The sequence below is a fragment of the Lemur catta genome, chromosome 5 (assembly GCF_020740605.2).
Source record: "Lemur catta isolate mLemCat1 chromosome 5, mLemCat1.pri, whole genome shotgun sequence".
Classification (NCBI taxonomy): Eukaryota; Metazoa; Chordata; class Mammalia; order Primates; family Lemuridae; genus Lemur; species Lemur catta.
The window spans coordinates 56,413,832-56,702,189 of record NC_059132.1 but is presented as its reverse complement, the minus strand read 5'-3'; the positions used below and the strand labels follow the sequence as shown (position 1 = coordinate 56,702,189).

General features: G+C 39.9%; 1 protein-coding gene, 2 non-coding genes and 2 pseudogenes across 7 annotated transcripts; 3 read left to right on the top strand and 2 right to left on the bottom strand.

The window, feature by feature from the left end:
- Positions 1–52,050: 52,050 nt before the first annotated feature.
- LOC123638955 lies at positions 52,051–52,194 on the top strand. The gene has a single exon (XR_006735529.1). It is a non-coding gene; the product is annotated as a U4 spliceosomal RNA (small nuclear RNA).
- Positions 52,195–71,744: 19,550 nt separating this feature from the next.
- Positions 71,745–265,098, top strand: KIF13A (kinesin family member 13A). Of its 5 annotated transcripts, XM_045551847.1 has the most exons (40): positions 71,745–71,980; positions 72,217–72,307; positions 145,578–145,590; positions 164,289–164,349; positions 185,082–185,174; positions 186,039–186,219; positions 189,308–189,395; positions 190,920–191,054; positions 191,745–191,857; positions 201,945–202,056; positions 202,448–202,660; positions 204,889–204,999; positions 206,429–206,563; positions 208,956–209,086; positions 211,624–211,710; positions 211,812–211,978; positions 218,354–218,567; positions 223,052–223,214; positions 224,236–224,376; positions 225,092–225,241; positions 227,720–227,881; positions 228,418–228,591; positions 230,730–230,881; positions 232,105–232,237; positions 232,418–232,564; positions 235,424–235,462; positions 236,989–237,088; positions 238,712–238,838; positions 241,207–241,262; positions 242,470–242,594; positions 242,876–243,052; positions 243,767–243,859; positions 244,312–244,464; positions 245,426–245,503; positions 248,342–248,389; positions 250,895–251,000; positions 252,108–252,259; positions 252,778–252,882; positions 259,391–260,182; positions 262,679–265,098. In XM_045551847.1, the coding sequence occupies exons 1-40, from the start codon at positions 71,926–71,928 to the stop codon at positions 262,697–262,699; spliced, it is 5,394 nt and encodes a 1,797-aa protein (XP_045407803.1). In that variant the 5' UTR covers positions 71,745–71,925; the 3' UTR covers positions 262,700–265,098. The 5 variants fall into 5 exon arrangements, with proteins under 5 accessions (XP_045407803.1, XP_045407805.1, XP_045407807.1 ...); XM_045551849.1 differs by lacking the exon at positions 252,778–252,882; XM_045551848.1 differs by lacking the exon at positions 235,424–235,462 and having other exon boundaries at positions 71,926–71,980.
- On the bottom strand, positions 77,703–77,811 carry LOC123639024. The gene has a single exon (XR_006735595.1). It is a non-coding gene; the product is annotated as a U6 spliceosomal RNA (small nuclear RNA).
- LOC123638611 lies at positions 99,635–111,306 on the bottom strand (annotated as a pseudogene).
- Positions 265,099–265,584: 486 nt separating the features above from the next.
- LOC123638313 lies at positions 265,585–266,499 on the top strand (annotated as a pseudogene).
- Positions 266,500–288,358: the final 21,859 nt, after the last annotated feature.

Sequence of the window (288,358 nt, the reverse complement as noted above, 5' to 3'; positions counted from 1 at the left end):
GCTCCCACATGGAAATGACTTCTAATGGTGCCTGACAAAAATGCTCCCAACACCTCATGGTATGATTTGTTCCTCTAAAAAAGTACCATGTCCCTGGTGAAAAAGAAGGAAAAATTAAAGGGTTTTAAGATGCCTATTATTCATGGAATAAGCATTCATTATAAGAAAGAAAGGAACCCAAAGAGCTTCACTGTGATTTGATAAGAAATGAAATTTAAAGATTAAAAAGACTAAAGAACTTAACGGCATGATCCAAACACATTCAGGGGATTTCATCCAACTGACATATTTTTTGGCTATAGATTTATGAGACACTGTGTTAAGAGCCAGAGGAAATGCAGATATGAAAAGTCCATCTCTACCAACAAGTAAATTACTATATGCTGGGAAATATAGGAAGGCAGATATTTTCATATGGCCCATTTTACAGGTGACAAAACTGAGGCACAGAGAGGACCAGTTACTTGCTCATGGTCACACAGCTTGTGACACAGCCTGGATTTGAGCCTGGACTGTCTAATTCTGGAGCCATTTGTTTATGCACAAATCTCTTCTTAGGTATGTAAAAAACTAAAAGACAAGACAGGGTTTGTTAGGTACTAGGATCAAAGTGTTACAAAAGTATTAGGAAGGAAAAAATTCATCCTGACCTGAAAAGTGTTTCTTACTGGGGAAAAAAGTGACAGTTACCCAAACTCTGTGACTTTGAGCTAGTTACGGAACCTCTTTGAGCCTCAGGATTTGACAAATGGGTAAAAAGGAACAGGACATTCCAGGAACAGAGATGAAAGTGAGCAAAGAACAGACATGGCAAAGCCAATGCAGTGTAAGTAAAATACATGGGCCCCGGGATAGTGAAACAGGAGCTAGTGTTGGAAAGGTATTTTGGGGTCATATCATGGAAGATTTTGATGACCAGGCTAAAGATCTGCAAAATATAAAACAAGAAGCCATTGAATACTTTGGGCAAGGAGGTGACATGCTGGGAGTGCAGCCTTCTGAAATTTGTCATAGGTTCAGTCTTTAGGTTCTGTGGATAAGTGCCCGAGTTAAAATGTTTGCGTTCCCATGCTCATCTCTGTGCTGATGCTGATCTATTCGGGGCTGCAGGAGCGGCGTGATGTGATGGAGAAGGTGTTCTGGGTCATCCGAAGGACAGTGGATCACTAAGTTCAACGGTTAATGAGAAAGCCTGGGAGACACTACGAGATGGGTTCGGAACAGCAGGCTCTGGACAGGATGGCAGGACTGGAGTGAATGTCAAGCTCGAGCATGCAGACTGTCCCACAGGCCATGGGCACCCCTGGAAGAGTCCCAAGTAAGGCAATGACATGATGGTAAAGTTAAAAGTGGAGAACTCAGAGGTGGCCGTTTTAGACTAGTTTTTGTTTGTGCCTGCCCACAAGCCACAGCATCATTCACCGTTTTGTCATTCAAAAAGCAAAGTTTGCTCCACCCCTTCTGAGTGCCCTTTGGATTATTAATGCTGATAAATTTTTATTAGAATCTATATTGGTTTTCTATTGCCTCATAACAGATTAGTGTATACATTTGCCAGCTTAAAATAACGTTTACTTATCTCACCGTTTGGCAGGTCCAAAGTCCAACCACAACATGCCTGAGTTTTCTGCTCAGCTAGATTCTTGTCTGAAGACTTGACTAGGGAAGAAGCCACTTCCAAGCTCACACAGGTTGTTGGCAGAACGCAGTTCCTTGCAGTGGTGGGACTGAGGCCCCTGGTGGCTGTTGACTGGTGGTCACTGTCAGCTCCTAGAGGCCGCTTGCAGGTCCTTGCCCTGTGGACCCCTCCATCTTCAAAGCCAGCAGCAGATAACTCTCAGGCTTCAAATCTCTTCTTCAAGACAAGCCTGGTCCCTTATAAGGGCTCACCTGATTAGGTCATGCTCACCTGGGTAATCTCCTGTCTTAAAGCCACCTGTGCCGTGGAACATCACCTCATCAGGGAGCCCATCACCTGATCACATCACATTGAAAGTCTTGAGGATTATGCAGGGCGTGTACCCCAGTGGGCAGAACCTTAGGGGCCACCTTAGCATTCTGCCTCCCACAGATTCTAAGTCCCTTGAGGGCTGGAATTGTATAGAGAAGCTTCAGAACCCAGCACAGCACCTTGCCCTTAGAGACAACGCAACAAAGACTACTGAGCTGAAGAAGCACTTCACTGCCTGTTTAAAACAGCCCCTCACTTCTGCCAGTGTCCCCTGACCTTCTTTCCCTTCTTAGCACTTAACACATCATGAAGTTTTTTATGTACATATATGTTTATTTATATATTATTTGTTCTTTGCCTGGCCTCTCCCAACTCAAATGAAAGCCCCATTGAGGCATGGACTTTTTGTAGCTTATTCACTCACCGTTGTGTCCTCAGGGCTTAAAACAGTGCTTGGCCGGGTGTGGTGGCGCATGCCTGTAGTCCCAGCTACTCTGGAGGCTGTGGCAGGAGGATTGCTTGAGCCCAGGAGTTTGAGGTTGCTCATGGCTGATGCCACAGCACTTTAGCCTGGGCAACAGAGTGAGACTCTGTCTCGGAAAAAAACAAAACAAAACAAAACAAAAAACAGTGCTTGGCACATTGTAGATACCCACTAATAAATAATCAGCAATTGAATGGATGTCTGAATGTTCTCAACCTGTTAAACAAGGTGTCACTTGAGGGCCATCAAGTTATGTGGGAAAATGTTCCCCGTTTCAATTCAAGAATACCTTCCACACATTTGTGATACACAAACATTCACCGAATGTATTAATATTTATGTGCCTGGCACGGTGCTAAGTATTTTATCCCATGCAAGCAACAGAGCAGCCAGAGAAAAAGTTAAGACCCAAATTGTGTCCCTCCTCTGCTCAAAAGCTGCAATGGCTCCCATCTCACTCTGGGAAACAGCGAAGGTCATCATGATGGCCTGCAGGTCCCTGTGCCTCACCTCCTCTCCCCCCCTCCATCCCCCCTGCCCTCTGCCGTTACTCTTACCAGCCCGACTCCCAGCGCGGGGTCTTTGCCTTGCGTTGCCTCCACCTAGCCTGCCCAGGCTCCTAGATGCTGGCACTATTCGCTCCATCTTCTTTTTCAGCTGCCTCCTTGTTTCGCACCTTCTAAGTGCACCCTTCTCTGGAAACTCTATTTAAAGTCACAGCTGTTGCTCATCTTCCCTCACCCAGAACTCCTGTGCCCCTCCTGTTTTGGTTTTCTCCATAGTGCTTGCCGCCAGATGCCACTTATATCTCATTTATTTTGTTTATTGTGTGTCTCCTCCCACTAGAATGAAAGAAGAGCAGGGTTTTTTGTCTGTTTTGTTCACTGCTACAGCCCCCAGCCACTAAACAGTGCCTGGCACATTGTAGGTCCCCAATAAACATTTATTGTATCCTAGACAGCTGACAAGGATACAATAACATGAATGAATTGTGGATCAGTATTTTCCTCATTAATTTCAAACCAAATTTTCAGGCCCCGTACCCCTCACCGCAGCCAAAAATACTACCCCATCTCCCACCCTTTGAACAATTTCTAAAACCCCAGGAGAAGAGGCTTTTGTATATTCTAAGAAACCTGGTGTTCTTATTCTTTTGTATATGAAAGTGCCCAGTAACTTCTAGTAACATCTGAGCCTTGTAATGTCTTTGTAGTTGGCAGGGAGAAGTAGGTTAAAGTAACTGAGCTTTTTATCTGACCTAATAAAAGCACTCTGAGTCAATGTGAGCCATGGCTGGGCCCTCCTTAAAAGAATTGTTGAACCAAAATACAAATAAGGAGTCTTGGGAATTCAAAGGGGAGGTCAATAAAGGCTCCCAGGGGTAAGTAGAGGGAAGAAAACTGTGTAGTTATTACAAGGCCTGGGCCATCCTTCAGAAGGTTTAGGTTTGGACCACGGAGCTGTGTTTAAATAGAAATATTGGCGGTAGGTGAATGGCTCCCATCCTCCCACCAGCCCCTATTTCCATTTTTTTCACCTTACAATTGTGCAACCTCACATTTCACACAAGTTTTTGAACCTCTCTTATGGTATGCCTTTATTCTAATGAGGTAACGACACACAGCAGACTCTAATGGATTCTAAACAGTAGCTGAACAATGTCTCTAATTTTAGATTTTCAATATGGTACAAAAAAAAAAAGCCTATAACCTACTAAGTCCTACTGAGTCTTTCTCTGCAATAGATTTGTCCACCAGAAGCTCAGCACATAACCCCAAGCCTCGGATACCTGCAGGATACTCACAGACGCTGGTGTTTTCTCCAAAATGAGAGACAATCATAATCCTGAGTGACACAGTCCTGAAAGCCATAATCCCAAATGCTGAAACCCTGAAAGATCAAAATCCTAAAAATAAAATTCTGGAAAAAATAATTTTAAAAATTCTTTAAAAGATATATCTATTTACATTTTTAAAGAGGATTTATTTGAGAGACATAAAAACATGACATTTTGTAGACCACTCTATAAAATAAAATAGGCAATAATAACATGCATATTTTTGCAAGCATAAACACTCAGGTATACTAATGACAGTCACATGGTTATAAGCAGAAGTTATGAGCAGATGAACCATATTCATTAAAAAATAGGCCAAAAAATGAAATATATACATGCATATCACTATGGTCGGTAATTGCGTGCACCCAGCTTTATACCTGTGGCCATCTGAAAAACTGTGATGGACAACCGAAGTCTTCTGATGAGGTGGATCAAAAACCAAGATGGGTCACCACCACATCACCACCAAACAAGCCACCAAGAACCAAGACCTTGAGAAATTTTGTCTTTCACCAATGTAGATGTACAAGAACATCTCTTCATTTATTGAGGAAATTTCAATACTAACACACAAAGACAACATTGTGATAATGCACTTTGATGAAGTCACCTTTGCAAAAAATGCATAAAACAAATTAGAAATCTCTAAAAGTTTTTACATGATTTACACCTCCAGTGAAGGTGGAAATGTGTGAAGATGAAATACACAGCATAGCGAATTGTAAAAAATAATGCTGACGATTTAAAATAGTGGGGGGAAAAAAACCTAAAGAAAAGATAAAAAACTAAAAATAAAATTTGACATATGAAAAAGTGTATTACAGGGATAGGTTATGAGCAACTACCCAGAGATAGTCCCTAAGAGCCAGCCAACTTTCACAATCATTAACTACATTTTGAAGTCTTGTTTCATGATGAATAACTGCTTTATTTCTTTTAAGACATAGCGCTCCTCGGAGCATATGTTCATATTCATCTTCTACATGGCGCTGCTCTTTTTGAAATTCTTTTATGATTCAATATGCACTGCCATGAGCATTCCCTATTGAATCTTCCCATCTTCTGTGTCATGTTTCTATGTTGTTTTGGGTATGTGGAAATGCATTCTGCATGCCCTCATATATAGACCACAGATTTGGCAGGAGCAATACTGGTGATTAAACAGCAACACCATTGCGTGTCTTCTAATCCTACCACGCACATGATAATTTTTGAACTAGTCAATTTTCACTGGCTTCTTCAGGCAAATGCGGCTTTAATTCATTAAAAACTTCTGGAATGTCATCAGCTGGAAGGAATGCCAATGCAAGCAAATGACACATTTTTAACCTGAAGTTTTCATGGCTGCCATATCACATCATGAATCCACTCATCTGAATTTTCTGCCAAATGCATTGGGCTGAATGGAAAAGACAAACTTTATTGGTAACATCTTGAAATTCATTTTTAGAAGCCTTGATTGCCCCTAATTCCGAATCCATCGTTATGGTCTGAGGATTCAATTGAAATCCATTTACTTCTGCATAGAGACAAGGTGAGAGTCCCTCCTAAAGCAATGCAACTATCCTGTGATTGTGATTTTAGGATTTTAGACATTAGGGATTTTAGACTGCAGGGCTTTTGATATTTTGGGATTTCAACATTGAGGATTATGGCATTTGTACTGTATCTTTCAGGATTATGATCCAAATCCTCCAGAACTAACCCAGTCAGAGCCTGCTCGGGCTACCTTGGCTCATGACATCTTCTACATAAGGATGAGCAAAACTTTTCTCATTTGGTATAGAGGTAAGGTCATTTGCACAGGCCAGGATCTTAACAAACTAAGATGTACGAGTGTTTCTGTATCCTGGGTGAGAGAGAGAGAGAGAGAGAGAAAGGGATAAAAGAGAAGGAGATGGTGTGTTGTTTGTAACTGCATTTTATATAAAGGTAAATACCTGCATAAATAACATGTCTAGAAAAGGCAAAACTACAAAGACAGAGAACATAATAGAAGTTGCCTGGGGGTGGGGTGTGAAAGCAGGAATTGATGGCACATAGACACAAAGGAACTTTGATGCAAGCGTTGTAAAACTAGATTATGGGGAAGGTTGTGCAACAGTATAATTTTACTTAAACTCATCAAACTTTACATTTAAAGGGGGTGAATTTTAACAATTCCATTTACAATAGCATCAGAAAGAATAAAACAGTTAGGAATAAATTTAACCAAGAAAATGCAAGACTTGTACCTGAAAACTACAAAACACTGCTGAAACAAATAAATGGAAAGACATCTGGGCTCATGGGTTGGAAGACTTAATATTGTTAACATGTCAATATTCCCCAAATGTACACTTCATATAATCCCCATCAAAATGCCAATGGCCTTTTTTGCAGAAACTGAGAAACCAATGTTCAAATTCATATGAAAGTGTAAAGGGCCTCAAATAGCCAAAACAATATTTAAAAAGAGGAACATAGTTGGAGGACTGACACTTCCTGATTTCAGAACAAACTACAAAGCTACAGTATTCAAAGCAGTGTGATATTGGCATAAGGAGAAGCATATAGACCAGTGTAATAAAATTGAGAGTCCAGAAAGAAATCCATGTATCTCTGGCCAATTATTTTTCACAAGGATACTAAGACCATTCAATGAAGAAAGAATAGTCCCTCAACAAATGGCACTAAGGCATGGGAAAGAATGGAGTTAGATTTCTACTTCACACCATATACAAAAATTAACTCAAAATAGATGATTAACCTAAAAATAAGAGCTAAAAATAAAAAGCTTTTAGAATAAAACATAGGGGTAAATCTTCATAACCTCAGATTTGGCAATGGATTCTTAGATATGACAACATCTCTATGAAAAACTAGATAAATTAGATAAATACTCCAAGTGAAAGATACTTTACCACATACATACATACATACACAAAACAGACATCTTAGTGAAGTTAAGAAATTTTGATTTCAAAAAGAAAAATAATAATAATAACACACATCACATATAAAGACTATCTGTTTTTTATCACCCGTGAGCAAGCCCAGTCTTATTTCAAAAAGAATTTGACATACAGTGGGTACTCTATTAGATGTTGACTAGCCATTTTAAAAAATGAATGATAGAAAAGTAATTAAGAGGGGAATAGCCCTAAATCTTAAGAATCACATTAGTATTTCCCTGGTAGTATTAATGGAGAGCAATCTTCCAAGCAATAAATAGTGTTTGATGAGTGAGAGAAGAGATTCCTCTCTATTGAAACAGTTGCTGGTCTGGTATGCTGCCAAACACCCAGAAATTATGAAGATGGGAGACATCAGAATTTTCCATGGACATGAAAGACAAAAATTATAAACAAAGGGCACCAGTTAAAGCATTTTTCCTACTTATCAAAGCAAAATATGCCTAAGATACTGCCAATAATATTCAGATGCCAGCCAACAGATGACAAAATCACCAAATCTCTGCTAGAGTTTATTTCTCACTCACATTCATGCCAATCCAAGCTTTTTTAAACTTTGCATCTGCCACCTTGGCTGCAGAGGCCTGTCCCCACGCTGGTGACAGAATCCAATGTGAGGCTCAAAAGCACGGATCTGTGGCTAGCCTTGTGTCTGCCACTCCTGAAGCACTACTGACCTGAGGGTCATCTGCCCCACTTAGATAGGAAGAATCTTATTTCTTTCTGTCACTGCTTTCCATGTTATAATATCTCTTTTATAGGTTTCTGAGAGATTAGGGATCACCCAAGAAACTGGAGATTTATTTCATATTTGAAACCTATTTTTTCATGTCTTTGTATATTTATTATTACTTTTGTAATTGGATTTGTGGAGTCAGACTACAACAGGAAGATACGAGTCGCTGGTCATTTCATACACCAATGCTTTACCTGGTTTGCCTCTCCTGTTAGACAAACCTGGCATCTGAGAAGCCACGACAGAATTAGACGAGTGCTAAGGGCTAAATGAATTATATTTCTCTAAAATCCATGCACTGAAGTCCCAATGCCCAGTTCCTCCGAATGTGACTGTTTTAGGAACATGACTGCAGTTAGGATCTTTAAAGATGTAATTAAGTTAAAATGGGCTTATTAGAGTGGACCCCAATCCAATAAAACTGGTGTCCTTATAAGAAGAGATTAGGACACAGACACACAGAGGAAGGATGATGTGAGGACACAGGGAGAAGACAGTCACCTGCAAGCCAAGGGGCGAGGGCTCAGGAGAAACCAACGCTGCCGACACCTTGATCTTGGACTTCTAGCCATTAACAGATTGGCTTCATTTCTGCTGTTCAAGCCACCCAGTCTGCGGTACTTTGTTACGGCAGCCCAGGCACTCTAATGCAACAAGCAAGAGACTTATGGGGGAAGTGCCTGTGAAGGAAAAAGGAGAGAGAAAACATGAGAAGGCACAGAGAGCTTCCGACTGCAATGCAGGTTTGACATCTGTGGTGTGAGAGGGGAAAGGAAGGATTATAAGCGGCTGGGACTGCAGCAATTGCCTGGGAAGTCCCTGAGCAGATCTGCCTGTTAGAGAAGCCCTTCACCGCCATGCTCAGTCATTGGCTGGACACAGCTCAGCTCAGAGGACTGTGCCTGGGCATGAACACTGCAACAGACCCCAGGGCTGGGGGCTGCTGGCCACCTGCACTCCCTGCAATGTGTTCTCCTAAAGGGAGACCTGAGGGACACACCTCTGCAGCTGCCTCACTGGGTGACAGACTGTGGGCCTGTCCCTGGCCTTTCCTTCCCCAAAGACACTCCTCTTCCTTACCCTCTCTGAGCACTTCTGCAGGAGCTCATGAGAAACAGCAGGAAATCAGAGGTGAACTGGAGGTTACAAGCTAAACAGTGGGAGAAATGCCAACCTATTGGAAAATGAGGAGGGGAAAAATTCACTTTGCCCTGGTTTTAAAGAGTCAAAGCTGCAATTCAAGAATTCAACCCTCCTAGGCTACTGATGTCCTAATTCCAAACGATATTTTCAAAATTCCATCCTGATTGTGTCATTCCTCTGTTTAAAATCCTTCTCCTGCTCCTCACTGCCCACTGCAGTGGACCTCAGCTCCCCCAAAGAACCATTTTTGAGCATGCGCCAAATGTACACACACACACACACACACACACACACATTCACTCTACAGTACTATATATGTACATTTTAAAGTATAAAATTAGAAATCAAAAATAATTTTAATTTCCAACCTCTGAGCCAGAATCATGAGGGGGGTTTGGCTCCCTATGGAAACTAACAGCTGGCATCTCTCTCTCTCTTTTTTTTAATTTAATTTTTTCTTTTTTTTTTTGAGACAGAGTCTCCCTCTGTCGCCCGGGCTAGAGTGCCCTGGCATCAGCCTAGCTCACAGCAACCTCAAACTCCTGGGCTCAAGCAATCCTCCTGCCTCAGCCTCCCGAGTAGCTGGGACTACAGGCATGTGCCACCATGACCCACTAATTTTTTCTATTTTTAGTTGTTTGGATAATTTCTTTTTATTTTTAGTAGAGATGGGGTCTTGCTCTTGCTCAGGCTGGTCTCAAACTCCTGACCTCAAGTGATCCTCCTGCTTCGGCCTCCCAGAGTGCTAGGATTATAGGCACTCAGCCTCTCTCTCTTTTTTTTTTTTTTTTTGAAGCAGGATCTCGTTCTGTTACCCAGGCTGAAGTGCAGTACCACGATCATAGCTCACTAATAACTAACACAAATAAATATCAATAGGATTTCTAAGATGTCTTCCATACTCCATACTCCATCACTTTGGACACCACTCTTTTTTTTTTTTTTTTTTTTGAGACAGAGTCTCACTTTGTTGCCCGGGCTAGAGTGAGTGCCATGGCGTCTGCCTAGCTCACAGCAACCTCAAACTCCTGGGCTTAAGCGATCCTACTGCCTCAGCCTCCCGAGTAGCTGGGACTACAGGCATGCGCCACCATGCCCGGCTAATTTTTTCTATATATATTTTTAGTTGGCCAGATAATTTATTTCTATTTTTAGTAGAGATGGGGTCTCACTCAGGCTGGTCTCGAATTCCTGACCTCGAGCGATCCACCCACCTCGGCCTCCCAGAGTGCTAGGATTACAGGCGTGAGCCACCGTGCCCGGCCTGGACACCACTCTTTTATTGGATAAAGTCCAACATCCTTAATGCAGCATGCATTCAGGCTCTGGGCCCTTCCCTCCTTCTGCTTCATGCCCCACCCCTCTACCCACACATCATATTCCCCTTTCTCCAAATACACTGTGATCACTCATGTCTTTGCACATGCCATTTCCCCTTTCTGAAATGCCCTTCCCTCTTTCATTTTCCTGGCTTCCTTCTATCTTGATCTAGGACAGTAGCAACCCAGCTCAATCCCCCATGAGGGACTATCATTAGGGTTAAGGTTAGGTGTCTTTCCTTTCAGTGCTCACAGCCTTCAACCTCCCTGGGCCAACTACCTCCAGAGCACTTCTTCCATGTATTGTAATTTTTTGTTTACATAGCTATGTTCCCTACTGGAGGGCATGAATTTTTGTCTGGCCCACGATTGCCATCCCAGCAACTATCACAGAAATGTTGTGCTTGGCACTCAATAGGCCTATTAAATCAATCTTTGATTAAGGAATGTTTCATGGACTCCATTTATACAAGGCCCCTTAAACATTTCCAGTGTGGAGATGGCTCTGAATGCACTCAACAATTACAATGGAATGCTATTCTGCTAGGCTTTGCGTATACCTCTTTCAGAGAATATACAGAGTTATCTTCCTAGCAGAGGTTACTTTTTTTCCTAAATCTGTGGTTTTGAATGGATCAATAGATCAACTACATCACAATCACTTGGAGCACCTAATAAAAATAAAGGCTTTCCTGTGGTAAGACTAGGAATGAGAAAGTTGTGTGTGTGTGTGTCTGTGTAAATGCACAGCCAATTTGAGGGTCACACTGCTCATAGTTTCTTACCATGACCCATATTTGCAACCCTAGTGGTTGAAGATCATAGTTTGTCACTATGAAAAAGAACAAAATTGATTGGCTTCAGGAGCCCCTTTCTCTATTCCATTGAACTAACTGGCATGCTCTTTGAGTGACTGCTGAGATAGGAAGTAAATGAAACGAGGCAGGGACCTCTCTTAGGGACCTGCCAGGCCCCTCCAGCATGGAAATAAAGGAAAATCTTGAGTCCCTTCAGGGGAAGTACAGGCACCTGGCTGGCCTTGAAAAGTGAATGGACAACCTGATGAGAACAATGGCCCTCCACTCCCACTGAGCCAGAGTTACCGGGCGTTTGGCTCCCTATGGAAACTAACAGCCGACATCTCTCTTTTTTTTTTTCTCTTGAGACAGGGTCTCCCTCTATTGCCCAGGCTGGAGTGCAGTGCCACGATCATAGCTCACTGCAGCCTCAAATTCCTGGGCTCAAGGGATCCTCCCACCTTAGCCTTCCAAAGTGCTGGGATTACCGGCCTGAGCCACCTCGGAGACTGGGCATTTTAACTTAGGTTCGTAAGTTGTTTTTTAGAAACCCCCACAGCATGGACATTGTAGATAAGGGGAACTGAGGAAATGAACTCAAACCAACACTCTTTGCTCTAAATTTCCCTAAGGGGCCTGTCACACCCATGTTAACGGTCCTTTCCACTAATCCAGGAATCTCTGAATCCACCTATGGCCCCCCACTTCAAAATATCCCGCCTTTTGGGGCCAGGCCAATGTATAACCGCCATGTATTGATTTACAATATTACCTGCCTGAAATGTACTTCTGTCTTTAAAAATCCTGCCTTGTAAGCCATCGAGGAGTTCAGGTCCTAAGCATTAGCTGCCCATGCTCCCTGCATGGCACCATGCAATAAAGATGCCTCTTTCAGCCAGGTGTAGTGGCTCATTCAGTGTTGTTAAATACCAGCACTTTGGGAGATTAAGACTTAAGTTTCAGGAGTTCGAGACCAGCCTGAGCAACATAGCAAGACCCGCCCCCCGCCCCCGGCCCATCTCCACAAAAAATAAGAAAAATTAGCCACGCATGGTGGTGTGCACCTGTAGGAGGCTGAGGCAGGGGATCACTTGAGCCCAGGAGTGTGAGGTTGCAGTGAGCTATGATGGCACCACTGTGTTTCAGCCTGGGTGACAGAGTGAGATCCTGTCTCTTACAATTAAAAATTAAAAAAAAAAAAGGTGCCTCTTTCTCCCACTGCAACTCTTAGCTTCAGTGTCTGCTTTGCTGCACTGGGTGAGGGGATCCTAGTTTAGTTCAGTAACACAAGAAGGCTCCCTCAAAAAGCAAAGACATTGAGGGAATAAAATAGGGTTCTTCTCCATCATATTGCCATTGTGGAGACTAAGTGCTCTAGGGATCTCTGTTATCAGCAACAGAAGTATCTAGTTGGGGTTAACCGCACCTCTGACACCTCCCCCTTCACCAAACGTACACTGCTTCTTTGTTCAGAATAGTATTCTAAGCATGTTACTGTACAGTTATTTTTCAGTTTTCATAACAGTTTTGGAGAATGTTGCTCATTCCAGTTTGTATAAAGAAAAATCTGGGCATGGAAGTTATTTCACATCAAACAGAGTCTTAAAATAAGCTTAGTTCTTCTGTTCATCTTTTTTGTTTTGTTTTTTCCTATGATGTTTAATGGTTAATGTATTCTTGACATTATTAGAAAAGTGTAGCTATACCACCTGTAAGGAAAAACAAACTTTTTTCTCTGTTTTCACATCACAGCAATCAACACAGAAGACTTCTGTGACCAAGTATGTGGGGATTTCTCTCCACCAATAAGCAAGTGATCAGTTCTGTAGCAGATACAAAGTGGGAGTCTTCCCCTTCAAATCTGACGTATCTACCTGGAGATAGTGTCAAATCCCACAGGTGAGAGCTCAGTCCCCAAGACTGCCCCCTCCTTCATACACCAGTTGTAAGTCCCAGCCTCAGGAACTTCTGACTAACTGGCTTCAAGATGGGGTTCCCATGACCCACTCCTTTATGGGCCATTCATTTGCCAGAGCAGCTCACAAAACTCAGAGAAGCGTGTTCACTGGTTTATGATAAAGGACATTTTAAAGGATACCAATGAACAGCCAGATGAAGAGATACATAGGGTGAAGTCTAGAAGAATCCCGAGTGTGGGAGCTTCTGTTCCCATGGAGTCAGGGTGTGCCACCCTCCCTGCACGGGGATGAGTTCTTGTTCACCTTCCTGCAGGCCTCTTCCAGTTCAGCTGTCCAGAGATTCCCCATACCTCATCCTCTTGGACCTTTTATGGAGACTTCATTGGATAGGCATGATTGACAACCATGTAGAAATACGATTGGACAAAAAGGGTATGATATAATGCTAACTGATTAGGGAAACCCAGCAAGGCCTGTCGGTCTAGATTCTTCTTGGCCTTTCTGTGCAGCATTCCTTCCTCCTGGGTATGGGGCAGAACCCCTTCTGAAATGGGGGTCTTGTGACCTACAATCAGACAAAACAGGCCAGAGAATTTCTTGATGGCCAGTTCCAACACAGAAAGGCAGGGGAAGATTGGAGTATATTTTTACTTTCTATGGCCTGCCTTGGGGAGAAAGAGAAGCAAGTGAAAGGAAGGTAGGAGAAGGTCAGAAAGAGAGAGATTCTGTTTTCTGAGGCTGCTTCTGAGGCCTAAAGCACCCACCAGTATAACAAAAGACAGTGTCACCTTTATTACCCTGGAGCTGTTCTGAAGCTGCTTCAGGATCCAAGCATAAAAGACGAAATACATTAACAAAAGACATGCTTATTGTTTTAGGCACTTAGGAAATAACAAGGGCTGTGGGAGTTATGAGCCAGGAACCGTGGATAAAAACCAACATATATACATCATAATATCACACCACCCAAATAATTTTCTCCTCTTTCATTAAATTGTATTAAGATTTTATCCATCTTACAAAGGAATGTTATTTAGCATAAAAAGGAATGAAGTACTGACACAAGCTACAACATGCATGAACCTGGAAAACATCATGCTAACTGAAAGAAGCCAGACACAAAAAGCCACCTATTATATGATTCTGTATGTATGAATTGTCCAGAACAGAAAAATCCACAGAGACGGGATGTAGTTTAGTGGGTCCCAAGCATTAGGTAGGAAAAGGGAATAAGAAGTGACTGATAATGGGTATGGGATTTCTTTTTTTGTGATGAAAATGTTCTGGAATTAGATAGTGTTGATAGTTGCATAGCCACCAAATTTAAAAGGGTGAATTTTATTGTATATGAATTATATCTCAATAAGATGAGAAACACATAAGATCACGGAGGCAAACATGCCATAGTCTTTAAAGGAGTTGCACTACACACACACACACACACACACACACACACACACACGCATCTATATCTCCCAGCAGACATCTTTATCTAAACTTGCTCAAATTTCATTTAGATATGACTAGAAGAGCTATATAACTAAAATTGGATTATGTTGCTCAAAATAAGCTAACTTTATTAATAAAATAAAATGGAAGATGTGTAGGCAAATCTATAGAGACAGAGGTAGATTAGTGGCTGCCTGAGGCTGGGGGTAAGACCAAGGAGTGAGTACAAATGGGCATGAGGTTTCTTTTTCACTGGATGGAAATGTTCTAAAATTAGGTTATGGTGACAGTTGCACAACTCTGTAAATATACTAGAAATCGTGGAATTGTACACTTAGGTGAATATTATGGTATGGAAATTTTGGCTCAATAAAACTGTTAAAACAAAAATGCAAAGCAGATTAATAAAGGCCCATGAGTTAGTCTTGAAAAAGAAAGTATTAGAAATACACAGAAGAAACAACTGAAAGGAACTATACCAAAACTTTACCGATGTTTTTGTATGACGGAAAATATTTTTGTTTGTCATTTTCTTCTCTTTCCTCACTTTTCTATGAGAGGATATTTGCAAGGTATGTTATCATTAAAATATTTTCACATATTATGTATTTGGGCAAAAAATTAAAAAAACTTCTAAAACCCTAAATATGTTTTTATTTAAATAACTAGTGAACAAAATAATTGTTATTCAGCTCTAGAGCAATATACCTGCTTTCTTTTGAGAGATGTTATTAGCTGAAGGACTTTCAAAATGGAGTTAAACTACACTCTGGTTATGACAGAGTACCTTGGATCCTTAATAACCACCATAACAAGAATAAATATAAGAGCTGAATAAAAATACAAAAGGACAATAAAAACAGGCAAAACAAACAACCAAAACAGTTTTTGTAAAACATCAGAAATCAAACAAACTCACCAGATCTTGAGAAGCCAAGATCCTGGATAGGTGAAACCAACATAAAATACTGCTCTTCCCACTGACAGCATTTGCTAGTTCCTAAACTGTGCATAAGTAGAACAAGAGTCTGAAAATCCAAGCAGAAAACAGCTGTCAAAAGACTATAAAGGTAAACAAAGGTTTTGGCACTCTTGTAGTACCGGGAGACAAAACTAGAGTCTGAGGCCTGCCAAAGATGAGAAGCCGTGATAAATGCTCCAGATTTCAGTTGAGAGTCTTAAAGAACTATATCCTAGAGCAGGGTTTCTTAATCTTGGTACTATTGACATTTGGGGCTAGATAATTATTTTTTTTTGGAAGGCTGTCCTGTGTGTTATATGGTGTTTAATAGCATATCTGGCCTCTACCTACCTCCAATTTACATCAGATGTCAGTAGCACATGCCCCCAATTTATGACAACTACAAATGTCCCCAGATATTACCAAATGTCACCTGGGGGTTAAAATCACCTTCAGGCCAGGAGTGGTGGCTCACGCCTGTAATCCTAGCACTCTGGGAGGCCGAGGTGGGAGGATTGTTTGAGGTCAGGAGTTCGAAACCAGCCTGAGCAAGCGCGAGACCCCATCTCTACTGAAAAATAGAAAGAAATTAATCGGACAACTAAAAAAATATATAGAAAAAAGTTAGCAGGGCATCATGGCACATGCCTGTAGTCCTAGCTACTCAGGAGGCTGAGGCAGTAGGATTGCTTGAGCCCAGGAGTTTGAGGTTGCTGTGAGCTAGGCTGATGCCATGGCACTCTACCCCAGGCAACAGAGTGAGACTCTGTCTCAAAAAAAAAAAAAAAAAAAAAAATCACCTTCAGTTTAGAACTGTTGCCCTAAGACTAAAGGAAACCAAAAATAAACAAGCCCTCTCAATGCTTGAAATTTAGCTTTTAATCATCTCAGTTTCTGATTGGACCAGTTGCTTGGCTCTTACTGCATGCCAGAAAAAATAAAAATTATATCTCTGAAGAATGATAACATCATCTAGGTCTTCTACAACTTTTCACCCAGTGTCTGGAATTCAATCAACATTTAGTAGGCCTGCACATCAAAAGGTCCCCGGTTCAAGAAAAAAAAAAAATTAGCAGGCATGTTAGAAAAGAGTAACAAATGACCAAAGAAAAGAATAACAAATGACCAAGAAAAAAGACAACAGGAAAGAGACACACAAGTGACCAGATATTGGAGTTATAAAATAATCATGATTAACATGTTCAGAAAATCACCGGGTGCGGTGGCTCATGCCTATAATCCTAGCACACTGGGAGGCCGAGGTGGGAGGATCACTTGAGCTCAGGCGTTCAAGACCAGCCTGAATACCATGAGACCCCCATCTCTACTAAAAATAGAAAAATTAGTGGGGCATTCCGGCACATGCCTGTAGTCTCAGCTACAAGGGAGGCTAAGGCAGGAGGATAGCTTGAGTTCAAAAATTTGAGGTTGCTGTGAGCTATGATGATGCTACTGCACTCTACCAGGGGTGACAGAGCAAGACTCTATCTCCAAACAAAAACATCTTCAGGAAATCAATTTAAAAATGGAGAATTTCACCAAAAGAGTGTAATTTATTAAAAAGAATCAAATGGAAATTATAAAACTAAAAGAAAGGTGAAATTAAGCAGATAAGTACAGCAAAAGAGAGGAATCATAAACTACAAGATACATTAGTGTTAAATATTCAAATGTAAACATGGCAAGCAAACACAGGAATGAAAAATACAAAAAAGGGCATAAGAGACATACAAAACTATGTAAACCTAACGTATGTGTAATCAGAGGTGCAGAGGAGAGGAAAATGAGAATATGCAGAAACAATATTTAAAATAATAATGACTGAGAATTTAAATAAACTGATTAAAGGCATCAAGCAACAGTTTCAAGAAGCTCTATGAATTCCACACCCTGAACTCATATATGTCAGAAATTATAAAATGTAAATGGACTAAATACTCCAATTACAGAGCAAAGATTTTAGTCTGAATTAAAAGAAAGCAACAATTATATGCTGCTCTGAAAAAGATGCTCTTTAATTATAAGGACATAGAAAGGTTGAAAGAAATTGATGAAAAAAGATATACTATGCATACACCAACCAAAATAAATCCACAGTAGTTCTACTAATATCACATAAAGCAAAGTTTAAAGCAAGAACTATTTCTTGAGATACAGAAGGGCATTTCTTGCATCAAAGGACATAACATACTGAAAAGGCAGATTACAGAATGGGAGAAAATATTCAAAAATCATATATTTGATAAGGGGTTAATATCTAGAATATATAAAGAACTCGTACAACTCAACAACAATAAAAGAAAACTCAGTTAAAAATGAGCAAAGGACTTGAATAGACATTTCTTCAACTTCTAAGTTGATACACAAATGACTAAGAAGCATATAAAAAGATGTACAACATAACTAATCATTAGAGAAATACAAATCAAAACCACATTGAGATATTACCTCACATCAATTAGCATGGCTACTATAAAAACAAATAAACAAACAAACAGAAAATAACAAGTGTTGGCAAGAATGTAGAGCAATTGGAACACTTGTGCACTGTTGGTGGGATTGTAAAATGGTGTAGACACTATGAAAAAAAGTTTGGTGGGTCCTAAAAGAGTTTCACTCTGTTGCCCAGGCTAGAGTGAGTGCCATGACATCAGCCTAGCTCACAGCAACCTCAAACTCCTGGGCTCAAGCAATCCTCCTGCCTCAGCCTCCCTAGTAGCTGGGACTATAGGCATGCACCACCATGCCTGGCTAATTTTTAAAAAAATATTTTGCAGAGACGGGGGTCTTACTATGTTACCTAGGCTGGTCTCGAACTCCTGGGCTCAAGCAATCCTCCCACCTTGGCCAAGTGGAAAGTATTTTAAGAAAAAGACTTAATCATGGATGAATAGATAGATAAGTGTTAAAACAAGTATGCTAAAAGGTTAATGGTAGAATCCATAGGACAAGTATTGGAGATTCACTGTAAAATGCTTTTAATTTGCCTGTATGTTTGAAATATTTTACAATAAAATGTTGAGGGAAGCCTTAATAAAAGACTGGGAACCATACTGGAATATAGGTAGCAAGCTAGCAGGGATTGTGTTACTAGAGATTTAAAGTAACCTGCAAGGTAATGTGAAAATTAATTACATGTATAGACTCATAAGCTGTTTACACACCAACACTATCTAAAGACTTAATTGAGTGCTTATCTAACATGACCTTTGCTTCAGTTTGTGACAGGAAATGACTAAAGAGTGTGCCAACAGAAAAACATCAACGAATTGGTACTTAGTACAGGTTAAATCCTGTGTAGTGAAGACAAAGAAGGGCTTGTATAACACAGTTTGTGTTTTTTTCAAGCCCAGGATGATCACTCACAGAAAAAAGATTTGGATTATAAGCAATTAGAAATTTTCCAATAATCTACATACTGCAAGTGCTTTCTGTGGTCATTCAGTCATTCAATTACTTGGACAACGATTTATTGAAAGTCTACTACATGTTGGCACTGCACGAGGTGCTGAGGATTAACAAAAAGAAAAAGGGTAAGAATGTAAAATTATACCAGCCTTCATGGAGCTTACATTCCAGTGAAAAGACAAAGACCAAACAAACAAATAAAATATATGTCACCTGGGGACAAGTGCAATGGAGAAAGATAAAGATGGGAAAGAGGGTAAGGAGTGCCGGGGAGGAGGACTAGGTTGCAATTCTAAATAGAACGATTAGGAAAAGGTGTTTCCAGAAGGTAACTTTGCAAGACCTGAAAAAGGTAAAGGAGTGAGTCATGTAGGAATCTGAGAGGGGAACATTCTAGGCAGAGAAATCAGCCTGTGTAAAGGCCCTAAAATGAGAATATATCCAGTGGATCCGGGGAACAGGGGGGAGACCAGGAAGCCGGAACGGATGGAGTGAGGAGGGAAGTGATAGGAGATGAGGATGCAGAAGCAGGGATGACAGTTGCAGGGAGACTGTCAGTCCTTTGAAGCTTTTGTGTAAGTCACTGTGACGGCTGGAGGATTTTCAGCAGAAGAGGGACAGGATTTGCCTCACATTAAACATTTGTCGATTCCCAGTGCCGCAGAGATGCTGAATGAGTACAGTGCTAAATCTGCCTGTGTGCAGCTGGCCCCTCCTAAGGGAAGGAATTTACTATCTCAACCATTTTTAAGTAAGTTTTGGTAGTTTCTGTAGTGCTGAGTGTATTTACATTGCTGTGCAACAGATCTCCAGAACTTTTGCATCTTGCAAAATCAAAACTCTGTACTCACCAAACTGCAACTGCCCATTTCCCCCTTCCAGAAATCCCTGGCAACCACCATTCTACTTTCTGTCTCTATGAATTTTACTACTTTAGGTACCTCCTATAAGTGGAATCATACAGTATTTGTCTTTTTGTGACTGGCTTATTTCACTGAGCATAATGTCCTGAAGGTCTACACTTGTAGCATGTGACAAGATTTCCTTCCTTTTTAAGGCTGAATGATATTTCATTGGATGTATATGCCACATTTTGTTTATCTATCCTTCCGTCAATGCACAACTGAGTTGCTTCCACCTCCTGGCTACTGTGAATAATGCTGCTATGAATGTGGGTGTATAAATATCTCTTTGAGATTCTGCTTCCCATTCTTTGTTTTTTAGACAGAGTCTCCCTCTGTCACCTGGGCTAGAGTGCCATGGGGTCAGCCTAGCTCACAGTAACCTCAAACTCCTGAGCTCCAGTGATCCTCCTGCCTTAGCCTCCCCAGTAGGTGGAACTACAAGTGCACACCACCATGGCCAGCTAATTTTTTCTATTTTTAGTAGACACAGGGTCTCACCCTTGCTCCGGCTGTTCTTGAACTCCTGACCTGAAGCGATCCTCCTGCCTTGGCCTCCCAGAGTGCTAGGATTACAGGCATGAGCCACCACACCCAGCCCCTGCTTCCCATTCTTTTGGATACCCAGTAGTAGCATTGCTGGATCATATGGTAATTCTATTTTTAATTTTTGGAAGAACTGTCATGCTGTTTCCATAGTAGCCACACCATTTTACATTCCCACCAACAGTGCACAGGGTTCCAATTTCTTCACATGCTTGCCAACACTTGTTATTTTCTGGTTTTTTGATAGTAGCCACTCTAGTGGGTATGAGGTTTTCTTTGTTGTTTTTAAATTAGTTAGTATCCTCGAATTCCCTTCACTCCTCATTTCAACCATTCCAATCTCCATGCCAAGCAGACTTCCATTAACCCCTCCTATTTCTACTTTTCTCGAACCAACCGTAACACACAAGAACCCATGCTGAGGATTCTTAGAAGTGGCTGAGGCCCTTCCTTCCCCTAATGTTACTGCACTTTCTTTTACTGACCAATTCGTTATCAGGGAGACTGAGAATAAACTTTGCTTCTTTGCTAGGTTCTGTGAAATTAATGTAATTTTTAGTATGTTAATCAGATTTAACCAAGACATATTCCGAAATCTAGAAGAAAAAGGCATTTTATTTGTAGTTCCCTTAAAAGCAAAAGCAGAGTACAGTGCTCTCTGGGCACGGTGATTGCAGCCAGCCCACAATGTTGGTTTTGGCCTCTAAGGATGTACTGAAATCACACCCCATTTTTTATTCTTTGACCCTTAAGATGTGTGTCTCTAGTTGATTAGATAAGGCATTCTAAGGAAGGCAGTGCCAGGGTGGAGGAGGAAGATGATAACATTTAAAGGCTTTTCTCTTTCAGTTCCTGTTCTCTGAATCTCCCCTTCATCCTCTGAATTTCCCTCCCAGAGATCCGCTTAGTAACCATGTCCTTGGCAAACGTTGAGTCTTGCTTGAAAGTTTTTTGTTTTGAATAAAAAGTCTTTGATTTTTTCCCTTCTGCCTTTTTTTTTTCAAATTGCTGTAGTTAAGTGCCCTGGGCCAAATTCTGTCCTTAGTTACTATTTCTATGGCATTTGTGTTGTACACATAAGCAAACCCTGAGGTTGATTCCATTATAAACTTTTAATAATAACAACTTAGATCTGTATGTCATTTTGTATTGTAGAAAATGGTTGTGTGTGGGGTTGCTCATTTGATCCCACAAATACACAAAAACTGTGTAATGGATAAGTCATAAATATTTACTCCTACTTTACAGGTGAAATAACTGAAACTCAGAGAGGTTAAGCAGCTGATCTTAGGCCACACAGGCACAGATGCGACTCAAGCCCAGATCCTCTGATTCTTAAATCTGCACCCAGGAGGGTTTTTGTTTTGTTTTGGTGATCATGGAATTGCAAATATGCACACAAAGATAGATTTTATATTATTCCCATACCATGTATGGTGCTTCCAGGAGATATGAAAAATGAGGAAGAAAACACAATTACGTGAAAGAAACCAAATTTGTGAAATACAGGACACAGGTAAGAATTTTGCAGAAACTGTTGGGAAGGAATATGATAAACTGCAAACTACTAGAAGGCAGTGGCTGAGGTTAATTCATCTTTGTACTTTACATAATCCTCAAGGCTACGTCTTGCACTTAGTGAGTACTGAATGAATGAAGGAAAGAATGAAAACAGTTTCCTAGAGTCCTAGAGGAGGTTTGACCTAGGGTTCGATGTGGCTGAGAGAACTTCAAGTTCTCCTCAGAATAAAAGCCCCAACTGGTTAACTGGAGCCTGTGTCTGTGCAGCCAGAAAGCAGGGAGAGAGGAAGGAAGGGATACAGAGGTGGCCTTGATTTGCAGTGACTCTCATTCCGTCGCCCTGGGAATCATTTGGTTGATGACAGATGCAACATTGGGCAGAAAACTTGTGCTGAGAATTTCCATTTTTTCTAACCTGTTGTCATTATTTTGATGCATACAGTGACATTAAAGACTTGCCAATTGATGTGAGAGTCTTGTGGTCATCTGGATGGTGCCTGGCCCACAACAGGTCAGGGCATGTTATTGAAAGAATGAATGAATGTCAGGCGTTAACAAGGAGCAGACTAGAGCCTTCTGGGCAAGCAGGGGGCCCTGTAGAAGGAGCTGTCTTATGCACTCTCTTCCCTAAAAGTCATTGAAAAGTAGGACTTTGGTTTGGAGAAGCAGCACTCCCTTATCACTCTAGCCTTGAGACTTAGGAAGGAAAAAACCTACAAATTACAAGACAAGCCCTCAGCCAGAGCTCCATCAAGGATTGTTTGCTGGTCTCATCACAAGTGACATCCACTGGCAATTCTGCAGTTCACTCTTCCAAATATTTATAGGGGTTTATGATGACCTATGTCACAATTCAACTTCTGATAAGGTAAACTGTAAACATCTAAACGGATTCATAATTTCAAATTTAAAGGAAATCTGTAAAAAGCCTTAGGCAAAATAAAGTACAAAATATACTTCAGTAAATTGAAGAATTCTTTTGCATAATGAATAGTCACACCTAAACTTACTGGTTTCCTAAGTATATATTTTCGTATTTCCAATTTTGTTTAAAGTACTGCTAACCTATGTTTTGTAAATGTCAATTAGGTCCAGTTGATTGATGGTGCTGTTCACTTCAGCTACGTCCTTACTGATTTTCTGCTGACTGGATCTATCAATTACTGACAGAGGGGTGTTGACGTCTCCAACTATAATAGTTTCTGTTTATCTGTTAATAGTTTATCTGTTTCTCCTTGCAGTTCTATCAGTTTTTGCCTCATATATTTTGATGCTCTGTTGTTTGGCACATATACCTTAAGGACTGTTATGCCTTCTTAAAGGAGTAACCGCTTTATTATTGTATAATATCCCTCTTTGTCCATGATAATTTTCCTTGTTCTGAAGTCTGCTTTGTCTGAAATTAATATTGTTACTCCAGGTTTCTTCTGAATAGTGTTAACATGTTATATCTTTTTCCATCTCTTTACTTTTAACCTATCCCTGTCTTTATACTTAAAGTGGGTTTCCTGTAGACAACAGATAGTTGGGTCTTATGTTTTTCATCTACTCTGACAGTCTGTCTTTTAATTGGTGTTATTTAGACCATTGACAAAGTGATTATTGATACAGTTGGATTAATATCTACCATGTTTATATATGGCTTTTTTCTGTTTGCTGTACTTATCTTTGTTTCTTTGTTTTTTTTAAACAAATCTTTGTATCTTTTTTTATCTTCTCTTTTTCTGCTTTCTCTAGTTTTAATTGAGCATTTTATATGATTTCATTTTCTCTTCTCTCTTAGAATATCAAATGTACTTCTTTTTTTTTAATTTGTTGCCTAGAATTTGCAATACATATTTGCAATTAATTTCAATCCACTTTCAAACAATACTATACAGCTTTACAAGTCATGCAGGGAGCTTTTAACAGAGTGTTTCTGATTCCTTTCTCTCATCTTTCATAACATTCATGTCATTCATTTTATTTATCTATAGGTTATAATCATTCAACACATTGTTACTATTATTATTTTGGACAATTATCTGTCAGATCAATTAAGAATAAGAAAAATAGAAATCTTATTTTACCTTCATTTATTCCTCTCCAATGATCTTCCCTTCTTTATGTAGATCTGAGTTTCTTTTTTTTTTTCTTTAGTTCTTTTTCCTTGATCTCCCTTACATGTCAATAAGTAGATCTTAGTTTTCTTTCTTTGAAAGCTTCTTTTAACATTTCTTACAGGAAGATCTATCATTGATGAATTTCCTTAGTTTTTGTTTGAGTAAGCGTTTATTTCTCCTTCACTTTTTTTTTTTTTTTGGAGACAGGGTTTCACTCTGTCACCCTGGGTAGAGTGCAGTGACATCATCATAGCTCACTGCAGCCTCAAACTCCTGGGCTCAAGTGATCCATTGCCTTAGCCTCCCAAGTAGCTAGAACTACAGGCGTGTACCATGACACCCAGCTAATTTTTCTCTTTTTGGTAGAGACGGGGTCTCGCTCTTGCTTAGGCTGGTCTTGAACTCCTGAACTCAAGCAATCCTCCTGCCTCAGACTCTCAGAGTGCTAGGATTACAGGCATGAGCCACCAAACCTGGCCCTCCCTCACTTTTGAAGGATAATTTCACCGGATATAGAATTCAATGTTGGTGGGGCCAACACCATAAATATTTCCTTCCACTCTCCTCTTGCCTGCATGATTTCTTATAAGAAGTCTCATGTAATTCTTATCCTTCTCCCTCTATAGGTAAGGTATTTTTTTCCTCTGGCTTCTTTCAGGATTTTCTCTTTGTCTTTGGTTTTCTCCAATTTGAATATGATATACTCAGGTGTAGATTTTTTGGTATTTATCCTGGTTGGTGTTCTCCGAGATTCCTGGATCTGTGTTTTGGTGTCTGTCATTAATTTTGGCAAAATGTCAGCAATTATTTTGTCAGTTATTTCTCTGCCTCTTTCTTTCTTCTCCTTCTGGTATGTCAATTATATGTGTTTATACCTTTTGGAATGTTCCCACATTTACTGTGTTCTGTTTTTCCATTCTTTTTTTTCTTTTTATTTCAGTTTAAGAAGTTTTTACTGACATTTCTTCAGTTTACTGATTCTTTTCTTGGCTATGTCCAGTCCATGGATGAGCCCATCAAAAGGTTTCTTAATTTCTGTTAGTGCTTTTGATTTCTAGCATTTCCTTTTGATTTTTTTTTAGCATTTCCATCATTCTGCTCACATTAACTATCTCTTCTTGCATGTTTTTTTCATTAGAGTTGTTAACATAATTTTTGTTGTTTCAAATTCCTTATTTCATAATTCCAAATTTGTATGATATCTAAGTCTGGTTCTGGTGCTTAGTTTTTCTCTTTAGATTGTGTTTTTTCTTGCCTTTTTTGCTGAAAGTGAGACTCAATGTTCAGGTAACAAGAATTGCAGTACATAGGCCTTAGCGTGAGGTTGTATATTAATCTGCCTAGGAACCGGGCTGTGTTTAAAGTTTTATGTATGTGCAGGCATCAGAGGCTTCAGTTACCTTTGATGCCCTCTTTGGGCCGGTGGGGGGGGGACGGGGGGGTTCCCTAAGAACTCCTTCTTAAATAGAGTCTGTGTCTTGAAGTTCTTTTAGTTGTAATCTACTCTTATCATATACTGAAAACTTCTTGGTCTGATGGTAAGGTGTGGGGAAGGGAAAGTGCTCTATAATCATATAATTAAATAGCAGTCTTTTTGTGGGCCTGGATCCCTGGGCTGTAACCTTGAGAAGTGTTTCTTATCACATTTTCCCCTCTACTTAAGGGAAACAGAAGACAGGAAGAGATTGGAATTGACTAGTTGCCCTTTCTCAGGTAGATAATACACTGGTAAAATCATTACCCTTAGAATGCAGGACTTTGTTATAGAGAACACTCCGGGTGAATTTCAAAACTGTTACTCCCTTCTCCCACTGCTGCCAGAAATATGCGGGAGTTTTTCTCAGATCTTCATCTTGAGAACCAGGTGGGGTTCCTGGATGTAAAGCCCACAAAAGTATGGGGCCCCTCTAGACTGGGTTTCCAGGAGTTTCTCTAACAATTTGTCAAAATTATCATTTAAGTGTTCCTACTACTTTTTGGCTCCAGTAGCTTCTGCTCCAGGTAAGTTGATCTCATTTATTATTCAGTATGTTCACCCCTCTCTCCAGATTTCAGGGTGAGTTTTGCTCTATGACCTTATTTCTCCAATGGGTCTAAGAAAAGTCATTAATTTTCAATTTATTCAGCTATTTTTTGTTGTTGTTATAAGGATAGGAATGATGACTTCCAGCATTTCTACATGTCAGAGCTGAAACCAGACCTAACCCTGTATTTTAAAAGATCTTTACTGATCTATTCTCCCTCCCTTCTGGTGGAGTGCTGAGAAAACTGACAATAAGTTATCAAGGCAGGTGGCAGGTGTTGGAATTCAAACTGCATCATTCTTAGTTCCCAACTCTTTGTACTATAAACTGTGTGATTATCAATTACATTCCTCCTTCACCTTGACTGGGTTATGATAGAAGAAAATATTACCAAGAAAAGAGATTCAAAACAAGCTTGTCTACTCTGCCAAGGGTTTCATTTAAGCATGAACAAACAAGTTGCATAAATCAAGGGCTTCAAAATCTACAAGAAGGACATGTAGTTGCCTTGTTGAAAGAGAACCCTTCATGAAATATATATGAGTAGACACAAGAGAGGAGGAGCCACTTGGCTAGATCTCAATATCTGACTAAGCCCCCTTCAAATGATGTGGTTCCGGTGCTTTCAGACAGAAACAGTTGCCATTTAGTAATTGCCCCAGTGGCCAAGTCAGCCCTTAGCCCGGGCACTGAGGTTTGAAGGAGAAACAATGGAAGGAGCAGCTGGAGGGCTTTATCTCTGGTACCCTAACACTCTGTTATCCTGGCTGCCTTTCTTCCATCCTGATGGCACCACCCTCTCTTCCATCTCCCTAAAATACACAGGCCCCAATTTCCAAGTCGAGCTCTCAGCTAGTGGTCAGCCACTGAAATCTGGACACTCATGCTCACATCACCGTCATTTTTCAGAAAATGCAAAGGTACAGCCTTTCCAGGAGTATTAAATTTTGACAAAGAGTACCTTAGAACAATGAAGCGTCTAAAATAGTAACCGAGGAGATGGAGAGTATATTTTTCCAGCAAAGGATCCTGCCTGTACCCCTCTCATCACATCACTTAAATGGTTGCCAATCCTCTCTTTGTGTAAGAATGATTTAGCCTTAACTTCTTTTATTAGGGGGCTGAGGGATGCTCAATAGCAAACTTAGAAGAGAAAAGCAATTTTTAGAACAGGTAAAATGCCACAGGGATTTGCCTCTGTAAGAGAACATACTGGAATACAGTCCAGGGGTATCATACATCTCTTGAAAGGACTGACAAATTATTTAGAGCATAGCATTTTGCCCTTTTAAAGTGATAGAGAAATTTCTCATGGAAAAGGAAAACTTGTGAGAAAACCACTCAAAAGCCAACTTAGGATAACTTCCTAGTTTTCACCTTTTTTTTGTAGTTCATTTTTTAAAAACTTAACTCTTCTGCATGTGGGGAAAAAAATATTAGAATTCAGTTTACTTTTCTATCCTCTGGCTTTATTCTCACCCACCTTCAAAATGACTTTGAAGTGGGACTTCTGAATGCCAATCCTAGACAAAAGCGAATATTGTAAGGGAAAAAAAGAGATCTTTATTTTTAACTAGAGAAAGAATTCCAAGAATGTTTCATCATTAGTGGGAAAGAACAGTGAGATATTTGCTGTCCATACACCTAAGAGCCAAAACCTGTAATGGTGCATTTAATCCCAGGCATTTCTTTTCTAGAAAGTTAGCTAGAAAATATAGGGTAAGTCAAAGAGGAGTGAAAAATCTAATAGGATTTCAGAGACAGAGTTAAAGAGAAATATATATATATATGTATACATAATTTTTTTTTTGTAGAGATGAAGTCTCGCTATGTTGCTCAGGCTGGAGTGCCATGGTGCAATCATAGCTCACTTCTAGGCTCAAGCGATCCTCCCATCTCAGCCTCCCAAGTGCTGAGATTACAGGTGTGAGCCACCACGCCCAGCCTTAACAGAAATAGTAAAAGACATTTTAGATTCCAAGGACTTATTTTTAGTGAGCTAATTAGTTTGTCAGTTGTTATAATGGCATTGTGATTAAATTTTTAAATGCCCATAGATTCTGAGATGTATACTGATATATATAGGGGTGAAATGACATGTATGATATTTATATATATATATTCTTTTTTTTCATCTACAGTTCCTGGCTCATAACTCCCACAGCCCTTGTTATTTCCTAAGTGCCTAAAACAATAAGCACGTCTTTTGTTGAAGTATTTTGCCTTTTGTGCTTGGTTCCTAAAGCAGCTTCAGAACAGCTTCGGGGTGATAACGGTGACACTGTCTTTTGTTATACTGGTGGGTGCTTTAGGCCTCAGAAGCAGCCTCAGAAAATAGAATCTCTCTCTTTGACCTTCTCCTGTCCTCCTTTCACTTGCTTCTCTTTCTCCCCAAGGCAGGCCATAGAAAGTAAAAATATACTCCAATCTTCTCCTGCCTTTCTGTCTTGGAGCTGGCCATCAAGAAATTCTCAGACCTGTCTTGTCTGATTGTAGGCCACAAGACGCCCATTTCAGAAGGGGTCCTGCCCCATACCCAGGAGGAAGGATGCTGCACAGAGAAGCCAAAAAGAATCTAGACAGACAGGCCTTGCCTGGTTTCCCCACTCATTCTATTGGTACTAGATCACAACCTTTTCGTCCAATCATATTTCTAAACGGTGTCCCTGCTTCAGTCACCCCTATCCAATGAAGTCTCCATAAAAGGCTCAAGAGGACAGGGCTCGGAGAGCTCCCAGAGAGCGGCACATGTGGAGGGTTCCGGAGGATGGTGCATCTGGGGAGGGCATGGAAGCTCCACGCGCCTTTCCCCGTACCTCACCCTACGCATCCCTTCATGTGTATCCTTTGTAATATACTTTCTGATAAACCAGTAAACCGTGTTTCCCTGAGTTCTGCCAGCCACTCTAGCAAATTACTCAAACTCAAGGTGTGGGGTGTGGAAACCTTGATTTCTAGCCAGTGCTCAGAAGTGCAGGTAAAACAACCTGGGGCTTGTGACGGGCATCGGAAGTGGCGGACAGGGTGACTTACCTGACCTGAAGTCCTGGAAGTGGGTGCTGGTAAAGCAGCCAAAGCCTTCACTGCGGCAGCCATCATTATCTCCAGGAATGGCAGCGGCGTGCGGCTCCACGGCCCCGCCCTCTGACGTCACTGGCCGGCGCCGCAGGGTCGGGCCGCCACGTTTCCCACCAGCCCCTTCCGGACACAGGCAAAGAAGAGGTCCCTGACCCCGATAGGTATGTCTACGTGGCTGGCCATGACTTATAGCCTGAATATGGCCAGACAGCTTCTTTCTGCCAGCAATTTGAACTGAAAAGTAACGAGAAAAGGAGTTATTTAGCAGCAGGAAGGGTAGAAACCACATTGATTGAGAGACTGATGCCCAAGGAAGGTTTGTGGTCATGAGGGCCAAGCCAAAGACAAGAAGGAGCAGACGCTATGAATAAGCAGAAGAAATGCCCAGTAGGGAAAGGAGAAGCTAAAAGGAGAGAAGCAGAGGGACTGAGTGTCCCCTGAGACCACAGGAAGAGTAAGGCCCTTGGGGCAGCCCCCATTCCTGGCTCCTGTCAGTTTCAGGGCTAGTGCCTAAGTATCATCGCAATAAATCCCATTGGTCTTAAGATGATTTTACTGGGTTTTTCATGCATTCCAAGTATATAAACCAGAATAATCCTTCCTCAACACCATAGGCTGTTGGGTTGTGCTTTCTTTGTTCAGCCTAAATTCCTTGCCCGTTTCACAATGGAGCCTGGTCTAACCGGAGAACATTTAAGACACAGTCACTTAAACAGGAACAGGAAGTGTGCTTAGAAGTCTGTCCTTCTGGAAAAATTACTGAGCTTGTCAAACTCTACAGAACACCTATCCTAGAATCCTAATGCCTGGAAATAAAGGATGACAGTGGAAGACTGGCCAGGGCACAGGTCTCCTAGTGGTAAGAAAGAACATCTCAGCTACCTCCAGCTCCAACTTCCTGATGTCCTCATTTCCCTTGTTTAAAATGAACACATGCTGTCCTAAGCCCACTGCTGCATTCTACCAAACACTTAAAAGAAGAAATAATACCAATTCTTCTCAAGCTCTTCTAAAAATACCAGAGTACATAGAGGGAATACTTCCAAACTCATTTTATAAGGCTATCTTTACCCTGCTACCAAAGCCAGACAAGGACACCACAAGAAAAGAAAATTATAGGCTAATATCCCTAATGAACATAGATGCAAAAATCCTTAACAAAATATTAGCAAGTCAAATTCAAAAACACATTAAAAGAATCATTCACCATGATCCTGGGATTCAAGGATTTTTCAATATATGCAAATCTATAAATGTAATACACCACTTTTACAAAATGAAGAATAAAAGTCATGTGATGATCTCAATAGATGCAGAAAAAGCATTTGACAAAATATGACACCTCTTCATGATGAAAACTCTCAGCAGATTAAATTTAGAGGGAATGTACTTCAATGCAACAAAAGCCACATATGACAAATGGTAGCTAACATCATTCTTAATAGTGAAAAGTTGAAAGCTTTTCCTCTAAGAACAGGGACAAGACAAGGATGCCCACTCTTACTATTTCTTTTCAACATAGTACTGGAAGTCCTAGTCAGAGCATTTAGGCAAGAGAAAGAAATAAAAGGCATCCTAATAGGAAAGGAAGAATTGAAATTATCTCTATTTGCTGATGACATGCTCTCATATATATAGAAAACCCTAAAGACTCCGCTAAAAAACTGTTAGAACTGATAAGCAAATTCAGTAAAGTTGCAGGATGCAAAATCAACATACAAAAATCATTAGTGTTTCTCTATACTAATAACAAACTATCCAAAAAGGAATTTTTTTTTAAATCTCATTTACAATAGCAACGAAAAATTAAATACTCAGATGTAAATTTAACCAAGAAAGTAAAAGACCTGTATACTGAAAACTATTAATATAAAACACTGATGGAAGAAATTGGGGAAAAAACCACAAATAAAAGACATTTCATGTTCATGGATTGGAAGAATTAATATTGTGAAAATGTCCATGCCACCCAAAGTAATCTACAGGCTTAATGCAATTCCTATTACAATCCCAATGTCATTTTTAACAGAAGTGGAAAAAAATTCTTAAATTTGTATGGAACCACAAAAGACCTCAAATAGCCAAAAAGTATCTTGACCAAAAAGAACAAAGCTGAGAGCATGACATGCCATGATTTCAAAACATATTATAAAGTGATAATAATAAAAACAACACAGTACTGGGATAAAAAAGAACACATCAACCAATGGAACAGCATAGAAAGCCCAGAAATAAACCCACACATTTTTGGTTGACTGATTTTTACAAAGGTGCCAGTAACACACAATAGGGAAAGGACAATCTCTTCAAAAAACGGTATTGGGAATACTCAATATCCAAATGCAAAAGAATGAAATTAGACCTTTATCTTATAACATGCAAAAAATCGACTCAAAATGAAAAAAAAGGCTGGGCATGGTGGCTCACACCTATAATCCTAGCACTCTCAGAGGCCAAGGTGGGAAGATTGCTTGAGGCCAGGAGTTCGAGATCAGCATGAGCAAGAGTGAGACCCCATCTCTACAAAAAAATAGAAAAATTTTCTGGGTGTGGTGCTGTGTGCCTGTAGTCCCAGCTACTCAGGAGGCTGAGGCAGGAGGATGGCTTGAGCCCAGGAGTTTGGGGTTGCAGTGAGATATGATGATGCCATGGCAGTCTAGCCCAGGTGACAAAGCAAGGCCCTGTCTCCAAAAATCAAACAAAGAAATAAATCATCCCATTTATCCAGGTGCAGTGGTGGATGCCTATAGTCCCAGCTACTTGGAGGATTACTTGAGCCCAGGAGTTTGAGTACAGCCTGGGCAACATAGCAAGACCCTATCTCTTAAAAAAATGGACAAAGGAGATGAACAGGCATTTCTCAAAAGAAGACATACAAATGGCCAATAGGTACATTAAAAAGTACCCAGCATCACTAATCTTTAGAGAAATACAAATTAAAACCACAATGAGATACCTCCTTACACCTGTAGGAATGGCTTTTATCAAAAAGATGAAGATAGCAAATATTGGAGAGGAGTTGGAGAATAGAGAATTCATAAACATTGTTGAGGGAAATGTAGATTAGTAAAGCCATTAAGGAAAACAGTATGGAGGTTCCTCAAGAAATTAAAAATAGAACTACCATGTGATCCAGTAATCCCACTTCTGGGCATATATCCAAAGGAACTAAAATCAATATGTTGAAGGGATATCTGCACTCTCGTGTTCAATGCAGCACTATTCACAATAGCCAAACGATGGAAACAACCTAAGGGTTCATCAGCAAATGAATGGATAAAGAAAATGTGGTATATATACATAATAGAATGCTATTCAGCCTTAAAAAGGGGAAATCTTGTCATTTGTAACAACAAGGAAGAATCTGGAGGACATTAAGCTAAGTGAAATAAGCCAGGCAGAGAGAGAGAAATAGACACATGCTTTCAATTATCTTACAAATTCACCCAAGAATAAAATTGCTGCATGATCTCATTTATATATGAAATCTAATAAAGTTGAACTCAAAAAAGTAAAGAGTAGAATGGTTACCGGACTGGAGGAATGGGGTGGGAGGGGATGGAGAGTTGTCAATCAAAGGGTGTAAAGTTTCAGAGAGACAGGAGGAATAGGTTTTGAGACTTACTGCATACCAGGTGACTATAGTCAATAATAAGTGTATTATATACTTTCAAATAACTGAGAGAGTAAATTTCAAATGTCTCACCATAAAAAATGATAGGTAAGCAAGGTGATGGATATGTTAATTAGTTTGATTTAATCATGCCACATTGTATACATATATCAAAACATCACATTGTACATCATTAATGTATAAAACTATGGTTTGTCTATAAAAAGTGCAGTCCCCTTAGCTGTCTCCCCTTTTATATCCTCTCTGATAGACTGTGCCTCACTAAATATGCAAGTGACAAGTGGTTTTTAATGTTCTCTCCTCTATTGTATCTATGTTGAAATTACTGATAATTCCTTAATCCCTGGTTTTCAAATGGGAAGGAGAGAGAGGAAGGAAAAAGAAAAGAGAATTGCTCTCTTTGTTATGGGACTAGAAAGGCAGAGGTGGATTGTCATTTGAAAAGGCATGTTAAATATTCTAATGCAAATTTTTATTGGAAATTTTTTAAGTAATTCAAAGCATCAACTGTGAAGTTTAATGGATCTTGGCTGGTGGCAAAGCACTGAGGATAATCTGACCCTGGGAGTCTGTGTCAGAATCTTAGATGGCGGAGAATGGAGCTTGTAGAAAGTTGAGAGTTTTATCTGAGAGAGCAGAGGTTTAAAAAGATTGAGAAACACAACTGTAACTAAAGAGATCTCTCTTGGATGCCGCAATTTCAGTTTACATCAGTGTCAGACATGGCATTGGGCACAAGTCTTTCTGGCCTCTCTAATACCCTCACATACTGAATTTATCTTGGTTGCTTGTGTATGAAGCTTTTTCTACACCTTTCTCATGTCTTTTCAATTCTCTGAATTCTGAACCCCATTTTTTCTTGAGGTTCTTCTTTCTTTAGCTGATAAATGGGGAGCAAAGTAGAGCCTCTATAAGATCTCTTTCTTCTATTTCAATGGCATTGGTTAGCCTAAGAGTAAAATATTTGTCAAAAATTGTATGTGAGAGTTAATGACAGAAGCAAATTGTGCCAAGCCAAGGAAAGCACACATACACACAAAAAAATCCCAGCATTTAGAGGGAAAAATAATGTCAGCTGTCAAAGCCAAAACTTGTGTATCTAACCCACTGAACTGTGGAATTGTTCTCACAATTGTAAAATTCAGTGGTTGAAAATGTCATAGATCAACAAATGGTAATTTGCCTGTTTTCCTTTTTCACATATAAATGCTAAAACTTAATTTGTTTTCTTACATAATGAAAAGTTCCTCAATTTAGCCAACAGTCAGACTACAAATTTATACACATCCATCTTTTTTTCTTGAAAGCAAAAAATGTACCTCAATTTATTATTTTTTAAGCTTTGTTTTTATCTTCTGTAAATGTTATCTTCTGAAATGTAAATTCCTGATGTAATGCACATCTTTAGGTCTATTAAAGAGAGCACAAGCTGGGCGAGGTGGCACATGCTTGTAATCCTAGCACTTTGGGAGGCTGAGGCAGGATCGCTTGAGGCCTGGGGTTTGAGACCAGCCTGAGCAACATAGCGAGACCCCATCTCTACAAAAAATAGAAAAATTAGCTGGGCATGATGATGAGCGCATGTAGTCCCAGCTAGTCAAGAGGCTAGTCTTGAACTCTTGGCCTCAAGCAATTCTCTTGCCTAGCATCCCAAAGTGCTGGGATTACAGGCATGAACCACCACACCGAGCCAAAGGAAGTGAATTTTGTCAAATGCTTTTTCTGTATTTATTAATGTGACCACATGATGCTGTATTAAATCAATTGATTTTCATATATTAAACCAACCTTGCATGTCTGGCGTAAATCCTACTTGGTCATGATATGTAATTCTTTTTATATGTTGCAGTTCAGTTTGCTAGTATTTTGCTGAGGATTTTTGCATCTATATTTATAAGGGATATTGGCTGATAGTTTTCTTTTCTTGTCATGCCTTTGTCTGGTTTTGGTATCAGGGTCTCACAGTATACTGGTCTCACAAAATCAGTTGGGAAGTGTTCCCTCCTCTGCTGTTTTTTGAAAGAGTTTGTGAAGGATCGATGTTAATTCCTATTTAAATGTGGTAGAATTCACTAGTGAAGCCATTTGAGCCTGACCTTTTCTTTGTGGGAGGTTTTTTTGTTTGTTTGTTTTTTATTACTAATTCAATCTCTTCCCCTATTATAGGTCTGTTCAGATTTTCTATGTCTTCTTGAGTCAGTGTTGGTAGTTTGTATCTTTCCAGAAATTTGTCCATTTCATCTAGGTTATCTAATTTGTTCATATACAGTTATCCATAGTATTCCTTTGTAATCCTTTTTACTTATGTAAGTTTGATAGTGATATCCTCTCTTTTATTTCTGATTTTAGAATTTTATTCTTTTCTTTTTTATTCTTGGTCAGTCTAGCTAATTGTCAATTTTGCTGATTTTTTTCCCACTGCATTTTGAATGATGGCTAAACTCCTTATCTTGGTCTGTTGGGGGCCCATGCGAAGGACTCCTGTCTATGCTGCAAAATCCACTTATTCCTTTCTCACCCTGTAGTCTGCTACAGCTACACTGACCTGTTGGGAGCCAGCTTAGCCTTGTACAAGCGCCATCTTAAGTCTTCTTCCTCCTCCTTGCACAAAGAGAGCGCGCGAAGAAAGCGCGCGCAAAGCCTGTAACACCCCTCCCACTCCCTCCCCTCATATCACACCACCACCCTTCCTCCTATCAGCAGCTGCCACAAGTCTTATTCCTACCCTCCCCCATTACAGCGCATATAAGCAGCCATCCCGCAATAAAATTTTGAGGCTTGATCAGAATCTTGTCTTGCCTCCATTTTGTGTGTCTCCTGTCTCTTTTCTCTCACCAGCAGCAGGTAGTCCTCCTCTCGCCCCTGCGTTGTATGTCCCGCTGGTCGGGACACTGACCTTTCAGTTCTTGAATGCACCGATCTCCTTGCCAGCCCAATGCTTTTGCACATACTGTTTCCTCTGCTGGGAAGGCCTTTTCCTCCATGTTTTGCCTGACTAGCTCTTCCTCACCCCTCTGAGCTCAAGTGTAGCAAGCCACCTTCCAAATTTGGAGTAGGTGTATATTCTCACACTTACTCTATTACCTTCCTAGTATTCTCATCTTGTATTTTCCTCACCACTGTACATGCACCCAGCATTTAACACAATGCCTGGCTCATTATAGTAGTTCAACAAAGTGTTAATGTACACAATTAAAAAAGTGAACAAAAACAGAACTCAGAAATTTATAAAATACTATAGAAATACAACCTTTGTCTGCTAATAATTGCACAATATTATTTATGGGTTTGCTTATTATTAGACATCAGATATCGTTACCTCCCAACCAGGTTCATTGTCTACTGCTCAAGAGGAAGCCAATACACTGAGACAGCAGGAGTTGCAATGCAGAAAGAGTTTAATATTGCAGGGCACAGAAAGAAGAGATGGGAGAAATTTCTCAAATCCATCTCCCCAAGAATTTTTGGGCCAGGGTTTTTAAAGATAGTGCAGTGGACAAAGGGCTACAGAATTGAATCTGCTAACTGGGTGGGGATGAACTCATAGGGTTCGGAAGCAGAAATTTTCTTATTGCACTGAGTCAGTTCTCAGGTAGAGGGCCACAAGACCTGTTAAGTCAGTTTCTAAGTATGGCCACTGGTCCAGCTGGTGTCGTTCGGTCCCCGGAATGCAGAGTCTGGAAAATATCTCAAAGACCAGTCTTGGGCTTTACAATGGTGATGTTATTTATGGGAGCAATTAAGAAAGCTATGAATCTTATGACTATAAAGAAAGCTAGGGAGCAATGGCTGGTTATACACATATATTAATGTATGTATTTTTTTTAAATTATGCCTATACCTTTGCAGAGTTCAGGACCCTACAGAAGTTCCCAGCCTATGGCCCTCTATTAATTTTATAAAGGGTGATTTCAATACTGTCACTATTTCTAAAACTTGGGATATCTTTATCTAATGCAGGCAAAATAATGAAGGTAGATAGATGCCCTTAGACAAAAATGGGTCTTGTCTAATGTACAATATTTTCATTTGGCTAAATTGTTTAATTTTTAAATATCTTGGAATATTCTGGAGGACCTTTAAATTTCAAAGAAATTATTTCTTAGAAAGCACTTGGCCTTGGCATAGTGCTTTGCATACAACGTGTGCTGCTCATGAAATAAGTAAATGTTTGTTTATTTACTCATTCATGTATCAATTGACACTTATCAAGTATTAGTATGTACTAGACATTTGTTAAGCCCTTAGGGTTCAGAGTCAAATACAAAAACTCCTGACTTAGGAGGAGAGAGAATGTACCAGTGCTCCCAAGAGAGAACAGTGTGGACAGGGATGAAGGTTTGTAGGTGGTGCAGGGGGAAGAAGAGCAGGACAGATGGGAGATGACAATGGCACAAACCAGGAGTCACAAACTCAAACGTCTCAGGAGCCAAGTTATGGTGTGAGACATTGAAAACAGTGGAGTCTGTGGCCAGGGGAAACAGCATATTCTATTTGAAAACATTTATGTGTGAATTAAAAAGTACTGTGGCGGGCAGACAAAATACTTCTTCAGGCTGGATACAGCTCATTGGCCAACGGTTTGAGCCTAAGCCCAGCCAATGCAGAGCGAAAGATGAAGAATCAAACCCATTGCTGCTGTGCTAGAGTCGGCTAGTCCCAGCTCAAGAGAGCCCCCCCTGTGCATAGCTCTTCCCTAGTTCGTTTCACTGGCATCAAGCTGGCAGCTTGAAATCAGCCATGGTGGTGGGAGTATTTACACACAGAAACTGGCAAATGCTACAAATCAGGCTCTTTGTAGCCAACACTGAAAATGGATTATTTAATTGTTAAAAACAAAATACCAGCCCAGTGAGGTGGCTCACATATGTAATCCTAGCACCCTGGAAGGCCAAGGCTGGACGATTGCTCGAGGTCAGGAGTTCGAGACCAGCCTGAGCAAGAGCGAGACCTTGTCTCTACTAAAAATAGAAAGAAATTAGCCAGACAACCAAAAATATATAAAGTTAGCCGGGCATGGTGGTGCATGCCTATAGTCCCAGCTACTTGGGAGGCCGAGGCAGGAGGATTGCTTGAGCCCAGGAGTTTGAGGTTGCTGTGAGCTAGGCTGATGTCACGGCACTCACTCTAGCCTGGGCAACAGAGTAAGACTCTTTCAAGAAAAACGAAAAAACCAAAAAACTAGAGATGTGCTCCTATTTGAAGAAAGAATAATCTTTTCAGTTAGGTTTCAGAAACTTCTCACTTCTTCCTTTACAAATATTATAAGCACAGTGTTCTTATTTGGTTTTATTGGCACTCAGGATTAATACATGTTAAATGTACCTTGTCTTACAAAACATAAGCAAATAAAATGAGTTCAAGAGAAGGGCTGTATTTTTATTTCTTTATGTATATTTTTAGATAATAAACTCATCTGAGAATATGGTTGTGGAAAATGATAGGAACTAAAGAATTCCCTTAATTACAGGGAATCAACTGTCGTTTTCATTGTTCATATTGATTACTATTTACACCCTGACTGTGAGAAATTCCCCTTGTTAAAATAAAATCCCCCAAATATGGGAACACGCTCACATTATTTCAAGTATAGTACTACTTACAGGTCCTTGTTTAAAATACTAGTTTTCTAATTCCACCCCCCCACTTGAAAAATGTGATGATGTAATTTGTAATCATACTTTTAGAGCTGGGAATACATTGGAGATTATCGTGTCCAGGGCAATCATGGATTTCAGCTCTTCCAGATCCCATCATTGGTGGTGGCTGCCTGGAGTCCTGTCCAAGCTCAGCAGGGAAAGAGACGTGGTTCACTGAGTGACATCTGCCCTTGACACAGAAGGGGAAGTCATCATAAGTCCAATCAAGTCCTGATCTGGTCTAATCTCTTTATTTTGCAGGTTATAAACTAAATCCCTAATAGGTTAAGAGACTTGTCAAAAGTCATACAGTTAGTCAATGGCATAGGTAGGATTTTTTATTTTTTTGAGACAGTTTCTTGCTCTGTTGCCCAGGCGGAAGTGCAGTGGCATCATCATAGCCCACTGTAACCTTGAACTCCTGGGCTTGAGCGATCCTCCCTCCTCAGCCTCTTGGTAGCTAGAACTACAGGTGTGCACCACCACACCCGGTTAATTTTTTTATTTTTTGTAGAGATGAAGTCTTGCTTTATTGCCCAGGCTGGTCTTGAACTCCTGAACTCAAGCCATTCTCCCACCTTGACCTCCCAAACTGTTGGAATCACAGGCATGAGCCACCACACCTGGCTACAGCTAGGGCTTTAAATTCATCAGGAAGTTGTTCTTGAATAAAATTTCTCCCTTTCACCTCCAGCACTCAGTTGTTTTAAAACTTTGTCTGAAAATACTTCTCAAATGCATGTTCTCCACCTCAATGCCACTAACCCTACCTATTTGTCAGGAGTCCCTTTTTTTTTTTTTTTTTACCTGCCCCTGATATCTGTCTCCATTTCCAAATACAATCTGTTCTTTTCCACCTAGAACGCTGCCAGAGAAGAATTTTAAAATGCAAATATCACGGTGTCACTTTAATGCTTAGCCACTCCCAGGACCCCAGCACCCAGCAATATTGTGCTTCCATGCCTTGACTTATTCCCTGCAGCTTCTTTCTGTCCAGCAAAACCCTGCTCATCCTTCAGACCAGCTAAAACATCACCTCTTCTGCAAAGCTTTGCTTAATTTTCCCCTGCTCCCTCACTGTCACCCTGTAAAAGCAAGGACTGTGCTGTCCTCATCTCTGTCTGCCTTGTACCTCCCCCAGGGTTCTGCAGAAAAGGATCTCCATGAACATTTATTGATAAATGATAAATCGGCCTGTACCTTCATACACCACTATAGCAGGATGCCAGGGCACTATGCCATTAAGCAGAGATTCCAGATGTTGGTTTTTGTGGCTACTTTTCTACTCTTTAAAAAAAATTGCAACTGATACATGTCTAGAAATGTTACCTAAAAAAATAACCTAAAATGCAGAAAATAAAAACTTTAGGTACACAGCTTTTTATCTAAGCATTGCTTATAGCAGTGAAAAACAAAAACAAAAACAAAAACACAGGCGCTCCAACATTAAGGGAGGGTAAATAATTTACAGTACATGTGCACAAGGAATTATGAGACAGCCATTTAAAATCATGTTCGTGAGCAGTTTTTAATGTCATGAGAATGTGTTTATGATGTGATGATAAAGGGGAAAAGCAAAATAAAATATGTATGTGCAAAAATATTTTATCCACATAAATGTGCATTGAAGCAAGACTGGGGTGAGCGTTAACAGACGATTGGATTAAGGGCAATTGTTTTCAGCTTTTTTATACTTTTAACTTTTATGTTAAGATCATGTATTAATTTATCAGTACTTTATTGAGGTATAACTTATACACAGTAATATGTATAAATCTTAAGATGAATTTTGACATTAAGAAATCAATGAATTTTTGAACATGTACATCTCTGTGTGACCACTTTCTAGATAAAGATATATAGCACATTTCCATCACCCCAGAAATTTCCCTCCTGTCTCCAGTTAATACTCACCTACCTGCATTCTGAATTTTATATAGATTAGTTTTTTCTATTCTTGAACTTTATATAAATGGAATGATATACATTCTTTAGTAGTGTCTGGCTTCTTTCTTTCTTCTTCTTCTTTTTTTTTTTTCTGTGTCACTCAGGCCAGAGGGCAGTGGTATCCTCATAGCTCACAGCAACCTCAAACTCCTGGGCTAGGCAATCCTCCCTCCTCAGCCTCACGAGTAGCTGGGCTTACAGATGAGTGCCACCACGCCCAGGTAATTTTTAAATGTTTTGTAGAGACAGGGATCTCTCTATGTTGTCCAGGCTGGTCTTGAACTCCTGGCCTCAAGTGTCCTCCCGCCTCAGCCTTCCAAAGTGCTGGGATTACAGGCACGAGACACTGTGCTAGGCCTAGCTTCTTTCATTCAAACAAATGTTTTTGAAAGTCTTCCATTTTGTTTCCTATATCAATAGTTTGTTCTTTTTTCACTGCTGAGTAATATTTCATTGTGTCATTATACCACAATTTGTGTATCCATTCTCCTACTGAGGGACATTTTGGTTGTTTACACTTTGGGGCTATTATGAATAAGCCTGCTATGAACATTCATATACAAATCTTTTTATGCACATATACACTTATTTATGGGTGAGTACTCAAAAGTGAAATTGCTGAGTCATTAAGGTAAATATAGGCCTGGCAAAGTGGCTCACACCTGTAATCCTAGCACTCTGGGAGGCTGAGGTGGGAGGATCATCTGAGCTAAGGAGTTCAAGAACAGCCTGAGCAAGAATGAGACCCCATCTCTACTAAAAATAGAAAAAAAATAGCCAGGCAACAAAAAATAGAAAAATTAGCCAGATGTGGTGGCATGCACCTGTAGTCCCAGCTACTTGGGAGGCTGAGTCAGGAAGATCACTTGAGCCCAGGAGTTTGAGGTTGCTGTGAGCTAGGCTGATGCCATGGCACTCTAGCCTGGGTGACAGAGCAATACTCTGTCTCAAAAAAAAGAAAAAAATGGTAAACATGTTTAACTTTGTTGGCAATTGCCAAACAGCTTTCCATAGTGTGTACTCCCACCAGCAATGTGTGGGCATTCCAGCTCCTCCACATCCTTGCCATCACGTTATTGTCAATCTTTTGAATTTTATTGATTCTGCCACATCTCATGGTGGTATCTCATTATAGTTTTAATTTTAATTTATCTGATGGGTATTGATTTTTAAGGACTTTTTCATAAGCTTTATAGGTTTTCAGCTATCTTCTTTTGTGACGTGCCACTTCAAGTCTTTTGCTCATATTTAAGTGGAATTGCTTATCTTTTCATTATTGGTGGATAGGAATTTTAAAAATATGTAAGTCCTCATATCCTTTTTGGACATAAGTCCTTTATTAAATATATATTACAAATATTTTCTTCAAGTCTACATCTTTTCACTTTCTTGGTGTTTTCTGATGGGCAGAGGTTTTTAATTTTGATAATGTCCAATTTCCAATTTTATCTTCTATGCCTTTTGTGACTTATCTAAGATATGTTTTCCTACCCTAAATTCATGAAAGTATTTTTCTATGGTTTTTCCTAGAAGCTTTGGAGTTAGAGCTTTCATATTTAGATCTGTGATCATTTCTTTTTTTAATCATAAGAACTTCATCTTAAGTGAAGAAGCAATCTGCTAGTGAATTCATCCATTATTAAGGTTGGGAAATGTTGAAGTTTTGGCATTAACACAGTTTGACTTCACCTGGGTAGAAGAACAAGCACTTCTGTTGTTCTGACTCTATAGAATAGTCTAATCCTAACTCTGGCTCTATAGATGAGCCATCCCTGAGCTTTCTTATAGCTAAAGTGTTGGGAGAAGATTTATGGAATTTTGGAGAGATTCGGAATAAACAGAATTGCAGAGAACCCCTGGGCTTCAAATGACCCCCCTATCCAGGGCTCAGATCCATACCTGCTCTGGGCTGCTTCTGCAGTCAGCAAAGACTCTGGTGAAAGTTGGGGCCCTGCTACCCTCCAACGTGGACACCCCCAGAGCTGGGAGTCATGGAGAAGAGACAGGGTGGCGTAAGCAAAGGAGAATCATATCATTAGTTTCAGTGATTTAGCATTAAATAGATGTTAGTCTTGTCTCCAATGTGGACATTGAGAAAGATGGCCAGAATTCAAGGTCCTAAATTCCTAAATCCTCTCCAGTTGCTAATAGAGCAGCTGTCACCCCCTGTGAGTTTTCCAAGGGAAGTATATACACAGCAGACAAGATCAGGTACAGGAATACCTTATGACAACAAAGACTTTTGGTCCTTACCTCAGTATTGTCTTCTAGTGAGGCATACTGGACTCTGTATGTTACATGATCTTATCTTGCTCCAACGGTCGAAGGCTCACACTTAAAGCAGCAGAGTAATTTCTTTGACCTTCTCCCCTAGGCCAGAAATGGCAAATATCTGGCACATACACAACCAGTCCTGCATCTGTAGCCAGCGTGGATGCTGTGGTGTGCTGCCCAGATCTCCCTTTCGGGACCCAGGCACTCATTCCCCAGCTGCCAGGAGTATTGGCCACTGACGGCTCATGATTATGTTCTTCTCCAGGAATGGCCCTGTCTAAGGTTACAGACTTCCATGGTCAATGTTAGTGGGAGTGAAGGGAAGGGGTTAGTGCTAAAGCCTGGCACCTTTGCCTCATTTGGGACAGCCTAGCTCCAGAGATCCCCATGTGGTTAGCTGAGGCCTTTGTTGCAACTACAATGTCTCATCTTTCATCCCTCATTTCCTTACAAGCGTTGTTCCCAGGTGTAGTCCCTAAAAACCTCCTGCGAACAAGTCTCTGAGTCTCAGAATCTGTTTTTGTGGAATCTACCAAAAACAGTGGCCATGTCAGAATACATTACTAATCATATTATTTGCTTTTTCCTGCTAAGCCTGGGAAAATCTTAAAAATCTTTCTCAAACAGCCCTTTAAATAACTACAAAAACCCAACTGGAATGATTAACAAGTTGAAACCTGTTTATCATCCCTGCTCCAAGCCCTTGCTTTAATATCAGTCCTCTAAATCTTAGTGTTCTGGTGGCAAGGAGAGACAAGGAGAGGCACGCCTGAGGAAAAGTACACCAAGGAAAGAGAGCTACTGGAACCCAAGGTCTCAAGTAACTCAGTCTAAACTGTTTATCCCTAATTATCCAAAAGCTTCCCCAGGTGGGAGACAGCCCTGGGCTGTGAGTTATGTAGGGGAAACCAACATAAAAGGGTCAACCCAAGAAGAGGACCTGCCATTTACTCTCAGCAATTTTACTGTCTGCTGGTCTGCTGTCATGCCAAATTCCCACTCCCTCACACCAAGGTCACAAAACATCCTTGGCCATGACCACTCATACCAGAATCCTCCAACTCTCCCTTGAGGCCAACATGGACTGAAGATCGGTTGACCTGTAGTCTTACAATGCTTCCATGGAAAGCTGCCTATCTCGGGGTAAGACACTCACTGGGCACTAGCTTGCTCATTTATAAAATGAAGGAAATTACTCATAAGATTTCTAAGACTCGGTCTTGGATTACTATATGATTCCGTGCACCGGAACCAGGTTGGATGTAGCTAAATTTGTTATTGGTGGCAGCAGCATTGTAATATCAGAGGTGGCCTCTGCCTTGTCTCTGACCTAAGCAGATGCAGAGAAAAACATAACAGACCAGAAGGAGATGAGAGGGGGAAATGGAGGCAAGACGGGGACACCACCCTGGCCAAATGACAGGTGGGCAGGGCAGGCAAGTTGTCTTCCCACAGTTTTCATGAGCCAGACAGTAGGAACCCAGATACCTGCCTTGTTATAGGATCTTGGTCAAATCCTTCATTATCTCTGATCATTGTTTCTGAATATGGGATGGAACATATTTATCAGAATGCTTTGGTTGTGATAACAGAAACACAACAGAAAATAACTTACACAGCCACCCCAGGCTCATATCTTTCTAGCCTAACAACTCCAGCAGGAAATAAACTTCTGTCTCCAGGAGAGACTCTGAGTAGTGCAGCTGGGTCACATGTCCACCCCCAAGACAATCGCTGTGGCTGGTTGGAGTCCATCCATGTTTGTAGTCAGAGAGGAGGAAACAAAACTGTTGACATCCCCACTGGCCCTACATAGAGTAGAAGGATGCTGGTGAAGAAAAACATGTACTATATAGATAGAATCTATTTCCTCTGCCTCTGAAACCCCACTGTATTAGTTGTCTATTGCTGCCTAACAAATTGTCACAAAACTTACTGACTTAAATGAAGACATCTATCTATCTCACAGTTTCTGTGTGCCAGGAGTCTGGGTAAAGGTTAACTGAGTTCTCAACTCAGAGTGTTTCCAGCTGAAATCAAGGTGTCACTGGGGCTGAGATTTCATCTGAAGCTCAGGGTCCTCTTCCATAGTCATTCAGGTTGTGGGCAGAATTCAGTTCCTTGAAGTTGTAGGGATGAGGTCCCTGTTTTGTTGCTGATCACTGGCCAAGGACCACTCTCAGCTCTTAGAGCCACTGTCAGATGCTACCCATGTGGGCTCCCCATGGGCGGTTCACAGCATGGCTATTTGCTTTCTGCCAGGCCATGGCAGCAGGAGCATCTCTGTGATGGCTCACCTTCTCTTAAAAGGTTCACCTGATTGGGTCAGGCTCACCCAGAATAATTTCCATTTTGATTACCTGAAAGTCAAGTATTTGGTAGCCCAATCATGGCAGTGATAGCCCATTGTATTAACTAATCCTGCCTACACTCCAGGGGAGGGAATTATACAAAATGTGTACACCAGCGGGTAGACATCTTGAATGTCATTTTAGCATTCTGTCTTCCACAGCCACTAATTGAAACCAATTGAAAAGAAGAAGAAATAAATCCTTAAATGGAAAGACAATAGAAGAGACAACAGCAGATGAGAGAGTTCAACAGGTCTGTATGCCTGCAAAAAATGAGCGCTAAGTCCGTATGCTCTGTAGAACCTCAAACATCAGGGTGTAGAGGTGCAAGGTATTGCAGAAGGCAGGACTGATAGTGGGACTGGAAATAGGAATAATCGTTGAAAGTCTGTATAGGAACCAGTGAGACTCCCTGGGGTCTCCTCCCTCACCCCTAGCAGATAGGCAAGAAGTCTGCTCCTTACTGTCCCCAGAAATTTATTCTCTGGAGAAATCTCACCACAGTGTTGCTAGCCAAGAACATCAGGTACATGGTGGCAGGGAGGGGAGGGGGTGTTATTAAGTGAATGTCTATATGCTGCATAGTGGAACCCTTATGCAAAACTCTTCCCTCGTCTTTCTACCAGAAAGTTGCCAGTCAGGTTCCTATTCTTTAGGATGAAAATTGGAGAAATCTTCTCTATAAAAAGTGATCCCAGAAAAATGGATTTCTACAAACTGACATTTGTGGGTTATTCTGATAGAAAAGCCGGGTGGCACATGATCACCCTGTTCTGAGGGCCACAGGTTGAAAAGCATCACCCACCTACCCCCCCCCACACACATATACACACACACATACCCAGCCACTTTCAATCAGCTCTTCACTGTTTTACTTGTCACCAAATGGCAATGGTGTAGATGACATTGGCCTTGAGCAGGTCCTAAAGCAGCTATAATTTGCATGGTTTCCAGATCACCTATTGCTGCTGCATTGCTGCCTTTCCCCAACTCATACCTGTGGCTGCCAGAGTTCCTAATAAGTAGTGAATTAAGGAAGAAAAAATCAAGTATGGTTTATAAATTGCTTCACACAATATGCTGGCACCAGCTGAATGGCTGCAACATTACCACGGGCAAGGGAAAGCCTGCTGGTGGACAGGGCTTCCAACAGGATACCTGGTTGTTCACTTTGTCTGGAAAGAAAGAATTCCAGAGGGAAGGATCTATGTCTATTCATGGGTAATGCCTAATGATTTGCCCACAAGAGGGGCCAACACAGACAAACAAAATAACCCAGAGGAAATAAAAAATAATGCAAAAACAAGAAGAAAACTTTTAAGAACAGAACTAGAATCAATATCCTTAGAGCATTAAGAGAAAACAAGAACAGGATGCTAAGAAAAAAGAACAAAATTCAAGAAAGAGCTCTTGGAAATAAAAAAATAAATAGGCTAACCAAATAAAAAAATTCAATAGAAATGTTGGATACTAATGTTGGTAGAAATCTCTCAGGATGTAGAATAAGATGGAGGATAGCAGTAAAATGTAAGAAAATTAGAGAATCATTCCAGGAAGCTCAAAATCCAGCTAAAAGCTATTACAGAAAGAGAGAAAAGAGGAAGTGGAAAGGAGAAAACTATCAATGAAATCATGAAGGGATATTTCACAGAACTGCAAGATATAAATTTCCAAATTTAAAGAAACTACAAAAGCCCAACATAATAATGAAGATGATGACATTAAAAATAAAGTCCACGCTAAGCACATCATCATGAACTTTCAGAAAGCTGTGGGTAAAGGGAGGATCTAGTTACTTTGGGGATAATTATTTTCAAAGACAGTCCTTGCTGAGGATTGAGACAACCATGTGCAGGTTTTCTGCAAATTCTCTCTTCCCTTATCTAGAGCTATTATTATTTCCCTTTCTTTTGCCCTTTGAGTTCTGCTCACCATAAAATAAGCCAAAATCCTTTTTTTTTTTTTGGCAGCAAAAACTTGCCAGATTCAGGAAATCCATTAACAGAGCAGAATTCTCAGAGGAAAGACTTTGAGGCTTGACCAAAGCAGATGATAAACCTCAGTGATGCTTTTAAATTCATAACTCAATTGGAATATAAATAAAGGTGTCTTTCTTTTGAAAGGCTATTTTTCAAACCCTCTAATGAAAAAGCTAGGGAATATCGCTATCAATTCTTCCTTTCCTCCCCAAGCAAATAGCATTCCTCTGCCTGGAACAGATGGGGCTCTGTGATAAATAACCCAGTGTTCCAGGGAGCAGCGGATGGCCCTGACATCCTTGTCCCCAGTGTTTATAAGCTGGGTTGTCCCTCTGCCTTCATTTCCTTTGACTAGACTGGAGCAGTGTTTGAGACTCAGACAATGGAATGGCAGGGGTTAGTCCCAGCCATCCTCACATTCCAGCCATTCTTTATGATAATGAGCAGGGTGAGTGTCTTCGAGGAAGGATTCGGGAGAAGGTAGGAGGAGCGGAGGGGGAGAGGATGGCAAAGCCCCTCAGGCCTGGCGGTACCTTCGCTGGCTGTATTAATAGCCCAGGCACTGACTGCTGCGGTTAATTGCTGTTCCCAGGGGATTCGGCTGGTTTTTCCATTTACAGAGGCAGCTATAACAAAGAGCCTGTGGACAAATGGGCAGACACACACACACACACACACACACACAACACACACGCCACTATTCCTAGTCCTCTAACTGATTCGCTTCCTTGGAAGCCCTCGCTTTCCCCATCATTACCATAAAGAAGGCCAGTCATCACGGAATGCAAAATCATCTGTCTCTTAAGGAACATCAGACAGGGTTTACTGTTTTAATGATTTCACCTGCACTGTACGGAGCTTAGAAGATGATTAACGTCGCAGATAAGGGTGGGCTGCTGCAGCTGACTTGTGGTGGAGAAGGCATATAGTATGTGACAGTAAACACTGGAAAGAGCAAATTCATCTTAAAGGAAAGGGACATGTCTACAATTCTAAACCTGCAATTTGTTCCTGTGATGTTGAAAATTCTCCCTAGGTATTGTGGGTGGATTCAGAACCAATCACATTTGCATATTTCTGCATATAAACATCTTTGGGTGCACTTTTCCTTTCTGCCTCTGACTCCTTATTCCTAAAAACTCCATTTAATGAGGAGTGTTTGTGAGTCCTCATTAAATTTGCATGATCTTTAAATGCGCATCCTCAGCACGTGTTTATGAGCTTCTGTCACTTGGCAGCCAGGCTCTGAATGCTGGGCGTGGGGGACTCTTCATGGAGCTTCCAGTCTTGTCGCTTACTATGCACAATGAGTATGGGATCTAAGTTGCATGGGATCTGAAACTGATACAGGAAGGAGGGCTCTTTAAGAGAGAATACAAGTATAGCATGCCAAATAGTTATTTAGAAACAGTACAGAAATTGCAAAAAAAATGTAAAAGTTTCACAGTAAAGCATCTGATGGAGAGGTAGGAAGTATTTTATCTTGATTTACAGATAAGAAAAACTGATTTTTTTTTTTTCAGTAAATGGCTGATTTGGGGTCAATAAGGCTCCAGAGCAAGCGTTCCACTGCTTGTCAAAGCAGGGAAGTATAAACAGAGGGCATGCAATTGGAAATAGCACTTCCTCCACCAGGGCACAGCTCAGCGTATGCTGGCAGGAAAAACAACAGGCCACCCAGACATCTCTGGTTCCATCTAAACCAGCAGACAATTTGCCCCTCAAAACATTTATTATCATCTAAGGCCTTGTTTTTCTTGGAGTTTATTTAGGTCCTTGCTATTTGGGTACTTCTGAATTTCACAGCAGTTGGGTCCAGTGTAAAATTCCCTCTCTTGCATTTTTGTGACTCACCCACAAGATGAGGAGGAAGGATAGACCAGGTTACCATTTCCCAAACTTTTCTGCACAGCATTAGAGCTGAAGGATGTGCATTGGTGTTATGCAAAAAAGAGATATATGGACACATTGGCTAGGAAATGCTGGATGAATGAAAGTTAAAGTTGGTTTCTTTACTATTGGCCTCTTATGGACTTTATTTTGCTAATGTGCCTAGTTTGGAAAGAGGGAAATATAGTATGTAGCTTTTCCCAAACTTGTTCTATTTAAAAATTATTATTATTATTTTTTGAGACAGAGTCTTGTTCTGTTGCCCAAGCTAGAGTGCAGTGGTGTCATCATAGCTCACTACAACCACAAACTCCTGGGCTCAAGCAGTCCTCTTGTCTCAGTCTCCTGTGTAGCTGGGACTACAAGTGTGCACCATGATACCTGGCTAATTTCCCTGTTTTTTGTAGAGATGGGGTCTTGCTATATTGCCCAGGCTGGTTTCAAACTCCTGGCCTCAAGTGATCCTCCTGCCTTGGCCTCTCAAAGTGCTAGGATTACAGGTGTAAGCCATCACTGCTGGCCTTATTTAAAAATTATGTATTGAGTGCCTACTATGTGCCAAGCACTGTTCTAGATATTGGGGATACAGCAGTGAATGTACTATTAGAGCACAGAACCCTCCCCGCCCGACCCCACAGATGATCACGCAAGAAGGCCAATGTTTCATGACTCCACTTTGGAAAAGACTAGGCTGATTATTTTCTAAGTCCCTTCTGTTTCTAATATGCTGTGGACAAGGATAGGAAGATATTTGGGTCACCCTAACCTTGGATAGAGTATCTTCACCTACAGTCTCAGTCTTGTCCAGTTCTCCAGCCATAATTTAGGAAGTGCCCATTGTTTATAGAATAAAGCACCCATATCCTTTAGTTTTTGGCCTCCACCCAAACTTCTAGTCATCTCCTACCACTCCTCTGTGTGCTTCAGTCACACTAACATACTTAATGTTTCCAAATGATCCATGCTCCCTTGTGCCTCTGGGCCTTGGCAATAGCATGAACTCTGCGTGGAACGGCTTCCTTTACCTTGTCCACCAGGTGATTCTCTATTCATTTTTTTTATTGAGGTAAAATCCACATAACATAAAACTAGCCATTTAAAAGTGTACAATTCTGTGGCATTTAGTACATTCGCAACATTGTGCAACCATCGTCTTTATCTAGTTTCAAAACATTTTCATCCTCCCAAAAGGAAACCCCATACACATTAAGCAGTCACTATCTTTTATCCCCTTCCTTCAGCCCCTGGTAACTAGAAATCTGTTCTCTTTTTGTATTCTAGATATTTCATGTAAGTGGAATTAAGGACTCACACAATATGTGACCTTTTGTGCCTGACTTCTATCACTCAGCATAATGTTTTTTGAGTCATCCATGTTGTATAGCATGTATCAGTATTTCATTCCTTTTTATGGCTGAATAAATAATATTCCATTGTATGGATATATCACCTCCCCCTTTTTTTTAAGGCTGGTCAAGTGAAGCAGTGGGAGTGGAGAAGGAACAAAGGAATCTGTAACTGGTTGTGATCAATTAGTTGTAAAATACCACTGCACTCAGACCAACCCACCTTTGTTTAACCATTCTTTAGTTTATAGACATTTAGGTTGTTTCTCCCTTTCAGCTATTACAAATCATATTGCTATGAACATTCATGTATAGGTTTTCTTGTGGATATATTTTCAGTTATATTCATGTATAGGTTTTTTTTGTGGATATATTTTGTGGATGTATGTTTTCAGTTCTCTTGGGTGTATGCCTAGGAGTATAATTTCTGGGTCATATGATAATCTTTCAAACTTTTTGTGGAACTACCAAGCTGTTTTCCACAGTGGCTGCATCATTTTATATTTCCACCAGCAACATATGAGGGTTCCAATTTTTCTCTATTCATTTTTTTAAGACTCAGCTCAAGCTTCCACTCCACTGGGAAGCTCATGATAGCATCTTTTGATACCTTGCCCTGATCAGTCTGTATTTATATATCTGCCTCCCACACCAGAGATCTCCTCAAATGTAAGGCAATGACTTCCTTACCTTTATATTCACAAGACCAAGCATTGAGTCAGGACTTCAGTCAAAGCTGTTGAAAAAATGAAACATGAAAATTGATGTCTTAAATTAGTTTCTCAACATTTGACCAGTGTCTTTGTATGGGGTGGTGCCTGGGTATCCTCTTGCTTGAGACCTGCTATGTCTCCCTAATCCCTGCCTTTATTATGCAGTCGGTAAACCTGGATTTTTAGCCCTAGTTTCCTAATTAATTCCCCAGTTTCCTTCTGAGTCTGGAGCCTGCCTGAATTCCAGTCCCTTTGTCTGATTCCTGAAATCTGGCCCAATTTGACCAGCCACCACCAACCACCCTTTTTGGGCAGTCTTCCCTAGCCCTACTCTTCCAGTCACTCTGTGAGATCCTGCTGCAAACCGTATGAGCCACCAGGCAAGCAGACCTGCCCCTTATCGAAAACCCCTATTGCAGCGGCCCACACTGGCTCAAGCTCACGCTGCCCACATCAGATGGAGACATTGCACTGCACTGAACTCACGTGTCCACAACTGTTAGAATACTCTCTGCAGGTCTATTAGTGATATTCTCCTACAAGAAGCAATGCTTAGAACCTAATTGTGTGCCTTACCTTCCATCCCATTTCATATTAGCAGCTTTCCTTTTCTCTTTCTCTTCTGCCTCCTCTTCCTCCATCTTCTTCTTTCCTCCTCTTCCTCCTTCTCTCCCTTCTCTGCTGCTTCTTCCGCCTCCCCTTCCTCCCTCTCATTCTCTCCTCCTCTTTCTCTACCTCTTTATTCTCTTCTTCCTCTTTACCTCCTCTTCCTCCATAACTCTTTGTATGCTTCATTGTCTTGTTATCGAAGTTGTGACAATCTCTAGCTTGTGCCATCTTCTGCCACCAATAATATCAGACTGCTCTTGATGGTGATGATACCTAGCACATATTTCCTCTCCACACATACTATCTCTAATACTTTCAGCAGCTCTCTGTGAGGCTGAGACAGGATATACAGCTTACTCAAGGCCACAGCGCTAAAAAAACGGATCTGGAACTTCAACCTGTGTCTGTCTGGATCCCAAGTCCCTAATTGTTACACTATACTGCGGTGACTCCCCTGATATGAGTTCCTCTGCTGCTAACAGCATAACCTTTTCCCGATTCCAATTCAATTCTATTCTCAAAAAGAAACTTCCAAGCTTCGCATAGTGGCAGTATCTATCATAGCCAATGAGGTTTATCCGAGGTGTGATTATTGCTAATTGAAAACTTTTCCCAATACCCTGCCATGATGACTTGCAATATAGTCGGCACTGGTAATTTATGACAGTCTCTACGGGACTTGAATTAAAAAAAAAAAAAAAGAAAGAAAGAAAAGAAAAAAACAAAAGAAAAAACAAAACTGCCAGAAAGACTGGTTAATACGCTACACATGACATCCTTACCCTCAGAGCCTCCTCCATTAGGACAGAGAGGCCTCTCTAAGTCTCTTGACTGGCCTGTGTATTGCTCCTTCTTAAGTCTTGCTGATTTGAACTGCTCATTGTCACTCTATTAGACTCTTCTTTGTATTTGATAGCAATATATATGAATTTTTTTTTTTTTTTTTGAGGCAGAGTCCCACTCTGTCACCCTGGCTAGAGTGCCGTGGCATCAGCCTAGCTCACAGTAACCTCAAACTCCTGGGCTCAAGCAATCTTTCTGCCTCAGTCTCCCAAGTATCTGAGACTACAGGCATGCGCCACCATGCCCGGCTAATTTTTTCTGTATGTTTTTAGTTGTCCAGCTAATTTCTTTCTTTCTTTCTTTTTTTTTTTGGTAGAGACAGAGTCTCGCTCTTGCTCAGACTGGTTTTGAACTCCTGAGCTCAAACGATTCGCCCGCCTTGGCCTTCCAGAGTGCTAGGATTACAGGCATGAGCCACCGCGCCCGGCCTATTGTTTTAAATATATGTCTTACATGCTATTTATTAATATTACTAGTGGCCTTGTAAATATTGTATTTTTTGGAAGATTATTTGGCTACCTATCAAAAGTCATTAAAATATTTATATTCTTTGAGTCACTGATACTATTCCTGAGAATTAATCACAAAGGAAATACACTTTTAAAAAGCTACATATAATGATGTTTCTAATAGCATTAGTAGGATTATTTAAAAGTCAGAGAACTGAAAAAACTTAGATGTTTAGCAGTTGTAGATGATTAAGTAAATTACATATGAATGATGGGATATTATGTAGCTATTAAGATAATAAATATGGTGGTTGTGTCATAAAATGAGTGTCATTGAAATGAGCGAAAGAAGTAGGACACAAGTCTATACACATTATGATCCAACTGTGTAAAAGCTATGTGCATATCCTTATATAGACTGGAACAAGTTTTACAGCAATAAGACAGATGCACACTTAAGGTGGCGTGAGAAGGGGTGTAAATTTTTCATTTCTCTGTTAGAATTTCTTCTGCATGATGTTTTCAGGCTGATGAAATGGCTGATTGTCAAAGTTCTGAGGCAGTCTGGGAAAGGTTGGTCTTTTCATTAATACTCTAGTTCATCTATAGGTGGCAATGGCTCTTCACGGTCTCGCCGGTGAGCAGAGCTGGTGTGAGCATAACACTGGCTTGCTCAACGGGCCTCAGACGAAGCATGAACAGCGAGATAATTAATTTTAGAATAAATACATCTCATTGACATTGGAGTGTGAAGGGCCAGGAGAAAAGAAAGTAGGGTTGAGTTGCACATTATTTCAGCTGGAATACAAAACTGAGATGGTCTATAGACAGATAGGAACCTTTGAGGCAAGCCTGGTTAAAATTAGAGAGGTGGATTCAGGCTCTCTCTAAAAAATTAGAGATTGTATAATTTTCCCCTCCCTAAATTCTTGTTCAGATCAACTCCACCCGTATGTTGCTCATATACCTCCTCCTCTGTTCAGTGAAAGAGACAGGAATGTTTAACGATGAGAGATTAAATGTCTATAACTGACACATCAGGATCCAAATATCCAATGTTAATCATTTAAAAATTCTTTTTTACACAAACACTTCATGAAATGGACATGACTGATCTAGCCCCAAAGACACTCAAAGGAAAGACTCACCTGCAGAAGTCATCTCAAAGGCATTCCAAAATGATTATGCATCCTGCAGGCCACAACGTGAAAGGACTTGGTCAGACTGAAAGTCAGCAGCTCTCTTGTGAAGCATCTCATGCTTGAAAACTAATAACATTATCCTGGAAGTCTGAGAAAGGATTAATAATTGAGCTTTAACACTCAGATAACACTTGGCTTCCCCAGAATATCAGGATCCCTGAAGAAGGAGAGAGGAAGGACATTTGCAATTAAATCATAGCATTGGAAACACTGAATTTCTTGAGCAAAGGCAGGAGGGGTGGATATGTAATTAAGTGCAAGGGTGTGTCTTTCCATCTCTCATCAGGATAATGCATTAATCCTGCTTCACTTACAGGCAAAAGTGTGATCTCAGCCTCCAGCAACAGTTCTGTTCTTTGGGTACACCCCCTATGAAGCTCAGGTTGAAATGATTTGTGTTATTAGTCACGCACCAATTGTTCTTAAGATGACTACCCCATTCATTCCTGCTATGTGACCAGCAAAGTCTCAAAGTCTTAACTTACTGCCACACAAATTTCATGATCTCCTACTCTATCTCTGTGGTTTAAGAGGCAGGATTCTGTACTCAATTGAGAAAAAGAGCTATTTCTAATGCACAACCAGAGAGTGAAGGAAGGGGCCAGGAGCCAAAGACCCAACATACAACTGCGCTTATGATGGGTGTAGAGACATTACCAACAAATACATATCATGGTTATAAGAATGGGATGCTTGTGTTAGTCCAGGTCCTCCAAGAATCCAATGTCAAATTGGGATTAAATTTGTAAGGATTTTATTGGGGGAAATGCCTGTGTGAGAGAAAATGGGGAGAAAGCCATGAAACCACCATGCAAATCTGACCCTAAGCGAAAGAGAGAGGGAGAGAAGTTTGGGCTTTGATTCTGCAGTCAAAGGCAGCATTGAGAGACACTCCCAGTTTTCCAAGAATAGACCCGCCTTAGCATCTCTGCTGCCCTTAGGCATGGGCTAGGAGCAGTAGCTCTTGAGAAGCATGGCCTCAGCACAAACACTGATAGAGTTTAGAGCACAGCAGCTGGGGACCTTGGTCAATTACACTCCCCCCCCCCAAAGTTGGAGGTCTGTGAGACATAGTCTTCCTGTCTCAAAGCTGCCTACAAATCAAAACCCCACTAGTACTGAGAAGAGGATGGTTTGTGGTTAGGATATAAATTAAGTGTATGTAGGCAGCTGATGAAAAAAACAAAACAAAAACCAGAACCATATTTTGGGAGAAAATAAGAAGGTGAGCAGAGAAATAGTAGGATCAGTTTCTTACTGATCCTTACTATGCTCAGTTACTATGAGCACAGTCCACCAGTATGCTAACTTGATCCATAAAAACAATCAAAACTGACATTAGCCTGCTATTTTGCTATAGAAAAGTCAAGACTCATTGACTAATACTGACCATAGTTACGGTTTGGACTTCAGTCTCGACATATGAAAAAGATTGGATTTTAGCAGATGTAGGATTTTAAAATATTTTCCCCAAAGGACAATTCATCTATTGAATATATTGTTCTGAATGGAGTTTGAATAAATTTGTGCCAGAGTCTTGGATATCTGCCTATTTATTTTTGTATAATACTAGACTAATAAAATACAGACCAAAGCATCTGGCTGAGGCAGATCAGCAGAATCAAGTGAAACATACAGAAAAAGACCCAAGTACAAATGGAAATTTCCTATTAATACATGAGAAAAGTGGAATTTCCAATTAGTAGGAAAAAAATTGTTTAATAAATTGTGTTGGCACAACCGGTAGCCATCTAGAAAAAATTTGGATTTGTACCTCATATGTTACACCAGTATAAATTCAGGAAGGATTAAGGATTTAAGTGCTAAAAATAATATAAAAGTATTGATGGGAGAATTTTAAAATCCCTTCTGAGTGGCAAAGGACTTTCAAAATGTGAAACAAAACCCAGATGTCACAAAAGAATAGAAAAATAAATATGACCCCCCAAAAATTGTTTATGCATGTGGGAAAAAACACCTTACACAAAAGCAGAAAACAGAAATCACAAAATAATTTTTGTAATTCACATTGCAAAACTCCAATTTCCCTAAAATATAAAGAGATCCTACAAGTCAGAAAGGCAGGCCATTAACCCAATAGAAAAATAGGCAAAGGAGATGAATAGATATGAAAAAAATAATACAAATGGTTCTTTTTTTTTTTTTTTTTTTTTTTTTTGAGACAGAGTCTTGCTCTGTTGCTCTGGCTAGAGTGCTGTGGCATCAGCCTAGTTCACAGCAACCTCAAACTCCTGGGCTCAAGCGATCCTCCTGCCTCAGCCTCCCAAGTAGCTGGGACCACAGGCATGCGCCACCATGCTCGGCTAAGTTTCTCTATTTTTAATAGAGACGGGTCTCACTCTTGCTCAGGCTGATCTCAAACTCCTGAGCTCAAGAGATCCTCCCACCTCAGCCTCTCAGAGTGCTAGAATTATAGGTGTGCTACTGCTATCCTAAATAAGTGAAAAGTCAATATTGCACACCTAGAGGGTATTTATTCAACATAAATTACCTGGGGTTGGCCTCCCAGCTACTGACACACGTACTCTGCCCTCACAAAGTCTAAATATCTAAAATTTATAAATCAGTATTCAAAATTGTTAAATAGGTTTTATCTATCAATCTTGACAAACATATCTTCATAATGATCTGCAGTGTTTGAATTTAGAATTTTTTTCCAAACAAGGTCACATTGAGAAAAAAAGAAAAAAAACAAATTTAGAATTTTTAATGTCTTCAGGGTTTCACTTGGGAAAGTGACAATGGGGGGAATGTTTGCCATCCCCTACTCTGTCCTGCATTGTGGGTGGCCTATACACACCTCTGTAAAAGGTACCAACATTCTCCAAAAGTTATTCTAGTTTCAGGGACCATTGGTTTCATCTTTGGATACAGAATTAAAGTAAAACCCACTCTATTCTATTCAGAATCCTCCCTGTCGTCCAGTGACTAAGATTTCACATCTGATCTCTTCTTCACTCCTTAGAATGAGCTGTGGTCCACGACGCTTCAGCTCCACTTTTGAACACACATCCTTCAGGCCGGTCCTATTGGGCTTTCAGAAAACATTCTAATGTGCCTATACTCTAGTCATGGCCACAGTAAGGCTGCACCTAAACTCAGATCTGCACTATAGTTAAATCTGTGTGCAGTGCCTGTGGACGATGTGAAGTCGGTCACGAGAAAACACTCTGCCATTAGCGGCTTCCTCAGAGACAACGTGACCTGAGACACATCCAAATCACATAATAACACATAGCTCTGCATGGGATCCTCTTGTTACTGTGTTAGACGAAAATGAAATAATCTCACTCCCGATTTGTAGGAATTCTGCAATCTCTACCATTTGTAGGAATTATTCACTGATGTAAAGAATCTATACATTTAACTCACACATTTTAAAAAACCAACCAACAGTGAAGATATTAGGATTACAGTTCATTTACATGGATAAGAACAGTTTATGGCCAGGCGCAGTGGCTCACGCCTGTAATCCTAGCACTCTGGGAGGCTGAGACAGGTGGATCGCTCGAGGTCAGGAGTTCGAGACCAGCCTGAGCAAGAGCAAGACCCCCCCGTCTCTACTAAAAAAATAGAAAGAAGTTATCTGGCCAACTAAAAATATATATAGAAAAAATTAGCCGGGCATGGTGGCGCATGCCTGTAGTCCCAGCTACTCGGGAGGCTGAGGCAGTAGGATTGCTTGAGCCCAGGAGTTTGAGGTTGCTGTGAGCTAGGCTGATGCCATGGCACTCTAGCCCGGGCAACAGAGCTAGACTCTGTCTCAAAAAAAAAAAAAAAAAAAGAACTGTTTATATTACAAATTATCAAAGAAATACTGAGAAACAAACTCTGACTTTTCTTTTTTTTTAAATCTAAAAGTGCATTTTGAGATTAATATAAGTGAAATATTGTTTTAACCTTCTGATTTCTTTATCATGATCATGCTTAGGTGTTAAACACCAACATTGTGTCTGATCATGAATTATTAGCAACTTGAAATATGTAATTTGCTTTGCACTAGGCTTACAAACAACTTACTTCAGGTTCATTGAGTATTATTTTCATTTGCAAAATGCATGTATTTCTTCTGTGACAAATTACCTATTTGTATGTAATTCTCGAGCCTCTCTTTTAAAATTTTTATTTGTACTTATTTTTATTTTTAAAACACTGCACTATGAAATATTTTAAACATTTATAAGTAAAGAGAATATTATAATAAATCTCAAAATAACAATTACCTACATTAATAATTGACAAGCCGCTTTTCTATCATCTGTTATACTTATTTGCTAAAATATGTAAAACAAATCCCAGACATCATGATCCCTTTGAAAAAAATGTCATTTAATTACACAAGCAAAATACTATTATCACACTTCATAAAGTTACCAGTTAATTCCTTAATTATTGTCTAATACGGGGTCCATATTTAAATTTGTCTGGCCCAAAACATCTGCTTACAGCCAATTTGTTTGAATCAGGAGCCAATGCTTCACATAATGCATTTAGTTAAGTTTTGTATTAAAAGCTCTTAGAGGAAAATTTATTGTCACTTCCCTCTCTTTTCTTTAAATGTATGAAGATTTTTTTGACCTTTTATAATAATGATTTCATACACTGTGGAGGCAGTAAATATATATGAAGAGCACTAAGGCCTTTTTAAGGTCAATAAATGCTTGAACTTAGTTTAACTGTTTTTCAGAGAGCACTCACGTAACCACTGAGGTTCTCAATAGCCTTACAAATGCTGCTTTATAGTCTATTTTCGGAAACTCATCTGTTTGCTGCCATTACGGAGCATTGCTTCCTGTACAAAAATGTGGGATTTCCTTGTTCAGAAAAGAACACTCATTTTTAGAGCCATATTTCTTCCACTCATCTCAGAATTTTGATAAGGTCTTCAGGAAACACTTTTCTAAAATTACAAAGCTATACCTGGAGCGCTACCTGGAAAGCAGAGCCAGTGGGCAAGGAAATAACCATCCATCATCAAGCGCTTCATGTAGAAACCTGAACTCCTCCTAGCCCACGTGAAGTCATTTTCCCTGGAGAAAGATTTTGTAGGTTATTTTTTTTCCTTTCATCTTGAAGACTTTCTGAGAGACAAAGATCTGTACAAGTGGGAGGAGGGAATGGGTGACATCACACCTAACAGGTACAATGCACATCTGGATGATGGGCACACTTATAACTTTGACTCAAGCAGTACAAAAATAATCCACATAACCAAAACATTTGTACCTCCATAATATTCTGAAATTTAAAAAAATCTGGACCACGAGTAGTGGCTCATGTCTGTAATCCTAGCACTCTGGGAGGCCGAGGCGGGAGGATCCCTTGAGGTCAGGAGTTTGAGACCAGCTCTGAGCAAGAGCGAAATCCTGTCTCTACTAAAAAATAGAAAAAATTAGCACAATATCTTCTTTATCCATTCATCCATGAATGGACATTTAGGTAGCTTCCGTATTTTTTTGGCTATTGTAAATAATGCTGCAATGAACATGGGAGTGCAGATAATCTCTTTAATATATTGATTTCATTTCCTTTGGATATATACCAAAAAGTGGTATTGCTGGATTACATAGTATTTCCATTTTTAATTTTTTGAGGAACCTCTATATGGTTTACCATAATGTGTGCATTAATCTACATTCCCACCAGTAATATACAAGGGTTCCCTTTTCCCTACACCCTTACCAACACTTGTTATCGCTTGTCTTTTTTATAACAGTCATCCTCATAGGTGTGAGGTGATATCTCACTGTGGTTGTGATTTGTGTTTCTGTCATGATTAGTGATGTTGAACATCACTTCATATACTTGTTGGCCATTTGTATGTCTTATTTGGAAAAAATGTCTATTCAGGCCCAATTTTAATCAGGTTATTTGGTTTTTTCTATTGATTTGTATTACACTCTAGTTCCTTAAGGAACTCACAGTCTAGGAGGGAAACAGACAATCAAACCAATGGATTAAGAAACACTGTTGTAACAATAGCTAACACTTAATTAATGCTTACTATGTGAAGGCACAATGCTAGTCACTTTACATGAAGTGATGGTTAACTTTATGTGTCAGCTTAACTGGGTCATGGGGTGCCCAAAGATTTGGTTAAACATTATTCTGGATGTGTCTACAAAGGTGTCATGGGTCAGATTAGCATTAGAATTGGTAGACTAAGTAAAGCAGACATCCCTCTGCAATATGGGTACCATTCAATCTTTTCCAGGTCTGAGTAAAACAAAAAAGGCCGAGGAAGTTGAATTCGCTCTCTCTGCTTGCCTGCAGGAATGGGGACATCTGTCTTCTGCCCTCAGAGTAGGACCCACACCATTGGTTCTTCTGGTTCTCAGACCTTCAGACCTGGACTATAATGACGCCATCAGCTTTCCTGAGGCTTCAGCTTACAGACAGCAGACCATGGGACTTCTCTGCCTCCATAAGCATGTGAATCAATTCCTTATAATAAATCTCTTTATATCCTATTTGTTCTGTTTCTCTGGAGAACACTGACTAGGGGATTATCTCATTTCATCCTCACAATAACCCTATGAAATAGTTTTATTATTATATTGGTGACATTTTGTAGATGAGGAATATGAAGCATAGAGAAGTTACATAATTTGCCCAAGGTCACATAGAGAGCAGGTAGGTAAGGTTAGAAGTGGTTGTCCCAAGGCCAGGTGCAGTGGCTCACCCCTATAACCTTAGCACTCTGGGAGGCCGAGATGGGAAGATCACTTGAGGTCAGGAGTTCCAGACCAGCCTGAGCACGAGCGAGACCCCATCACTACTAAAAATAGAAAAATTAGCCAGGTATGGTGGTGTGTGCCTGTAGTCCCCACTACTTGGAAGCCTGAGGCAGGAGGATCACTTGAGCCCAGGAGTTTGAGGTTGCAGTGAGCTATGAGGACACCATGGAACTCTAGCCTGGGCAATAGAGCAAGACTGTCTTGAAAAAAAAAAAAAGAAGTGGTTGTCCCAGAGCAGTAGGACAGGAGGGAGTAAAGGATGGACAAGGGCTAATAATTTTATAAATCTTTGTGCACTGTCTGATGTTTGAGCCCTGTGAGAGTGTCATGGCATGTGCCCACGAGCTGAGAAACAGACAAGAGTCCCCGAAGAAAGAAGGGGCAGTGCAGGCAGTGGGGTATGCACAGTGGGCTGTGGGAAGTAAAGATGAGAACAGCAACAGAGATGGGCTTTTCCAGCCCCAGACTTTCCCTGGGGTTATTTGTTCTTTCCTTCCATTTCATTGAGTTAAGATGCTGGGACCTTCTCCTTCTGGAGGCAGGACATTTTTGTTTAGGATCCATAGGTAACGAGATAGTTCGAGAGGATCTCCATCCCCTGCCCCCATCTTTTCCAGGCCATTTCTTTGTGTGTCATTGACTGTGCTTCCTCCACCCAGCTCCCTGGGGAACCAGCACTGACAGAGTCCGCAGAAGATGTGGAACAGCCCAGTCTTAATCCCTCCACACCTGTCCCAGAGCTCCTCCTTCCTCCTTTGGCTACTTCCTGTGGTTGATTAGACATGCTTCCCGTCTGGAAGGGAAACAGAAGAACAGAAGGCAGGATCACAGGAACAGGATTCTGACTGAATGATCTCATGCTTGAAGGTCAGGTGGAGATACAGCCAGCATCTATTTTTCTGCCAAATGAAAGAAAATAGCCTTTCTGAATGAACCTCAGCAGCAGAGTAAGTGCGGTGGGCCTGAGGAAGTTAACTCCCAACTCCCACTACACACAGGACCTGAAAATCCCACATTCCACCCGTAACCTCCCTCTTTCCTCAGTGCCCACCACCCACCATGACTCCGGCCCTCCTCTCCCTCCTTCGCTCTGTTGGCCACTCACTCACCTCTTACCCCCAGGTTGGCCCAGCCTTTTCTTCTGTCTGTCAACACTTTTGGTTCCCCTGACTCTCCTGTCTTTTATCACTGACCCCTTCCCCACCACACCCCCACCATTCTGACTTTAACTGAGCCTGTGTTCACTGAGAAGATGAGACAGGACTCACTGCTCTGCCTGGTTGGCCATCGCTGGGAAGTGGGACGAGGCCGTGTGCAAAGGGGTCTGAGGCGGCTGTTTTCCATTAAGTATAAAGAAAAGATGACAGAGCTCATCTTGAGAGAGAAGAAGAAACTAAACACGCAGAGAACGGATGAAAGACAGACCACAGTGAAAGGAAAAAAGGCAGTAACTTGAATTCCCAACTTTCCGATTCTGGCTACAGCCCTTGTAACTTACTCGCTGTGTTTACCTGGGACATTCACACACATGGAGGTGTGTTCTTTTTCCTTTTGCGACCCCACTGATTCTTGATTAAGGCATTTTCTTTCTCTGCTTGGCAAAATGCCCCCTCAGCATCTAGGATCCATCTCGAATGCCCTGTCCAATGTGAAGTCTCCCTCAGGCTGGGAATCACTGTGTCCCACCAAACTGGTTCACACTGTGAGAGTGTGTTCCAGTCTAGATTGCATATGGCTGTTCCTCCCTCCCTGGAACCCCTGTTTCTGAATTCCAGCAACTTTCACAGTACCTTGTGTGCTGCTGCTCAGTAAATGTTTGATAAATGCACGGATTCACTAGTAGATGGGTAGAGGGAGCTTGTCCACTTTCTACCAGTGATGTCTATAGAATAAAAGTTAATGTTCGGCCGGGCATAGTGGCTCACGCCTGTAATCCTAGCACTCTGGGAGGCCGAGGCAGGTGGATTGTTTGAGCTCAGGAGTTCGAGACCAGCCTGAGCAAGAGCGAGACCCCCATCTCTATTAAAAATAGAAGTTATGTGGACAACTAAAAATATATACAGAAAAAATTAGCCCAGCATGGTGGTGCATACCTGTAGTCTCAGCTACTCAGGAGGCTGAGGCAGGAGGATTGCTTGAGCCCAGGAGTTTGAGGTTGCTGTGAGCTAGACTGACGCCATGGCACTCTAGCCTGGGCAACAGAGTGAGACTCTGTCTCAAAAAAAAAAAAAAAAGTTAATGTTCACATGGTCACCTTGGGAGCAGGTAATTGAGTTCTTACCCACACAATTTCCAGCCTGAAGTCTTCACATCTGGATAAATCCCTCAGGAAAGGCCTATGTTTTATTTTGGACTTCTTCTTTCTTCTCACTTTCTTTTTGCTTTTGGCTAGTTCCAGATCATTCCATGAGCCCATGTTCAAGAACCAAGGTTATATAATATCCAGGGACAATCCTTCCCCCTTCATGTTGTTGGCTGCTGCCAGTGTGACTGGGTGGCCTAGTGAAGCTGTTCCTAAATGCCAGTCTGGGCATAGGCTATTTCAGAATCAGCCCAGCCCAGACCTCCTAAATCTCTGTCTGAGGGAAGACTAAGGGATCCCTGTTTTAGCAGGCTCCAAAGGATGGCCAGCCAGGTTTGGGACACCCGCTGGCTAAGTCATTGTGCTTATGAGGCTGGCTTATGTGTCAGTGCCTTGCTAGAGACCACAGACCCCGGGCTGATCAGCTGCTCATCCTGCTCAGAAGAGGGTACAGCAAGAGGGCTCTGCCAACCTGTGGTACAAACAGAGATCTCCACCCAGGGATGTGTCCTGGGCCTTTTCCTCTCCACCATTGTCCTGATCTTCTTCCACTTCAGGCCCTCTCACTTCTAGCTTGGGTAGTCCATTCTCAAATCATTTTCAGTAACTTCTGGGACCAACACTTCCAGTATCCAGCGCTTGATTAGGTTCCTAAAGCACAGCATTCCATTGTTCCCTGCCTCCATGCTTTGTCCCTCCTGCTCCCTCCACACAGACTGCTTTTCCACAGCTATTATATCAGAATTCCATTCTTTCCTCAACAACGACCACAGTAACCATAACAACTACTATTTGTTGAATGTCTGTTCTGTTTGTGCCAGTCACCAAGCCAGGCATTCTATGTACATTATCTCATTTCATCCGCACAGCAACTCCACGAAATGGGTATTACAGTACACACTGTACATACAAGAGACCCAAAGCTTGAATGTCCGAGGTAAACACAGTAAGTTACAGAGGCAGAGAACAAACCACAGTGGGTCTGACATCAAAGTCTGCTTTTCCTTCTATGCCACTGTGAGCCCAATATCCTCTGCAATTACCACCCCTACCTCTGGCAAAAGGATTATCTTCTCTTCTACCTCTAACAGTATTTTGTGACTCTTTTGTGGAGGCTACATATTGCATAAAACTGTAAAACATAATACTAACTTACTATTGTTTATATTGTTTGTCATATTCTTTCTTGTGCAAAAGAAAAATAAAATACAGATGAATGAGGGCAAATTTGTTATTACCCTTAGAAAAACCACTCACATGCAGGTTCCAATTGTGTACGGCGGTAGTTTTATTTTGCAACACACATCTGAAGCAGTCACAGTGTAGAAGGGAGAGCTGGGGTGTTTGAAGACCTGCATTTAAATCTCAAGGCCACCACTTCAATGGTATGTGACTTTGGGGCAAGTTACTTAAATTTTCTCTTTATTTTTTACTGATCAGTAGAATGAAGGATGATAATAGTGTGTTACTGTAAGGACTATTGAGTTATTGTAATGATTATTGTAAGGATTAAGTAATAGAACTGTTTGGTAAGTAGTCAGTGTTTAATAAAAGTTCTCTACTGCTAATTATTGTGAAATATAAATGTCATCATGGTAGATGGTCTGGAGGCCCTGGGGGAGAATTATTCTTCCCTGTTCCACCGATGCTTAGTTTGATCATGTGATTTGCTTTGTTCAATGAAGATTGAGAAGTGATGTGTACCATTTCTGAGCAAAACTTGAAGGTCTGCCACCTTCTTTCTCCTTTCCTTCTGCTAAAAAATTAGCACTATCCCAGCTAGGGGCTGTTTTGTCAGCCTGAAACTCAGAATGAACATGATAGAAGCAGAACTACAACTAGCCTGTGACAGGCAAGTCATGTGTGGGAGGCATAAAGCTTTCTGTAAGCCACTGAGATCCCAAGGTTGTTGGTCACTGTGGCGTAACTTAGCCTTGGCTGACTGATACGGCTGTTAAACTAGATTTATAGAAAGCCTCTCATTTAAGTATTTGTCTGCACAGCGATTACTCTTTGATTCTCTGCAGTCTTAAGTCATTAGCAGTTTTTAGATCAGCCTGGCAGCCTGATCTGCTACTTCTGACTGAAGTAGCTTTGGAACTTAGACTTACAGAAATTGGATGATGCCAGAGACCCTGGGATGTTTGCTATGAGTTGTCTGCCAGTTCTTCAGAACCATGATGTCTTCAGTTTCTAAAGTAAAGCCATGTTAACCAGTGCTTTCTCACAAAGTAGCATTGACCAGGGCCATTTTAATGGCCAGTACACACAGCTGTATTAGTTCGTTATGGTGGCATTTGGGCATTGCAGAAATGGTTGGATGTCTGGGCCAGAGTGTTCTGTCAGGGAAGCCTCAGCAGCCTTCCCATAGTTCAGCCCCAGTCCAAGGCCTCTTTGAATGTCAGGGCCGCTCCCCATGGGCCCTTACCTCTATGCAGTCGTCTCACGCCCTCAACAGGCTGCCTTGCTATACCCTGAGCTTCTTTTCCTCAGACTGATTCCAGAATGGGACACTGTTTAGCACTCCGAACTTGCCTGTTGTCACTAGAGAAAAGCCCTTGCATCCTTTTAATAGTATTTTTTGTTGATCACTCCAGTTAAATAGGCAGGAATAAGAAAAAAGGGAACCTAAGCATGGGTGAATTAGAAAGGTCCCTTCTTAAGAAGTCTGTCCAGTTATCAATAGAATTCCTAGTCTAGAGTCTATGACTCCTTCATAGATAGATAACTACTTGAATGTCTGCTTGCCAAATAACTGAGGTTGGAGATACCAAAATCTACCCTGAAGCCTTTTGGGACCTTATTTCTAGGGAAGGAGCCTGGGAAGGCCCCCACCCCACCCCTTCCTAGCAAACTGGCCTGAAGAGGTTCCAATTTTTGGCCTCCTGTGGGTAATTTGCACTTCTGAGGGGCTCTGGGAAGGGCTAATTAGGCACTGGTATGATTAGGGAGTTTTATTCTCTTGAGGATTGTTTTAAGGACTGTTCTTCATTTCATAGTGTGACATACCTTGGGCACTTAAGGAATATGGTAGGGTCCCATCTACTGGATAATGCTGAGTAATCTAGGCTTGCTGAGGGGAGTCCTGGAGTCAGAAATAATAGTGGTAATGATGATGATGATCGTAGTGATGAAAACACCACTATGCCTATTTCATTCTTATCACGTGCCAGATCCTCATCTAAGTGTACAAGAAGACAAGTACCCTCATCATCACCATTTTAGAGATCAAGAAGTGGAGGTAGACACAGGATAAACAACTTAAACAAAGTTGCACAGCTTGCAAGTGGCAGAAATGGAATTTGAATCCAGACTGCATGACCTCAAAGTCCATGCTTTCACTCCCTGCACTACACCGCCTTTTATTTTTCATCAAATTTATCATGTATATGTTCAACTCTAAGCATTCCCCTTCTGAAAGGGATTTATGGATGGAGGGCACTGTCAGCACTATTTTGTGGAATTTATTGACTCTCCCCATGCTGACAAAATATAACTACTATTCATGAACACCTTCTTGTCTTCTCAGTGTCGGCTCCTTTCTCATGTTAATTCTATCCTCACCATAGAATCTAGGGACAGGAATGCAGCTCAGCCCTGATAGAACCTAGAGGCAGAAGCTGGAAGGTTTTCAGAAACCCAAACAGTTCTCTTTTGCCTAATTGTCTCTGCACAACGGCTTCATCATTCTTCTTCAGAGCAAGTTTCTGGGTCTCCCCATGACTCTGATAAAATACAGCTACTTCATAGCCCTCAGTTTCACTTCATGGAGGTACCAGCCCCTGTTCACATGCTGTGATGAGAATTTCATAGCTATTAACTCATTTTACCCTCATAACAACCCTATAGCAGGTACTCTTACTACCAACATCACCTCTTCCTATTTTACAAATAAGGAAATTGGGGTCCAGAAGAGTTACTATAGATTTTCTTGCTCAGAAAAGGAAGGCTCAGGATTCAAACTAGACAGTCTCATTCTGTGGGCCTCACCCTTAATCACCACCCTCTGAATCTCGAGCCCAGATTTCCAGGGAGAAGAATCTGATATGCTCAGTTGGTGGTGGGAACAGCCCTCCTGGTCCAGTTAGCTGTATCAGGCAGGTGTGGTCCCATAGTGCAAATGTGTCTGCCAGAAGCCTATGAGTCAGGGGTGGAGTGCGGGGGAGGGGGTTAGGCAACTTGTTTCAGGCTATACATAAGTGAGAGAGGCAAGATTCGAACACAGACTATCTAATTCCTAAGACTTACTTTATTACAACATGTTGTCAGCAGAGGATGGCCAGGACAGTTGAAAGAATGTGTTACGTGGTGGACTGTATTTTCCAAAAAGGGCTGCAACGATATCCCCCACCAGACATGATATAACTTTGACATTTCCCCCATTGAGATAAGAGGGCTATGGTACTCCCCTTGAATCTGGGAGGGCTTGTGACTATGGCAGAAGTAACGCTATAGGACTTCTGAGGTTAGGTCATAAAAGATGATATGATATAGCTTCTGCTGCTGCACTTGGAATGCTCACTCTTGGAACCCAGCCACCATGCTGGGAGGAAGCCCAAGCCTACTCCTACAGAAAGACCATATGGAGAAATCTTGAGACAACACAGAGAGAGAGAGAGAGAGAAAGGCCTGGCCAGGTCCAGCTACCCCAGTCCCCTACTGTCCTAGCTTCAGCCACCATCTGATTGCAATCTCATGACGGAACTAGAGCCAGAACTTCCTACAAGAACCCTTCTCACATTCCCATCCCAACCCACAGAAACTGTGAGAGATTATATGATGGTTGTTGTTTCAAGCTGCTAAATTTTGTGGGGGGATTTATTATACAATATCAGTAACCAGAACAGCATATTCTGAGGAACAGAAGTCTTCAGAAGGACATGAGAGCCACCGTCAAGTATGTGAAGGGCTTTAAGTCTAAGAGGAGTTGGACTTGGAACCTGAAGCACTAGGAGGTGGTATTTCTATCACCAGGTGGAATTTACAAGGAGGAAAATTTAATTCATTATGGAGGGCTTCTTTAGGTTTAGAACTTGAGAATGTGTCACCAAACAGTGTGTTTAGCTCTTCCTCAAATTTGAGCACTCTGTCACCAGACATTCAAGCAGAGGATAGATGGCCACTTTGGTGGCTATTGTAGAAGGGTCTAGAGGACCCCAAAAGGAACCTTCCAACTCTAAAAAGACAGAACTCCTAATGAGTTAAAGCTAAACTGTTTTGAAGAAGAAACATTTAATAATAGCAAACTTGTCTTAGAAGAGATGAGTACTGATCTGGGCCTTTAAAATTGGAGAGGGTTGGGAAAGCAGAAGGAAGAGCCACTCTGCAAAGAACTAACAGGAACTGTTTATTTAACCAGCAACACCAAATTAATTGTGCCCCTCTCACCTTTAGACCTAGTATCTTTTGCATGCATTTATGCATCATTCTTCCAGTCCCTTTCCCAGTCACTTGCAATCCTTTGCCTCCCTCAATCCTCACGTCCCATTGGTTGCTAAATTGTTCCACTTTTATGGCCACAGTAAGTTCTGCATCTGTTCCTTCTGCTCCATTTGCACTATCATTGGCTTTGTTCAGGCTATCATCACGTCTCATCTGGATGACTGCAATAGCCCCCTGGATGGATAGAGTGTTGTCAAATTAATCTTCTAATGTCCAATGAATGCTAAAAGAATGCTCTAAATGTGCCACTCCTTGGCTCGAAAACCAAAACATTCGTTTAGTTCCCATTGCCTTTAGAATAAAGATGAAATTTTTAGGCACTCAAAGGTTTCATGATATTGCAGAGAAAGAGGGAGAACGGGAAAAAGGGAGAAAGAAAGAGAGAGATATCAAGGGGAGGAGGGGGAGAGAGAAAGATTAATTCCTGTATTAGTTTCTTAAGACTGCTATAACAAATTATCACAAACTGGGTGGCATAAAACAACAGAAATTTAGTGTCTCAGAGTTCTAGAGTCTAGACGTCCAAAATCATGGTGTCTGGGCTGGGTGCGGTGGCTCACACCTATAGTCCTAGCACTCTGGGAGGCCGAGGTGGGAGGATTGCTTGAGCTAAGGAGTTCAAGACCAGCCTGAGCAAGAGCAAGACCCCATCTCTAATTTAAATAATAAAAAATTTAAAAAAATAGGGCCGGGCGTGGTGGCTCACGCCTGTAATCTTAGCACTCTGGGAGGCTGAGGCCGGTGGATCGCTCTAGGTCAGGAGTTCGAGACCAGCAAGAGCGAAACCCTGTCTCTACTAAAAATACAAAGAAATTATCTGGCCAACTAAAATATATATAGAAAAAAAATTAGCCGGGCATGGTGGCGCATGTCTGTAGTCCCAGCTACTTGGGAGGCTGAGCCAGTAGGATGGCTTAAGCCCAGGAGTTTGAGGTTGCTGTGAGCTAGGCTGACGCCACAGCACTCACTTTAGCCCGGGAAACAAAGCAAGACTCTGTCTCAAAAAAAAAAAAAAAAAAAAAATTTAAAAAAAGCAAAATCAAGGTGTCAGCACAGCCATGTTTCCTCTGAAGGCTTTGGGGAAGAATCCTTCCTTTCCTCTTCCTAGCTTCTGGTGGCTCCTGGCAAACTTTGGCATTCCTTGGTTTGCAGCTGCATCACTCCAATCTCTGCCCCTGTCTTCACGTGGACTCCTCCCTGTACGGGTGTCCAAATCTCCCTCTCCTTTCTCTTATAAAGACATTAGTCATTAGATTTAGGACCACCCTAACCCAGTATGACCTTGTTTTAACTTGATTATTTCTGCAAAGACCCTATTTCCAAATAAGGTCACATTCACAGGTACTGGGGGTTAGGACTTGAACATATGTTTTTGGGGGATGTAAGTTCAGCCCTCTACAATTCCCATTGGTAGAAACTACCAGAACAGTGGCTCAGCATAGGAATGGCATCTTGCTTTTGAAAAGGTCCTGGATGAAATGAAGAATTTCAGGAAGAGCGGAGGTCATATTAAATAGAGTAGGCCAGAGAGTTTTTTGAACAATGGAATAGCATGCACAAAGGGTAAAATTTTCCTTTTGTGAAAAATCAGTCTGGAAGCTGGATATAGGAGAGATTATAGGATTTAAAGGTAGGAAGGTCAGTGAAGAGGATGCTTCAGTAGCATAAAGGTGGAGAACTAGATTGTTACCCCCAGAGAGCTGGAAATTTCACCTCTTTTGTTCACCTCTTCTTTCTTGAAAGCCTGTAGCCAAGAGCCTACAGCAGTGACTGTCACATAGTAGGGTGCTCAGAACACATTTGTTAAACAGATGAATGGATGGACAAAGTAGAATTGCAGCAGTAGGCGTGAGAGGAAAGATCCAACAGGTCCTTTCAGAGGTGGACTGACTTAGCTGGCCCTGCAACAAGGTAGGGGTGAAGAAGTATAATCGTTCCCTGGTATATGCAGAGGATTGGTTCCAGGAACATCTGAGTACACCCAAATCCACGCATACTCAAGTCCCACAGTCGACCCCGTGAAACCCGAAAATACAGAATGTCAGACCTCCGGGTTTGGCCACTGCATTTTCAATCTGCCTTTGATTGAAAAAAATCTGCATATAAGTGGATTCACGCAGTTCAAACCCGTTCAAGAGTCAACTGTAGTATCAATGAAGCATCACTTAAAGTCAGGCGGTAACTTGGTGTGTGTTGGAGACAGACTGCACCTCTTTCCTACCGCCCGCCACACACTGGCACAATGCGTGTCTCCACGTCATTTCTCCCACCTTCGCGTGTGCCTCCGGAGTACCGTGCATAGCACTGTTCACGTTCATGTGTGTCCTCACAGCACCCTGCACACAGCCGGACCGCAACACAACTCGCAACAAATGGATTTCTACATGTAAGCAACATGGAAAGATTCCAGGATCTAAACTCCACATTTTGGATTTCCGTATGCTTCAAAATGCCTGGCACCCAGTTAGCGCCCCATAAGCACTTGTTGAACCAAACCGAATAAATCAGATTTCGTCCAGTTCCGCCCTGGCGGCGAGGTCTGCATCTGGCAGGATGACAGAATTCGTTGCTATTAAACTCTTATGTAAGAGTTAATGACCCTCCCAGCCCACTTGACATCCCTCCCACGACAGGAGAGGAAGGGAAAGGAAGGGAGAGCACTGTTTACAAACACACACACGGTGTCGGTGGCAGATTCACAGATTAATTTCTAGTCTCGGTTCACCACAAAGATCCTAAAAGACCGCCGCAAGCTCCGTGTGGGGCGGAGGGAGGCGGCGCGCCGGGATTTCGGTCGAGGCGCATTTAATCCCGCGGGGAAGGCCTGCCCACCTGGCACGGCGTGTCGGAGCCCTTCCCGCCGCCCAAGGGCTCCGGGTCTGCGGGTGACAGCGGCCCCCGAAGGCGACTGGAGCTCAAGGCCGTGTCCCCGGGGCCCCGCAGGCGCCGGTGCAGGCTTGGCCCGGGAGGCGCCCCCGGGGAACAATGCGTCCCGCCCCGGACTCCAGCCGCCCCTGAGCGCCGCCCCGCGCCGCGGCGACCCCGGCGAGAAGGCGGGCGCGGAAGATGGCGGCGTGGCCGGGCCCCCGGCGGCCGCGAGGGGCCGAGGCGCTGCGCGCTCGGCTGGGCCGGCGCGGCTAGAGCGGCGCCTGGGCCCGGCGGCCTCCTCCCCGCCCGCCGCCGCGCCCCGCCCCGCGCGCCCGCCCCTCCCCGGGCCGCGGCCGTGCCCCGCGTCGCGCTCCCCCGGGATGGCCCGCGCGCCTCGGCGCTGCCTCTCGGAGCACACGGCGGAGCGGCGGCGGCGGCCGCGCTCGCGGGGCGCGCGGCTGCTGCTGCGGCGGCGGCGGCGCGGCGCGTGAGGGGCCGCCTCGGGCCGAGCGGGCGCCGCGAGCGGCCCGGCGAGCGCAGCAAACATGTCGGATACCAAGGTAAAAGTTGCCGTCCGGGTCCGGCCCATGAACCGACGAGGTGAGGAGCTTTCCGCTCGTTTGTATTTCTGCTCGGGCTGAGGGCGGGGGCAACTTTGGAAACTGCGGGGCGGCCACGCTGGGGCGGCGGGAGCGCGGCCGGGGCCGGGGAACGCGGCGCGGGCAGCGCCGGTGCTGGCCGCGGCGCCGCCTCCCGGCTCGGCCGCCTCTCGGGACGGAGCCCCTGGCGGCGCGGATGCTCGACTTTGCAACGTTGGCTTTCCTCTGTGCTTTCAGAACTGGAACTGAACACCAAGTGCGTGGTGGAGATGGAAGGGAATCAAACGGTCCTGCACCCTCCTCCTTCCAACACCAAACAGGGAGAAAGGTAAGGCGGGTGCGGAGAGGGCGGGTCGGAGGATCCGACCTCGCAAGGTCCTGCAAGTTTGAGCCAGGAAAATGGGAGAGCTCTTCCCTGTTGTTGCGAGGACGGCTTCAAGTTTATCGCACGCTCCTGTTCGAAGCTGTTGCAAGTCCAAGTTCCTCTCCTCCCTCCGCGCCTCCCCCTCCCCGCCCGTCCCTTCTCGTCCGCTGCGGTGTCCGGGCACCCTGGCCAGAGCCAGCACCCGTCCAGCGGGCCGGGAGGCCCCGTGAGTGTGAGTGGGCCAGATGATTAGTCCTGTGGTCACATCTTACAGATAAGAAAACTGAGGTCCGAAGCGGGCAAGTGACCAGCCCAAGACCTTATTATTCGTGGAACCCAGTGCCTGTGATTTTTTCCACCACTGCACAGTTTGTTTCCTTTGGCAGAATCGTTTAGGGACTTTGTATGTAAAATGGTGGGGGGGAGGGGTGGAGAATAAAGCAAAACAGTTCTTGTACGAGGCAGGCAGGCTCAGGCTGGACCATTTAAAATCTATTTTTTTGTTGTTGGTGCTGGATCGAGATAATGCCTGAATGTAATGCGCGAATTTTGATTTTCAAGGAAACAAAAGTAGTGGCTCTGAACTGTATAGACACTGGGGGGATGTTTAAAAGGGGGATGCATTTACTAGATGGCAACATATTTGCATTTGAAAAGTGGTAACTGTTGGGTCCTTATTAATTCTGCTCTGTTCCATGCAGCAGTATGGGAAAATGCCCTAAAATAATTTGAATATTTGGCATTTTTCTGGTAAGCCCCTGAGAAGAAATTAGTGGGAGTTCATTCAATAAGTAATGCAGTAGCTTATAAAAAAAAAATGGGAGATTTTACAAAAGTAATTTTTGTTGGAAATGAGTATGAGTTTGTGTTTCTGAAAGTCACCTGTTGATTGATGAGCTACAGTCTGGTGAATTTTACTCTTCAGAGAATTTCACTGAAGAGAGAAGTAGGGTTTGTTACTTTATAGCTAAAGGAAGCAACTGCCTCCATTCTATAATCATATGGTGGTCAGGCACAATTTTGCTAAATTTTGGGGAAGAAATTATGAGGAGGTAAGATTGGGAATGCTTTGCTTTTTGTGTTGAGCCTAGCAGTTTTTATTCAGTTTGCAAACATTCTGCTACCTCTTGCAGATTCTTACGGTGATATCTGATAGCCAAATTATATGGATGTATCCTTGGATAGTATTTTTAGATACATTTATAGCAGTGTAGATAATATATTTCATGCTGATAATAAGTAAACTCATTGAACAAATGAAAATATTTACAGATTAAATTAGATGCCCACATCACCAAAGTTTTTTTCCAAAACTAGATATTGTTATATTGTTTTAGAAAAAAAATTCTGTTGGGTCAGATTCTTCAAAGCAGTCTGGGAAACAGGTAGAATATTATAATTCCTTTTATATGTAGCTGCTGCTTCTGTTGTCTTTGGTGGTTTGGCACCTGCTCCTTGTCACTCTTCATCGTAAGGAGTGCTACTGTTAGCTACTATTTAATGAAATCAAGTGTTGTCATTTGTGCAGAGAAACAGATTTAATTTTGTGGAATTTGGGTAGAATATAACTGGACAGTTGGTCGGTTGATCATTTATAGGACTCCCACATTACTCACTAATCAGGATCTTTTAAGTAAATTTTGTGGGGTGATTTTGGGAGTTATCCATCTGCTTGCTTATTGTAAAGTGCCTTATCTGGAGCTGTACAAATAGCATTGAAATATAGGTGCTTTCTTGTTTTGTCCTTCTGGTAGATCTGATTCTTTGAGTGGTGGTTGGGCCCTTTCTGTGGGATTCTAGATAAGTACCAGTCATTTAGTTTATAGACAAACTGAAAAGAGTCAACACAGCAGTGCTACTTGTAGATTAGGATTACTGTTTTTGCAAGGGTGAAAGACACCAAATGCATTCTGATTTTCATTATGCAGTTTGGTTTCATATTTCTCTACAGTTTTCCCTTAAAGCAGCAGTGCATTTAAAAATAGAAACAATTCCTCCCTTGGGCTCTGGGTTGATTAATTGCAACAATGCTTCATGCTATGTTTGCAATTCATTTCTATCATTTGTTTTTGGATAGAGCTCAGGAGAGGGCAAAGCTGAATGAGTAGAATTTGGAGAATATCATTATTTTTCATATCTAGAGGTCCAAGGATTGAAGTGTAAGAGGTCCTTAACTAAATACTGGCAAATCTGTGTCAAATTGAGAATTAACATTTTTCTAAAAGTTGTGAGAATTTACCCATAAATTAACCATGAGTAGAAATTCAAAGTTATTGGGTGAAAGTTTTAAGTCTAATGAGTAAAAATAAGTGAGAGTACATTAACTTCCAGGAAAAGAAACAGGCTCAGCTTTCATGCTTTCCCCGCTTTATGGAATCAAAGCCAAGACTGCATGGTGAGGACAAAGTGATCAGAGGACTTCTGAGGTAAAAAATGTTTTGGTGCTGAAATTCCAGGGCTATAATACATTGCATAGGTCCAGGTTAATAGTTGACATATATACTGATCACTGTTCTAAAACATGAAGGCACATGTGAATTTTGTTTCTGAAAATACGAATACCATTGCATTGCTATCCAGGAGACATTTATGAAGTTCAGATCATGCAGATAACTGTGGATCCAGTGCCTATGCCAGAGGCTTTCATCTTTGAGAGATGTGGGAAGAGAGAGGAAAAAACTGTTAAAATACAATGTGGTCAATTACATTGGTGTATACTTTTGCCCTTAGAAGTATCATATTATTTGGAAATTTTGTTTCCTTTTCTGTCTCTTCCTTGAGGCTGTGAACTCCCTGAAGGCAGGTACCTTGTCTTGCTTCCCTTTGTGCCCCCCCCGCTGTGCTCTTGCACAGTGCCTGGCACATAGTGATGGGAACACTGAGGAGGGGCTGTGTTTACCACCCAGGGGCCTGGCAGCTTTTGAAGTCAGGTGGCATTGGTGTGGTCTTGTGAATGCTGAGAGTGTAGGTTCATGTTTGCAAGATTAGGAGAATGTCCTTTGTCAATGAAAAAGCATACCTGGCATAAATTGCTTCTTGGTGGTTGTATGTATGTGAGTGCGGCATGTGCAGTAGGATTCAGAAGCAAGGCATTTCTCAAGGGGTAGGGCATGGGGAAGGGGTGGGGGATAGAATGAGAATGCCTAATTTGCCAAAATAGGTGAGATATACAGTGAAAAGTCTTCCTCTCACCCCTGCTGATACCCCTACTCTGCCCATCCCGTCACCTCTCTCTGAAAAAGGGGAACCATAGTCATTTATTTCTCATGCATTTTTAAAGCTATATATGTGCATTTTTTTCTCACACATAAAGTGAATCTTATTTATATATATTTTTAACAAATGTATTTGGTATCTTTCAATATCAGTATATTAAGACGCATTCATTCTTTTTTACATTCAGTATGAGTGGCAGTGGTGGTTTTTAAAATATAGGTGGTTGACGTATGGATCTGATCCTCCCGACTTTTAGAAAGTGAGGCTTTGTCATGAAAAGAGTATAATGGAACTTGCTTTCTACAGAGGTTTTTGATTATTTTATGTGAGTGAATTGTAAGGATCCAAAATAAAGTGCGTATCTAACCTAGTTAAGTGAAAAGAAAATGTTGGCCTAAATGTGGGCTGTTAGAAAAAGAACATCAAATTTTTAGCTTCCTGCCTAATTTTTACATACTGCAAGGTTAACAGTGTACCTTGCAAAGTATATGAGGGAGGGTCAGTGGAAGAAAGCTTCTTCTTGGTCAATTGCCTATATGTTTTCTAGTTTATGCATTACACGTTGAGTATCCCTAATCTGAACATCTGAAATCTAAAACATTTTGAGCAATGACAGGTTTCTGTGAGCATTTTGGATTTCGGATTTTTGGATTAGGGACGCTCAGTCAGTAAGTATATAATGCAGATATTTCCAGATCAGAAAAAAATCCGAAATCAGAAATGCTTCTGGTCCCAAGCATTTTGGATAAAGGATACTCAGCCCGTATATATGGCAAGTTTTTATTTCCAAGCAGGTTGGTTCTGTCATTCCAGGCTTTTAGGATGGTTCCTTCGGCTCAAGTGTCTCTCTAGATCAGAAACTGAAATATTAGTGGAAGTCATAGAAAATAAAAAAGATAGGTGACCTAAGAATCAGTAATATTCCACATTTTATAATCAGTTGTAGGACTTTGAATTGTGTTTTCTGTGTTGCTACTCATCTCTCTGGCTATATTAGAGAGTTAATTGTAAGAAAGCAAAGAATATTTAGATTTCAGTAATACAGGAGTAACCATTCTTCAGACATGATATTTGTGGAATTATAAAGAGCATTATAATGGATTATTTTCATTAGCTGTCAACATTTCAATTTGTTTTAAAATACAGGCACATTGAAATATTTAAAAAACAAGACTAAAAGTAATTATAATGCAGTGTAGTTTAGAGTGGTGATTTTACAATTATTTTGATGACAGTCCACAGGCAAAAATATATTTTACATTATGAACCTGTGTGTGCAGTTATGAGTATTATAAAAGTTTATGAAAAAATACTCTTAACTATGTGTAATTTATCTCTTATTTTTTATCCCCTTTTGTTTGAATTCATTTAAAACATTATGGTTATGACTTACTAATTGATTTCACAACCCAGTAATGAGTCACATAATTTGAAAAACACAGGTTTAGTGGGTAAGAGCTTGGGCTCTGTTTTTTTGTTTTTTTTTTTAAACCAGTGTACATAATTTAAAGTGTAAAGTAGTTCTATAATTTATGAAGGCCATGCTAAAAAAAGTCCTCCTCTTCATTTCTTTCCCCAGAGGCAACTACACTACTTTCAGTGATTTTAGTTCATTCTTTTGGAATTTCCCTCCATATTTCTAAATAACATGCTGGTAGTGCTAGTTTTTGATTTGCTCTCTTTGTTCTCCTTCTCCTATTCCCACTCCATCCCCAAATTCTCTCCCTACCCACCACCACCCCCATTTTCCAGGTATAGTTGTATAATAATTTTGGCTGGATCAATATTTAATGTTAATTATTTATATGACTAGAACAGTGTTACATTGAACCATGTACTATTCAATGAATTCTTTGTATTTTTAACAGTGGACTGTCATCAAAATAATTATAAATGCACCACTCTAAACTACATTGCATTATAATTACTTTTAGTCTTGTTTTTTAAATATTTCAAATCCAAAACTTTGTTTTCCCTGGAGTTAACAATTTTTTTCCCTTTTTTCCTTTAATTTGCTGCTTTTTCTATGTATTTATTATTAATTCAACATTCAAACTCTCCTCCCCTTGGCTAAATCTCCTTTTAAGACTTTCAAACATATTAGGTCCTCATTCTCTCTCTCTCTCTCTCTCTCTCTCTCTCTTTTTTAATGAAATGCTTCAAGAATTTGCTTGTCATCCTTGCCAGAAGGATCATGCTAATTTTCTCAGTTATTGTTCCAATTTTAGCATATGTGCTGCAGAAGGGAGCACATCAGATACTCTCTCAATTTCATCATCTTAAAGACATTTCTCCATGACCCTTCTAACATGTTCTCTTATGAACTGGTAGCCCTTTGTGCTTGGTGCCTCTCTCCTCTTGGGGTTTCCTTGCACCGTCATCCTGGGGATTCCTCTCTTCTGTGTGGAATCTCCTATTTTTCTATATTCCTTTTCTTTTTTCATGGTTTCCTGCCTCCATTTTGTAGAGCACATCCTTCAGTGGCTTCCTGGGAAAGCATGTTTGGGAAGTAAAGAATTTTTTATCTATGAAAAATATCTTCATTCTTCCTACTTACCTCATTGATAGTTTGGATGGGTATCAAATTCTGCTTTAAAGACCTTGTTCCAATGTCATTTATCTTCCGCTGCTTCTATTGAGAAGTTATTTCTATTTCTAAATTTTTGGATGTGATGTAGTTTTTTCCTCTCTGGAGTCTTGTAGAGTATTCTTTTCTTTCCAATTTTTGTGGATTACAATAGTGGACCTTTTTGACTTGGAAACTCATGTCTTTCAATTCTGAAAAAAATTCTTGAATTAGTTCATTAGTAATTCTTCCTCTTTATTTTCTCTGTTCTTTCCTGGAACACTTATTTGGACATGGGGTTCCCTGAACTGGTCCTCTGGTGGTTTTATCTTTCCTTTCTACCTTTCATTTCTTGTCCTACCTTTTGGGAGATTTTTTCTACTATATCTTCCAACCCTTATGTTGAACACATTGACTGCCACACTAGAAAAAAATTTTTTTCATTGGGGCCACGAAGTTTTATTACGAAAATAGAATAAAAACTCAGAAAACAAAAAAATGATCCTTTCTAACTTAATGAAAAATTTGTTATTTTTATTGTTTTCTGTGTATGCGTTATATGCAACTTGAAAAATAGCTCTCATGGCTTCCACGGTGAAGAGACATGAATTACATATGCTTCATGAGGCCCTGGGCTCAAAACTAGCGTGAGTTAAATACAACTCACATGGCAGTTAGTGTATTAATTTTTATTTTCTGCTATCATATTTTTAATTTTCAATAACTCATTTTTGGCCTGTGTGTGTGTGTGTGTGTGTGTGTGTGTGTGTGTGTGTGTGTTTTAATAGCATCCTATTCTTGTTTCTTGGTTGTGGTATCTTTTCTGTTTGTCTGAAGACATTAATGATAGCTTTCTCTATATAGTCTGCTTTTTTCCCCCTAAAGTGCATTGTGTTGTTTGTTGGTTTTGGTCTCTTTTATATTAAGTATATTTCTCAGATATAGGTGTATCCCAGCTAGATTCTGGGGTTTCTCCAGGGAAAGGACCATATGTGATTTATCTTTGTTTTCTCGATGCTCAGATTCAAGAATGCCCAGCATATAGAAAGTATTTGTAGATTATCTCTGCAGTTATTATTATTATTATTAAAAGCTTCTGTCAGTCAAATCCCTTTTCTATTTAACTTCCAACAATAAAAGTACAAGCAATAATTTTCTTTTTCATAGGAGCATAGAGAAATGCTAGCATTGAAGGGAGTAGCTGCTGTAGACAACTCTTAATTACTCACATTCCCAAAGATAATTAGTTGTGGTTAGTACAAAAAGCTGGAAAAAAATTTAAATCATATTTTTTGCATCACTGTTGTAAAAATTTTAGTTAAGAAATTTTTTTGTTCCCTTTCATTTAAAAAGGCATATGCCTATTGGACTGGGGGAAAATTCCATATTCTTATATCTTTTCAGAATAGTACCAAAATGCCTAGTTTATCATTCTAGCACTTAACTCAGCTTCTTGTGGCAAAAATCTAGTTAGCGATAAGTGGAAAACTTGAATTGTTTCCAATTTTCAATAAAATCACACCTGCCTATACTCACATTTTAAAGAAAATTTACAGGAACAAGTTTCCCTCAAATAGTAGGCATCTTCAAGACATTAAAGTTTTTCAGAATAAGCCAGTCGGAAGTTATCCTTTCTCAAATATTCGCTGGAGCAAGAGCAGAGAAGATGTTTAAATAGAATTAAAGGAGTTTTTAGAACATTACCCACAAAGGAAACAGAATAGCATAGAAATCAATAAAGGATACAGAAACACAGAAAGATTACTTTGTACCTTGAAAAATATAAGGAATTAAGTTTACTAACAACAGAGCTTATCAGTAAAAGAAGTAATGCTAAAATTTACATGAAAACATGTATTAAAACAATCAAGAGTTGATATATGTGAGATCCAGGAGCTATCTTTTCAAAGAAGACTCCTCTACAAAATCTTTCTGGAAATCTAGACTTGCAAATGAAAGAAGAAATTCCTCCTTGGAAATTTGTTTATTTGGCATTTTGCCACTCAACAATTGGGTAGAAACTAAATATAAAAAAAATCAAGTTTTCACATCTTTCAAATTTTATTTGTGCAGATACATAATTCTTATATATTTGATTGTAGATCTAAGGTTCAAAAGGAAAAGTAGAGAAGAGAATCCCCCCCATATCCTCAGGGCAAGGACCTGAGATTTCACCAGTCCAAGCCCCCCATTTGATTGATTTCATGTTGCTATCAGATTAACAATTCAGTGAATCATTGATAAAGTAGTAGAACTGTTTTACCAAATTATCCTTCCAGTGGAATTTTCATGTCAAAGGACAGTTGTACCTTTTAAAAAGTTGCTTTGTTAGACACTGTCAAATGTTTTTGCATTAGGTAACTTTATAAGAAGCAGGGCAAAACCAAAAATGGGACAGGGGAGAATCATTGTCCTACCAAGCCTAAGAAGTCAGTTATTCTTATTTTTCCTCTACCTTCATTTTGCCCTTGCCCATGTAATACAAATATTTGCAGTTAAAATTCTGTGTTCTGTCCCAGCTACTCGGGAGGCTGAGGTGGGAGGATCTCTTGAGTCCGGAAGTTGGGGGCTGCAGTGAGCTATGATAGTGCCATTGTACTTTAGCCTGGGAGAGAGAGACCCTGTCACCCCCCCCCCCAAAAAAATTGTGTTTTACTTTTTTTCCATTACTTTATATTTTGTCACACTACATAGTTTCCCAATGATAATTTTAGTAATTGGATATAGTCTGTTGAATTTCATAATTTTCAACCATTTTTATAGTTTTAGACTTTATGGTTATTCTAGTGATTATAAATAACAGAGCATCTTCAAACTTTTTAGAGTCCTTTGCTTACTAATTGAAAGGCATTTCTTCTCACGCACACAGCACAAAAAAAATCTTTGAAATTGTATGACAACGTGAACTATTTTCTTACATAATAATGAAGCCAAAAATTGATAATTTTTAGAGTTAAGTATGAGAGAGAACATGGAAGAAGTGATTTTGTATGGGCAGTAACAAGACTAAAATTTGAGAGCCCTACCCTGAGATGTTCTGATTCAGTAGGTCTGGGGTGGGGCTTTAGAATTTGCTTTTCTAGCAACTTCTTAGGCGGTACTGATGCTGGTAGCCTAGGAAGAAGCTTTGAGAACTGCTAGTCTAGACCAGCACTGCCTAATAGAATTTCTGTATCTGCACTGCCCAATGTGGCTAGTGTGGCTGAGGAATTGAATTTAAAATTTTATTTAATTTTCATTAGTTTATGTATTTATTTTTTGGAGACAGAGTCTCGCTCTTTCACCCTGGCTGTAGTGCATTGGTGTCATCATAGCTCACTGCAGCCTCAAACTCCTGGGCTCAAGCGATTCCCCTGCCTCAGCCTCCTGAGTAGCTGAGATTACAGGCACACACCACCACCCCGGCTAATTTTTCCATTTTTTTGTAGCGACAGAGTCTAGCTCTTTCTCAGGCTGGTCTCGAATTCCTGAGCTCAAGAGATCCTCCTGCCTCAACCTCCCAGAGTGCTAGGATTACAGGCTTGAGCCACCACATCCAGCCTCATTAGTTTAAATTTGAACAGCTACATGTGCCAGGTGGCTACTGTATTCAACCGTGCAGGTTTAGACAGTAATTCTCAACTTGGCTGCATGTTAGAATCATCTGGGGTGCTTTAAAAACAGGTGCCTGGGTCCCATTCCCAAAGATTCTGGCGTAATTGAGCTGTGGTGCACCTTGGACATTGGAATTTTTTTTTTTTTTTTTTTTTTTAAAGCTTTCCTGATGTCTCAGTTACTATTGTTGCCTAACAAATCACTCCAAACCTTAGTGGTCTAAAACAATCATTTTTATTACGCCCATGGATTCTGTAGGTCAGGAATTTGGGCAGGGGCAAATTGATAAGACTTTTTTCTGCTCCACAGTGTCTGGGGGTGTAGCCATCTGAAGGCTCAACCAGGTTGAATGTCTAAGACGGTTAATGCACGTGGTTGGCAGTTGATTCTCATGTGGGCCAAGGTTGAAAACCACTGGTCTAGTTTAATAAGCCAGGTTTTAAGCCCAGTTTCACAACTTAAGGACTCTTCTAGCCAGGTGTATTTACCTAAAATGCCTCTCATCTTTGCTTTTACTTGAATTGCAGCACAGGGGGAAGGAATTACCTAAATTATCTAGATACAGGGTACTTGCCTCTCCCTTTACCTGAAACTGACTTGTGGGGAAGCACAGGTTCTTTTTCAGCTTTCTGGTTTGAGTGTTGTGGGCCTCAGTTTCCTGCTTCAGGTGCTGTAGCTATGTGGCAGTCACCATGGAGCCCTGGAGACCCTGGCCAATGAGGAGGATCTGATCTGCCCTGTGGCGAAGCAGCATGGCGTGGTGAACAGGTGGGAAGCCTGGGTGCCACCTGGTTCTGCCACTGACTACATCTGCCATTGATCCTTTCACAGCTCAGTTTCTTCATCTGTAAAACTGAGGGCTGGACTGGATAGTCTGTAAAGTTTTTTCAAGTTCTAACATTTATGTTTATCCCAATTGTACTTTAAATACAGAGTTGAGTCAAATAGACTATAGAGGTAACATTGATAGGGGCTGAAATGGGTTGCATTTTAATTTACTTCTTGTCAGAGTGTTAGAAGAACTAGGGGGAGGACAAGGTCACTGTTCTTGGGAGGCTCGGTTTGCCTGCAGTAGCTGATGTGAAGATGGAAGGTGTCAAATGAAATGAGACAGCCCCTAGCTCCAGATACCTGAAGTCGTTATCAGTTAGCTGAGGAGCCTGGGTTTCTCGCAGACAGTCTGTGTGCCTCCTTCCTCAGCTAGCTCAGCAGCCTTCACATGTGCCTACAGGACATTACAAAAATCATCTGATTTGGACCTTTCAATTTCATCTTGTACAGTTGTATTCTTTGTGAGAACCAATAATTTTAAGCTGTTCTTACAGGCTCACAACTGTTTTATGCACGTATGGGGGTGGCAAAATGACATTTCCAGAGCTATTAGCTTAGAACTTCTTTGGGCATCTGGTTTTATTTCTGAGGGTTCTGATACAACCCTATCATATTCCAATTAATCCCCAATATTTCCTATCTTCCACTGTGGGATGAACTCTGGTTAATGTGCCCTCTTCCCCTTTCTTTCGAAAGCAGAGTGGAGTTACTGATTCTGTGGGGCCCTTCAGAGTCTGGTCTGCAGGTGTGACAAGCATTGCTGCCGTTAGAAGAGACATGAGGGAAGCATCTGTTTGCAGTTCCCTTAGGAGAAGTCTAGAGTCTTGTTTTTTTTTTTAAAAGACAGGGGACAGGAAGGAAGCCTTTGAGGAAAGGGAAGCTTTACCCTTTGCTGTTGGTTCTTTGTGTTGTCTTGAGGGGACACTCCCTAGACTGTACACCGACCATGAAGGACCACAGATATTCATGTGTCTCAAGCTGGAAGCCTCAGAGGATAATCAGGGCAAAGAATGATGACCACATAGGTGTTCTGTTGCGAGTGCTGAATGGATTTATCCCACATTTTGAAGGGCCACAGATAGTAAACCCACATGTAGTTTGTTGAACAGATTAACAAGCCTTTAAACATACTTAAGTTCTGTTCTGGGGTTTAATAAAATATGTCCTTAGAATTAATGCTTTTTGCTCCCCTCTGTTATCCCAGCTAAAGAGAGAGTGCATAAAGATTTATAGCTGCACTTAACAGTTGTAATTGGAACTTCATAAATAGTAAGGTTTTAAATGGAGTAGGGTTTTGTTTTGTTTTGACTTTTTGCTCTCTATCCTTAACTACTTCTATTTGTATAGTTAAAAATTAGTATTTACTGTACAAATTGTGTAACAGGGAATGGTTACATTATCGAGTTGAGAAAGGTCCTTAAAATTACTTGTATCAAGAATAATGTTTGAGTAAAGAAGGAAGAGTGTGGTGGTAGGGAAGGTTGATCAAGATAATGGTATTAAATTTGAGCAGCCTTATCCAGTTTTAAACATCTGATTTTTTTTTGATCTAGAGTTACAGTACAAGTAGGTAACATTGGCATGGTAATGTTACTTTAAGTTTTTTTTGAAGCCTTAAAGTATTCCTGGCTTTGATAGTTAGAATAGTATTCCTTTTTCAAGGATGACGGCATAGTCTACGTTTTTATGATGAATTATGCAGTGGAAATAATTTTCTAAAGTTGCTGGTCTACTGTAATCATGAAGGGCTTTTTAAAGTTCTCTACCCAGGTTATTATTTAACTAATTTTTTCCCCCCGAAGAGTGACTTTTAGCTATCCTTGCTCATTGGTTCCCAAACTTGAGGATTAAAAAAAAAGTAGAAATAAAAATTTGGATAAACTGAACATTTCCAGCTATTTTTAAATATACCAAGTGATCACAATAAAACAAAACTACCATTGTATTTTGACACCTCATTTAATAAAATAAAGGACAGCTTAACAGAATAGGAGGACAGATATAAACTCAGAATTTAAACCTTGGATAAATTTAATTTTGTAAGAAATTCACCATATTAATTTTCTCTTTTTTTGGGAATTGGAGAAGTCCCTTGGACTGTGAAGTACAGTTGGATGTTCCTGGTGCCTGTGGTGTCTAATAGCACATCAATTATTAGAGTTTCGAGCTGCTTAGACTCCTTTGGACCTGCAAGCCAATGCATACTATATAAATCGTTAACATATTTTTCCCTTAAAAATTGACCAAAAATTCCCATCATTTATGTGTATGGTGGATTGCATGATAGACTATGTCTTTGTTTTTGTGTTTTGATATATTGAAATAACCTCACTAATCTTTTTAAAAGTTAACCTGAATAAAATTAAACATTTTTAAAGTATCGTAAATTACCTTGTATCTGAGCCACAGCTTTCCCCTGGATAAAGGAAAAGCTGTTTGCCTTTTGCAATGTTTTTATAGACATCAGTTGAGTATAAACAGCTAGTTTTGTAAAAATGCTATCAAATGTTGTGGCAGAGTGTTGTAGCAGCGAAGAACGTGGACTTTGGAGGCAAACTGCTTGTGTTCGAACCTGACTCCATCACTTACTAGTTGTGAAATGTTGGACAAGTCCCTTTTAACTCTCTGTGCTTTGGTTTTCTCATGTATAAAGTGGGAATAATAAAAGTACAGACCTTCCAGGGTCACGAAGATTAAGCATAGTGTTTGGCACATAGAACACACTAAGTGTTGACAGTTTTATTTTTATTACTGTGGGGCACTTAAAACTTGTTGACTTGAGCTTTGTTTCTAATATTGCTTGTTATTTATTCCAGGCTTAAGAAAAGAAATTGCTTTTTAGCATCTAAAAAGAGCAATTAAAAAAAAAGAAAGTCTCAAAAATTTTTGTGCTTAAGTCTTAAGATTTTGTGATTACTTTTGATATTTAATGCAGCATTATGCATTTTAAAGTCTCCCTTTGGGATGTCAAATCAAGCACTTCACACATCTCAACTAACAAGTCCACAGGAACACTGCTGAGATACGTGCAATGAATTTTGAGAGGAAATTCCTTACAACAGGTGTTCACCTGTCGCTGGTTTTTGGCAGTCATTCATTTGGGTAAAGAATTTATGTCCAGAAATTGTATGTGAATACCTGTGAGAAGTAAATGTTCCTGACAAAAATTTGATGCATTATATAAAAGTGTGTGCATGAAGAATGGGGACTGGAAGCCCAACCATGGAATAAGATCTGAGAGAGGAACCTCAGTGCAAATAGCCTGTCCTGGAATTTACCTTATTGTCAATTATCTGCTTAACAAGAAGGTGTGTTGAGAGATCTGTTCCTGTTTACAGGGATGGGGCTGTATCTCCAGTTGTGATATTGCCTGCTCTGTGTTTTAGTTACTGGGGTCTCGTCCTTTGCTATCTTAGACATAGTAGTTTCTCAATAAATGTTTGTTGTGCTTAATTTTATTTCTATCAATTGAATGTTTGGTTAACTTTAGTTAGCATACGGGATTCACAGACTGCCAGTACTACCCAGTCATAAATTGATTTCTGAAGAAATAATCGGCTGAAGCTACTGAAAAATTGTGTTCAATAATATTAGGTTTCTGTACTTTTTTTTCTTCCTGAGACAACTGACTGTATTATCCCCAGACCCATGCTGGTGACTCTTGTTCCAATGTTTACCATACAGGAGAGGACGGACTTAGGGCCTCCCTGTTAAAATTAAGAATAGATTAATATTTTTCTTGTCTGTCTGGTTCTCTGGCATCCCTTAAGTGAATATATTTTATCCCAGAAATATTTTTTATTTATTTTTTTGGAAATCTTTTGGTTTTTGGCATTCATTTACTAACCTGCTAAAATTTGGAAAGTGTATTTAGGATATCTTGTAGAAATATTCTAGTTTCCTTTGAATTTATTAGTTATTTTCATTAAAAAGTTTCAAAAAATATACCATGCAAACTTAAAGGTATGCATATTTGTACTTTTTTTTTTCCTAACACATCAACTGCCGTGTGAGCTGTATGTAACTCACGCTGGTTTTGAGCCTGGGGCCTCATGAAGCATATGTAACTCACACGTCTCTTAATCTTGGGAGCTGTGTGAACTATTTTTCAAGTTGCATGTGACTCACACACAGGAAACAATAAAAAATAACAAATTTTTCATTAAATTAGAAAGAATCATTTTGTTTTTGAAGTTTTTATTCTGTTTTGCTAGTAAAACGGTGGGGCCCCAAGGAAAAACAGTTTTTTTTTCTAGTGTGGCAGTCAGTGTGTTAAATGAGGGAAAGATGCATGTTCTCTTAGAATGGCTTTTTTTTTTTTTTTGGCAGCGGTCAGGGGGTGGGAGGAGAAGACAGGGTCTTAGTCTGTTGCCATGCTGGAGTGCAATGGCATCATCAGAGCTCACTGCAAACTCAAACTCCTGGGCTCAAGTGCTTCAGCCTCCCAAGTAGCTGGGACTACAGGCATGTGCCACTGTAGCCATGTAATCTTTTTCTCTTTTTTGTAGAGACATGGTCTCACTATGTCTTTGAGGCTGGTCTCAAACTCCTGGCCTCAAGGAATCCTCCTGCCTCAGCCTCCCAAAGTGCTAGGATTACAGGCGTGAGCCACTGCACCTGGCCCTCTTAGAACAATTTTTGATCAGTTTATTCAATTTAGTTTTTGTGTACAGAAACACACAAAAGTGTATTTCTAAAGTGTAAATACACAAAAACTAAAAATAACGAAAAGTTTCAATGTGCTAAGTATTTTGTACATTTACATGAATGAACATGAGGTGTGTGTTTTGCTTTTCTCTTTTCCCCCTCTGCATGTAAAGCATCTTGGCCCCACTCAGGCCCTGTGGCTTTGTAAGTGAGGAAAGTAGAGGCATGTGGTTCTCTGGGGTCTCCCTGCTCTCAGCTGAGCTCTCAGAGTTAACTCCTGCTGTGCTTCCGTCCACCCCTGGAAGCAGAGAACATGATGGGGAGGTGGGGCAAGAAGTGGATGCCAGGGCATAGGAGGAGGAGGAATTAGGGGCACACATAGGCTTTGGCTTGATGGCCTTGACTTTCCAGTCCCTCCCCAAGAGCCCTTTTAGTGATTAGAGACAGCAGCAGGCTGTGATAGGAGAGAGAAGGCCAGAGTGCACGTGCCCCATTCTGCAGCTGGAATGTTTTAAGGTATCTGAGGTATACATCAGATCATCTTCAATTTTAAATTGGAAAAAGAAAGCCTTTTACTTGTCTAATCAGCCTTAGTGATTAGACAGCTATTAATCAGCATGTATCAGAGTCTGGCAGAATGTGTCATCCAGGTGCAGCACTGAGTGCAGAGGAACATTTTTATGTCAGAATGCTGAGAGAGGAGATCCAATGACGGTGTGAAAGTAAATAGATTTCAGATCAATTACATGCTTCCAGCAATTTGCCTGCTTCAATTACCAGGTGTTTTTTTTTTTTTCTTTTCTTTCTTTTTTTAATTTTTTGAATTAATTTAATTTAATTTTTTTTTTTTGAGACAGGGTCTAGCTCTGTTACCCAGGGTGGAGTGCGGTGGCACGATCATTAGCTCACTGCAGCCTTGAATTCCTGGGCTCAAATGATCCTCCCGCCTCAGCCTCCAGAGTAGCTAGGACTATAGACATGCCCCACCATGCCTGGCTAATTTTTGCATTTTTTATAGAGATGGGGTCTCACTATGTTGCTTAGGTTGGTGTTGAATGCCTGACCTCAAGCAATGTTCCTGCCTCAGCCCCCCAAAGTGCTAGGATTACAAGCATAAGCCACCGCACCCAGCCTTGAATTAATTTTAATGCAGTCGTTGACTTAAACATTTTGGATCCTGGATAGCCCTGGCCATGGGTGTTAGCGACAGGGAACTCCTCCCTAAGCCTCTTTTCCTAGATCCTTTCTAGGGATGTAGGTGATAGGTTCAGGTAGGAATCCTGAGCAGACCTAGGTTATAGCCATTTAAAAGCCTTATATCCATTCATCTTAGCATCATGGTGTCCTCCTTCCATCCATGTGGTCAAAACCTCTTGCCCTGAATAAAGACAATGACCAATTCCATGTCCATGAAGAACTGAGCACATTCCCTCAAGACTGTACACTCCTTGAGGACTGAGGCCCTTGTCTTATTTATGTTCTGTTTCTTTCCTATTTCTTTCTCCTAGCAGCTGGCACATGACTTGTACATAGTAGGTACCATCTAGATGTTTTATGATTGGGTATAATAAAAGGTGTGGATGTAACCTTTACAAGAGCTGTGCCTAGGTATGTGAGTCTGTGTGTGGAGCGTTTGTATTTGGTCTTCAGGCTGTGTCTGTCACATGTCTTGTGGTTCTATTGATTCTAGTCTGGGCCCTGTGAGGCCTCTAATTTCTGCATTAGATTATTACATAATCATAGGCCCTGTGCTCTTGTGTGGGTTTTTGGGATAATGTAGCTTTAGACCCTTACAACTTCAACTACCACTGCCTTGGGCTGACAAGCAGAGGCCATAGCTTTAGCATAACATGAGATGAGTAATGGTTGATCCAGCCAAGAGGTCACCCAGTCTTTGACAAAGTTCATATATTTAATGTTCACTGTACAACCTATGTAGCAGCCTCAGGAGCAAGTTCTATGCAGGTAACTAGTGGAAGAGAATTCTATCCTAGGCAAAGTCATGAAGTCAGGAATGTTTCATTTCCTATAATGCCAGAGCTAATGTCTGCCCCAGAGATGGGATGTGGTCCGGACTTGATGGGTGGACACAGCACCAACCTGACTTGGTTGGCATTCCTGCGAGTCAGAACATGTTCCTCTTATTGTCATGGAAAGAGAGGGCTGGAGGGAAAGAGTTGAGAGAAAGGAAAGATGCTGCATCTTCCATTTGCTCTTGTGGCAGTTGTCAAATATTTGTTCCCCCTTTCTACAGCACACTTGTCAAATGATGCTTCTAAGTTTGTCACTCCCCCAGGGTTTCTCAGCATTGTGGGCAATTCACAGCATGCTCTCCAAGAAAGTACATTGGAATGGATGTCATGTGAGAATGGCATTCTACAGGGATAACTTTGAATTTGTTTTTATTTATATTTTTAAGTAAGCCATTTGCAGACTTTATTAACCCTTTATTAAGACTCTAGAGACTTTATGAAGCCTTTGCAGACTTATTTAGTAAGCAAGCACCTTACTAACAAGTTACTTGTGATACATCTCATAGCATTTACCAAACACCAGCAGGTCCTAGTCCTATGACTGAGCCTTCTTGTTTTAGAAACCAGAGCAGGGAGGCAGAAGCCTCATTGGCTAGCCAGCTGAGAGAAGGAGAAAACCCACACTGCAGGTCTTTCCTTTGGGGAGTAAAAGACTGGGGCTGGAGGAAGTTGTGGCCAATAGCAGTCTGTGTGGTAGGAGTGTATCCTGTCTTGGCTCTTGGAACTTGCAGTCTTCCAGAAAGGCTTAGATGAGTTTAGTTTTCCATCTTTGAGTGATTGAGTGCGAGATGGGTTCTTTCTGTCTTTCCTTATTCACAGCACTTTTTTTTTTTTTTTTTTTTTTGAGACAAGAGTCTCACTCTGTCACCCCCATTACAGTGCAGTGGCATCATCATAGCTCATGGCAACCTCAAACTCCTGGGCTCAGGCAATCCTCCTCCGTCAGCTTCCTGAGTAGCTGGGACTACAGGTGCATGCCACCACGCCAGGCCAATTTCTTTTCTGTTTTTTTTTTTGTAGATACGGGGTCTCACTCTTGCTCAAGCTGGCCTCGAACTTCTGAGCTCAAGTGATCCTCCTGACTTGGCCTCCCAAAGTGCTAGGATTACAGGTGTGAGCCACCACACCTGGTCTTTATTCACAGCATTTTTAAAATAACAAAATAACAAGCAACATGGTGCTAATTTTATTATTATTGTTTTTAATCCAAGCGTCTGAGTGACTTTTTAGGAACTTGCCACTAACATTTGCATGGCTCAGGGTTTCTTCATGCAGGGGAAGTGAGAGGCACGTATCCTTCCTTCTCTTTGCGAAAGCTTAAATAACTTTGTTCTTAATATCATTTTTCTTCTAATTATAAATGTGATGCACATTCACTGTTGAACACTTGGAAAATATAGGATATTAGAGATAAAACTTGCTCATCATGCATTAACATTTTGATGTATTTTCCTTTTTCTATGCATAGTATTTTATACCACTGAGATGCATAATTCATTTCTTGAGGTTATGAAAACCTGGCAATAATATACTGCGTCTAGGCAGTAGCACTATCTAAAAATTTACAGCACTAATGTCAGCTAACCATTTAGTCCAGATCAAAGTTTTGTCTCATTGAAATTTTTCTTGTTTTGGTTTATTTTTGACATCTCCCTTCACCAAAGTTTTCTTCTCCTCAGACTGCTTTTCCCCTGAGAAAGTGCTTAGTACCAAAAGGGAATAGGAAGTCTACTAAGTCAAGTTAGATCCTGCTGGAATATTTGGAATTTTCTCTCCCTAATTAATGAAGCAGCATTAGGAGCACTGACTGTGGAGCCCGGGCTCCCTCGGTGCCAGTCTTGGCACTTGCACTTACTTACTGGGTGATCTTGGACAAGCTGCTTAACCTCACTGTGCCTGAATTTCCAACTTCATGTGAAATAGATAAAGCACTTTGAGTATTTGTAATGAGTACTAAGTGTTCAGCTGTTTTTCTTAGTGCATTATTGTTATTCATGCAATAATAAGAACCATAAGGCAGAGGGAGGATGCTGAAGTAGTGAGATGCTTAATGAAGATAAGAACAAAAATACTTTTTGATAAATTTCTCAAAATTATATGATGGGGAGGATGCAGTCAAGTGAATCTGTGCCTGACCCATGTTGAAGCCATCAAGCACTGTGTTGTGTTTGGATCAGATCTAGGAGACGCTCAATTTGTTCACCTCACTTTTTTTGTTAATATTCAGATTGTTGTACTTGACCAGTGAAAAGTCTTCTAAATTGTGGGTTTTTTTTTTTTTTAAGCTATTCAGAACTTTAGAAAGTACCCTTGCTCTCTGGCAAAAATATATTCCATAATCTTGAATACTTACTGCTTCAAGATATTAAATCCTTTTGGGGAAAAAGACATTAGAGATAGATTCTAATGGGTATTCCAGGTCATTTCTCATGGGTACTAAAATTGCTATGTTAGGCCATTTTAGAGATGGAGTTAAAAAAAACCACATACGTACTTACATATCATTCTTATGAGTTGACATTGATAATTTCCATTTTAGCCTTACTTTTATCCTGCTGTCTACCTATTTGAGAAATTTTAACCCATCACACAAACCAATATTGTACTTCTTTTTAATTTTATGAGCCTGTAATGTGATGACCATGTGGTTATTCCTTAATCTGAAATTATAACTAAAGGTAACATGTCATTATCACCACAAAGACAAGTCTAAAGTGAAATAACAAGGTCAAGATCAACCCTGTTAATAAAGCTGCTGGATAAGTAACGAGATTTAGCATCACAAATATCTTTAGTGCTATGCTCTGAAAACATCCCACTAATGAAGCACAGTTAAATTGCTTTGTTTTGAGTCACTAGTAATAATTTTTTTTCCTTCCTGATGCTAAAAAGAGAATGGAACTTTTGACTCAGTAAGAGCTATGTGAAATTTTGTAAGGGTTAGAGAATCATTTCTGCATCTGAACTCGAGTTTCTCTCAATAATTGTTGAAATACTGGACATTAAAATGGTCTGTAGGAGGTTTGAATCAAATACAACAAAAGCTTTATTCTTCCTCACCTTTGATTTTTTTTTTTCATATTTGAATACTATTCTTAGATAGTTGGGCTTTAGATGATGTGTGTGGCTAGCCTTGATAGAAGGATCATTTCTTTATCACCTAAGTAAATTTTCTGACAGAACATATCTAAAGATTAAACATGACTAAGATATGTCTAAACATGAAACTAAGAACTATTAGAGAAAATTAATCCAGGCTCCTAGGAAAACTTGTTACCTTTTCATTTGGGATGCACTGGTTTCCTTTGATTTTTATCTACCTTTCAAAATTCTAAAACATTTATCTGGGATAAAATCAAGCCACCTTTGAAGTTCTACAGAAAGCAGTTACCTGAGCCCATGAAAAATTTGCGAGGCTAGTATCATTTTTATCCAATTTTATATGTTATTTAAAAAAAGTCCTTAAGCTTCTGGCTTTCTTTTAAGAAAGCAGCATCAGTGCATACTTATTTTGATAGGATTCCACTTATATATTCTTCTTCATTGTCGTTTTCTACTGTTTTTATGAATTTGATTTACTTATACTTTACCCAGTGATTGGACTTTTTTTTTTATCTTTGCTTTTTCTACATTTGAAGTCAACAGAGAGTAAGTTACAGATGTCAACTTTTAAGAACCACAGACAAGATTTATTAAAACATCCTTTTAGGCCAATGAATGATCACAGCTTGTAAAAAGTAGACTTATCTGAATGTCATTTGCATTTTGTCTACCATTTTTCAAATGTGTTCTATGAAAGTTAGTGAGGTGGCTACAATATGAGCAGCTAAAAGAGAAGGAAAAGAATTAATGGAGCTGATTTACTCTCAATGGAATAATCTGTTCTTGGATAATATACTTTAAAATCAGCCTCGAGGTATAATTCACCTACAGTAAAATGCACCCATTTTAAGGGTACATGCTCTTGAATTTTTACAACTGCATACACCTGGGTAACCACCGCCACTATTGCGATACAGGACATTTCCATCGCCCAAATCATTCTCGCAGGCCCTTTTGCAGTCATCAGAAACATTTTTCATAGTATAAGAGCTTGTCTATCTCTGTTACCCCGCATGACACACTTAGTTCCTCTCCACCCCATTTCCATTGGTCATAACATTGAAAAGGAAGCAAAAATCTTTGATGCCTAGACCCACTGGTTCTGTCATTACACTAAACGATGGCCTTTATGCACTTTGAATTTACAGTGTAGTGGTAGAGGGGACAGACACATCTGCAGTCTAAATGACTGAATCAGATGCATCTGTGTAGGAGACTTTGGAGTTGGCTGATAACATCAGCTTGATTCTGTTCATTACGTTGTCATCACATTAATAAGCCAGAACTAAGTGGAGAGATCAAACTCAAGTCAAGCATGAGGAAGACTCCAATTGAATGGAAAGGTGTAGATTGGCTGTTATACCTTCAACATATGGAAGCTCAGAGGAAAGGGAGAGAGGCAGGACCACAGAGAGCTTGGCCAGAATAGATATAACAGTCACAAGCGCTCTGTGGCTGTGCTGCCTCAGGGTGCCTGTGGCTGACGTCCAGACCCAGGCAAACTTGCACGCCACCCCCACACCAGCATCAGCTGTTCCCAGGGCAGGGCCACACAGACGCTTGTGTCCTGCCCCTCCCTCCCCCAAGTGGAGCCTCTCTGGCTCCCGCCTCTTCCTGGCTGTGCTCATCTCTGTTGCCTGCAGTTGCCTTCACAGATCTTCTCTTCTCTCTTCTTCTTCTTCTTCTTCTTTTTTTTTTTTTTGGTCTCTCTTGTGCCTTACAGCTTCTCTCCTGTGTCTCAGTCTTCGCAGGCTGACCTTTCCTGGCTGTTTCAAGCCTGTTTTTCAATTTATTACCATATTTTCACCGGATCTAAAGTAGCATCAATTATAAGACACATGGGTATATAGGTGCCACAGAAAGAAAGAAAAACTGTTGCCAATTGAACCATTAATCCTTGATTGTCAGGAGTATACCAATCTAAAATGTTAAAATGTGGAAAAAAGACAGTTTTATCAAGCAAACGCAGAGCACCTCAGAGCACAGACTGGAGCAAAGGGCTTAGGGGAGGATATCCAAGGTGATGGGAGAGTAAGAGAAGTGATTGGAAGCTAAGGGTAAGACGCCTGCTGTACACTACAGTGTGTGTAGTTGCTGGAGGTGGGCTTCATGTTTGCCTGGAGGATTTTAGAAGCCCATGCAAAGAGGAAGATACTATTTGTTATATGATTGTCTATAAGAAGAAAATAAGCCAGTTGTTCAAAGAGACCATAACTATTCTTGTTACTAAGTCCTGGGTGAAGTATCTTTCTGTCCTCTTACAGGGTAATTTAGAGAACAGTATCTTCAACAACATCTCTGGTATAAATATAGTCACGTTTGGGCTGTTTTGTCTAATGTTTAATTTATGGCAGTCTGTTGGTAAAATATTAAAAGTGCAGTTAGGCTCAACACAGTCTGGTCTAATTCAAAGATAAATAATATAAAGTGCTTATGCCTAGTGCTTTTGGGGCCAATTGCGTGGTGGTTTCAGGTCCCTGACTTGCATGCTGGGACTTAACTTATCACTGTCTTAATAACTTGTTTTATCGTCTCTACATCAGTTGCTATCTCCTACCTTTGTAATCCCAGCTCCTTTTCAGGTCCCCCTGTGACCCCACTCTGGCAAAGTGCATGCCCTTGCCATGTCCAGATCTCATTAATTTGCACATCCAAGGTCTCAATTCCTTGTTCCAGTCTGAAATGCTCCTTTTAGCCTCCTCTCCACAAACTCATGCTCACTGGTTCCTTATAGATGATTCAACATCTTTAAGATGTTGAATCCTCCTTTAAGAATCTGTCTCTGACCCTTGCCTTAACTTTAAAAACCCCCTTAGCATTCTTTAGATAATTTTAGCCACATTGTTATTAACTTGTTGCTCTGCTTTTTTATAATTCTTGAAGCTGAATTATAGGGTAAACTTCTTGAAAGGAGGCTTCATTTCTTTAATTTGGGCTCGTCAAACATGTCTAATGCAGTGGTTGGCACTCAGTTCATGCCCAAAAACATAACGAAAGAATGGGTGGTACGTTGTACTCTGAATTCACTCCTTGGTGATGAAGTCAGTAGGGGCGTCTTCCCAGCTCATTTCACTGTTGCTTTGCTATCTTTCACGCACTACTATATGATTGACACCACAATTCTTTTCTTTCCCTTATTTTCCTGAGAATATATTTCTGAGGAATGACATATAAAAATATTTCTCAAACGTTTGGATCAACTTAAAAATCTCCCCACCATCTAAGAGATGATACTTGGATACATCCCCCAGGCAAAGGAAGGAGCCAGCCGCCCTGAACCCCAGCTCCAACGATAATTGATGATATAAGAAGACTGTGCTCTCAGATAATAGCGTTGAAGGTTATTACTCCAAAATGATCACTAATTTGTTAGCTAGCCTCATCACATTTATAAATGCAAGTTTAGGATATAGAAGGAAAAAAGCTAGTTATGGGGAGAGTTTTGCTTAGCAGAGGCATCTTGATTTTGAAGTTTAGCACTGTTATTTTCAGTTATAATTCATTTGTTAGGTGCATTCAACAAACATTGGTACCCAGAGGCTAATCCTTTACTGTTTCCAGTTAAAACAAAATTCAAAATTATTTTTCATGGCTCCCCACTCTCAAAGAGTGGTTTTCTTTTTTTAGTTTCTAAAGAGAGATTTTCCCATTGATTCATACCCTTTTCTTATGATTCTGCCTTCTTGGCAACTTTTAACTCCTGAAGTTTCTCCATTGGTTAAGGAATCATAAATGCTATTCAGAATGAATGCATAATGCAACTTTTTCTAGACTTCAGCCACAACCTCTTGGGGAGGACATGCTGATTGGTGGGAACTGGAAGCTTTTAATCAAATGAGGAAACCTACTGTTAGATATCCCTGACTTTCATGTTTGTTTCTGGGTTAATGTGGAGGTTTAATAAATATAATTGAAAATGATCTATCCTACCTCAAGAGGAGTCCTCTCTACTTGTTGATACAGAAGGTGTTGAGATCGTCTTATTTTAGAGTTGTTTACACTGCCTGTTTCTACCCCATTTATTTTTCTAAGAATACATTCTTTCCTCTCCTGCTTTCCAACTCTTGACTGTTATGTTTGTGCAGAGAAACATCTGGTATTTCGAGATTTTTATTTTTGGTGGCTACTTAAAACTCTTTTGCATTGTAGCTCCCAAACATAACATAGCACAGATAATAAAGAACAATTTGTAAATGTACATAAAATACATGATTTTGTATGGGTATGGCTGAGTTTTCCACGCAGGCTCTGTAAACATAAATGAGAATGTCTCTAGAAGCCCTTATGCAGCAGCTGCAGGTATCACATCAGTTTCGCTTGTCATTGTATACCTAGCATGAAGGCTTACCGTACACGTCAAATGAGTGATAAAGTGTGTATGCAGCTCCTTCAACAGTGAGCTGTATATGGCTTACAAACATTTAGAAGTAAATGACATGAAAATGAGAGCATTGCCCACATAATTTTATAATTGGATTTTTATATAATGAATAAGAAATAGTGGATGAAAAATCAACTTAGTGTTTGGATGAATAAAAAACCTTGATAATGGATTAGATGGAATGAATGAAATTAAAGTATAAGAATAAATCACAAACCAGGAATTAATTGAAAATATTACATTGTACATTTAAAGTGAACATGAAGGAATTGAATAAGATTGTCCAGTTTGAAACACAAGGATAGTCGACAGAAAAAGTAAATTGCTGTTAGAATACCCAATTGTTGTCTTTGCCTCTCGAAATTCAAATAACAGCTGTACTACATTTATAGAGAATAGTCTTTACTATTTATAGCTTACAAACTAATGTTATAAGCAACAAACTATGTATTTGGATATTTATAGACATTTTACTTAGCAATTTCAGTTACTCAGAAGTTTGACATATGTAGTTTTTACTAGATTCAGAGTTAGATTTGTGCTATCCAGAACACCATATGCAAATACAGGGATTCTTAAAAAGCAATTGCAAGAAATATTTCTGCTGAGAGAAATGGAGGATCAGAGAAAATTTTGGGGGGAAGCGTTTTTTTTTAAGCTCCTTCAGTATCTTTTGAGGAATTTGGGTTGATTTGATGATCATCTAGAGGTAGTGGATGAAATTAATGCCACTAAAGACAGATTACAATTGGTTAGAATGTTTGGTGATTATTCTTTGGTTAAATCCCTCATTGTGCTTGAGGTGTGATTATAACTGTGGATGGCAGCTTAACAGCTTATAGAGGCAGGTTTCTATTATATGAAGAGTTTTTGATTTCTGTGTCAGATTATTGGACAGAAGCTGCTTCAATTGCAAGGTTTGGCGACAGCTTTTAGAGACATTTCACCATTGAAAATGTTTTCTGTGAATGTGTCCTGGAGGAAGCCTAGTCCAAGACCTCAAGCTGTTCTTTTAAAGCTTTTTGAAAACATGTGTGAAGCCATTGTTGTGTTGAGCTTTATGACAATGTGAAGAGGAAAAAAAATGAAATAATTCTGTCTGGCTGGTAGATACTCCATATACATCATGTTTTTAAATATTGCGATAAGCCTAATGTTACCTTCTCTATGTAAACATAACTTGCCTCCTTAACTTGATGGTAAATTTCTTGCCTATTGGGTTCCTGTTTCCATCTTGGCTGTTTTTACAGTTCTAGACGTAAAATAGATGATGGATAAGACTTTGCTAATTAATTTGAAAAGGAAGAACTACAAACAGGTGGTGCTTAGCTGCACAGGTGATAGTCTTCGATAAAGTATGCACACACTGGAGTTTTCTGGACCGTCTCTGCAATGGACCCATTTTTAAGGGTCACACAGAGCCAGTGGTTAAAGCCACAGACTTTAGAGCCAGTTTGTCTGAATGTAATTGCAGTTCTTTTCACATGTTCCTGTGTGACCCTGGGCAAGTTACCTGTCCTCTCCATTCCTCAGTTTCCTCATTTGGTAATGAGGATGATAGTACCTACATTTGTGGATGTAGACTGTAAATTTAAAGCTATGTTAGTAGACCTTTTAAAAATTGTGTTTATGATCTGGAAGGTACGGCAGTTTTTTCAGGCAAACCTGTACACAAGAATAGCCGTTACTGTCAGTGGCATCATGTTTAAATATAAAAGATGATGATTGATGTGATGAATAGATTTGCATGTATTTAAGCAATAATGTGGATGCGTGAACACCAAACTGGCATAAAATAACTATACAGGTTAACTCATAGAAACAAACTGCATTGAATTGGTGCAGTCTCATCCTGGGACTTTGGAAGGAGTCACAGAAAATAGGAAATTGTCAGCTTCTACCCTTAGCACACAGCTTCTTTGCTTTAATAAACCATGACTTTGTCTTCAGCTCTGTCTTTTCCAAACAGCCAAATCATTAAGATTAGTTCCATTGGTGTACTGAAATTAAGATAAATTTCAACCTAGAAATGGATACTTTTTCTATTACATATTATATAGTGAAGTATCTTGTTCTATGTGCTCAAGAAAAGCACTTGTTGAAATATGTTTGTGGAAATCATAGGGAAGATTTTACTTACTGTATATGTAATTTGGTCACATATACAATTTGCTGTGAGAGGGGGAAATGTCCACATCAAACTTTGCCCTATCAGTTACTCAACCGAGTGCTTCCGAAATGAAAGCAAGCAGAGTGGCTGTTAAGTGAATTGGTAGAATAGATTTTGTTGTTGTTATTAATATATTTAAATAAAAACAGATAGAAACTCAGGTTCTTGGTTCTAGTCCTGGCTTGGCCACTAATTGAAGAATCCTGGGTGAGTAATGTTAACATCTGTGGAAACCAGTCCCAGTTAGAGAATAGACCAGGTCATATCTGTGGCTTCTTCCAACTCTCATATTCAGTGATTCTGAATTTAAAGAATTGTATAAAAATCTTTATGAAAATGCACATAATGGACAATTTAGCTTTGGTCATACAATCAGTATAATTTTACCTTCTGCGAAAATGTCATAAATATAAAGGAAGACATAATATTGAAAAGAATATAAAATCAAGTCATTAGTATGAAGACTAAGAAAAGTTTTTCCAAAGAAGCCTAATATTATATTTTAAATTGTACCGTATATTATACTTAAAATATAATATTGATAGCATGTTTACTCAGCCACATTTTTTGAGCAACTATTCTAAGGGATGAGGGGATTTGAGAAGACTTTAAACGACCACCCCCTCCAAAAGGGGGAAGAGGTAGTCCTTTGTCTGTATGAGTTTACCTGTTCAAAAAATGCAGGTCTTATTATTTTAAATTGGTTTCCAATTTTTTTTTTTAAGAAACATGAGTCAAATTTTTTATTTGTTCAATTGTTGTATCTGAAGTACTCTTCGATGACATCCTTGGCCAGAGTCTTTCCCATAGTCCTTAACTGCTACACAACTGCAACCCTCCACTTTGTGGGGTTTTTTCCTGTGTTAATTTTACAAAAGACTACTCATCCCCCTAGTTTTTTGTTGTCATCAACCTTAATTAGGTTGATTTGGTGTTCAGCACAAAGGGCCGCTACTAACTGCATGTATACAGGCTCATCACAGTTGGGTGCAAGCACGCAAAGATAGGCTTGGTGCTTGTCTAAGGCTTGGGCAGCTTCGTGATTCCGCGTGCTAGGCCATTGTGGACCAGAGCGGTCTTAAGTATCTCTTGGAAAGCAGTATTCATGTCCATTTACGTCTCCAGCAGTAATGCCTTCCTTGGCTGTGGCAGTGGGTTATAGGTGAAGCTGAAGTTTGAATGCACCCAAACCTCCACGTCTGTGCAACATAGCAGAGGCAGGGAAAAAGCCCAAGGAATTTTTATAATTTCATGACATCTATTACACAGGGCTTTAGAGATTTTTTTTTTCTTTTTCTCCCTCGTTCAGAGAATAAATAATAAATAATCAAACAAGAAACCCTTTCCTTCCCTCTTACTCCCTAAGGGCAATCATTTCTCAAAGTTTGAAGTGTATACTTTGAGAAAGAAAGAAAAAATATGGGTGTATATTCAGGCACCTGTGTATATGTATGCATATAATTTTACATAAATGAGATTATCTATATGAACTGTTCTCTAACCTGCTTTTTAACTTAACAGAATAATGCCTTCCATAATACCTTCCTTTCCATGTGAATATATATGTGCCTACCTTGTCTTTTTGGCTGCTGTATTGTGTTTAATTATATCTATGAATGATAATTTATTCGCTCAATCCCCTATTGATAGACATTTAGGTTGTTTCTAATTTTTTACTACAAACAGTAACTTCAGTGAGCGTCTATTATATATTTGTTTTTGCCTTTTTAACCAATTATTTTCTTAATATAAATTATTTGAAATGGAGATGTAGTAAAAGAACATGAACATTTATTTAAGTTTTAAATACAAACTGCCTAATTGCTTCTAGAAAAGTTGTACATAAAGATATTTTTGGCTCACCCCTGTAATCCTAGCACTCTGGGAGACCAAGGTGGGAGGATTGCTTGAGGTCAGGAGTTCAAGACCAGCCTGAGCAAGAATGAGACCCTGTCTCTACTAAAAATAGAAAAATTATCCAGGTGTGGGCATTGTGTCCAGTGCCTGTAGTCTCAGCTACTTTGGAGGTTGAGGCAGAAAGATCGCTTGAGCCCAGGAGTTTGAGGTTGCAGTGAGCTATGATGACACCACTGTACTCTATCTAGCCAGGGAGACAGAGTGAGAGTCTGTCTCAAAAAAAAAAAAAAAAAAAGAAAGAAAGAAAAATTTAAAGGTTCCTTAGTAATTAGGGATGTTTTTTAGATGGGTGGGTAATAGTTATTTCTAAGTATCTGTAAGTTTTTTTTTTAAACATTTCATGTGGATTTCTTTAGGCCTGATTAAAAGTGTATTTGAGGACTTTTAAACAAATAAAGATGAATTCCTAAGATTGAGAGATAGTTATTGCTTTGTAATTTTGTCAGGTGCTCAACTGTTGAATAAATTACACTTTTGTTAAAATTCTGTGGAGCACTCATCCAACAAATAGGCCCTAAGAAAGAAATGTGTGTTTGTTTACATGTTCTTCTGTCTGTTGGTCCTAAAGAGTGTAAGAAGGTAAATTTAACCAGTGAAATCCATGATTACAGTACTTTATCTGGTAATCCATTAATAAATCATTTTATAATAGTGTATTACTTGAGTCATTATATTTTTGATCTTCTGTCTCTCTGATCAAATATAAAGTTTGCATTTAGATTTGTTCAAATCCCCCCCTGGTTTGTTAGAACTAAATCAGCTTGCTCTCTGCTCTTCTTTGACTTATGTGTGAGGAAGCAGAGATTTGTAATTTTGTATTGATAGAGATCAACAGAAAAGATCAGATACCCCATGCTCTGAGACTCTGCCAGATGTAATTTACATTTGAACAAGGATTTACAAAAGAACAAGGATTAAGTTAAACAATTGGAGCGGTATGCTACAGACTATATCCTAGGAACACTATTTGGGTCAGTAGTTTTTGTTTTCAACAGACTCTTGCATTGTGAGTGCCCAGTAAATTGGTTGTAATTAATAATTGTCTTAGGGCAAGTCTTTGTTTAGGAAGAAGGGAGTTAGTAGCTAAAATAAGTTTACGACTGCATTTTGTAGGAAACATCACATTAGTTAATGAGTTTCATGAATGTAAACATTCTTAAAATTATTACTTTTAAAGCCCATCGATTGTGTGTTATCTCTTAACAATTCTGTTTAGTTCTGACTCTTAGTTGGTCATTCTTTAAATATAAAAGCTTGAGTTGGCACTCAGTGTTTATTTTTACCTCATATGCAGTATTATGACAATCTGTGTAGTGCAGGACATTTTAAATTCGAGCCAGTGAACCCTCTGAAATTAAATTTGAAATGATGAGTTTGTGTGTGAATGTGTAATTTCTAAGGACAAGCATTCATATTTTTGATCAAAATTTCAAAAGTTTCCAAAACTCTAGAAAATGAAGAATGCTGGTGTCGGAGATACTTTATTGTTGTGTTTAGAAGTATGTTTTTCTTTTTCTATCCTCAGTGCTTTCCCTCATTTTCCCTCCTCAGGAGACCTGGGATAACAGCAAAATACATTTAGAGACCCCGTATACAGTCAGGGTCTCCAGACTGTCACGGTTGTTTGTATTAAAGTGCTGAAATATATCAGCAGCTACCTATTACTTCTCTAATTACTCAGTAGCCAGAATTAAAATGTTGTGGGTGGCTTTAATTTATAGCAGGAAGGCCTTTGTGGTTACTGTAATAAATATTAAACAGAGCCTTCCCCAAAGACATTGGTCACATGCTTCATCTCACCAGTAATTAACTTATCAATGAGCTATGGTTACTCTGGGGACTTTTTCCTAAAAGATTTGTATTTATGACCAACAAGGGCATGATAAATTTTTCTAAGAAAAGTGCCTTTTTGACCCAGAGGAAACTAATGCAAATTTCTAATGAGTTAGGGTGTATGGTGGTTGGCAAGTTTCAGCGTCCTCTTTGAGATGGTACGCGTTCCCTGCTCATCTGGTCTTATTTTTCCCTAGGTCAAGCGTATTGTACATTTGACATGTGTATTCATATTGAATATAATGTTGTAAAGAAAGCACAAAGCTATTTATCATTAGTTTAAAAGTATCTATTAGAATGTGGATTTTGCATTCAAAGAGCTTATACTCGCCTGCTGCAGCCTTCTATACTGTAAAAAGAAGCAAAAGAAGGCATGTGGACGATACTGTGTCAAGTTTGGGAACCAAAATGTTTCCCTTCAATGTTCATACAGCATAAATTACTTTGCTTTAGAAAAGCTACAATGTTAAGAGAGGGAATTGAATTCTGTCATTTTTTTTTTTTTTTTTTCTGAAGTTGGGAGACATTTGACTATCTGTGTTTCTTATTCCCCAGGGGAAAAAAAATGATGCTCTTTCTAAACAGAAATTTGTGAATCTGCAGTGTTCTCTCCCAAAGTGCCACCACTTAGGGTGCCACATAAAACCACTTGACTACTCGATGACAATTAATTTTAGCCCAAGCACTTCAGTAATGAATCTCTTCAAGTCAAGTATGTTCTGATGCTCCAATCTGGCCATTCCAGCACCTTAGTCTGAGACCAGTGGTAGGCGGAACAGGCAACTCAGTTATGTGATTAATTAAAATAAAAAATGAACAGACTAGAAAAAAATAGACTAGGATAGAGGCATAAAAAGTGTATTTTCAGTATCAAATGATGTTTCCAATGCTGAGTTTTTAATCCTCCTTGGGCAGCACAGTTTTAATTTTACTTTTTAATTTTGAAAAAATGTCAAGTTGCAAAAATAGCAGGCTTACACATTTTAAACCTTTGCTGCATTTGCTTTATTATGATCTCTTTGTGGGAAAAAAATATAGATATAAAATTTCACTTTTGAACTCTGAGAGTAGGTTGAATACATTTATAGCCCTTTAGCCCTTAGTACTTAAGGATGTATTTTCTAAAACTATTATCAAATTCAGAAAATTTAAGAGGCAATGGAGTTTTGCAATTTTGAAGTTAAGGGGGAACCTGAAAGCAAAACAAAGTAGCTAGCCTTAATTATTATTTCTTATCAAATTTTGCTAAAATAAATTTGTTCTCTTTAAAGTGATCTCTCTAAAATGGAACTATTAAAATTTTCTTTATTTTTAAAAATTTTGAAGCATTGCTTGTATAATAAAGGAACATGTAACTTATGTATTTGGTTGTAAGGGTTAAGAAAAAACATAAATACCCTGTATCACCACCCATCTTGTACTTTTTGTCTCTTGTATCACTTTTTGTAATTCCATTCCTATCTGTTGTACCTGTGAAAGGACATGACTATCCTGAATTTTGTATATTTTTAATTGTCTTTATAATTTAACTACATTTATATTAATGTTATGCCTGATTTTGATCTTTTTGTAAATGGAATGATACTTTTTGAACTTTTGGTTTCACTTTATTTGCTCAGCTATATTGGGGATATCTTTATTGAGACATAATTTACATATAATAAAATTTATATATTCTATAATAAGCATACAGTTTGATAAGCTTTGGTAGTATGTATACAGTTGCACAACTATTTCCACTATCAACTTTGTTCCTTGACATTCATTTGTCCACGTTAATACATGTATCTGTATTCACTTTTGCTGTTGTATGGTATTCCATTGTATGAATATACTGCAGTTTATCCTTTCATTGTTGATGGACATTTGGATAGTTTCCAGTTTGCGGCTTTTGTGAACAATGCTGCTATACACATTGTGATTGCTGCATCATAGGGCATGTGCATGTTAAACTTTACTATTTATATGTAAAATTGTTTTCCTAAGTGGTTCTAATATCACCAGTATTATCAGACTTCAAAATTTTTACCAATTTGGAGCATGTGAAATGATAGCTAATTGTGGTTTTAATTTGTATTTCCTTCATAACTAATATGGTTGTACATCTTTTCATATATTTATTGGCCATTGATTTGTTTTCTTTTGTAAAGTGCCTATTCTCTTCTTGTCCATTTTTCTCTTTTTTTTGCCTTTTGTAATTGATTGCTAAGAGTTATTTGTCTATTGCTTATATAAATCTTTTGTTATGTATAAATATTTTTTCCTAGCTTGTGGTTTCTCTTTTCACTTGGTTTTAATTTTTTTTTTTTTATTATCAGAAGTTCTGGTTTTTAAAATACTGTTTTAAAAAGTTTCTCCTTTACCTTTGAGATTAATGCCTTATGTGTCTTGTTTTAAAAAGTCCTTTGCTACCCCGTCATAAAAATGCTCTCTTATATCTTCTTCTAAAAGTTTTACATTTCACCTTTATTTTTATTTATTTACTTTTTTTCTTTTCCTTTTTTTTTTTTTTTACATTTCACATTTAAATCCTTGAAATTGATTTTTTTAAAAGCAGTATGAAGTAGGAATTCATTTTCCTGTATATAAGTAACCTATTGTCCTGGCACTATTTATTGAATAGCCCAGCCTTTCTCACTGAGCTGTGACTCTGGTTCTGCCATACCAGGCTTCCAGATAACTGAAGATCATCTTCTGAGCTCTGTATTCTGTTTCAGTGTTCGGTTTGTCTATCCCCAAGGCAGTACCACATCATGTGCATTACTGATAACTGTAGGATCAGTTTCCCCATTGTGTTCTGCTATACAGGTGGCTAGGTCATTCTTATAGATTGACATTAAAAAATGATGTTGGATGGCATTGGCCAGATAGTTCAGTGTGGAAAAAACTAGCATCTTTACAGTATTGGATTTTCTAATTTGAAAATATAGTATATTCGTTTATTTAGGTCTACTTTAACAATAAACATTTTACATTAAAAAAGTCTTCATCACATGGGTCTTGTGGCTTATGCCTGTAATCACAGCACTTTGGTAGGCCGAGGTGGCAGGATTGCTTGAGCCCAAGAGTTTGAGACCAGCCTGAGCAACATAGTGAGACCCTATCTCTACAAAAGAAAAAAAATGTATGTATTAGCCAGGAGTGGTGACACATGCCTGTAGTCCCAGCTACTTGGGAGGCTGAGGCAGGAAGATGGCTTGAGCCCATGTGTTTGAGGCTGCAGTGAGCTATTGACCATGCACTCCAGCCTGGGCAACAGAGTGAGACCCTGTCTCTTAAAAAAAAAAAAAAAAAAATTAACCCTCATAGAAGTTCTTACACATCTTTTGTTAGATTTGTGCCTGGGTATTTAAAAATTTTTTGCTATTGCAAATGGTATCTTTAAAAATTTTTATTGGCCGGGCGCGGTGGCTCACGCCTGTAATCCTAGCTCTGGGAGGCCGAGGCGGGTGGATCGCTCGAGGTCAGGAGTTCGAGACCAGCCTGAGCAAGAGTGAGACCCCGTCTCTACTAAAAATAGAAAGAAATTATCTGGCCAACTAAAAATATATATACAAAAAAAAAAAAAATTAGCCGGGCATGGTGGCTCATGCCTGTAGTCCCAGCTACTCGGGAGGCTGAGGCAGTAGGATCGCTTAAGCCCAGGAGTCTGAGGTTGCTGTGAGCTAGGCTGATGCCACGGCACTCACTCTAGCCCGGGCAACAAAGTGAGACTCTGTCTCAAAAAAAAAAAAAAAAAAAAAAAATTTTATTGAAGTATAATATGATACATACATTTTTCTATATGTGTGAGTGTACAGCTTGCTGAATTTTCAAACTAAACACTAGCACCCAGATCATGAAACAAAACATTAGCAGCTCCCTAGAAGCCCTCCTCTTGTTTCTCTCCTGTTACTGACATTCCCTGAGGGCTGTCACTGTCCTGACTTGTAAAATGAGTCAGTTTGCAGATCATTCATTCTCATTGCTGTATGAATATGCCACAAGTGGTCATTTTAAGTTGAATTTTCTGAGTCTTTTTTGTTGTAGCTTAGAAATGCTGTTGACTTTAGTATATACTGATCTTCTAGGCAGTAACTTTGCTAAATTCTCATTAATTCTAATAACTCTTTGCAGATCATTTTGGGTTTTCTTTATAGATACTACTTTTGTTCGCTAATGATGTTTTTTCCCCCCTGGTGTATATATATTTCATATCTTTTGACCAAGAAGAGAAGCAAGCATAAAGCAAGTCAGATCCAAACATCATGGGATATATATTTTATAAATAACTTAGGTTTTCTATAGCTTTTGGAAGTGAAATTGAGCTGGAATTTCTAGGGTTTTTGTTTCTTGCGGGTTTTTAAAAATTTTGTTGTTGTTGTTTTAATGGCATTGGGGTTCTGTTGCCTTTCAGTGCCTGTGTAGTTAAGACTGAGGAGTTAAGCTGGGGAGGAGTAAGACAAGAGGCAGCGACTGCTTTGTCCTTGGCCTCTGTGCAAGTGTGTGCAGTTGGAGGTGAATCTTTTTCCTGAGGTTTTTTTGTTTTTTTTGGAGACAGAGTCTTGCTCTGTTGCCCTGTGTAGAGTGCGGTGGTGTCATCGTAGCTCACCTCAACCTCACACTCCTGGACTCAAGCGATCTTCCTATTTCAGCCTCCCAGAATGTTAGGATTACAGGCATGAGCCACCACACCTGGCCAAAGAATTTCATGAGGTCTTGACAAACTGTCACAACTGGTTAATCTTTTCTTGGTTTATCAGTGCAGCTGGATATCCAAGAGATGTGTGTGTGAGGGTGACTTGTGTTCTAGCATATATGCTTGTTATTTAGTTGAATGAAAATGGATTTGGGGCACAATGAACCCAGAAGGGCACAATAAGTTCCGCTAGCCTGGGTTTGCATCTATAAAAACTTCAGTGTGTATGGATCAATGCATTGAAACTCCTCCTAGAGAACAAGGTGAAGTCTTCAAAGACAGTTAAAGTCACAGAAACTTTTGAATCACAAATTACCTTTTGATTTCTCAGAGGATGTCAGTGGTAAAGGCAGTAAGGCTCATGTGTCAGATCTCAACAGGGAATTTTTATACCTAAAAATTAAAGCCAGATCACCCTGTGTAGTAACATAGTCTGTCTGCATTGCCAACTGATGAGAAAAAATCTTTAATAAGTATGTGATTATTAGAAAACCATATATTTCTAGCTCATGTTTCTTTAAAATCTTCTTTGTGCTGGGTAAATGCAGGAAGGTTATAAGCATCAACTTAATGCTGTTGAAGTTTTCGTAACTGTTGTCCATTTGACCAGTTCACTGCCTTATCAAGTGCTCTTTATTCTTTCCGTGACAAGTCAACCGATGCCCACAGAGGGTTCACTGTCCGTGGACATCCCAGTTGAGTGCCCAGGCATTTCTGTCCCTCCCAGTTGAGTTATAAGTTACCAAGAATCAGTAGTATTTGGCCTTAAATTATGGAATTTAATTAAATATTACATAAATTACTATAATATGAATACAGAAAAATGTGCTTTTTATGGAAGTCAGAATCAGTGAAGGTGCATTCTCAAAATGTGGTTCCCAGATGAGCAGCATCCCTCTCTTGAAACTTGTCAGAAGTGCAAATTCTCGTGCTCCACCCCAGATCTCCAGAATTAGAAAACCTGAGGGTCAGGCCCTGAAATCTGTGTTTTACTAACCTCTCCAGGTGATTCTGAAGCATACTAACATTTGAGAACCTCTGTGCTAAAAAATATTGCTGTTGAATTAAGTACAGGAGGAAGGGGGATTATAAAAAGATGGGAGGCTTCTGCACTCACATTGTTTCTCAAGGATCTTTTAGTGTTTTATCCTCTTGAAAGAAGCAGAAACTGAAAAACAACCAAGAACTACATTCAGCAGGCCATTCTCAAAGAAATGGCCTTTGTCTCATGTCTAAAGATTGGTGAATAAACGATCTTTTATATGATTTAAGTTAACATAAAAATGTTTAAAAGTTCAGGTATTAGTTTTTATGATTCTCTGTTTGGTTTTTTTTTTTTTTTTTTTTTTTTGAGACAGGGTCTCACTCTGTTGCCCTGGCTAGAGTGCAGTGGTGGTATCATATCTCACTGCAGCCTCCAGCTCCTGGCCTCAAGTGACCCCCCTGCCTCAGCCTCCTGGGTAGGGACTGTAGGTGTGGGCTACCACACCTGGCTAATTTTAAAAACTTTTTGTAGAAATGGGGGTCTCACTGTGTTGCCCAGACTGGCTTGGCCTCCCAAAATGCTAGGAATACAGGCATGGTGAGCCACTGGGCCTGGCCAAGTCCTTAACAGTAACTAAGATGCTTTTAGGTATTTCGAGCTCCCCCCAACCCCCCCCCACCCCCCGCTCCGATTTTTGATTTGAGACTTGAATGTCCTCGACCTCACTTTCTTTAATATAATTAATCGAGAGTCCATAGAACCAGGATATTTGAATTCCAGGTGAGAGAAAATCCACTTCTTCATGGGTTTTAGAAGGGTCATATATTTTGGAAACAGAATGGATTCCACCCTTCAAAGACCAATTAAGGCTTCTCTGATGATTTAGAATTACGTATGTTAAGTCCTAACCAATTCAAAAGTTTGTCATAAAAAAAGTGCTAACTACAGGAATTCTTGTTATGGGGAAAAAACTTGTAGCAACTTGTAGCAAATGATCCTGATCCTGTTGTTTTACACCAAGTATATGTCCAAGTGATGCCTTCAGCTGTATTTTACATACAGGCCCCCTGTGAGGGCCCTTCCTGAAAACCCGTTTTCCAGGTCTGCTAAGGGGAAATGGCAGTTCTCTCTTAACTCTGCTGGTGTATTTCCTTCTTGAAAGAAGGAAACAGTGATTGGAGAGAGAAAAAGTATGCACAATGTGTGGTTGATTTTTGACCCCTACTTAGGTTGTATCTGGAGGGTCACTAACGTAGTGGTATTTTGTTCCCATAAGTAAAATTAAACAATAACACTTTCTCCATAACAAATAATTTCCATGCTCTAATCCCTCGTTACTCAGTGTGGTCTATAGACCAGCAGCATCAGAATATCCTGGGAGCTTGTTAGAAATGTAGAATCTCAGGCCCCCCCACCTCAGATTTACGGAATCAAAAAAATCTACATTTTTAACAAGATTCCTGAATAATCTACGTACATATTCAAGTTTTAAAAGCGTTGCTCTGGAGGGTGATAGTAGCAGGACTTTAACTGATCCTTTTGTGAAAAATATCCTATAGTGGATTTTGTTTCTGTTTTCCGTTCCAGTGTTACATCCAATTGCTCTAGGCTGAATATGGGAGACTCTCCTTATTAATTATTACCATTTATTAATTGTTACTACCACCATCGTTGCTGCTACTACTATCGTAACCAAACCAAACAGCAGTTACTTAGTCTAGGAAAATGCCTGCTGTGTGGAGTGAATAATAAATGTAGCAATTGCTTTAGGATGAGCAATTCTAACCGTGGATACAGATACTATATCAACCCACCAGATAATTCACCCAAACTTTTAAACTCCTCTCTGAAACAAACAAAAAACTGTAACAAAAATATTTAAAAACTTAGTGTAGAAAAAGTGTTCACAGATTATCCATTTTTTTCCTTGCCAGTCTACCATGAAGACACTTAGAATCCATGATTTAGTCAGGACTTACTTGTTTAACAGAGATCATTGTAGCCTTACAGGAAAGCTGTGATGGTGTGTACATGTGTTAGTTACAACTTTCAGTCCAGAAACCTGAGCTCTGCTCCTGTCTGCCATTGACTGGCTATGCTGACTTGGGCAAGTTGCATATCTGTGAAGTGAGATTGACTCAGTAGTTGGTAGTGTTCTGCCATCCCTTGAGGGTATGTAGCATTCCAATACAGCCTCTGTGAGACTTCATTTCCGTTTCAAATGGTTAGACTCTCAGACTCTAAAGTAAAGAAGACTGTGTTCAGTGACAGCAAGCGTGTTGAAGAATAATAAACTTGAACTAGAATGGCTTTGAGGAGCTATGATAAATACAATCAAATCAAGTATAACTTATCTTTCTCTGTTGTGTTACAGTGAGGTGTATCATCACTGCTTTGCCAAGTATTGGATTTCAGATGTAGCATCAAAACATCTGTTACTAAGATATGCACCAGAATGTCTTAGGTCTTCCTTTCAGGAACTGTTGTTTATAGATGTCTTCTATTGTTTTAGTGTTGTTAATATGTAGCAGATAAACACAGGGAGAGGGACAGGGAGAGGACCAGGAAAGCATCCTAGAGCACCTTAGAGGTTTTCCAAGATTTAAATTTGTTTTTCTTTATACTTTTATTCAATTGGAGCAAATAATAGAGGTCTTAAAGAAGGAGGAATTTGTGCCAATTTGCATGCATAACAATTGCATATATATTAGATTTAAATGACTCATCTCTTTACCATCATGGGGTTTTGCCATGCAAGGCTATAAAATTTCATGAGATTGGTGGACTAAATGGAACTGAGATACCAATTTCTGACATTTCAATGAGATTTAGTTGTCAAATTTCTAGAAGGAAAGGATATTTAAAGGTTAATGTTTCTTTATTCTTTGCATGAAGTTTGGTTTAAATCAAGCTGAAAGCGTACGTCTGAAGACTGCCATACTATAATAAGCCCAATTCTTCAGTCAGTGAAAGGATAGTCTGGGGAATCCCCCCCACCTCTCAGGCCCATGCTGTCTTCATGAAGCCCTTCATGATTTCTTCTACTGGGAGCAATGTCTCCACCCTGCAAACTCCAGAAATGCTTCATACCTTTCTTACTGCATTAGTCACATTTGTGTTATTTTACCATCTGTGTATGCTTGTTTCATTACCATCCTTTGTTTTTTTCCATTCAGCAGGTCTTTGTTGTCTTTGCTGAGCACTTATTAATATGTGTCAGGCACCATGCTTTCTAATTGAATTCTAATCTCTTTAAAAGCAGGATATGTTCTTGTATATTCTTATATTACACAACCAGTAGTCAAATGAGTAGCGATAACATTAGATGCAGATGCCTGTCTCTAGAATTCTATAATTTCACTTTTCAAAGGCCTCAGTAAATCACCTAGTGCTCTATTTTAAAGGTATCTTTGCCTTTGCTTCCCATAACTACATGAAGAGACCTTTTGTCACTTTTTCCAGACAACACATTTAGATTTACTGTGTCTTCAGAACTGTGGATTGCGCTATTGCAGGTTCCACTCAGTTACAAGATGAGCTGGATAAGGTCAAAGGACTAATACAATTTGAGATCACTGCCAAGATCAATGCTACCTCACAAGTTTAATGAATATTGAGAGTATGCTTTCCCTTGATTTAGGACCAACCAGCAATAACAATCCTTGAAATTACCAGAGACTTCCAATTGCTGTTGTCCACTTTGGATCATTGGAGGTCAGTCCTGACTCCAGACTCCCTTTTCCTTTTCCCCTAACAAACATTTTGGTTGTTGCTACTCACATTTTTTCTAAGGGAATGCAAACACATTTAAATGTAACACATAAATCTGCTTCGTAGAAATTCCATTATGCCTGTCAGAAATGAATGATACGTTTTTAAAAATAATGTTCATATTACTCATTATTTGAGTACAGACATTAGAGTTTTTTGCTTTGCTGACTTTTGTGATTTTTTTTTTTAATCTCCTAAGTGTTTTCCAGGATTTTGTGATTTTTTTTAAACTTCCCTGAGCTTCATCTATGATCTAGGGCAATAGTAGCCACATTATAGGATTACTATGTTTAAATGAAATAACTGTGTAAAATGCTTGGTACCAGCCCAGCACATAATATTTACAACTCCCTCTACCTCCTTTTTTTCTTTTAACATTTGCTTGGGACTGTGAAGCATATAATTGCCCATGTATTTAAATCTCACTCTCACTCTCCCCCAACCCCTGCAAGAGAGGAATCTTGTTGAAAATTTAGGGCAATGAAGAGAGGCTCAGCCTCCCCCCCTGACTAGAATTATTCTAATGGTGTCAAAGTAACATTGACTTAACGTAAGTGATACGAAGTTACTGTTAATCTTCCGTATTTGTCCGAGTTGGTCAGTGTGGGCCTTTTTGTGTTCTGACTGGGAGAAATTTCTGTATGTTCTCATTAAAAAACAACCTCCACACACAGCATAAGATGAAAAGGGGTAAAGTTTAAAGAGTAGGAGATACTGTGGTTTTAAGATCTCTTTAAAGCCCTTTAAACCATCAGATTTTATCTGTACTCTAGAATATGGTTGGGAATGTATCATTTATCTTTTTTAAAGCTTCATTTATACTAATCAATGTAGTATAAATTGGCTTTTGAATTTTGAAAGTATCTAGCTTTTTGTTCTATACTTGTAAAAATCTAAGAGGATAAAAAATTTTTGTTTACAAGGTACAGTTTTATAAGACTATATAAGAGTAGCCCCCAGGCCCCTTTTCCTCTTCTTACAGATAGGGAGAGATAGCTGAATTGTGAGAGAATTGAAATTGCTTCTCGTTTTTATGGGGAGTTGGTGCTTAGAGGTTCATGGCCCCGTTGGGGTAGTGGCTCTCAACACTGGCTACGTGTTCGTCACTTGGGTGCTTTTACAAAAATACTCTGCACAGGCCCAGCCTCAGAGCTGAGCTTCTCATCACTTGGCAGACAGGAGAGTGTGGATGTGTTACTTGTCCCTGAACTGAGCCACTCCAGCAGGTGAGGGGCCAGCAGGATTGTGGTACCAGCCTTTCCCTGCACCTGTCTCCCCCCAACAGAGTTGGAGCTAAGTCAGGGTCTGTGACACTGAATTTCCTGTCCTGGTCTCCTGGGGGCTCAGCAGAAATGGCTCAGGGCTTGAACCTCAAACTGACTGTTCTTAGTAGGAATTATTATTAGCCAAGGACAATGTTTCTTCAAAATCTGATTATGATATTTATTCAGGACAGTGATGAATTTATAAAAAAATGATTACTAAGGCATTGAAGCATTCATGGCAGAAAATTTGAGAACTACAGAAAAGCACAGATAAGGAAAGAAAAAATATTTCTAATCTCACCATCATTAGAGAGAGAACCATCATTAACATTTTGGCCGCTTAAGTGTTCCTTCCCCTCACTAGATAAATGATGAAAATAACAAAACTGGCCAAAAATAAACTTTCATTTACTGAATATTTATTTGGGGACAGCAGTGGAGTTGCTGTTGCCCTTAGAGTGATGAGAAGCCTGGAGCTCAGGTATAAAGGAACTTGTTTCAGGTGTTGCAGTAATAAGTCAATACAGGATCTCCCTGATTGCAGGGTGAGGGATCCTTGTAAGATTGATAGATTTATGTTTGGTTATTGCTGATAAAAATTGAGCCACATTCTACATTGGACAGTGGCCATATTTATGACATGCAGTTAGCACGAAAATATTATTATTATTATTATTTTTTTTGAGACAGAGTCTCGCTCTGTTGCCCGGGCTAGAGTGAGTGCTGTGGCATCAGCCTAGCTCACAGCAACCTCAAACTCCTGGGCTTAAGCCATCCTCCTGCCTCAGCCTCCCGAGTAGCTGGGACTACAGGCATGCGCCACCATGCCTGGCTAATTTTTTCTATGTATATTTTTAGTTGTCCAGATAATTTTTCTCTCTATTCTTAGTAGAGATGGGGTCTCGCTCAGGCTGGTCTCGAGCGATCCACCCGCCTCAGCCTCCCAGAGGGCTAGGATTACAGGCGTGAGCCGCTGCGCCCAGCCCTCAAAAGTATTATTTTTAAATGTCTTTTTATTATGACATTACTGGAGATTCTTTGTTTACAATACTGTTAATAGAATGCTACCTGCTGGAATATTTCATGTGACTTTCAACCTTCAGGAGCAGGTAGCACAGGGAGAATTCACAGTTCCTAATTAGGAGTGGGGTGATGTTCAGTCTCTGTTGTCTCCATATAAGCAGCTGGTGTAGGTTTTTCTCTTCCCACCTTCAAGTGAGGACTGCAAGCCTGGGCCTTCTGCTCTGACCTCACCAGGGTCATTTAAGGATTTGAAGAAGGCCAAGGCTTTCTGGCCATTAAATAGCAGTGCAAGAGAACGAAATACGGCCTCCTTTGTAATTATGAAAACAAAATCTGCCCTGTATTTTATAAAGATGCTTGTTTTCTTTTTATTCCTTTTCCACTTAAATGTTTACTTTTTCCCATTCTTTAAAAAATATTAAGAAAAGTTGACCCTAAATGCCACCATTTAGATGGAATTGGATTATAAAAGGCAGCTGTATTTATTTATAAGAGAAAATATAACCCTGAATCCTATGTTTCCATAGTTACGTTACATTGTAGTAAGATAAAAGCAGGACTGAGGGACAGTTCTGAAAGGTGCCCCAGGAGCCGGCTGAGATAAATGTGGTTATTAAGCCACTGTGCCAGGTTTTAGTGAGGATCTATGCAGATGGGTTGAACGAGTTAAAATTTCCCGTTAGAAGAAAGGCTTTGTGTTGAAGGTAAAAATGGCCAAGGAAACTCACACTATTGCTTCTCTACTGGGAGTTTATATCTCACCAGTGCCTAGAAACATAACTTGCAAAAGTCATTCCTTTTGGAACCGTACACAGAGTATTTTCCCTCCAGTTTGGGAAATCAATTTACTTTAAAAAATCTAAATTGCTTTCTACTCCTTTCTAGCTCGCATTTGTTTAATTATCTTATTTATTCAAAGAATACTGGAGACTTTAGGCTGAGTATGTATTTAACTTGGTCCTAAGTGCATTTTACCTGGTTCATGTAAGAATACTTAAGTATTATGCTTACTTAAACTTCATTAGTTGTTTTTTTTTTAATGAACGTTAGTTATTTAGTGTGCTTTTTTGATTGATTACTTGAAATATGAGAACTAGACTGGGGACATGGGGGAAGGAAGTATTAATAATACATGATCGAAAAAAAGTCGGCAATAGAATAGTGTTTTCTGTATGAAGAAGGTTGGTTATTTATTTATTTATTTTTTTTAAGACAGAGTCTTACTCTGTTACCTGGGCTAGAGTGCAGTGGCGTCATCATAGCTCACTGCAAACTCAAACACCTGGACTCAAGCCATCCTCCTGCCTCAGCCTCCCAAGTAGCTGGGACTACAGGCACACACCACCATGCCCAGCTAATTTTTCTATTTTTTGTAGAGATGAGGTCTCACTGTGGTGCTCAGCCTGGTCTTGAACACCTGGCCTCAAGCAATCCTCCTGCCTTGACCTCTCAAAGTGCTAGGATTACTGGTGTGAGCCACTGCACCCGTCCTATTGTTTTTAACAATAAAACCAGACAGTCCGTGTGAGGCTGTCCAAGTTTTTTTTCTAAATTTAATCTGGAAAAAACCCTGGCAAAATCAAGATTTGGTATAAAAAGCTTCAAATAGTGATGAAAAATCTCCACTGTAGAGTTGTTATAGATAGGAGGATGTCACCCTGTGTATATTACCTTTCACTCCTTATTAGACCAGTAAAAATATACAGCTCTTATAGCTGCCTATCGATGCTTGCTTGTATGGTTCTCAATAAAGTTTGTGGATTAGCTTATGCTGCTTTCTAGAGATGAATCTATAAACTTTCATAGACTCTCTGCCTCTTAGACTGTATCACAATTCAGCCTACTGGCTCTAAGATGAGAGCAGAAACAACACTGAAGACTTTTTTAACTTAAAGCAGAATTTTTGGCAGCAGTTAGTGAGGTTTTACTATTCATGAAGTTATTGATCTCACTGATTATTGTTTCCTTATAAATCTGCTTTGAGGAGAATAGTTATTTTATTTTATTTTTTTTGAGACAGAGTCTCACTCTGTTGCCTGGGGTAGAGTGCTGTGGCATCAGCCTAGCTCACAGCAACCTTAAACTCCTAGGCTCAAGCAATCCTCCTGCCTCAGCCTTCCAAGTAGCTGGGACTATAGACGTGTGCCCCCAGCCTGGCTAATTTTTTCTATTTTTAGTAGTTCCCAGCTAAGTATTTCTATTTTTTAGTAGAGACGGGGTCTTACTGTTTCTCAGGCTGGTCTTGAACTCCTGACCTCAAGTGATCCTCCTGCCTCAGCCTCCCAGAGTGCTAGGATTATAGGTGTGAGCTACCACACCCATCCAAGAATAATTATTCTAATTCACAAGAAAACTGAAAGTGTTTTCTATTGTTTTTATTTTTATTACCCTGCCCCCTACCCCTAAACAGGGGAAGGATACCATTTATTATCCATGTCACCAAATTCAAAGGGCATATTAATAAAATGCCAAAGTAAAAAACAAGGTTGGAAAACCTGATTGAATTACTCTCTGCAGAAGAAGATTATGAAATTCTTCTATTCCTTTATTTTTGTAATTCCAGGAAGTATCTGCTCTGAGTCAAAACCAGACTCTTCATCTTTTTCACATAAAATATATTATAAACATTTCTTTCCCCAGGGCAATTATCATAATTATCATAGTTCCATTCCCTCTTTCAACTTTCTGTTGTTCTTTTAGAACAGGCCTCCCTCTGGCTGTCCTCATTAGTTTTCCACTCTTATATTACGCTTTTATTACCAGGGTTTCCCATTGGAAGTTGTTTTCAGGAGTTTTCTTTCTCTTAATTGTAAGTCATTGTGTATGACATTAGTCTACTGTAGGAAAAACAGCCATAAAAAATGAGATTTTATTGTAGAGTCAAATAAAATGGCTTTGCATGAATGAAACTCTTAATTATGTCACATTATTTCCTAGTAAGAAGAGCAGCCCAATTATAGGTGGGGAAGACATCCATAAGAAAAGGTATTTTCTGTATTATATGTCCTAGTTAGTTGTTAGGGGTAGGGATGACTTCATTAATTTTGGTTCCTGCATGTGGATTCTTATATATATATATATTTATACACACACACATATATATATTTTTAGAGGCAGAGTCTCGCTCTATCACCTGGGCTGGAATGCAGTGATATTATTAAACCACTATTATTAATACAGGTCATATGGTCACTTTAAAAAGTAACAGACACAGTGATACACAACTGTGGTCACAGAGACTTGGATTAGTTGAGGCCAGGAGTTCAAGACTGTGGTTCACCATGATCACACCTGTGAATATCTCCTACAGTACAGCCTAGGCAACATAGTCAGACCCCTGCATAAGAAAATAAATAAATAAAAGTAACAAGGAAACAAAATTTGTAATTAAACAAAAAAACTCAACTTTAAGACAGAAGAAACAAAGCATTTTTTTACAACCCAAAGACAAAATATTTCAGTACACAGCTTTCTTTTTTTTTTTAAAGGTGGATAGTCCCTGAGCAAAGCCATTAATTCTGCGGTTTGGCCGTGGTCCACTCCATACTTCTGTCTATGCTGTGGGTCATCTCTCCCTAACATAGGCTACTCTCACCCTGCTGGTACCTGTCCGTCTTCATGTACTCCCCTTCCTGCATCAAAACAGAAAAAGATTAGATGTTGACTGGCTATTTGTCCTCCTTCAGTAGTTATTGCACTTTAAGTGGAGCTCTTTTATTTGAGGTGTTACTTTCCCCTTTAAGACTGAACTCTTATCATTAACATTTATTAATCACTTGTTATGGGGCTGTTCCTGTGCTTAGATTATAACATTCCTGTAGGATAGGTAAAAGTATATAATTTTATGAAATGAGGGTCATAAGTCTTAGAGTAACTTATTGGAAGCCACATAGCCCCGAAGTAGGTGTGCTAGGATTTGAACCCAGGTCCTATTCTGACCCATAACCTTGAGTCTTCAAGCTACTTTGCCTTTGATCTCTAGATGTGAGTTGAAAGGTCAGAGATCGGAAGGGCATGTATTTCAGAACTGGAGAAATAATTTGGCCAAATTAAGCAAAATCTCCATGGGATGTTGGTGCTACTTACCCCAGTTTTCTTCTTTTTCCATTCTCACAGACTGCCTCCTTGCTTCAGCCCTCATTCTCTGATCTGAGTCCAGGCCGCTGGCCTGTGTAAAAAGCTGCTGGAGCTTGCATTGCCTTTCTGGGATTTGTGTGGCAGTGCTCTGCTGTGCTGGGGTGGAGGTGAGGGAAGCAAGAGTATGGAGGTGACAGTTCCGGTGTGTCAGACTGGCGGGTCAGGGAACTATTTGCTCAGTGCTGCAATGTTGGAAAACAAAAGCAAGTTTCTAAGTAACCCCAAAATAGATTCATGGACAGGGCAGAGAACCTAATGCAGATGTTCCTTATTTTTTTTGAAAAAGATCTAAAAACCTTATGCAACTACTCAGGCTTTTAAAAATGGATTTCATTAGGTCCCAATGTTACTACTAAATGACTTGTTTATTCAGCCAACAATGTTTCAGTCTGCCTGTCTCTTGGTGTTTAATTGCATTTGTTATATGAAGCATTTTGAGATACTGTTCACCCATGTGTAAGGACTTCAATAGGGTATTTATGCAATATTTAGGTGATTTTCAAGATACAGCCTTGGTGCCAAATATGGATTTAAAATTTTAAACAGTATGTGTGCCATAACCCCATTTTGGGAGGGGCATGGTTATATGTAAATATATGTGTGTGTGTATATGTATCCATGTGTGTGTGTATAGCATATGTCAGTGGCTCTCAAACTTTGGCGCACATCAGAATCACCTGAAGGGCCTTTTTGGTTCCTGCCCTGTGTGATCTGCAGGAATAGAGGGCTTATTAAAACACGGATTGCTGTGTCTCACCCTTAGTGTTTCTTATGCGGTAGGTCTGTGGTGGGGTCCAAGCATTTGCTTTTCTAACAAGTTTCTTGTTGATGCTGATGCTGTTGGAAGACCAAAATGATAGTCCAACTCTTGTGGATTAACTGAGAATAACAGAATAAATGTGAAAGCTCTCCATAGTTCGGCCCCTTACAGTTTTAGGAATAATATAACACCACACATGAAAAAGCTTCAAGATTGCAGTGTTTTCCCATGAAAGAACAGCAAGGATATTATACATATATGTGTATTTCATTGATATTTTAGGAAGGCCCTGTCTCAATTGCAGATAGCATGGATGTTGACTAATGTTGAGAAAACACGTGACTTAAAATCCAGAGAACTAGTTTTTAGGTCTGATTCTATCCAACTTTAGGCAAGTTACATAACCTCTTGAATTAAACCCAAGTCTTTAAATGGGAATATTGGCCCTGTGAACATCTTGAATTGTCACAATGATCAAGTGAACTACTTCTTGAGAAAGCTGGTTAGAAACATATTAAAACCCTCTGAACGCTAAGGTAGTGGTAGTACGATCGCCACAGCCCCCTTTCCCTTCCCAGCCCTGTGGTCTGTTGTGGAAACTTACTTAACTCCCTGGCTCTTCTGTCCCAGGGAAGGTGATGGCAAAGTGTGGCAAATCCAGGTTCTTCTTATTAACCTTCCATCCCGCTCAGCCAGTTTGGCAGCCGTGCTCAGCCTTTGTATGAACTCTGAGCTCAGACAACTTCAGCAAAAGCAAGACAGTTTCTGAACAGTGTTTTTCCTGATAACACTGTAAGTTCCTTTCCCATTACACTGTTTCCAGGAAGTAAGAGTAGTTACTGTCTCTATGGAAATTCATGAATCTGTTATATAAAAAATGATTTCTCACCTGAGGAATTTGTTTGTTACTTCATTGTTCACTGCCTGTACTAGGAAGCTAAGGAATTAGGCGCTTGTGAACGCTGCCTTATAAATTCTTACGGTACTTGACAATTCCAACGAAACTGATACTTAATTCATCTACTTCCTAAGTAAATATTATACTTCCAAATGGTTTAATGTATATTCATGAACGTTTCAAAATAAATTGTGGCTTTTTCCAAGAAAGGGGTTAATTTTGCTCTGCTTTCTAATTTCCTTAGCACGTGGCCAAGTTTTGTCACCTGTTAATTCATTTTATCTTTCAAAGAGCAAAAGGATAATACACTTCACAAATGGTATCTTTTTAAGTATCGCAGGCAGACTGGAACCCCATTTTTAGTTCCTTTTCTTTGATTTAAGGTTTGGTGAGTCTCGTGTAACAGTTGCCCAGACCGTCAGCTGTCTCTCAACTGTGTCGTTGACTTGTCTGTGGTTGTGGGATTAGTGCCCCTGTCGTGAAGGCTGGCGAAGGTCTTTGCGTAGTCCCGAAGCATGACTGCAGTGCTGCAGTCCTGCTAGGGAAGGGTGGTTAAAAAGGTAAAACCAAGTGACTAAAATTCGGTTTTTAGCCTAAAATGTATTTTATTCTAATTTTTACAAAGCAGGTAATGATTAAAAAAATAGAGTTCTGCACCTTTTCCTTGAAGAGCTGTTTTGTTGGAGAAATTCTTTTCTTTTGAGTTATTGCTTGTGGCATGAGCTTGTTCTGGATTGCTCACTCGATCAAATTGTTTGTAATCTTGTGCTTAGATTTTGTGTTATTTATAGTGTCTGTGATCTTACATTAAATTCTTTCAACATTTCCATCATATACCAGTCTTTCTAAGTTCATGTTTAAATGATTAGCGTAACCCAAATTGTTCTGAAGTTGATGACTTGATGTGATCACTATTATGCGTTTTTGCAAATGCCCTTTTAATCATCATCATTTTTTGGGTGGTTATCTTCTGAGGACATTTAACACATGCACTGTTACTCAAAGCAGGGAAGCACAATTTCTTACTCTTGGTGTTCTAGTGTGAGGATATCATGGACAGCATGACACAGAGCAGCAAAGAGAAGGTATTATAGTGAGGCTTTTTACTTCTTTGTTGTCTACATGTAGCGTTGATAAGGAAAACCCCCATCTATTACTTGGCACAGCAGCCACCTGAGACCCCCACCCCTCACGGAAGACCTGCATTAGCATAATACTAACCTAACACCTGGCACATCAGCATAATACTAACCTATTACCTGGCACATCAGCATAACACTAAACCTATTACCTGCTGCAGACACTAACCTGACCTATTACCTGGTGGGCATTAGTCACCTGAGACTCCACCCCTTGGACCACCCCAACTTAATAAAAATGGGAAAAATTGGGTAGATGGGGCTCAGAATTTGGTGGCGAGACCCCTCTGAGCCCGCCGGCGAATAAACCTTGATTCTCCAACTCTCTGTGTGCCGCTCGGTTTGTCCTCGGGACCACTCGCTGTAACACTTGCTGTAACAGCGTAACAGATATAGCAGAATAAAATGAACTCTGAATTTCCTTTTCCCTAGATCCCTATAAGTACCACTTTGGTCAGTGAAGTAGAACTAATTGTGGCTTCTGTGTCTTTGGTAGTGCCTCTGACGTAGCTGGCACTTGGTTATTGCCAGCTCCTGTTGCTGTCTGGACCCACTGTCATGACCATCTCAGGGCTCTGGGGGTGTCATGATATCTGTTGTCTTCTGTTATCTGTTCCAGCTGGTGTGGAAACTTCATCTGAGACAGATTTAGAGTATTCTGAACATAAAATAAGAAATCCCAAGAATGTGTTCACACAAAATACCTGCGCTGTAGAGAAGCTTATACATGAGTGGTGTTCGTTTTGGTTCAGAAAACCGTACCATGCAAAGGCTGATGAAGATGAGGTGAGCTGGCCCAGGTTACTAGCTCACAGATTTTGATTTATTTTCCCATGTTGAAACCGGCCTGGGAATAAGATATATAAACTTCTCTAGTGTTAGAGCAAGTGTTACAGCGAGTGGTCCCGAGGACAAACCGAGCGGCACACAGAGAGTCAGAGAATCAAGATTTATTCGCTGGCGGGCTCAGAGGGGTCTCACCACCAAATTCTGAGCCCCATCTACCCGATTTTTGCCACTTTTATTAAGTTGGGGTGATCCGAGAAGTGAGGTGTCAGGTGACTAATGCCTGCCAGGTAATAGGTTAGTTGATGTGTCAGGTAATAAATAGGTTAGTATTATGTTGATGTACCAGGTAATAGGGTAGTTGATGCACCAGGTAATAGGTTTAGTGTTATGCTGATGTGCCAGGTAATAGATTAGTTGATTGGCCAAGTGATAGGTTTAGTGTTATGCTGATGCGCCAGGTAATAGATTAGTTGATGGGCCAGGTGATAGGTTAGTATTATGCTGATGCAGGTCTTCCATGAGGGGTGGGGGTCTCAGGTGGCTGCTGTGCCAAGTAATAGATGGGGGTTTTTCTTATCAGGTACATTATCTAAGTAGAATTAGACAAAAACATAATATTCATCCATGTTGTAGCATGTGTCAGACTTTCCTTCCTTCTTATGGCTGAATAATATTCTCTTGTGTGTATATATCCCATTTTGTTTATCCATTTGTACACTGCTAGACACTTGGGTTGTTTCCACCTTTTGGCCGTTGTCAATGCTGCTATGAACATGAAGGTGCAAATATCTGTTTAAGTCCCTGCTTTCTGTCCTTTTGGGTTTATACGCAGAACTGAAATTGCTGGATTCTGGTTACATTTTAAGGCACCACTGGCTATAAGTTGTTTATCAACTGAATACATCCTAATATACTTAAACATGCTCCAGTTATTACACATTTAGATTGTAAGTAATTTTTACATCAAAGAAAATTTCAGTGTCCTCCTTATTAGTCTGCTGCTTTTCCAGCAAATGATAATTGGGGATGCCTTCTAGCTAAGAAGCAGCTAGTGAAACTTTGTTCTGAATATCAAAAAAACCATCTAAATGTGTTCTAAGAGATGGACCTGGAGGTAAATAAATTTAGGAACTCGTAACTTTACAAGAACTGAATTTTTGGGCTGCCTTATGTTTTAACAAAAGATAAACAATACATTTCTGTTATGAATTGACAAGAACTTGGACATGGTGACCACTTCAATTACATGCTTGATTCTGACATGTTCATTGTAAGATGAGCATTTTACATAACGACATTATCAATACGGCTGCCTCTTCAGTGCTGTGGGCACAGCAGATTCTCTTAAGAGTTGGGTTGAGGCAGGTTAGGAATAACCGACACCTTTAGTAAATGTAGCTGTTCGTGCTGCTAAATTGATGTTCCTTCTGATTTGCTTCTCTCCTGGCCAAGTATCCTTTTATCAGTAGCTGATTTCCAGAGCTAACAGACATTGTAATGTCTCCTTACTCATGAAGAAACCCTTCAAACAGATAACGCTGTTTGCCTTTGTCATTCTTCTGGAAGCCACCTGATTCTCAGTGAATGCTGCTAATCAAACATATTCCTTAGTTTTAAGTGCTGAGATGATGAACTTTGTTTAAATGCAGTGCACACACACATCACACACTGTCAATTATCTGCCCCTGCCCATGGGATTCTCCTAGTGAAGTGTCGAGGAAATCTTTTGCTTTCTCTTGTGAAACATCTACCAGATGGTTTCTTTAAAGTGATGATGGAGAATGATCTCAGCCAGGTTCATGGCCTGAAACATTTTCACTTTGACCTCATGTGTATCTGCGCTGCCTGCTTGCCTTCTTCCCTTAGATGTCCAGTGGGCATCTCAAAGTTAATGTGTTTAAAACCAAACTCCTCATTTCCTCCATCAAACCGGGTCTTCCCACAGCCCTTCCCATTTTATTTTATTATTTATTTATTTATTTTCTTTATTTTGAGACAGAGTCTTGCTGTGTCGCCCCTGCTAGAGTGCAGGCACACAATCATAGCTTACTATAACCTCAAAGTCCTGGCCTCAAGTGATCCTCCTGCCTCAGTCTCCCGAGTAGCTGGGACTATAGGCGTGTGCCAGCAGCCTTCTTTTAAGTTTCATTTTTCTGTCTTGGCCTTTCTGATCCACTTCGGCCCAGCTCATAATGCCATCCTTCCTGTAACTTTCTTCTTGTTTTGTTGTGTTTGTAAGAAAGAGTTGGGCAAAAAAAGAATATTTAGTCCAACATAAATAGAGACTTTAACAGGGGCTTCCCTCAGTAGAAGTGTTTTGCTTATAGATATTTCATTTTACCTGCAAGTCCGATTAGTTGAGTGATTAAAAAATCTGCAAGTTTACTTGTAAAAGTACTTTTATTGATTAGTCCAAGGAGAAACTTAAGCTTTTAAATTTAACTTCATTTCAAATTTAAGACTAGGGGTTGTTCAGAAAAATCCCAGAAATGTCTATTGTAAGCAGCTCTAGCTAGTATTGTAATTAAGTGGCAGGAAAATGTTCCAAATCAAGTATGGGTCCTGATGTAACCTGAGTATGTGACTTTTCTAAGCATGTTAATAAATAGTATCTCAAATATATGATTAGAAATATCATCTCTGCTCATGATATCTCACAGTTTTAACATAGATCTATTTAATGATCCTGAGATTTTTTTAAAAAGTTTTAAATAGAAATAATTTTAAAATTCCTGAGTCATATCTTTTCTTTGTTTTTTTTTTAACCTGTGAACACGTTATATGATGAAGTCATATCTTTAAAAGCTTTTTTAGCACCTCTGTGTATCAGATATTGAAATAGGTGTTGAAGATACTACAGGATTGAGACAGGGACCTGACCAGAGAGAGCTTATCGTGTAAATACTGGTTGTCATTCTTGCAGGACTGCTAAGCTGGCTAAATCTTAGAGAAAGGTTTTGTAGAGTTGTACCCACACTGACATCTGAGATAAGAACTGGAGACTTCCAGTGAAAAGGTGATTGAAAAAGTTCGAGGAAGTCAGGAAAGGGTTAAAGAGCTTTTGTGTGATTCTTGGAGTGCAGTTTGTGAAAGATCTTGGTCTGTTGCCTTTTTGCTGGTCCTTGTCATTTGTCTAAGTGGCTCATTTGAAAATTTGTGTTCCTTAATGCAATAATTATGAAGTGGGTGCCTCTAATCACTGTCTATTAGGGTCCCCGAAATCACCATGTATTGTCTTTCCACAAACATGAAACTAGACTCTCAGATGCCAAAAATACAGAGAATCTTGCCAGATCTTTGGACCAGGGAAGATGTAATGGAATTTCCTGTTGTAATTGCAGAGACTTACTGAATTCCAGGGACATTCTTGACCTTACCATGGTTGATGAATCTCTCCTAATTGAAGTCCCTGACTCATCCACTTTATTTTTTAAATTTGTTTTCTTCTTTAAGACTTGAGGAGAATCACTCCTTACTTTTTAAAATTGTGAAATATATCAAATATACAAAAAATGTATAAAACATATACGTGCAATTAAAGAATAGCAATATACCTTCCATCCAGCTGAAAAAACAACTCATACTTGAGAAGAGTGGACCCAAAGCAGTGTTGCCCTCCAAATAACCTTACTTTCCTGATTTTTGTGTTTTTCATTCCTTTGTTTTTAAACAATTTTACTTTTACCTATATATACTCAAGCAATATATTTTTAGTTTCGCCTTTTTGGGGGAACTTTATGTAAATAGAATCATACTTAATGTATTATTCAGGGACTCACCTCCTTCTTTCAACATTATGTTTTTGGGATTCCTCCACATTGATGTGTAGAACTACAGTCCATGTTCTTGCGCTGTTATAAAATATCGCATTGTATAGAGCACCATAGTTTATTTTTCCATTCTCCAGGTTTGTTTCTTCACTGGTATTTGAAAAATCATATGGACTCCAAACTCTGCAAGTCAACTTACCATTTAAAGCTTCAAAGGAAGGGTTGGTGACTTCTTTATGGCGAGATCCACTGAGTCGGAGCTGGGAAGTTCCAAATGGTTTGCTTTCATTAGTGGAAATATTGGACAGTCTCATTTCTGGAGACCTTCTAGACAATCGATTGTTTTCAGCTTCTCCAGGGGGCTATTAGTTCTTGACCTGGGCTTTCATTCCAGACCTAGGACTGGAGTGTCTGTAGAACCTTATGGATGAGCCTTTGCCTGTGATCACTCCTTTTAGCGCTAATCCTTTTTTGGAGCTTTAGGTAGGAACCCAGATGGTTGACTAGAAGCAGGCTGGTCTCCAGAGCACAGGAAGACATTAAGAATTTCTGTTCTTCCTGTGCTTGGCTTTCTCAGGGCATTCTCCTCCCTTCCTCTCCCCACCTTGAGTCTCGTCACTTATTGGCAGATGTTCTGCTCCATTGTGTCCCCACTGAGGGAGTCAGTGAAGGGGCACACCCGTTGTTTCATTTTAGAATACCCTTCTGGAAGTGACCAAAGTGTGAATAAAAGGCTCAGCTGTTTGCATTTATTTTCAAATTTAGAAAAACTTTCTGAACAATTGCACTAAAGGGTTATTGGCATCGTTGTTATGGTCCTCTGACATTTTTAAAAGTAGGTCTCCGAGTGCTTCTGTTTTTCCTCCTTCATAAAGGGGAGACGGGGAGTGTATTTTTCTATATTAGCTGGTTATCATTACTTGAAATTTGTTCAGCGTTCCTTGAAGTGTGTTCCCTTGAACTGGATGTTAATGTTTACCACGTAGGGAAAGATGGCTGTGCAGCAAAATAAAGTTCAATCAGTTTATTTATGGCATGTGTTCTCAGAGCCCTTGATATGCTATCATGCTTTGTGAATATTTAAGTGGCAAGAGTTCAAAAACATGTTTGATTATGGGATACTCCCCCCAACATACTACCGCCATTAGCATACCTTATTGCAATAATCCTCTGAATACTCAGGGAAAGGCATCATGTAGATATTTTCCATTGTTTACATTGGTTCCATCTCAGGATTGCAGTGGAATTTTTCTAGTACCTTAAGATATGGCCATTTATCTTGAAGGAGGATGTGACCCTTTAAGGGCAAACTTATTTTCAGTTCACTTTCAATTTAGAATACACATGCCAAACAGTGCGTATTTTACTTTTAAATGAGAGTAGGGTGAAGAAGTAGTTTTGTAAATTGATGAAAAGAATGAGGTCTCAGCTTTTAAAGGATAGTCATTGCCCTTGGAATTATATTCTACAAAAATAGGAGAATAACAAAAAGGGCTCAGACCAAAATTTTCTTTTTGTGAATGTCTCCAAGCAGAGAAAGATTTTTGTATAAAAACACTAATGAAAATGATTGTTGTCCCTGATGATTGTAGAAGAAAAAGGTGTTCTTCCTTTCTGACCTCTTTCTCTACCTTCCTTTTTGGTAAGTGGGAGAAGTGAAGGTGAAGGTGTTAGGGACATTAATTTATCTTTTTTTTTTTTTTAAAGACTTTTTCTTTTTTATAGACAGGTTTGAGGCTTGCTGATTGCCTTGTTGCAGTATGTTTTCTTCTGTTGGTCATTCCTCTGCCTTCTTGGCCTTAACCACGTCATAGAGACAGAAACTGAAATGAAAACTAATTACACCATTTTGATCAAAATACTAAAACGAAAACCAGACAAGCTCAATCTTGAACAATTGAAATTGGCCCGAATCTTTATCTAAAATAATTCGTATTCCAACGGAAAATTTTTTTTTGCAACTCTGCCTGCTGCCCGTGTTTTCCCACCTATAAGTATTTTCATGTAAGTTAATTTTCCAGATAACTGGAGCTTGTTCCTTCAAATACCACCCCTTCACTATGTTGCCATATCTCCCCCCTGTTGTAAGCAGAGGCTAGGGGCCACTGGACATCACCATCCATTGTTGCATGGTGACAGAAGCTGCGGTTGCTCTTGGCTTCTGTCTCTTGTGACAGTACTGGGCTATCAGGAGGCACTGTCCAGCTGCCGCCTTGCAATGTTGGCTGTCCTATCTGCTACGATTGCTGGAAAACCAGATAATGGAGCAGGTCAAATCCGGGTGGGTAATGCAGCCGCCAAGTGCATTAAGAATAGAGACGTGGCTGACCCCATGGGCGGTAGGACAGCTATTTTTGGTGTTCGTAGCTTTCTTACTTCTTGATACAGGAGGGTTGAGGTCGCTGGGAAAGGAGTGATTACTATTCTTGGTACCATGTGAAACCTAGATGAGCCCTTTGGAAATTTGTAATCTGCTAGTTTCTTTCCCTAAACTGGATATGAGTCTGCATCAGATTAGATATTAATATAACTTTTTTTTAAATTTCAGAATATTAGAGGGTATAAACATTTTGGTTATATATGTTGCCTTTGAAATTCTCTAACAGCCTTATTTCAGCAGCATTAAGTATACAGTACTTTACCTGTGCAAGACTGGCCATGTACTGATAACTATTAAATATGGGTTCGTTATGTTGTTATGTCATGTGGTATGACATTACGTGATGTTATGCTATTCCCTCTCCATTTGTATTGTTTGAAATTATCACTATTAAAACATTTGTAAAAACACAGCACTGCATATATGTTTGATTGGTCTTCCAACAAACGCTAAAGAGTGGAGTTATTCAGGGAAACATCGCCGTTGCCTCAAATATTACTAGTTACCCAGTGATGTGAGCCAAGGATTTCACTTATTCGTTTAACAGATATTTATTAAGTGACTGTTTTGTGCCTGACAATGTTGTAGGCACTGGGGATATAACAGGGAACAAGAGAGACAACTCTCCCTGTTTCCATAGAGCTTGTAACCATTGGATCCGGGGGAGAAGATCTATAGATAAGTAAGCAAATAAATAAATGAGATGGTTGAATGTGGTGAAAGATGCTGTGAAGAAAATAAACCTGAGTGACAGGGCTGAGGTGGGTGGAGGTGGGGAGAAGGGGTGGCAGGCCACAGCCACCTTAATGTGGGGAACTGGGGAGGGCTCCTGAGGGAGCAGCTGTAGGGAGGGCGTTGCTGGCAGGGGGAGCGTCCTGTGCAGATGCCTGCGATGGGCACGCTTGCTTCTCTGAGTGCTGCCTCTCTGGCTGCTGGGAAGGCGACCACCAGGTCCATTCCATCCATCTGACGCACATGCCCACTGAGGCCCAGAATTGGGAATTAGCCTCTTTGCGTGATACCTGCTGCTTTAAGAGCTATTGAGTCATCCAGTAAACAGGCCAGCAAATGTCCTTATGAAAAGGACTTTCAAATTAGTAATTAACCAAAATAAAATCATTTTTCTGCAGTAGTAAAATAAATGTCCTTAGTTATTTATATAAAAATAGACCCCTGCAAGTATGACTTGTCATAAATGGCTGTGTAGGGCATCTACATTCTTCTCGTACACGGTTCTGAGATTATGTTTTATGTATGTATTTGTTTATGCAGTAAACATCTGTCCTCTTGTGCACATGGAGCACTCTGTGAGACCCGGCAGGGGAGAACCCAGGACGATTGTGACGCAGCCTCTGCTTGTGGGGCACTCCTCCTGATGGGGAGGATGGGGAGAAAGGACCGGCAGGGGAGGGAATGACATGCGGGAAGGCTCTGAATTGAGAGTTCTCAGGGGGTAGAAAGGAGGAGATGAGTGCTGGGACAGGTGGGCAGCGTGTACCATATCCTGTGGATGACAGTCAGGAATTTGGTCTTTATTCCAAGTGTAATGAGTTGTTGCAGGATTTTAAGCCAGGGAAATGATAGGAAATTTCTTTTAAAAAGATAATTCTGAGCTGGGTGTGGTGTCTCACGCCTATAATCCCAGCACTTTGGGAGGCTGAGGCAGAAGGATCACTTGAGCCCAGAATTTTGAGACCAGCCTGAGCAACATTAGCGAGACCCTCGTCTCTACAAAAAATAAAAAAATTAGCCAGACATGGTGGCACACGTCTGTAGTCCTAGCTCCTCAGTAAGCTTTGTGGGGAGGATCATGTGAGCCCAGGAGTTCGAAGCTGCAGTGAGCTATGATTGTACCATTGCACTGTAACCTGGGCAACAGAGCAGGACCCTATCTTAAAAAAAAAAAAAGATAATTCTGGTTGCAAGGTTAGCTCTGGGGTTAAGGGGATATACTAAAAAGGTCCTCAACTAGGTTTTTATTCTAGCTTTGCCATTTACTTATCTTGTGAGCAGCTTACTCATCTGAGAAATGGGGCTAATAAATTCCCCCTCACATTGTAGTGAGGACTGATAAATAAGATGTCAAGAACCATGTGTAAAGTATAAAATGTGCTCAGTAATGTTAATCTCCTCTTCACTGTCTCTCCTTCCTGTAGAGTAGAATATATGAGTAAAGTGTTCTGGCGTCACAGAGATGCAACACAGTCTCTGGGGGCCTTGGGGATGGCAGCACTGAACCCAAGGGCAGCTCCCTGAAGCTGTGGGCATGGTATCAAGCTGTGGAACTTTTTTTGTTGTTTTCTATTTGAGATTGATCTGGCCCATTCAAGCATTGGAGTGGTACTGGTGGCTTTATTTATAGCTTGTGCTAATTGAGATTAGAGTTTAGAGTATTTAACAGACTGTTCTCTCCTTCTCAATGCCTTTTGAAGGAGAGAACTACATTGCTAATGCAGTATTACTATTGTTCCTTATGAGTAATGCTCAGGGTTATATCAGGAGAATCTGCAAAGCTTAACACCTCTTGTTCATACCTTGGATTCTCATTTAGACTAAAGACATTTTCTTTATCTGTCAATTTGCTTGGATTTTCTTGTTGCAAATTTCTAAATATCTTGCACAAATAATGGGTTCCTGTACAACTTTGTGGAGACCAAGTAATTCTGAAGAATTCTATCATAATGGTATTCATTGAGTCCAGGGAATTGGGTTCAGTGAATTTGCTTAATGGGAAAAAGATTGGTTTGTTTTTAACCATATACACAGTGCATGCAAATAAAATGCTGTTAAGTGGTATGGAGGTATTAAAAATGGTTTGGATGTGGCAGCTGGCCTTATAGGAATTGTAGTGGAGAAGAAAGAGAAACTTGCAGCCTTGTTTTAGCAATCCCATACCTTCACAAATTGGTCTCAGACTTGTCTTGTAGTGAATTCTGCATAGGGAAGGTGACAGGCATTGTAGGGAGATCATATACGTGAGGATTCACATGAAGGTATTACCTGCCCATTTATTTATTCTGCAGTCTGGTCGGATGTAATTTAAAATGGGTCCTTGGATTCCCCCTTAATTGCTTTTAGGTATATCCAGGTTTAGAATCAAACTGTTCCTGTTCCTAGTTTGCTATCCACAATGAAGATCTTTCATTTAACACTACCTAACCTAAAGAATAACATTGCCATGAATGGTCACCACTGGTGTGGCTTTTGTCACAGACACATCACTGGCAGAGACTCATTTCCAGCTGCCAGGCCTGTACTAGGAATGGAGATGAGAAATGCTTTTGTGCCGAGTTAGCACGCCTCCTAAAATCTCGTTCGTAGTAGAAATGGGGTTCATTTGAATTGCAGTTTTCCTGCCTTGGTGATTTGACTCAATGTGACATTGAAGCTAGATGGTTCTGCACGGATGTCTTACCAAGTAAGTGGGCTGCTGAGTCAGGGGGTCTCTTGGTCCTGGAGCACTCAAGGTGGCAGGTCCTGCAGGCTGTCAGAGTCCACTGGCATCTGGCATCAGCAATGGCAGCTGTTTCTATGCCAGATGGAGAGAATGAGTTTGTAGGTAAAATAAATGGCTGAAAGTGGGAGGGGTTTGCATCTTTTGTGTTACTCTGACACCTTTAAGAGCTTTACATATGTTCATTCATTTAACCTTCACAGCAACTCTATTTGATAGGCAAGGGGATTAAGGCACTGAGAGCTTAAACGTCATGTCCAAGTTCACGTCACTATAAAGTGATGGAAGAATGGAACCTGGGCAGTCTGGCTTCTGTGTCCCCACTCATGGCCACCATACTGGCCATTTGTGTGTTTCAACTGTGACCTAAGGGATTATTCAGCTAATACCTTTGCTTTTGTCAGGCTGTTGCATAGAACGTGGTGTGTGGTTTTGACTCCTTAATGTAGAAAAGTCAAATATTTTATTATTTATGCTATCATTGGTAAATACTGTCAAGGCACAAGCTCCCACATAAATGGGAAATTAATCTTGGGGCAAAAAAGTAAAACCAGATAGTTAAATGTATGGTTCCTCCAAAAGGCATACTAATTGGAGTCAGATCTTTAGTAGTAGCAGATAGACCAGTGTATGTTTTATCCTGAGAATGACTCACAGGGGTGCTTAATTGTTGATTTGTGAATCAAGAATTGGTACTCCATGCTGCATTTTTTTGAAAGCCTCACTGTGTGAAAGTTTTGAAAACATGACAAGAAAATTGCACAAGAGCCATGTTTTCTCTGCTTAATTTTGTTTTGGTTAGCCCAGTGTGAGTTCTAGCTAGTCCTGCCCAGACTGGGAATTGCTGCCATGGCGATCAGCGGCAGGAGCTCTGTAAAGTGGCCTGAGAACGCCCCATAGAGACCCCGCGGTGCTTACCTGAGGCCTGTGACCCACAGCTGCAGTTGGTTGTGTGGTGTTAGTTAGGAGGAACAATTCAGGTGTGACTTCACTTGGCAACATTGGAAAAAAAGGCCGAGAAGCTGTTATTGATGGATAGTGATTACATATAATGACGTCGTATACCTTATAAAACTTTGCATTTGTTTTGTGTATGCATTTTAATTTTGGAAATATATATAGACCATATGAACATCATTATGTTAAATTAGTAGTTATTGTGGATGTACTCATACATATTCATCTCAAATTTTGCATTTTATTGTAATTTTTTTATTAACTGGTTAATTGCGTAGAAATGAAAATTTATTCTGAATTACTTCTACTAAGCTCTTGGGCAGCAATAGTGAAAAAAAAAACCTTTCAGAAAAGAGAACATCACTTTTTTAGTGAAAAGGGTCACTATAAATGTTGTAGTTTAAAAGCAATAAAACATAAAAAACTTTTAACTTCTTTTAGCATTTAGTAGTGGGTACTTGAGGTTTGCCTTCTAACCTGAACATTTTATAGACTAGGGAATGGCCTTGGACTCATTGCTTCTAGAAATACCTGTGGAATATGGCTGTTTCTTTTTCCTTTTTATTCCATTCATCAAGGACTGATACTTTCGTAGATGTTGGGGGAGGGAGGCATCTTACCCCTAAAGGAAGGCGAGATTGTGGCCCATATCTGGGAAGAGATTCTCATATCCTCTGGGACCCAGCAACAAACGGTTTATGGTCTGGCACCGGGCCTCAGACTGTGCTTTGGTGAGATCGGGGCTAGGAAGTATTTCCAGATTTCATCCACGTTAAAGTTGGTTTCCTCAGGTCTATGTCTGTCTGGTTTTGGGTCTCCATTAGTCTCTGTCCTGTGGATCTTCCTTAAATTCCCAGAGATTGTCAATGAGCAGTGTAGTCAGTCACCTTCACCCTTCCCCGACTGATACTAAATCCTCTCCTCCCCAGCATACCCCAGCTCCCTGCTGTCCCTGACAAACAACCCCCATCATCCAAGGCTCCCCCGAATTGACCATTCCTCCTTTGAGTTGAAACCTTAGAGGAAGAAGACACAGGCAGCTCTTTGTCCTCACCTGCCTCATAACACAACATTGCTCCTAAATCTTGTTTCTCCTACTGGAGTAGTAGGGATGGAACTTTTTAAAAATGATGAAGTTATTTCATTTTGCACTTAACCAAAACAGGCTCCAACTCTATGTTGCTAAACTGCTGTAAGAGCAAGGAGTGTTTGAAGTATTCATGCTCACTGCAAGATTATTGTAAGAATGAGAAAGGTCATTCATTGAGAAGGAAAAAAAACTAATTATTGAGTGCCCACTATATAGAAAATATTAGTACACAATAATCCTCCAGATTTGTGGTTTGGAAAACTCATAGAATGTTTCAAAAATCCATCCTGGGATCAGCTACCTCTAATCCCTGCTCCTCCCCAAAGCTGTCCTGCCTGCCTTTTGCTGTTCTGAGTTCAGAGTATCCTGTTGGTAAAAGGGAATATTGTCTCACTTTATTCAGAAGCTACAAGGTGCTTAAAAAAAAAAGATTAGATATAAGTAAATCTGAAGTTTTAGAAGAGTTCTGGAAAGGAGAAATTATGGGAATTGTGTTTTCAACAAATTCTCCTTTGTGTAATCATCTTTACCATCAGTGTCTGTGTGGGGTTTCTCTGTTCAGGGTCAGTGCCTGGGTGGGAAGGACAGCCTGAGAAACAAGTAACCTTTTCTCAGTGCTTCCAAACCATTACTGGAAGAATCTTTATTTTCCTGGGATCCTTTCTTCCAGCCATCTATGGACTCACTGTAAGATATTTTAAAAAACAACCGTGAATTCAGAGATGGAAAAAAAGAGACTTGAAGATACATGGTAAAACTCAAAAAGAGTAGCATGTCCCAGATAAAGAAATGGTAAATGGTGGTCCAGTTGGTTTATTCAGTGGAATGTAATGAGCATCGGCTATTTGCTAGTAAGTGCTTAGGATGAGAACAAACAGTGGTGAGCCAGGGAGGTACAGGCCCCACCTGCAGGGAGCTTGAAGTACAGCTGTCTAATTGTCCTGGGTATTCAAACCTGCCTCTTGTAGACATCGGCCTAGGCAAAGAATTTTTGAAGAAGACCCCCAAAGCAATCACAGCAGCAACAAAAATAAATAAATGGGACCTGATCAAATTAAAAAGCTTCTGCACAGCCAAGAAAACTATCATTAGAGCAAATAGACAACCTACAGAATGGGAGAAAATATTTGCATGCTACACATCTGATAAAGGGCTAATAATAAGAATCTATATATAATTTAAGAAAATTAACAAGAAAAAAATTGAACAACCCATTGAAAAGGGGGCAAAGGACGTGAACAGAAACTTTGCAAAAGAAGACAAAATAATGGCCAGCAAACATAAAAAAGTGCTCAACATCTGTAATCATTGGGGAAATGCAAATCAAAACCATAATGAAATATCACCTAAATCCAGTGAGAATGGCCTTTATCAAAAAGTCCCCAAACAACAAATGCTGGCATAGATGTGGAGAGATAGGAACACTCTTATACTGCTAGTAGGACTGCAAATTAGTACAACCTCTGTGGAAAGTAATTTGGAGGTATCTGAAAGAACTAAAAATAGAAATTCCATTTGATCCAGCAATCCCACTACTAGGCATCTGCCCAAAGAAAAAAAGTCATTTTATAATAAAGACATCTGTACTCCAATGTTTATGGCAGCACAATTCACAATTGCAAAGATATGGAAACCCATCAATACATGAGTGGATTAATAAAATGTGGTATATGTATACCGTGAAATACTACTCAACCATAAAAAATAATGGTGAACTAGCACCTCTTTTTCTATCCTGGGTGGAGCTAGAGCCCATTCTTCAGAGTATCACAAGAAAGGAAAAACAAGCACCCCATGTACTCACCATCAAATTGGTACTAACTGATCAACACTTAGGTGTTCACATGGAAGTAATATTCATTGGGTGCTGGGCAGGTGGGAGGGGGGTGGAGGGGATGGGTAAACTCATAACAAATGGGTGCAGAGTGCACTTATGGGGGATGAGCACGCTTGTAGCTCTGGCTTGGGTGATGCAAAGGCAATATATATAACCAAAATGTTTGTTCCCCCATAATATTCTGAAATTTTTTTAAAAAAATAAATAAATACATTGAAGAAGGGGAAAAAAAAAAACCAACCTGCCTTCTGTGGGAAGCTGATACGTTGTCAAGATGGTTACCAGTCTGGGAAATAGAACCTGACTTGGTTTCTTTCCCAGAAGGGGAAATTTTGGTCTCTGAATATTCTCCTATCAATTTATTGAATGATGGAAACTCAATTATGGAAGAAAGCTCTGTATTTTAGATTTTAAGCTCAACTTGATTGACATTAAATTTATTTTTAAAAAATGTTTTTATCCAACAAAATTTTTATTAAAGAAGGTTTATGGTTACTAGTGGGATAGTGGAGAGGAGCCTGATATTAGGAGAGGTTGATAAACTCACTGATTGGTTGACTGAGCCCCTTAACAAGAGTTGTTTGAATACAGCTTATTTGTAAGGCATTTGACGCACAGTACAATGCTTCAGTTGTTGGTAGGAGGGCACCACTGTGTGTTTCACTGCTTAGTGGAGTTGGTAGGGCTTGTGTGGTGAAAACTTGAGTCTTGCTGGGTGGCAGACAGATTGTACACAGCGCAAGAAGAAAAATACTGATTTAAAAAGTTAGAATTTTATTGTATTATATTTGCACACTATTACACCTGAAACATTTTTATAGATAATCTGAATTTTAAAATAAGGAAATTAATTTATAAAACTTGAATTAATTAGAAAACCTCTGGTAAGAATTGTAAGACTTTGCTGTTATTCTCTTTGTTTCAGAAGTTTTTTGCTTCAATTATAAAGTTGACACATCTTTATTGCAGAAATGTTTTTGACAAAGACTAACAGAATGAATTTTTTTTAAATCACTTTTCTCACCATTCATTGGAGTGGACTTCAGTAGTCAAATTTTCAAACTATTAATAGAAATGCTTGATTCTGGCTTATAGGGCACATCTTACATTGGTCATAAGATTCTGCTCTGTGGTACTCAGTTGAAAATTCAAGGTGTCATTTCGGGAAAGGGAAGTGAAAGCTGTTTGCTTTCTTGGGTTGTTTCTAACGCTGACCCTTTATCTTCCACTGCCAGCTTTTCAGGTCATAAAACAGTACCAGGTTCTCTAGCTAGTGATATGGAGAATACTCGCTACTTATCAGACCAAGAAAGTAAATGCAAACTTTAAAATATTGGTCTCTTTTTAAATAAAGACTGTCTTTAAATTTTAGATCATTATTTCTATGTCGATTTTGTCAGCTGCCTTGGCCCCAGTTTGCTGTCAGGGGAGTTTTATTGCAGTTTGTAGGTAAATGTGGCAGTACGTGGCACCAGGTGTCAGAGGTGATCATCCCGAAGTGTTTGCCATTACGCACTGGCTTTTGGCTCTTTCCTAAAAACATTATTATTATAGTTTAATTCTTATAAAGGTGTCCAACTTTACAGCTGTTTATCTAATTATTTCCAGGGTTTTTTCCCCTCTCTATTCTTTCCCTTCTTTTATCAGACATTTTCTTAAAAACCTTTTTTTTTTTTAAAGGGAAATAACCCTCTTTTAGAAGTGCTTTTATTCTTCAGCTCCTAAAACCTTTTCCTAGATGAAATTTAGTTTGAGCTATGTTGACATTTTGCATGTATAATCCAGGAGGGCTGTTTGTGGTAACAATAGCAATAGCATCTCACATTTACTGAGCAATAACCGTGCATGCTCACGGTGTGTAGCATTATCCATATCACTCCCTGAAATCCTTCAGCGGTCCTGGAGGAGTACTCTTCTACCCCCATTTTATAAACAGAGAAACTGAGGCTCAGAGGGGTGGACTGAACTTGCCAAGGTCAACATAGCTAGATCATGGCAGAGCTAGGGTTGGTTTGGCTCCAAATCCTGAACTCTCTTCACCACTCTCCTTTATAATTTCCAGTGGAAATTTAAGCCAAATGTAGTTATGCCAGAAGGATATAGTCCAAATATACAAAAGCAAATCAAACCGCAAGTCTTTCCACTCCAGTACAAAATTAGTTCAGTTTTTCTTTATGATTTTTATTGAAAATGAGAGATTAAGTAGAGTGGTAATTTTTAAAAAAGAAGCAGGTTTTTTTTTTTAAGAAAGGAATTATCATTTTTTAAAATTACAAATGCGTTTTGAATTAATTTTTAAAGCTATCAACAGTAAGAGTATCAATATAATCAAAACCATTTTTTCTTTCATTCATCTTGAGTCTGCTGCAAGGTCTGTGACCAGAGTCCCATGTGAAAAGTCACTCCGTGCCACATAGCAATAGTTCAATCTCTTTCAATGTGGTGGAGGGGCTGGATGGCTGGGGCACAGCAGGCAACAAGTCATACAGATTCTTCTTCCTTCAAGTTGTCTTTGTGTTCTCTCCTTTGCATCCTACTTTTTCTCTTGCCCTTGCAGTGGTGTATTAATTACACACCATGAGGGCTGCAGTTGGTGCCAAGCGGAGGGTCGCTAGTACATATCTCACTGCTGACTCTGTAGATGATGTAGCCTTTGTCATTAACCATTGAGTCTCACCCTCCTAAAATAGATTTGGCCATGTTATTCTCTTTGTGCAAACTATCCATGGCAACTGCACTGTGGTCCTTGTCTATTATTGTAGCTTTATTGCTTTCAGTTATATTCTCTGTCTACCTGCTATTCCCTGAACAACATATCCTGCGCTGTCCAACTTTGTTCCAGCTGTTCCTTTGCCTAAGATTTGCTCCCAGCACATCTGCATGTGTAATTTTGTGCCTTTATTCATAGCCCTTTTCAGTGGTGCTTCCCCAGTGGGAAGTGGTGGTTTGCAGGCTTCTAACTCCACACTGCCACAGTGGTCCCTTCTTTCGCATAGAAGTCATTTCTCTTTTGAGGTTCACCCTGTGTAGGTTTTTCCTACATAGTCATGAAGGACTTTAATACAGACAGGGCTTATTCGTGCCATTAACCACTTGGGTGACCCTTGCAAGCAAGGATGATCCACATCATTGACCATCCATAGGGATTGCTATCCAGTACCCTAGTGTAGGCTCGAAGAGCTTTCACCCAAATTCTTAGACGCGAGAGAGGCAATATACAGTAGCAGTTAAGAGCGGGGGGGCTGCTATAGCCAGAGACTGCCCAGGTTTGACTCATAGCACTGCTGCCAATTAACTGTGACCTTGCAAAAGTCATACAATCTCTATACCTTGTACCTCAGTGTTTTTCCTCTGTAAAATGATAATAAAGAGAATTTTATAGGGTCATCAAGTATGTGTAAGTGAGTTAAATGAGATAGAACTAACAGAAAGCTATCTGACACATAGTTAGAACTCATGAAGTGTTAGCTATTAATTAACGTAATGATCATCCGTTTCATTTTACAGACATACTATATGACCAGCTCAGAGTTTACCACCCCGAAATGTGCTGTCTCTGAAATGTTAGATCTCACTCGCTTACTGTAGCATTCTTATCTTACCCACCACCTCCGCATCTTTGCTCTTTAACTTTATCCAGACCATGAGTTTCTTACCTCTACTATTTTCTCTCACTGTGTTATTCTCTTCCTGACTTTACCTTCTTCTCTACCTTACTCTTGTACCATCTAGTCTTCTCATTGAACTGTAGCAGCCTCTTGCTAACTGCAGGGATTGTGTTCTGGAAAAGCAACACAGTTAGCAAAAACCACAGGTGGCGAGATCAGAGTCTTAGAAGACAATAGGGGGTTAGGAGAAAAACAATAAAAAAATGACTTTAAGTGTATATCTTAAGTTTAGTAGATTCTAGATGACCTATCCAATACTCTTCCAAAACAAACTAGATGTGCTGGTGTCAAAAGCCTGTGCTGATTAGTGGCACTTCTCTTGAATGAATCAGCTTCTTCACATGTTCAGAAAATTGTGCTGTAGCATCCTGTAAGTTTTATAATCTGCTGACTCTCCTTTTGAAAGTTTTCAAGCCAGTCTTTGCCATGGAACTTAATGTTTTTGGCATTTGCATTCTTCTTGTGATAGGTTTCAAAGGCTCTTCTAAATATATATGTAACCCCTTCTACTTTTTATAATTCATAGAAGTACTTGTTATGTATTTTGAATGTAGGTATATGTTAGGTTATTGATACACAAGTATATAAACTTATCCCTGGGCTATAGTTAGTAAATCCTGCTTGAAGAAAGTACCCACCTGCCCCATGAGGCCTCAGTGCTATAACGTCACCCCAGGTCCCACATTCTCTGCTACTAGAGCCAAACTGCTGAGCTTGGCAACAGAACAGTCCCACAGGCCTGTGGCCCTTAAGTGGCCTGTGTTCTCTGGTGCTTTTGGCACAGACAATTCCCCTTATTGGAATACCATTTCTTGGGCTTGTCAGCTTGGGGGATTCCTATTCAGTCCTTCTTGTTTCTGCTTGGGGCTTTTTCTGCTCTGGGAAACTTACCTTTTTTCCCAGGTGATCCCCACCTCTTTTGAGCTGCTGCTGTGCACACCATATTGCATTGTAACATATGTGTGAAAATTCAGCTTTTTGTCTGCAAGACAAGTCTCTTTATAAGCAGGATAGCAAACAGTGGATGTTAAATATTTGTTGACTGGACATAGCTCTTTGTTCCTATTTTTGTTATAACGCTTATCCCAGTCCATTTAATATTATGCAGGTGTGTATCTGGCTCTCTCACGTGGTTCTAAGCTTCTGCAGGCCAGAGATCATGCCTTATTCTTCTAAATATTCCCTCAAAGCACTTATAATGTACACTGTAGGAGTCAGTACTCAATAAATTTCTACTGATAGAGAGTACTTGGAAGATTTAGGTGACCTGGTATTTAGTTCTGCAAGATAGAATTGTTTATCAGGGCCTTCATAATAAAGTACATGTCCTTTATCTTTCAGATCTAAGTTGTAACAATTTCCAACAACCGGTAAGATAGTTAATACATGAAAGAGAAATTTGTTTCAGGAGATGCTCCTCTGATCATGCACATGTGCTGAAACACCGATTGGTGTTAGGGCATTGTCCATCAGGATCTTTGGCCATCAGACTTCTAAGTTGCTAACTGTAGTCTATAGTCTGTACACAGTGATCAAAGGACTCCTTGACCCAGAAGTTTCTCAGTGTGAGGTGTGGGCAAAGAACTTCAGCTATTTAGGATTTTTGTTGTTGTTTTAATAGACTATTTTTCCTGCTTTCTTTATTCTACTCCTTTTCTTGTTAAACTTTCCAGGTCCCTGCTACCTACTAAACTAAGTACTGACTCTTCATTTCAAGACCTGCCCCAATATAGGTCCAGCTTATCTTTACACTCCAATTTTCTAGTGTCCCCTCATATAGTCTCTGTAGTCTCATCTAACTGAACACTTGCCAAGACACTGCAAATATTTTCATTTAAGCGTTTTGCTAACACTGTCACTTCTGTTAGAAATGGTCCCCACCTCTGCCGGTCAGAGCCTTCCCTGCCCTCAAAGACCCTGTCCACATCCTCTTTCCTCTCAAACCACCTTGTCCCCACACCTGCATTCAGATCGGATCTCTCTCTTCTGTGAGCTCTTGTGCCATTTTGGCAGGCAAGAATTCTACCACTGAACCACCAATGCTTGTTCTTGCGCCATTTTGTTTGTATCTCTTACAGCACTTACACAGATGTATATTTCAAAAGTTACTTTAAACTTCTTTTTCTTTTGTAATTATGCATATTTTTAATCGCAACCTTTTAAAATTCATCTCAGGTTATAGCCATATTACCCACGTTAGTACCTGAGATTATTGAACCACTAGATTTGTTGAAATCCACTGCATCCTTGAAAAACCTTTTTTTGGTGTGGTTTATCAAAATCAGTGATGAGTTTTTCCCAAAATATGTTCCATCGTGTTCCTTTCAAAGAATTCTATGATGAACTAAGAATTCTATGGCAGTACTTTTCAGAGGCATGCCTCTGAAAAGTACTGCCATAAAGAAACCCATATTTAACTGCATTCTGTAGCGTTTCTCAATTTAGGTGACCTCAGAAGTTTTTAGGGCTTGACCTTTGTTAACATCCCATTGAATTGCCACTCTGAAATGCTGGTCTAGAGAAATAATTATTTTTAAATAAGTCATCAGAAATATTTTGCATTTTCTGACAATCCCTGAAGTCTTCACTGCTATTAAATTTAGGCACTCTTCAAATTGTAGGACTGTGTTGGTGATTTAAGTAAATCTTCATATCTGGATTATGTTTAACTTACTAATGTAAAAAATTATGTCTAAGTTCTTACAATGTGCTGAGCCCTACATGAGTAGGGGGGATTGGGGACAGGGATTATGAAGGTAGCATGTGGTATGGCTTGTGTTTTCAAGAGGTTTGAATCTTAAAGCTACGTGAGACTCAAATACAGTTACTGGAGGCTATAGAACTTTCACGTGTGCCAGTAAGTGCCAAGCTGTTTTGTTGACCCTAGGAATCCTGGGGTATTAGAGGAAGTGAAGACAAAGTTGGTCTCAAAAGTTGGTGAGGAATTGAGAGAGGTGAGCCTTGAAGTAGGCCGTAAACAGTGGGCAGATGTGATCAGGCAAAGTGAGCAGACAAAGTGGGATAAAGGTGTGTAAATTGCATGAGTTGTGGGGTGAAAATACATGATGCAGGTGACCATGAAGAGATCAACCTGCTTGTCCTGAGGGTGAAGAGGGGCTTCAGTGTTTTGCAAAAATAGAATTACTATTAGTGTAGAACTGCACCTCCTTATTTTCTCTCCAAATCCTGGGACCTAGAAGTATTATTACCCATTTGTCTTCTGAAATGTCAAATTGTGTTCAATTTATTTCTTTGAATCTACACAACAAAATCTAATTCTTAGAGAGGTTCATATAATTGAAAACGAGGACTTTTTGGAGGGTGAAGGAGAGAGTGGGCAGTAGAGAGTGTCAGGAATAAACACATCTTCGGGCAAGTGTTGATGGAACGCTGTTTTCTAAGGCGTCAGCAAGCAAGCCTGTGTGTCGTGGTCTGTGAAGTCTGTTTGAAGGGATATTCTTTTTCATTCACCGGATATTTGCTTAGCAGAGACATTGCCTCTTTCTGTAGTGGAGCCATGCAGTTAGCAATAGGCTGGACCAGCCCAAGAGACATGGCTTTCACTGACATAATCAACAAAGGGCCATAATTTAAAAAATATATATATATTTAATATTGATTATGTTGAATCTGATGTTTATATTATTCATCCTCATTTCATCCTTTTCTGTATTGTTAACAGGTAAACCTTGGCACACTAAATTTTAAAGAGTTTATTTGAACAGTGATTCATGAATTGGGCAGCTCCAAACGGAAAGTGATTCAGGGGTACACCGAAGGAGCGTGAGGGGAAAGCTTTTATAGGGTGGACCCAGAAGCACAGCAGAGAAATTATTTGATTGCTTAAAGTTTTTTTTTCCCCCTCCGCCTGTTCCACCCGATTGGTTAAAGTTTGAGCAGTTGCCTTATTGGACTGTCCTGGTGGAAAGTTCCCGATAACATAACTAATGCTCAGTTGGCTGCTCCTGATTAGCTGAGCTTAAGTTTTGTTTTGTTTAGGTAGAAACCCAGGGCGTTGGAGATGTCTCAGCATATGGCCTCCCATTAAGTTATTGTAATAGTTTATATATGGATATAAATCTTTCATTTTTACATTGTAATAGCATGAGTTTTTTTAAAAGAGGATAGCATACTATATTTGATTATAGTATCAGTATTACTCACATTGGAAAATTTTTTCTTCACAACTACCAAAGACATACATCCTCTGGGGATTGTGGCAGTAACCATGCTTCCTAATAAGGGTGACTTAGCAGCCTGTCACCTAATTCAAACCTCTAGTTTACCAATTAATAAACCACAATTGGGATACACTACCTGGCTTACTTCTCCACTTCTCCTTCTGTAGCAAGGATCCTTGTTCTAAACTGAATGATGATTAAGTTTAGGTATATAATGCCATGTCTTTCTAAGTGAAAGTGATAGACTTTTAAAAAACTTAAAACACTGAAATAGGATTGGTTTTCTAGGAAGAATGAAGAAAGGATAATTGTATTATTGACCGCTCAGGAAGTAAATGTACTGCTGGCTACAAACCAGCACTGGTTCTGTGCCGCTGGTGATGATTGCTGTACTACAGCTGTGGGCTGTGGCGTAAAGGACCCACACAAGAAAACTCCCTGGGATTCCTGTTAGTGTGTCCCACCCCCATTGGGTTACTTGGTTCATCATAGCATAAACGGGAAAACTATATTTTATTAACTTGGTCCATGCTGTTTCATATGATTGCCTTATCGTGATGTTATTTTCTTCCCTTTGTTAAATAAATCAATGATTTGAATGACTTTTAAAGAATAAGTCAAGCAAAATAAGAAGGCTTAGTCAAAAGGGCAGTGCATAAACTTTTCATTATTGTCCTACCTACTTAGATGCCTTCCAGAGTAGTGTTTCACTTAAGGAAATTTTCTTGGCAGAAGTCTCAAGTTCTGTGTACAGAATGGAAATCTATGGCTTTCTTAAAATTAAAAAACGCTTGTGCATTTTTATTTATACATCTATAAATGTTTATCTTATTTTAAAGGGTAGACATACAAGTATGCTGAGACTTGCTTGATAGCAGCCAGACATAGCAGTTATTCTAGACAAACTTCTCCTCTAAAACCTGAAGACAAAAATAGCATTCCCATCGTGCCTCACTGTCTGAGGTAATGACATCAGGGATAGGGCTCATTTCCTTTCAGCTAATTGATTGACTTTCAAGAAAATGATGTTTCAGCTTCATCATTGCCAGAGCATGATGATTTTTCTTTCCCTGCACTCAAAAGTTTAGAATTGTGCACAGGATTGTAGAGTCCATGGACATTCTCTCCCTGCTGCTGAGCTCTGGGTTTTGTTCAGAGCCCTTAGAACTCTGTGAAGACCGTTGAATCCAATGATGGAGAAAAGGCATCATACTATTTTTGCTTGTACCTCTTGATTCCCATGCCCTCAGCCCTGGAAAAGCTTTTCTTAGTCTCATGATTCAATTCCCTGTGATGAAGGATTAAGGCCATGGGGAAATACACCCATTTCTCTTTTACAGTAATTTTATAGCTTATGGATGGAGGATATCAGAGATTGATCAAGAATAACTACATCAGGAAGGCCAAGAACTATCATAGGATCGCATACCTTAGAAATCATAATTGAACTTCTTAATTTTGTACACAAGAAAAATTTCAAATACTTACAAAGCAAGTCAACCTAATATTTTGTTGCCTCAAAAACTATTTCCTTTTCAGAGTTTTCTCCAGGTACAGTTTCAGTGATTTCTGAGTTATTAACATGCAAAAGAGAACATTTTTTCAAAAGTGCATGTGTGGTTAGTGGTGGGGGAAGGATGGATCTTGCTTTTAAATTTCTATTCAGGGTTAAAATATGTGAAAATTATCATCTAGAACTATGGTTATTAAGTGAGAAAAACTCCTATGTATGTATGTATTGATCAAAGGAAAATATGCATTCATTTTAACACCAATTTAAGAATTCAAATATTAAAATTGATTTTAAAATATTTGACCACGTGCAATAATGATTGTAGCATTTTTCTTTATCTTTGTACTCTCCCATTGGCATTTCTTACGATCATTAAAAGTATCTCTGAATGACTGTCTGGATCTATTCTACTAAAACAGGGAAGAAATCCATTATGCCTACTGTATTTTGAGCAAATATATAGGAGTTTATCTTTTCAGGCAGTAATATGTTTGAATTCTTCATGAAGAAGAATATCTTTTAGATCATGTTATCAAGGTGTCGAATTTACCTTATGTTTTTTCTCTTTCATTGTGTCCCTCTGATGTGGCTGCTGTGTTGACAACCTCCTGTATCTCTGCTGCTGAAATTTTTTTTTCCCATCATTAAGGAAACCTCCCAAGGTAAGCACTGACAAGGAATTTGGCATGTATACTGGCTTGGTGTGCAAAAATCCTGGATTTTACTCATTACAGTAGCCCATGCAGAACATTTGTCTCCTTGTTCTGCCATCAACAAGCAATTAATGTTGGTAATAATATAAAATTAGAATGTCACTCTGCATTTATAAAGCACTTCTGTACTTTATTTCATTCTCAGAAAGAATGCTCTGATCTTCAGAGCAAACCTGTCAGTTTATTGTTTCTATTTGGTTGATGATGAGATGAGGCTCAGAGAGGTGAAATAGCATGTCCTAACTCACAGATGGAGTGGGTAGAGGAGGTGGGACTGTATGGTGTCACCACCTTAGAACATGGAAGGACAAAATGATAACATCCTGGAATGATAGCATGACAGCTGTGATTACTGATTGATTAGACAAACTGTCTTTTTCTGTGTTCTACTAAGAATAGATGATGTCATTGGAAAAGTTCTTTTAGGTACAGATCCAACCTTCCGCCAACTTTATATGCTCCTTGACCGTCACAATGTCCACTACTTAAGAGTTGTCCCCCACTGCTCTGGCCAATCTTTGATGGCATGTTTACCAGTGAGAAGCCCAAAAGTTAGAGAATAGTTGGAGGGGTGGAGTGGGGGAAATGAGAAGTAAGGGATCTGAATGACCAGCCTCTGAATAATTGAAGGTTGATTTTGTTACCAGTGAGCATTTTATTGAGTATCAGAGACACTTAGCACCAAAAGGAATGAGAAATTTGACTAGCCCCTGGCCAGTGATACCGACTATAACTGTGGTTCCTGAGATGTACATACACTGTATGGTCAGCATCCAAGATGTATTGGGTGACTGTATGGAATCTAGATTAAGCAAGGCTTACTTTCCCCTGGGGTTATGAAGAAAAATCTAATTTGGCTCTCATATTATGGGAATTGACTAAAATGCTGTTGCATGCTTTATATTTATTGAAAGCATCATAGGTATTGTCCTTGGCACTAAGATTTCGACTCCAGTGAGGAAGGCATGCATTGAACAAATAATATGAGGTCTGTTAAGAAAGAGGAAAGATATAATGTTACAGAAGTATAGGCAGTGGCATCCTGGCTAAATCTGGGGGATCAGGAGATTCTGCTTGAGCAACTGATGTGGATATAATCCCTAAAATTTGCAATTTAAGTACTGTCTCTGCCACTGGAAGCTAGGAGTTCTCTTTATCTAGTTCTTACTTCCCTTGCTGTTGGTTCCCAAAAGTTTCAGAACAGACTGTCAGTCTTTTAATATATTTAGTTCTCCACAGGAAGAGGCATTGGAATACTGAGCAATTCTACAGATGGTTACTTAGTGAAGGAAAAGCACTGAAATTAAAAAGAGGCACAAAAACATTTTTTTTTAAAACCACTATTGCTTTGTACACGGGAATGTTCTAGTTACTTTCTAGCCAGTATATATATAGTTAGTGATTCCTAGCCTTAGCTTTGCTAAGTATCTTATGCTAGTTCCTAAGAAATGTCATAAAATTTTCAACATAAAATTAATGCTAATTCACCACATTAAAAAAAATATATACACACACACACATATACCATAAGGCACATCTGGAAAGCATAAAGATTATCTTGAAATCAAATAAATGACACGATAGAGTCAATAAAAAAAGACACTAAGTAGATACAGGCATTTCCTTGTGGATACTGTATAAATGTTGGAAGAAAATGGTAAAGGGAAAGGTGCTTTTAATGATGATTATATAAGAATGAAATTTTATTTATTTAAAACAATGAGATTTTGACATAAATAATAAGCAAAACCATCAGAGAAGATTAGTTGATTCAATTTAACAAATAATTATTCCTGGCAGGGGACAATTGAATTAGACCCAGTCCTAACATTCTAATGGGGGTTGGGTAGGGAATACAATTGACTCTTGAACAACACAGGTTTGAACCACTTGAGTCCACTTTTATGCAGATTTTTGCAACCAAACACAGATCAGAAATATATTAATAATATTTGAGGCATGTGAAATCCATATATACAGAGGGCCAACTTTCCATATGTGAATGTTCCACAGGGCTGACTGTGGGACTTGAGTATGCATGGATTTTGCCGGGGTCCCAGAACCAGTCCCCTGTGTATACTGAGGGATGACTGTATATGCACAATATAATATAAAATCCATTGTATTAAAGACCACAAGGGGCAAACTAGTAAAATTCATAGAGTGAAAGTTCTTCTGACTTCTGCATTCAGAAATGACAAAGTCGGTTATTAGCATCACCTCTCCCACTGAGGACAACTAGGACTGGGCAAAATATTAAAAACCTATGCTTGAAGGCACTGGAGATATACCAAGTTAGTGAGGAATTGCTAGACCAAGATCCAAAAGGAGGTGAAAATTTAGAGAGGTGAACCTAGTGGTTAGGTACATGCCATTCAGGAAGAAGCAGCTTAAATACAAAACAAATACATATTCTGACTATTTTGTGGGGCCTACAGAGACAGGAGGGTTGGAGTTCAGGTCCTGTCAGGAGGAGTCCTTTGTAATCTCCTTATGCTTTGGGTTGGCAAAGTGAATTGAGACCCAGCTTTGGGTGGAATATGAAGACGAAACAAAGATAAATCAGCCTTCACATGGATTGCTGTGCGGTTCCAAGTTATTTACCTGATCCAGGAAACCTTGAGCACAAACATTGGATCAAAATGATACCAGAAGGCAGGTGCCTGTAAGCACCTGGCGGAAGTGATTGTAATCCTAAGTCTTTAAAGATGCCACAGTTTTGAAAGTACAGTGTCCAACACACAATCAAAGATGAAGAAGTCCCTGACCAGATAATGTGACGTGAACATGAACAGAAATAATAAAAAATAGAAATAGACCCACAGATGCTTCAGATGTTCAAATTATTAGACACAAACTTCAAAATAAATATACTTCAAGGAGATAAAACATAAAATTGAAAAATGTTGGCAAGCACTAGAGATTATAGAAAGTGACATAACTGATTTGGAAAATAACCCAATAGATAATTCTCAATCTGAAAAACCTAAAACCAAAATTAAGAACTTATTGTTTGGGTTTAGAAACAGATAGATCTAGCTGCCCTGAATCCATTCTCAAGAATATCCAAATGCCTGGCTGGTCCATGTCCCTGCTAATCCCCTCTGTGCATTTCACTGTGGCCAAACCAAAAGAGGAAAGTGCCCTCTGAACCTTGTAGACCTCACCACCAACTTGGATTCTCTTGTCATTAGTTTGTGTTTTGCTAAGGAATATTTATTGATGCAGTCTGTGTTTGGGCAATTGTTGAGATTATGTCTAATTATGTGATGATGATAAGAATCATCTAACTGTAATGTATACTGTTTGTATTATGGGTAAGGATTTTGTACAGTTTATTAACACATATTCCAAGGTAGGAATGCTGATTAGGAGGAGGGGGAGATGTACCATTTTGATTATTTGGTTGAGTTATCACTATTTCTACCCAACTGCTACGTGGCAAAGGTCTCACATTCTTTTTATCTGTCTCCGGATCTGTACTCTTCGAACACTATTACCATTGTTACTATCTTTAATTGGGAGAGAGCAAGGAGAGGTAAGAATAAGTAAAGCATAGGGGAGACTATTCTGCATGGTACTGTAATGGCAGATGTATGACATTATGCATTTGTCAAAATCCATAGAACCATACAGCTCAAAGAGTGGACCTAACATGAACTGTGGAGTTTAGTTATGAATACTGAATCAGTATTGGTTCATCAATTGTATCGTACTAATATAGATATTAGTAATTAAGGAAACTGTGGGCAGTGGGGGATGAGAGGGTACATAGGAACTCACTATACTATCTGCTCAGTTTCTCTGTAAACCTAAAGCTACTCTAAAAACAAAGTCATAATTTCATGATTATGAAAAAAATTACTGTGATGCATCATATTAACAGAATAAAGAAGAAAAACTATGTGATCATCTCAGTAAATGCAAGAAAAAAGCCTTTGACAGAATTCAACACTTATTTATGACACAAACTTGCAGCAACTGGTAATAGAAACCTCCCTAACATGGTAAAGCTCATCTATTAAAAATCTACAGCTGACATACTTAATGGTAAAGGACTGAACACGCTCTGCCTCAGATGGGGAATAAGGCAAGGGTTGTGCTCTAACCACTTCTGTTGCGCGTTAACAGGAGGTCCCAGCCAGTGCAATAAGGCAAGAACAAGAAATAAATTCAAATTGGAAAGGAGTAAGCAAAAGTATTTATATACAGTAAGGCCATAAAGCTGGAAAACCTTCAGAAATCTTCAAACAAGCTCCTAGAACTTATAAGTTGGCAAGGTAGGAAAAAATGGTTAAAATACGTTTCTTTATACTAGCAATGAACAATTAGAAAATAAAATTTAAAAAATCACAATATTGAAAACATTCAACACTTAGGGATACTTTTAGTGAAAATTGTGCAGGAGCTTCTCAAGCCCTGCATGTGTTTTGGTCGTTTAATTGTAAACATCTGTGCCAAAAGATGGAGCTAGGAGAGTGTCATCTGTGTTCAGAAAAGGACAAAGCATGGAGTTGGACCAATTGACTGGACCAGTTGACTGAATTATATTTCCCCACAGCACTTCTGATACCAAATGTGTGGTGGTTTTACCAACACAAATACATTCTCCAGTTCTCTGAAACCAACTGTGGGTGTCCTATAATTTTATTCAATTCTGGCACTAACAACCCAGCAGAGTTAATACAGACCCTACAGGTTAAGGGCTCAGTCCCACAAGACTGCCTCCACTCTAGATGCCAGTGGACTTGTACTTCTGACCTTCTGGCTACAAATCAGGAGTTCCAGTGACTCCCTCCTCAGGTTCAATAATTTGTTAGAATGATTCACAGAACTCAGGACAGCCCTTTATTTAACACTGTCAGTTTATTATAAAGGATATGACGACTCAGGAACAGTCAGGTGGAAGAGATGTGTAGGGCAAGGTATGTAGGTGTGGTATGGAGCCCGTATTCCCTTTCTGGGGTTGTATCCTTCCACTACCTCAGTGTGTCCACCAACCCAACAGCTCTCCAAACCCTCTAGTTTAGGGGGGTTTTATCACATAGGCTTGATTGAATTGTTGGCCGTTGGTGATTGAATTCAATCTCTAGCCCCTCTCCCCTCCCAGAAGTCAAGAGTGGGGCTGAAAGTTTCACTCTCTAATCCTGTCTTGGTCTTTCTGGTAACCAGCACCCCACCCCCACCCTGAAGCTACCTGGGGACCCACAGCCACCAATCATCTCAATTCCAAGGATTTTAGGAACCAGGAACAAAGACCAAATATGTGTCTTATTGTATCACAGTGACACATCTAAAAAGAAGTTGAAACCAAATCCAGCAGTGACATATTTGGGAAGTTAATCTGAAAGCAGAGCATAAAATGAATTGGGTTTGGTCAGTAGGGAGGCTACAGATGGTATTTAGTAAAATGCAGCAGAAAAAAGGTAGTAAGGGTCTGTACAGGAGCAACGCCCATGAGACTAGAAAAGAGGAAGGAAAGAACTATCAAAATATGGCAGCAATAAAATATCCAGAACTTGGATGTTAACAGCCTACAGGAGAAGACAGGGCAACAGAGAGTTGGAGATGGCTCTGGGGTTTGAAACCAAGTTACTGAAAAATCAGTCAAAACTAAAGAAAGAAGAGCTACTTTAGTTCGGTGGGAAGTTGATGGATTACATCTTATTGAGGGTTGAGTTGGAAATGATGGGAAAGCATCTGATATGGATGCCCAAGTGGTTGTTGTACAGGTTTGCAGTCTCTATCCTAGAAAGGTCAGGTAAGTTCTTGGGGGGAAGGGTTAGGAGCGGGGAGGAAGGGGTATTTGTTATGTTGTCAAGGAAGAAAGGGTGAAGTGGAATAGAAGACATTAGAGAATAGAGGCTCATCCTGCTCTGGGGAATGGAAAGAGGAGGCAGAACCAATGAAAATTAAGAAGAGAGACTAGGTATTTGTAAATGGTGCAGCTGCTGCTACTGGGGTTGAGAATTCTTGTTCTTGTTCTCCCTGAATTCAGTTTCTTTTGTTCCTAATCCCTAAAAGTTATTTTTTGTAAGTGTTGTGTTAGGGCAAGGAGAAGATGAAGATATTCTTCTGGTTGACTTTTGAAAGTTAGATTTAAAAATTTTTATATAGCATGTGTAATGTAGCATGTCAGAATGCAAAGGGAAATTTATACAAATTTCTATCTTTATAAATTGCTTTGTACTATGTACTTTGTACTTTGGATTTTTCTCTTTGGTATGTGTTGCATTTTGCAAACTTGTACTCTTGAGGGGAGAAACATTTATTTCAGCATAAGGCACATGCATACCTTTTTTTTTTTCTTTTTAAATAGAGATAGGGTCTCACTCTGTCACCCAGACTGGAATGCAGTGGCCCTGTCATAGCTCTTAGCTCATTGTAACCTTGAACTCCCGGGCTAAAGTGATTCTCCCACCTCTACCTCCTAAGTAACTGGGACTATGGGCACATGCCACCATACCCGGCTAATTTTTAAATTTTTTTTTTTTTTGGAGACAGAGTCTCACTATGTTGCCCTGGCTGGTCTCAAACTCCTGGCCTCAAGCGACTCTTCCACCTTGGCCTCACAAAGTGCTGGGATTACAGGTGTGAGCCACGCCCAGCCATACCTTTGAATACTTTTACCAGTTGGATATTACACATTATTTATGGGAGTGCATTCTGTTTCACTTAAAAAGAAAAGTAACCTTTTGAACAAGCATGAGACATCTGCTTCTTACCTCCTCTGTAATTTAGAGGGGAAACAAAAGAGCCTTTGTCTCATCATTTTCAGAGTCAGGGTGTCTTTCCTTCTCAGTGTGACTGTGGTTTTGAGTCCAAGGTTTCTGTCTGTCAAGTATTGCAAATAGAGACAAAGGGGGGAAATTGCTTGTTAGTTTAGCCACCTTCTGATTAACTTTGGATTTGGGCAGGAGATGGTGCAGAGGGAGAAGACACAGGTGAAGAATCACTACCTAGTTATGCCATTATGCACACTCTGTTGATGAGTGCAAGAAAATATCCTTGATCACAGCAGCTCTGCCTGCAGAAGCTGTGTTTGGACTCTCAGGTGGCCCCAGAGTGTCTGGTGCATTCTAGGACCCTTTACTTTTCATGCTCTTGTCATATCTGGCACAAATATATTGTCTTCCTGAGGAGCTACACCGAGGGAAAAAAAAATTCTTCCTCCTTTTTCCATTTTCTTCTTTCATCCCTCAAGATTTATTTAGTCCTTCCATGTCTCAAGTCAGCTCTACAGCACTAGAAGAGATTTTTGAACTCCAACCATTCAAACTATCTTATTTAAAACAAAGGAAAGCCAGGTGTGGTGGCTCATGCCTGTAATCCCAGCTTTTGGAGGCTGAGGCAGGAGAATTGCTTGAGACCAGGAGTTCAAGACCAGCCTGAGCAATATAGTGAGACCCCCAACTCTACAAAAAATTAAAAAATTAGCTGGATATGGTAGCATGTGCCTGTAGTCCCAGCTACTCGGGAGGCTGAGATGTGAGGATTGCTTCAGACTAGGAGTTTGAGGTTACAGTGAGCTATGGTCCTGCCACTGCACTCCAGCCTGGGTGACAGAGTGAGATCCTGTTGCAAATAAAAAAGTCAAACGAGACTAATGCTTAAGGCATGAATTGGCCAAGACCATCCAGTGGGAGAGCTTGGCTCCAGTCTGGGCCTCCTGATTGTCAGTCAGGTATAGTCTAGTGTATAGTCGGCCCTCTATATCTGTGGCTTCCACATCTTCAAACTCAACCAACCATGAATCAAAAATATTTGGAAAAAAAATATGTAACAGTAAAAAATGGTACCAATAAAAATACAGTATGGCCACTATTTACATAGCATTTACATCATGTTAGGTATTATACATGATCTAGAGATGCGTGTAGATTATATGCAAATACTCTGTTATTTTATATAAAGGACTTGAGCATCTGTGGATTGTGGTATCTGGGAGTTCCTGGAACCAATGTCCCAAGGATACTGAGAGATGACTGTATTTACTATGAGACCACTTGATTGTAAAGGAGTTATTGTGTTTGTTGGGTTTTAGGCAAGATAGGAGGAAAGAGTAAGAAGGAAGGGTTTGGGGGAAAATGTGAATAACTGCAAAATCACCTTGTTTAGGATATTATCCGTTTTTACTGAATTTGCTCCTTTTTAAATCATTATTATGTTTAATATCTTGTAACATATGATTTATTTGATTAATTCAATCTTGTGCATTAAATTCACTTTCAGTGTTTTCTATTTTATTAATATTTACAAGTAAGGTTAGGAACTATTGAATTTCAAGGAGTTTGATCCTGCTTCTGTGTATGTAGAGTTGTTGGCATAATAGTGAGTGGAAGAAATTGACTACAGCAAGATAAAATGGTTACTTTTGGAAAGTTGAATCCTTAAAAGAACCACATTGATGTATACCAAAATCTTGGCTTTACAAAAAATTGCTTAGAAAAAAGGAAGGGAAAACCATATTATATCTATAGCTTATGCCATCTGAAGTGAGGTTTGATTCAGTCTGGTTGCACGGTCTATGGCTGCCATCATTTTCTGTTGCCTCTACCATTTTGCTGCTGTGAATTTCTGAAAACTAAGCATTTGGTCTCACGAGACAAGCTCAGTACAGTAGCCATTTAGCCACATGTGCCCTGTGAGCCTGTAATATGTGGCTGGTGTAGCTAAAGCACACCGGATTTCAGAGACTTAGTACAAGGAAAAAAAAGAATATAAGATAAATATTTTGAATATATTGGGTTCAATAAAACATATTATTAAATTACTTCGTCTCTTTTGGCTTTTTTAATGTGTCTATAAAAATATTTTACATTACCTATATGGCTCACATTATATTCCTGTTGGACAGCTCTGTTTCAGACCAAACGCATGGTTGAGTACGGAACGTCTTTCAGCATCCTTCCCAAGGCTTTTGCTTGTTTCCTTACCCAGTAAGATGCAGCACTCCTACCCTCATCCTTTAACACTTTTGCCTTTATATCTGGGCCCAAGAGTGTTGCAGCGGCATGAACTCAATGTCAGCATAACCTTCTCACTGTGTATTTTTCCTAGGAATTGTTTTGACTTATCCTTTCAAAATTCATTAATTAGGCAAACATTAAATGAGAGCTTTTTGAGAAAAGTATCATGTGAGGAGTCTGTGGGACTTAAGAGGTAATTAAACTAGTGATTCCTGCTCTCTAGAATTCATAATGTGATGAGGAAGATTAAGCATATCAGAAAATAGGTTACAATAAACATCAGCATTCACTACTTCAGTACTTTTTATCTTTGGAGGAAGAAAGGCTTCATAGCTAAACATGGAGCTTCAGGAGGGACTTCAAGTACGTGTAGGGTTTCAGAAGGCAGAATCAAGATGTATGTAAGGGAGACAAACTAGAAAGTAATTGACATGGTAGGAAGTAGTGGGTTGCACGCTCTGGTTAGAGTGTAGCCTACATGAAAAGAAGTTGTGTAGTGAAAAACTGGGAAAGTGTGTAGCTTATAGAGGGTAGGAATCTGACCTTAATCTGGTCAGCTGTGAAGATCATTTAGGATTTTCCTGCAAAAAAGTTACATGATCAGAACTGTACATGCAAGTAACTTATCTGGCTGCAGTGTACAGGATAATTGGTTAGTGTAAAACACAGGGTGGATAGCAACTTAGGTTCATTTTATAGTAACCAATTTGTGTGTTAGTCTGCTTATGCTAGATGATACAGCAGTAACAACCTTAAATGTTGAATGGCTTGAAACAGCAAAAGTTTATTTTTCTGATGTTGCATATCAGCTAGATCGACTATAGCTGTGCATCATGTGACTTCAATCTGAGCCCCAATGTGAAGGAACAGCCTCTGTCTGGGACTTGCTAATACCATGGCAGGGTAGGGAGGGGAAAGAAAGAAAACCATGCAGCGGCTTCTTAAAGCGGATGCCCGGAACTGGCGTACATCACATTTGTTCACATTTAATTGGCCAAAGGAAGTCAGACAGCCAAGCCTGAAATCAGTAGGGCCAGGAATTATATTCCTCCTGCTAGAGGCACTGCAAGTCACGTGGCAATAGGCAGGGATGTATAATCCTCTTAACAGGGAGGCCAGCGAGTCATTTGGAACAGTAATACAATATACCACACTTTGTCATTCTAAATCACATTACTAAAAATTGCCCAAGGTTTTTTTCTTTTTTAAACAAAAAAAAAATCCTCGGAAACATAGCACTGTATGTTTCTGCCTTGAAATTTCTGCAGGCTGTGTCCCACCACCCTTTCCTTCTGCCTGGCCTTGTTAGAACCAGATATTCCCGCTGTAACTCTGTGCCTTCAGATGCCTGCAGTGCAGCCGGCAGAGTACCGGGTTGCGTGTATTATAGGCCCCCAAGAGAAAAGTATATCTATCTCCCTTGTCTCTTGGTGCTGATCCATCTCCCTGTCCAGAACAGCAAAAACCTCTATACCAGGGAGAGTCTCTTGAATCCCACCTGGCCTGGGTCATCCCCAGCAGAGTGAACTCTCCATCAGCCCTTTCCAGTGTGATTGGACTGAAAGTAAATGTTTGCAAGCGCTGGGCTGCCTCAGGTCCTTTAGGCGCTGGTGGCCTTGGGCCTTGGAGTCAGCCCAGCTTTCTCCTCTCTGTGGCTAGATGCACCTGGCATGGTGAGGTCTTTGTCTGAGTGTTCTGAATAGAGATTGCTCATGGAAGGCGATGTCAGGGTCTCTCAAATTTAATGTTTTATTTTTTTTCCTTTTTTATGAGCACTAATAATCATTTATTAGAGATAGCAGATAGGATCATACAGTACGTAGTTAGACATTTGCAACTTATCTTTTGGGCTTTTATTGAAGAAGAAATAGTCTGTGTTTGAAAATATCCATATTACCTTTTGAATGTGCTGTTGGAGAAGTTATGTGGGTGGCTAGGTTTTTTGTGGAGAAGTAATCAGGGCATGAAAGAACTGGAAATACCGTAGGTTGTGCATTTGTGACACTCCCACCCTCACCCCTCAGCAACTGGTGAAGCAGATTTTTAAAATGAATGATAAAGGATTAAACATGAAACAGGTAGAGTATTTGAAAGAGTTAGAATTGAGTTAGTGCTTCATTGCTTATGCACCACTAGTTTATATGTGTACAGTGTTGAATGGAAGCTCTGTGCTGCTATAAGATTGGTCTGGGTTTTGAGAGGACTACTAAAAACTTCCTGTTTTCAGATTTATTCATTAAATGTATGCAAGCATGAATTAGTTCTTCCAAGAGATACCTTCTCCATGCACCCTTAGAAATTTGAACTGCAATGCAGAGTAGTACTTTCCACAGACAATTGCTTCCTGGAACAGATTGTGAATTCCCTGAGATCACGGATGATGCCTTATTTCTTGTAGATATGCAGCAGATGCTGCTGACTTTGAATCTTTAAGATGTTTTAACATCTTCACAGGTAGTGTTGACTGTGTAACCCAAGACATTGTTTGGTATGTATATAGAGGCATATATAAAGGAATTGATTAATTGCATTGCAAAAAGATAACAGTTACTTGACAGATTTTTAAATGGAAAAGTATTTCTGTCAATAGAACTCACCAGTAATAAGGGTGATGGTTCTGGCATTCCTTCTTTGTCCCCAGTAGCAGATATGTTCAAATATAGGCAAGAGTTTATGCTGGCAAAGCTGCTTTTGTAAAAGCAGCAGTAAAGACAGTTCTGTGATCACACAGGCTTTCAGTGCTGGGATTTCAATTTTCATCCAGCTTCTCTGATATGAATGAAGTCTAACTCGTCTTTTTTTTTTTTAATATTCTTCACATCTCTGATATTAGGAAAAAGATGAAAAAGAGAAAACTGTTCAAACTTGGTATTGAAAAGAAAATTTCAACATGAAGTGAAATATAGTACTTTTTTTTTGTATGACTCAGTTCTTACAACATGGTATGCTAAAATGTGAACAAATTTGAAATGTCTTTCCACATTAATTGTATTCTTTTAAATTGACAAAATTGAAAAGTAACCACAAAACAAGACGTTGGCAAGCTAGTATTCCTAAAACTGGAGAATTGGGGGTTTGCAGAGAAATCCTGGGCTCTGTTTTCAAAGTAGATCGTGGTAGAATAGGCTGTTAATGGCAGTTGGGTCTGCAGATGTGAACAGCTACACAAAGCAAAGCCAGTCCACATAGAAATAACTGTTTTCTCTCAAAGGAAGCCTTTTTGATTTTAGATTTGGGAGCTAGGAAGTAGTGTGTTTTGCATTGATATTTTTGACACAGAACCAAACAGTCTGTAGCAACTCTTCCACTCATAGCCTTTTTTGCCTTTTCTCTTTTCTTTCTTTCTTTAATTCAGCAAATACTAAGCACCTGACTACTGTGTCCTGTACCTATACTATTGGGAATAAAAAAATGAAGTGATGGCTCATGTCTGTTATCCCAACAACTTGGGAGGCTGAGGTGGGAGGATCACTTGAGCCCAGGAGTTTGAGGTTGCAGTGAGCTATGGTCATGCCCCTGCACTCCAGCCTGGGTGACTGACACAGGGAAACCCTGTCTCTAAAAAAAAGAAAAGAAATAGCACAGTCCTTGGCTCAGAATATTGACGGCAATAGCTGCCATATACTCAGTTATACTGTGTGCCAATATTATATTAGTAGGTATTTTGCTTAAGTTCCCACAATCCTAACTTAATGTAAAATGTGCAGTTATTTCAGTGGATGAGTGTGTATTAGAGAGGCGGAGTGGCTAGCTAAGACCAGAGAGGAGGGAGCGATTACAGAGGGAAGTCAAGGAAACATCGGAGGAGGTAACATTTGGGCAGGTCTTGAAGAGTGACTTGTAGCTCCCTGGCAGAGAGGTGAAGTGAGGAGCAGGAGGGCAATCCAGGAAGGAGGGGTTCCCTTATGTTTTTACATTCCTGTCTCTTCTTTTTCTCCTGGACATCTCACCATGGACAGTACACCCAGAGGATTCTTAGTCATTGGTGGAGGCTCTCAGAGCTGAGAAGGTGGCTGACCATTGCCATAATGTACAGATGAATAGGGGGGCTTGCTCCTGTCTTTTTGGGAAAGGAGAGAGAATCCAGTAAACATACAAATAGTGTCTTAGGGCACCACCTGTCTTGTCATTACAGTTGAAGTGAAAATGGAGGCTTTGACAAAGTACTGTTACCCTGTTTGTTGTTCTACTGGCCGTGCTACTGAAAGATTTGCACTCGCTGGTCTGTACTACTTCAAGCAGTCATCATACATGGAAACACAGATTTACGGGAGTGTTTAATTAAGAGGGATGCACCAAGAAGTTGCTTTAAAGTATAAATTCTCAGTTTTTTTTTTTTTTTTTGGTAACGAAAATATTAGGAAAACCAAGACATCATCCTCTAAGAATTAATAATATAGCAGAACACAGGGAATCATATATAAACAGGTGTATGTATATACATACATATACACACACACAAAAATCTGATTAGACAGCTGTGGAATTCAGAGTACTGAGTAGTTTCCTTAAAGGTTTCATAAGGGAGTCCCATTTGAGGTGACATTGAAAGATTTTAATAGAAATTGAGAGAGGCTAGGTGTTGGCTCGCTTTGAAAAATCTGACATGTATGTCCAGAAATACTTATTTGCATGAAATTAAATTATCTTGACATAATAAGCATTAGAGTCATCACTTTCTGCCTGGGGAGGGTATATGAGGGGTGGGTAGTAAAATGATTTTGAAAAAAAAATATTCATTTTTTTTTCCAGAATAATTATTTTATATTCTATCTTTTTAACTAGATTGTAAGTAGCTAGAGGACAGAAAGCATGCCTGATACGTATTTGAGTTCCCTACAGGACCTAAAACTGAAAAAGGGGTCTAGTGGGCACTAGGTGATTGCTTTCTGGATTAAACGTTTTACAGGTGAACGTATTAGTGAAAGCGCACAACTACAAAGGATAAACAAAGGGATACAGAGGTAATACAACTGAAAGTACCTTCACATTTGGTTTTTATGGATCAGGAAACGATTACAGATTACATTTCTGAAAACATTGATCCTTCTAGTTCTCTAAGGAATATGGAAGATACTTCCTTCATTTCTTTCTAACTGTAAATTGAATATTGCTGAAATGCTGTCAGAGATAGGACTTGCAGATAAGGGTGGAGTTTGACTATGCTGTGTGCTGCTCATAAGTCCTGGAGCTCCATTACCTCAGAATATATATCACTCAACACATTCGCCTTATTAGAAACAGCTTCAGTAACTTTACTAGATGTTGAGTGGTTCACAAAAATGCACAGCTAACATTTTTAAGAGACTGATGAAGGTGTAACAGATGTACAGCAAGCTGCAGGGAATTAAGCGCTGGTATGAGTTTGACATCTAAGAGGAAGGAGTGGGATTCTGAGAAGGTGGGGTCAAATTTTGTTGAAAAAAATGAAGACAATGGCTTTCAGATTTTAAAATTCACTAGAGACCATCTGTACTTCTGGCTCTTTTTCTAGTTGAAAAGGTATGAATGCCTTTACCAAAAAAATGTTTTCACAATGTTGGTTGCCATTGATAAAATATAAAATTTATATTTGGTTTTTGTTTTTATTTTTTTACTCGTATGCATTAGGAAGTCCCCTATCTCCCACATTCCAGCTACGATACTAGTGACTTCATGAATAGATGAAATAAGCATTTAGGAATTCCAATGGAATGAGTTAGAAGTCTTAAATAACATTTCTCTAATGTGGTGGCTTTGGGAAAAAATTATTTTCTTTTTGTTCAAAGTGGTCAGTTTGCAAGGAATAAGTCTCAAAAAATTGGTCCTCTCCCTTTTGAAATGTCAATGGACTTTGTGTTGGAAACTCAAAACTATTATAAGACCTAAGAAAATCATGTGTCCTTTTGTAATAAACCTGTGTTATTCAATTATAATTACATTTTTGCCATGAAAAGAAGAATAATAGTTTACAAATAGTTTATTTATAGTGCTAACAAGAGATTGCAAGGGAAACGATCAGACTACCTATGACAGAGAAATTATTTTATTTTATTATTTTATTTTATTTTTTATTTTATTTATTTTATTTATTTTTGCAGACAAGAGTTCATACTCTGTCACCCCAGCTGGAGTGCAGTGGCATCATCATAGCTCATTGCAACCTCAAATTCCTGGGCTCAAGTGATCCTCCTGCCTCAGCCTCCCCAGTAGCTGGGACTACAGGTGTGCACTACTGTGCCCAGCCAATTTTTTCTATTTTTAGTAGAGATGAAGTCTTGCTCTTGCTCAGGCTGGTCTCAAACTCCTGAGCTCAAGTGATCCTCCCACTTTGGCCTCCCAGAGTGCTAGGACTGCAGGTGTAAGCAACTGTGCCTGGCCCAAAGAAATTATTTTAAACATCTTTAAAACTGCCGTAGTAATAGTCATAACAAATTTTTCTAGTGACAGTGAAGCAGGTAATTGTTCTAATTTCTGTGCAACCTACAAATTGTACATGATGTGACCGTGCTTGTTTATACACCTGAACCATGGAATAACGGTGCTAAAGGGGACCCCAGTGTTCATTTAGGGACCAGATCTTGATTTGACCATTGACAGAACCAAGTTCCCCCAAAACATGCATGTGGAAATAATGAAACATCTAAAAAATATATTCTACAGTTGAACCTCTGCTTATTCGTAACAGTTCTCACATCCATTCCATGCTCTTGTCTGCATCCCAACTCCTTCCCCTGGTAATATGTTTATTAATTGAAAAAATATTGTGTACAGTGGCTTCCCTGGACGAGGTACTGAACTAGGCACTGAGGTGCATGGAACATAGTCCCTGCTGCCAAGGAGCTCACCATTTAGAGTTGGAAGTAAGACCCGCACAGAAGAACTGAGGCATAAAACAGAACCACATGTGAATAGTGCCATGGGAGCCACAAAGTGCTGCAGAATTTCATAGAAGGGCAAGGGGACTGGGGAATTGCTTCTAGCTGAGATTAAAGAGAAAACAAAGTAACAAGAATTTTTCTGTTCACTTGGTTTTAGGGAAATCACTCAGATTCCTGATCTTTCTTCCTGGTAAATGTTTAGTAATATAACAACCTGTACTCTATGACTGGTTTGAGGGATCACCATTCTAAATGCCTGTGATCAAAGATTGTGAAATTCAAGACATAATGCAATTCAAGGGGAGGCCGGTATTCGGCAAGCAAAGAACAGTTGTATCTGTCAGTACTGTCAGGGCCCTTCTTTCCTCTGCGGGGTTTTAATATTTGTCTGAGTTTTAGGGGGTAAATGCTTAATGAAAGTTTTTTTTTCATATTTCCTTTTATTAGCACAACAACTTTAAATGGTTAACTCTTTCATTGTTAGAAATGGAAATTGTCACAGAATTTGGAATGATTCTTACTGACAGTAGACCCTTAATTTGGGCTGGATTTCATTTTATTTCAAGGAATGTTACTGTGAATATAAATCTCTAGCTTTTAATCTTGTATGCAGAATAGCAAACTGTTAAAAATAAGTTTGAGGTAGGCATGAAAAATTAACATATAGGAAATAAACGATTATTCCACCGTATATAGCAACAATTAAAGAATTCATTGGGTATCCAGAGAACAGTAAAGATACTTTTAAAAAATTGGAAAATAGCTTCTGTTGGCTACTTAAAGTAAGGGAGAGTTGACTTAGGTCAAAAGGAAAGGAAAATGTCCCAGGAATGAAAGTTAAGTATTATAAGATGCCATTAAAGGGAGGTTGTGGAATCTCCTTTTCTGGAAATGTTTAAAAACAAGACAGATCTTCATCTCTCAGGAGAAGTGCTGAAGTTTGGTCTTGCCCAGAGGCAGGAAGATTAACTGGATTACTCCTGTGTGGTCTCTCAAGTCATTGTAGGAGGCTTTGAATGCAGTGAATATTCCACACTCTGTTGGCGGAAACTATTGCTTCATAGCTATTCCTCTGAAACTTGGTTATTATAAGACGAGAGTGAATGTTTGTGTAAGTAACAAAACCGAATTTGTAAGTAATGTGCATTGTATATACCTGAGTCAATTTTAAAAACATTGAAGTATGTATGGTGCTGACACTATTCAGAGTATAACTTGGTCTTTAGTGATATAAAAAATATCTGCTTCCTTGAAAGGTCTCAATGCCATTAATCAGTCAATAAATAATTATAAAGCAACTACTATGAACATTGCAGGCTTCAACGATGAATTAGATACAGTTCCTGCCTTCAAGAAATTTAGTCTACAAGGAGAGATAAAACGTATACACAGATCATATACGTGATAAGTGAAAAACAGAATAATTTGGATAGGAGCCATAAAAAAGGATTAAATGGTGTTGTGGAATTTCAGAGAAGGGAAAGATAATTCCTTTGGATTTAACTAAGGAATGCTTCCTGGAAGGAAAATGCACTGAACTGGGTCTTAAGGAGCATGAAGCATTCTGAAGGGTGGAAATGAAGAGGAGAACAAGAACAGAGGTGAAATTGTACCTAGTAATTCTGAGGTAAGGACAAGTTATGCCAGAGCAGAGGAACTTGGGGGAAATAGACTAGAAAGGGCCTCACTGGGGCCACTCTCAAATGCCAGGCCACAGAGTATGGGTTCCATTTGCTCAGTGCTTAAGATTCCTTGGAAATGATTAAGCATTAAAGGATTCCTGTCCATGGAAGGTTTGTAATTTGCTATTGGGATGGCAAGAGAGAAAAAAGGCAATAGCAAAGAACCCAGGAAAGTGGCTGCTGTCCTCTGGACCAGAATTTGCTAAGGGTTATAGTGAGAAATAGTAGTTTCAAGGGATGTCAGTAGGGTACTCAAAAAAGAATCTCCTCATCAAAATTAATTGGGGAAATAAACAATCAAATGGGTTTCTTTACTGGAGGACTTTTCAGAGCCTTTAATATTGAGAATTGCATTGAGAATCTCAAATAGGGTAAAGTGTACACCATTTCCAACATGATTTAATCATGTTTCGTGGGTGAGCTCAGGAGACTACTGTTCCTTGGAGCACACTTTGGAGAACAGTGCTCTATGCATTTGGTAATAAATGGGTAGAACACCAGTGGTTAGATGGGAGTCCTTATGGAGGAAGCATAAGCCATTCGTGGTATATAGTAGGCATTCAGTAGCTATATGGAAAATTTATGCAAGAGTGAATTATTGATTTAATAACAGTACTTGGCCAGAGATTGCATGCCAAAACAGAAGAGGGGAAGCAGTCCAAGATGGGAATGTAAGGAGTTTTGAACTTCAGCTATGCTAGAAATGATATCATGGAAAGCTAGGAAAAGGAACTGGTTTAAATGAAATGTGATCATTTTACTGTTACCTGAGAAGCTAAGAGAGATCCAGCCAAAAGGTTTTGGCAGATGCTGGAACTGTGGCTTTGGTGGGGAAGTGGTGGTGTTTTTCCTCATTAAGTATATCATTTTTTTTTTTTTTTCAAAATCTGGTTAAGATATCTGGTTATTTGAATTCTGGATGAATGACAGTTTTCATATGCAGCTTACCTAATACATGAAGCTAACCATAAATTTAGTCTACAAAAACCTTCATGGTTAACAAAAGTACCAAACCTGTAGCCATTTTTAAAAATTAAACAGTTTTAGGTATCCTCATCTTCATTTCGATTTTTTTTCAGTCTGATTTACTCATAAGGAGTTAATTTTTAAGTTTAATATTTTGTTCTTCCATTTAGGTATTTGCCTTTGATTATTGCTTTTGGTCCATGGATGAATCTAACACTGCAAAATACGCTGGTAAGTTGACTCTCTGCACCTGATAGTTGGACCTCTGGTCTCTTCTTCCATTACATCTGTTTTCCTTAATTACTCTGGAGTTTTATTTTTCCCATGTAGTACACACCCATTCTTTCCAACTCTAGCACATGAGTTTTGAAGTCTGTGAGATTTGGTTTCAGAATCTGTGTCTGCCACTGACTTGCAAAAAACTTGGACAATTTTTTTTTCTTTAACTTCCTTAGGCTTCAAGTTCTTCACCTGTAAAGGGAGGTATTATTATTTTCAGAGATGTTCCAAGGATTCGAGATGATGAGGAAACCACCACAGTGTGTTAGGGAACCACCCCCATTTAGCCATAAGTGTTAGCTGTTGTGATAATCAGATGAAGAAAAGGTGTCATTTGTCATGCCATTCCTTGCCACTAACTTTCAAGTCATCCCCTGCTCTGTTTATATAAGCAAAGCACATGTGTTGGTTTCCAGGGCCTGCTGAGGTCCTGAGTGCCCTAAGCAGTCGGTGTTCATATGAACTAAAATTCCATGTTTCTCAGAGAAATGCTGCCTCCTAGCCCCACCTGTTGCTAGTGTTCTATCCTTGAGGCATTTTATCCTCACTCCATCCAACACAAGTGACTCCTATTTTACTATTTATCATCATAGGTGAGTCTTAGGCCTACTTACAAGTCAAATGCAATCGCTGTAGATCAAGAAGCATTTGGTTTAGTGGAGGAAGTCTTTAGTTCCTTCCCATCTGATTGTGTCTCCCATTTTCTTAGATGTTTCATCCTTTTTTTAATTTATTTTTTTAATTGACAAGTAAAAGTTGTGTATACTTTCCATGTACAACATGATTTTTGAAATATGCATACGGTGTGGAATGGCAATGGCTACATTGAGCTAATTAACATATGCATTACCTCACAAACTTATTTTTTGTGGTAAGAATGCTTAAAATCTACTCTTTTACCAATCTTCAACACTACGATACATTGTTATTAACTGTAGTCATGTTGTACAATAGATCTCTTGAACTAGATATTTCATCTAGTTATTTCTACTTATAAAAGCGTCAGCTGAATGACTTTCTCATTTAGTTAAAAGCAAAAACAAAAATGAAGAGAAGAGGATATAGGTCTTATCAGATTGGGAGGTAAAAGGAAGTTACTTGCTTATAGGGAACTTTTTGTTTATTGACAGCTTTTTCCTTGCCATATAAAGCAAATTTGTTGAGAAATCAATGCATAATTTTTTGAAAAGCTAGTTTTGAACTAGGAAAATTCCTTTTGTTGCTCAGATTGGGTGAATTAGCATTTCTAAACATCATTCCTGCAACTTCAGCAACGTATTTTATTAAAGTGAATAAGTATTTCATAATGTTCGTTGTAATTAATTTGTCTTTTTATCAGCCCTTTGGGACTTTATATAATAAGTTCTACAATCTGGAACAGTCTGTCTTTATTGTTAGCTCTATATTGTATTTTTGTGCTGGGTGTGTGCTTTTAGATTTAAATCAACAGCGAAAGTAAAACATTTCCTACAGTTGCAGAGACAAATAGGGACAAATGCTATGGCTATGCAAAGCCCATTGTCTACCTTGTTCAATTGATGTTATTCAGGATGCAGCCAGATATATCTTCTTGCATTGGTGCTCTTCCCAGGTAATTCCCAAATACTTTCCAGGACTCCTCATTACCTACTAGATAAAATCTATACTCCTGGGACTACATTTAAGGTCCTTTTTTATATAGACCCAGTCTTCCTTCCCCACCCTCTGTTCTGGGACTCCCCCCACCACCCATTCTGTGCCTCAGCCAAATGTCTGTTGTTGATTCCTCTCATATGACCCAGGAAGCCAGAAAGTCTCAGAATAATTTTTAAGTATTCATGAAACCCCTACTGTGTGTGCAGCCCAGGAAGGCCTTGAGAAATCCAAAAATAAGTTAGGAAGCAAAAGAAATGCATGCATATCAAACAACATTTTGAGGTAATATTTAAGCTCTAAATGTTACAGGTTTGCAGTATTAGAGAAAAATCCAAGGAGAGACAAAATCTGGAAAGGCTGAAATTGTCAGGGAAGACATCAGAGAAGAAGATGGGACTAAAACTGAGCATAAAAGTTAAGCATGGAGGAAAAAATAAGTATTTGAGGTCATGCATATGTTAAGTAGCCTGATTGAGCCATTCCACAATGCATACATATATCAAAACATCCTGTTGTATACAATAAATATATTAATATATAATTTTTACTTGTCAATTAAAAAAGAAAACATTAAGCATAGGATTTAGTCCAAGGGGAGCCTAGCAGGCATCCAGAGAAGAGGAAGCAGTGTGGTGTCTACTGGGTTTGAATCTCAGGACCTCTACTTTGGTTCTCTTGGACAGTTTCTTTAATTTCTCTGAGCTACAATTTCTTTTCTGCAAAATGGAAATGATAATACCAGTGTCATATGGTTGTTGTAAGGGTTAAATATAGTTCACTTTATGGGCTGGTTAATGGAAGGTGCCCAATATGATACTTCATTGGACTTTTCTGTAAGGCAACGTGCAGAAGCATGGTGGTAGCGCTGGTCTGAGCGAGAGGTGCGTCTTGGGGGGACACTGTGGGAGACCTATTTACGTGCATGTCAAGTGAGGCCAGGTGATAGGAAATTCTAAAAGCTAAAATAAGCAGTTTAGACAGATATGGGGAAAAACAGGGGTTATTGGAGTGATGTGGTTAAAATAATGCTTAAGGAAGATTTTTTTTCTCTTCCTTTTCCATACTGTCTGGAACCTTCCATCATTGCCCACAGAGAACACTCTAGCCTTCTACAGTATATCACTCACGTCCCTGCATAGAGGACAAACTTTTTTTTTAACCACAAATAACTTCATTAAGCACAGATGATAAAATTTAATCATGAAACTCAAGATCTTTGTAGGTCTTTATTACAAGTAGTATGTTCAGATATACTTAAAAAAATAAAAATGATTTTTAAACATAGGCTAAAATTTACCAAATTTTAGGCTGCATGATCACATTGAATACCATGTTCCAGTTAGCCCTTAAATAGGGTTTTCCTGACTCATAGGGCAATGTCTGTTTACAAAATTTGGGGGTAAATTTCTTATTCTTCAAATATCCCCATTATTATACAAATACTAACACTCTTCCCCTTAGCAAAAAGTAAAATTCTTGCTTACTATTCTGTCAGGTTTTCATCCATTGTAAATAATCTGCCTAGTAAATATGTAACTAGTATATTCGTTGATTGGTTTCCATACTAATTTGATTTCCCTTCTCTTCAGTAAAAAAAAAAAATAGCAATTCTTTCTTAATTGTGAATAGAAACATTAAGATAGAGGCATTCATTCTCTGGTGGGAAATAGGGAAAATGGAGAAGGGGAAGCACATATTTCCTGAAACCGACCTATTTGTCACACTGGATGAATAATGGCATCATTGATGCTGAATCGGGGCTCTCAAAGCAGCTCTCAAAACTGGTGGGGGGGGAGACAGAAAGAGAGAGAAAGATAAGTGCATGGATTGAGAGAGCAAAGAGAATCAGTGGCTCTGAGTTTCACGTGGTGTGTTAAAATGTTAGATTCTCAATTACATTTTGCTATTTATTAAAAGCTCTCAGGCTTTCTGATTAGAAACACCTAATTCTCTAGTAGGAATAAGGGCATTGCAGTGGGTTGGTTGCAGCAGTTGAAGAATGTGGGCTCTTAAGTCCGACTGGGTTCGAATCCTGGCTCCACCACCTTCTATCTGTGTAAGGCCCGGTGAATTACTGAATCTCACTATGCTTCTGTTTCCTCATATGATGAATAAGGACAATAATAGTTCTGATCTCGTAATGTTGATTTAAGGACTAAATGATCTGTTTGTATAAGGTACCCAGTACCTGGCATGTTGGAAGTATTGACTTAATATTTATCATCATCATCATTGTCTTGCTGTGACAGTAGTTGGGGTAGTAGCATCAGTACTTTGGAAAGAAAATGCATCATATTGGGATTTATGAGACCTGGTTTTTCCATAAGCTGCTAGATTTTGTGTAAGGTAACTTCTGTGGGTCTCTGTGTTTCATCTGTGAAAGGAAGAGATATAGCCTGGAATGATCTCAGATCCCCTTAAGCTCTCTGATAAAACATGAATCAGCCATTTCATGTTGGCCGTACAGCTGTTCCAGTGGACTTTTCAGAGGCAAATCAAAGGCTTGTTTGTTAAGCCATTTGCATTGCATTGAATCAGCTTTGAGGCATTTTACATTTTAAATATATAATCTCTTCCTTCTGTTACCTAGGTAGTTGTAATAATATTTGTCTGGCAGATAATTCTGAGTTTGAAGTGAAAACCTTTGTGCTAGAGCTAGGAAAAAAACAGAAATAACCTGCAGAATTCAGCACCTAAAGCATGGTGTTTATACATAAATCCATACCTTCCCCTAAACCTCGTATATACATGCACATATTCATATATCTAGGTTGAAGATTATAAAGTTAATATAAGTCAACACTGATAAATTTGAAGAGCGGTCTTTGTAAATGTTTAAATCACTGCTGATTGCATTTAAGGCATTCTTGACAATGAATCGATACATTTATCATTTCCTAAAGTGTGCCATGTTAGTAGATTAACAGTGACTGCCAGTAACCTTGGTTTTTGTTTTCTCCTAGTCTTCTATAAATCTTCATACCAAAAATAAAAATAAAAACCAGTCTGGTAGTGCCATATCTAGGGGTCAGTGTGGATGCAAACATTCCCTGGCCTCTGAGAGATTCTAAACTGTTGACTTAGAAATTATATAACAGTTCTTGCCATATGGCATATTGCTCAAATTTGCTGAAGCCATGTGTTTTCAGACATTGTTAATAACCTTGCAACTCAGGAGAAGGGTTGAAACAGAAGCATAGTGAGACTCAGTAATTCTCATTCTGCTAGCATTGCTTTATACTGTGAGGGGACAGATGAGCACCCTAATCCGTGGGCTAATCCTGCCAGATAAGCAGCCATGTTTGACTCCCCACGATGGAGGGTTCTACGTGCTCAAAGGTAGAAATGATTTCTGCTCCACATTGCTTAACTGAAGCAGAACTGTAACGAGACACAACATTTGTGCATCAAAATTTACATTCTAAAAGCCAACGGTAGCCAAAATAGAACAAATTTTTAGCAGAGTTCCACAATATTAATTTGTAATTAATATCATATTGGTTCATTATATTACTATTCAAGTGCTCTGTTTGATGAAGATCAGATTTCTAGCAGTTAAACGCACAGGCTCTGGGGTCAGACTTCATGGGCTCAAATCCTAGCTCTGCCACTTCCAACTGTGTTGACAGTAGACAATAATAACAGTACCACTTTGAGGAGGCTGAAGGAGGAGGATCACTGGAGCCCAGGAATTCAAGGTTGCAATGAGCTATAATCACACCACTGTACTCCAGCCAGGGCAACAGAGCTAAACAAATAAAAATACCACCTTATTATAAATCTTGTTAAAATGAGATTATATATATGAAGCACTCACAAGTGCCTTGCACAGAGGAAATGCTTCATAATTGTTAGCAATTATGTTTAAATGATAGAATTTTTTCCTATAGTTATGAGACACACTAGTAGTTGGCTATTTGAAAAGTTTGTTAAAGTAGAAATTCACTATAAATGATGTATGCCATATTAAAAGCTATGTATGAAAAAAAATAAATGTCAAATCCTCCCAGATTTTAAAAATATTTTTCTTTTACAGTCTTTTATAAATCGCCCATACCTGATTTGACATTTCTTTTAGTGACTCACTTTTATCAAGTTGTTATTAAGCATTCAACTTAGTTTTCTTAGAATCAGCAACCCTCTTTTTGCATTTTCTAATTAAACTATGTAATTACAGAGAAGTACAACTGACATAAACCAGTTTAGGAGCAGACACAACTGACCCTTTGTAAGAACATAACTCAGCTGGTGGGAGTCCAGAGAGTGGAGTACCAGCTGGGGTGATTAGCATGCAGTGGGCATGCATCGGTGTAGTTTAGAGGTGGAAGAGAGAATGTTGGTTAATCCAGAGAATTGGACAAGTGGAGGTCAGTTAAAAATTTCTGTTGTAAAGATGTCCAAAATAAATGAGCTAAGCTAATCTTGTTAAAATTTTTCAAAGTGTGCTTCTCTTTTTATTCTCCCGTCTCCTCTATTTTTTATCCCACCAAATCCCACCTTCTTCCACACTTTCCTTTTTTCTGTCCACATCTATTCTTTAGAGTATTTGCTGACACCCAGATACTTACAACTTAAGTGTATTTAGAGGGGTAGATCACAGTAACAACAATAGACAATATAGTCCTGAGCACTAAATTCTGAGCACTGTGCTAATCTTTTCATATGCCATCGGTAATGAAGTTGTCAAACTTCTTCCACCAATCAGGTAGAAATTATTATTGACCCCATTTTACAGATGAGAAAACTGAGGTTCAGAGAGGCCCTGCTTCCTATGAGAGAGCTGGAAGCATTGGTAAATGTGGATGTCAATCAATGACAATTATATATGCTGGTGGAGATTTTATGGATTCTACTCCAGTTACCAGCACTCCCCTCTTCTCTCTCATCCTAAAGAGAGCCTGTGTTAAGGAATTCATACTGGAGTGCTCTGGCTTGGAACCTAGCCAAGAATAGTACTAACAGCATGCCCCCTCCTGTCAGAAGTTCTCTAGATTCTTATGTTTAGTTTGGGCTTTATTTTAACCTCTCAAGTTTTGTAAATATTGTGCACCCCACAGTCCAGAAGAGATGTTGAGTCAGGTCTGCTTTTGTACCAGAGAGAGACAGTATAAAACACTCTCAAAGCAGATAGAAATGAGCAAACAACTTTGTGAGCAGTTGTTTTATGTGAAAACGCCCTCCTGAATGACTCTGATACTCATTCTCTATAAGCCAGTCTTCACAGGTGAGGTGGCTCTATTTTCTTCCTTCATTCTCCGCACCAGTGCCGAGGGCAGCAGTTGCATGACCCCGCCTTGGTGAGTCAGCCACTTTACCCAGCACCAAAAAAAAGAGCAAGCTCATGACCGGCCCCAGCGCTGTTGCCAGAGGTGCAAACATCCACCTGGGTGAGTCACCCTGTGCCATGCTGCCAGCAAGGTTTCCGAGGACTTGTGATGCTGATAGCTCCTGGATGCCTCAGTGGAAAATGGCCCCGTGGTCTACATTTACCCTCATGGCCCGGTGTCTCAGGATCCTCTTACCAGGCCCCTTAATGGAAGACTTCTCTGTAGTTGATTAAAACTTAAATCTAGTATCACCAAATCAAGCCTTAAAGCCTTAGTTCCTTTATCTGAACTCTGTAGTTTGGGTCAAAACGTAAACCATGTTTGAAGTCACCACATAAGAGAATTCCACACACTAAAGGTTTTTGAGAAAGGGATTTACTTAAACCTTGCCCGTGTTAGGCATTCTTTCCCCCTTCTGGTATGTGTGAAGAACCTGTCCAGTCTTGCACTGTCCAGGTGCTATGATTTGGAGCCGGGCCACCTGCCAAGGCCAGACTCATCAAAATCGCTGTGGCTGTCAGCCCTGGTTAGAAGTGGAAAAACATCCTCACAAATGAGCAGGCCCAGGAATTTCAAATCACAAATAGTGAGCCCAACCTTTTTTTCCCTCCAACTTGAACTCCAAAGAGAAAAGAGGGAAAAGAAGGCAAACTGGGGGCTCTATTTAAACTGATAAAATTATTGATTGTGTTCAAATCTTGGATACTCTCTTATGTAGTTACTTTGGAAAAACAAGGAATATTCTGTTCATATGTTGGATCTAGCCTGTGATCACCACACTTAGTGTTCTGTTCAACCATGGTCTGTATGTGTCTGCCTTGTTTATTCAGATTATAAACAAGACAGGGGTTATACCCTCCTATTTCATTCTCCAACTCTCTAGGACATACCCCACTGTGACTATTTTACCTTGTGCCTCTTCAGCCATCAAATAGTGAGCATATGAATGATAGGTGCATTTTCCCTTCTATCCTTTGTTTCTCTTCTTTTGTGCTTTGCACTCAGGGCCTTGCCATAGAGGATTGCCTTGGTTACCCAGTTCCCAATGCACACACACAGTAGAGTCCATTGGTGCGATTGCCAATAGGGACAGATTATGCACAAGTGTGGAGACCCAAGGGTGTTAGCTTTCCAAAAATCTGTATCAGAGGTGACTCAGGGTTGGGTGACTCAGGTCTGTGACTTTGCTTGCAGAAATTCCATACAAGAGCTCTCTTTACTGTTCTGACATTGTATTATGGGTTACTTTGGGCATGCCTGTGTTTTAAGACTTGTCCACATGGTTATAGAAGGTCTAATCATAAACCCCAGAGGAAATTGGCTTCATGGTTGTGGTTATTAACAAGTGAGGTCAGGCTCGCCCTGTGCATTCACCACACCAGGCAGAGCTGATGTCTGCAGAGTGGCCGCCTCCTCGCTGGCATTGGTCCTGCTGAAAAGCCACAGGCCTCTTGGGTTTGACAATGTCGTGGCTTTGCTCGGTTTGTCTGGGATAGAAACAAATACTCCTAGGTCCTCCTGCTTCCCACAGGACTTGTGAATTCTCTATCATGGGCTGGTGTGCTTTGCCTTAAACAAACAGCACTTCATTCTACTTAAGTACAAACTGCAGTCGGGAAACAGGGTGGAGATAAGTGCATCTTTCATGGGATCCACCCATGCACTGTTTGAATTCCCTGATTCCCACCACCCAGCATAAATAGCTCCTTTTTTTATGAACTGAGGTTCAAAAGCAGTTGGCAAGTCATTTTTTCCTGTGCTGAGAAAGGGGACTGTTGTGTTTAAAAAACAGAAATGAACAAAGCGAAAAAACCAAAAAACAAAATAAGGCAAAAAAACCCTCCAGTCTTTTGAAAACCAGAGTCTCCTTAAGAAACCGTATGAGGGTTTTCGGTATTTCATGTTTTCTATCACACAGTGAAGTGTACCCATCCTTTGTGTTCTATGGAGAGCGGGTTGTGAAAAAGGACAGAGGCTGTGTAGAGAGTCTGTAGTGCCTTTTAAGGCTTTGGTTGACAGGTTGGCCTTTTTTGTAGTTGTTCTTACTGTACCAGTGGTGCCCTGAAGGTCACTAGACCAAAAAATTGGTTAAGTATAACTCCAGCCAAGGGTTCATACAGCTGAAAAGGCATCAGAATGGCAAAATAAGGGGAAGTCTGTAGAACCTGTCTCATTCACAATTTTGTTGGTATGATTTATTTTTTTCCTGTACCTTTCTACCTTAATGTTTAAAAAAAAAAGGAAAATATTTTTCCTATACAGAACAATATGGTTTGGCATATCCTGGCCCAAATAGCGATGCTCTTCCTTCTCATTTCCAAATGCACACGTGTACACACACACACACACACACACACACACACACACACACACACACACACACACCCTTTCTGTCTGCTCTCCACCCTCCTACTGCCCACTGTTATGTGTGAGAGTCACCACCATTATATTTGGTCAGTGGCACTTTAAAAGTGAGACCTCTAAGGAAGTTAGAAAAATAGCAATGAATGATTCCTTTCAAAAAATCTTTCTAAGAATAGGTGTCTTCCTTTTTCTTTTATCTTTGACATTGGGTTGCCTCACAGAATTGTCGCAAAGATGGATAAACTGTTTGAGGGAAAAATAATTAGATACTGATCTCCTTCCTTGCACTAAAATTAAGCATAGTTGATTAAAGATTTAAGGGCTGATAATAACTAAAATATATTCTAGACTTTTATTGGCCAGGGACTGTGGTGAGTGTTTTACCTATGTTGGCTTACTAAATTGATACAGGGCATGGTTGATTCTTACCCACAAGCACCACAAACTGTCACAGACGTTAAACTGGGTGTGCTGATACAATTCACACCGTTAAGAAGACCACAGGGATAGGGAAACAGAAAAGATTTCAAAGACCTCCATCCTCCCTCATCAACAAGAGACAGGGAATCTGCCACACACATAGCTCACCACTGCTACAGCCCACAAACAACTAGCAACTGAGAAAACCACTGCACTAAGGATATCTGTAACCAAGGCATCCATCCAGAACCTAGACTGCCATCAAAGCACCCACAAGCAAAGCCAAAGGTTCTTACCCAACGTATGCTACAAACACACCCTTTTGAGTGGGGGTGGGGAGAGCAAAAAGCCCCATCTAAACAAAAGAAAATCCAAAAACAATATGCAACAGCTGTTCCAGATGAGAAGGAATCAGTGCAAGAACTCCAGAAGTATGAAAAATCAGAGTGAAAGGCCACCCACAAAGGGGCACACCAGCTCTCTAGCAATGGATACCAATGAAAATGAAAACATTGAAATGACAGATAAAGAAGTCCAAATATGTGTAAGGAAGCTCAATGAAATCCAAGAGAAAATGGAAGACCAACTCCAAGAAACCACAAAAACAATTCAGGAAATGAACGAAAAATTTGTTAAAGAGATAGATATATTTTTTAAAAAACCAAATAGAACTTCTGGAAATGAAAAACTCCTTTAAGAAAATAAAAACACAGTGGAAAGCTTTAAGAATAAATTAGACCAGGCAGAAGAAAGAATTTCAGAGCTTGAAGACAGCTCTTTTGAACTAACTCAGTTAAACATAAAGATTAAAGAATTAAGAGGCATGAACAAAGCCTACAAGGAATATGGGATTATGTAAAATGGCCTAATACAAGAATCATGGGCATCCCTGAGGGTAACAAAGAAAATGTACAAGGCCTGGAAAACCTATTTGAGGGAATAATTGAGGAAAACTTCCCTGCTTTTGCTGGAGATTTCGACATCCAGGTACAAGAAGGTCAACAAACACCTGGGAGATTCATTGCAAAGAGGCTATCACCAAGACATATAATCATCACACTGGCCAAAGTCAACACAAAGGAGGAACTCCTGTGATCTGTGAGGCAAAAACAAGTAACTTAACAAAGAAAAACCCATCAGGCTAGCAGGCGACATCTCAACTGAGACATTACAAGGCAGAAGGGATTGGGGCCCCATCTTCAGTCTCCTTTAACACAATAACTACCAGCCTAGAATTTTGTGTCCTGAAAAATTAAGTTTCATACATGAAGGAGAAATAAAGACTTTTCCAGACAAGGTAACACTGAGGGAATTTGTCAAGACCAGACTTGCCCTGCAGGAAATACTCAGAACTGCATTATACGTGCATCAGCACAATAGACACCCACCATTGTAAAACCACTCAAAAGCTAAACCTCAGAGCTCATATAAAATAATATAGCACAAGAGGATAAACAAAACAATAAGGTACTACCCAACATGATGACTAGAACAGCATCCCACATATCAATTCTGTCAGTCAATGTGAATGGTCTGAATGCCCCACTCAAGAGACATGGGCTAGCTGAATGGATGAAAAAATACAACCTAAGTATCTGCTGTCTCCACGAAAAACATCTAACTCACAAGGATTCTTACATACTCAAGGCAAAGGGATGGAAAAAAATACTCCACACAAATGGAAACCAAAAGAAAGCAGGTGTAGCCATACTCGTATCAGATAAAATTGACTTTAAATCAACAGTGGTAAAGAAAGACAAAGATGATCATGATGTAATGGTAAAGGGAGCAATTCAACAAGAAGACATAACAATCCTAAATATTTATGCACCCAACTTCATAAAGCAAATTCTACTAGATCTAAACAGTAGCATTATAATTACCAGGGACTTTAACACCCCACTGACAGAACTGGACAGATCCTCCAAGCAGAAAATAAATAAACAAACACTGGGCTTAAACAGGACTCTAGAACAAATGGGCCTGACAGACATTTACGAAGATTTTACCCAAAAACTACTGAATATACATTTCTCTCATCAGCACATGGAACATTCTCTAAGATTGATCATATTTTATGCCACAAAACATGTCCTTTTTTTTTTTTTTTTGGAGACATAATCTCGCTCTGTAGCCCAGGCTAGAGTGCCATGGCATCAGCCTAGCTCACAGAAAACTCAAACTCTTGGGCTCAAGTGATCCTCCTGCCTCAGCCTCCCAAGTAGCTGGGACTACAGGCACATGCCACCATTCCTGGCTAATTTTTTCTATTTTTAGTTGCTCAGCTAATTTTTTCTGTTTTTACTAGAGACAGGGTCTGGCTCTTGCTCAGGCTAGTCTCAAACTCCTGAGCTCAAGTGATTCACCTGCCTCAGCCCCCCAGAGTGCTAGGATTATAGGTGTGAGCCACTGCACCCAGCCCATAAAACATGTCTTAACAAATTCAAGAAAACAGAAATCATAACATGTATCTTCTCAGATCACAGTGGAATAAAGCTAGCAATCAATTCCAAGACAAACACTCAATTCTGCACAAAGTCATGGAAATTAAACAACCTGCTGCTGAACAATTACTGGGTCAATAAAGAAATTAAGATAGAAATCAAAAGATTGCTCAAACTGAACAACATAGGGGACACAAGGTATCAAAATCTATGGGATTCAGCAAAGGCATTCCTAAGGGGAAAATTCATAGCCTTAAATGGCTACATCAGAAAGATCACAAATTAACAATCTAATGACATGTCTTAAGGAACTAGAAAAGGAAGAGCAAACCAAACCCAAAACCAGCAGAAGAAAAGAAATAAGGTCAGAGCAGAACTAAACGAAATGGAAAACAAAAATATAATACAAAGGAGCAACAAAACAAAAAGTTAGTTCTTTGAATAGATAAACAAAATTGATAGACCTCTTGCTAGACCAGGGAATAAAAGGGAAAGGACCCAAATAAGCTCAATCAGAAATGAAAGAGGAGATATTACAACTCATACCACAGAAATACAAAATGTCATCTGTAAATACTATGAAAATCTCTATGCACATAAATTAGAAAATGTAGAGGAAATGGACAAATTTCCTGGAAATACATAACCTCCCAAGACTCAATCAGGAAGAAATGGAACTCCTGAACAGACCAATAATGAGCAGTTAGATTGAAGCAGTAATAAGAACTCTTCCAACAACAACAACAAAAGCCCGAGACCAGGTAGATTCACTGCCAAATTTTACCAGACCCACAAAGAAAAGCTGGTACCCACACTGCAGAAATTATTCCATAGCATCAAGAAAGAGGAAATCCTCCCCAACTCATTCTGTGAAGTCAGTATCACCTTGATACAAAAGCCAGGAAAGAACACACCAAAAGAGAGGACTATAGACCAATATTCCTTATGAACCTATATGCAAAAATCCTCAATAAAATACTAGCTAACCAAATTCAACAGCATGTCAAAGAAATAATCCACCATGACCAGGTGGGTTTCAGCTAAGGGATGCAAGGATGGTTCAACATAAGTAAATCAATAAATGTGATTCACTACATAAACAGAAGCAAAAACAAAGACCATATGATCATCTTAGTAGATGCAGAAAAAGCATTCAACAAAATTAAGCCCTCTTTCATGATCAAAACCCTCAACAAACTAGGCATAGAAGGAGCATATCTCAAAATTATAAAAGCCGTATATGACAAACCCACAGCCAGCATCATACCTAATGGGGAAAAGTTGAAAGCATTCCGCCTAAGAACTGGAAAAAGACAAAGGTGCTCACTGTCACTACTTCTATTCAACATAGAGCTGGAAGTCCTAGCCAGAGCAATCAAGCAAGAGAAAGAAATGAAGGACATCCAAATCAAAAAAGAGAAGGTCAAATTATTGCTTGTTGCTGACGATGTGCTCTTATATCTAGAAAACCCCAGATTCCACCAAGAGACTCCTGGAATGATAAATACATTCTGCAAAGTCTCAGATTATAAAATCAATGTACACAATTCAGTAACATTTCTGGGCACCCATAACAGTGAAGTGGATAGTCAAATCAAAGACTCAATACCATTTACAGTAGCTACAAAGAAAATAAAATACCTAGAAATATACTTAACCAAGGAGGTGAAAGATCTCTACAGAGAGAATTACAAAACACTGAGGAAAGAAATTGCAGATGACACAAACAAGTGGGAAAACGTACCATCATCATGGATCAGTAGTATCAACATTGTTAAAATGTTCATACTGCCCAAGTGATTTATAGACTCAATGCAATCCCTATCAAAATACCAGTGCAGTATTTCACAGATCTAGAAAAAATAATTCTACACTTTGTTTGGAACCAGAAAAAAGCCCAAATAGCCAAAGCAATTTTAAGCAAAAAACAAACAAACAGACAAAAAACCCCAAATTTGGAGGTATGACATTACCAGACTTGAAACTATACTACAAGACTATAGTAACCCAAACAGCATGGTATTGGTACAAAATGGAGACATAGACCAATGGAACAGAATAGAGAACCCAGATGTAAAACCATCCACATACAGCCAACTGCTCTTTGCCAAAGCAGACAACAGTATACACTGGGGAAAACAAGCCCTATTCAATAAATGGTGCTGGAAAAATTGAATAGCCACATGAAGAAGAATTAAACAGGATCCGTATATCTCACCGGTCACAAAAATTAATTCAAGATAGATAAAAGACTTAAATGTAAGGCATGAAACCATAAAAATTCTAGAAGAAAATGTAGGAAAAACTCTTCTAGACAGCAGCCAAGGTACGGAATTTATGACTAAGACTCCCAGTGGCAATTAACAGCAATAACAAAAATAAATAAATGGGACTTGATTAAATTAAAAGGCTTTTGCACAGCTAAGGAAATAATCAACAGAGCAAATAGATAATCTACAGAATGGGAGAAAATATTCAAAAAATATACATATAACAAATGGCTAATATCCAGAATCCACAAAGAGCAAATCAGCAAGAAAAGAACAAACAACCCCATTAAAAAGTGGGCAAAAGAAATGAACAAAAGTTTTTCAAAAGAAGATAGACAAATGGCCAAAAAAATATGAAAAAAATGTTCAACATCACTAATCATCAGGAAATGCAAATTAAAACCACAATGAATATCACCTTGCCCCTGTTAGAATGGTTTTTATTAAAAAGCCCACAAACAATAGATGCTGGCATGGATGCAGAGAGAAAGGAACGCTTCTACACTGTTGGTAGGACTACAAATAAGTACAAACTTGGCCGGGCGTGGTGGCTCATGCCTGTAATCCTAGCACTCTGGGAGGCCGAGGCGGGTGGATCGCTCGAGGTCAGGAGTTCGAGACCAGCCTGAGCAAGAGTGAGACCCCGTCTCTACTAAAAATAGAAAGAAATTATCTGGCCAACTAAAATATATATAGAAAAAATTAGCCGGGCATGGTGGCTCATGCCTGTAGTCCCAGCTACTCGGGAGGCTGAGGCAGTAGGATCGCTTAAGCCCAGGAGTTTGAGGTTGCTGTGAGCTAGGCTGACGCCACGGCACTCACTCTAGCCCGGGCAACAAAGTGAGACTCTGTCTCAAAAAAAAAAAAAAAAAAATAAGTACAAACTCTATTGAAAACAGTATGGAGATTCCTCGAAGAACTAGAAGTAGATCTACCATTTGATCCAGCAATCCTACTACTGGGTATCTACCCAAAGGAAAAGAAGTCATTTTATCAAAAAGACACCTGCACTCGAATGTTTATTGCAGCACAATTCATAATTGCAAAGATGAGGAATCAACCCAAGTGCCCCTCAGTTCATGAGTGGATTAACAAAATATGGTATGTGTATACCATGGAGTACTACTCAGCCACAAAAAGGGATGAATTAATGCCTTTTGCAACAATATGGTTGGAGCTGGAAACCATTCTCCTAAGTAAAGTATCTAAAGAATGGAAAAGCACCACGTGTACTTGCTATTAAATTGGAATTAACTGATGAATACACGTGCACAGAGGGAAGTAAAACTCAGTGGAAATCAAGCAGAGGTGGGGCGGAGGGAGAGGAAATTGGCAAACACCTACTTCACGGGTGCCACGAACACTGTTTGGGTGATGGGGACACTTATAGCTGGGACTTAAACATTACAAAAGCGATACATGTAGACAAAAATGTTTGTACCCATGTAATATTTTGAAATTTTTAATAAATCATCCCAGCAACCCACTAAGGTAGCAGCTATTATTCCTATTTTGTTGATGAAGAAACAGAGAACTTGCCCAATGTCATGCAGCAGCTGGTAAGGAGATGATAGAGCTCAGGTTTGAAAATAAAATTGTAAAAAGCAAAACGAATAAAACAAGAAGAAAATATGGGTGAATTCTATATAATTTGGGTGATGGAAGAGGATTTTGGGAAAATAACCTAAATCATAAAGGAAAAGAGAAAATATTTGAATGTGAAAGACCAAAAGCTTTTGTATGGCAAAGAACAACGTAAGACTGAAAGGTAAATGACAGGCTGGGAAGAAAATATTTACAACACATATGATAGGCCAAAAGTTAATATCTTTAATATGTAGTGAGCATTTTAAGATTAATATGAAAAAAAGTAATGGCTAAACCAACTGATTTATAAAAATAAGCATAGGACTTAAGTAGCCAATTTACTAAAGAATTAATATAAATGGGCAATAAACAAAAGAAAGGAAAGGTAATTTATGAAAACAAGACACTTTTTTTCCCTATTCACTTAGTCAAAACTAAGAAGAATGATTGTAGGCAGTGACGTTGAAGGTGTTACAAACAGTGCATTGCTAGACGACTTAGCAATTTGATTGTTTTGGAGTTTTGCCTAGTAAAGTCAATAGGAAAGTGCACAGAGATAAACATGTAAGGATAAATATTGTAGAAAAATTAGAGGAAAAAAATCTAAATTTCCATTTTGGGGAGCTGACTGAATCAGTAATTCATACAGTGGAAAGCTCAGCACCTATTAAAAATGCTAACGTTGTATAATTTGTAGAGATGAAAAAATGTTCATTATTTTTTGTCTTAAAATAAATTTCCTTTGAGACATGAAGCTATAGTGGTAAAATGTATTCCAGTCTCTCTAGAATCCAGTCTTACTTAGATTTATAAAAATACATGCAAAAGAGAAAACAAATCCTTTCAGAAACAGTATTATTCAATATGTTAAATTTGAATTATATTCTATCTGCCAAGCATAACTGTAACTAGAAGAATTTGACTGTTTTCTAAAATCATATGTACATATTTAGTGGAAATCAGAGCAACTAGCTTTATTTTTTTTGTCACATGAATTTTTTTATAATGCCCAGGAGGTTACTGTGAGTATCTGTGAAAGTGTGATCTGTAATTTTTATCAAAATTATCTGGTTAGTACATATATACTATGTTGACACATCTATTCATCCCCCATTGGCTTATTTATTATTTAACAAAGGCCTGCTGTAGTCTTCAGGGATTCGTTAGAATTTCAAAAACAGTCGTACTTTGACCACAGTGGAAAGTAATACACTTAAGCATTTCTTTTTAAGTTTAATGAGCAATGTTTTGATGACTTTGTTATTACTAATGAGGAAAGGAGCCCTCAATTAAAAATACGTTAGCCTGAGAACAGCAATGTCAACACAGGAATAATTCAGTAAATATGAATGCCTGCTGTGCACCAGACACTCTGCTAAGATGCAATGACCCCTCTTTTCAAGGTGCTCACTATCTAGCAGTAGAGGCAAACATGAAAAGAAAAAAATCGGGCAGTGTAATAAGTTCTGGCAGTTTGTCAGAAATAACGTGGAGACGAGAGGCGGGAGCAGCTGATTCCCAGTGTCATGCAGCAAGAGTTAACTGACACGGGTGGACATCAGCCTTAAGATTCGGGAGCCAGTACAGGCAGACCTGGGCCCTGCCACTCACAAGTGATGAGGTTTTGGGCAAATGACTTAACCTTTCTGAGACCCAGTCACCTGATCAATCATAATTCATACCTACCTTACCTGGGTATTGTGAAGATTCAATGATATAAAATATGTAAAGTGCATTACCAATAGGACAGTTCATAAAAATTAATTTCCCACCTTCTCCTTAGTAGCAAAAGTAATAAAAGTATATTAGTTGAATTAGGTTAAGTCATGTCCTGTTTAGTATTGTAATATTTGGACATATTCTAAACTGAAATTTACTCTTATATTTTTATAGGCTAGGGAATTCTTTGTTCATTTGGTTTATTTTTCATGCAATTTTAGTATACACATCCTGGTTGTTGTTTTTTTCACTTGTAAACCTATTTCATGTAGCTATATAGCATTCATTCTTGTTTTTTTCCAGCTAATAATCTTTAGCTTAAAAGACCATTCCTACCAAGGAAAAAGACACATTGTGATTTGTTCTTGAAAGAACTTAGGGAAAATAATCCATCCTGATTCCAACCTACTCGGCATTCGGAGCAGAAAGCGGAAGTGTTACGTTTCACTACCTGATATGTAGGAATAGGTATAAATTCTTGATTGGTTAAGGATTTCAGGCTCTAGCAGGCCACACTAAAATCTCTTTGACCACAGTGCTTCTCTGCAGTTGAGTCCTTTTATCAACGCAAGCTCTTGCTTTTTTTCAAGTTACTAAATATGAATTGGAATCATGAATTACAGTCAGGATGCTTGACCTAGCTAACTCTTAAAGTCTCTTGTCCCCACTCTCACCCTACCCCCTTCCTGGGGGCTGGTTAACCAGTGTGGAAGATCAAACAGGATTGCTTCATTCAGCTGCTTGTGCCAAGAAAGTGTTGCTTTTAGAATATCTTCGAATGGCACTTGGGTCTGTGTGAGGACCACAGGAAGTTCTAACAAGCCTGAGCGCAGGCTGCATTTAATTCCGGATCTTCTCCGATGCAGGACTCTCAGCTCCAGGTAGAAGGCCTGCCTTTTAGCATGGAGTTTGGGAATATGTGTGGAATCAGGGAAGGTACTTTGAGAAAACGTATGGGAAAATACTGATGTGTATGAAAGATCACACACCAGGGTGGTCAGATATTTTCTTAGCACAAAACTATCATACTTGACTGTAACATAAAAGCAATTTTTAAAGTGTATGTGTAGTAGATAATTTTGACAGTACTCTATTCTTTTCAGAATGTGTGTATGCGCACTAACACACACACACACCTTTAGGTAGTCTTCACAACAAACCTGTGGATTTAGAAAAGGCTCTTATGATTACACCCATTAAAAAAATCCACATATCCCACCAACATATTTTGAATATCTCTTAGGTACCAGGCCCTCAGTGCTGGATGGTAGAAGTTAACAATAGAGAAATAAAGTTATATAATTTGGCACATTTTTTCTAATCCATTTTTATACCATAGCATCCACAGATCTCTCTCTCACACACACACTGTTTGACATAAGTTTTTACATGGTATGTACAGTTCTAAAAATGGCTTTTTTTTTTTCACTCAACAGTGTTTTTTAATTCTAGCATTTTTATACATAGATGTGGTTTTTTTTAGTTTTATAAAATGTGTAGTATTCCATCATATAAAAATAGTCACATTTTACTTGCCTACTGCCATACTAATGGGCATTTAACTTGATTCCAATTTGTGGTTTTATAAATAGCGCTGCCATGAACATCCTTGGAAAGGGCCCATTGTGGGACTGTCTCTATGGTAGACACCTCGCAGTGGGCTGGAGAGTGTGGGCATATTCCCTTTTGTAGATGCCATCAGGTTTTCCTTCATAAAGGCTCTCTTCATTTATTCTCCCACCAGCAGCTTATGAAAATATCTATATCCTCAATCCAACAATATTTAATGTTGTCAAAGTTTTATTTTTTGTCAGCCTAATGGTTGAAAATATTATCCCTTGTTTTGTGTTGACACACTTGTAAGAGTCCCGTTCCACGATCATGATATATAATATCAGATCCAACTTGGCGTAAGAGAAAAACATAAAACCAAAAGCTTATGTTATGTTACATTATTTTCAAATGTAAAAGGAACTGTCATGTAGGATAAAAAGGTTAGACTGACGCATTATTTCAACAAACATTTATTAAGCATTTTGTCCTAGGCCCTAGGATTACAAAGATAAACAGATTATAGCCTCTGACATCAGGGTGCTCTCATTCCGGTGGAGGAAACAGGTACTTAAGCCATTAATTTCTGCAGATGCTATAATAGTGAATGTTCTAAGAACTCTGAGAGCATAGAGGAAGAATATAATTTTAATTCTCTTAATGATGGGGAATAAATGTTCGAAAGTCACCAATTTCAAAGTGCAGTAAATGCCTTTAAGCATTTAAAAAGATTGTCACACCTTTACTCTTCAGCCTGACTTACCATAGTTCAGTACATGACAGAATACCCCCAAGAGCTACAATGCGCTACAGAGAGATTCATGTAAAAAAACTTGTCCCTGAGGCCCCAGTGGGAACACAGGTGAGGGTGCCTGCAAATCTGCAAACAGCAGGTGAAGTCATCAACTCCACCATCAGCAATGAACAGTTTTTTGGGATGTGGCATGTACAGAACACCATGCTAGAGGATAAGGGGTGGTACCAAAGTGTATATGACACGGTTCTTGCTCACCGGAAGCTCTGAATCCAGATGGGGAGATAAGACAATTCATGTTTAATGACATTTTTGATGCTAAATCATAAGAAGAAACTTAACCAAATTTGACTGATGCTTCCATATGGCCCACTGACAATGGAAAGGAAACTTTAATGCCTAAAGAAATGTCTTAGAGGGGAACAGCTTATCCACGTACTGAGCTATAGTTTAGAAACATAAATGAAATTGCATATATTGAGTTCTTAATATATAGCCTTGTTCATAGACAGTACAATTTTAACTTTTTTTTTTTGATTACTATGTTACAAATGTGTCAAGAAAAATTATTCCCTTTTTTTAGTTTTTAACTTGTGTGTTTCTTGTTTTTTAGGTCAAGAAGTGGTTTTCAAGTGCCTTGGGGAAGGAATTCTTGAAAAAGCCTTTCAGGGGTATAATGCTTGTATCTTTGCATATGGACAAACAGGTAAGAAGTTGCTTTTATTTACAGACAATGATATTAAATATGCATTTCTGAAAACTTAGAAAACCTTTGAGAAGCAACAAAAAGGCTTCTGACTTTTATGCATTTAACTGAATTAGATGATCAAAAGTAACCATCTTTTTGAAGGTGCAACAGTTTTGGTAATTGAATAATTTCAGTGTTAATAAGCAAAGCTAATTTAAAAACATTAAATGTGATTTTCCTGAGTTATTGTTTTAAACTGTGTTTGAACTAGAAGAATATTTAACCAGTTTCTCAGTATAAATGTTATAGTAAAAACTACAGAAAAACTCTTGGTATCATCCTACACTGAGGACTTTTACAAGGATACAAAAGTGATGATAGATTATTAAACCCAGGCTTGTGAAGCAGTCAGTTGAAATAAGCAAACCAAAAACATACTAGTGGCTCAGCGGTTAACACTCTGAGCCACTGTTTTTTCAGCTATGAGGTAAGAATAAATAAATCACAACAGTGCTGGCTAACACCGCATCGCAGCGTAAGTAAGAGACTCAGATGAAGGAATAAGTAGGATATATACAACAGTAAAATACTATTAATGTTATCTTGATAAAGCGTGGTTGGAATTTCACCATACATACTTTTAAAGATTATGTATTTTTCATGGTTGCATTTATACGCATTCATCTGTAAATGTGCTCTCCAGCTTTTGCAGTGGGAGCATGATTGTGATGGAAAGTGCAGTAGCAGCCTTGGCGTCCCAGGCAGCCTCTGAGGGCCTGGGTTTGCGGCCAGATGTGTCGCTCTTCTGCTGCGTGACCTCGGCTGATATATACATTTTGCTTTCTCTTCTACCCTTTCTTCTTCTTGCTTTCTCTTCTCCAGGTTCAGGAAAGTCCTTCTCCATGATGGGCCATGCTGAGCAGCTGGGCCTTATTCCAAGGCTCTGCTGTGCTTTATTTAAGAGGATCTCTTTGGAGCAAAATGAATCCCAGACCTTTAAAGTCGAAGTGTCCTATATGGAAATTTATAATGAGAAAGTTCGAGATCTTTTAGACCCCAAAGGGTAAGTTAGTGATTGAAATGAAGCTTGTAAATAGGGGAAATAATTTTAAATGATTCTGAAAGTTGAAATCCTAGGTAAATGTATGTATTTGAGCCCTTGTTTGTTACTCTGGTTTCAGTTCATTTCCTGAGAAATCATCAGTTTCTCAAAGCTTATTAGCAACCCAGTGTATATACAGTTTATCCTATACTCATGTGTAAAGTTGCCTGTGTGTGCCCTTTTTTTTTGGTATTATTTTTTGCCACCATGAACTATTCATAAAAATTGAGTTATGGATAACACATTGGTTCTTCCATTTATACTGACAAGAAGCACCTCCGTGTTGAAGGTAAAATGGTTGAAGGATTGAAGCAACTCAGCCTAGGCAAGTAGTTCCGTTCCCTGGTTGTGCATTGGAATCGTGTGGGGAACTTTTTAAGGATCTACTGGAGTGACTACACCAGGGCCCCCCACAGAGACTGTGATTCTGTGGACACAGGGTGAACCCCAGGCATCTGTATTTTTTAAAAACTAGATAATAAAGACTAAATGAGTTTGATTCATAGAGGGAAGGAGAGCCATTTGCATTTTTTTGAGTTAAAAAAATTCTGTAGTGATTTAAAAATAGTATGTATGTATAGAAAATTAGAAAACAGGTAAAGTGTAAGAAGAAATAAAGATGATCTATAATCTCACCATTTAAAAATAAACATTGGTAATAATTTGTGGCATTTTGATCCTGTGTTTCAGATCTATGTATGTGTGTGCACTTTGAGGTCATTCTCTTAAAAGACAATTCAGCATCCTGAATTTTTCACGTAACACAATGAATGCTTTCTCCTGTCATTAAAAATTATTTTAAAATTCTTTCAGCAGCTGAAATGTAACATTTGTGAATGCTTATAAGTCCATAAGATCTTAGGTGGAATCAAGGGTGTGCAGTCAAAATTATGGGTGGCAAAGAAGTGGCCCAATCATAGGAAATGTTTATATTTACTTTAAGAATCTATTAACTATTTAATGCATAGAAAAGACCATTTATAGCACCTGTAAAAGATAATGAATAATGAAATCAACAACTGCCTACTCGCCACTTGACTTAGTAAATGGAACATGACCAGTATTTTTGAAGCCCTCTATATATTCCTCTTGGATCCCGGTCCATTCCCTACCTGTTCTCAAGGGAACTACTATTATGAATTCTGTGTCTATCATTCTCTTCTTCTTCTTTGGCATTTACACATAGTTTTGCACAGTTTTTGACTTTGTGTGACATCATACTATATATGTCCTTTGGTGATTTGCTTTTTCCCTCCCCCCAATGATTTGTTTATTCTTATGTGTGAAGTACTAAAGCATTAATTTTTACTGCTGTTTGGCATTCCATTGTATGATTATACCATAATTTATCCCTTCCCCTGTGATTGGTGTGGTTTCTTTTTATCATTACCATGCAGCTCTGAAAATTCTTATGTAGGTCTCCTGGTGTATAGGTGTAGGAAAGAGACTACATCAAGGGGTGGAATTGTGAGTCATAAGATACTAAATCTCTGACTTTATTAAATAGTACAAAATATTTTCCAAAGCGATTATACTAGCAGTGTACAAGAATTGCAAATGTTAGGCACCATCACAAGCACTCGGTATCATGCTAGATTTACTACTTCTTGCTGCTGAATAATGTTACAGAACCTCTGGTTGTGCGAGCAGAGTGAGCTGGATCATGTGCATAAACATAGCTCTCTTGAGGACATGCATTGTAGTATGCCCTTGTTTAGAGTACTGCAGAATTGCTCATTATCCCATTGAATTCTTTTTTTTTTTTTTCTTTTTTTGAGACAGAGTCTTGGTCTGTTGCCTGGGCTAGAGTGCCATGCCATCTGCCTAGCTCACAGCAACCTCAAACTCCTAGGCTCAAGCAATTCTCCTGCCTCAGCCTTTGGAGTAGCTGAGGCTACAGTGCACTACTATACTTGTCTAATCTTTCTATATTTAGTAGAGATGGGGTCTCACTTGCTCAGGCTGGTCTCAAACTCCTGACCTCAAGCGATCCTCCTGCATCAGCCTCCCAGAGTGCCGGTATTACAGGCGTGAGCCACCACGCCTAGCCCTGTCACACTGAATTCTTCATCCTTAAAGTAAAGTTAGTAAAACCTACTTTGAAAGAGTATTGTGATGTTAAATGGGATAACTGTCTTCATCCTTAAAGTAAAGTTAGTAAAACCTACTTTGAAAGAGTATTGTGATGTTAAATGGGATAACTGAAAAGTGCTTCCGGAACAATGTTACGATGTTGGGAAGCACTCGGTGATTCTCAGTTCCTTTTTTCTCACCCTGGCATAATGCCAAACATTGACTCTTAATTTGAAAAGTGATTAATACCCAATGCCATGGAAAAGATGACATACAGTGTGGTCAAAATTTACATGGCCTTGCTTTTAATCTCAGTTGTCTGTTGATAAGCTCTTCAAATGGGTTCCAAACCAGGTTTGCTATTCAAAAACTCAGAGACTTAAAGTCTTCACCAGTAGTGATAGTGCTAAATATAGGATAAATACTAACAACTACCATGCTATTAATATAATCTCACTTTCTTTATAAAATTGTCATTATAAAAGCAACGTAAATCAGTGCAACTTAAAGGAGTAAACTAAAGTTAAAAGCATTTTAATATTGTTCACTATTTGTCCAAAAATTTTAAGACACTGTTTACTGAGAATGTGCTTACTTATAGAATAGCCTTAAGGTTAAATTTGATCTAGCATATTCTTTGCTTAACTCTTCCTTTTTTCCCCCCTACGTAAAACAAGTTCATGTACTAAAATGAGTTAGCCTAACCTAGTTCTGTGTACTGACTGTTTAGCTTAGGACTAGAGATAGGATTTTTAAAATAGCAAGTTGCTTTAAATAGAAATCAGAGTATAAAAGACATTCCTCATGTGGAATGCTGTTTTGCTAATCCAAATAAAGTAGTCTTAGAATTCTGTGTGTGTGTGATTAAAAAAAAAATTCTTTTGAAATGGCAATCTTAGTTACCAAGTACCTAAAAAGAAAGAAAAGCTTTCAAGTTTGGTCTGTTTCATTCATTCCTTTTTCCTCCCTCCCATAGGAGTAGACAGTCTCTTAAAGTTCGAGAGCATAAAGTTTTGGGACCGTATGTAGATGGTTTATCTCAATTAGCTGTCACTAGTTTTGAGGTAAGTTTTTTTTAAATGTCATTTAAAAGCTGGCTGTAAACCAAAATGTATAAGTGATGTTGAATATATTTTTATGTGGATGCTTTACAACCTACTGATACCGTAATTCATGTCCTTAGAATCTCAGTATCAGCATAGCCCAAACAGAGAGAAAGGGTTTGTAATCACGCTCTGCAGGCTGGTCTGTTGTGAAGGTTTTGTGTGTGGCTAAAAGGCCTAATGATTTGAGGTTGCTGAATATTTTCCCTAATATACCACTCTGTTGAAACTGTTCTCCCTAAGTTTGCCAGTGACATCCTTCTAGACAAATGTGGTCGTCTAAACAGGCTTTGGTAGTTAATTCCAACACCTTTTTTTTGACAGAGTCTCCTGCCTTGGTTTCTGTCACCTCTCATGCTTCTGGCTCTTCTATGTTTTTTGAATCACTCCCCTTTCCATTGACTGGCATATTTTCCTTTTCTTACTCCTTGACTTAAAAGGACGTAAATGCCTTGTTAAGGTCTGAGATTCTTTGTTCTGCCCTTATTTCTGTAGTCACTGCCTTGGAAATCTCATAATACAAACTACTATCTCTGTTGCTGAAGAATGTGAACGAATGAATGAATGAACAAAAGAATCCCTGTACTTACTGGTGCTGTCTATGGGATGTGGCTGGCCATTATCACTTCAGACTTAGTATGTCTAAAACTGATCTGTGCCGTAACTCTCTCCAGCCATTTAAAGGAAGATGTATAGAGTATTGCTCAATCAGAAGTAGGGCATAGCTATCCCTTTTAAAACATTTAGATTCTGAAATGAATGGAAACCTTTCTGCTCTAAAGGTGCTAAGTCAGCGCCTTTGCAGAGGTCCTGGTTCTTAGCTCAATGCAGTTGAAGACAGTGTTGACATTGTCCTGTCACTTATTAGTAAGAGTGGGGAGCACTTGATTTGGACCCCAGCTCCACCTCTCACTAGATATGGGAACAGGTATTTGACCTCCATGAACTTTGGCATCCTTATGTGTAAAATCATGAAACTACTCAAGTTCATTCTGCAAACATTTCGTAAGAGCTCATAGGATCCAGGTATTCTGGGAGCAAGTGTGCAAAGCTGAACAAGGGAAATCTCTTGCCCTTGGAGAGCCACAGTGTTGGAGGAGGAAGGCAAATGAGCAGGCAATAGTGGGTTGGTTAGCACAGGAGGGTTAGAATTAAATAAGGTCACTACGGTTATTGAATATCTGGAGTGCTCAATAAATATTAGCTCCCCTAGGAACTTAGAAAGGAGAAAGTAGGGACTTAACGGGGAAAAAAGACAATTTGGGAAGGCAAAGAAGAATGGAAGAAAACCGTTCATATACTAGAAAGCTCAGAGGGAGGTGGAAGCTCCCACCATGCTTGGTGGAGGAGAGGTACCGAGGTTTTTATGGAAGGGTGGTGATGAAGGTGCCAGAGGAATCGTAATTAATTAACGCATACCCCTGGTATGCAGGACTGTGTTCTTGTGTTTTTGCTTATGGTGTTTTCCTTATGCTTCGCCTCTAGGATATTGAGTCATTGATGTCTGAGGGAAACAAGTCTCGGACGGTGGCTGCAACCAACATGAATGAAGAAAGCAGCCGCTCCCATGCTGTGTTCAACATCATAATCACCCAGACACTTTATGACCTCCAGTCTGGGGTGAGGGATTGGGCAGAACCTTGGGGACAGTGGAAGATCTCAAAGTGTCTATGTGGGTGATGTGTTTCATGGTTGGAGTCAGTGGCTGAGAATTTTATGTTGGCTCTTGTACTTACTAAATGAACTACTTTGCTTAAATTGTTTAATTTCTTAGGTCTTCCTTTATATACAGTTTTTTTAAAAATTGGATTTCCCGTGTAAACTCCCTAATGAGCATGAAGACACCACCATGCAGCTTTTAATATGCATCTTTGCATACTGAAATTGCCCTAAAAACAACTAAGCCTACTTCGTAGTCCTTGAGGGATATTAAAGAAGAAACCACAACATTTAGCCTAAAGAACACTTTCCAAAAGATGAAAGATTGGACCTGAATATGCAGAAATCCACATCATCTAATATTTCCTGATAGGCACATAAAATCTCCAGATTTCTGACTATATTCTGGAAAACTGATATGCTTGTTACCCAGCTGTAAAACAAATGCTACATTTCATACTAATTTAAATTTTGACTATGAAATTAATTGCTAGTTCATACAACTCTTCTGGCCAGTTAAAATCTTGAGAAGTGTGCTGTGTTGGAGTGGGATGGATGGCTGTCAATTATAGTGCAGATATATAGGTAGAATATCTGTGTGGGCTTTTTTGTATTAATGTGTGTTGTTTCTCTCTTGTTTTCTACAACTAGAACTCGGGAGAGAAAGTCAGTAAGGTCAGCTTGGTAGACCTGGCGGGTAGCGAGAGAGTGTCTAAAACAGGAGCTGCGGGAGAGCGACTGAAAGAAGGCAGCAACATTAACAAGTAAGGTGGCTGGAGCTGGAACAGCCAGGGTGCTTTTCTTGTCTTTTCTTGGGGGACTTGTTGCTCTATGAGGGTCAGAGGTTCTCATGCACAGGTTGTTCGAAGTCTGTGTAGCTTTGGTAAACTGAGATGAAGAAAAACAACAGTAGCCTGCCTCCATTAAGATGCATGAGATTTATGTGAATAAAGCTACCTGGTGCAACCCTGCTCAGAAATGATATAAACAGAAAGATAAATACTGCATGTTCTCTTTCATGTGGAAGCTAAAAAAGTTGATGTCATAGAAGTAAAGAGTAAAATAGTGGTTATTAGAGGCTGGGAAGTGGGAAGTGGGGAGGGATGGCCCGAGGTTGGGTAACAGATAAAAAATTACAGCTAGACGGGAGGAGTCAGTTCTAATGTTCAGTAGCACTGTAGAATGACTATGATTAAAACAATTTTTTGTATGTTTTCAAGTAGCTAGAAGAGTGGATTTTGAATGTTCCCAACACAAAGAACTGATAAATGTTTGAGGTGGTGATGTACTAATTACCCCGGTGTGATTGAAACACATTGTATACATGTATCAGAATGTCATACTGTACTGCATAAATATGTACAATTGTGTGTTAATTAAAAATAATAACAAAAGAGAAAATGGTACAAACACATGTGTATCATTGTATATAATGCAGACTTAGGTAAATGCAAATCAAGTTTTTAAATGAAATTACATCTTAAATAAACTCAGGGAGGTTACTCTGAAAAGAAAATCTGCTTTGAATCCCTTCTTAAGGCTAATGCTGTGTAAATATCAGCACCTTTGGCTGGTCCTAGCGTAGTGGTGTTTATAACTAATTGATCACAACCAGTTATAGATTCCTTTGTTCCTTCTTCACTCCCATTGCTTCATTTGACTAGCCTTAAAAAAAATTAATAATAATATCAATACCTTAGAAAAATGTTAACAGTTATTGAATAACTACCATACTGAAATCTTGCGATGTGCTTTGAGTGCCTGCGTTGCACCCAGTGATGCAGTAAAAGCTGAAAGAGCAGAGGGTTGAAAGATGGTTAGGAGTTTGCCAGGTAGAGAAAGGAGATAGATGCAGGTGGTCCACAAAGAGGGCCTCAGCAGAGGCGCTACTGAAGGACTTGTTATTTTTAGTTATGCGGTTTCCCAGGATGGCCTCTGATATGCAGGAGGAAGTCTCTTTGCTTTCCAACATGAAGGGGAGCAGTGCGCATTCAAGCCACACTGGCTGGGTTTAATCTTGCCTCCACCACTTACTAGATATGTGTATTGTGGACAAGTGATTTAACCCTTGTATGCTTCATTTTCTCATCTGTAAAATAAAGATAATAATAGTACCTATTTCATAGATTTGTTGGGGGTTAAATGCCCATTGTGTGCTTAGAATGATGCCTGGCACATGGGTATGCACTGAATAAATATTGATTGTTATAGATATTATTTTTATAATCGGAATAAACATTATTATTATTCCAAGTTCAGCAAAAAGTAGTTTAGTCTGTACTTGTAATCTTTTTCTGTTGAGCCATAGTAACTTGGGATTTGGTTTAGGACAGAACGTGGCAAGAGGAGATATATTGAGGAACATGTTTGTGCAGCTTGCATTTTGAGATGACGTTAGCACGTTATGATTCTAGTATATAAAAGCTTAAAAATTAGAAGTAAAACACTACCCGCTCTATCAGATGGACACAGCACACTCACTAGGAAAGACTGCTACTTTAGGGAGTTAATTTTCCAGTCATCCTGTCTCCTGCTCTGATAACAAAGGATTTTGCTGTATTTCCTGACAAGGCATTACAGGATCCCAGACTAGCACTGCAGCTCTGTGTTCCAAAATGAGATCAGAAACCAGATGGGAAGACAGAAGTGGGAGTGTGAGGGAGCAGGTTCCAAAGGAAAGATTGCCACCCCTCGCCGAGGTTCCTTTGCAGGTGGTGAGCCATGCCCGCCCTTTGCCTACTGGCTGGGTGTGTAGGACGACATGGGAAAGTCTGTGCTGTGAACTTGTGGGGATTTAGAGGATATGTGCTTGGCTGGCCTGGATGTGGAATGGTCACTAACTTTTACTGAGCTCTTGTCAGTGCCAGGCACTGTTCTGAATGCTCCACATGCAATGACTCATCTGACCCTCATATCAATGACATGGGTCTGTTGTCCCCATTTTACAGATGAGAAAACTAAGACAGAGTGGAGTTAAATAATGTGCCCCAGGTCACCATGCTGTAAGAGCCTGTCTTGGATTTGGTTGTAGGCATTCAGTCTCCAGAGCCCAGGCTCAACTGCTAGGCTGCATGTCGGGAGTGGCCATTCATTTTGCTTGCCTGGGAGCATCTGGTTGATGCTTTTGTCCCAGAGTAAATATTAATAGTGTTCCCTTCAATTTGGACTTTAAATTATTTGGTATCTCTGACTGGATTACCTTAAGGCTATGTGATAACATGATTTAGATCTTCTAGTAACTGGCTCTTTTCCATCATGACTTGTTGAATTGAATGGAATTCTCTGGGCGTCCTACTCTCTTTTCTTATTTACATACTAGCTCTTTCACAAATGGATGTGTGTATTTTTTACTGCTAGCTCATGAGATATGATCTTCATTTTTTCTTGAACTCCTGGCCTCAAGCGATCTTCCTGCCTCGACTTCCCAAAGTGCTGGGTTTACAGGTGTGAGCCACCACGCCCAGCCCTTGATCCTCATTTTTAAGGGTTCTTTGTAGTTTTCACAGCACTTTTCTAGTCTCTATTTAAAGATGAAGAAACTGATGCTTGGAGACATTAAGTAACATAAAGAAAAGCCCAGCAAACATTTACTATGCTTCCCCTATATGTCTGGCACTGCAGTAGATGCTGGGGCTGCAAAAGGAATTTAGACTTGTGGCAGATAGAATAATGCCTCCCACCTCCCCCTAAATATATCTACTATCTAATTCCCAAAACCTGTGCATGTGTTACCTTACAAGGGAAAGGCATTTTGCAGATGTAATTAATTAAGTTAAGGCTTTTTGAGATGGGTGATAATCCAGGTGGGCACAATGTAATCACAAGGGTCTTACCAATAAAATAGGGAGGAAGGAGAGCCACAGTCAGAGAGATGCAGGGTGAGAACAACTTGACCAGCCAATGCTTGCTTGAAGTTGGAGGAAGGGGCCCCGAGCCAAGGACTGTGGGCAGCCTGGAGAAGCTGGAAAAGGCAAGGACAGGCTCCCCAGAGCCTCCAGAAGGCACGTAGCCCTGACAGTGTCTTGATTTTAGCCCAGCGAGGGCATTCGGGACTTCTCACCTCCAGAACTGTAAGGTAATAAATTTGTGTTGATTTAAGCCACTAAGTTTGTGGCAACTTGTTGCAGCGTGATGGCTACACTTGATGAGCACATACTTGGGGACAGCAATACGTCTCTTCACTTCAACAGTGAAGGGGAGGAGGATTGCCTTGGCTAGAGAAGGTCAAGATAGCCTCACTCTCATGTGTCTTTTGCTCACTTCGTGTGGCCATTTGTGTTTCATTATGCGGTGCTGTCCAAGATCCCACCAGGGGTTATATAGAGCACTGAATTAACTTCCTAAAATCCCAAATATTCTGAATTTCAAGATATATGTGGCCCGAGGATTTCAGATAAGAGATATGGACCTGTATTTTTTGGATGCATTTTAGCAAAGCATGTTGAACGCTGACTAGGCTGGGAACACAGGAACGGGTGAGATGGGACTCTGGCCTGGGGAAGTGGGGGAGGAAGACGTTGGGAATGGTTGTGTTGATACGTCGGGCGCCACAGGAACTTGTACACAGAGTGCAGGGGTAACACAGGGGAGGGGTGCCTAACAGACCTTCAAGGATCAAGGAGGGCTTCCCGGAGGAAACACTACAGTTTCTTGGTTACATAAACTAGCTGTGTGACCTTTCTGTGAAATGTGGGTGAGGAAACCACCCAATGAATAGGGTTGTTAACAGGTTTAAATTCATTGCTTTTTGTGAAGTGTTTGAACAGTATCCCACACATAGGAAGCTGTATGTATAATTGTGTGCTAATAAAGTAACATAAAATAATAAACTGAAACTACTGCCCGATAGCTCCACAGATGGCTTTTTAAGCTTTGAAATAAGTGCCCAGTTGAGTGCTAAAACTAAATAAATCTCTGACACGTTTCTTAACCTTTCTCTCGGCCTCCCATTTGGATTTCTTCGGGTGGAGCATTAATAATCCTCTTAAGCAGACCTGTCAGGGGCTTCACATAGACATCAGTGTCTGGTTAATGGGCTGTGGATTTAGGAGCCTCGTCTCTCCTGAAGCTCTTAAGAGCTTTAAAGCGCACGTTACTCCTTTCATTGAAGAGCTAAGGCATTGTGTGGCTGCGCTGCCAAGGAATGTTCAGAGTTCAGGAGGAACAGGTCATCTGTAGGCCATCCTCGCAAAGGAATGCATCTCAAAAACCAGTATGCCGCTCCACCTGTCTAGTGAAGGTGAAGGGAGGAAGCCTTTTCCCTGCCACTGGAGTCTGGCTGCTTTAGCTACGCTGAGAACTCATTTATAGCACAAGCACTGTCTCTAAAGCCCCCAGACATTGAAAATTGTTTCATTTTATTCTCAGCAATGGCCAGTCACGAAATGCAAAAAATGTTCATCTAATGAGTATCTTTCCCATCCTCAATTCTATTTCAATGGCTGTGGTTAATAATAAGGTATATACTAACCCCTTTCCAAAAATGGGTTTTACTGAACACTTGTTCTAGGGGTATTCATATATATTACCCCTAGGATTGTGTCATTAATTTTTTATAATAATATTTCATGTGACTCACTCCTTTCATTTCTTTTATTTTTTTGGCTTAAGTACTTTCCATGACTGTTGTTCATTTCCTCTCGGAAGCCTCGCTTTAAATGAGTATTGCCTGAATAATCAAATGTGCAGTTGTACTAAGGGAAAATAAAAATGGTCTGCTTCTGTCCATTTTTTCAAGGGTAGAGGGTCCTTGTTAATTTACAACTTGCACATTGCAGGGTCCAAGCATATGAACAAAAACCTGGATAGATGTCTTTACTATTAACATGAGAGACCTAGAAAGGTCTGCAGAATTCTCCTTGAGACACAGTAGCCACATTTTGAGGGGAATGCAACAGGGTTACCCTGGTGTTTTCCAAAACATTTTTAGGAAACAGTAGTTCCTCAAGTGGCTCTGGGAAGAAAAGGATCTCTGGACAAATAATTTTGAGAAAGGCTAATTATAAAAGTTTCCTTTGGAGATTCATAGTACTAAAAGGCTCTGAGAAGTCCTGCAGTAATGAATCCTATGTAACTTTAGCTCATCATGCCCTAAACTTATTTGATGACAGAATTGTAGGGTAACATATATTAAGACCCCCAGAACAAGTGTTCAGTAGAACTCATTTCTGGAAATGTTAGTATGTACTTTATTGTGCCACAACAGCAATTGAAATAGAAATGAGATGGGAATGATAGTCATTGGGAAAGCATTGACTTTAATGATTGGCATTAGCCACTGGAAAACAATTTGTAAGGGAATGAGGTTCATACTGTAGGTATAACTGTTTTCTTTCCTCTCCTTTCATTTGATGGTACTGTCCTTACCCTATAATTTGTCACTCATATTCTTTTGCATTTCTCCTTTACTCTTAAGAGTGAGGACTGGGGAGGATCTACTTTGTTTCCTCATCTTTCAACTAATTCTTTCAAAGTCAGGGATTGCATTCTGCTCTAGGCAACAGAAACCAGCTCCATGACAATGAAACGACTTTATTTTTCTCATTTAACAAGAGGTCGAAAGGCTGGTGCAGCACCTCAGAAATGCACACAGCTCTGCTAACTTTAGTGTGTGTTCATGTCATCCTCCTGATCTCAGGATTGCTCTCCCATTCCAGACATTGTATCCACATCTAAATGAGAACAAAAGAGAAGGAAGAAAAAGGAGGAAAGGCGAAGAACCACAGGTTTCTGGCAGCTGAATATGTGCCTTTTTTTCCAGGAGAACAATAGCTTTCTTGGAAGCCCCACCTGGTAATATCTACCTACATCTCCTTGGCCAGACTGTGTTTCGTGGCTACCCCAAGCTGCAAAGTTTAGAAAAGGCAGTTTTTAATAGCTCAGCACGTTGCTGCCAGATGGAGGCACATGTTCTGTCCCTCACTGGAATCTAGACTCAGAATAACTCAGCAGATATTCACTGAGCACTTTCCGTAAACCAAGCACAGTAATTGCATGGAGGAAATGTAAACAGTTGCCACAAGACAGAGGAAAATCTTCTCTCAGTGACGAAAAATCCATTTCATCCCCAAAATATGTTTTCATGTGAAGGGGCACTGTTAACCGTGTGAACTAAAGTAAGATCTTAAGCCCCCCAGCTGACTGAATGGACCTCTCTTGGTCAAGGGGACCCCAGAAAAACCTTAAAACTGAGTTGTCTGCTGTGAACAGAAGGGAGGTCAGATATACCTAGTTATGCTCTGTCCCTTTTGGAGTTATTCTTTGTAACAATAAGATACAAAATTATTACCAAGGGCCAGGGGCACAGTGGCTCATGCCTGTAATCCTAGCACTCTGGGAGGCCGAGGTGGGAGGATCACTTGAGGTCAGGAGTTCAAGACCAGCCTGAGCAAGAGCAAGACCCATCTCCACTAAAAATCGAAAAATTAGCCAGGCATCATGCCATGCGCCTGTAGTCCCAGCTACCCAGGAGGCTGAGGCAGAAAGATTGCAGGAGCTCAGGAGTTTGAGGTTACAGTGAGCTACAATGATGTCACTGCACTCTACCTAGAGCAACAGAGCGAGACTTTGTCTCAAAAAAAATAAATAAATAAAATAAATTTTGCTGCACTTGGATAGTAAAATATCTGGGATAGTTCAGAGAATTGTTTCCAGTCAAAAACTGTATTTCAGTAATTGCAAAATGTGAAAAAATGCTCAGTATTCTATGTTAAAGAAGAAATGTGTTTCTAGCTGATACTGAACTCCTGTTTGCCTCTATTTCATATGTGTGACATACAATTTTCTTTCTTAAAATTGTTACCTTTGGAGGAGTGATTGGACTTGACTTTTTTAAAAAAAACAGCTATATTGAGAAATAATTTGCATATCATATAGTTCACCATTTTAAAGTGTACAGTTCAGTAGCTTTAATATATTCACAGAATTGTGCAGCCATCACCACAGTCTAATTTTAAAATGTTTTCATCACACCCGAAAGAAACCTTGCATCCAAGTCCTTCCCGATTCCCTCCACCCACAGCCCAATCAACCACCTCCTCCCTCTCTATGGATTTGTCTATTCTGGATATTTCATATAAATGGAATCATACAATGCATGGCTATATCAGCTTTCTAGAGCTACCATAACATTATTACAAACTAAGCAGCTTAAAACAACAGAAATTTATTTTCTCCCAGTTTTGGATGCCAGAAGTCTGAAATCAAGGGGTCAGCAGGGTTTCTTCCTTTTTGGGGGGTTAGAGGGAGAATCTGTTCCATGCCTATCCTAGCTTCCAGTGGTCACCAGCAATCCTTGGTTTTCCTTGGCTTGTAGATGTATCACTCCAATCTCTGCCTTCATCTTCACATGGCCTTCCCCCAGGTGTCTTTATATGGCCTTCTTATGAGGACACCAGTCATTGGTTTAGGGCCCTTCGTGATCCAGTGTGACCTCTTCTTAACTAATTACATCTGCAAGGACTCTATTTCCAAATAAGGTTACATTCTGAGGGTCTGGTGGACATGAATTTTTGGGAGACACTGTTCAACCTAGGACAGTGGCCGCCTGTGTTTGTCTTCTTTCACTTAGCATGATTTGCCAGGGTTCATCCATGTTGTAGCATGTATCAGAGCTTCAGTCCTTTTTATGGCCAAATAATATTCCATTGCATGGATATACCACATTTTATTCATCATTTCATCATTTGATGGACATTTGGGTTTCCACCTTTTGGCTTTTGTGAATAATGCTGCTTTGAAAATTCATGTGTAAGTTTGTGTATATAGACTTAGATTTTCATTTCTCTTGGGTTAGACTCGTTTTTTTTGGTTGTTGTTGTTGTTGAGACAGAGTCTCACTCTGTTGCCTGGGCTAGAGTGCCGTGGTGTCAGCCTAGCTCACAGCAACCTCAAACTCCTGGGCTTAAGTGATCCTCCTGCCTCAGCCTCCCGAGTAGCTGGGACTACAGGCATGCGCCACCATGCCTGGCTAATTTTTTTCTATGTATATTTTTAGTTATCCATATAATTTATTTCTATTTTTAGTAGAGACGGGGTCTTGCTCTTGCTCAGGCTGGTCTCGAACTCCTGAGCTCAAACGATCTGCCCACCTTGGCCTCCCAGAGTGCTAGGGACTTGTTTAACTTTTAAATCTATCAAGTGTGATTTACCTTTTTTGGTATAATTTATGGGGTCCAAGTGCAATTTTGTTACATGAATAGATTGTTTAGTGGTCAAGTAGGGCTTTTAAGGTATCCATCATTCAAATAACATACATTGTATTCAATAAGTAGTTTCTCATCACCCAACCTTCTTCCACACCCTCGCCCTTCCCAGTCTCTACTCTCTACCATTCCACTCCCTATGACCACGTGTACACATTTAGCTCCTACTTCTGAGTGAGAACATGCAATATTTGTCTTTCTGTGTCTGACTTTTTTCACTTAAGAAGATGTATATATTTATGCCATTTTGTGCCAATGGCTGTTATTAAAATTCTAACAGCCGTTCTGATAGAATGAATTCTGGTTCATTTTCTGAATCTTGAATTCGCTTTGTATTTCAGTGAGTTTTCAGTGACTTGCCTTCGGGGAATTATGTTTTCTGGGAAATAGCTTTCATTCCTTTCAACCTATTTGATGGAAATCTATTGTTACTATTAGAAAGAAACCTGCCTAGTCTTTGACTTGCTGGTTTGTGTCCTCCTTTATTATTATAAATAAGTAGTAGCATTTAACTTTTCAAACCATTTACAAAGCACTTTCTTGTGATGTCTTGTAACTCTCCTTGCAATTCTGTGAAATTTGCCAAGCCTGCTGTTTCCATTTGGAATCCAATTGACTTCCTTATAAAGGAGCATTTGGTACTTAACTGTGATATAAGAGGATATCCTTCGTCCCTCGGTACCACAAATCTGTTGTTTTTACAGCACTCTTTTCTCCAGGTGGGGAGGAGGTTTATTGGCCACCAAAGAAAGCTTGTTAGCCTAGGACAGTGATTCTCAGAGTAACCTGCATTAGAATCACCTGGAGTGCTTGATAAAGCGCAGATTGCTGATCCCTCTGTAAGTTTCTCATTCATTAAGTCTGGAGTGGGGCCTGAGAATTTGTGTTTCTAACAAGGTCCCAAGTGATAGAGATGCTGCTGGTTCGAGGACCACACTTTGATAGACCTAGACAACTAAACATATTTATCACTGGGGTATTATTCAGCCAGGACTTCTCAAAATTTAATGTGCGTATGAACCACCTGGGATACCTTGAACTAATCTGGTTCAGGAGGTCTGGAGAGACTTCCAAGTGTCTTCATTTCTAACCTACTCTCAGGCAATGGCCGTCTACTTTGTGTCTCAGGGGCTGAAAGAGTAGCTATGTGCTATCCTCTACATGGGCATTTCTTTGCTTTTGTCCAACTGTAATAACTCTACATTGAAAAAATGTGCTGGCTTTAAGCAGAACAGGACATACTTTGTGATGTGTAGTGGAAGGATGCAAGTTATACAGCTATTCTGGAAAACAAAATCAGAGACCACGTGGTTCAAATTAGAGAGCCTTTTATAGACTTTTAACTATAATATTGAGAGTAAATTAAAATTCTCTAGTGTGATGTTTTAAATGTCTGTTTCACAGGTCCTGTGAGGGAAGAGAGCAGAATCTCACAGGGATTCTAAGTTCATTCTTTTAAGTTAACGAAGTTACTTTTTGGGTTATTTTTTTTTTCTCAGCTTCTTGACAAATGAGTGGATACTTGATTGTGTCAACTTTAGAGCCTTTTTGTTCTGTATATTTTATACTTGTCGCCTAGAAGGATTATCGTTTTATGAAAACAAAATATAAACATTCCATAAAACTATTTTTCATCTTCTCTTGGCAGATCACTTACAACCTTGGGCTTGGTTATATCCTCACTGGCTGACCAGGCAGCTGGCAAGGGTAAAAACAAATTTGTGCCTTATCGAGATTCAGTCCTCACTTGGCTTCTTAAGGTAATTTGTTGCTCTAGTGCTCTTTTCCAACCAAAAATTGGCTATTTCAGATGTGACAGCTGAAAAGTGTGTGCAAAGTTAACCAAATACACAAAGAACTCTCCCAACAACACAGGTATGCTAATTGCTAGGAATGCAGAATGAAAACTGTTTTCTACTGCTTTTTATTCCATTATAATGCTATTGACAAGCATTATTTATTGCTGTGAACACAGAGAGGACACATTTCATCTTGTCATAAAATTATTTGTGAAATGCAAACCCATTTCCACATAGCATTTTCGTCATAGAGAATAATGTCATACATTATTTATTTCTTTACTTATTGTTTTTATTTTATGTGTCGTGCATGGAATGGGCTTCCTAACATGCTCTTTGGAATACTTTGCAGGACAGTTTGGGGGGCAACAGCCAGACCTCTATGATAGCCACCATTAGCCCAGCAGCAGACAACTATGAAGAGACCCTCTCCACGTTAAGATATGCAGATCGGGCCAAAAGGATCGTGAACCACGCTGTCGTGAATGAGGACCCCAATGCAAAAGTCATCCGAGAACTGCGAGAGGAAGTTGAGAAACTCAGAGAACAGCTCTCACAAGCAGAGGTAAAATCAGCCTGGTGCTCCCTGTTTGTGCAGTTCCCTGGTGTGTGGTATCTGAGTGGTGGAGGTGTACTTGCTTACAGTTCTGGGTCACCTCAGTGTGGTTCAGCACTTCAGTGTTTATTGGCATCTGCTATGTGCTAAGCATTGTGAAGAGCAACACATACAATACAAAACTTCTGTCCTAGGAAGCAAACAATTAAGAGAGAATTCCTACTGCTACCTAATTGTTTGCTTCAGTAAATCAGCTGGCCCTCAGACTTTCAGTGGGAAATCCTAAGAACAAAATGTGTTGCTTTTATTAACATTGTAGACTATATTTCCACAGGGCCTTAGAATTTCCAGAGAAGTTAGCTAGGTATCATCTCCTCGTTAAGTCATACAGATAGCATGATCGAGGATAATTAAACAAACATTAGGAATGATTTGGAAATCTCCTTTTACTTTCTCATTTATATCAGTCCGTGGCAGGAAACAAAATCAATATTTTTGCATTGCTACCTTCTTTCCTTGATTTTCCCAAACTGTAATAACCTTTCAAATAGGTTTTGCTTTTTGCAAATTGCTGGGTGAGCCACTGTCTCATTTGAAATAGGTAAGAAGGCCGTGTGAGAGGCAAGTGTCTTAGCTTAAGTCACAGGCTAAGCACCAGGACTCAGGTATGTACTTTACACTTCCAAGTTCACATTCCTTTGCCACTCTTCTGACCCCACTGTAGTTGGGAGATTAGTAAGGAGCAAAAGAAAGAAAGAAAGAAAGAAAGAAAACCAAAGTTAATAGCCATCATTTATTCGTTAAGCACTTATATGCCAGGCACTATGTAAATACTTTGATCTGTCAATGTAATTAATCAAAAAATAATCAACAGAAGAATAAAAAGATAAAAAGGCGAAGCCAAGAGTCTGAATACTCTATTAATTGGTAATCTTGGCATTGTGTTATAATTATTTGTTTACATGCCTTTGTTGTCCTGCAAGCAGGGGGCTCTTAATGTGCAAGAAGCTGTGTTTTAATAATTTTTTCATCCTTAACCCCTAGTCCACCATTAATACTGGAAAGCACTTAGCACAATGCCTTGCACATAGTAAGTGCTCAATAAATGTTGCTATTTTTTTTATCATCATTATATAATCATTCAATGCATTAAGCATACTTTTTTTATTGATGTCAATAAGGGTAGCAAAACACCAGAAAAATTAAAATGCTGATAAACTTTAAAAAGACTCATGATGCTAGGAGGAAAGTATTAATATAATGGTTCTGGAATTTGTTTATAGGTAGATTATCTACTTACTTCCTCTTGTTTCTAATTTGCATTTCCATTTTGACCATATAATCTAGGCCAAATGGCTAGAGTAATACCTGGCCAAAGGAAAGAAAAGAAGAGCCACGTAGATCCACCTAGAATTCTCACATGTACCCACACTAAATGCCACTCTCAGGCTCTGTTAATACCATGAAACTCAGGCAGTCTACCAGCTCTCAGATCATCACCATTTCAGCTTCTCGTCCAAGCTTGACCATCTTTCTTGTTCACAGGGTTTTACTCTGTAGGGGCTCCTGTTACTGTATGTTGGCAAAGCATATTGTTACCAAGTAATGCTCCCTCCCCCAAATTTTTTAAGCTGCAAATATCTGTATTTAGACTCCTTATTCTTACTGAACAAACTTAGAAACTACTGCCTATTTGACTAGATGTCCTGCTCCCAAGTGAATGACAAATATGCTAAATTTATTACACCAGTGGAGAAAAGTAGTCTAAGGGGCCCAGATTCAAACTTTTAAATAAATGAGAAAAATATTCACCTTTTCTAGTAGCCTAATAAAACTGGAATGTACTTATTAGTGATGGGTGTTGATCTCTATCTTATTGAAAAAGAAATCTGCTTAAGTAACCTTTTTCTCCTACTTTTCTATTTCGAAGATTAACTTCAGCATCTTTTAGATCTTTAAATGTGAGATTTAAATGTGATGGATAAAATGATTCTGTAATAACTTATTTCCATTTTCATTCAGGACACTGCCATTTCTTTTCCTCCTTGAAACAGGAGCAGCCATGTTCTCTTAAATTCCATTTGATGGGTAAAGGTCAAAAACCCACCCCAACAGGGTATGACTTGATTGTTTCCAACAGACTATTGATAACTGCTTACGAAGGACAGTAAGTGATTGTCTTGTACATAATGGTGAAAAAATTTTGCAAGTCAGATATCTTTGCTTTCATTTTAAAGGCCATGAAGGCTCCTGAACTGAAGGAGAAGCTCGAAGAGTCTGAAAAGCTGATAAAAGAGCTGACAGTGACTTGGGAAGAGAAGCTGAGGAAAACAGAAGAGATCGCACAGGTGGTTTGATAACTTAGGCCTAAAGAATTGTGATTCTTCTTCACTTGTCTTTTCTGTACAGCCGCTGGTCATCCTCAAAAAGTCTTTGAGGGGTCCCTTTCTGCTGAGCTAGAGATTGCAAAGATCAGCCTTAGACACTGACTTTGTGTCTTTTATTAATATCAAATTACGATTTGGTCCATGTATTTACTAGATGTGTTAGAGGGCACCGAATTTGAACAGGCCTGGTTACAGGAAATGTCTTTTATATTTCCTGCTCCTCACATTTAAACAAAAGTCTGTTTTGTGATTTTTAGATCACCTGGCAAAGCATGAGGCTACCTGATTGGCAGAGAATTTATAACATGCAACCCATCGCAGTTTTTTCAATGTATTTGATTCTTTGGGCTTGTTAGAAAATGCTGTATGAACTTTACTTGAATTGAAAAGAAAGGAAGGACTAATTCCGCAGGGGTGTGTGTCTGTTATGAATCTTTCTACACTATGCATTTCATGATAATTTTTAATCTCATTGACCTTTTGGAAATCTTGGACCATCCCAATCAAGCAGCTCAAAAGCAGTCACTGAAACTCTGTTTAGCTTTCTGCTGATAAGTTTCTTGTAGATGTCATTCATTCACATACACACACACCGCCCCCAACTTCTTATCCCTCTCACATTGCTTTATGTTTCTCCATAGCACTTAACACCATTGGAAATTCTATGTATTGTATTTACTCATCTTTTTTTTTTATGGTCTGTCTTCTCCTGCTAGAATATATGTTTTCATGAAAGAAGGGACTTTGCTCCAGTTATATTCTCAGCCCTAGATCAGTACCTACCACATGGTAGACTCTGATAAATATCTTTTGAATAAATGAACAAATGAATGAATTCAAGGTCTTCTATAAGTATCCAACCTGCTCTTCCAGCCCCATCTGACTGCTTTCCCCGATTTGCCAGGGGTTCTTGGCCTCTGAAATCATCTAGTAGGCACAGGGTCTTCACTGTATTTCTTTGTGCCCTGCCCTAAGAACACCTTGTCCTTATCCTCTTGTTGAAATTCTTCTCATGCTTCAAGAACCATCTCAAATATATTCTTTTCCTGAAGCCTTTCCTGGTCTCTTAACCCATTATGATCTCCCTCCTTTGAAGCTCCCAGCATTTTGTACTCCTCCAGTAGCATAGTGTTCTCCGCTTTGGGGTTCTGGTTGTGTGGTCTTGTCCCATCTGCTAGCCAAGATGGTATCTGGTTCATCCTTGGTGCCTCTATAACACTGCCACAAGATGTCATGCATTGTAGGCTCTCCATGCACTTGATTGAGCTGAGTGGAATATGTGACTTCATTGGCATTGTCCCCAGAAACAGTGACTTACTCTTTCCATGGATACATCTTATGAATAGAGCAACAAATAGAGTTCCCTGATTTTGTCTGTTTTTGTGCACAGGAAAGACAAAGACAACTTGAAAGCATGGGGATTTCCCTAGAGACGTCTGGTATCAAGGTGGGGGATGACAAATGCTACTTAGTCAACCTGAATGCAGACCCTGCTCTCAACGAACTTCTGGTTTATTATTTAAAGGTACGAGAGTATATAAATAGATTGTTTTGGTCCTGATTTATTCATGTACAATGCCCAGGTGAATCTGGGTGCATGCCTCCATGATTTTGCTTTTTGTATCCAGCTTAGCTCTCATTAAAAGTAAAAGGATGGTGGCTGGGCACAGTGGCTCACGCTTATAATCCTAGCATTTAGGAAGGCCGAGGTGGGAGGATCATTTGAGGCCAGGACTTGTAGACCCTGTCTCTACAAAAAATAAAAAAAAAATTAGCCAGGCATAGTGGCTTATACCTGTAGTCCCAGCTACTCACGAGGCTGAGCCAGGAAGATCACTTGAGCCCAAGGTTTGAGGTTGCAGTGAGTTATGATCACACCACTGCACTCCAGCCTGGGTGACATTGAGACTCTGTTTCAAAAAAAAAAAAAAAGTAAGAGGGTGGATAGTGCGGGCAGGTCACCAGCTCACCATTAAGAAGGAAAGTGACTATTTTGTATGATCCTGGGACTGTGTAGTCAGAGCTGATTTCCTGCAAGTTGAGGCTTGAGGGGGCACAAGTGAGCAACAGAGGGTGTCAGGGTGATACTCGGCTATAGGAGAAGGTTCCAGGTGTGAGGCGACAAGGATTCTGACAGTATCTGGGTTCAGCCAGATCCTGAGAAGCTCTGGAGGTTCTCAGTTTTGCTTCTGACTGGTTCTAAGGAGATCCCAAGATCAACACAAGACCCTGGAGCTAGTGTAGACAGCAGGGTTCTTCCAGGCCTATCCCTTCAAAACCTACATCCTCAGGAAATAACTTTTGGTCCCATATCACCCTTCAGGTGTAGAGGTAGGATGTGGCCTCTTGGAGTTGGCATTTTGGTCTCAGGGTATGCCACGTTGGGTAACTTATTGCAGCAGTTCTCAAATTTTCTGACTTCAGAACCCATTTACATTCTTAAAAAGACTCCAAAGACCTTTTGTGTATCTGGGTTATATCTGTCTATATTTGCTGTATTAGACATTAAGACTGAGAACATTTTAGAGTACAAATATACAACTATTAGTCTTCAGAGCTACAACATCATCACACATCATGTAGCCTCTGGAAAACTCCAGTGTACATGCATGATAAAATGAGAGAGCAAAGGCCGACAGTATGTTAGTGTTTTTATTAAAGCAGTTTCGACCTCATAGACCTCCTGAAAGGTTTTCAAAGACCCCAAGGGTTCTCAGACCACACTTTTAGGACTACTGGCTTATTTTGTTAAGTGAAAAATAAGACATCTGTTTGAAATAGGGTGCCCGATTGACACTGACATAGGGCATTCAGCTGATCATCCGGGCATTTCTAATCTCAGACATCTACACTCTTTCTGTCTGAGTTATGGACATTAAGGTTATCAAGGACTGGGGACTTGAAGGCAGCTTCATATACTGTCTGCACACCCAAATCTTAAATGCAGAGGTATTGTCTACTTGTGAAAGATTAGGTGCCTTGTTAAGGATTCTCAGCTGCCTAGTAAATATGTAATATGCAATGAAGAATAAGCTAGAATTGAAGCAAGGAGCCTCAATCTTCTATGATCCTTTTTCTTCTGCAGTTTCCTGAGACATAAATACGATGCAAATAGCCCCTGACATATTTAGAATCCACTAACAGACTTGAGATCTATTCATTTAGGCAATGATTAAGAAAGGGGTAAGGAATTGTTTCTGAAATCTTAACTTTGAAAGACCAAGCTTCATGCTTTCTCTGTTGGACGATGTTATCATAGTTAAAACAAAGGGGACAAGCAGTGACTGAATCACCAGTAGTCTGTGAGGTTCAAGGTACTTAAAATCACACTAGTTTGTACATCATATAACCCACAGGCTTCAGTACTCTGTGTAATATTGGTGTTAAAAAGACTCAGATATTTTTAACATTTTAAAATATGACTTTCCATGAAACTGCTTTTTAGTGGTTCTTAAATTTATATAACTGTTTTCAAAACACTTTCACTGTTAGATGATCCTGGAAAGAATTCTGTTAAGTATATTAAATAGATAATATCATCCTGGTGTTGCCAAAAAAGAAACTGAGGCTCAGAGAGCGAAATGACTTCCCTTGTGTTCACTTAAATAGTAAGTGACAGTCAAAATTGGACAGTCAAAATTGGAACTCGAGGTATTCTGTCAAGTCCAGTTACCTTATGTTTTAAAATAATATCTGATCACTGTTGATCAGGGTTTTCTTTGGTAGCGTTTAAACTTTTTTTTTTTTAATTTAGTGTGTTAGGTAAGCTTTTGACTTCTAATGCTTTAGATATCGAACATCTCTGGCATGATTCATTTAATATATTTGTGCATATGCTGTTGGGTTATTGATAGTGATAAATTTTTGTTGAGTTACTTCTCAGTGTGGGTTTTTCTTTTTTAATAATCTGTTACTAGGATCACACCAGGGTGGGTGCAGATACCTCTCAGGATATCCAGCTCTTCGGCATAGGAATTCAGCCTGAGCACTGTGAGATTGACATCGCATCCGATGGAGACGTCACTCTTACTCCAAAAGAAAACGCAAGGTAAGAAAAGTAAATGGTGACAGTATATCTTGTGTGCCTTATTTTCAGAAGGAGAAGGCTCCCTCTTTCTGCTTGCTTTCCATTATATCAAAGTTCTGGATACACTGGGTCCTCAGAGGGACATGCTTTCTGATTGTAGGGAGGGATGTGGCAACATTTAAGAGGACCAGCTCTGTCATTATCAGTAAAAACTTAGTTACCAGTGTTGAAATATCACTTTGAAGGCGTGATTATTTTCCCATATGAGTTCTACTTCCACTTATTTCATAGCTCTAAGCTTTAGAGTCCTGTAAAGATCAGGAGTCAGATAATGAGAGTGAGAAAAGCAACTTATTGGAAAATTAGAACTCAAAATAATATTCCTTATATTTCTCCATCAAACTTCACCTGACAGTCTGTTAGCAGAGTCATCTTCAATTAATTAATTACCTCCTCCCACTTCCAATGTTTTATTTTGTTTTTAAATACCAGAAAATTAGCTGGGCATTGTGGCTCCTGCTGCTAAAGCACTTTGGGTGACTGGGGCGGGAGGATTGCCAGTAGTTCGAGACCAGCCTGGGTAACTTCTTGAGACCCCATCTCTACAAAAAAGTAAAACATTAGCCAGATTTGATGGTGCACGCCTGTAGTCCCAGCCACTTGGGAGGTTGAAACAGGAGGATCACCTGGGCCCAGGAGTTTGAGACTGCAGTGAGCTATGATCGCCCCACTGTACTTCAGCCTGGGTGACAGAACAAGACGCTATTTCTAAAAAATAAATACTAGAAAATCTTTTTTTTTTTATTAAGTGGAGGAAACATTTATGAAAAGACTAAAATTGCCGGCACTAAAAATTGTGGAGTATCTTTCCTCTACCCTAACAAAAGTCACAGTGATTATGCTTTAACTGCATCAAAGGATCAGTTGATGAGAGAACTATTAATAAGCAGGAAGCCCTATAAAATCTTTCGCAGAGGATTATCCAGCCCACTGCCTTCACAGCCCATTGCTTGCCAATAAGCTGTAGCAAAGTTGCAGTGTAAAGAAAGCTGCACTGTTGAAAGACCACATCTAAATGTCCACTGGGCGGAGTTGCTTCTCCTTCAAGGTTTGTTTCAAACAAGTTCACGATGCATGAGAACCCAGAGGCACAGTGCACGTCACGTAGGGTGTGATATATACAATATATCAAGGATGGGCAGAGTCCAGGCACAATGGCTCATGCCTGTAATCCCAGCACTCTAGGGGGCTGAGGTGGGAGGATCACTTGATGGCAGGAGTTCGAGACCAGCCTGAGCAAGAGCAAGACCCCATCTCTACTAAAAATAGAAAACATTAGCCGGATGTAGTGGTGTGTACCTGTAGTCCCAGCTACTTGGGAGGCAGAGGCAGGAAAATCACTTGACTCCAGGAGTTTGAAGTTGCTGTGAGCTAGGCTGATGCCATGGCACTGTAGCCCAGGTGACAGAGCAAGACTCCATCTCAAAAAAAAAAAAAAAAAAAAAAAAAGGATGGGCAGAGGTGCCTCCTCCTCCCCAAATTGTCTGTTTCTATGGTTTATTTGATAGCTTTTTAGGATTTAAACCCAGTCTTCTTTTTATGTTTGTCCCCAAGTTTTTATTTTGGGAAATTTCAAACATATAGAAGTAGAATGATACAATGAACCCCTATGTATCCATCATCCGGTTTGAAAAATGAGCACTTCATAGATAATTTTGTTCTTTTTAATATGCTTTCCACATGTCCTCCTCCTTCCCCTCTGGGTTATTTTAAAGGAAATTCCAGATATTATCACATATCTATAAATATCTCAGTATGTATCTCTAAAAGATGAAGATTCTTAAATATAGCTTCAGTACCAACACACCTAAAATAATTAACAGTAATTCCTTACTAATCATGCATCCAGTCAGTGTTCAAATTTCCGCACTTGTCTCATCAATGTTCTTTTTCAGTTATTTCTTTAAATTAGGATTCAAAAAAGGTTCTACCATTGTTGTTTTTTAATACGTCTCTTAGGTCTCTTAACAAATGAGTTTCCCCTTCCTCTTCCTCTGTGTGTGAGTGTGTGTGTGTGTGTCTTTCTGTCTGTCTCTGCCTCTCTGTCTTTCTTGCTTTTTCTTTGCATTTTATTTGTTGAAGACACCTAGTTGTTGATCCTAGAGTTTCCCATAGTCAGGATTTTCTCACTCCACCCTGTGGCATCATTTAACATCTTCCACTTCCATGTTCTCTGTATTTCCTAAATTGGTATTTAGATATGGAAGCTTGCTCAAGTTCAGCTGAAATTTTGATAAGAATAGCCATAGGCAGTGCTTTCTGTCTCCATCAGGAGCACATCATATTGGGTTGTCAGTCTTTGAGGGATTGGCAGCTCCAGGTCATCATTGCTTAGACCACGTGCTTTGGTAGTGGTTACAAATGCCGTTCTTCCTTCTTCAGTTATTAGGTGGAATATATCTAGTAAGGGAAAGTTCCCTCACTTACTTCTTTGGATACCAGGTCTAGGTCTTGTGCTTTTTCCCATTCACCTGCTATCTTCCCTCATGTTCTTTCAGGTCCTGTGTAAACGGCACCCTTCTGTGCAGTACCGCCCAGCTGTGGCATGGTGATAGAATCCTATGGGGAAATAACCACTTTTTTAGGTAACATCTTTGTGTTCTCTAATATTGTTATATATATTTTTTCCATTATCTGTTTAAGTGTAAACCAGTGTGATTTTATCTAATGATGAAAAACCCCACAGAATTAATTTACCTAAGAGGAAACGTCGAGATTGGTTAAAAGACTTTGAAAAGGAAACGGGGCCACCAGAGCATGACCTGGATGCAGCCAGTGAGGCTTCCTCCGAACCAGACTATAACTATGAATTTGCACAGATGGAAGTGATCATGAAAACACTGAATAGTAACGGTAAGACCCTAACTCCGCATTCCAGTGTCTTGGGCAGTTCCTCATCCCACGCCATCAGTGAGGGATAAGTACGTATAAAGCATCATTCCGCATTTTAGACCCATAAAACTGCTAATTCCTTCAAAAGGCCATGAGGAAAGAGCTAATGAAGAGATTGGGGGTGGAGCAGGTCTTCTCCTTGAGGTATAACCAGGAAATGGGTAGTTCCTTTCTTGAGACCTCTTGTTCCTGAGCCAGTTGTGGTAACATTTCCATGGTCCTGGAGTACTGAATGATTTTTAGAGAATTCCTTATCAAACTTCCCATTAGGGAGCCTGTCATTTCTGAATCCTTCAGAGGGTGAAAATCCCCAAGAGAATGTGAATCCAGGAATTTCAAATAGAATTTAATGGAAAGATAAAAGTCACGACATTTTACTATGAACTCAGTGGGAAATTATACCCTCAAAGAGACTTATTTAATAAGCCCAGGTAACTTTTACAAAAATGATAGTGAAAATGAAATGCCTTATAGGCTGTTTACTTGACTTACACACCAGGCCGTCTCAGATCTCTGAAGAAGCAATTCTCCTTAGCATGTTAATTCTGTATCCCTCTTTCCAGAGGATTTACAATGTTTATATATTCTTCCTTTCTGTGTCTAAAAGCCCATGTTCCTTTACCTTTTCTTTCTTCCTCTGTGCTCATACACATCTTCATGCATTCAGTAAAATGCGAGCCAAATTCTTTCCTTGTTAAGTCTGCCCCTTTCTTTTCCCATCTCCCAGTCTTCTAATTCCTAGACTTGGTGCCCGGGACTAAGAAGCAAGGCATGAAAGTTCCCATTACCAGACACAAGGCAGCATTTGTGGGACTAGAACTATTTCACAAGGATAAAGTTGGGGCACCTGAGAAAGTTAGTTTGCAGGCTCGGTCCAAGCTCACCTTCCCATTCATCTGCTTTTGGGGCACCTGAGGGTCCCCAGCTTGAACCAGGGAGGACTTTCAGGACCCTGAGGACCCTAAGACAGGTGGCCTCTACCTGACGGGGGCTGGGAGAACATTTTTATTTTTCACAGTTGAACTCGCCCCTTAACCATTGACTTTCTCACTTTCCTCTTTGAATTAGCCTCTCTGGGAAGAATTTGAACATTGAGAGGGGATTTTGGTATATGTGCTGCCAGAGTGAGCACATGGTGAGAGAATTATCAACCAGATCTCTGGCATATCAAATTGGGGACTCTTGCAGGAATAAAGATTTTGGCCTTTTCATGGATCCCTGCTGATGAATTTTTAATCTTAGGGACCTCTTTTTTTAAATTACAAAAATGAAGTATAAAGAAAAGACCAGACTGTGAAAAATAAGTGTAATATATTTATTTCAAGGTACAGAACCACAAAAAAAAAATGGAGAAAAAATAACTTTAGGAAAGAAGTTTGGTTATTTCTCTCTTTAAACAGTAAGAGTAGGGTATTACGATTAGCCACTGGGGCTTTTGACACTGTAGTACAGGGTGAACCGTAGCTAGAAATCAGGTTTCAGTCCAGTCTGCCACTGGCCCACCAGTTGGAAGGAATCCCGAAAGACATTCTAAAGTGATGTTCAGACATCAGAATCACATTAATGGGTCATTTAACAAACATGCCTGAGCAACAAGTCTCCTGTGAGTGATCATTTGGAAGCCTGAGTGGATACCTATTGTGGCAGGGTGTGGCAGGAGGGTGTAGGCTCCAAAGTCCAGGGGGAGGAATGCCCATTTGGAGAGAGCTCATTTCTTCAAATGAGGTTATAGAATTCTAGACATTTCTATTCTCTAACTCTGCAGAGTTTCCAGGTGGTATCAATTTAATCATTTATCCATCCCAGACCACAGATTTGTGGTTTAATCTAATTGCTAACTTCTTATATAGAATTAACTTCCCAAGTAATCCATGAGTATTTAGTAAGCATTTGTTAATTCCTCCCATCCTCTTAGCCAAACCAAATGGAGTCATCAGTGGCCCAGTGCATGGTGTCAACATGAGTTATTCATTTGTATCCCAGATCAGGCCTTGCTCTCCAGTGTTGGTTGTGTCTGTATGAAAGTAATGTTTCCCCCTTGCCCACCCCTGACGGAGCTTCCCTCTAAGGCATACAAACATGCTCTGATGCAAGTGCTGGCCACACGGTATTCACTGCGATTCACCTCTGCTGCTAGGTGGCTTCCCGATCATAAGCCTGTCTGCCTGGTGGTCGTCCCCTTGGTGGTCTTATTTGAAGATCCTCTTCCCTCTCTTGTGGTTTCAGACGAAGCTCCTCCACAAACACTGGGATAAAGGTTTTTAACTGATTGGCATTAGCATGAGGTAGCTTGACTGGTTTTGAGCAGTGCTGCTGACGGATGCTTGTGCTCCACGCTTTGGCAAAACCTAACTAACATGATTGGGAAGAAGCTGAAGTTTTCCGCCCGATGAAAGTCCTCTGAATTCTTGATTGAGGAATGTCCCTTTTGAATTATGACTCCCCCCTCCCCATTTCATTACCTTACCAGTGGTTAAAATCCGACAGCTCTTCTTTTTCCCTGTACTTCCAAAAGCACTGAAAAATATTATTGGTATTATTACTGCTGTTGCTGATGGCTTTATTACTGTTAGCAACAGAGCAGTTCAGGACAGGAGTATTAATATTTACAGATATATATTCACCTAAGTAATAGATCAGAATAATGTATTTTGGGGTCTCTGGAGCAAATACTGATCTAAAACCCTATTTGTTTGAATTAAAAGTAAAAGGAAACCTAGTATCTGTGGACAATAATGCCTTCTTCCCAAGAGTTCAAAATAGGAATGAGACATTCATCTCTTTGCCTAATGTCAGTGGTAGCTTTAAAGTGAAGACCAATTAAGGGGCTGGTGAAGGGTCGTAGAGCCGGTTTATTGCATCTGGGATCAAAAGATTCTTTTTTCCCAATGGATCTACATCTCCTCATTTCAGTGCTTTGCACTTTTTGGTGTGAATTAATTCTAAGTCTTTTTCTCAGATAAATACCCTCCTCCCAGCACCACTACCACCACCATTCTCTCTTTTCCCCTCTGGGGACAATAGGTCAGTTTGAGCTCATTTCATGGTTACCTACCAAGTAAAGAAAAAACTAGTAAAGAAAAGAAAATGCAATGCCCAAAGTCACTGTGGTCCTTTCTCTCTTCCTAAAATACTTACCTCTTTGGTATCTTGGCCTTAGACACCTGGCTCACAGAGGTTTAAGATAATTCCTTCAAGAGAGAGGAAAGTTATCAGGAAAAAAAGCTGGACAGTATCCTAATACTTGGTTATTGAGAACAAGCCAAACAATCATTGGCTTCTGTCCTGGGCTACATCATGGAGTCAAAGTGACTCGCTGATTTGGATAATCTATTTAAAAATATGCTATGTGTAACGGTCAAGGCTCAAAACTGGTTAATTGATTTGAAAAGAAAATATTATCAAAGATGTCTGTGAGGTCCAAGTGCTGTGGCTCACGCCTGTAATCCCAGCACCTTGTGAAGTAGAGGTGGGAGGACTGCTTGAGGCCAGGAGTTTGAGAGCAGCGTGGGCAACATAGCAAGACCCCATCTTACAAAAAAATTTAAAAATTAGCTGAGCATGGCTGAGCCCAGGAATTCCAGGTTTACAGTGAGGTATGATCGCGCCACTGCACTCCAGTCTAGATAACAGAGCGAGACCCCATCTCTGGGGGAAAAAAAAGATGAAAAGATGTCTCTGAGAAAGGTGTTTTAAGACTGGTCTTGGCATCCGAGGTGAAACCAGAATGCAGCCCAGGCTTCCAACAGGGCTGCATGAAGCGAGGGCAGATCTGGGTGTCTCGGGGTGGGGCCAACACAGCTGTACAGTGGGAGGTTCAGAGGAAGGACGCATTGAGTTGCTCCCTCTTCCATGTCTGCACTTTGATTTGTGGCCACTGACGACGCCTGGCGGGTAGTGGCAGCACTGTGTCATGGCAGCTCCCAGCGCAGCTTAAACAGCCTCAGGCATGCAGCCTCCGCGTTGGCGTGGAACCCTGGCATGAAAGCCTCTTGGCCTCAGCCACTGGGCACCACGTGTGTTTCTACACCACTGACTAACAGCAGAAATGGAAATGTGGATTAAATATCATATCCAGTACCTCTTAGCAAAAACCTTGTGATGCAACTTTATAAAATGGTGTGTTTTCCAGTTTCTCTACAAAAGATTCATGAACACGAAGTTAGGACAGTTGGGACCCTTGAAAATAAGGCTCTGTCTCAACACTAAATGGATGGCACACACCCTGTCCTTTCTCATTTAAACCCAGAGCCATATACTGCTTGAGACATAGATTTTTTTTTTTCAATTCTGAGAGAAATTTTCTTCTCTAAATCTTCCATTTTAGACTCTCTCAGAAAAGTTTACCGTGTTTCTCATGGTTTTCCTCAGAAGTTGTAGAGCCAAGTCAGAGGTTCTAATGCTGTGGAATACATAGATTGTTACTGTATGGAGAATTTTTTACCCATGATCTGCCTTTGTGTAAGAAGATTTTTATTTGTTTTTTTGGTTTGGGAATTTTTGTTGTTGTAATTTTATTAGTTCATGTTCTGTCAGCTTTTTAAGTGATATGTTTTAGGGCCTCTATGTCAGGACTTTATGAAGAAAACTACTTCTTTGAAAACATGCTGAATTTTAAATTTTTATATCAGCAAAGAACAACATTTTTTTAAAAGTGTCTGCTCTCACAGAGTACTACTTTTAAGCAAAGAATTGGTGTAGTAAGAATACTACATCAATTTATTACCAGTGTCCTGTGCCAGCCAATTAGGTATCTGAGTTCAAAACCTGGCTCTGTCACTTATTATAATAGCTCTGTGATCTTAGGTCGGCTACCTAGGCCCCAATTTCCTGAGCCCCAGTTTCCTCATCTTTAAAATCACCACCCTTAGGCTTGTGGCAAAGCTTTCGTGAGGTAATGCATGCAAAGGGTATAGTACCTCTACCTGAGAGGTAGCCAGTAGCTAGCATAGTGATTGTTGCCATTGTGGTTGTCATTTTTATTAAAACAACTCACCTGTACTTGGCATATCTTGTGATTCTTTAAAATTGCTTCCTTTTTTTAATATTATTTAACCTTATTTTTCAAAGCTAACCAGTTATCTTTTTCGCTTACTGCTAATGTAGAAAATTAGTACAATTCACATGTTTATTTCACAAAATGATAGGGTATTTTGGAAAAGTCAGTCAATAGCCATCATCAGGTTATATAAAATTTCCTTCTGAGTCACTTTAATTCCAACTTCCTTCCTGAAAGTTAAGCTGAGAGCCAGTGTGTGGGAATATAGCACAAACAGCACTGAATAGCAGGCAAACCTGTGAATGTACAAGGAGGAAATTATGTCCTGGGCTGGTCTGAGAATGCATCTCCTCTCGGTCCCATATACTTATCTGATGTATTTAGTATGATGGTGATTTTCTTTTCTGCCATCTAGTCTGTCTAACGTACTGCGGCGTCCCTACAGCCTACTCACTTAGGGACATCAGTAACTTTCTCCTTTGTTCATGTGGCCAGAGCCTTAATCTTTCTCTACAGCATCCAGCTCATTGGTCATTACCAGGCTAATGTCCTGCCCAGCCAGCGAGCTCTTCAGAGTCACGTCCCACCTACAGCACAGCCACCACTAGTCATCAGAGTGGCTGCTGGGAGCAAGATCTATTAGCATGTCTATACCTGTTTGCCCACATGTATGGTGGTGAGCTCTACATCTGTCCCAAGAAGATGTCAGAAGCAGGTTTTTGTTATTTTTATAACTGAATTGCCCTCTTAGATATTAGCACCTGAGAAATCATCAGGCCGTATCCTCAATATTTTTAAACATATGCTGTGATCTGTAAGTTTCTTCCCATCTTAGAGAAATTCAAGAGTAATAAGATTTGTGATGTAAATCATAAGCCCTTTGTCTTCTACTCCAGCTGATGTTAAGTGGGCATAGAAATCACTACTGTGAGGAAATACCAAATCTCACGTGTTTCTGACTTTGGAGTTGCCCTAGATTTCGTGGAGTTTTTCTCCTCAGTGACCAAGATGACCTGCCCTTCTCCATCATGTGCTGGTAGTAGATTAACGGTCTATCTGAACATTAGGATGAGCTCATCAAATTGAAGAAAGTAACATAGTGGATGTGGAGGATGTTTACATATGGGCATTAATCTAAGATACTAGTAAAGAGGAAATTAAGAGGATTTCATCAGAGGAGGCCCCTCGGGCCTCTCACAGAAAGCGTGTTGACAGGCTAGATCCTGTGGCAGGAGATGGTTCTTGCTGGAAGAATCCCTGATGGGCTGCAATCCCTGGCGTGAGCGCCTGTCTCAGCCACCCCTGAAGACACCTTGCCTTGTCTCTTGGCTCACCAGACCCAGTTCAAAATGTGGTTCAGGTCCTGGAGAAACAATACCTAGAAGAAAAGAGAAGTGCCCTGGAGGAGCAGCGGCTCATGTACGAGCGGGAGCTGGAGCAGCTCCGCCAGCAGCTCTCCCCGGAAAGGCAGCCGCAGAGCAGCGGCCCCGACCGCCTGGCCTACAGCAGCCAGACAGCGCAGCAGAAGGTGACCCAGTGGGCAGAAGAGAGGTAAGAACGGGGACTCGGCAGCCCAGGATCCAGGCTCCAGGGCCAGGGGCTTTGGGGAGGACTCATGAAGCGTGTCAAAGGGGGACAAACCTGGTGGAGAAGGAAATCTTAGTCCCACATCTGATTTGTTAGCACTTGGATTTTCTTTTCAAAGATACTGTCCACCCTAAGTATGTTTACTGTAATGTCAGCTGTTAAACAGTGCTGAGTTAAAAGGCCTAGACTGGTAAGTATTAAAAGAGAGAAAGTTTGAACAATTCTTTAACACACAAAAGCATTTTTTCTTATTTTTTATTTCTCATACTTTTCTATTTAGATACAACGTCTGTGCTAAGAAATCTACTAAATGTGAATTTTTAAGGTTTATACTTTCCAATGTTTATATCAGAACTCTCAAAAGAGGTAGTGGTGGAGGAAATGGTAACAATAATAACCACCACAATAAGGATGATAAGTTAGCAAGAACTTCCGCTGCGTTCTTACCACAGTCTAGGCGCGGCACTAATTGTATTTAACACTCCCAGCAGCACTCTGCCCTAGGAACTCTTATCCCTGTCTTGTGGATGGGGCAGTCAGTTTAAGTATCCTGCCTTAATCTCCCATCTAGTAAGTAAAAAAGCCAGAGTTTGAACCCAGCTCTGTCTACAGTCCCACTAATAACCTCTGTTATAAAAATAATTAACAATAGTAATAAAAGTAACATCTGACATTTATGCAACATTTGCCATGTGCCAAGCACTAAGTGCTTTACATATATTCCTCTCATCTTCACAGCTGCTTACACATGAGGAAACTGGGAGACCGAGAAGTTAAATGACTTACTCAAGGTCATTTAGCTGGTACGTTGGGCAGTGGGATCGAAGCCATGGCAGGCTGACTCTAGAGCTCCTTCCCTAACTCGTACATCCCATTGCATCTCTCAGTAGCAATGGAGGCTGAACGTGAGCCACATGCAGGGAAAGTGACCCCCAAGAGGAGAAAGGGGAGCCCTACCCCACGTTAAAAGGCTCCCAAGAGTAATGCACTTGTTTGTGCTAAATACAGAGAAATGAGTTGATTACATTTTCCTTAGGAGCTACCTGCTCATTTGTCTGGATACTGAAGTATAAAGATTTATCATACTTATAATATGTTCTGCTTTATACTTTATTGTGCCTGGGAAAAACAGGTTATCAGATGGTGCTTTTTCTGAAGAGCACTACCTTTTTCTACATTTACTATGAGTGGGTGGCTTTAAGCAACAATTGTTGAAGGTAATTGGTGTAATTGTATTCATTTACATCCTTTCTATTTACTGAAGCATATAAACAATAAAAGCAAAAGTATCTAATAGAAAAGGTGGGTTGTGGTCAGGCGTGGTGGCTCACACCTATAATCCTAGCACTCTGGGAGGCTGAGGCTGGAGGATCACTTTCAGTCAGGAGTTCGAGACCAGCCTGAGCAAGAGTGAGACCTTGTCTCTACTAAAAAAAGATAGAAAGAAATTAGCTGGACAACTAAAAATATTTAGAAAAAATTAGCCGAGCATGGTCGTGCATGCCTGTAGTCCCAGCTACTCGGGAGGCTGAGGCAGGAGGATCACTTGAGCCCAGGAGTTTGAGGTTGCCGTGAGCTAGGCTGATGCCACAGCACTCTAGCCTGGGCAAGAGAGCAAGACTGTCTCAAAAAAAAAAAAGAAAGAAAGAAAGAAAAGGTGGGTTGCTTTTAATTACAGTGTTTTTTAGTTAAATAGCTAAAAATATTGTTTTACTTCCTTTAATTCCAGATTGATTCTCTTAGGGATTTAAATTCTTTAAAAAAAAAAAAATTAGAAGCTGGGTGTGATGGCACATGCCTGCAGTCCTAGCTACTTGGGAGGCTGATGCAATAGGATTGCTTGAGCCCAGCAGTTCGACCCTATAGCGAGCTGTGATCACACCTGTGAATAGCCACTGCACTCCAGCCTAGAGACAACATAGCAAAGTCTGTCTCTAAAATATAAAACTAAATTTAAAACGAATAGAGGGAAATATTTTGCGGATGTCATTCAAAGAGATAAGATAGTTTCAATGTTGATTTCATCAGGTTTCTTTTACTGGATACAATTAAAATGCCATTAATGATGGGTGGTTATAAAGAAGCTGAGATAATTATCTAAGTAAATGCTGATGGGTTGTGAAATAACAAAGGATTCTTATCTACATTAATGTTGATGGGCTGAGCATCAAGTGTGTGAAGAGCTAAGAATTATAAAGAAAGCTACAGATGTCTTTTATTCTCTCTGTACACTTAGGATGTAGTGTGGAGCAAGATATAAATAAGTAAAAAATTAAATCATAATGGTAAATTAAAGAGCAGTTTTGTTCAACGATAGGAAGTGTTATATACTTACTTATTTGTTGTCTATCTCCTCCCCTGGAAAATAAATACCGGGGCACAGGGAATCAGTTTATTCATTGAAGTTACCCCCAGTGCCTAGAACAATGCTGTCACATGGTAGGTGCTTAGTAAATATTGTGTATTGATCGTGTGACTGTATTGAAGGGGCCAGCAAGTGTGGGATTGCCTGGTGGGCAGAGTGCACAGTAAGTTTGGTGGTTGTTGGGTGGAGAATGAGACCTCAGTGAAGTTGAGGCTTCCGCAGAGATTTTCAGGGAGGAGGTAGGACTTCAAGTGCATTTGAAGGGTGGAGTCTGGCAGCCACAGAGACGGCAGGAGGGCATTTTGGGTGGGTTGGCATGAACAGATGGGAGGCAATGGAGAAGAGTAAGATGTATTTGGGTGTAGCAAAAGAATTGTTTTGTGTAGTCTAGAAGGTGATTTCTAGAGGAGTAGGGAGAATTAAGTCCAAAACTATTAGATAGGGCATGTGGGAGGGCTACAGACTGGAGCATCTGGGATTCATCCCACGGGAGACATGGAGCCCTGCAAGGTCTTGAGCTGAACAGTGGCCTGAGGAAGGCAGGGGTTGGTAAATGCTATCTTGCCGTGGAGCAAGAAGAACCTGGGTGCTATGACATTGTTGGGAGGGGTATGAGAAAACAGAGGAGGAGAGAGAGAGATTTAGGAGATGCTTTAAAGGAAGAGTCAACAGGCTTTCTTTTTTGGTATTGTGGAAAGAGAAGAGACTAAGTGAATCCAAGTCTGGGTGCCTGGAAAAAATGGCAATATCATTTTTAAAAACCATTGTCTTTACATTAGCATCCTTACAGTGTGCCACCTCTGTCACCTCTACAGTGACAAGAAAGGAGTAGCGATTTGGATGTTCCAAACTCATCATTTCCTATGAAGTAAGGACAGGCTGTGTATCAATGGTAGAAAAGAGAAGCTGTCTAAGGCACAGAGCAATCACTAGACTGGGCACCTTTGAACCCAGATTCAAGTGTGAAATCCAGAAGGACTCTTTTCCCTTTTCATTCATTCAGTGAGTTTTTTTTTTTTTTTTTTTTTTAATATCCTTTGATGGGCCATGCATTGGCCAGGAACTAAGTGCAGTGCAAGTAAAAAAGACATGGTGCCTGCCCCAAGGGCACTCACAGCCTAGTAGGGGAGACAGATATTAGGCAGATAATTGTACAAATAAATAAAAAGTTACAACTATGGTAAATGCTATGGAGGCTAAAGACATGGGGCTGAGAGAACATATAATAGTTTTGACCAAGTCAGGGTGTTGATTTTTCTCAGCAAGTGCTATTATATATTGAGTTGAAAGAAAGAATTTCTGCTGCTACAGAAGTACCTTATCACGGTATGACTTTTACTGACTGAAGAACTCATGGCAAACACTTTCTTCTCCTAACTCCAGGTCTCTCTGCCAACCCCTCCCCGCCCACCCTCACACAGCACACAAAAGTCGTAATCATTTCTTTTTCCCAAAGAGTTCCTTTATTGGTTTTTTACACCTCATAGCAAAATCTGGTAGTTTTCAAATGTTATATAATTTAAAACCTGGTTGTTCGGGCACAGTGGGTCATACCTGTAATCCTAGCTCTTTGGGAGGCTGAGGTGTGAGGAACATTTGAGGAGTCCAGGAGTCTAAGACGAGCTTGAGCACATAGTGAGACTCCATCTCCACAAAAAAAAAAATAGAAAAATTAGCTGGGAGTGGTGGCGCACACTGGTACTCCCAGTGTTCAGCAGGCTGAGGCCAGAGGATTGCTTGAGCTGAGGAGTTTGAGGCTACAGTGAGCTATGATCATGCCACTGCCCTATGCCCAGGCAACAGAGCAAGATGCTGTCTCCAAAAATAAATAAATAAATAAATAAATAAAAATAAAAATAAAGCCTGGTTTTTAGTTAAGTTGCTCCACAATTCACTCCCCATCAGTGGTTCTCAACAGATAGCCCATCTGTGGGCAGAGGAAAGGGTAAGTGGTCTGGTAAAATAGATTGGCAAATATTGCCTGAAAAGAGTTGTCTACCATTTTCTAATAGGACTTCTCACTTACAAACAAGATTGTGATTTTCTTTCAGATTTTCTTGTTTCCTTTTCTGTGACTCCACAGGGATGAACTCTTCCGACAAAGCCTGGCAAAGCTTCGAGAGCAGCTAGTGAAAGCTAATACCTTGGTGAGGGAAGCAAACTTCTTAGCTGAAGAAATGAGCAAGCTTACTGATTACCAAGTGACTCTTCAGATCCCTGCTGCAAACCTCAGCGCCAACAGAAAGGTAAAAATGTCCTTACAGAAAGTGAGAGCAGGATACTGAAATCCGAAAAGCATCCGTGAGGCGATCCTGACATGACCCAGAGGTGTTTATTCTTTTAAGGCTTCCTCTGTACACCTCCTTGGGTAGGAAGAATATGCAGAATATATAGAATATGCAGAATTTTGGTGGCTGAAAGACTTGCTAATTTAAATGCTTTCTTGAAAACAGTGAAACCAGAAATATATGTAAGTAATCCTGCCTGCTTTTCCTTACATATAAATACCTCTTTCTGAAATGGGGGATATGTTTGTTATAGTACTTTTTAAAGAATGAATTCCACAAGAAAAGAAGACTTTTTAATGATATCTATCTTTACATACACAGAAGAACTCTTTGTAGGCATTTGGAAATTTCCTGTCACTTCAACTTTAAGAATTTTTCTTGTGGGGATAAACTTTGAAGAAAACAGTGTTTCATCCATTCATTTTTTACTCCAGCAAGCAAGCTAGAAAGTGAGCCAGGGAATATCTTATCAGTCTTGCTGGGTTTTAGTCTTTTGACTAAGTAGTTCCCCTTTGAGAAATTTATTCTAAGTGTGTAGACATAAAAATGTACACAGGTGCCTATTATAGTGACCTTTACCATAGCAAAAATTTGAAACAGCCATGAAGTTGAACAGTAGAACAATTAGTCAGATGTGTGGTAAATCCACAGGATGCATTGCTATGTTGCCATTAAAAAAATCATGTTTATAAAAAGCATTTAATGACACAAGAAAAATGTAAAAACTGAGGAGAGGATTTGGATATGAAATTTTATTTTTGTTTGGTCCTCACTGTGATAAAACAAATGGTGTGTGCGTGAGTCTACATGGAAGCTATACAGAAAAGAAACCAGAATATTCCCCAGGTGGTAGAATTTTATCTTCTTTTGTATACCTTTATGTGTTTTGCAAACTTACTACTTTACTATCATATATATTGCTTTAGCAATCAAAAAAGAAGTTGTAACAACGTTCAATTTGTTTTTCTTCCTCATGCAGAGAGGTGCAATAGTGAGTGAGCCAGCCATCCAAGTGAGGAGGAAAGGGAAGAGCACCCAAGTTTGGACCATTGAAAAGCTGGAGAATAAATTAATTGATATGAGAGACCTTTATCAAGAATGGAAGGAAAAAGTTCCTGAGGTATAAGCGATTTAACCATCAGAACACACACACACACACACACACACACACACACACACACACACACACACACGTGCGTATGATACGTTTATATTAGGAAAATAAAATAAAGTGAAAGAAGTGCTAGGTTGGATCAGAAATATAACATGTGATCCCTGCACAGATGGAAACTAAATGAAGAGAACATTCAGATTCTTATTTGGCTTCATTTTTACTGCATTTCAAGTGAAATGAAGTGAATCAAGTAAATTTATGCTGTTTTGTCAGTGATGTTAAAAAATCAGCCCCTTGGCTGAAGCGAACATGAATTTAGTATTCATTAGCGTATGTTCGTGTGCCTCCAGCTTTGACTGTGGCTGGGTAGGTCACTACGAGTAGTTGTGGTGTACAGAATCCATATTTGGACATTAGTAATGGAAAAGAAGACTTGGAGAAGGGAGTGAAATGAAAAGGGCTGCAGGTGAGGGGTAATAGGGAAGCCAAGACAAGACCTGAAGAAGAATCCTCCACACGAGTGTCACTTAGTTCCCTAACAAACAAACCCATCCCAGTGTGCTAATTTTGTTTTATTTATGTGACATTCGAATTTTACTTCTTATTTGCTTGGGTAGATGCCTTCTTTGAAATTTTTTTTAAGTGCTAGTTTTAAATAGTATGACTTAGGTTGATGTTTTGTTTCCCACTTTCCCACCCACTGGCCCCTCCTACTACTCAGGATAAAAGACTCTACGGGAAACGGGGTGACCCTTTCTATGAAGCCCAAGAAAATCACAACCTAATCGGGGTGGCGAATGTGTTCTTGGAATGCCTCTTCTGTGACGTGCAACTTCAGTATGCAGTTCCTATTATCAGCCAGCAGGGGGAGGTAAGGATAGGCCAGCCTTGGAGAATGAGGGTGGCTCAAGGTTTTTTGTTGTTGTTTTTTATTTTTCATTCAATTTAAGCTGTGTTCTTAAGGTAGATCAAGAAACTAGGGCAAATAGTCAGGGTCTGCATTCTTTTTTCTCTACCAATAATTGATGTTATTAGTAGAAGCAATGAGAATTAAGTCATGGTCTTAAAAGATTATTATAACGTTTTTATGGTTTACACATTTTTTCTTTGTTTTAATCAAATTGGATATCTTTTGGGAATCAGATTCACCTCTGTACCCTGTATTGATTTCTCTTTTTAAAGATAATTTCATACCTTTGGGATATACTGTAGTTCCTTCCTGGCCCCTGAATAGTCTTTACAAGAAAGAACTTGGGAAGATGGTTTTGAAATTCAAAGTATTCAGAGAAAACAAGCTTAAATAACCCCCTGTTAACCTCCTTTTAAACTCTTGGTCTTTTATGTATTTAAATACATATATTGGCCCTTTTAGGCCTAAGACATTTCAGAAAATGTGACAAGTTCAACCCTTTTTTGTTTGTTTGTTTGTTTTACCCATTTCATCAACTGATGTTTTTATTTTCAATCTAGTAACATTCTTACTTCCTGCTTATTCTTCAGTAATATACAAACTTGACCTACCAAGTTATTTCTTGTGATTCTTAGAGCAGGCCGAGAATAAGATGCCATTCTGCCTAAAGTGAAGCTGGGAAACAGACCTTGGCTCACAGTGTGGCGTCTAAGCACAGAGCCCACGTTCTAGTGTGGAAACTGCCCTGTGAACATTCTGCTCTAGACAACCAGTGGCTGGTGTTCCTTTTCCCTGTGTTAAAAAATGGGCACAACTCATGTGATGTAGTGGCTGAGTTCCTAGCTCAGGGGTTCTTAAGCTGGGATCTGTGGTGTGCTTTAGGTATTCCATGAATCCCCCTGAAATTATATTAAAATATATGAGATTCTCCGAAAGCTTCAAAAAAAAAGCTTATTATCTTTTTTTTTTTTTTTGAGACAGAGTCTTACTCTTTTGCCCAGGCTAGAGTGCTGTGGCATCATCATAACCCACTGCAGCCTCCAACTCCTGGGCTCAAGTGATCCTCCTGCCTCAGCCTCCCGAGTAGCTGGCACTACAGGCGTGCACCACCACATCTGGCTAATTTTTCTATTTTTAGTAGAGGTGGGCTCTCATTCTTGCTCAGGCTGGTCTCAAACTCCTGACCTCAAGTGATCCTCTTACCTCGGCCTCCCAGAGTGCTAGGATTATAGGCGTGAGCCACCGCGCCCAGGCAAAAACTCCTGTCTTCTAACTGATTTCTCTTATTTCCTTTTTTTCTTCCCACTTCCTCCATATATGTCTTACTTGTTAAATATCATCACCTAATTTCTCTCAGGTCCTTGGTATCAGTGCCAGTTGCTGTGTGGAGGGTGGATCTGAGCTACCTTTAAAAATAACCTTCACTATTTGAGATGACAGGATGACAGTAGCATGACCAGAGCATGTGTGACCTTCGAAACCATAGTCATTACGACCTTAAACTGTGTGATGAAGGATAACTCCGGCAATTAAAGCATTCCAAGAATGCAAATTCCAGGATAATTCTTATATTCTAATTCAGTTCAGCTTTAAGAGAAATACTGTTAAACTGGCTGCTATCCAGACAGCCACCACAACAGTCAGAGTGAATAAAAAACAATTTTACAAGAACTGGTTCCTCATATCTGCATGGCTTTGCACGTGCTGTTCCCCCTAGAATAGGTCTGATGGCACCACCTCACAGAGCTCTTCTCCTTCCTGCTCCCAGCCACAGTCTGAATTACATACTCATTCTCTACTCCCAGGAATAGAAGCTTCGTAAGCCCACAGACCTCGTCTGTTTGGTTTGCTGTTGTAAACACAGTGCTTAGCACAGTTCCTGGCACAGTTGGTTCTTGGTAAATATTTGTTAAGTGAATAGATTTGTCACATAACAGCCTGCATATATCTCTGTTATAGCAACTGGTCTGCACTGGCTGTTACTGGGTTTTTGCTTCTCTTTCTCCCTTTGACTGTGAGTTCCCTGACAGCAGAAGCCTGTGTCTTTATCTCACTATCCCACGAGGCTAGCTGTTGGATCAAATGAAAAAGTGAATGGAGCATTTGATCAAATGGATATGTGAGTGAATATGCAAACAGACATGGAAGATAGATGACTCCAGGTAGAATATGATAGCTGCCTTTAAGCTGTTTCTAGGCTGTCCTGTAGAAGAAGGGTAAGACTGAGAATGACTCCAGCAGGTCAGTTTCAGGGAGGCACATTCTGCTCAAAGCAAGGCGGGATGATTGCAGGGGCAAGCGGCAGAATGGATCAGCTCTGGTAGTGGTGGGGTTCCCATTGCTGCAGACGACCAGGCTGTGGGAGAGTGCATTTCTGTCTCAGGTCAGTGCTGCCGCAGGATGCTTTTAACTCCAAGGTGCTCCGATTCCTTGACCCAGGTTGCAGGGCGTCTCCACGTGGAAGTGAGGCGCGTTACAGGAGCTGTTCCAGAGCGTGTGGTGGAGGATGACTCTTCGGAGAACTCCAGTGAAAGTGGGAGCCTTGAAGTTGTAGACAGCAGTGGGGAAATCATTCACCGAGTCAAAAAACTGACATGCCGGGTGAGAGGCCAGTGATGGGGAGGCTCGTGTAAATGACCTTTTTCATGCAAAACCATTTAACAAAAAATCTTTTATGCGAGGTTTTCATCCAGCATAATAAAAATTGAATTTTGTGACAACAGATACAATGACGGACAGTACTTTTTTTTAAGAAGTAGAGCACACTTTCTAGAGATAGTTGCGTCAAATTGCAAAAGTATCTATGTATTTGGCACTGAAGGAGCATATGTCGCTTAGTGGATTATGTTTTTCTAGTAAAAGTTGCATCTATATCATAAATCAGTCATTAAGAAGATTTTACAGGGATATGTGCATTTGTTGCCAAGTTTTATATGCTGTAGTTACAGAACCGTGGCACAGGTTTTGTTATGCATAGGGCCCTTAGTGACATGGTGTCAGATATTTCTAGATGTCAAATGGATGGCTGGTTTATTTATTTCATTGCTTACTCTTAAATTTGAGGTGGCTGAAATAAGAAGAGAATGTTTAATGTTTTCTTTTGTGGAATTTTATTTCCCTTTTTTAAATTTCTTCAGGTAAAAATTAAAGAGGCAACCGGGCTGCCCTTAAACCTCTCCAATTTCGTCTTCTGTCAATATACGTTCTGGGACCAGTGTGAGTCCACCGTGGCTGCCCCCATGGTGGACCCAGAGTTGCCTTCACCACAGTCCAAGGATGCCCAGTACACCGTGACCTTCTCCCACTGTAAGGTACAGACACTGTTCTAAAGTGAGCTACGTGGCGGGTAGCAGAGTTGGGCACAGTGGAAAAATCTATTTTCCCCATGAGAATTTTTTTAAGCATAGTATGTTTATTAGACCTTTTAACTTCAAAAGTGTACTTCATTACAAATTCAAATAATTTAGAAATATTTAAAATAAAGCCTGAAAGATCTCTACCAGCAATCTTATTCCCCAGAGGTATAACCCACCAATGACAGTGTTTTACATATTTTAATAAACTGTTTTCTATGCTCTACAACTTTCATATGTGGGTGATAAACATATTTATACACACACAAATGGACAGTGGACATAGATACACGCTTTTATGTCATGCACACCCAACTTTAAAAATGTTATACAAAAATGGGATCACATTATACATATTGCAGAATTGTGGGCATCTTAACGTGTAAGTAGCTATAGAGATTTCTCATTATTTTGAATATAACATAGCATTCTAACATACCATATGAGTTTTTAAGAAAATGTAAAATGGAAAAGATGAATTTGTGGTGAATGTGGCTGGACCTACCTTGAGACATCACCTACCCTCCTGGCTTTCACATGGGACTGCCAACAAGTCATTTCTGAAAGACCAGCTCTCTTCCCTCTGTAATTTTGTTTTTCTTTGAATAATCCTTTGAAGATACTCAAGACCTATTCTTTTGCAAATTGTGCCTATTCTTTCTGATTCTACACTTAGAAAATAAATCCACATTACCACCTGTGAAATTTCACATAGGTAAAGGCTGTCAAGTATTTCTTTTTCTGAAAGCAAATAGCCTACATTTTTTTACCTGTATTCACCAGTCTGTTTCTCAAAATCTTTATTAATCTTTTTTTATCTCTGAGTATTTTTTAAGTATTTCCCATCTTCTTTTCAATCTATAAAGCTGCTTATTTACAAGGATGAAATCTGAATTTTAAGTGCATCCTGGTTAACAACTGTTTTAATAAATACTAGTCCCAGACTAGTATTTATTACTATTTAATACTATTTAGTATTAAATACTAAACATAGTATTTAATACTAAAATTCTGGGTCTGTCTCCAAATAAAATAAGTAAAAAAATAGAGAGTGTAAGGTTAAATCAATATAGCACAGCTGTTTCTAGAACTTAGAGGCATAGAGACGTCTCCACCTGAAGTTCCACTGAGAGGCTAATGGAAAGAAAGTCAGCTTGCCTCCTTCCCTGCTGCATTGTTCTGACAATGCACTATTCGTTTCCTCACAGTCATCTGTGTTTTAGAATGAGGAACTGGGGTGGGAGAGCTTAAGAGCAAGAATATTAGCATCATGAAGGTAATCATATAAAATTTAATTCTATTCTTAGTCTCCAAAGCCATGACAAGGAATGACTTGCTGAATTAGTCCATGCCAGTTTAAAGTCAGAATGGTGTTGTGGGACTGAGAATGAACCAAGCATAAGAGAATGTGGATTCAGCTCTGCAGCTGACTAGCCATATGACCTTGGACAAGTTGCTTTCTTCACTTCCCCTATTTGTGGAAAAAGGGAGTTGAATTAAATTACTTCAGAATTTCCCTTCCAGATCTTATATTCTGTGATTCTTTATGGCTTCCTGTAAAACATAAGAGATGGGTTTAAGGTTGACATCAGACTAACATACTCCAAAGTAAATCTATATACAGTGGAAAGATCAAAAGGAAATTTCATGGGCTCTTTGATGCATAATTCTTTTTCCTCCCCCCCCCCACTGGTTTATGCAACTTTATTGAAGAAGAACATATTAGTTACTAACAGAGCTATCAGTTGATCACTCATCCATTGACAACTTGTATCATTTATTCAGTGCTGTATTAAATGGTATTGGAAGATAGATTAACTAATAGCTCCAAGCCTCCTAACAATTTAAATGAAAATTACAAAATGTTTGAGACCCTATTTTTGGAATACAAAGGGTGTTTGACTTTTTGATTTCCGTTCTCTGTAGAGCAAGAACAGGTCATTCCTTTATTGACATGCATAAAATACATCACAGTTTTTGTTCTGCTGATGCTAGAAATTCATTACCAATTCTCCAGACACATCAGTTACAAGCATAAGGTATATCATGTACATACATAATTCTTACTGCACTTTCCTTCCTTCTGCTTATCCCAGGACTATGTGGTGAATGTAACAGAAGAATTCCTGGAGTTCATTTCAGACGGAGCGCTGGCAATTGAAGTGTGGGGCCACCGGTGTGCTGGAAATGGTAGCTCCATCTGGGAGGTTGATTCTCTTCATGCTAAGACAAGAACATTACATGACAGGTTCGTTCTTGGCCATGAGCTTTAGACACAGGGTCAAGACTAGCACTTAGACATTGATTAAGAATACAGGCTTTGAACCCTGGGACTGCTGCTGTTACTTTGGACAGGTTACTTAATCTCTCTGAGCCTGTTTTCTCCTTTGAAAAATGAGAATGATAACAGAAACTACCAGACACCAGAAAAATTCAATAGGGAAAGGTAAGTCCTATCAACAAATGATACTGAGACAACTGCCTATCTGTATGGGAAAAAAAAATTAGTCTTGATCTTTACTTCACACTGTACACAAATGTTAATTTGAGATGGATCATACCTTAAATGCAAAAGCTTAAACTGTAAAGCTTATAGAAGAAAACATAATTTTGAGATCATCACACATTCTCAGAAGAGCCACAGAAAGCACTAACCATAGAAGAAAAAAATTGTTTAAGTTAGACTTAATCAAAATTAAAAGCATATGCTCACCAAAAGACATCATTATGAAAATAAATAGGTAAGCTACAGTCTGGGGGGAAACTGGCAGTTTCTCGTAATACTGATCATTTCACCTCTTCTTTGAGCCAACAGTCCCACTCCTAGGTATTTACTCAAGAGAAATGAAAACTTAAGTTCACAAACAGAGTTGTGCATGATGTTCATGGAGGTTTATTCATGGCATCCCCAAACCGCAGACAACCCAGATGTCTTTCATTGGGCGAATGGATAAACAAATCGATATAATTCATAAATAGAATACTACTCAGCATTAAAAAAGAAAAGATCCATTGATATTCATTTTGATGACTCTCAAGAACATTATGCTGAATGAAAGAAGCCAGACACAAGATAGTATATACTGCATGATTCCATTTATATGAAGTTCCAGAACAGGCAAACCTCATCTCTGAGTTACACAGCTGCTACCAGAGTGTGGGGATTGAATGGGAGGGATATGAACAAACTTCTGAGGTGGTGGTGGAGTGGGTTACACAGGTAGGTGCATTTGCCAAAACTCACTGAACTCTATGCTCGAGATCTGAGTATTTCACTGAATGTAAGTTACAACTCAGTAAAATAAATGAACTGGTATTGTAGGGTTGTTTTGAGAGTTAAATAAGGAAATCATTTATGCAACATACATTGTGCAGTGCCTAGCACAAAGTAAGTGCCCAGTGAATGGTAGCTTATTACTAATAGTGTCCCTGGATGGTGACATCACTGCTTATTGGGATGTGTTTTTGCAGGTGGAATGAAGTAACTCGGAGAATAGAAATGTGGATCTCCATATTGGAATTGAATGAATTAGGGGAATATGCTGCCGTGGAACTTCATCAGGCAAAAGATGTCAACACAGGAGGCATCTTTCAACTTAGACAGGTACTAAGTTTGTTTTGGGGTTTTGTGTGTGTGTTTTCTCTCTGTCCCACTGTTACAGTTTCTGGGAATTTTCTAACTATCTGTATCTTTGTTCCCTAATCCTCTTCCCTTCCTTTACCCCTTCTCCCATCCATCCCCATTATCATTCCTGGCACCCACATCCCCCGGCCCCCTCTGCAGGGTCATTCACGTAGAGTGCAAGTCACCGTAAAACCTGTACAGCATTCGGGGACGCTGCCGCTGATGGTTGAAGCCATCTCGTCAGTATCCATCGGCTGCGTAACCGCCAGGTCCACCAAACTCCAGAGAGGCCTGGACAGTTACCAGGTAAGAGAGACAGATTTGAAATGGTCTTGAACGAAGTTTGGTTAATGCAGAAGTAAAGGAGTTAATGATCTATGGTGAGGACCTCTTTGGAAATAGAACAGAACTCCTTGCATTAACCATGTGTCTTCCCCCTATTCGTATTTCTATCCATTGCCTTTTTTCTAGCTTTAAAATACTATGTTTACTTAGTGTTGATTAATAATAACTTTATTTATAAACCCATACATCTTAATGCTATAGTATTCGTTTATTTTAGGCAGGTTTTACTTTATATCTGGTCCAAAATATAGTTGGATATTTGGCATTGCTGCCTGGCTTGATCCACTTTTATTTGTATCATTAAATTGGTTCCATACACTGTCATAATTAACCAGCTCTTTGAAAGCTTTGCTTTTTTTTTTTTCCAATTAAAAGTTGTCCTCATGGTCATTTTTGTCCATTGTATCTCCTATTCCTAAACTTTATGTTCTCATTTAAAAAATAAAAAGATGAAAACCTCTAAGAAATAATGTTCATATTATCAGTCAGAACTATTCGGTACTCTGTGAAAATAATCTTTAAAATTAGGAACTTGTCCTGCAGTGGCCCAGAAGGGTGTAGGCTCCTGGCAGAGTCTCCAGTTGACTACCAGATAGGAATGAGCTATGGGGAAGAATCAGACTGTCAGACCTGGCTCCCTCACTGCTGGGTGTGAGTGGAAACACTTCCCTTTCATGACTGACAGAAAACATTTCTCCTTTGTGGAGTCTGGGCATAAGCCCAGCCACTCTTGAGAATGATTCCACGTCTATCTCAGTTTCCTTTTGACTTCATGACCTTCAGGCAAAGACTCTTCTGAAAGCTAAAAATCGGTGCACAGGCTATGGGGCTTTAAAGAGACACCACTTGGTCAGACACAGCCTTCCCTCTTCAAGGCTAAAATCCCCTCCAGCTCTCAACATCTGTCCATACTTCATTCAGGGTATGAATGGAGATGCAAGGACAGGGGCTGCTCCGGTTTCGAGGCTTCTCCATCAGTCTTTTTCTTGTGTGTCTGCAGCCCATAGAGCAGGAAACGGGATTTGTGGGTGTTCTCATACAAGTTCAGTCCCTCCCTTAGCCATCAGCTTCTGGGTGGCTGCAGGGCTTGGCATGAAGAGAGAGCACTAGACTTGGAGTCAGGAGACCTGGGTTCTTTAGTCTAGTTTGGCTTAACTAAATGGTTACCTTAACTGGATAATTTAAACTTGAGTTCCCTTTTTTATTTTCTCCAATATGATGAGGAAGACTTAATAATTATCCAAGGTCCCTTTCTGCAATAAAATATTTGCATTTTTTAAACAACTCTACTTCTGGGTTAAAACTGATTTTTGTCAAAATGTGAACCTTAAAATATTAGCCTTTCCCCGGTGCTCTAATGCTCTTTTAAGAGCATAGTACCAGCCATACAAATTAGAACTGTGACTATTTTAAAGGCTTTTCTTTTTTTTCCTTTGCTGCCATATTCAAAGTCATGTGTGGCAATTTTGTTGTTGACATGGTAGAATTATTCTAACGCAATAGCTGAAGCCAATGCAGAATATGCTGATTTCACAAGTTTCATATCATGAAAGCTCAGGCCGGTTTTCAGTTAATGGAAGTACTTCCTTAGTGTAAAAATTAGTGATAAATTAGAGCTATTGGTTCTTTTACATTAATAGGGAACATTAATTCAAGATAAGTTGTTCAGGATTGGGCTTTTATTTAGTAAGTCAGTCATATAACTGATAATTATGGTAACCAAACTTTTAAAAAAAGTTTATTTTGAAGTGTAGATATGAAAATAATTTTAACTATATTTTTAATCTCCTTTTTTAAAAAGGAGATTCATGTCTTTTCTGTAACTAAAAAAATTTAGTCATAAATCTAAATCAAGGGTTTCCAGATTCTTGTTTCTAAGGAAAATCGCCTCAACCAAAACCCTTTTGTTTTCAGCAGGCTGACCTAGTTTTGCCAAATGTTTTTACCAAAATTGTCACTTCATGTAATTATTGTAAAATGTTGCCTTGTGTTTGGGACAGTTGTGATTTTCTCAAGTGATTGTTACGGTCCCTAGAGGATACGGAGAGATCCAGATGTGCAAAATAGCGTACTGTGCTTTCGTTGCAACAGTGTAGTAGGAGCCCTTGTATGTGTGTAGCCTCGGGTTGCCCAGGTTTTTCTCTGCGATGACTTCACCCATGAGAGCGGTGTGTTGCAGAGAAGGCAGCCGCAGTTGAGCACTAAAGGCCTGGCTTCCAGTCCTGACCTGCCACAATCTGTGTGACCCTTGGGTTCAAGCATTTCATCCTTCAGGGCTTCAGTTGCCTCATCCCTAAAACCAAGATTGGGCAAGAGAATCTCTAAAGTCCCTTGTGGTGCTGCCATTCTGTCTTCCTAAGCCCATCTCAAATCTCTGTCAAATAGCCTACCCATAAATAACATATCAGATATCTATTTGCATAACAATGGAGGAAGGCCTGGCCCGATGATATTGGTTCCTATCCCCATCTAAGAGAGTTCTTTTTTTTTTTTTAAAGCCAGTCAAATTTAGCAGTAAGGGGTTGTATACCAACTTCAGTGACACTAATGTTAATAAGTTCTGATAACCCACTACCATCGGACCAGCCAAGAGTTCTTATTTTTAATGACTGCTTTCTTTATAAAAAAAATTATTTAAATTATAGACTAGTGAATTAAATCTGTTAAACCTCTTTGAGCTTCAATTAAATGTTTTATTATGCTGATGTTATGCAACCTGTCCATTGTAATGTGTGTGTTAAGCTGTTAAAGAATTATTTTCCCTGTGTGCTGTTTGAGAAACAAAATGCATGTCCTTTGTGTTTATTTTTTTCCTACCAGAGAGATGATGAGGATGGTGATGATATGGATAGTTATCAGGTATTGCTACTGCTGTCAATCCTGTGGCATGGGGCACAGCTACTGCTAATTGCCAGCATTCGCAAAGCAGAGGCCAGGGAGGACGACCCTAGAGCAAGAATATGCAGTTTTTCACTTGCTTTTGATTTGCTTTATATGCAGTTGGACACAACACTATCTCTACAGATTTCCTTGTCAGTTCAAAATTTGTAACCAGATACTGCCTTTTTGCTATGCCATCTCAAATTACTAGCTTATTGCTAAGCAAGATCATTATCAATGTATTAAAACTGGTGATCTTAAAAATTGCACAGCTATCCGGATGTCCATGATCTTTTAGGTAGACTCTTTCCAGTGCTAAACTACACTTTGCTCCTTACATCCAAGAGGCTAGGATTGCTATAATATGCCATTTTACTTTAAAAGACTTTTGCTGACAGGAAAATTGAAGACATTTTATGCACATAACTTTGTTTTGTTTATTTAGCTAGTTTTCAAAATATGTGCAAATGTGAAATTTTGCCTAGTCAGCACTGATGGGCCTGTTCGTATGGAGCGGGGGTGACACAGTCATGGTCAAAGCAGCAAACCAGGGTTTGGTTCCCAGTGTTGTGCTGATTTTCCAAGTTTTCAAAGGATGTCTTCCTATATATAAAATGTGGGTACATTGTAGTGAAAGCTTCAGAGGTCCTTAGGTATCTGCTCTTAATATAATGTCTTAAAGCTTAGGCTAGAAGCAAGCAAGTCAAAGAGCATTTTGAATAGAATTGATGGATTTTCTTTCCCTACTCATAATTTTACTAAGAAAAAAAAAACACGTAAACAAAAACTTTAGGGGAAATATCAGTGTCCCTTGGATCTCAGCAATGCCACTGACTAACGTCCTGGGGCTGTTTGCGCGCTTCCTGCCACATTATTCACGGTGAAGTCCAACGGCTGCTTCTGGGATTTCTCCAAGCATGGCTGACTGCATGTTGGGTTTTTGCATGGGAGATTTTTGGTTAGCCTCGTGGTGGTGGTTGGAAGTAAAATCTCTGTGGCAAGTTTGAAAAGTTCTCTGCTGACCTGTTCTTTGCATTTCAGGAAATGTATGTTATCAGGCCATTGAATTATGAAAATGCCTGTCATTTTCCATTCCATTTGTTGTGACATGGTTTGGGCTCTGTTCATGGTGTCCTTCTGTTTGGAATCACAAATCCTACAATGAGTAGCCATGATTTCAGTACACACACAGGCGCACACACATGCACAATGCGTTAAAAATCATTCAACAGCTGGTGTAGTTTGAGCATGTCTTGCTTTAAGTAGAATTATCCTTTTTGAGATCCTGGGGATCTGATTTCTGGGTAGTGGCATCCTTGATCAACATGCGTTGTTACTGAGGCCTCTGTGCTTTCTTCCATGTTAATTACACAGTAGTGTCCAATGGCCTTTCCTAATGAAAAGTTTCCTAATCAATTTAAGCATCTTTTTGAAAAAAAAGGAAGAAAGAAAGAAATAGTTGTCTGTGCACCCTACAGGAAAATGTTTTCCCTCCTTGATGTCAGGAAGAAGACTTAAATTGCGTAAGAGAGAGGTGGTCAGATGCACTCATTAAACGACGAGAATACTTGGATGAACAGATTAAAAAAGTCAGCAATAAAAAAGGTATGTGAGATTAAACTCTTTTTCTGGGAGTAGCTTCTTTAATTTTTATTTATTTATTTATTTATTTTGAGACAGAATCTCACTCTGTTGCCTGGGCTAGAGTACCCTGACGTCATCCTAGCTCACAGCAACCTCAAACTCCTGGGCTCAAGTGATCCTCCTGCCTCAGCCCCCTGAGTAGGTGGGACTACAGGTGTGTGCCACCACACCCAGCTAAATTTTTTTCTACTTTTAGTTGTCCAACTAATTTCTTTCTATTTTTTGTAGCGACGGGGGCCTCATGCTTACTGAGGGTGGTCTTGAACTCCTGAGCTCAAGCAATCCTCCTGCCTCGGCCTCTCAGAGTGCTAGGATTACAGGCATGAGCCACCATACCTGGCCCTGCGAGTAGCTTTTTTATTAATACTTCTGCACAATGGTGATGGGCTGTTTTCTTCCCCTAGTTGGACAGTAGTATCTTAGTTTTTTGAACTTAGAAAAATTATAGACATTATTATACATTTTTGGTTTTAAGAAGTCTCCAAATTTGAAAGTAACAAGTTTTCATAAAACTCTTGGTTTATGTCATAAAACTGTGACATTAAATATCAAACTCAAATTTTGTTTTGATAAATGCAAATGTGACCAATATTGATCGGAGGTGCTCCAGGGACCAGGGCCTAGGACTTACTACAGCAGCTGACTGGTCACTTCTGAAACCACAGCACTGGGCAGGTCAGCGGCCAGCCGCTGTTGGGGCAGAGCTGTGTGCTCAGCTAGGTCAGGATGGCCCCTGCAGTTCTACTCGCTGCCACCCAGCCCCAGGCTGGGTGCAGTTTGCTTATGCTGGCAATAGCCACTTGGATTCTAGAGTAGAAATCTGCGCTTAAAATCCTTAGTCTCTCATCTGGACTTCATGGTCCACTCATTGTGGTTGGTTCTGCACCAAAGAACACATCATGAATATTAAGCCATTTCATGTAGAAGCTAGCAAAAATTCTCCCTCAGGAAAATATCTTGGCTCAACGTGTGGTGTTGCTTTATGTTCGTGCTCAGACTGCTAATGAGAACCCACTTTGACGATACCCAGAGAGCCCCAGAATTGAGTTACGGGAATGAGAATTTCAAAATATATCAAGTAAAATCCCTTTCATAATAAGCGTGAAGGAAAAAAAAATAAAGTTGGTTTTCCAGGGTAAGGTATATGGTGTTTTTTAATCCTCTATCTTTATAACATGGTGTATAGTTTCATAAAGCAATGGCACACCCAGTATTCTGTTTGACCCTCCCAACAAGTACATGAAGTAGACATGACTTATATGATCCCTTATATGATCAGGAGACTAAGAATCGTCTGTTGAATAACTTCCCCAAATTATAGAACCAATAAAATGACCTGAGCCTTCTAACTGCTGTTGCAAATACTCTTTCTACTGTTCCTGGCTTATGGTATCTTAAGCTGGTGTCATAGCCACTTTCAGCTCCTGTGGATGCTCTTGCTTGAACTTCAAAGCCTCATACGCTTTTTTGCAACATTGTGGATGTTTAAGCCCTTATGGCTGTCACTAAGTGAAAATGTGTTTATTTTAAATTGAGAAATTTACTGTCTCTTGTGGGCACTGGTCCCCTCATTTTGTTCTGCAGAGAAGACGGAGGATGACGTGGAGCGGGAAGCCCGGCTTGTGGAGCAGTGGGTGGGGCTGACCGAGGAGAGGAACGCAGTGCTGGTGCCGGCCCCAGGCAGCGGCATCCCCGGGGCACCTGCCGACTGGTAAGGCTGCCCGTCCTTCTGTGCGGACATTGCCTGGGGCAAGAGCTGTGCCAGTGACTTTCCAGGACTGTCACAGTAAATACCAACCAACCGAGCTGCTCAGGGAAGGGCCACCCATCTCTAGTGCTGCCTTTGCTTTTTTCCTTCCCTACCGCAGCCAGCTTCCCCTCACAGGAGGCCAGAGAGCATTGATTACCCGGCCAGGTAATCAATACTGTACTCCTTTATTCCTCTGCATAAGCAATTTGGACATTGTTCCCTGATCCTTAGAAATTCTTTTATTTTGGATGGCAAGAAGGATGTTTCCACAGTGTACTTGAAGAGCACAGAAAATATATCTCATTTGCCCTGGTACCTGCTCAGTATGGTAACTAGCAAAGAGTAAGCACTTAAGCACCACGTAAATAATGATCGATCTGTAGATCGATCAAGCCTAGGTGTTCTCATGAGAAACAACCTGGTATCTAGGCTCTGGAGGCAGACGGGTCTGGATTTCGTTTCCAGCTTCAGCTCTTAGGTCTATTTTCTTAACTTCTCTGAGGCTTTACTCCTAATCTATTAATGGAGCTACCTTTTTGGTGGTTTTGTGAGAATTAGAAAGAATGTATATAAAACGCCTTGTGTATTATAATATAATCTTGTATATTATAATGTATATCAAATACCTTTCATGCCCATTCGTTAAATGGTAGCTGCTACTGCTGCTTATTCTTATTCTCATCCTTATTACATGAATATGTCCCGGGCATTTAAAATAAATCAGATTTCCTTTTGACCACAGAATGTACATTACCAGACAGTCTTTTTTGAACAGGCATTGAAACATTAGTGATGGTATTTGTCTCCAGTGATAAATGGAAATGTAATCAATTTCATGGTCTGTTTTATGAAACTAAAAAATCTCAATTTGCGGGCATATAATTTGTAACCCGATCTTTCTGTGGGCAGATTCTGCTGTTGTGCTGCAGTCTTGTAGGTCACATGTAGTATGTCTGCTGGGCTCTTCTCATGGACAGCCAGCAAATTCCCAAACTTGTTCTGTTCCACAGCAAGATAGTTCATTTCCTTTCCTCAATCTCTCTCATTTGAGGTGTTTTCAAATTTCAGATCTTGAATGTGTGTAACACATCACTCCTGGGTCTCATACCTAGTTATTCTGACTCAAAAGAGAAAGGATGAGGCTGAGCACAGTGGCTCACACCTGTAATCCTAGCACTCTAGGAGGCCAAGCAGAAGGATCGCTCGAGATCAGGAGTTTTAGACCAGCCTGAGCAAGAGCGAGACCCTGTCTCTACTAAATATAGAAAGAAATTAGCTGAACAACTAAAAATATATACAGAAAAAATTAGCCAGGCATGGTGGCGCATGCCTGTAGTCCTAGCTACTCAGGAGGCTGAGGCAGGAGGATTGCTTAAGCCTAGGAGTTTGAGGTTGCTGTGAGCTAGGCTGATGCCATGGCACTGTGGCCTGGACAACAGAGCAAGACTCTGTCTCAAAAAAAAAAGAGAGAAAGGATGGGAGGATGGGCCCAGGACTCATCATTTTTTAATAAGAATTTGCATTTTTTTTTTTTTTTTTTAGACAGAGTGTTGCTCTGTTGCCTGGGCTTAGAGTACTATGGCATCAACCTAGCTGACAGCAACCTCGAACTCCTGGGCTCAAGCCATCCTCCTCCCTCAGCCTCCAGAGTAGCTGGGACTACAGGCACGCACCACCACATCCAGCTAATTTTTGCTATTTTTAGTAGAGATGGGGTCTTGCTCTTGTTCAGGCTGGTCTCGAACTCCTGATCTCAAGCCATCCTCCCACCTCAGCTTCCCAGAGAGCAAGGTTACAGGTGTGAGCCACCATATCCAGCCGAGAATTTGCATTTTGAAAAATGCCTCTTCATTCCAAGAGACCTCTGAAGTGATTGTGTTCCAGCTGGGCCAGTTTTTGATAAAACACTGCTCAGACTCCCCTGCATACAACCCTACCTCCTTTCACACATCGCTCCTTCTCTCCTTTGAGCTTTTAAAATGCTGTCCCTGTTGTTTACTCCTCTAGTCTCTGATCCTGCCCCTGTCACCACTCTAACAGCATCCTCCTTCCTTTTCCCTATCACTAGAATTATTTTTAGGAAGGCTTCAAATAATCTTTGTTTCAATTAATTACATGTAATTTATATAACTGGTAGTTCTTTTATATGTCATATAATTCCCATGATTTATGTTAACAGGGAAGTCAAGAAATGTAAAAGTATTTCATTAGTTAGAATCTACATCTCCACAGTGGTTCTCCTCTGCTTCCACAGCTCTCTGGCATTTTATCATCTAGCAAGATATAAAATACGTATTTTGTAATGATTAAATTTTGTTATTAAATTTAGGATCCCACCTCCTGGAATGGAAACGCACATACCAGTTCTCTTCCTCAATTTGAATGGTAAGTAGACAAAGTTGCAGAGGTTATCACATTGAATTAAGGTTTGTAATCTGTTCAGACTCACATTATTTTGATCCTTCAATCACTTTTCTAATCATTCATATGCCGTATCCAGGTGACATTTTCGGTCCATTCAAATATGTATAAGCCCAAAATGTGAAAACACTGGAAGAAAGATGTAGATATTTAATCAAAAAGGAGCATACTCGGAGATTGAGAACTAACAGGAATATTAAAGTAGTTGCTCTGAAACATTAATAGACATAGAAGTTACCTGGGGAAGTAATCACCCCCAGAGATTCTGGCTCTTTAGACTTGGCAAGGGCCTAGGGATCTGCATTTCTGATTAGTACACTTTGCTCTCCTCCCTCAGTCGTTTCAATGCCAGAAATGACCACATTGTCACCCTGCATTAAGGGTTGTTCTTTACTATGGCAATTAGGTCAAACCTAGGCAAGCCCATGAGTAGAAAATAATAGCAGAGTTGATGAGTTTGGGGTAGGCAGGATCCTCGCAGGCCCTTCAGCAGGGTCCTAGGACTCCTCAAAACACAACCTGGAAACTTCTGTTCTAGAGGGAGGACTAATGATGGATGGAGGACACAGGGAGGTTGGCTTTGTCTCTTCACATGAAGAATTTTTTCAAAGCCTGGAACTCACTGCCTTGTATGGTGGTGAGGTCCCCATTGTTGGAGGGGAGCAAAGACTGGATGACTGCTGGCAGATTTGGGAAGAGTCAGATTTAGACAAGGTATAGGAAGAAGATGATCTTTATATTTCTCCCAAGTGTTCAGAACTTTGATTCTAAATTGATAAATTTAACTGTTGAAATCTCTAATTTAATGTAAGTTATGTAAGCACGACAGAAACCTAACAGCAGGTTACAGGAGGTATGGACATCAGAAAGCGGCAAAATTCTAAGGTGTGTTTAGTGAAAAGATTTGCTCTTACGTATAGAGTGTATTCATTCCATCTGATAGGAGCTTCACAAGGCAACTTTTTGGCTCCCATAGTTGTACTTTTCAAGAATAAAAGCTATTGTGAGTCTTAGAGTCTCTATTTCAACTGCAGGATAAGGAATAAAAGAAAAAATGGAAGTGTATCATATATAAACCTTCATCTGTACAGAGCATATTTTAAAATTTTTGGTGTTTGCTCAAAAACTGACTCTCCCCCCATTTTTTTTTCTGTGCCCTGGACTTGGTTAGCTGATGACCTCAGTGCCAACGAACAGCTTGTTGGCCCCCATGCGTCAGGTGTGAACTCCATCCTGCCCAAGGAGCATGGCAGCCAGTTTTTCTACCTGCCCATCATAAAGCACAGCGATGACGAGGTAAGTAACCCCCAAGGTTTCTCTTACAGTGTTTCAGATGAGCACACACGCCTTGTGGGCCTATTGTCTTGTTAAACTGCTGTGGTTTGCTTTGGGGAAGAAGACTGGGGAATTAAAAAAAAAAAAATAGAACATTTGTGTTGTCATTCAAAAAAGGTGAGGAAAGAGATCGGTTTGATTGCACTGAGTTGGATTTATTTTCTTTCTCTAGGGTGTCATGTAAAACTGCTGCACCTGAGTTGTGTCTTGTTTCTATCTCCCCATCGTTCCCCCACTCCTAGGTGTCAGCCACAGCCTCCTGGGACTCCTCGGTGCATGATTCTGTTCACTTGAATAGGGTCACACCACAGAATGAAAGGATTTACCTGATTGTGAAAACCACAGTCCAACTCAGTCACCCGGCTGCGATGGAGTTAGTGTTACGAAAGCGGATTGCCGCCAATATTTACAACAAACAGGTAGTAACCGGGCCTGATTCTGCCACTGTGGCTGTGAGCTCCAAGTTCTCTCCTTCTCTGTATCACAAAGTAGCGTGTTGTGATGCTAATGCAGTGAATGTGCAAAATGTGACCACACTGGGCCAGTTATAGTCTGGTCCTCATTTATGAAAGATAGAGGGCATGAGGCTGGCAGAGGTAAATGTCATCCACCCAAGGACTTTTCCACCTGGCCTTATTAGAGCCCCACCATCCCAGCAGGCAGTGGAGCTGAGATTGTTTGGAAACTGGAAAAACCGAGTCTGAGAGATTCATTGCCAGTGACAAAACCAGGACAAAATGCAGACTCCAAATAAATCCCTATCCTACCGCTTTGCCAGATCTCCTCTCAGAGGGGCTGTCAACAAAACTGATCCTCCCCAGTGTTCTCCTGACATCCCGAGAAAGACTGATTAGACCCTGGAGAGATCAAAGGAAGGCGGCAGATGGGAGAGAGAAGCAACCGCAGAAACCCAGAATGGGAGCATATTCTGTAGTCTAACTCCTGCATGGCAGCTGGGCACTAGTGTCCCTTGGGGTTGGAGACAAGGATTCTTGGGTTCAGGGGGGTTTTTTTGTGTTGCTGATTATTGTGTATATCAAAAACGTGGTAATTCATAATGCTCTTACAATTTGTAAAATACTAAATAACTTATATTTATCATATAGCTTAATCCAGCTTTCTTTTTCTACCAGAGTTTCACACAGAGTTTGAAGAGGAGAATATCATTGAAAAATATATTTTATTCCTGTGGTGTAACCTATGAAATAGTGTCCAATATACCAAAGGTAAAATTTATACTACTTTTTAAAATATCAATATATAAATAATGCAGAATGGGTTCATTCTCCAGAATTCTAAAGCATTTTCTCACCACACTTTTTTTTTTTTTTTTGAGACAGAGTCTTGCTCTGTCGCCCCAACTAGAGCGCAGTGACATCATCATAGCTCACTGCAACCTCCAACTCCTGGGCTCAAGGGATCCTCCTGCCTCAGCCTCCCAAGGAGCTGAGACTATAGGCATGCGCCACCGTGCCTGGCTAATTTTTCTATTTTTAGTAGAGATGGGATCTCACTCTTGCTCAGGCTGGTCTTGAACTCCTGAGCTCAAGTGATCCCCTCACCTCAGCCTCCTGGAGTGCTAGGATTACAGGCGTGAGCCACCATGCCTGGCACTTGCCACTTTTCCTGAAAACATTGTTCACATTAAAGTGTTGTTATTTCCTGCCTGTCCCTGTAGGCAACTGAGGAGATAGAGGACCGGGAAACACTGGCTCTCCTGGCAGCAAGGAGTGAAAACGAAGGCACGTCCGATGGGGAGACGTACATTGAGAAGTACACTCGTGGCGTGCTGCAGGTGGAAAACATTCTGAGTCTTGAACGGCTCCGGCAGGCAAGTAACTGAATATTTGGACCAGAGGATGAAATCACCAGCCTTTACCCCCAGTGGAGAAAGATGAATTTATTGCCTAAACACCTCTCAAAGTCTGTCAGAGAAGGAGCGCTTCAGTAGCGATCTCACTAGGGAAACGACTCCGGCAAAATAGTAACAAAAATTAAAATAATGGCTAATTTTCATTGAATACTTCCTACTTGCCAAGCACTGTGCCTGAGTAATTTAGATACATTATTTCATTTACACTTCAAGATAACCCTCTGAGTTAAGTACTGTTGAAATCTCCATTTTCACATGAGGAAATTGAGGCTGAAAGAAGTTGGCTAACTCACCCAAGGTTACACAGCTGGGAAATGGTACAAAGTCGGGTGTCAACCCAAATAGCTTAACTCCAAAACCCACGTGCTTAACCACGGACTATTACTGTCTCCATAATACTTAGACCTGGCTTAACCTTTGAGGGGACAGCAAGACATTCAAGTGGAAATAATCTGCTAAGCAGTGGAACTGTACAACAGGAGATATCATTTCACAGGAACAATAGTTCACGTTAGGGAGAGTGTATTGAGCACCAGGAGGAATACAATTGCTGTCTGTCAGAAAAATCTTCCCTTAGTGGAAATCCCAGCCACATTGCTGCATGAGTAAAACACAAACAGCATCAAACTTCATTATCATTTTGCAAGTGAGATACATAGTTAGAGGCATCTCTTCTAGGTTTTCTCAACATAAATGCCTTTCATTCAGCAGCTTTCCTGGTTTTATTTATGAAAAAAATGTTTTTGATAGATTGTTAAGCAAAAAATAATAAGTAGGTACAGTCAGATTTCAGTTTTATAAATGTGTGTGTAGGACTGAAGTGATCTTCTGTATTTTCTGCATCTTCTGTAAATAAACATGCTATTTTTATCATCAGAAGAAAAAATAAGTGTTATTTTCAATTATTATACATTTATAGGCTGTCACGGTCAAAGAAGCACTGTCCACCAAAGCTCGGCACATTCGGAGAAGCCTCAGTACACCAAATGTTCATAATGTAAGTACAGCCTGCCAAGGTGATGCCTCTTCTGTGACACATTTCAGAAACTGAGATGGGGGACGTGGGGTTTACTTGGTGGGACTAGCACACCCGGCACTGGTGTCGCACCCAAAAGTGTATGTAGCCTGCTTCTCTGTGCCAGGGAAGCACACCACGGAGCGCAGTTGTGTGTGACGTTGACTGAGCCTTCAGTTCATCAGGTTATCTCCTTGAAAGAAGTTTCATAAGACATCAATCAGTTGAGTTTGGTTGGATGGAGGTGGTAGAGTGAGCTAGCAATCCTGGCAGCAGAGCCGCAGGGTGCCGGCTGCTCTCGAGTGAGTTTACGTGCCTGTTCTAGCTGCCCTGATGGGTCTTATCTGCTGCCATCCGTGTGATAAGGAGCCAGGCACTCCCTGTGGACCCTCCTGCAGGCCCTCGCCTTTCCTTTGGCCATTTTGATTGTCTTCCTCAACCAGTTAGTTCGTGTAGAAAATCCAATTGACAGACACTGCTTCTAGAGGAGGGAGAGACGCTGTCACGGGGAGAAAGGACAGGTTAGTGCATGGACCACTTCAAAGCATCTCCTCCCAGAAGCATCAGAGTAACAGTAAGATCCTTCAAGGAAAAGCACAGGATTATTTGCCTTGCTAATCTCCAGAGTCTCCAGAAAATGATTAAAGACATGGTGAACATTCACAAAAATTGTCTTACAATAGGCTACAGAGCAAAGCCCAGCCGATACCAGTAATCATCGTCATACAGATTACACTGTCCGACCACAATGCAGTTATTAGAAGTAGATAGTAAGAGACTAGTACAGTTGTCAATTGAGAAACACTCTTCCAATTAACTCGTGTATGAAAGAAAAGATGGTAATGGAAGTTAGGATATATTTAATACTAAATGAGAATAAAAGTGGTTTACACATCAATACTTGAGGGATGCAGTTAAAGTGGTGCTTAGATAGAAATTATTAACCCTAAATTTGCTATTATTCCGTCCATACAGCAGAATACTACACAGTAGAGAAAATGACAGTGAGAGCTACTGTTAGGAAATGTATAACTCTTACACTAAGAAGAGTAATAAATAATGAGATAAACATCTAGCTTAAAAAATAAAAACTACCTGTGAGGTCATCTAAAAAACTGTTTTATTTTGAAACTAAATCTAATCAAGACTCTAGATCTAACTCCTCATATTTACAGAGGACAGAGTAAAAGTGGTGTCATTTAATTAGCAAAATCCAGGCTGTGGGAAACTTTATAGAAAAAAATGAAGTAGTTTTTTAAACAAATTAAATGTATTTTTTTTTTATTTCAGTAGATTTATAGCGTACAAGTGGTTTTTTGTTACATGAATGAATTGTATAGTGGTGAAGTCAGCGTTTTTAGTTGTGCCCAGCACCCGAATAGTGCACATTGTACCCAATAGGTAATTTTTCATCCCTCACCCCCATCACCATCCCCACTGCTGTGTCTCCAAAGTCCATTATACCACAAGTTAAATTTAAATGCAATAAAACTGTTTTTTAACAAATTACATTTCAAACAAATTAGATTTTAAGAAAAGGGAAAACTCATAGATTAAAAGAGACTTAAGGGATATATCAACCAATTGCAATATATAAACTTTTGATCCTGATTCAAAAAAAACTATGAAAATGTGTATGAGATATTTGAGCACCAACCATATATTTGGTAGTATTTAGGAATCACTTAATTTTTAAATATGTGATAATGGTATTGTGTTTATTGTTTTTTAAAAGGGAAAGGGAGTTCCTTAATTTTTAGAGATTCATAGAAAAATGTTTATGGATAAAAAATTTTTTAAGTTAGGAAAAGAAAATTAGAATACATTCAAATAGAGAAGGAAATAAATGTTAGTGCAGATATATAATAAATTCAAATAAGAAGGGAATGATAAATATTAGAACAGAATTATATGAAATGGAAAACAAATAATAGAAAGAATAGACAAAGCTGAAAAGCAGATTGTAGTCAAATGGACTGACTTCCAGTTAAGATTGATTGGGGAAAAAAAGAAAATGTGAGAAAACATACAAATATTATTTTGAATAAAAAGGGGGATGTTACTGTAGAGAGAATAAGAGCAAACCATGAATAATGTTATGCCAATAAATATAAAAGCTTAAAATGGAAGTTTCCTACGAAAACTGAGTCAAGAAGAAATAGAAAACCTGAATACAGCAATCACCAAAAAGAAGGCCTAAACTAAAATCATGACTATGTTTATTGATGAGAATACACAGAATCAAAAAATTGGGGCCAGGCATAGTGGCTTATGCTTATAATCCCCGCACTTTGGGAGGCTAAGGCAGGAGGATTGCTTGAGGCCAGGAGTTTGAGACCAGCCAGGGCAACATAACAAGACCCCATCTCTAAAAAAATTTTTTCTTAAAAAATTAGCCAGGCATGGTGGTGTGTGCCTGGAGTCCCAGCTACTTGGGAGGCTGAGGCAGGAGGATCGCTTGAGCCCAGGAGTTTGAGGTTGCTGTGAACTATGAAAAACAGCCAGATGTCTGTTAATAGGAGGATGGAACAAATAAGTTGTTAGACTATGGAAGAAGACCATGTATAGTAAGATGCCACTATATGGAGTATAAAAGTGTGTATAATAATACTATGTATTTTTTATGGGTCTATATACAACATGCATGGAAATAAGAAACTCCAAATTGAGGTAGTCATTACTCTTGTGGAGGGAAGAAAGAAAGAGGAATAGAAGAATGTCACACAGGCTTCAACTGTATCTGTGACATTCTATGTCTTAAATAAAAAGAAAATTGTTAATATGTCAACCACATTGAGAAAACTAATTCATCTTTTATAGGTCTCTTCCAGTCGACCAGACCTGTCTGGCTTTGATGAAGATGATAAGGTGTGTGTCTGTGGGCATGGCCAGGTCATTAGTAGACTCTCAATCTGAGAAGTTAGGAGATCTTGGTGTTTTTAAAATCTCTGGGCCTCACTTGGTTGATCCTGCCAGAAAAAAGAAAGAGAAAGAAAAGAAGAAAAGAGAAGGAAAAAAAAGAAAAGGGGGAAGAAAAGACAGAAGGGAGGGAGGGAAGGAAGGAAAGAAAAACCCCAAAAAGACCCAAAAAAAGCTCTGGACTTCCCACGTTAATCTTAGGCAAATCATTCTCTCCATTTCTAAGTTCACATGCTTGATGTGAAATTTCTATGCACTTTCAGCTTTACATTATTACTTAGCATGATACATTCCATACCAGGATAATATTACATATCATTGAATAGATATCTGTATGTTTATGGGTCTAACTCTGAGTGATTGAAGAAGGTTTTACATCCACGATAGCAAAATCAAAGTTATTTTGAATGGGTAAAACGGGATTTAGAATTAAGGACAGTTTGCAACATCATCTTATTCAGCAAATATTTCTTGAATACATATTATATATGAGCCACTGTGCTAGAGATTAGCACAAATTATGTCCACAAGAAGTTTAAACTCTAGTCTTTAGAGGCAGCCAACTCCTGAGAAGTTGAAATAAGATTAAATAAGTTCACATCATATACAAGAGTTTTCTCCATTTAGACTTTAGTCGTTAGACTGAAAAGGATCTGCACTTTTCACCTCTGAGAAAAATCCGCACTTCTCATCTCTGATGATAATCAACTCAAACAAAAGACTGCCACAGGACCTGCACTTTCCACCTCTCACAAAAATCAACTCCAACAAACCAGTCTAAAAATCATGGTGAAAAGTGCCACAGCTCTTAAAATAATGGTGAAATGATGGTGAAATAATTCTTAAAATAATGGTTATTTTAAGGGCTCTAGTAACAACTTCTTGGAAATATCCAGTTAACTGGGCCTCAGCATGATTTGTCTACCAAAACCATTTTAGGCTCTGAGCTGATGAAACAAATCATCTTAAAATGATGGTGAAAAGTGCTACAGTCCTTTAAAAAATGGTGAAATAATTCTTAAAATAATGGTTATTTCAAAAGTTCTGCTGCCTACTTCTTAGAAATATCTAGTTACTTGGGCCTAAACATAGATTTGTCTACCAAAACCATTTTTGATTCCGAGCTGATGAATCAAATGATTCTTCCTTTCTTTTCTTTTTCTTTTTTTTTTTTTTTTTTGAGACAGAGTCTCGCTTTGTTGCCCAGGCTAGAGTGCCGTGGCGTCAGCCTAGCTCACAGCAACCTCAAACTCCTGGGCTTAAGCAATCCTCCTGCCTAAGCCTCCTGAGTAGCTGGGACTACAGGCATGCGCCACCATGCCCGGCTAATTTTTTCTATATATATTTTAGTTGGCCAGATAATTTCTTTCTACTTTTTAGTAGAGACGGGGGTCTCGTCTCACTCTTGCTCAGGCTGGTCTCGAACTCCTGAGCTCAAACTATCCACCCGCCTCGGCCTCCCAGAGTGCTAGGATTACAGGCATGAGCCACCGCGCCCGGCCTGATTCTTAAAATAATGGTGAAAAATGCCACCATTCTTAAAATAATGGTGAAATAATTCTTAAAATAATGGTTATTTTAAGGGCTCTAGTAACAGCTTCTTGGAAATATCCGGTTAGCTGGGCCTCCCTTTAGTATGCCAATACCTTATGCCTGTTTGAAGCTTTTAAATCTTAGGTATACGTAATCACACCACCCAGTTTGCCTGGGACAGTCCTAGCTATGTCTGCTACCCAGACAAAATTATTAATGGAACCATTTTACTCTCAAAAGTGTTTTAGTTTGGTCTTTAAATTATCCAGCCACCCTAGATATGTGCAAAATTGATCAAACTGGCTGCTTTCTGGGGAGGGAGGAGGATGAATGGAAACATATAGGGGTTCAAAAGTGGGTTTCGGCCAGGCATGGTGGCTCACTCCTGTAATCCTAGCACTCTGGGAGGCCAAGGCAGAAGGATTGCTTGAGGCTAGGAGTTCAATTGCTTGAGGCCAGCCTGAGCAAGAGCGAGACCCCATCTTTACAAAAAATAGAAAAATTAGCCCAGTGTGGTAGTGCGTGCCTGTAGTTCCAGCTACTCGGGAGGCTGAGGCAAGAGACTAGATCGAGCCCAGGAGTTTGAGGTTGCTGTGAGCTATGATGACGCCGCTGCACTCCAGTCGGGGCAACAAAGCAAGACTCTGTCTCCAAAAAAAAAAATTAAAGTATGTGTCACTTTATTTTTTATGATTCTATTAAATCTTGAACAAATACAGTAAAATATGAACATATATTCACTCTGGGTATTCCTTGGATATAATGGTATAATTATTTAGAATTTTTCTATATGTTTGAAATATTTCATGATAAAAATAAAGAAGAGCATATATTGCCATTAAAAAAATAAACTCAAATCTGGGCTTCATTTCTCATTTTAGAATGACTTAATTACAGTTAACCTATATTTTTGCCTTGTAGGGCTGGCCAGAGAACCAGTTAGACATGTCTGACTACAGCTCCAGTTACCAAGATGTAGCCTGTTATGGAACTTTACCTAGGGATTCACCTCGAAGGAGTAAAGAAGGTAGTGATGAGATTGTTTTTGCAGCATTATTTCTTTATAATTGCTTAGAAAAGGCATGGAAAAAAAGTCTTTCATGGGTGGCATATTGTAAGATATGTAGCTGAAATTCTAGTTAACTAAACGGTCTTCTTGAAGGAACACATCATGTTCGCTTATTTGATTTCTTTTTGCTTTGTATCCAACTTATCATCCAAATAATGTTAGCCTTTTTGTATATCATTTTAGAATATCCGAATCATTTTTCATGCATCATTTCCTGAGTTTGAAGTCAGTTTTGAGACACAAATCATATTATGTTATTCTCTACCAGACGGATATCTACCTCTGTCATGTTTTTGTACTCAAAGGATTTTTAAAAGAACCTAACTCTAAATCAGTTTCAAAAATAATAGCTGAAATGAGTTTGATCAGTGGGAACATTATTAGCTAAATGTCTGGTCTCCCAGTGCTTTGATGGGAACAGCATTCTTTGGTTATATAAATTAGCTCTTTTACCTCATAACCTTATATTTTACCTACTAACTGCCCTAGTACCCATGAATTGGGAAGGGGGAAAGGGGCCAAAAAAGGTAAGAAATGAGTACAAGCAAGAAAAAAAGAATTGTCCTTTCTTAATCATATAGAGGAGGGTGGCCTGAGAATAAAAGGGGCTTACAAGAAAATGTATACCACATTCATTGAGGATTAATTGAGCCTCTACTTGCTATCTTAAAATAAAACTGTAGAAATAAGAAACACAGAAAATAAGACATTAAATGATAAAGTGCCAAAATGAACATACAGATAATAAGGGGCTCTGAGAATTCAGAAATGGAAAATCAGCGTGAGTTGCAATTGGTGTTGTAAGTGGCACTTCAGCTGGATCTTGAAAAGAGGCTAGAAAATTTGGTTTCTCATTTCTTTCACGCTGACCCGCCCCTAAGTTACTCTTCATGATTTCATAGGTTTATCTCTGTTCTTGCCTACATCTTTTTTAATGCTTAGCCAAATATTGGCCTATGAATTTCATTCTACCAGATATTTCCCTGGCTAGGTCGTTGCCTCACTTTCTGCATGTTGGTTAAAGTTTTCTGTACCTGTAAACTCTTGCCTTTTTGTCTTCCCCAGGTTGTACATCAGAGAATCCTCATGCCTTAACTGTTAGCCCTTTTAAAGCATTCTCTCCCCAGCCGCCAAAGTTTTTCAAGCCCCTGATGCCTGTAAAAGAGGAGCATAAGAAAAGGATAGCCCTTGAAGCAAGGCCTCTTCTAAGCCAGGAGGTAAATGCTTGACTTGTCTGTACTGTGCAGAATAGAGCAGAATCTTGTCTCCCGCGGAGAAGCAGCGATTTGCATTAACAAGTTGGATGTCTCATGTGGACACGCATGGGTCATCGCTCCACGGGATCCTGTTCTCAAATACCTCTTTCTCGAGCATGCAGGGTTGTGGTAGAATTTCTTGTTTGTTATTGTTGCTGTAGTTTTATTTCGTTGTGTTTATGGCTTTTTAAAGTTTTTTTTTTTTTATCTTTCCAGTGAGACAGATGTTTTCTAGGTGTTTTGAAAATATTAAAAACTTCTTATTTTTTGATAGAACTAATTATGTTTTTGCCATAGAATGTGTGTATTCCTGTCAAATTTCTCCAGTAGTTCAACTCTGGCCTGCAGAATTGGCTGCTGCATTACTCACATGTAATAAAAGTGTTAGCGTTGCTTTTCTAACTTGCACGTACTTAATGTGTATTTCGGCTGTCGTCGTCTTTTGTGTGTGATGCATCTGTGTGTCTTAACCTTTGCAGAGCATGCCTCCACCCCAGGCACATAACCCTGGCTGCATTGTACCCTCAGGAAGCAATGGCAGCAGCATGCCAGTAGAACACAATAGCAAACGTGAGAAGAAGATTGTAAGTTCTGGAACCATTTCTGTCATATTGCCTGGTGGTGGGTTTAAGGCCCTTTCACAGACAATCATCCAAATGCTAGGATAAGACATATACGGGGTCTCTGCTTTTAAAAAAAAAAAAAAATGTGATCACTGATAATGAAATTTTGCATGAATGTGGCCATAACCTGTGATTTGCCTATTTTGTTTTATTTATTTGCTTTTTACTTAGGATAAGTTTGCTTAGAAAAAGGGGGCAGTGCACTTGTACTGATTCTGGTCTTTATAAAAAGTATAACAAAGAGATCACTTTAACTAGTACTGAAATCTTTCTAATGTGCCTATACATATTGCCCAGATTCTGAAGTTAATCTACCTAGAGGAATTGCACTTACTTGGAGTAAGTAATCATGCATTTATCTGTGGGTGTGTTTGAGAGCTTTTTATGTTGCCTGATCTATTGCCAAGATAATTCTGTAGTTTGAGCTACGCTATAGTTCCTCAGCACCCATTATCATCATCCCTCTGTCTAGGGTAGCCCTTGGTAATTAGCTGGCAAAATATATTCCAACTCTTTGGTGTCAGCCTTGCTTTCAGGATGGCTTATCTATATTTCACCACAGGTAGGTTGAAACTCTGTCTACAAAATCTCATTCCCCAGCACTTGGTTATAAAATTACAAATTTGAGATACAGTTTTTAAAACTCTGTAGAGCAGGCACTTTAGATTATAAATTATACCTCAATTTATAAAAAAGCAATCTGTGTATTCTCAAGGCTGAAAGCATTCTTTAATTTTGTGTCTCCGGTTTTGCTCTCCTGTGTCTTTCTGGGCTTTAAAAAAGTAAAGCCAGCTTGGGGAGAGAGGAGGCTGCTTGGTATTCGCGCCTGCGTATGATCCGCTCTGTTGGGCAGAGTGTGGAGTCTCATCTCCCAGCAGCACCACGTCAGAGCCATTCCAAAGGCTCTATAGAGTGAGATCCTTTAACAGTTGAAAATATGCTGCTAATGCACGCTGTGTGACACTAACTGCAACTTAATTTGGATATGCAGTTGGCCCTGCACCTGCATGCTTGGGGTGCTGGTGGATCTTAGGAAACGACCTTCACATTCCCCATGTGAGGAAAGAAGAAAACCACCATTTTTCCTTCGTTCCTTTGTTTCTTTCCCTCTTACCCTCCTCTGCCTCCGGGTTCTCCCTGTCCCTCCTTACCAAAGCCCCGTCCTGGTTCCTGATGGAGAAGAATCTGCACATCAGCAGCTGCTCTGTCATCTCTCTGAATCCTAATGCGCTGTTGAGTCACTCACCTCACCACCCCCTGCTCAATTAAAAAGGGTTGCAGGGTGGGCTAAAAAGGCCAGACGACTAGTTTGTTACCCCTTCAAATTCTCTGGCTCTGTGCGTGATTGGATCAGTTTATTGAGATGACACTTACCACTGTGGTCACAGGCACTAAATTTAAACCTATTACAGCAATGTTTTGGTAAAACACCATCGGGAGACTGCTGGATCACCTTCTGGGCTGCCAGGCAGGTGGTGTCGCAGGTCACAGAGCTTGCCTCGTAGTTATTGTCTCCGTTTTCCTTTTGATATTTTAAAATAAAACCCATCTCAGGACTTTCAGCTAGCAGAGGGTAGGATGGAACCAGATTCTCTTCACCCAGGAAGACTTAAGCAGCAGTTAGACCCTATGTACCACGAAGTACACTAGGTAGGATTTGATGGTATTGTTTCTCTTTCTGGGGTCTTACTTGAAAGAGCTGCCTCTACTCTCCTTAGAAAACTGGTTTCTGAGCACCCTTCATCTCCGAGGCTATTGGACTGTTTAATTTCTTCCACAGAGCAGTTTTTCAGGATGTTCTGGTAGAGTTTAAGTTCATTGGTTGTTTGACCTGAGGTTCTTTTTTTTTTTTTTTTCCTCCTCCTTTGCTGGCATGACCTGAGGTTCTAGTTCCTCTTTGGGAAACTTCAGTTTTATTTTCTCTATTATAAATGGATATAAACTGTTTTCTTGCTGTGTGCCTAACTCTCCTTCCTTTTCCACTCTTGAAAAATCAAGGGGGTGGGTGTGTACATACATAATGAGTGCGGTGCGCACCGTCTAGGGGATGGACGCGCTTGAAGCTCTGACTCGGGGTGGGGAGAGGGGGCCAAGGGCAATATATGTAACCTAAACTTTTGTACTCCCATAATATGCTGAAATAAAAAAAAGATCAGAGTGATTCAGTGGTTTTATACTGATCAAGAAAGGTTGAAATCATTCTCGGGAAGTAACATCAAGATTGTGTTCTTGTTAATTTTTAACCCACCTAATTACCATAGTAACTTCCGTAATTTCATATAAAATACAGTAAATATGGCTGTGCTTGATTCTGAAAGCTATATTTTGTTATCTGATCAATTTGGGAAGATATACTGATGTACTTCATGTCTAGTACAGATAAGATAAAGGCAATAATATGCCTTTGGAGTCTATGTTTTTATGTCATGAAGCATAGAGGGTAACAGAAAATCAGTGATTTTTCTTTCCCTGTTATCCATATTACTCTTCTCTTAGGGCTAGCATAGACAGAATGTGGTTTATTCCTTTTGTTTTACAGAAGAAGAAACAAAGGTCTAGAATTGTTGAGCAACTTGCTTAAGGTCTTACAGAGCATAAGAACGGAGAGCCCCATCCTTCAGCATAATTGGAGGTACTCCAGTGACTTCAGGTGCTTCCACAGACAGTGTAGTTCCAGTACGCCCTGTTGCTGCTCTTCTGACCAAGGACTGCCCTCCCCTCAGTACCATGGACAGAAGTCCTGGGAGCCTTGGCTGATATAGTTCTGAAAACAGAGTCTGTCTCTCTAGGAGGCAGCGCAGAGCTGATTATAGTGGGAGTGGAAATTGCATTAATTAAGTGAAACTCCTTGCAAAGAGTCACTTGTTTAATGTAGGTTTTGATCCCTTTTAAAATCAAGATGTTTTGTCTATAGGTAAATATCAGCTGCGTAAGTTAAATCACAAAAATCAAATCATGAAGACGGTAGCTATAGAGAAGCTTGAGAACTTGACTCCTGCTCCACTTTTAGGTAGGGTTTCAATCCTTTTTCCTTAAGACTTTGCAGGAAGGTGCTTAGTTTAGTCTTCTTTAAGATACAACCATAAATCATGTTTCTGGTATAAAAAGTCTGTCTAACCAAACTCCCTCAACATAATAGTTTAAGCCAATTAAGTCTTGTCTTTTCTCCTTGTATGCAATTACTCAATAACCTTCAGGTTCCTTTTAAATGTTGGAAAATGTTTAATCTTTACTCAGTTTTCATTTTTCTGGGATAAGTTGTCCCTACTACTTCAGCCTTTCCTGTTGGGCTTTTGGGTCATTTTTTCCCACTCTTTTAAGTGCATTACTGTGAACTCCTTCCTACTTGAACTTAATCTCTTGGAGTTTCATGGACTCTTCAGTTTTACTAAGGTCATTCTACTCCTTTAGGAATGATTTTTTTATCTTTGTAAGTTTATAAATTTACACTTATTTGTATTCATTAAATTCATGATTACATATTTTATTCGGCAAAATTGTATTTTAGGTTGACAAGCCTTTCCTCAGTCTTGAGAAGAAATAACTTCAGGCATAAAAAGAGCCCCATGTTACTAATTCTCATCTTCAAATTTGGTTTTTCTTGCGGCAAATAACTTTTTAGTAATTAATTATGTCATGTACTATGGACTTGGATAATTATGTTTCTTTGCCAGCTTAAATCAAAAGGAAATATAAGAGATACATTTGAAATTCAATTTTGAATCTAAACATGACAAGTAGAGAATCTAAAAAATTAGGCAAAGGCTACTGATTCAGACAATTCTGTCCAGTCTTTGTTCCATTACCAACATCCCCCCAACCCAGAGAAAGAACTTTCCACCCACTCCCTTTTTAATAGTACTTCTTAATTTAGAATGCAACTAAAGATAAGATGGGAAGAGGTTAATGTTGCCAAAAATTTTGTTTTGGTAATTTCAGGAACTTTATCAGTGATATTTGATATTCACCTTTGATTAATAGCCAAGGAATTAAGATTACTGATTCTGGCCAGGCTCGGTGGCTCACGCCTGCAATCCTAGCACTCTGGGAGGTGAAGGCAGGAGGATCACTCGAGGTCAGGAATTCAAGACCAGCCTGAGCAAGACTGAGACCCCATCTCTACTAAAAATAGAAAAAATTAGCTGGGCGTGTCAGGACACACCTGTAATCCCAGCTACTCGGGAGGCTGAGATAGGAGGATCACTTGAGCCCAAGAGTTTGAGGTTGCTGTGGGCCAGGCTGACGCCATGGCACGCTAGCCCAAGTAACAGAACAAGACTCTATCTCAAAAAAGAAAAGATTACTGATTCTTTTAAATATTTATATGCAAATACATTTTTAAAATTGAGTTGTAAAAACTAAATTATTTTTAAAACTGAGAAGCATTGAATAGAGTATTAAACTATTTTTGAGGTGTTTAGCATCTTGAGATGCAAAAGAAAATATTACTGTAAATTCAACAGGTGAAATTTATGTTCATTTCTGAACCAGCATTTGACACATCTGAAGATATCTCCTCCTCCCACCCCTCAGTTAAAATGCAACCTTAATGAGTAAGGCTGATGTTTTGATTCCAGGTCTTCATTTTTTTTGAGACAGAGTTTCACTCTGTCTCCCAGGCTAGAGTGTAGTGGCATCACCATAGCTCACTGCAACCTCAAACTCCTAGGCTCAACCTAGGCTCAAGTGACCCTCCTGCCTCAGCTTCCCAAGTAGTGGGGACTACAGGTGTACACCACCACACCCGGGTAATTTTTCTATTTTTAGCAGAGACGAGGTCTCAGTCTTGCTCAGGCTGGTCTCAATCAATCTTCCTGCCTCAGCCTCCCAATGTGCTAGGGTTACAGGTGTGAGCCACTGCACCTGGCCAGGTCCCAGGTCTTTATAATCACCTAGTTATAACTGTACAGATGTTTTAATTAGCTTGTTAAACCAAATGACCAATGGAAAAAAGCTAACTATTTTTGAGGTTTCTAAGTTCTACTTTGAATGGAAGTTTTATCCACCCATGCAGAGTCCAGGATTGTTCTAAGAGCAAGGACCTGAAGTTGTACCTCCGTAAGGGAGAGACCATGCCTATGTTTTGATTACCGTTAGTATCCCCAAATCCTTAGGACAATGGCTAGCACATAGTGGTTGCTCGATGTATATTTGTTGAATGAGAGTCACATTTTATGGATGCCAAAAAAAAGTTGATCTCATAGAAGTATAAAGTAGAACAGAGGATACTAGAGTCTGGGTAAGGGAGGAAGAAAGAAGAGTTGGAAGAGATTTGTTAAAGGATACAAATTGCAGCTAGATAGGAGGAATGAGCACTAATGTTCTATACCACTGTAGGATGACTATAGTTAATAATGTATTATATAGTTTCAAATAGCTAGAAGGAGGATATGAATCTTCCCAACACAAAGAAATGAATATTAATATTTGAGATGATGGATATGCTAATAACCCTGATCTGATCACCATACAGCTGTATAAAATGTATTGAAACATCACTGTGTACCCCATAAGTTCATACAATTATGTGTGAATTTAAAATTTTTTTAAATAAAAAGGAAGTCACATTTTTAGAGGAATATTTGCAGTTTTATTGGGTGTTTATGAGGTTAACTTGAAGCATATTATTTATTTTATTTGAACATAAAATACTCATGTTTTTCTACCAAATATAAAAGAGTCTTTCGTTTAGAGAGAGATTAGGGAATTGATGGCATCCATTTTTTCGCGTATTTACCAAGCTTTATAAACAGGGTTAAAAAACTATTTGAGGAAGGAGATTTTCATTTAAGCCTCACTATCTGTCCTTCTGATCTTCTAGCCAATTCCTCTATCCATGCTTCTGAAAAACCCTAGAAAACTGTGATTGTTAGTATTTTACAGCCTTATAATGTATAGTATAATCTGAGGAATCAGTGTTGAAATTGTGTTCTTTGTTTGTTTGCTGTTGGGGTCTTTATTTTACTGCCCTTTTCCCCTGTAAAATAGCTCAGAAACTTTTTCAAATTACCTTAACTCCCTGCACTTTGCTTCCCAAGGTGGAGATTGTAAGAACAGATGAAGGAGTGGCTCTTCTGTTTCTTGCTGCCCCTCTGTTCATTTTAATGAGAAAAAGAGAAAACATCACAGCTGAAAACTAATCCTGAGTAGCTCATAAAAACTCCACTGCATTTCAGTTCCATCCTTTCTCCTACACCAGGGAAGGAAAGGTTTCTAATTAGCAGCGAGTAAGCATGGAAGACATAAATGTCCTTCATGTTAGGTATGGAGGGGTTTAAATTCACAGGTCTCTGAGAATACTGATATACCTATGTCTACAATAGGTGGCAAGATTTGACCAAACTTGGAAAGAAAAACAAAAAACACAGAACACGTGAATGTGAATACCTTTAATAAAGTATTTAAAACTTGTCTCAACAATATGATTGCTACGAGGAGCTAATGACCAACTTTTGCTTCATTTTTATAGGACTCCGAGGAAGAAGAAAATGAGCTGGAAGCTATTAACAGGAAGCTGATAAATTCACAGCCTTACGTACCTGTGGAGTTTGCTGACTTCAGTGTTTACAATGCCAGCTTGGAGAACAGGGAATGGTTTGCTTCTAAAGTAGATTTGACAAACTCCCGGGTCTTGGAGAAAGAAGTGTCCCGTAGCCCTACCACCAGCAGTATTACCAGTGGCTACTTTTCCCACAGTGCCTCCAATGCCACGCTGTCTGACATGGCAGTCCCTTCTAGCGACAGCTCAGACCAGCTAGCCATTCAGACGAAGGATGCAGACTCCACTGAGCACTCTGGCCCATCGCTTGGACAGGATTTCAGACCGTCATCAAACAGAGAGTTGACAGAAATAGAAAGAGGCTTGTTAAAGGACAAGATAATCATGGTGCCACTCAAAGAAAACAGTGCCTTAGCCAAAGGGAGCCCATCATCCCAGAGCATTCCTGAGAAAAACTCCAAGATGCTGTGCAGGACTGACTCATGTTCAGAACTAGATGCCTGCCCCAGCAAAAGTGGCCAGCCGGCCAGAGAATTCTGCCCCGGGGAGGTGACAGTAGAACACACCACTAACATCCTTGAGGACCATTCTTTCACGGAGTTCATGGGGGTGTCAGATGGCAAAGATTTTGACGGTTTGACAGATTCCTGTGCTGGAGAGCTTTCGAATAGGAGGAACCTACCAAATAAAATGGACAGCAAGAGTGTCTCCGATGGGCCCCAGGACCCTGGCCAGCAGCATTCCAACTTAGAGGATGAAAAGGTAATAAATTCCAGAGGCAGCCCTTGGGTCCTGTGCTGTCCATGAGCATGTCTAACTGTGCACCAATCCCCAGAGGCCCTGCACCACAATTGCTTGGTAGGAAAGATTCATTCAGATGTCTCTGACAAGGAAGATGAGTCCACTGGGCAGCAGGTCACACCCCACCCAGCTGATGCTCCGTGGCAGAGCAAGTCTGCTTTGGGAACCTGAGTGGAACCACGGAATAGATAGGACCAGTGGATTTTTTACTTGGCTCGTGGGTTGGTGTTGAATAAAGCATTCAGATGGATAAAGATCCATCGATCTCATGTTCATTCCCTGAGATGGTTAGTTACTGGCTATCCCAAAGTATTCAGGTAGCATCTACCATACTTCATCCAATGTGTGATTCCTTTGACTATTAAATGCTTTTATGTATCATTAAGGAAGAAAATACCAGTCATATTGGATTAGAGGGAATAATAAGAAAGAAAAAAATCAGCAATTATAAAACACACCCCAATTTCAAAGATGTTAAAATGTGAGGAGAAAAAATATATATGTCATAGAATTGGTAAAATACAGTAATTTGGTACCCATAAGTGAAAAGGTGCCTTGGGGAGGTACAGGTGAATTCCCTGAGCAATTAAGGTTTGGGCTTTGGAAGTAACCCAGCTTGGTTTTAATACGAATAAAAATCTAATTGGCCAGGTGCAGTGGCTCACGCCTGTAAATCCTAGCACTCTGGGAGGCCGAGACAGGCAGATTGTTTGAGCTCAGGAGTTAGAGACCAGCCTGAGCAAGAGCGAGACCCCCGTCTCTACTAAAAATAGAAAGAAATTAGCCAAACAACTAAAATATATACAAAAAAATTACCCAGGCATGGTGGCGCATGCCTGTAGTCCCAGCTACTCGGGTGGCTGAGGCAGAAGGATCACCTGAGCCCAGGAGTTTGAGGTTGTTGTGAGCTAGGCTGACGCCATGGCACTCTAGCCTGGGCAACAGAGTGAGACTCTGTCTCAAAAAAAAAAAAAAAAAAATCTTCTAATTGGAGCAAAATGGGGTTTTGCTAATATTCCTAAGGCAAACAGAAAATTATGTGACTGAGAGATCATCCACTTCTGAGCACCACCATCTCTTCCCCTTCACATTCACTTTTCTGGTCCTACGACTGCAGGAGGTGCGGGAGAGCCACAGCTTAGCGAGACAAAGAGCTGACAGAACTAGAAAGAGCCCTGGTGAAGGATAAGATAATCATGGTGCCACACAATCCCTTTGTTTTGCTGACAGAGTTATTCCAGAGTAATGACTCCCCCCTACCCCGCCCCGCTTTCCTTACTGGCCCTTAACATTTCAGTGTGTGTCATTTATCTGGCGTGCTCATTAATAAACTCCCAAAACCTAAACAGTCATTTCTTACAAGAAGAAAAAGACTTCTTTCCCCAGTGTAAGAATGACAGTAGTCACTCGCCACTGTTCTTGCTAGCAAAACACGCATCGTCGTTTACACAGGTTGAGGCAGAATCTGCATGGCTGGTCTATACCAGCTTTTCCGTCCTCGTTCAAGAAGGCCGCGTTAAGGCCTCTTTAATTCTCACCCTAAGAATTAAGTTTGTTTCTCAAACCTAAATGTGCAACAGACTCCCTGGGTGGTGGGGGGTTCGGGAGAGGAGGATGCCTCTTAAAAACTCAAATTCCCTGGAGTCGCTGCTCTCCACCCCTGTGGTTTTGCTTCATGGGAGGTGGAGCAGGGGAAATTAGGTGTTCACAAACCCTCTCTTTCCACCCTGTAGAGGCGGGAACTGTCTGAGGGCCAGAGAAGAGGGAAGAGGGGCAACAAATAGGAAAAGTTTATGTTTCAGAAGTTTTCAGAATAGTGTGTCCCCGCCAGAGATCTTGACTTAAACGTGGGATTTACAAACCGTTTGCTGTAGCAAGATGATGGCATTATGGGGATTTTTTTCCTATAAAAAAATTTGTGTTAGTATTTTTGTTACATTGGTTTTGGTAAGTTGTTTTCACACACCTGTCATCCCAGCGCTTTGGGAGGCTACAGTGGAAGGATCGCTTGAGCCCAAGAGTCCCAGGCTGCTGTGAGCCACAGTTACACCATTGCTCTCCAGCCTGGGTGACAGAGCAAGATTCTGTCTCTAAAATTTAAAAACAAATAATTAAAAATACATTGTTTTGACAGTATTAAAGTATATTTGAGAACTCTTTTAGGTACTAAAATTTGACTATTCTAATCCTGAAATGACTTAAACTGTGGGTCCAGAAATAATTTTTTTTTTTAACTTTGGGTGTTGCTATCATGATTTTTCCTGGAAACTTCATCCTGGGGCTTGTATAGTATGAATTCCAGCACTGGATTCCGTAATAAACCCGATCGTGTGGGCCCCTTTAGGAAGAGCCCCTTTCTTGGGGTGGGTGTGGTCTGGGCCGAGGGTGGCTTCTGTGGTGGGGCCGGGTGGGCAGGTGGGGCTGAGAAGCTTGGACTCACCAGCCTCTGCATTCCAGGGAGGCGCGACCCCACGGTGAAAGGCAGCGAGCTCTTCCTCCTCAAGCCCCCTTGGGAAAGCACCAGCCCATCTTTGAAACATGCTGCCGCCCAGCGCCCAGCTGAACCTCAGACCGGAAGCTGGAGAAGCCAAGCCATGCGCTTCCTGGGCCACCTCCTTTCCCTTCCCCAGCGGGAGAAGCGGCACTTTGTCACTTAGGTGAATCAGCAGCCTCTGCTTTTTTCAGAAAGCAAGAGAACTGAAAATCCTGGATTAACTAAGTGACAGTATTTTTGTTTGCACTTACTACACACCTCCACTGTGTAGAAACCTCTACAGATTCAAACAGACTTTGTTCTTGTACAGTTTTAATCAATTCTTACTGTAGAATCTGGAGTCAATGCTCTAATTTGTTTTTTTTTATAAATAATATATATTATGTATATGAAATGTGTATCTATAGTATGTCTGTTCGGAGACAGACACGGCTGCACACTACAATGCAGATAATGGTGATTTGTAGAAAATCGTAAGGTACTGGACTTCGTTACGAAGCAACTTGGATGATCTCTTATACATGAGCAGATGAAAAATATTTTATTGCCTAAGAATGAGCTTGCAAATCCCTGTTTGCAGAGAAGGTTACAGAATACTGTTCTTTATAACCAAAGAACTTCCATAAGACTGAACGTTTTCGCTGTCCACTGTTGTTTTGTGTGAACATACATGTTTGACTGCAAGTTTGGTGCCATACTTCCCTCGCGCTGCCCGTCTCTGTCCTGTGTTTCATAAGCACACTGAGAAATCTCACAGCTACATTCTTTGGTCTTCCACCTGGCCCACCACCTACTGACTTGACATTGTGTCACAGCCTGTTGACAATGACTGGAGCTCTGACTCCAGAGTTCCCTATACCTTGCTTCAGCCCAGCCAGGCAGGTGGAATGCAGAGAGCAGTATTATTGTCAGAAAACACAAGGACAACCACGAGTTGGGTTTGGGTGGGGTGGGATGAGAGGGGTGTTGATTTTGGTGTTGTTTTTTTTTTTTATGGTTTTGTTTTGGATTGGTAGGTTTCACTGTGGTGTGGTTTTGCTGTTGTTATTTTGCTTGGTTCTGGGAAATGCTGAAGAGATGGACTGAGCTATAAAGTTACACGGTTCATACTTTACCACGTTTGCAGGAGATGATCGAATACAGATGACCCTGCTTTCGTGTCTTCATTTGTAAAATTCTCCTATGAACGGAGATGTTGAAGGACTGTGTGTATGAAAAGTCCTTTCTGTACCTGTTCTGTAGATGCCTGTACAATTGGTCTGGGTGCACAGCTACCAACACGTGAGCGAGAACGAGAGAATGGGGGTACAGCCTGCTGTACCTTTTTTCTTTGAGTTCTTAGCATCAGTAAATGAGTAAGATATCGGAAACTTTAATGAAAAGCTGCTGTTCATGATTTTTGTTTATAGTGAGCTGACTGTAGTATTTTATTATTGTCTGTTTAAAAAAAAGAAAAACTGTAATTTATATCCCCTTTCAACTTTATTGTATTTAATTGGTACAGATTTCTGTGTGTGTTTTAGAATACAGACTGTCTAATTCAGATTTTAAAATATCAATTGTTTGTCTTTAATAACCCTGCCACTAGTTACAGATGTAACTTACCGTGTTTGTATGTATACATGCTCCTGTAGTGTTAGACAATACCATCAGCTAACATTTACTGAAAGTTTACTATGTACTAGGTGCTGTTCCAAACATTTGATATTTATTATTATCTATCCTCAGAGCAACGATGCCATAGGCACTACTGTTATTAAGTGTTTGACAAATGGGAAACTGAGGCAGAGAGGTTGGTACCGGAGAGGTGGCAAAGCCAGGGTTCAGCCCACGCTTCCATCAGTCTCTCCTCTGTGCTCTGCCTGGTGGCGTGTCACAGAGGGGCAGGCCTCGCGAAGGGAGGATGGGGCACTATCAGAGGGCAGAAGTATGTGGTGAGTGTCACAAGTTCTAGATTGAGCAATGTCCCATGGGGGGACATCTGGAGCAGGTGGGACATGGTGTGTTATTCCTGATCACAATGCTGAAATCTTTACGGCAAGTAACAATACTCTGCCACCTGTGAAATAGTGGCCAAAGATGGCGCCCTTTGGAAGTTTTATCTAAAAATTGTATTACTACAGAATCTTTTCAGAAAAATCTCAGTTCACAAAAGCTTTTCTGAAGTTACCGAGAATTAGATCTAGCCTATTCTGGACAGAAGAGTGCCTTATACAGACTTACAGGAGAAATTAGAGAGGGGGCCAAAAAACAAACCCAAAACTTATTTAAATTTTACAGAATGGGGCCAGGGAGAGGAAAGCGGCTATTTAATGTTTAAATAAATGATGAAAACTAAAAATACAGTGCAAGAGAAAATGTACAATCGTCATTCCCCTTATTAGTGTGAGACCAATGGTGTTCAGGTCACTGACATTGTTATTTGTCATTATGGCTAAGAAAACAAACTGGTTTTAGGACATATTTTATTGGATCATTAAAATAGGCATGCGTTTAACAGTTAATTTCCAAAGTACAGTATTACCAGTTTCATCACATTTGTTTATGGCTTTTTGGACACACATTTTATCGTAACAAAAATACAGCCTTGTGTTTCTTTTTTTTTTTTTTTTTTTTGAGACAGAGTCTCGCTTTTGTTGCCCGGGCTAGAGTGCCATGACGTCAGCCTAGCTCACAGCAACCTCAAACTCCTGGGCTCAAGTGATCCTCCTGCCTCAGCCTCCCGAGTAGCTGGGACTACAGGCATGTGCCACCATGCCCAGCTAATTTTTTCTATATATATTTTTAGTTGGCCAGATAATTTCTTTCTATTTTTAGTAGAGACGGGGTCTCGCTCTTGCTGAGGCTGGTCTCGAACTCCTGACCTCGAGCGATCCACCCGCCTCGGCCTCCCAGAGTGCTAGGATTACAGGCGTGAGCCACCGCACCTGGCCGGCCTTGTGTTTCTATGGCACTGACTTATGGAAAGAATAACTGTTTATAAAAATACCTTTAGGGTTATGGCTCAAACTGTGTCTGCCAACACGGAGGCAGTGGCCGGAGTAGGAGCAGTGGTGACCAGCTGCAGGCATCCTCGTTGTGTCCTCTGGGGAAGAGGGAAAGGTCATTTGGAACTGGCAGCTTCCAAATTCCTGGGGGTTTTCTGGGGTTCCGTGAGAGCTGGGAAGAATGTGCTCAAAAGGAAACCGAGGAAGAAGCAGCTCTTCACCTGAAAGATGTTCGCTTTGCCTAGGTTGTGAATTCTGTCATTGCAGAAGAGGATACCGTTATGTCACTCTGTTAATGAAAGGAGAGGTGAACATGAGTCATGATTCAGAACCAAAGAATGTAAAGCCTGAAAAAAATGAAAGTTGGGAGTGGGGTTCCTTGGGAAGAATTTCCTCCACTAAACCTGCTTTTCTGGGCACTAGGTTGTTTAAAGAAACAGGATATGATCCATTTAAAGAAGATTTGAACCATCTGATAGGCTACAAAGGAAATTATCTCTAGGTGACCAAGAAGATTCCTTAATTTAAAAAAAAAAAGATAAAAATAACGTCTAGAGAATAAAAAATAGCTACATTTCAGAATTCCATTTAATCTAAAAAGTTCCATGTGATTGCTAATTTATTTACAGTCTCTTAAAGTACCCGCTACCCTTTCAGCCAGTACTTGAGAAAAGTTTTCTGGAATATGTTATTGAATTGCATTTCAGACACACAATGTATGTTAAATAGTGATGCTGTGGTGAATCTGCTTTCCATATTTGTGATATTTGCTGTGTGGTTTGTCATTACCAACTTGCGTGGAGTAGGAGGCAACAGAATTTGCCTTAGTGTTTCAGTTCAAATATAGATCCTAATTCAAATACCATAATTCAAATTCAAACAGTTTGCTTATTGAAGAATTTATTAAGTGTGTTGATTTTCCTCTCATTTATTTAAGAAAGGTGGTTTTTTTGTTTTTTTGGTTTTTTTTTGGTAAAATATTGGTACAGTCTTTGCAGCTGTGGAGAACAGGACAGGCCATTAGAGTATATCTCGCAGGTTTCTGATTGAGAACCTAAACCAAGAGAAGTGAGACAAACCATCTAAGATCTGTATCCTACCATTAGTAGGCCGGGTGATTTGGATTCCTCACTTAACTGTCTCTGAGACCCAGTGACTTTATGTGTAAAATGAGGAAATTAGACGACAGTATTTGTTCTCAAACTGTGGTCTGCGTGTCCTCGAGAACATTTCAAGGGTATTCAAGGTCAAAGCTATTTTTATAATAATAAGACATTGATTATCTTTTTCACTCTCATTCTTTCAAGAGTGTATGAAGGAGTTTTCCAGAGGCTACTGATGTGTGATATTGTAACAGACTGGATGCAAAAGCAGATATGAGAATCCAGCTTTCTTCTAATAAATCAGACACTAAAGAGATTTGCAAAAATGTAAAACAATGCCACTGTACTCACTAAAAAAAAAATCCTTTAGGGTTAGATAAGGGCAAGATACTATCTTCTACTAAATTGTACTGTTCCAGCCAATAATTATTTTTAAAATTAAAATATTTAAGCTTTAGAACAATGTTGAAAAAAAGACAATTACATGATTAAGCTTTGCTTAAAAAGTAAAGCTTTCTGGTCATGTAATTAAAAAGTCTTAAAATGTAATTGAATAAAGAGTTCCTTCTTGCTCTCTACTTCTCCGGACCAAGAGCTAAAAAGAGAAAAGTATGCTACTGGTGCACAATCATGCAGAAAGCTTTTTGTATTCAGCCTTGAACGTACCACAGTAACACTAGCACTGTGGCTTGCTGTAATGTTGAGCTCACCTCCCAAATTAAAAAACAAAAACCTAATCTGTAACTGATGATATAGAGGAAAAAAGCCAAAGTGGTTTTTTTTCTATTTTCTCGCTCAACAATCAACCCAGAACACTTCTGTGACCAAATGTGTGGGGGTTTTCCCCATACTCTGGACACCAGCTGGGTGTCCTCCAATTCCGACACCGTCTACCTGGCGAAGCGTCAGATCCCACAGGTTGAGGGCTGGATCCCACAACACTGCCCCCCACTTCCACTGCCAATGGCAAGCCTCAGGCTGTTTCACCTGTGCTTCTCACTCACCTGCTATAAATCGGGATTTCCACGACCCCCTCCCTAGGTTTGATGAATTTGCCAGAGCGGCTCACAGAACTCCGGGAAACACTTAAGTTTGCCAATTTATTATAAAGGATATTACAAAGGATACGGATGAAGAGATGCATAGGGCAAGGCATGTGGGATGAGACGTGGAGCTTCCATGCCCTACCTGGGTGCACCACCCTCCAGGAACCTCCACAAACCTCCTTGTGTTCAGCAATCTGGAAGCTCTCCCAACCCAGTCCTCTCCAAACTTTATAGAGGCTTCAATACATAGGCATGATTGATTAAACCATTGGCCATTGGTGATTAACTTAACCTTCAGCTCCTCTCCCCTCCCTGAGGTTGGAGGGGTGGGTCTGAAAGTGTCAGCCCTCCAATCCTGCCTTGGTCTTTCCGGCAACCAGCCCCAGCCACCATTCAACTCAATTGCATAGAAAAAGACACTCATCACTTCGAAGATTCCAAGGATTTTAGGAGTTTATGCAGGATGAAGAGCAAATACATATCCGTACAAATCAGTACACTGTGATATACAATACCACAGTGATAGCAGTTTGTCTCTGGTTTTCTCCTGGAAGGCAGGCAGCTCTCATGCCAGCAGCTTCCCACCTGGGACAACATCCTGGCAGTTACTACTGCCTTGTGCAGGTGAGGAAACGGGAATGTAGAAGACTCCACAGGAAAGCCAGAAGGTGAGAGCCACCCTTTAATACAGTGTAAACTGAAGCTCACTGGAGTGAAAGCAAAATCCCCAAAATTTAACCTGCTTATCATTTGTTTCTAATCACCCAAGGGGAGGAAAAAGAGAGCTATACATTTGAGCACCACTTAATGGTTATTGTTTCCTGGATGGACACTGTAAGTTGAAATAAAATTCCTTCGTCTTTATCTTTCAGATGTTTGAGACACACACTCACTGCTGTATATTGTTGGTAAAAGGACAGTTGTTTCTCCCCTCTAGGAGGCTCACCGGGTGCCTGTACCCTTGTGTTCTGTAGCTCCGAAAGGTGCTTCTGGTGCCTCAAACATTGTCATCTGAGCACAGTTGGCAACAGCCACCATCTTGGAGCTCACGCTAGGTTTTCTCAGTGTCCGACTGTCCCTGAGAAAGAAACCCTTGAATCCTTAAGGGACCTTATTCATGAAGACATTGAGAAACTGATTAATAGAACAATGAATGTTTTACAAAGAAACGGGTAAGTTTTGAAATGAGAGTCCCTGCAGGAATAAACGATCACCTTGGAGAGAGGGAAAAAAGGCCCAGTTTGGTTTTAGCATAGCACAAACCAAGTTGACCCTTTTATGATACCTAAAATGCTTATAACTATTAAGATTTTAAAACAAGAAAACACTGGTGTTGGGGCAAGGGCAATATACGTAACCTAAACTTTTGTACCCCCACAATATGCTGAAATAAGAATAAAAAAATATGACAAATTATAAGTAAAAAAAAAAAAAGGTGTTTATGACAACTTTAAGCAGTTATTTTAGACCTTCAGCTCCTAAATATCTGCCTGACTCAAACCATGGAGAAGTTCTTAGGTTTCCTTGTTATTGTTTGTCTTTTCCTAGTCCAGCAGGAGGTTTGGGGAATATCACCACGGAGTAAATCTCTTTTCCTAAGATTTGTAGTCAAACACATCTGAGCCAAAAAAAAAAACAACCCCACCTTTGGGAGATTAGTCTCCATTGTTGAATCAGTATAATCTTTACCAAGTGTGTGGTGAGGACGGTGGGGGGTGGGGGTGTGTTCCCCGGCCCTCTGAAGGTTCACTGAAAAATCAGCTTGCAAAAGGCAGATTAACTGGAGAAAAGGCATACGAATTTATTTAATGTGTACACATGGGGTACTTCAGACTGAAGACCCAACCCCCAGTGGGGTGCAGAGGCTTATATACCATGCTGAGGTTATAGAAAGAATGAGGGGGCTTGGATCCTGGCAAAACAGGTTGTGGGAGAGAGAGAAGAGGAATTCTTTTAAAGGGCAATAAAGGATTACTAGGGACAATTCAGTGGGCTAGAAGAACATACAGTGGTCTGGAGGAAAGTCCGTTGCCTGCAGAGCAGAAAATGGTTTGTGACAAAAGTCCGTCCAAGTTAGCTGACAGATTGCAAGCTTCCTTCCTGCAATATGGGTTCAGTTAATGAAAACTCAGGAGGGAACAGAGACAATTGTTTTTCTTCTTTGGTAGATCAGACGTTAGGCAGATAAGGGAACTTCAGGGAACAACTTTATCCTGTGCTTTGGGAGAGGCAGTGGTGGGGACGGGGGAGGTTACAGGGGCCTGCAGGTTTCTTCGGTTCAGTATGTCAAAATGCCATATTTAGGCCGGGTGTGGTGGCTAATGCCCCAGTCCTAGCACTCTGGGAGGCTGGGAGGCCAAGGCCAGAGGATTGCTTGAGTTTGAGACCAGCCTGAGCAAGAGTAAGACTCTATCTCTACAAAAAATAGAAAAAATTAGCTGGGCGTGGTGGTGTGCACTGGTAGTCCCAGCTATTAGGGAGGCTGAGGCAGGAGGATCACTTGAAGCTCAGGAATTGGAGGCTGCAATGAGCTATGATTGTGCCACTGCACTCCAGCCTGGGTAACAGAGTGAGACCCCGTCTCAAGGAAGAAAAAAAAAAAGGGCACAAACATCAATATATTTGATGGCTTTATTCAAAATGGGAAATTCAAACACATTTTTAAAAATAAAAGATTTATGAAACTTAAGATTTTTCTCTTAAAAAGGGGGGATTTAAAAGAATAGTTTAAAAAACAAAAATAAGTAAACAAAAAATAAAATTTAAAAATAGACTGATCAAAAAATGGTACAGATGTGTAGAAAGGGATTATTGGATAGTTTCTTTCTGTTTAAAATTAGGCTCTTATAGGTAAATATTCAACTGAAACTCCCCATCAGAGCTCGTTTTCCTCTCTGTAAGTCTGTCCCCTGAACCCCCTGCTTCCCAGGATATGTCTGGAAGGCTCCTTATCCTGCAAGTCAAGGTAGGCACCTGTAACCTGTTGTCTTCTGCTATCTCCTGCTGACCCTGGTTGAGGAGTATTTTTTCTCATCTAATTTTTGGACACAGACTCTGTCCTGGCCTGTCCACCACCGATGTCAGTAACGGTCTGTCCTCCGGGAAACGTTGTGCAGGACAATGCCTGGCACACTCTGTCTGCTCAGAGCTTCCCCTACTTGCCTTGCCCTGGTACTTCTGAGGCTCTGCTGCTCCTGCCTCTGGCTCCAGCTCTAGGCTGTCTACCACGCAGCCCCTGCCATGGCACCCCTGGACTGTGCCCGTGCCGTTGTGAACTTTGGACAGTCACAGTGACTCTTAATTTTCAGCTTTCTTCTTGCACCATTCTTGGGTCTTTCAGACCCCGCCCATCCCTCAAGAAGGACCAGCTGCACATACTGTAGAGCCATCTACCTACTCCCTCCATTCTACCAAAGCCAGGCTGGGCGGGCGCCAACAGAGGGAGGCAAAGCACCAGCCCAGGCTGTCTAATCTCTCTCTCAAGCTACCTTAGCCTCAAAAAGTGTTGCTAACCCCTCGCCCCAGACCAAGGCATAGGGCACTGGGTCTCCTCTGATGGACAAGGAAGCATCCTCACTGCACTCTCAGCCTCTGATTTTCTGTCTCGTCTCTTCTCTTTCCCCTTCCTGATTCCTCCTTCCTCCTTCCCTTCCTGTCTCAGAGGAACTTCTCCTACATCATAGAGCCATACTGTCCACACTGGTTTATAACAAAATGATGATTTCCAGGCTTTGCTGTGAATATGTAAAGGAAGGCTTTTGGAATTAAGAAAACTCTTGTCTCATTCCACAAAGTGTGGCTCTCAAGGTTACTTATTACCCTGGTGATGTCTAAAAGCTAAGCTGTGTTCAAGATGGCACATGTCACTCCATGAAAGAAGGAATATCATTGACACTGAGAGTGGAACACCACAGGGTACCATGATTTATGGGCAGGAAAGATACATCTGTTTCATATTAACACACATCTCCATTGCATCACTATTTTTTATTAAATGTAAGGGATTTCATATCCCTCGTCCCCCATCATCGTTCCAACAAACCTGTGAGATAGATACTAACCTGAACTCTATTTTGTAGGTGGAGAAACGGAGTCTCAGGTTAAGAATTTGTCAAGATCACAAAAGGCCAAAAGTGGTGGAGCTGGGCTTCAAATCCAGGAGGACTGTCTTCATCACAGTCTGTCAGGCTCAAAAGCTGGTTCAGAGGAACTGCACAGTGGTTGCCACAGTTATACTTGACTCTTAGTTTTGGATTTTCAGCAGAAAAGAGAAAACTGCAGGTGGTTGCATTCTTTCTTTCTCTAGGCAGCTCGGATACTTTGCTGTTTGTTTCTCCTTCATCTGGTGTCTCCAGCCTTTAAGGAGATGAAACATAGCTCTGGACTAAAGATTGGGCATCCTGATACAGGCTCAGTAAATATAATAGATAGGTTAAGCTCATTCTTTACAAAAAAAAAAACATGAAAAAATAAGCTTAATCTATTTAAAAATGTGGTAAAAATGTAACTAGAAGGGGAGCATAACTCCCCACTCATTAAGTGTGAACTGCACTGCACAGTGACTTCCAAAGAGCATGGAAGGGAAGCAAAACATCACTGTATAGTACAGGAACCTGACAATCACTACTTCATTCAGGTAACAAAGGCCAACATCAACAGTGATAAGTCATGTTCACAGTATGTACCAATGACACGATGTGATAAAAATAGTACTTTACTTCTAATTTTCCTCCTCAAAAATACATAACCTCAGTCTAATCATGAGAAACACACCAGACAAATCTAGTGGAAGGGTTCCTGTAAAATACATTACCCTACTCCGCAAAACTGTCAAAAACATGCAAAGTCTGAGATGCCCTCAGAGCCCAGAGGAGCCTAAGAGAACATGACAAATAAATGTAATGTGATAGCCTGGATGGGATCTTGGAACAGAAAAAGAACATTAAGTAAAAATTAAGGAAATCTGAATAAACTATGACATTTGGTCATATGTGTGAGCTTGTGTGTGTGTATATGTATAAATGATTTGAGTTAAAAAACCATGTTTTTTAATGGAGGGGAGTAAAATGGAGCACTTGGAGAATATTATGTAAATGTCAACAATATTATAAAACTGGTCCACACTCCTGGATTCCTGACAGGAATAAAGCCTGAGGTCTTCCAGGGCAAGTTCTGGGTCTGATACAATACAACTCCTCCATTTTTAAAAAATGTATTATTTTTATTTTTTTAGAGATGGGGTTTTACTCTGTGACCCTGGCTGGAGTGCAGTGGTGCAATCATAGCTCACTGCAGCCTCGAACTCCTGGGCTCAAACGATCCTCCTTCCTCAGCCTCCCTGGTAGCTGGGACTACAGGCATGAGCCACAGTGTCCAGCAATTCCTCCATTTAATAAATAACTTGTGAGAGCCCATTATGTATTGGGCACTGCAGTAAGCAATGGGCGTACGGTGTTGAATAATATAGACAATGAGCCTGCCTTCACACACTTTCATGAGAAAGGAAACCAGAAGATAATTATACAATTGTTTCATTTTAGCATTTACAAGTGGTACAAAGGAGAAGTATTGTGTATTACGATTGTGAACACAAGGGATTGTGAACCCAAGGGATCATGAACACAAGGAGAAACCCAGTGTAGTCTGAGGGATTATTAAAGGCATCTGTAAGGAAGTTATGTATAAGCCAAGACCTAAAAGTATAATTAGGAGTTGGCCTGGTGAAGAAAAGGGGTTTGGGCTCCAAATGGGGAGAACAGTTTTAAAACCCTCACAATAACCCAGAAGATGATAAGGATTGGAATTGGGCCAGGGAAGGAAGAATGGAAGTGACATTTGAGAGATATATTTTAAAAAGACTATTGAAATATGATAGATGAATACTAGCTTGAGTAGTTGGGGTTAATGGCATTAGCTGATATGAAGAATACAGGGGAAAGAACATGTTTGAGTGGCAAGATGACTGATGGATTATTTTGGACAAGTACTCAATAAAGGTGGGTTTCTGTTCTCTCAGAGGGACTTATGTATTTCAATTCAGCTGTTCTTCCACTTCCTCCTTATTCTTTTACTTATACAGTAAAAACAAATGAGGTATAGCTTAACTATATTTTATAATTCATTTTCATCCATAACCAACTTTATTATCATAGCTTCAAAGCTCATCTCCCTGCCTCAAACCTCTCACTTTCCCCATTCTTCATAGAACCAACAAAGTTATATCTTCTGCTCAAAGAATAGTAAATGTCTACTCTGTAGCATGTTTTTTACATACATTATCTCATTTAATCCTTGGAACAATCTGTAAGATAAACATTATCAGCTTCATTTTATAGATGAAGAAATGGAAGAAAAGAAATTAGAGAAAATTTCTCAAGGTCAGATGGTAGGTGAATGGCAACACGAGGCCTTAAGTCTGACTCCAAAGCCAACCTCTTTTTACTGAACTGTGTTAAGTCCAGCTTGATTTGACTCCAAACCACATTTTTGTGTCTACTTCCTACTGATCCCACCATTGCTCCAGACTCACTGTACTATCTTTCATATCTATCCAAACTATGCCTATCTAGATCTCAAAAACTCATGTTCTTCCATTGCTCCGAACGCTCCTGTCCCTCCCAAGCCAAGGTCCTCCTCACCCTTCCAGGACTAACTAAAGCCAACTACTCAAATCAGCTTTCCCTGCTCCCCTTCACCTTTCCCTCTTCATGCTTTTTAGTACTTGGGTTTCCTTTCAAGAAGTTTTTCCTTTATTTTCCATTGTAATTGTGTTTCACGTTTAGCTCGCCAATTAAACTCTCAGTTCCCTTTCCGTATTTTGCCATTCTTCCTTTGCCCCAAATTTAGTACAGGGTTTTGCATATGAAAGTTCTTAGGTGTATGTCAAATTTTAATGCTTTTATTTTAAAAAATCTGGTGTGAGTTTCACTTACATTTCATGCTACTATAATTTGCTATTTAATTAATGTTCATAGAGGAAAAGGGTCCTAAAAATGCAACAACCAAATGTTATCCCATTCAGTCAATCCATAAAAGGATAAAATCAGGATAAAAATGAGTACGAAATTTGTCAGGTATCATTCCAAAACAGTTGTAAATCAGTTGGTAATAAGTGAGGCAACTTTTCAATTTGTGGCATAAATCAGTGACCTCAGGGAAGATTGCCTAGTCCAAGGGGTATATAGGGCCATTCACTGAGATTTGGAAAGAAGATATTAGGATATGGCTTTTATCATGTTGAGGTAAAGTCCTTCTATACCCAATTTCTTCAGAGTTTTTTTTTATCATGAAGGGATGTTAAATTTTATTGAATGCTTTTTCAGCATCAATTGAAATGATCATATGGTTTTTGTCCTTTGTTCTGGTGATAGGATGTATCACATTGATTGATTTGTGTATGACAAACCATCCTTACATCCTTGGGATGAATCCAACTGGATCACGATGAATAATCTTTTTAATGTGTTGTTGAATTTGGTTTGCTAGTATTTTGTTGACGATTTTTGCATCTATATTCATGAGAGATATTGGCCTATAGTTTTATTTTTTTGTTGTTGTATATTTGTCTGGTTTTGGTATTAGGGTGATACATGCCTTGTAGAATGAGTTTGGCAATAAATAAATTTCCTTTTAAATGAACATCTGAGTTCCAAAAGAGTAAGGGTAACCCATAGGAGGAGGGGAAATAAAGGTACATAAAATTAAAGCTGTAAAAATACTGGAGGGATGGAGGGATGGGATAGCCCATTCCTACCCCAATACCTAAGAACTTGGGTTTTAATTCCCAGGTGAAAACAAGAGACAAGGCATTGGTCCATTTGAGGGAGAAAGTTGGAATTGAGATCCCTGCATAAAAGTGGGATGTTTGAAAAGCTACGTCTTAAAAAAACAAATCATGGACTGGCATAAGGTGATAAGAAATTCTTAATGTGTTTGTGTGTTGGAAGGTGTAGATTGGAAAGAAAGAAAGAGTTTCCCTTAAGAATTTGTAACTCTGTGTTGCATTTGCCAGGGTTTGAATTTTTACTTCCATGATGTACTAGGAATTCAAATGCTAAAAAGTTAATATAAATAATGGTCCTGGAGTGGTGATATCCTTTGAAAACCTGGCTGTAGCAAATCCAAAATCTCTCTTATAAGACGAGCCTCCAACCCAAGCCATGTGGACACTCACAGATAAAGCCCTGCGGAAGATGAGCTCATGATAAAAAAAAAATTACAAGCCACCAAAGTAAACACCAGGAAAGTCAGTAGATACAAAAACAGCAGGATTAGATTACCAAGATTTAAGATACAGAACTCTTGAATAAGAACTATTGAATAACCATATTTTAAGTAATTAAATATATTTTTTAAAGACTTGAAACCGAAATAAGAATAAGACAATATAGAAAACAACAGGAGTCGAGCGATTTGAACGGAAGACGGTGCAGAAGGCGGCCGGGGGGCTGTCCCAGCTTCCCCCGGAAGTCCTCCTTTTCGCCCCCGGACCGGAAGTCCGAGTCCAGGCGCCGTGGGGTGGTCACCGGGACCCACCGCGGCCCGCCATGGGCAGCGCCAGCCCAACCCCTGGCATGTCGCGGCGGGCCCCCTCCTTGGGTACTTCCTCCCGTCAGCATGGTCAGAAGAGACGTGGATGGTTAAAGGAGATCCAAAAACTTCAGAAGAGCACAAAGCTCTTGTTAGGGACGTGCCCCTTCAGCCGCCTGACAAGAGAAGTACGTGCCAACTTCACTCGTGGTGTGGACTTCGGTTGGCAAGCCCAGGCCCCGCTGGCCCCCAAAAGGCGGCGGATGCATTTCTACTTCATCTCTTTGAGGATGCTTATCTTCTCTTCTTACATGCCTGCTGAGCTACTCTTTTCACAAAGGATGTGCAACTGGCCAGGAAGATCCGAGGCTCAGCTGAATTCCTATGGCGGGTGTTTCTAGATGATTCCAGGGACTCTCTCTGGAGTCACAACTAGAGCCAACGGAGTCTGAGGTACTACTGCCTGGACTTTGCTGTCTCTAAGCAGTGTATGCATGTTGCTTTTTAAATGTTTTTTTTCTTTGAGAAGGAGAAGACTACATGACTTCCCTCTGTAACAAAGGTAATATATGAAACAATCAACACAGTTCCAAGGGCCTGAAAAATTTTTCAGGTAAAGCGCCTCCAAGGTTGACTTCAGTTTGTGAGTTACTCATATGGCTATTTAAGGATTTTAAAGATATCGGATTTGCTGTGTTATGGGAGAAAAGGAAATTTACTTATTATTTTAGATCTTTCTGTGCAATTTACATCTTTTACCATTTGTACTTTTATTTTAAATGTAAGGGAAAAAATAAGAGAAGACTACTTTGATCAGCTGCATGGAAGGGCCTGGCATGTCTTGCATACAGATCTTTGCCCCTTCAGGTCAGCCTCATTATTAGAGGCAGCATCAAGTTCCTGAGTGAGCTGTGCTTGTCCACAAATGTGTAGCTTTTCAAAAACTTAATTGGGGTTAAATAGAAAATCTTTTAAGGTTTGATGTTCTTGTTCCTTCTAGCAAATTCCTATCAAAATCATTCAGAAATTCTAACTACATCTAAATGTAGAATCTAGCATTTTATTTTCACTTGTAAATCATAGAATATATATCAGTCTAGGATTTTAAAGTGACTTTTCAATAATTTTACAGGTATTTTTATAGCCTCTTAGTGGCATGATAATAAACATAAAAATAATTTTTAGTGAAAAAATGAAAATGAAGCTACTGCAACAGCAAAAAAAAAAAAAGAGCAGGAATATTGGGAAAAGATCCAACAACTGAAAAAATGAAAACTAAATTTATTCAAATTTAAAACTCAATGAATCTGTTAACAGCAGAAAAGATACTGAGGAAGAAAGATAAGTATGGAAGAGATTTAAAGAAATTACTCAAAACTTTTCACAGAGAGGTAAAGAGACAAAAAATATGAAAGAGCAGGTAACAAAGCTTCAGGATAGAATGGGAAGACCAAAGATACATCAAAGGAAAAGAAGTACACAAGAATGGTGAAAGGCAAAGGGAGAAGATGTAATTGCTGAACATTTTCCAGAACTGATGAAAGGCATGAGTTCTCAGATTCAGGAGGTACAGTAAATCCCTTGAAAGATAGATTAAAAAGTCAACAATTGGACATATTACATAAAATTGCAGAACACCAAAGTAAAATATCTTAAAAGCATTCAGAGAAAACAAATATTAGCTACAGATGAATGACAACTAGATTGACAGCAGACTTTAAAAACATACCAATAGAGGTCAGAAAACGATGGAATAGCTTCAAAATTCTGAGAGAAAGTGTTAACCTATACTTCAGTTTCCAGTGAGTTAACAATTCAAGAATGAGGGCAAATAATAACAATTTAGTCAAATACTGGAAGAATTTACCACCTGTAGATGACCCCACAAAAAGAACTATTTAAAGAAGTACTTTAAGAAGAAGGAATGGTGACTCACACTTATAATCCCAGTGACTTGGGAGGCTGAGGTGGAAGGATTACTTGAGGCCAGGAGTTCAAGACCAACCTGGGCAACACAGTGAGATCCCATCACTACAAAAACTTTTTAAAAATTAGCTGGGCTTGGTGGCTCATGCTTGTAGTCCCAGCTACTCTCCTGAGTATCCTAGTGACTCAGGAGGCTGAAGTGATAGGATCCCTTGAGCCCAGGAGTTTGAGGCTGCATTGAGTTATGATTGTACCACTGCACTCTAGCCTGGGTAACAGTGCGATCTTGTCTCAAAAAAAAAAAAAAAAAGAAAGAAAAAGAAAAAAAAATGAAAGAAAAGAAAAGAAGAAGTAAATTAAATCCAGAAGGAAGGAATAAGAGAGAAGAAAGAGTGGTGAACAAAGAAATTGGTCAATACATGGGTAAATCTAAACAAGCATTAATAAAAGTTGTGTGGGAGTATAAAAACAAAATGGAACTAAAATGTGGTCAACAGTAAGAAGAGGAATGATTGGAATGAAAGCATTCTAAAGTGCTTGTACTGTAGTTTCCCCTTATCCATTGTGGATAACACTCCAAGACACCTGAAACCACAGGTAGTATTGAACCCTGTGCCAGTTGATCTGATAACAGGGATAGCTACTAAGTGGCTAACAGGTGTGGCACGAGGGTGGGGGAAGTAAGTATAGGAAGTTGTAGTGTTCTAGACATGGAGTGGGGTAAAAGGCTGGGTCCCACCCCATGTTCAATTGGAAGGTGTTCACTTTTCTGTACATTTATTCACTGTACCAAGTGAGTACACTGAAGCAGGCCTCACTGGTTCAATTCTCTGGAGAATAAACCTCTGGACTTTTACGGAGGTGGAAGAAGAGAGAATCCCGTGGCTGCCCAGGGTGGGAGAGGAGAACTGGGGATCAGCAGGTGTGTACCCAGATTCTGAACTCACCTCCTTGTTTTCAGCCATGGGCCTCTCTCCAGCTTCCCACAGTACTGGGAGCTTTTTCAAGATTCTCTTCACATTTTAGCAAAAATATTTTCTCCTGGTCTTTAGGTTGTAATTTTGTCTGCCCTGCTAAATGAGGTATCTCTTTCTATTTGCTTTCCCTCTTCCAGAATTGTGACTTTAATATTTTGTCCACTATTGTCATCGTTTCCTTTCTTTTTTCCCTAGTGATCTGATTACCTTTATGTATTCATTTACTGTCACATATGATGGGTTTAGGGAGGGAGAGGATACAAAAGTGTGTGATTCATCTGCCGTGTTTAACGAGAAGCCTGTGACTCAACTATTTCTCTACCACACCTCCACCTCAAACCCAAGGAAAACTTGAAAGCCAAATGCAAATAATTTGAAGCATTGTCATATAGAAGAGGAGTTTGAATTGTATGTGACTTGTAGCATGTAGATCAATGAATGGAAGCTCTCAAGAGAAAAATTTAATTGTCACTGCATAAATTTTGAAACCATCAGAACTGTCTCAGAAGGTCAGAGATAATAGGAACTCTAATAGCCTCTTCCTTCTTGCTTATTTTGTTCAAGTAATTCCTTTCACTTACCTTTGGGCATATGTAACAATGCATGTGTTACTTGAATAACTGCTTTTTACATGGGACTGTCAGTGTCTCCTAGTTAATTAAACTCAGGATCTAAGTGTTGATCAATTAGTACCAATTTGATAAAGAGAAAAGAAAAATAAAGAATAAGCTCAGGATCAAGGGCCAATATAATACAAAGGCTCTTCGTTGAAGTACATGAAAAATCTGTGCAGAGCTAATTGGAGTTAAGTGAGCATTTGCACATTCAGTTTGTCTTGTTTGGGGCATGGGAGGCAGTATAATTTAATGGTTGTTCAAACCACCTCTAATATTCAACATCTACATGAACTTAGACAAGTTATTTAACCTCTCTAAGGCTCAATTTCATTATCTTTAAAATGGGAGCAATACTACATACTTCACAGGATGGTTGTGAAAATTAAACCAGATGTCCCAAATAGGGTACCCAGTATTGAACCAAGTATATTATAAAATTTCAATGCATATCAGTTCTCTTTTGTCCTCTCCACACCTCTTTCATCCTAGTGCTATCAATCCTTAGTTGCCACTAATGAAGATGCACATTAATAAATAATAAGATGCATGTTAATAAAGAATACAATTTTTAAAAATGAATGAAAAAAAGGTAAGATCACACCCAAATAATGCAAAACACGTTGGAATTTGAGTCGGAAGGTGTCCCTTCTATCACTAAGTGACAAAGTTGTGACTTTGAGATACAACCTAAGCTGTATGGGCTTCAGTTTCCTACAATAAGACAGTAGTGACTCAACAAAAACATACTCAATGAATGGATTAATAACAAAATGGAAAAAAAATAATTCCCAACTGGACAAACCACCACAAAGAACAAGGTCTTTGGAGTAGAAATATCTAAAACAACGCAAGTATTGAGGGAAAATCAGCTGTTCAGCCAAGGAAGCATTTGTTGGGGGGCACTTGCTGATGAAGTCTCCCTAAGGTTCAGGTCTGTCCAGGCCGAGTCCCCAGAACGGTCCCTCAGGGCTTACTAGGGAACAGCCAGCAGCCAAAGGCAAGCTGTTCCCACCGTGGCCCTCCTCCTCCTGACTCCCACTCAGAGAAACCTCTGTCAGCATTAGCGACTGTTCTCCACCCCTCAGGAAGCACAGCTCTCCATTTCCGGAGATATAAAGCCCAAATAGAATGGGCACTTAGAGGGGAAGTGGAAGAAATAACTCACTCATTAGTTGTGGAATTGACCTATGAGAACATTATAGTTTATTTCAGCCTGCGAAGTCTGTGATTTCTTTGGTTCCTAACTCCAACCTTGTCCCAACCTTTTATGAAAAAAAGACAAACTGTGAAGGAAAACTAGTTTTTTTTATTTATAGCATCTAGCAGAGTGCTCTGCAGACAGTTGGCATTGGTTATACTATTTCCTGATCAATCAGCTTGGAAGAGCTACTACTGCTTAATCAACTTTAACGGAAAAGATGTATTTCTCAATAATTTAAACCTGGAGTGAGATATTCCATTCTTGAAATAAAAGAAATAATTATGGGAACCTGCTTCAGCTACAATTCACTTCTCTGCCTCCTGCTCAGCCCGCCCATCTCCCTCACTTTTTATGTCCTTTGCTTATTATTTAACATGGAGTAGTATTCTGATGTCATAATAACAATACATGACTTTTTGTTGAATCAGGTCAATAAACATAGCTGACTTTTATAGGTATCAACAACCATCCCAGGGGATGAGTCTTCCCAATCATTACTTGTAAATGATTTTCAGTTAGTATGTCTGCTATTACTCTCTATGATGTAACCCTTTAAGAGCTCCAATTCAGCTCAGCACTCCTCACCTCATTTTGAAATAAAACAGGCCAACAATATTGTCAGCCCGATGTGTCCTACCTAGCCACATTCACTTTAAAAAGGGTGACCTAGCTGGGTGTGGTGGTGTGCAACTGTAGTCCTAGCTACTGGGGAGGCTGAGGCAGGAGGATGGCTGGAGTCCTGGAGCTCAAGACCAGTCTAGGCAACATAATGAGACCCTGTATCAAAAAAAAAATAATAATTTTTTTAAAAAGGGTGAAGTCTTCTCTCCAAAGAAATTCAGAGCAGATTTAGCAATAAATTAAACAAAACAATGCAAGTAATATAAAAAAATCTTACTTTGTAATTTATTTACTTTGGGAATATGTGTTAATTGCTTAGGTCTTTTCCTCCAGAAGTACTCCCAAACCTTAAAAAACTGGGATGTTCATGTATGCTGATGATTCTCCATAAGAAACAAGTGGCACTTATTTTTTAGAGAAAGAGCCCCAATCTGTCACTGAGACTGGAATGCAGTGTGGCACAATCACAGCTCACAGCAACCTCAAACTCCTGGGCTCAATCAATGCTCCTGCCTCAGCCTCCCGAGTAGCTGGGACTACAGGGACTTGTCACTGTGCCGGGCTTCTGGGAAATATTTTTGCATTTGACACAGGTTGCAAATATGCTGTGGAGATGGTCTTGTTTGGTGGCCTAGATTCAGATTTTCTCCTTGGAACATGAACAGGAGACTACAGAATGATAAAAATGGGATAAAAACCAGGTAAGAGTAGACATGACACATAAGCATCCTCTTGGCCTCCACCTTCCCTTTGAGAGATGGATACAGAACTCCATACCAGATTTTGGTTCAATGGAAGAGACTCAAACTGATGTTACCACTCCAGGGTGAGACAGAAAGAGAAAGAAGACAGGATGTGGGAAAGAAAACGACTTCTGGGGAGTCTTACCCAAAAGCAAATTAGAGGACCAGTGCAACTGAGTACATAAGAAAAATGTGGGAAGTTTATTAAAAGACAGGTTCTAAGGTTCAACTTTAGAGATTTTGCAGGTTTGGGGTATGGCCTGAGAATCTGTGCTTTAAATGTTTCCCAACTGATGCTGATGCCAGATTTGTGGATTACTGCAAAAAAGCAAAAGTTAAACCAGGACCCAATTTTTACTTCTGGCCTTGAAAAAAGGGCCTGAGGATGTTTAAAACTAGTTAGGATACTTTTCTCTTTATTCTTTCCTATTTTCTCTCCCTCCTTTCAAGAAGCCAAACTCTTTTGTGTTCATTGCTTCAGGGAAAGACTAAGCTGGGATGAAAAGGAAATAACTTTCCAGTGTCTTCCAAAAACCTAAGATCCTTAGGGGACTAGACACACAGGAAAAATGTTTGAGAGCTGGGAGGTGGGTGTTTAAGAGTGTGGGATGGCTGGGCGCGGTGGCTCACGCCTGTAATCCTAGCACTCTGGGAGGCTGAGGCAGGCGGATCGTTTGAGCTCAGGAGTTCGAGATCAGCCTGAGCAAGAGCAAGACCCTGTCTCTACTAAAAATAGAAAGAAATTAGCTGGACAACTAAAAATATATAGAAAAAATTAGCCGAGCATGGTGGCATGTGCCTGTAGTCCCAGCTACTCAGGAGGCTGAGGCAGGAGGAACGCTTGAGCCCAGGAGTTTGAGGTTGCTGTGAGCTAGGCTGATGCCATGGCACTCTAGTCTGGGCAACAGAGTGAGACTCTGTCTCAAAAAAAAAAGAATGTGGGGTTTCCCTTTAGCCTTCCCTAGAAAAAGATTATCTAGGAGAGAGAAGAATTTGGGGGGATGGGGGACGAGCAAGCCCAGAGGACACAGGTGCCTTTGTGTCCTCTAGAGGGACCATGTGTCCTTCCCTAGGGGAAGAGCCCTGGAGAGATAGTTTGTAGGATTCAGTGGCAGAACAGTCCCTCTTCACTCCCCAAGCAGAAATGTAGTGGAGTGGTAAGAACCCATAGAGGGAGTGGCTACACTGTGCAGGAAGGGTTTGCAGCCTTAGCATGGTACAGAAGCAGCAGGATGATGCTTGTGTGTGAGTGGAATAGGGAAGGAATGGAAAGCACCAGGATTGAAGGGGCCAGATGGACAGGAATAAGAGGTGACTCGGCAACAATTTGCATGGATGGAGGACATTCCAAAACAGATGCCCCCCACAGCATTATGTGAGCCCTTGGAGCAACTCTGGGACAAGGGAGACGGGTCATGGGACCTGACTTGACTGTGTTTGTGTTTCTGCTGCCTCTTAAAACATGGAGTTTTGAAATAGAAATTCTGTTGAGTTAAAGAATATAAATTTACATTTCTGGCACACCATATAAATTACAGACATAAGATTCATGTTTGCTTCGCTAGAAAGCAATAAAATGAATGAGAGTAGCATAGTATGATAAACCATTTAACAGCTTGGTGGGGTGGGGGTGGGTGGGAGGAGTGATGTGCTCACAGTTCAGAGTTTCTTACAATTCCAGTCAACAGCAAGGATATTGTAACTCCAAGCTAAAGATCAGGTACACAGTGGTAAGTCACTCCAGCATACATAACTACTCTCTAATTCAAATTTAAGGCATTTTGAAATAGGGCAAAGAAGTAGGGTTTCCAGATTTATTTTACAGAATTAATTGTCCTGTGCAATATTTGCTATATTGGGGATGTACTTAAGCAAAAAAAAAAAAAAAAATCAAATTTAACTGGGTGTTTTGAATGTGATCTGGCAACCCTACAAAGAAAGTAACTCACAGGTATCTGGGGCCCGATAGGACATCATGCAATACACTGATCTGATTAGCAGAGTCCCTGCTCTTTCCTAGAAATCCTGCCAAGGCCGTAGCTGAAAAGCAGCTGGACATACCTAGGTGGAAAGAACAGGGATACCAGTGGGCTCAGCAGCTTCCATAAACATCTCAGGCTCCACTTCCTCCATCTGCCCATTGCCTGTGGGAAGCTCTAGAATGCCTCCTGGCTCAATGGAAGAAGTGCAGGTTTTGAAATCGGTCCGACCTGTGTTCAAAGCCCATCCCTGTCAACTACTAGGTGTGATCTTGAGTTATCTCTTCTAGGCTATTCCCTAACATACTCCTTGTAAGAATAAAAGTTAATTCATGTAAAGCACCCAGTGGGGTGTATAGTATACAGTGGGTACTCAATAATTGGTGCTATAATTTCATGCCCTCAGTTACTAAGAGTGGAGGAGACTTTAAACCCTATTCCTTGGCCTCTTCTTCACCTCTGGGAGATCCTACTTAGGTATTACAATTATTTGGGGGACACAATTTGTGCCTTTGCAATCTTATGTCTGTGTGTCTTTGTCTCAAGTATACATTTTGCAGTAGCTTCTGTAACCTGGCCTTTCATATGGAAGAATTTATTTCACCTAAAGAAAGGAATAGCATCCTCTACTGAAAAATCATTAAATTGTACTCACATTCTCTAAATGCAGAGTCTTCAGCCCATTGAACTGAGGAGTGGAGATCATGATGGTTAATTTGAAGCTTTAGTCTGTCTGCTTAACAAATTGTTTAAAATGGAGAAGGTAAACTTAAAGCCATCTAGGGCAACACGTATGTCCAAAAGGAAATTTATCTGCATACGTATTTACTCAAAATACTTAAAAAAAAAAGTAATGGTACGACTGTCTCTACTTGTCTCTAAATGGCAGAATCTATCCTGTCCTCATGTTCCTTTTTTTTTTTTTTTTGAGACAGAGTCTCACTCTGTTGCCTGGGCTAGAGTGAGTGCCGTGGCATCATCCTAGCTCACAGCAACCTCAAACTCCTGGGCCTAAGCGATCCTACTGCCTCAGCCTCCCAAGTAGCTGGGACTACAGGCACACGCCACCACACCCAGCTAATTTTTTCTATTTTTAGTTGTTTGGCTAATTTCTTTATATTTTTAGTAGAGATGGGGGTGAGGGGGTGTCTCACTCTTGCTTAGGCTGGTCTTGAACTCCTGACCTTGAGCAATCCTCCCTCCTCGGCCTCCCAGAGTGCTAGGATTACAGGCGTGAGCCACCGTGCCCAGCCTGTCCTCATGTTTCTATCTGCAGAACACATGGCCTGGAATAGAGTGAGTGAGTGTTGACTTCTATTCTGAAGGTCTGTTTTTAAAGTACACATCCTTCTCCCTTCAGGTTACAGTTCCTATTTTGGCAGAATCCACCATCGTTTTTTTTTTTTTTTTTTTTTTTTTGAGACAGAGTCTCACTTTGTTACCTGGGCTAGAGTGAGTGCTGTGGCGTCAGCCTAGCTCACAGCAACCTCAAACTCCTGGGCTTAAGCGATCCTCCTGCCTCAGCCTCCCGAGTAGCTGGGACTACAGGCATGCACCACCATGCCCAGCTAATTTTTTTCTATATATATTTTCAGTTGGCCAGATAATTTCTTTCTATTTTTTTTTTTTTTTTTTTTTTAGTAGAGATGGGGTCTCGCTCAGGCTGGTCTCGAACTCCTGACCTCGAGCGATCCACCTGCCTCGGCCTCCCAGAGGGTTAGGATTACAGGCGTGAGCCACCGCGCCCGGCCAGGGAAAGCACCATCTTGATCCGATTACCTAAAAGTGGGATTTTTCTGTTTGCCTCTGATACTGGAATTAGTGCATGGTTTCAGGTAAATTGTGTTTAAAAGGAAAGGGGGGGGATTAAAAGTGCCTTAACAATAAAAAAATATTTTGATAAATTTTATTTTAAAGTAATTTTCCAAACACAGAGAAAAATTTGTATGAGAGTTGTTGAGGGAAATAAGGAATTTCAAAACCTTCCCAAAATATGCATTCATCCATCCAATAAATATTTATTCAATTTGTGCCTGGCACTATGGATATAAAATGCTGAGAAAACATGAAGCGACAATAATGAGGGTCTTTTCTTTCCCATGTATTATTTATTAGCCCTTCATTATTTATGTTGCTAGTAAGTGACACTCTGGGCTTCTGTAACACCATTTCTGCAAGGTATCACTCATTCTTCCTTCCTTTTCTTACAGCTTTTGAATTTGGGTCAATAAGAAGCCAGTCTGGACCCAGAAGACTGACTTATGGAAGGAAATTACAGCAAAGGTGAGTTAAGGTCGGCACAGACCTGGTAGGAGTTTTGGTGGTGTTTTCAGAAATGGCTAGTGGTGACTATTTGACAGAATTTTAAATTCACCCTCCCTCCTTGCTCACCTCAGCCTTCCTCTCTTCTCTCTTATATCACTCCTCAAACATTTCCCCTTTCTTTTTCTATATTGCTTCCATGTATAGGAAGTTTTCAGGGGAAAATAACTAGAGAAATTTAAACAAGTGATCTGACCTGCCTTGTTTGGATCTGATGTAGAACCGGCCACTCCACTTTTCTTTTACTTAGCTTGAAATTAGGACAGAAAGCTCCTAAGAACTCTTGCATCCTTCCCTTCCATCTCAGTTTTTTATACTTTTCAAAGGATCTTGTTCTACAGTTAGTGGTGGAGCAAGTAAAAAAAGTCCACTTGTTTTTGTTTGTAAACCAAAACCAAACCTGGAGAGAAGAAAGACTCTGCTGGTATCTGAGGAAACATAGGTGCAAATGATGAAAGCGAGTTAAGAGGCAGAGCCACAGTAGCTAACAGTGAAAAGAGAAAAGTGGAGTTTTCCTGTCCAATTGTCTATTCCTGGTGCCCTTCTGTAGATTTACCTCCTCACCACCCAGCACCAGATCATTACTTCTTTGCAGAGTAACTGCCATCCAGCATGGGACCCAGTATGGGAGAGAGGAGTGATTATACTCCAGCATTAGCAAGAATGAAGTTCAAATCAATCACTGGTCTCAGCACTTCAGCTGAAAGGGATGGGCCTCAAGGCAGGTGCTTCTTGTGGAAAGTGCTTATGAGTCACTGCTGACTCACTGAGGGGGCAAGATTTTATGACCAAGCAAGCAAAAAAGAGAAAATTGAACTGTTGTTAATTTAAAGCATTTAAGTTATGGCTTGGGTTTAATTGTGGCTGGTAGATGCCATTTGTTGCTTTGTTCAGGCCTCTGTGGGGACCTATGGTCTGCTTTGATGTTTTTATGCTCCATATCGTGTACGTACGAGGTGGAACCTAAATCTTCCTGGAGAGTTTTCTCTAGGTGGGGGTAGTGTGTTTAAGTAGGTTTTGCTCAATGTCTGCAGACTTACCTTTGGTTTGTTAGGCAATACTGGCTATTTAATATTGAATGGAGAATGATATAACCTCACTTATCTTTGCTTTGGAGAATATTTGAAGAGTTCTTTTTTTGTTCGTTTTTTGGTTTTGAAGAGCCATATTTTTAGTAGCTTATGATATCTTTCTGTCCTTATAATGGACCCAAACAAGGTGAGCTATGTTGAGGCCACTGGCCATGGTTATAGGTACTGGCTTAAAATCATGTTAACTAACCATTATGTTTTTGTTAATTGCTCTGTTAAATCAACTCTGCTGCCTATGATAATAGAGAATGAGGATGTACTAAATCCAGATTTTCATTTCGGGTAATAGTCTAGTTTCCTTTGGAAAAAAGCTAATGAAAATAGTTTAAAAATGTTTAGTTTCATTTCTGCGCACTTTATGGTAAAGGTGAAAGGTAACAAATGGTGAATAAGAGGGGAAAATCTACACGTTCTATAAGCTGTTGGTTCATCAACTCTTAAATTATTGGTTGTCGTAGATTAATGAGGAGCAGAAATTCGTAAGCCTGGTCTTTATACAGA

Excerpts from the sequence above, each read along its gene's own strand:
- KIF13A (XM_045551847.1), top strand. The coding sequence starts at position 71,926 with ATGTCGGATACCAAGGTAAAAGTTGCCGTCCGGGTCCGGCCCATGAAC. Across the intron at positions 202,661-204,888 it reads AACAGCTCTCACAAGCAGAG|GCCATGAAGGCTCCTGAACT; the intron begins GTAAAATCAGCC and ends TTCATTTTAAAG. Across the intron at positions 237,089-238,711 it reads AAAAGTCAGCAATAAAAAAG|AGAAGACGGAGGATGACGTG; the intron begins GTATGTGAGATT and ends TTTGTTCTGCAG.